The sequence below is a fragment of the Marmota monax genome, unplaced genomic scaffold (genome assembly GCF_021218885.2).
Source record: "Marmota monax isolate L192 unplaced genomic scaffold, Marmota_monax_Labrador192_F-V1.1 WCK01_AAM20220418_F8-fsc00037, whole genome shotgun sequence".
NCBI classification, from domain to species: Eukaryota; Metazoa; Chordata; class Mammalia; order Rodentia; family Sciuridae; genus Marmota; species Marmota monax.
The window spans coordinates 1145870-1434227 of NW_026693245.1; the positions used below are offsets into that span (position 1 = coordinate 1145870).

At 39.9% G+C, this 288358-nt stretch overlaps 1 protein-coding gene and 1 long non-coding RNA gene across 3 annotated transcripts; one reads left to right on the forward strand and one right to left on the reverse strand.

Annotated features, from left to right (window-relative positions):
- Window positions 1–87252: 87252 nt before the first annotated feature.
- Basp1 (brain abundant membrane attached signal protein 1) lies at window positions 87253–139707 on the reverse strand. The gene is made up of 2 exons (XM_046456387.2): window positions 139646–139707; window positions 87253–88838 (listed from the first exon to the last, which is right to left on the reverse strand). Exon 2 carries the CDS (start codon window positions 88827–88829, stop codon window positions 88164–88166), a length of 666 nt encoding a protein of 221 aa, XP_046312343.1. The 5' UTR covers window positions 88830–88838; window positions 139646–139707; the 3' UTR covers window positions 87253–88163.
- Window positions 139708–140495: 788 nt separating this feature from the next.
- Window positions 140496–223356, forward strand: LOC131424625 (uncharacterized). Of its 2 annotated transcripts, XR_009227967.1 has the most exons (6): window positions 140496–141427; window positions 181292–181404; window positions 190649–190804; window positions 217750–217832; window positions 218582–218648; window positions 218851–223356. It is a non-coding gene; the product is annotated as an uncharacterized LOC131424625 (long non-coding RNA). The 2 variants fall into 2 exon arrangements; XR_009227968.1 differs by lacking the exon at window positions 217750–217832.
- Window positions 223357–288358: the final 65002 nt, after the last annotated feature.

Below are 288358 nucleotides of genomic sequence, written 5' to 3' on the forward strand. Positions count from 1 at the left end.
AGTGGAATTATAAGACAGTGACTTTTGAGCTGTGATCTCTTTTATAGGATCTTGCCTGCTTGGCCAATGTAGGTAGACTAGTTCATAACAGGCCCTTGACCAAGCCAGGTCAAGATGGAAATAGTTCTCTAAGAGCTGTTTAATTGGATCTGAAACCTTCATTACTGGTAAGAAACTTGGAAGTTTGTAAAGGTGGTATTCCCCTAGGTGGGAGGAGTGTGCTCACCAGATAAGGAATGAAATGAGGTTGACTGCTGAGCCTTGCAAAGAATAAGAATCAGAGAAAGTCGCCATGGCATTTAAGTCCCTGGATCCAGCTTCCAAGATGCACTTTCTCTTCTGTTGTTATGCAAGCATGATAGTTTACTTTTACCAACTCCCCCCTTTACTACTGACCTATCAGCGTCACTTGAAAACACATGGGGCCTGAACAATATTTACTTCAAGAATCATTGAAAAGAGGTTTATAAACTTTCAACCACAATTTCCCTGGTAGCTATTTTCTCCTAAGAGAATAAACAGACTCCTGGGGAAAAGATCTGTGTGCCTAAAAATACACACATTGTAACATTTGTATCACTTGTAACAAGAATAAAACAGAGATGTTTTAAACCAGATATATAAACATGGTTGAATAAATGATATCACCTTCACAACCAATACCTTTGAGAATATGGTGTGTCTACTGAGTATGTTGCATATTTATTTTGTTTTCAGATTTTTGGCTGTTGCAAACAGAAGTAATATTTATAACACAAGGTTTTAAAAAGTCAGAGTAAATTATAAGTACAGTATGAATACAACTGCTCCAAAAAGTATCCATCAGAGAAAAAGCTAGGAAGAAATAAACCAAAATTGTAGTGTGAATAATATATGCCACAGATTTTGGCCTAGTTTTACATTTTTATAGCAAGCAATCATTGGAAAATTGTTAGAAAATTAGTGGTTATCAATTACAGAAGTGAAGAATATGGCCTTTTCTGCCTTTTTCCACTCGCAAATACAGGAAGTTGAGATGGCATTTTGGCCATATACTGTTATAAATACTACATTCTAATTCCTTGAATTCTTAACCACATATTTAAGAATGCAAATCATAGGCAATTCACTGCTCTTTGGTACTCAGTTAACCTGTTCCTGCTTTGCAGAACCCAAATGCAAATAGAGATCACTACTGGGCAAGGTTCACGTTGTCCACACCATTATTGTTTCCTAATCATGCAGTTAACCACCTAGGATGGCCAGTTTTTTTTATGCCCCATAATCATTCCTTTGGGGTAATTACATGTTCTCTAGTTTCATTTTTAATCAGCTCTTCACTGGAAGCAGAAATTCAACACCTTAATTTCATTTTCTTTTGCCTTGTGCTTGGACAAATGAACAAAATCTTCTCTTTGTCCACCAATTATTAATAACCTCCAAAGTATCCAAAAATGACTGAGAATTATTTAATATTAGTGCAACATATTAATCATTGTATTTTTAAAAAGAAAAAAATCAATCCCCACCCAGTAATGAATACTGTGACTCATTCCCCCAAAATGGACTAACAAAGGAAAACGCTGGAGAACATGTAAGGAGATTCAAATTACTGCTCTAGAATTATTAAGGTAGTTATTACAAGTTAATTGAAAATCAGTTGCTTCTATAAAGGAGCACTTACTGAGTCTTTTCAGTGTGTGAGGATTAAATTCATTGAGTAGGGAGCAACTTAGGTAGCCCTTTTTTTATTTTATTTTTTAACTTTCACTCCAATGTCTTAACTTTTCTACAATGACCTGGTTATTCAAACCATTAATACATAACCACACATTTGCTTTTATGTGCCCTGTGTGTGCTAGAGACCCAGAGAGGAAAAGGATAGAATGTCTTCCTGCCCAGAGGGGGCCAACTTTCCAGGGTCTTCCGGTCTCTTCACTTTGCATTCAGGATCTCAAATGGTCCAACGCTCACAGGCTTGCTTTGCTGTGGAGCCTGCGGTGACTCTGATGTCCCTACACAGATCAGAAAGATATTTGTAGACCCAGGTCATGGGAAACACCTCTCATGCTTTCGGAAAGATGAAAACTACTTCACCCAGAGTCAGGCTGCTCATATCAGGCAAGGCAGAAATGAAGAGTGTATGCAGCTTCCCAGGTAACGGTACCAGTTCTTCCAGCTGGCTTTCTGTCATGGCACATCATGACAGAGCATCAAGAAAATCCTGCGTCTTCTTCTAAAATAATCAACGCTTTCTCTTTCCCAAGGAAATGGCTTGTGCCTGACAAACCACTCACCTGTGTTTACTAGGTTGGGGCATCAAACTGGAGTACAAAATACTCAAAAGTAGGAGAAATGCAATGAAAAGATTTTAAATTCACAGACCAAATGTGCTCTGCATACCGGTTGTCAGTTTTCTATGAAGACAGCAGAAGCTTGCATTGCTGGTCAATATCACTGGCACTACAAATAAAAGAAACCACCGCAGAACAACACACCAGAGCTGAGGCATGGAGAGACATGGACCTGGTGATAACATTTGCACTCCTGGATCCAGCCATGCCTGACACTAGAAAACCCCTTAGATGAGAAAATAAAATTCCAAATTTGGCTTAAACTCATTCTTGCTTTCTGTAATCTACAACCAAAGAGATCTGACAAATACAATCTTATCACACATAACCAAAAATAGTCAAAACAAAGAAGAAGTTTAAATAAGAAAGAAAAAATCACCAACAGGAACCAAAAAGGAAGGCAATACAGCCTATGCCATACATGTTTTTCTTTGATAATGAAAGAAGTTTTTCTCTCAACATTGAGGTCTGAGGAAGTCATGACACAGGACAAGGGTGAATTTAGAATGAGCATTAAGTGAACTTTAAACAACTTGTGAGCATTATGCCATCACAATGTAAGGATAACCACATAACCATCAAAAATCAAGACATGAGAAAGAAGTGAAAGGATAAAGAAAAGTCCATTAAGTCTTCCTAAAATTTAAAGATTGGGTTTGAAAATACAATGACATCAACTTGTTGAAATTATCAGCACCCCAAAAAGTCTTTTTTTCTTAACTTTAGAGATATTTTTTTTAAAGTGAAGAATTATTCTTAAGACCACTTTTCTTCCTAAGTATTTCGAGTTAAAGTTAAATTAACAATTTGTGATAAGTCATATAGAACTTAATACTATTTTCTGTAATTAAATGCATGTTTTCTCTTGTATTCACAGCTAGATGTCAAAACGATAGTCACCAATGCTAATAATTGTATATTCTGAGTAGCCAGATCTGGAGTGAGTTTTTACATTCTTCTACATATTTATGGTTGACATATTTATTAGAGTGAACTTGTGTATTTGTGGTGGGGGGTTGCTGGGCATGCTTGACCACTGAGCGACACCTCAAGCCTTGTTATTTTCTATTTTGAGGCAGGGTGAAGTTGCCAAGGCTGGCCTCAATTTTGCAATCCTCCTGCCTCTAGCATTTCAAGTGGCTTGGTTACGGGTATGTGCCACTATGCTCATTTTGCATAATTTTTACAAAAATAATTGTCCTTGAGGAATAACTGTCCTTGAGGAATTATATGTTAGTATTATCTACAGATTTCTGGTTTCCATTATATTTCTCTCAGTGACAAATGGAATTGAGGATGAGGGCAGATTCATGCTTAGGCAGAGCCAGGGCCACTGTCCCAATTCACATTACGGATTGGCACTTCACACCTTCAAGGTGCCCGGAATTTATTGGTAGAAATGCAGACAAAATCCCTCCATTGGTTGGAGTTTAAATTTTACTAGGGAAACAAAAAAAGAAAGAAGTTGTCAAGGAAATGAAATAACTACAAATTCTAGTGAGAATTAAAGGAAACTCAAACAAATTAGAAACTCAGAGATAAGCAAAGGGAGATGTGGAGGCACACAGGGAGAGAAGTACCTCCTCCTGCAAATGCCTGGGAGGGACAGCAGTTCCTGCAGAAGGAAGGGTGTGTGCAGAGTCCATGCAGAACAGGCCTCTGCTCAGGACACTCTGAAAATAAAAGAGATGAGGCCAAGTTCTAGGAGGAGGAAGCATCTCACTCTGGAGATGCAGGGTCCGTGTCACACAATCCAAGCATTTTGATTTTACTCCAAGTGTAATAAATGGAAAATGATGGGTTCTGAGCAAGGGGGCAACATTATGTTCTCTCCATGGAGAGAAGATCAACTGCTCCAGCTGCTCATGGAGGGTGGGTGGAGGAGCAAGAAGCAGCTGGAGGAGTAGATAACAGGCTGCGCCCTATATTGCCATTGTCCACATTGAGTTTGGTCCATGTGACTCTAAAAGGAAGTGTCAGAGATTCAGCTACAAATGTGAGGTCTGGAAAGTTGTAAGCAAAAGACAAAATTTTAAGCATCATTAGTGCTGAAATTGCTTTCAATTCATGAAAATGGTTGACCTCACCTAAAGGAAAAATACAGAAGAAGGAGACAAGCAGTTCAAAGAGCCCTGTTTTAGTCAGCTTTTCATTGCTGCAACTGAAAGACTTGAAGAAAAAATAAATTTAGAGAAGAAAAAGTTTATTTGGGGCTCACCGTTTCAAAGGTCTTGGTTCATAGATGGCCAACTCCATTGCTCTGTGCTGGAAGTGAGGCAGAACATCATGGCAGAGGGTATGGAGGAGGAAAGCAGCTCAGGACCTTACAGTCAGGAAGGAGAGACAGCCATCTTCACCAAGAACAAAAGGCATACTCCAAGGACCCACCTCCTCCAGCCACACTTTACCTGCCTGCAGTTACCACCAAGTTAACCTGTTCAAGTGAATTAACTACTAATTACATTCAAGGCTCTCATAACCCAATCATTTTACTTTCTTGCCTAACAGATGAGCTTTTGGGAGACACCCCACATCTAATTCATAATAAGCCCACAGTGACGTCACAACTCAGATGTGGGACAGGAAAGAGAATCAGCCAAAGAAAGAAAGAGGAGCGGCTGCTGAGGGAAGAGTGCTTCAGGAACGAAACAGAGCTGAACCTGGGAGACACCATTAGCGGGTAAGGACAAAAATCAAATCAATTTGGCAATGGGTTGTCAATATATATATTTTTTTAATTAACCAAAGCAGTTTCAAAGAAGTGATAGGAAGAAGGTCCAAGTTGCCATGATTATAAACAGTTAAGAAAGTGAAATGAAAGTCAGAATGTCTGCGATGGTGATTTGACTGCTATAAATGGAAACATGGCGTCTACCAGACAGGAGTTCATTTTTCCCCTATAACATGACATCCAGAAGTAGATATTCCAGGGTTTCTACTAATGAACCTAGGCTCTCCAGGCTTTAAACTTGACATCGATAGCTCGCTCTTTCTACACTTCTGCACCTATTTTTAGCACGGATCTCCCTTCCTTAAAGATGCCTTGTGGTCACATGACAGCTGCTAGTTCCAGCATCACTTTCTACACTGCAATCAGGAAAAAAAAAGAAAAAAAAAAATGGAAAGCAGAAAAAGGCCAAATGGCAGCCAGCAGCTGGGTAATCATTTTTTTAAAAATAGTTTTCCCAGATTTTTATTTGCATCTCATTAGTCTCACCTATCTGCAAAGGATATTAGAAAATGTACTTAGGTGCACTGCTCCCAACAAGACCTGGGATCTTGGGCAGAAGGAAAGACTTATCGTGGTACAAAAACTGGCCATCTGAGCCAGAGCTGTGTGCAGGATGGTGATTTTAATAATCCCAGAGAAAGGTAGAGGCTGAATTGAGGTCAATAGGGAAGCAGGAGAGTAATAGTTTTACATATTTTTAATGAGGTATTTTTCTCTTCTCCCACTAGATTGTGACATGCATCAGAAGGTCAGTCCCAGACTAGAACAAGAGGCCAACTGAAGTGGTGAAATGATTTTTCTTCTTCACTGACAACTTCTGTGGTGCTCTGATGTCAAAGTGGTTTTGAACTAGAAAAGCTTAGAGATGGTGAAGGAAGAGGCATTACTCCCCAAACCAAAGGGCTTTGATGGGAAAATGAAAACAGGTTGACAACTAGAGCAAAGTTTATTGCCATTAAAGGTGGAACAAGGAGACTACAGAACCAATGCTGTCCACCCCTTTGTGTGTGTTTTAGTTTTGCTCTTACTATAGTTAAGAACCTGAAAAGAAAAGAAAAATCAGACAGAGTTGATGGCTGCTGCAAAAGGGGGCAAAAGGAGAGAGTATGGTTGATATCAGGCTGATGGGATGAGGGTGAGAGAAATCTGCAGTACGTGTGACAGTGTAAATGCAAGAATGTGGTGCCCTTTGGAACACCAAGGGGAGGCAGTTTCACAGAGCACCCCACCCCACAGACAGCAGCCACAGCAGGACAGGAAGGGCAGAGAGGCAAATATAGGAAGTGCCAGGAGATCCCCTCCCCATTCTCAGGCTCCCTCATTTCCTGTAAGGCATGGAAAGAACCTAGAACATTCCTCATTGGCCATAGAGAGGAGAATAACTGAAAACAGGACATAGCATGCCTGAAAAGAGTCAGCGAAATGTAGGATGAGACACCCTATAGCAGAACATGTTCACAGTCCAAAGCTGAGGGTCTGTCTTAGTCTGTGTTCTGCTGCTATAACAAAATAGCATATACTGAGTAAGTTATAAACAATAGAAGTTTATTTGAATTCTGGAGCTTGTGAAGTCCAAGATCTGCATCAGGCAAGGATCTTTTCCTACATCAGACCATGGCCAAAGGTATCACAGAGAGGGAGGGAAGGAAGGGGGTGGGGGGAAGAGAGAGGGAGACAGAGGAAGCTATGGGAAGAGAGAGAGGTGATAAAATTCCTTCTTTTATAACTCACCCACTCCTAAGATAACAGTCTAAATCCACTCATGAGAGTGGAGGCCTATGACCTAGTCACTTCTTAAATGTTCCATCTTTCCACACTATTATAATGGCAATTACATGTCAACATGAGTCTTGGGGGGATATTCGAATCATAGCAGAGTCTAGTGGAAGTTTCTTCAAGTCTCCGAGGAATCAGCAGGGCTAGGTAGAGTGGGAGGGGGCAAAGCAGACCTCCCTGTAGCAGGAGCAGGAAGACCTGTGCAGAAGAGCAAGCATGGAGCAGCTGCATTCGCAGAGAAGCCCACAGACCCACAACATGGGACCCTACAGGGACACCAGCCATCTGGGATGACATGGGTCTGGGAGATGAGTTCTTTCCAGGCTGCATAGCACCTTCAGGGTTGGATTGCACCCACAGAGGTCATAGAAATTAACTTTCAGTGGTGGGGAAATTATCCAAAGAGACTCTTTTTAAAATAGGAATAAAAATAATTATTTGAAGAATAAAGTACTTTTTGAGCAAAATGAGTCTCATTTTGAAACTGATCTGTCACAGCCATCAGCCACATGTAGCCATCAGCTGCCTAATCTGCATTGAGATGTCTTGTATGTGTAATATAAATACTAGATTTCAAATATTCAGTACAAAAACATATGTCTAAAATATTTTTTAATCATGCAGTTTATTGATTAAATGTTTAAACAACATGGTTCTGAAGTATTGACTACATAAAACCTATTATTAAAGTTAATTTTACCAGTTTCTTTTCACTTTCTGTGTAGCTGCTAGAAAATTTTATGTGACATATGGTTCATATTTGTGGCTCCCTACATATTTTTACTGGACAACAGCATTCTAGAAATATAAAGCTAGTTGAGCTTCTTCACATATTTATGCTGAGGCTGCCCTCAGCCTTGCAATGGAAGCCTCTCCATGAGGCAGCTCCCAACATAGCAAGGTGCTTCACCAGGGCCAGCAGTGAGACAGAGGACGAGCAAGACAGAAGTCACAGTTTTTTATAACCTAACATTGGTTGTGACAAACCATCACTTTAGCCATATTGTAGTCTTCACAAGCAAGTCACTAGGTTCACCAACACTAAGTTGAGGAGACCACACAGAGTCATGGATAACAGGCAGTGGGGATCACAGGGGCCAACTCAGAAGCTGCCCACACAGAACAAGAAGGTGAGTGGAGCACACACAAAATGAGTGGTCATGGGGGAGGAGAAGAGATATCCCTTCATAAGTGGACAGGAGAGATGCAAGTGGGTAAAGGTTAGGATAGATTACTGTAATTGGTGACGACAAGCCACAGCATTAGGACTGATGACATATTTTAATCTCCATGAAGTATGAGGCAAGATCATCTGGAGCAAGGAAGATGTGGGCGGTTTAGGGACAAGAGGAAGGTTTGGAAGAACAACCTTAGGGAATGCAAAGAACATGCACTAAAGAAACTCAATTCAACTCACCTGGCAGTGCCAAATGGAAAGTCAAAATAACTCGAAAGCAAAGGGAAAAAAAAAAAAAACTAGTCCGCTCAATTGTGTGATTTATTTTCTCCATCAACTTTCAGCTCAGAGAAAGTGGCAAGAGATACATGCCAGCTCAGGGTAGGAAAATTTTCACCTATATGTGAGTAAAGCCAAGAAATAATAGTGTGAATTAGACTCATTTATATTTCTCTCCATCTGATTCTTCAGTCCCACCCTGCCCAGCAGGTCTCTTTCTACTGAGCAGGCCAACAAATCAAATAGCCTGGTGCTTGAGCTTTTGATACCGGTCTCTTGGACCTGGAGTGCATGCTAATAATCTTCTTTTATTCCTAACTTCACCCTCTATGGCTGCTCAGTGGGTAAATCTCTCCAGAACTTCAAAGAAAATCTGCAGCATGGAACAGACCCAGGGGTTCTGTCTGCACATCACAGACCTCCAAAATACCATTGAATCTTCCAGATTAAAACTGGTTACTTAAATTCAGGAATACTTATGATAGGAAACATATAGCATTATGATATAATAAGTTTCAGTACACCTTTAAGATAGTTGGAATTGTTTGTTTAGTTGGGTTTAAAATCATAGTGAAAGCAAGCCACATAAAAACAAAAATAATAGCAGCCCTCCTATCAAATATTCACTCTGACTAGGACGGCCAAGTCACCCTGTTTGGCCTGGGACTGTCCTAGTTTTAGCACTGAAGGCCTGTCAGTCCCAGGCACACTGAGATGGTTGGTCACCTTAATTTACCTGTAAATGTTCTCAGGAGTGGTCCAGGAGCACAGCTCCATCAGAGAGAATTCCTAGGGCAGATCATGCAGCAACTTCTGATTCTTTGCATGCCCTGAGCTGTGTTACTTTCCTGAGCCCCTCCCCTCCGGCCCCTTGTGCAAAGTTGACAGTTTCCTAGAAAGCAGTGATCTCGCAGTTTATCTTTTTTTTTTTTGTGAGTAAAATTCATTTTAAAAAGATTTGGTACTTGTTATTTGCAAAGTTCACTGACAGGCTTCAAAGTATATTCCTGTCCTCCAAGATCTTACTTGATTGTAAATACAACAAAAATGCGTGACATGAAAAAGCCAAATAATAAAGAAACTCACATATAGGATAAGCATTTTAAATTCACCAATCAGAATATGATTAATTGCAAACTTGCTCTGGGAAAAAAAAAGAGTAGCTTTTAGAGCCTAGAAGTTTTGGGGGTTTGGAGGGGAGGAGTTATTATTTTTATTTTTATTTTTTGCAAAACGATGGTAACAATTTCTAAAAATCTGCCACCATTGTTTGAACAAAGTGGAGGAGAGGGATGGTATACTTTAGATAATTCTTCAAGCTTAAAAACCATGAACATACCAGGCTTCCAGGGTCCTCACTGACATACACTCTGAACTGGTAAACTTGCCAAAATATTTTTTTTCCTTCACTTAAAACGGATTATCTGCCAACTTAGATCCTGGGGTAAGAGATTCCTTGAAATATGATTCATAATCATTTAGCTCATTACCTAGCACATATCAGGTGTTCAATAAATCATTACTATTATGATTTATGTATATATATTATACTGGCAAGTATCATTTTGTTTTCCCTCCACACTTCAAATTTGGAAAAGTCTGTGCAATTCAAATTTTATATAAGCCACAAATACTGCTTCACTGTCCCTGTAGACTTAAAAGGAGCAGAGGACTCACAAATGTTACCTGAATGTGCTCTCATTCAAAATATCTTTCATTTTGAAATTGCCAAATTAAGCTCAGGCAATTCGTGTGGCTATCAATGCATTAACATTAAACTTATGCTTGCAAACTTATCTTATCCCTTTTTCTATTACTTCAGTTATCTACTGCTATATAGTCAATTTCCCCCAAATTTGTCAGCTTAAATCAACACATACTTATTACCCCATGGCCTAAATGGGTCAGGGATCTGGGCATGGTTTAATTGCCTCCTCAACTGCAGGTGTCACAAGCAGGTCTTACCTGCATTCAAGGAATGTGGATCACTGTAGACATCTTACAGTTAAATTGCAATCCCACATGATTGTTTTCAAGATTCACTTCTTCCTGGGTCGTTAAACTTAGGATCACAGTTTCTAGCTACTGTTGGCTGGAGGCCACCCTCAATTCCTTGTCACATTAGCTTCTTCATTGTGACAACTTGCCTCATCCAAATGTTCAAGTCAGGAAAACAATAAAGAGACTATCAGCCACAAAGAAGTCCCAACCTTTCATAATGGAATCCTGCAAGTGGCATGCCCTCACACCTTTGCCATGGTCTGCTTTTGCACAGTTTATCAGTTAGAAGAAAGTCATGAGGCTCAGCCCATGTGCAAGAGGAGACAAGGACACAAGAGTTTCAGACCAAAAAGCAGTGGGTATTGTGAGCCACCTGAGAAGCTAACCTTCACATACCCTTTAGAGCTCTTGGTCATGATTAGTTTGCAACTGGTTATATGAAATATGCAGAGTCATAGAAACAACAGAAGTAGGGCCTCTTGTCTTCCTTCTAAGGCAGCTGCCACATTGATTTGTAGCATTCTTCAGAACTAGCCCACTTTGGCGTGTTCTATAGCACATTTTCTGCTTCAATCACTGCTAATAACAGTTGGAACTAGCCTCAAATCACAGAAATCAAATTAAATTGGGCCATATTTTAGGGGCCAATAATTTAACTCTTTTGGACCTCAGTTTCCTTCTGGAAACATGAGGGTTACAATCTCTCAGGCTCCATCCAGCTCCAAAATGGCCTCAAGATATCATAACCTACTCTTGGTAAAGAGGCTGCTATGTACCGCAAAGCCTTTCCCAAACCCAGGAGCCATCTACCCAAGAACATACACCCCTGGAGCAAGAGTGAAGGGATGTATAAGAAATGGTTTTCATAAACTTCATTTGCAGAGTAGAGCTCAGTGGTTTCATTTTGCCACCCAGGAAGCTCACAAAAATTATCAAAGCTTTGCAAAGGTTGAATGTGTCACTTAACAACAGTGCCACATCAAACACTGAGAAAGGCTCAAAGGGGAGGGAACAGAGGAAAGAGCTCGTAGACACTTCCAAGGAGAAAGGGACCCTAAGCCAGTGTGGAATCCTCATCCTCGGTCTTCTCCCAAAAGGCCTTGCAAATGGCTTTAGCCAGCAATGGGTGCCCTGTGAGTCCTAGTTGACTGAACAAAGGAAACTGGGGGTGTTTTTGTCTTTCAGGAGGCAATGTATAGTAACAAAATATGTAAGATAAATACACATGCACTGACACACATCAAGATCCATGAACTCACTAAATCAAGAAATTTGCATACCGATAACAGAAGAAAAATTGTATTCAGCATGTGGCCAAATGAATTTGGAATCAGGATGGAGGGAATGAGATTAACTGGAAATGTACTGTTATTGGGCTTTGAGCTCCAGAAGAGGAACAGTGTCATGACTTGGGGCCATTAGCTTGTGAGGTTGCTTGACTGAACTTGCTATCCTAGACAGTGCTTAGATGGTTAACATCATGTTTGCCTTATGATTCTCCTTTTATCCAAGTGTCCAAGTGTGCTCAATCTCCATTCAGAATGACAGTAGTAGCATAGCTAATAAAAGATTGACTTCATTGGGTAAAAGGGTCTAAAAAGCCATCTTGTCTATTTTAAGAATCCTTTGTATACTAGTATAAGCCTGTATAAGCTAGTTTCCAAGTTTAACTCTTAGTGGGAAATCTTTTTTCCAAGTCCCAGGGGAAAAGGAGATGCCTCTAAGTCCCAAAAGAAATATTGGCAACCCTGCACCTATAGTGAGCTGAAATTTTGGACGAGTTTGCATTCTTTTATGAGCCTCAAAACCATAAAGCAGGAATCAAAACACAGAGGCCCTGTAATATATCCCTCCTACCAGCTCTTAACATGTCTAGTTGATAAATTGCTCCATTTGGCAGCAAATGTGGAAAATGGACGAGAAAAGTGGTCTTCAAGCATATTATGCACAGAGTCCAAGTGCCTTGATTCATGTGGCCATGTGACCACATAATTCCTCCTTTAAGTTTTCTCTACAACAGGATAAATACCAACAGGATAAAAATATAGTTTCCTTTCTTCAATTTAATTATACCTGTATTTTTTTTCTTTTTTTTATATGCACATAAGCAGCAATAACTAATATAAACTGTATATTGTAACAGAATTTCCATATGGTATCTTTTTTCTGTCTGCAAAAATCATATAAAAATGTGACTTGCCCTTTTGTTGGGGCCATTTACAAGCCTGGGGGCAATTACACAAAGTGTATTAGAGTCACCCACACAATCTCCTAATGGCAGCTTGGCCCAGAGCCAAGCTTTAAGCCAAACCTCAGGGAATTCAAATTTAAAAGTCAGCTACATTAGAGGTAGTGATTTGGTTTGGAGAAGATATCATCTTTCTTGATTTATTACAGCCAGTGCTTTCAGTGCATTTAAAAGATGATCTAGTTTAGCTGCATTTTCAAGGGAGTAATACTGCATAAAATGAGAAACATCTGAACTGGGAATTACCAGAATGGGACCTTGACTAGAGCTCAAAATATGTGGACAGTATAATTCTTCTTAGAAATAGGTCTTCACTCAGAATCTGCAAAAATAACCTACATGAAAATCCCCCATATCTGATTTGTGATCTGTAGGTAGAGATGAGTCTGTTACTGCCAAGTATTTTTAAATGAGTGCAAGGAGTGACCATATATTATCAGGAATAAGCATATGATTTTAAATGTTAGTCTTGCTAGTGCTTGTAATCTATGAGTAAGCTATACTTACTCTCAGAAAAAATTTCATATCTCTCCTCTCTACAATCCAAAAGAATCTGTACCCACAGTTCTGACTGTGTGGATTCACACTGGTTTTTCCCAGTGTGTGCACTGGATATCTTCTATCTCAGCTGGTGATACTGGTGAGTCAGTAAATCTTTGCAAAATATTTGTGTTCTTTAATACTAGGTTCAGATTTTGGGGGTGGGGATAGGACTTACGGTACTATTTAGAACAAAGCTATTTAGAAAAACAGTTATTTCTATAAAAATAAATTTCTCTATGCTTGTATTTTTGGACAGAAAAAAAAACACACTAAGAACTTCAGATCCAGTTCCCACTAGTGTCTCCATTCTGATGTTTTATTGCATTCCACAGTGGTTTTGCAACCCACTGTATCAAGAGTTTCCAAGAAGAATGTAAACAGGGCCTTTGCAGTAACTCGGGTAGAAAGAACCCATGACTATGACTGGAAGCAGAAGACTTCCAGGAGCTGTCCCACGACAGCCGTGCTGCATTCCAAACCGTCACCAACTTCTTCTGACATGCACACCAGGAAACAAAATTTGTCTACCAGGAAGAAACTGGGTGGACTCTACTACCTTTAGGAAAACATCAACTCCATTCTCATAGTCCATGTATACATTTATTGTAGCTATCACCTGCACATATATATCATGGTACAACATTGTCAGATATTATGCAGTTTGGGCAGGGGATCTCTGGTCCCAAAGCTCTTCCCCTTACTCAAGCCACTTCCACTGCTTTAAGAAAGAAATAACTCAAAATACAAAGGAAGTCAACTTCACTCATTTATTCACACTATTTTTCTCAACAAGTATTTATTGAGCACCACCTATGTGCAAGACCCTGTCCGAAGTGCTGAAAATAAAGCAGAAAAGAATGAGACCAAGTCAGGAACAACTTAGAGGAAGAAAAGTTTATTTTGGGATCACAGCTTCAGAGGCTCAGTCTATGGTCAGCTCACTCAAAGACCAAAAAAAAAAAAAAAAAAAAAAAACAAGGATGTTACATGATTATGTTTCAGAGGCTAAGGGGTGGAAGCGAATGTGGGGGACACAGTCTCTTAGGCATTTTAAATATTAGACAATTTAAATATTAAAGCAATTGATGCAGACCAGCATTCAATTTTAAAACATATTAATAAGCTCATGAAAGTCAGAAAACACCAGCCAGAGCTCAGAGACACCAGGTGTTAGCTTGGGCTCTGCCTATGGGCCTATCAGCCTTCTTCTGCTGCATTTCTTAGCTTGAGGGTTCTACCAATTCTTGAATTCAAACAGATGAATGCAGAGCCCCAAGGGCTCTGGAATCAGAGAGCCTCAGAGAAGGATTTGGGTTAGTCATAGTACAGAATACATATCAGACACAAACTAGACTCTAGATTTTCTTCTTCCTGTTGTAACAGAAAACAGTGAAGTTCTCTAAATCCTGAGAGAATCAACTTCTGTAAGCATGTTTAGAGATCAGCAGTTTAGAGAAAAGAATAGCAAATCAGCAGGATTCTTTCCCACAAGCAAAACTGAATAAAAATTGTCAAAGTGGAAGCCCAATACCTGCAACTTCTTCTCCCATCCTAATGGAAACAATTCAAAATCTTAACATGGTGCATGCCAACTATCCAATTCCTGCCTCCTTCACCACCCCACTAAAAAACAAATACTTCTTCCTTCAGCAAAAAGATTGAGAGAGTTTACATCATCACAACTAAACAATCACCACCACCTTCCACCATCACCATCAAGCTTGGTTACATCCACCTTTATTCTCATTTTCTTCCCAACAACAACTGAAAAAAGGGGCACCCCTTTGCATTCATGCTAGTTTCCATTTCCCTGTGTTCCCTCCTGACCTCTCTTCCCTCCTCCAAGACCGTGGTCCACCATTACCCTTTGTTCTTCAATGTACTCCTCATCTCTCTGTATCTCCCTTGGATTCATCTTTACTAGCTCCTTTTAGCATTTGAAAGTGCTCAAGTCACTCTATCCTGATAGAACTAAAGATTCATGAGAATAATTTTAAACATTCTAATAGACTAAAATCAGAGAGCAAACTGAGAAAAAATATGCATATTACTTATGCCTGCAACAGCGGCTCTAAAAGTTGTTAACAAGGGTTTATAACTTTTGACTTTTGATTATTTAACACATTTCAAGTTTACATCTAAAATTCTTTATTGCATATTTTAATGGTTGCAAAGAATATAATTTCTATCATATATTTAAATTTTGATATTTTGAAATTACAATTAAATTAAAAATCAGCAATTTGATTTCTACCATCAGCCATATTTCAAATACATGTATTAGCTCTTTTGTAAACGAGATTTCACAGTATTCCCTTTCTTCTTAAAATCACATTTTTGTTTCCCTTTCCCATACAATTTACCATAAGGTGATATATTTTTATGCTTGAATGACTTCTATGGATCACCCCATCAAAAGTGAACAGGCAGGTGTTAATGATTTTAAGTTCCTACAGTGTTTAGGTCACTGTGTTCAGACAGTTCTAAGTATTAAATTTCAAGGGGGCAGGTGTTTTAAAAATCAATTATATTATTGTTAGTCCATGATTGATTAAAATAACATAAATATATAATGCACTTAGGTAATTAATAAGTAATAACAAGCAAGACATTTTGGAAGTGCATTTCTTACTGAAATGAATAGGCATGATTTTAGGGTGTGGCTAAAAAGAAAAAAAAATCTCTGACACCAATATTATATAGTATTTTGAGTTTGGCCTCCCTGATATTTATTCATTATAAATAAGAGCACATGATGAAAAGTAACATGAAGAAAGCCATGCTGTTATTTACAAGGCAAAAATAAATAGGATTTTGAAAGGAGAAGTGAGAAGGATAATGGCTGAGATTCATCATGAACTTTCTCTGAGGCAGATCATTTTCCAAGAAAACACATATGGAAACAGAGTTTCTAGAATTTGAACCCATTATAATTCTCCAGGCTTCCACCCATACCTTAGAGAGTCTGCACCTACTGCCTGAAGGATGTGTGCATCAACTTAAATATCCCAAGTGAGATTATTGCCTGAGGTTGCAGTCTCACTTGAATATCCCCAGGTGTGTTTATCCATGTACAACTGACCCTCCATCATTGGTTTTTCTCATATTTTCTTCCCTAGGCAGGAGAAAAGGATCTACAACTAAATCACAAAGGTTTTAATCCCCTTGGTAGAAATGGAGCAAATTATACTGGTCAAGATCTATAGCATATGGTATGACATTTTTCCTGAATTCATCCACAGTCTGACCTTAAGAGAAGTGATATTTAAAAGATCATATCTTCAGGTCATTTGTGGGCATGCCAGTCTCTGGTGCTGCTGGGAACATAACTATGTTTAAATGTTGAGGCTTTGATGCTAACGGCCATCTACCAGATGTGGAGTACTGTGCTTTGGGGCAGGAAAAGAAGGCCAAAGGAAGCATCATTTGAGGTCACTATCCCGCTGCTTATAACTACAAGTGACAAGTGCAGAGATTCCACAGCTTGCTCACAAAACAATGAGCAATGGAAGGAGAGGTAGGAACGAGACTTGGAATGATGACAGAGAGTAAATATCTCAAGCCATCTCATTCCACTACTGGAGTCTACAACAGGGCTCAAGAACATATTGCCCACCATCGCTTCCATTTAGAAGACTTGTGCCAAGGGTCAGAATCCATGGCAAGTTGCCACAGTTAGTCAAAAACTGCAGGTAAATCATGTGGTCTTGTGTTTTACATGGAGATTCTATGAGCTGCTGGAAATTAAACCTTTGAGTTCTTTTCTAACATTTGTTCAAGAACCATTGTGAACCTCCTTAAAATGAAGATTACTTAGGGCCAACTCAAGAACAACTGATGCATAATTAGGAATGTGGAGGAACAAGTATCAGCACTTTTCATGAGCAATTTGGACTTTGATGACCAAGGACTCAGGAAATCAGGTTCAGAAAAGAAAATGCAAACCTATAAGATTTCTAGATCAGTAGCCCCAGATAATTTTTTTTAAGTTGTAGACTGACACAATGTCTTTATTTATTTATATTTATGTGGCACTGAAAATTGAACCCAGTACCTCACATGTTGCTAGGCAAGTGTTCTACCACTGAGCCACAACTCCAGGCCCCCAAATAATTTATGCTGTTGAGTTATACTTTTGTATTATACACATGTTCATTGTGCCAATATTATAACATCAAAAAATAGACAAATTGAAAACATGGGATTAAAAACAGAAGAGCAAATTCTAATATTTTCTTCTCACATGCAAACAGATTATCTGGATTCCTCACACTTGAGCCTGTGCATACACCCCAGGGTGGAGACTACTCACTTCTAGGCAAAAGAAAGAACGATGCAGAAATTTTAGATGAAGTCTCTAAGAGAAGGCAATGACTTGAGCAAAAGGTAGCCAATGGGAAGAGAAAAGTTTTAAATGACATTTACTGTTTATACTTCCTTACCAGCTTCTGTATGACCATAAGCTACTTCAATCATCTTCACAGCTTCCTCAGATATCTGGGGAGCCTTTCAGCCCATCACTTAAAACATTACCAAAATATGACTGAAAACATGGAAGAGCTATTCTTTCCGAAATTGGTGGAAAAGCAGATTTTGTAGCTGAAAGAGAAATATTGGCTTCAGAACAGGTCAAGCTAATACTTTTTGAGATATTAAATGATTTTCTCCTCCAGTGTTTTCCTTTCCAAAATCCCTTAATGTCTTCCCTCACTTAACCCAGTGTCATTTCCAAACATTCTATTTGCATGAGTTCGGTAGCCCGTGGATTTTCAGTTCCTAAAGCCTTTTTCCCAAACTGAAGCAAAACCCTATAGGGTTTACGCCAAGGGCTGTGCAAACTGAGAGAGAAGGAAATCTCTGGCAAAAGAAGTGATTGAGACCAAACATGAGAAAGCAATTCTTCCAGGCTAGAAAAAGTGGTAAGAGAGAAGAAAAAGTTTGGGAATCCCTAGTGAAAAAAACTAGGCATGGAGAGGCCATGAAAGCATAAAGGAGGGACACAAGAGGCTTTGCTGGACATTCCCACCCGGGCCTTAGGAGAGTGATCCACTCCTGCAGCCCCAGCAGCCATTGTGTCCATGAGCTCCCCTTCTGTCCAGAGATGGAACTGCTGCTCTTCTACCTACCCTCTTAGCAGCCAGTTCAGGTGCCTCTGCTGGTCAGCCTACTGCAAAGCTTTGCTCACATCACATCAGTTAAGCTCAAGAAAATGGAAATCATCCCCCAGGTCAGAATTTTAGTAAGGAAGTCCCTCTAACACCTGTGGAACCGGGACTGAGATCAGCCCCATGCACATGGGCATACATACACTCCCTCTAACACAGTTTTCCTTTCATCTTTTGAACAGTGAGCATGTCACTACCAGTCCATTTGAAATTTCTAAACAGGTCAACTCATGCTTCCAATCCTATCCCGTCTTTCCAGTATGTACTCACCTCCCCTTAAAAAATGCTGGGGACAAAATGAGAATTTTTTGTAGAATAATATAAACAAATCGAAATAATAAGATACAAACTGTCATTTTTCTCTGTTGTTGAACATGAATAAGACAACCAGCACAATTTGGTACTAGACAGGCAAGAAAGCTGAGAATTACCCACAGATATACATGTGGAAATGTATATTAGGCCCTTTTTCCTGTTCCTGGCACAGAGCTCCTAAGATCCACGGAATTTCCTGAGTGATGGGAGAGTCTTTTGTTATTTATAATGAGTCTCTTTCATTTATGTTAATGAGGTGACTCTTGGCAAGGCCCCTAGATTGCTTCAGGATGAGCACTGGTCTGGTAACCAGAAAAAACAAGCACTTGATTCAAGGATAAAAACTTTCATCATCCCTCTCAACCTCTGAGGAAAAAATGGGGCTGGACATTTCACTCAATCACCAATAACCAACGACTTAATCAATCATGCCTCCACAATGTAACCTGAAGAGCCACGGAAAGGAAGAGGCTAAGGCAGTTTCTGAATGGGTGAGTATATCCTCATGCTGGGAGACAGAGGCTCCTGCCACAGAACCTTCTGGACCTCTCCCTACATATACTCCTTTTTATCTGGCTGCTCATTAATTTAAAAAATGTGGCATTTATACACAATGGAGTATTACTCTGCATTAAAAAATGACAAAATCATAGAATTTGCAGGGAAATGGATGGCATTAGAGCAGATTATGCTAAGTGAAGCTAGCCAATCCCTAAAAAACAAATGCCAAATGTCTTCTTTGATATAAGGAGAGTAACTAAGAACAGAGTAGGGACGAAGAGCAGGAGAAGAAGATTAACATTAAACAGGGATGAGAGGTGGGAGGGAAAGGGAGAGAGAAGAGAAATTGCATCGAAATGGAAGGAGACTCTCAGGGTTATACAAAAGTACATACAAGAGGAAGTGAGGGGAAAGGGAAAAATAATACAAGGGGGAGAAATTAATGACAGTAGAGTGGGTAGAGAGAGAAGAGGGGAGGGGAGGGGGGATAATAGAGGATAGGAAAGGCAGCAGAACACAACAGACACTAGTATGGCAATATGTAAATCAATGGATGTGTAACTGATGTGATTCTGCAATCTGTATAAGGGGTAAAAATGGGAGTTCATAACCCACTTGAATCAAAGTGTGAAATATGATATATCAAGAAACATGTAATGTTTTGAACAACCAACAATAAAAAATTTTAAAAAATATCATTATAACTAACTGCATTGGGAAGATCAGCATTTCTCTGCATTCTGAGTATCATCTCAGCAAGTTTTTAAACCTGAGGAAGAGTCATGGAGACCCCTAACTTTGTAGTAGCCTGGGCAAAAGTATGGGTGACTTGGGGACACCTTTTGTGGCTCACATGTGAAGTGGGAGCACCTAGTGGGACTGAGCCCTTTGCTTCCTCTGTTGTCCTACAATACAGTGAGCATTCAAACGGCACAGCAGTACTTTAAAACACGAATCACAATGGAGCACTCTTCTGCTCACAGTCCTCTGGTGGCTTTCTATGACACTTACAATACAACCCACGCCACTTATTCTAGCTTTCCAGGCCTTTTGTGACCTGGCCCTGCCTACCTATGGAACCTCATCTCACACCACACCCACTTACTCATTAAACCCTACCCAGGTTGCCTTCTTCCTGGTTTTCTGTTTATTAAACCCACCAATCTTCTCCTTACTTGTCCTTGATCCCTTGGCCTGGCAATCCTCAGCCCTCTTCCAGACATACCAGTCTAAGGTCTTATTGAGATGTCAGCTTAGAGACACTTTCCCAGATCGCCCCATGAGTGACAGAAGTTCACCATTACAGCAGGCTGATAAAATTCCCCACATACCCTTCTCGGCACCTGACACACTGTATGTTCGTTTATCTGTTTACTGTCTGATGACTCACTAGACTGCAACCCCCCAGGAGAAATAGGACCTGTGTATCTTATCCCTCACTGCAACCCCAGTGTCCAAAACAGGATCTGACCATTTGGCCAACTGTCAAATATTGGAAGACTGAAAGGCTGGTAAAATCTTTCTCCCAGGAGTGACCAAGAAGTGTGTCCATTTACGACTGAACCACAGAGAAGACCATGACTCTCCTGATGCCCTGCTTAGCTTGTCGTCTGGCTGGTGACAGGAGCTCATGCTGGGAATGAAACTATTTCAAGGATTCACTCCATGAAAGGGGCTGTTTATTAGAGCATCAGCAAGCATAAACAGCTTGTGTGCAGCCAAACAGGAGGGCCAGCACCAAACAAGAGCTCTGGCAAATTTCCTCACTCCGTACCATGCTTTCAACGCGGTTCCCAAGAAAACCGTTCATCCTGCCAAGCAGTCAACCTCCTGTCTCCTTGGGCACTAATTGCTCTGCCTGGTTAGACAATTTAGAAAAATGCAGCACTCTCAATATGACATAAGGAAAGGGGAAAGGAGGGGGCCTAGCTTTGCAAAAGTACAGTGAGTTCTGATAAAAGGAAAACACAGAAAAGTAGCCCAGTATTCAGAGAGAGGAGAATGCTTCTTCGTGGCCCTAAATGCCTCATCTGAGACCACAAAGGAGACTCAGGCTTACCACCGCCCTGTCCTCCATGAAGCCCAGGGTACTTGCACCAGCACTGGGAAACAGAGTCAAGGTATTTCTTAAATCTGGCATGAGAAATGAGAAAGGCTCTCTTACCTTAACAGACAGACCTTGACTGCCACCCTTAGGGTCTGCTTGCAGTTCCAAAACAGATACAAGGTGGCCTCCCCACAGCTACTTGGGAGACTGAAGTGGTAGGAGCATTTGAGGTCAGAAGTCAGAAACCAGGCTGAGCAACACTGGGACACCTTGTCTCAAAACAAAAAGCTACAACTTAGTGCATAGTGATATTCAAGAGTGCAGTTCCCATGTAAATGTGACCAGCAGTTAATGCTAATGATTAACTCTGCATATTTTTTTCCTCTGCCAAAGTTACCCATCTCACAAGGGACATTTCAAATTTCAAACTCACAGTTAGTTCTTAAAATGGTTACAGCCTCTCCTCCAAGACTCCACAGCCACAAATTCACAAGGAAGGCAGATAAGGATTTATTGTTAGTGATGTTTAAAATACCAAATGTGTGTGTGTGTATGTATATATATATATATATATATATATATACACACACATATATATGTATAAACATATATATGCTTGTGTATACATGAGTGTATGTGTGTGTGTGTATGTGTATAATGTGAGGAAGTAGTAAAAAAAAATCATTGAATGTGCCTATGATGGAATGTCATATAACATCAATATATTAATGGGGAAATTTTAAAAGCACACTTGTATTTTGAAGCATTCCATCATGCTTTCAATGGTTTCACAGAAACCCCGACTAATCCCAAAGAATTTCTGAGTTTTCTCCTAATCCAGCTTTTCATTTTTCTTCTGTGAAATCAGAGATGTTGCCACACCATAGTGCTCAAACAGGGGACGTTGGTTAGAAAGGCATATAATCCTCATGTAAACCTATAGCCACACAGAAAATGAGCATTTCTGTTCTCCAAAGAAGGGAATAGCAGAGTCAGGGTTTGAATGTCTCCTCCCGCCCTCTGCTGAGTCTACACTTTCACTCTGCCTCTTCAACGGCAGCTGCAGGCAACCTCCTGGGATGGGGAGAGAGAAGAAGAAATGTCAGGGAGTGCAAACCCTATAGAGACTCAAACACCATTCACAGGCTAATGGAAAAGAGAGTACAGAGGCCAGCTATGAACCACAGGCCAAAAAGCCACAGAATTTAAGGCAGGCCAAATATGAGTTGTGAAACATAAAGAAGAGTACAAGTAAACTCCAAATTCCTAAGCCTCTTGACTGGAAGAATAATGATTCCTTTGAGGATATGGAATATGAGCCATAATAGAAAGAGAAGAGCATGCCAAGTTGGGGCAAGTTGGGTCCCTTCAAACATTGAGAAATCTAAATTATACCTCTGGAAGGCAGGCAGGAATATGAATGTGATGTTTTGGGGAAATGAAAGAAAAGAGATCATAACAGCCATTCCATCTCCAATGTGTGCCACAGGCCAAGGCCTTGCTATGTGGCCCCAGGTAAGATTTCTGCAGGCCTGTGATGGCAGGAAGAGCAGGCAGGCACAGACCTCTCCTAGGAGAAAACCTGCAAAATATAAACTTGCAAAGTGGGAGAGTTTGTGAAATCATTTCCATACTTTTCCCAAGGGTACCTTCAATGCCTGTCCAGTGGGGCTCACCTGGATCCATCTCACTCCCTCACTTTTTACCTTTCTGATCTACTCCTGCCCACTCCCAGTGTCCTCTGACCTGTTTCTCCTGGCAATTTCTGTCAAGTGGAAAGAAAGTGTCAGGACCCTACCTCTGACCCTTACCTCTGGCTCCATGCTGGTGACAGCTCCTTAGATATGGGAGTCCCCATCTGTCTTCCCCAGAATGAAGCAGCATCTTCCAGACTCCGGAGAAAGCCGGCTGCAAGACAAGCAAACCCCTTCTCCAGCTCAATTTGAAGCAAATTCCACATATTATCATTATTTTAAAACTCCCTCTTCCTCTTTACAAAGGGCAAAGGAAAGAGATGCAGAGGGCATGAAAAGTGGTTTTCCTAGTGATGAGAACATTATTTCTTAAAACCATTGTATTCTTAGGCACTCTAAAAATTCAGTCTGTAAAGAAGAATGTGACTGAGAGCAAAAGGAGAAACCCACAGAGCAGAGGAAAAACCACTGGTCAGAGGAAAGGACTGTCAGTAAGCAACTTGCTGCAGGGGTAACTCCAGAAACCCTGGAGGACAAGGGCAGGTTCGAAGATAACAAACTGACCATGAGGAAAGACACCGTGACCTTTAGCAGAAAGGAGTCAGAGTGCTTTGCATGACACAAATAATGCCGAAATCATCCCCTCTAATCCTGTACTTCCTTAACTTAGCTTCCTAACTTCTTATAAATCATCATGTGTCAGACTCCTCAAATTCTGTTGGTTAACTCAAGAAAGCAGAAGAAATCTTTATATGAGTAATAAAACTGAAGGCTTTAGTGGTACTCGTGACCATTTGCAGAACCACATATTTTAACACGCACACAGAAAATCTACTTTCCAGAAACACTGGATGTTTTCTGTCCTCTGTCACCGAGTAGCTCCAGGTTATTTCCTACAACTGTGTATTTGTGACTTCATTTCTGAAATAGTGCTCTATCAGAATAAACTCTACATCCAGCACCTTCCCCAATAGATCTCCACTGGCTACAGTTAGAAGAAGGCTCATTCATTGGTCTGTTCCTTAACGTCTACACTATTCTCCACTTCTGTATCCTCATCACAAAACCAAGCCACAGCACTCACCCACTGTATGTTTTGAAACCAAGCCTCCATTCTGGCATCCCTTTTAAAGGTACTGAAACTTCATGCAGGTGTTTTTACACACACTTAGAGTTTCCTATGCCTGTCATGATGAATGCTCTCAATTCCCTGGTTCCTGGATGCTTCCATTTGCAGAGACCCATACCATTTGCAGTTGGTCATGATTTTAGGCAGTGTCGTTAGTCTAATTTTTGTTACTAGAAACTTAATTAATACTTTCAAGGTTGAATCCCACCATCAAATAAATTGATTTTTGAAGATGGCACAGCCTAGTTCAGTATCCCACACTGAATCCAACATGAAAAAATTTTTTTACAAATCACTAGCCACTCCCAGTACAATAGCTGTTTGGTCCACAGCAGCCTGGCTCAATGACATCATATGTCCACTAGACTAAGCAGTATCCTAAAGATAACTGATTTTCCAAGTTTGATAACGAAAATGGATGAAGTAAACAAATGATATTAGTGTACATATCATTCAAGCTTCTCTAGAGAAAAAGCCAAAAGGATATATTTACATATGAATATGCATATGTGTATGCGTAAACATAGACATGTATAACATAATTTTGAGAAAAGAATTTTTATCAGTTCGAATCATACATAACACTAGGATTCATTTTGACATAATTATGAAAGCCTGGAATGTAATTTGCTCTAATTCAGTTCCCAGCACTTTCCTTTTCCCTCCCCCACCCCTCCTGTTCCCTTCACTCTACTGATCTTTCTACTACTTACTTACAGTGTATTTTTAATTAGTGTCTTATGAATATACATGAGGGTGAGATTCTCTGTGGTATATTCATATATGTACACTGGAAAGATTGGTGGACTTGTTGAGGGAGTTGAGGGGGAGGGAGGAGGGGTGGGACAAAGGAAGAAGAGTGGAATGGATCCGACTGAATCTGAATTGCATTATGAATAATACACATATTTTTTTCAGAGATTTACTTTAAGGAATTGTCTTACATGATAGTGTGGGTTGACAAGTATGAAATCCATAAAGCAGGCAGCAGACTAGTCACTCAGAAAGCATTTCTGTTATCACAGCAGAATTCCTTCTTCTTCCACAAAACCTGTTTCCACTCTTCAGGCCCTCAGCTGATTGGATAAGGCCCACCCATATCATCGGGGCTAATTTGCTTTATTTAAAGTCAACTGACTCTAAATATTAACTACATTTACAAAACACTTTGACAGAAACCCCTAGATTTCTGATTAAATAAATGAGTACTGTAGCCTAGCAAAGTTGACACATTAACCTGTCACAGAGTGGTGGTCCTTATCAATCCACAATATCATTATAGTTTTAGTATCAACAAAGATGACATCAGTGAGAGGAGAATGGCTTTCACTGTGCAAGAGGAGACCATCTAATGATAGAAAATAATGGTCATAGGAAATTGTGTCAAACCATATACGTTACAACCACATAGGCTGGAGAGACAGACCTCTAGGGCCAAACCCAACTCTGGTTATTACATTGATTTGAGTTCTTTATACCTTTTTTTTCTTTAAGCAAAACCAATCTTCATTGATTTAAATAAGTCATACCACATAAATGAAAAGTGTTATTTTAACTGAAAAAGTCTCAAATTATGCAGATGTTATCTTTCCAGGACATGCAACAGTTTTCTGTTGTCAAGGTATAACATTATTCTTTAACTCAATGATACTATATAAAATAATTACAAAGAAAATTCTGATTCATCAACTTACTAAATATTCTTCTCAGCCTCCCTAATGGCTTTACCAACTAAGAGTGCTATGATTAAGAAGGAAAAATAATTAATGATAAGGAAGTTCTAGAATGATTAGCCTCTTTTACTCTAACTTTCCATATTTCTTTTATATCCTGGTTCACTTGTTTTTCAAGTTTAAAAAGAGAGAGAAAGAAAGAAATCACCCTTAGAAAACTAGAACTACCAAAACCAAAAAATATCTTATTCTGCACTCATAATGGTTAACTTCATGTCAAATTGGAGAGGCTATGATGTCCCATTGAATGGTCCAACATCAGTTGAGATGTTGCTGGGAAGGTGGTCAAGGATGTGCCTCACTTCCAAATGAGCAGACACTATCAGACAGCCCCCCTTGAGGGCCTCATCCAGTCAGGTGCAGGTCATATAGGCCAAGATTCTGGTTTCCAAACTTCTCCCCAAGATTCTCAAGACTGCAGTATAGAAACCCTACCTGCGTTTCCAGCCTGCTCCCCTGCAGAATCCAAACTAAAGACTGCAGCACCATCTCGGGTGAATTTCTCCCCTACCAGTCTACCTTACTTGCCAGTCTCCAGACTTACGTGAGCCAATTCCAATCAATCAATGAGTACACCAGATCTATGTGTGCATATACGTGGGTGAGGGTGTGTATACAATTTCTCTTGTCTAATGCACTTGTTTCAGACAAGTGATACAATTTCTTATACAAAAAGAAAAACCTACATTTACATACCTCTTTTGCTATTAATTAGGTAATTTATTTCATAGTATGAAATCCCTTAAGATTTAAGCTGAGAGGTTTAGGGTTTATTTTTTTCGACTTTGCCTCCTCAGGGAGCCACATATCTGTTTATTCATAGCTGGCAAGACTCCACACACTCTGTTCTTCTTCCAAACTCTGCTTCCTCATTGCCTGAGGCTTGTTAGGTAATAGATACTGCCCAGGCTAAATGGGTGCCAGGTGTTCAACATGGAAGCTGCTTGCTTGTGCCTGAAAGGGATAAAGATTTGCTGTGGAATAGCTAGGGAATGAAAACAACATGGCAACTTGAGGCTGTCAACTGCGACTGCTGGGGTTCCGTCTATTATTATGCCTTCTTAGTGTCCCCTTCTGTGGAGCTATTCAGCTGATTGGCACTCACCTAATTAACAATCTAAGAATTACCATGGTTAAGGAACAGAGGAAAAAAAGCATAGCAGACGTTTAATGATGTGAACACTAGTCTCTTGTGAGACTGCTTTATTGATAAGGTTTTGCTCAAATGGGTAAGATTTGCCCTGTTGCTAAGGCAACCTGCCTTCAGGAATAACAGATCTATATATTATTCCAGCAAGTGGTCTGTGTGACTTAATAAAGAGGAAAAAAATAAATGCAGCTACGAACCCACATCAAAGAGAAGATAGCACATTATAAGGCAGAAGGGGAAAAAACCACGCTCAGGATGGCGGGTGTCGGCTTTGAAGATTGGAGCTAAATGTGTTACCTTTCCAGAAGAAAGCCAGCTCTATTTGGAATACAGAAGATACATAAACATGGAAGATCTTTCCCCTCTCCTCTGCCTTGGTCTTATTTCTTGCTCTCTCCTTTCCAGCCTCACTGGGCTTCATGCCATTTCTCAAATGTGTCTGGCCTCAACTCTTCACTTGCTGCTCTGTCTGCTTGGAAACCTCTTTCTCCAGTTACACACATGCTCCCTCTCCCTCCTCGTCTGCAGATCCTGCCATCAGAGAATCCTCCCCTACCCACCACATGAAAAGCAGCCCCTGCCATGCCAATCTGTTTTCTCTAGCACTTTATCCCACTCTATTTTTTCAGCGCATTTATCATCCCAGGATATTAATTATGCATTTATTGTTGATTGTCAGTCTCTCTCATTACAACGTAGGCTCCATTAAGAGCAGAATGTGGCTGTCTGGGTCACCACTCTGTCCTTGGTGTGTCGAACAGTGTTTTACTTCCTGTACACATAAAAATAATTAGCTAATAAATGAGGTTCTGCTCCCAATCTTTAAAAATTCAGTTAGGAAGAAAAAACTTAGACACATGAAACAAATATGTCACACGCATATGTCAAAAAAAAATAATCCAAAAGTACTTGCAAGGGGGTTTGGTCTGAATAAGAAGAGAAGAGAGAAAACACTGTGAGAAACTGAGACGTTGGTCAGTACCTGAGAAACCTCTCTTAACAGCACTGGCACCTGCCACTCCTGGGCGAGATATTCTCTATTGATTCTGAGCCAAGCTAGAAGCCTGGAGTCTACACATCACAGACTCCTGTGCCAGGAGGCTCCAGTCAATGTTCAGCCAGCCTCTCACATGAGAGCAGTCAGGGGAAGTAGAGCAGCTACCTTCCTTCTCAGGATTTAGCCATTGCTGGAGACATCTGAGCTCTGGAGTGACAGAACACCACACGCTTGCTCATGGTCAGCAGCTTGACCCAGGAGTCACACACTCCCACAGGGCTGGCACACATTCCTGTAGCTCCTAACCTCTGAAACTGCTCCCCTTTCTGTTCCTCCAGGCAGTAGTCCCATGACTTTGTCATCTAATTCCTCATTTTAGATACCTTACCTCTCTGCTGGAATCACATTAAGCAATTTTTAAAAATTGTCCTAAGTCCACTTCACATTCTTAAATAAATGCAAATTGTATTCTAAATTCTAAAGCTTATCTGGTAGGGAAGAAAGTTATGTGATAACCACCCCCAAGAAAGTCCTCCCAGACACCTCCCTCCCAGTCAGCATTCTTCCATTCTCTGTCTGAACTCCTAAATTATGTAGGGCACAGACAGCACCTCACAAATTTGTACTTAATTCCATACTTTCATATCTTACTCTGTATTTTTTTTTCTAATATATGAATTTCTACTCTCCAATTAGACTTTAAGTATCCAGAAGGCATGGTGCTTTAAATTTACTTCCAAGGTCATACCTATGACAGCAATGGGCATTTTGTCAGTGCCTGCTACGGTTTTGATGTGTCTCCCAAAGGCCTATGTGTTGACGGCTTCGTCCCAGAACTACTGAGAGGTGGTGGAACACTGAGAAGGTGTGAGAAGTGGTGGAACATTGAGAAGCTGTGTGCCCTTGAAGGAAATAAGAAGACCCTGGCCTGCCTGCCTGCCCCCCATCCCTCCTAACTGGCTGCCATAAAAAAGTGGAGCAGCTTCCCTCCACAACACACTCCCTGCCGTGATGTTCAGTCTCACCACAGGCCTAAAGACAAAGAATCCAAGCAACCATGGACTGAAATCTCTGAAACTTTGAGCCAAAATAAATCTCTCCTCCTCACAAGTTGATTATCTAGGTATTTTGACTCAGAGACTAGCACAGTACCCAATATGTAAACATGTGCTAGATTCATCTGTAAGGAGCAGAGTATTTCTCATTCACATCAGTGTGGAAGGGCAGGGGTTTGGGCACAGTCACTGATACATCATCCTCTTTGCCAATGTGTCATAAATTACCTACAACCTCAGTAATTTCATCAGGACTAAGAAGCTGGAGAGAAATAAGGAGATGGAAATGTTTGCACAGAAGAACAGCTAGAAGATCCTTGGGTTTGCATGTGAAATGGCAGTAAAGATGAATCTTCCAACAGGAGCCTACTGCTCTAAAGCTTACTTAAATGTTGCAGGACATTGTCCTAACTCCCTGACTTCCAGGTCAACTGTCTACTTCACTTCAACCACCTTGATCAATAACTCCAACATTTACTTATTTCATCTATATTTCCTCTAGACACACATTTGTGATTTGATGACAGTATCAGGCTCATGATCAACAGCCTTATTTTTTGAATACATAATCGATTCTGATACATAGTCAATTCAGTTAAATCATTTTGGACAAAAAGACAAAAAATTGCTTAAAGAAAATAATTGAAAAGAAGAAAATGGAGCTATACAAGCAAGGTATCTCTTAAGGCTTTTGGAGCAAACTGTCACAATGCCATCTTTGAACAGAAAATCCAGTTAAAGAATATGAGAATAGGGGCTGAGGTTGTGGCTTGGTGGTAGAGCACTCACCTAGCATGTGTGAGGCACTAGGTTCTATCCTCAGCATCACATAAATATATAAATAAAGGTATTTTGTCCATCTACAACTAAAAGAAAAATTTAAAAACCTGAAAATATGATCTGAAAATTTTGAAATTTGAAACCACAAATAATTCTACCTCAATATTAGAATACTCAGAAGAAAAGAGAAAGTGTGTGCACACATGCACCAAAGCTCACATCAGAAGAATCCTTCCAGTGCCTCATATGTGATTCCACCCAGAATTGATCCATTATTCTGTGAGAAAACATAAAGTCAAAACCTTCTTATTACTAATACATCCCTGAATAAGGTATTAATTTGGAGCCAGGGAAATATCAGGTGAGAAACTGAAAAATAAAGATTTTATTTTTACATTCCAGAAAATATTAGGATGAGTTTTTAGATGGTGTACACATGCTGTATTTCCTTGATTAAGCCATTGTCATGGTGCCCTTTAAATGTTGATGCACGCCTTGGCTAACCCAACCAAATTAGATGACCTTTATTGTGATAAACTACATTATTCAGGGTAGTTAGTTGCAAACAATGGTAAATTGGCTGTTTAAGCAGAAAAGGGATTCAGTAAAGGATAAAAGTTACCTCTCAGAATCTTCAAATAGATCTAAGAATGGGTTGATACACAATGTGACCAAGAACAAAACTCAAGTCACAAGTCCTACAGGCCAGAAGCCACTGATATTCTCCCAAAGCAAAGGCACAGGCAAGAAGCTCACTCCCCCAAGGCCAGTTATACTGTCCACCTCTGCTGTGCCAGCTTCCAACCACCTTGGCTTTAAAAGTGTATACAATGTCCCTGCTTCCTTCGGTTGTGGTTTCTAAATCAAAGTGTGCCATATGTGTACCTCTTCTGTATAGTACAGATCACATGCCTTTGCATAGTTACAGTGGAAATCGCCATGCTCCGCCACATTGGGCCAAAATTAAAGGGAAAGCCTGCTATATTCATGTTGAATTTATTTAAAATTTTGTCTATCATGGATGTTTTTGAAATTTAATCTTTTAAATATGACTTTAAAATATTGGTTTAAAATTTGTTATTGAATTTATAGCTGCTCCTTTCAATTAGTCCACTGGGTGAGTGACTACACACTCACTCTGATTGCAACCTTGATAAGAAGGCTGGGAAAGTAAGTCTCTAGATTTAGGACTGAGGGTGACACACAGAAAAGTGGCCGCTGAAGAAGTCCTAATCCCAGCACCTGGCAGTGCATTACTTTCCATGGCAAAAAGGACTTTGTGGATGTGATTGAGAAAGCTGAGAGGAAGAAGCATCCTGAGTTGTCCAGGTGGGACTTCTCTAATCACAGGAGTCCTGTAGAGGACAGAGGACTTGTGTGATAGGAGTAGAGGGAAGGAGAGAGGCCTGAAGACTCTGTGTTACTAAAAACAAAGACAGAAACCCAGGCCATGAACTTGGGAATGTCAACAGCCTCTGAGAAGAGCAAGGAAACCAATTCTAGAGGCTCCAGAAGAGAGGCAAACCTACTGTCACCTTGATTTCAATGGAGACATTTGCTTGGACTTCTGATCTCTAGATCTATAAAAGAGTAAATTTGCAGTTTTTAACCCATTAAGTTTGTGGTGATTTTTTTTAGAGCAGCAATAAAAAATACTAGCATAGTGGTAAAATTCTCCATGGAGCCTAAGAGTATTCAAAATGACCAGGGCAGTAAGAAAGCATGACAATTTCCTATTGCCTAACAATTTAATGCTTTCTACTTATATTTTTATATTTCTACGCAAACTCCAATTCTGGTGTGATCCCATGGTTTTATAATCAGGTTACAGACAGGTGGCACTTTGGGGGTGAAATGATATATTCTCTGCCTGACCACTAGCCATCAATTTACCAGATGTCCTAAGCCTCTGTGCATAAATCTCATTTTCCTAGCTGAATTTCACTTGATAGAGGACAGGGTCTTGCCTTCTACTGCTCTGCCCTGTTCAAGATCAAAACACAGGACCCTGACCCCCTAATTTCCTCCCAAGAACGTCAGCGATACAAAGCTAAAGTAGTTTTTTTTTTTTTCTTCTTATCAGAAAATAGTGATCTCAAATCCTTATTAAACATTGTTCTTTTAATTAGGTTTTCATGGTCGTGACCAAAATACCGGACAAGAACAACCTAAAGGAGGAAAAGTTTATTCTGAGCTCGTCATTTCAGAGGTTCAATCTACAGTCAACCAACTCCATTGCTTTGGGCCTGAGAGGAGGCAGAACATCAGGGTGGAAGAGCTTGACAGAGAAGCACTGCTCCACTCAGGGCAGCCAGGAAGCAAAGAGAAAGAGGGGACAGAGTCACAGGGAACAGGCACTTTCCAGGGCACACCCCCCAGTGACCCACCTCCTCTAGACACAACCCACCTACCCACAATTACCACCCCATCAGCCCATTCAAACTAGGATGGACTGATTGGGTTTCAAGCTCTCACAATCCAATCCCTTCACCTCTGAGCACCCTGCATTAGCACAGGAGCTTTCAGGGGATAAATCAAATCCAAACCATAACTGACACTAACCTAACATAATTGAAGCCTCTTTACTGGAATAAAAAGAGTAACAACCAAGCCTACTTTAATGTTTACCTAGTGATTGATTTTCCATGAATACCCAAAATGCTGTGAAATTATAAAAGATAATTCTTGTCCCTTAGGGGGAAAAATTATTCTCAGGATAAGTATAGTACACTGTGCTTTCAGCAAATATCTGAAGGCTACAATTATGAATTGAATCGATTTTTTTAAATGGCCTCTAGCCCACAGAGTATATTCCAAAAATACGCTTGTTGGTCAGTCATTCAGAACTCATAATTCATCTTATCCTAGTAACAATAACAATAGAAAGGTTAACGTGTATCAGTCATTGTAACATGTTCACATTGTAACAACACAGAGAAAGGGCTGTCTTTGTAGAAGGTGATGTATGAATTCCATTTCCCAAAAGGATTAAGTTTGTTCTGAAGATAACATTAATTGCATACAGCAGAACATGCCCTAAAGATAAACAATTTGAGGTGAGAAAGGAGGCTAAAAAATATGAAGCTGGGTTCAGGGCCGTGGGAGGAAAATCATCTCTAATAGGTGGGTGAGAGCTGACTTGGGGATAAAAGAGTGTCAGGGGACAAATTCTCACTAAGTTTAGTATTGCTCACTCATGCCTGAGGTGTGGCGGGGTTATTTGGGCAAGGGGAGAGGGGACAAGGTGAGTAGGTATTATGTGCCACATCAAGCCTGGAAAAAGGCACAGACAGATCATTCATGGAAATCACTACACCTCTGAGCCACACTGTCCCAACCCCAGAGAACCTCGGTTCCTGGCTCCAGGACCCAGCTGAAAATGGCTTCTCAACTTTGAGACTTGATCTCCTAGACAGAGGGAAAATTGGCCAATCTCACATTGTTCCTTTGTTTCTGCAGTCTCAAGAAAAGACTCTCAAGGAAGGGGGGCGGGGGAGAGAGAAGGCCAAAGTCACTGTACTAAAGAAGACTGTTGAAAAATTTACACACACACACACACACACACACACCGCGACCTTTTCAACATATGATCCTGAACTATTTGTCCTCAAAAAAGGCAGTGCTAATGGTGGTCCCTAGAATTGTGCAAAGAAGCCCCAGTAAAAAAGTTAATTTCCCCTTGGCAATTCTGAGCCATAATGTGTGTAAAAGTAAACAAAACTATTATGTTCTTAGCCTTCAGTCAAAAAATGCTATAAGGCTACAAGATCCCCAAGGGCTCAGCCAGTCTTGAGCCTGTCAAGTCTTCATGGTCCCACACAGAGAGAAGTACAGTCCAACTCATCAACAAATCAAACCTAATCCCAAAGCCACCTACTTCTCTCCACTTTACCACGAAATCTGAGTCACCATTGCCTTGTACCTAGACCACAGACTTCCAAAGCTCTGCGCTCACACAGTGGGAAAAAAAATGATTTTAGCATTTTACCTCCACTGGAGATGATTTATTTATGAATCATATATGATTATGGTATCCACATATTCTGCATGTTATAATGTCTAATTTGAATTTTTAAAAAAAATCTCATATACTATGTTCTGAAAGTTTGTGTCTCCCACACCCCAAATTCATATGTTAAAGCCCAATAAAAGCCCAATAAATGCAAATATCTTTATGAGAGGTGGGGATTTCAGGAGGGGATTAGGTCACATGGACAGAGCCCTCTCCGGACACAGAATCTGCTTGCACCTTGATCAGGGACTTACCAGCCTCCAGAACTGTGAGAAATCAACTTCTGCTGTTTATAAGCCACCCTATCTATGGCGTATTGTTACAGTCGCTCAATGGTCTAAGACATATGCATATATGTATATGTGCCAAATACGTACAATATTCCCTTTGTCACACTAAGAGATCATTTCACACACACTCTAGACTAGGTGCTCTGCATCAGAGTCACTAGGCTAGTACAAGTCTCTCATAATCGATCTCTCTACTTCTACTCTTGCTCCCTATTATCCATTTTCCATGAAGCAAAATTAGACTGTGCCCTTTCTCTGCTTAAAACTCTCTCAAGTCTTTTCACTGCACTTCAAACCTGAATTCCTTCCCCTGGACTACAAAGGTGGACATGCTCTGGGCCCTACCCACTGAGCCATTGTCTGAGCCCCCTTTCTCTTAGCTTTGTCAAAAGACCCTTTTCCTATGCTCCAACGTGCCAAGCTTATTCCCACTTTGGGGACCTTTGTTGTTGTTGTTGTTGTTGTTGTTGAAAATAATTGATTTTTGCATTTTTATTAGCACATTATAGTTATACATAACTTTGAGGTTCATTTTGACACAATCTTACCAGCATGCAATATAATTTGCTCCAATTCAGGAAGAAGGAGAGAGGAGAAAAAGGGAAACTACTTTGTTCTCTTTCCTCTACTCTACTGCTCTTCCTTCTATTTAGCTTTTTTTAAAAAAAAAGAAAAAAATAGTGCTTCATAGATATACATAAAGGTGAAATTTGCTATGGTGTATCCATATATGTACATAAGATAGTTTGGTCAATTTCATTACACCATTCCTTCTTTTCTTATAACTCCTCCCTCCCTCTCAATCCCCTTCCTCTACTTCACTTCATTTCATTTCATTTCATGGAATCCACTCCCTCTTACCCCCCTTACTGTGGTCTAGCTTCTGCATATGACAGAAAACATTTGACCCTTGAGTTTTTGATTCTGGCTTCTTTCACTTAGCACAGCGCTCTCCAGTTCCATCCATTTACCAGCAAATGTCATAATTTCATTCTTCTTTATGACTGAATAAAACTCTATTGTGAATTACACTGCTGTGAACATTGATGCAGCTGTATCTCTACAGTATGCTGACTTTAGTTCATTTGGATAAACCAGGAAGTGGGATAGCTCAGTCATATGGTGGTTCCAGTTCTAGTTTTTGGAAGAATCTCCATACTACTTTCCATAGTGGTTGTACCAATTTGGAGTTCAACCTACAATTCATGAGTGTTCCTTTTTTCCCCACATCCTTCCCAGCACTTTTTATTGTTTGTAGCCTAAATAATTTATCTTTTCACTAAAGTGACATGGGATCTCAATATAATTTTCATTTACATTACCCTGATTGCCAGAGATACTGACCATTTTTTTCATATATTTGTTAGCCATTTCTATTTCTTCTTTTGAGAAGTGTCTGTTTAGTTCTTTTGCCCATTTTTTAATTGGGTTATTTGTTTTTTTGGTGTTAAGTATTTTGAATTCTTTATATATTCTAGATATTAATCCCTTCTTTGAGGATCAACTGGCAAAGATCTTCTCCCATTCTGTAAGCTCTCTTTTCATACTCCTAAGTGTTTTCTTTGCTATGCAGAAGCTTTTCAACTTGATGCCATTTCACTTACTCCTTTTTGGTTTCCTTTCTTGTGCTTTAGGAGTCTTGCTTAGGAAGTTGGTACCAGTGCTAACATATTGGAGTGTTGAGCCAAGGTTTTCCTATGAAAGTTGTGATGTTTCTGGTCTAATTCTTAAGTCTTTGATCCACTTTGCATTGACTTTTGTGCAGGATGAGAGATAGGGGTCCGTTTCCTTCTTCTAAATATGGATATCCAGTTTTCCTAGCACCATTTGTTAAAAAGACTATCTTTTTTTTCCATTGTATGTTTTTGGCACCTTTCTCTAGTATCACATGACTGTATCTACGCGGGTTTGTCTCTTTGTATTTTATTCTATTCCATTAGTCTTCAAGTCTGTTTTGGTGCCAATGCCATGCTGCTTTTGTTACTATAACCCTGTGGTATAAGGTCCTGTATTGTGATGCCTCCAGCATTGTTCTTCTTGCTCAGGATTGCTGTGGCCACTCTGAGTCTCTTATTCTTCCAAAGAATTTTAGAACATTCTTTTTCTAACTCTGAGGGAAATGTCATTGGTATTTGAATAGGGATTGCATTGATTCTGTATAACACTTTTGGTAGTATGGCCATTTTGATATTAATTCTGCCTGTCCAAGAAAATGAGATCTTTCCATCTTCTATGTCTTTTTCAATTTCATTCTTCAGTGTTCTATAGTTGTTATTGTAGAGATCTTTTACCTTCTCAGATTTAGTCCCAAGTATTGTTTTTCCTGAGGCTATTGTAACTGAGATAATTTTCCCTATTTCTTTCTTAACAGATTCATCATTGGAGTGCAAGGAAGTGATTGATTTATATATGTCAATCTTGTATCCTGCTACTTTGCTGAATTTGTTTAAGATCTAGAAGTTTTATGGTGGAGTCTTTTGGGCCTTCTAGATGTAGGATCATGTTATCAGCAAACAGATAATTTGACTTCTTATTTTGCTATGTGTATTTCTTTAATTTCCTTCCCTTGCCTGATAGCTCCAGATTAGAATGTCAAGGACTATGTTGAATAGGAGTGGTAGAGTGGACATCCTTGTCTTGTTCCTGATTTTAGAGAAAGTGCTTTCAGTTTCTCTTCATTTAATATGATGTTGGCCTTGGGTTTGTCATTTATAACCTTTACAATGTTGAGGTAAGTTTCCTCCATCCCTAGTTTTCTAGTCTTTTTAAACATGCATGGTGCTGGACTTGGTCAAATGCTTTTTTTGTATCTATTGAGATAACCATGTGGTTCTTATGTGGTCTTATCATTAACTCTATTTATATGGTGCATTATATTTGTTCATTTGAATAACTTGAATCAACCTTGCATCACTGAGATGAAATCCACTTGATCACGGTGCACTTTATTGAAATGATCTTTCACCTCCTATATTTTCTAAGTTCATCCCTTAGATCTTCTTTTAGCTCATTGAACATTTTAACTATGAACTTCCTAAATTCTTTCTCCAACATTTCCTTTACCATGGTGTCAATGGGATAAGTTGTTGAAGTACTGTGGGCTGTTTTGGGTGGTTTGTTCTCTTGCTTTTTCATACTGCTCATATGTCTATCCATCTGCTGGGGTGATTATTGCTTCTACTTTTATGCAATAAACTATTCAGTGAGTTTCTTTCTCTTTATCTCCCAGGCTGGGTGACTATCCAGGTATTGATACTTCTACTCCATGACATGAATTTCTGCTGTTCCCAGTATCAGCTCCAGTCTCTGGTCAGCCATTCTCGAACTGCTTCCTTTCTGGGCTGTGGAGGGGCAGTGGGTGGCCACCAAACTTCACTCCACCATTTTTGTCTCTTATTTCTGTTGACTGATGTTCTTGCTTACTCACCATCACTGACAATGTGCACAGTTCTGCAATGAAAGGGAAAATGTTCCTCATGCCAGTACCAGCCTCCACCTTAGGTCTTTGGACTGACTGTTTTCTCTCTTCTGGATATTCTTCCTCAGTCTTCAGAGACCTAATGTCTCCTAGACATACAGACTTAGTGCAAAGTTTCTTCCTATAGAGAGTATGTCTAGCCCCCCAAAACTAAGGTACTCAGTCTTTAACCACTTGGGGTAAATTCTCAGCCTGGCTGTGACTGTTCATTTGTGTAGTACAGTCACATGTGTTCGCATATTGACCTATGGTCATAAGGAGGTTATATGTCTATTGTATTAACTCTGGTATGTGGCTCTTAGTAGGACCTCAGTAAATATTTTCTGAATGAATTAATTAATAAAGTAATTCATTAATAGAAATCTGATGAACTTGATTCAAAGTCAGTTGAATTGAGCAGAGCATGGTTTTATTAAGCCTGTTTTAACTTAATTCCTTGTCTAAAGAAACCTAGGGAAGGGGAAAAAGTAGGTGACTTTATAAAAATAGCCTGACCAGGGCTCAGATTTCTTTGAAATACCTACAAGCAAAGGAATTTGAGGATAACAAGAGGATCAGAGGATTCTAAAAATAAACTTCCCTTTAAAAATAGACCCCTTGCCATGCTTTGTAACAGAGCTCAAAAACCCATTATTGCTCCCTTTCTAGGAAATCTGGGTGCTGTGCTCTAATTGGCTATGTTCTTAAAGGGTCTTAAAATAAATAACAGGCCTTATCTGATTTGAAATGTATCCAAATGTAGTCACTGGAAGGAGATGATGCCTAGTAAACAGTATCACATCAGGGAAGGAGTGCTGAACTTTTCTCTGCTTCTGAACAAAATATTCAATAGAAGAATGCTAATGTGTATGTTCCAATTTAAAAGAATTAAGTATTGAGAGGTCTAGTCTTATAGAATGCTAATATCCAGACTAATTGTTAAAATAAATGATCAAGGACATAAGTATTCTTAGAGAGTTTAATGTCTGACTCTACATTGTTACTCTGCAGATGGAATTTCTATTCAAACACATAAATTATATGTGGTATAAAGGAAAATGAGGATTTAATATCACAATCGGCCATAGGCAAAATTTTGTATTAGAAGTTGGGGTCCCTGTCCCTAAACTTATTCACAATCACACACATACACACACACAGCATTCGTATGCTTATGCCTCATTCAATTAAAAAAAAAGAGAGAGAGTATTTCAAGAAAGCATCTGATGTGATTTATTAATATCTTAATATGAATTTTTATTAAAATCTTCCAGAAATGATTCATCTCTTTTTTTTAACCATAGAATAAGATATGTTGTCTCTGACAGGGGATTGGTTATTGAGCATGGATGTATTTGGGGACTTATGTTTGGAGTTTGAAACTACCTCTTACCTGAAATCATACTAGCATAACTACGCACTTACTCTAGGTGTGTTGTTTTGGAAAAACAACCCGATTCAGCCCAAAGAGAGCTCTATCCTCATCATCCAGTTGGATGGATCTATGAACAGAAGTGTAGACATAAGAACTTCCACCTGTCATGTGGAAGCACAAACACACCCACACCTCATCCTCCTTCTTTTGACTATCAGCTCTGATAATACTGCAGAGCTCAGGATCAATTTCTTAATTATTCATTCTGACTGTACTTCAGTGAAAACAGAGACATTTCCATCTCCCTTTTTCTCTCACATTTCCCTTTGAAAGAAAGATCTTGTCAGAACTATTATGACTTGTTAGAAATCAAGTGATGTTCAGCACACTAGGTGCTACTCCGAATACAGCCTACCAAGAGTTTCTTAGACAAGCAACTGACATCCCAAAGAAGCAGCCCAGACAGAACTTCTAGACCCAACTAAATAAAAGAATAGTGCAAAAAAACTGAAGTTTAAAAAGGGAATGGAAATGACACATGGCCTCACACCTGTAGGCCCACACTCTCAGTGTTGTCTCCTATCATGCAAGCAGGGTCTTTCTTTAATCAGGACTGTTTCACATCCACAAAGAAGAGTCTTACCACTCCTGGCCCTGCCTCCCAGCTACAGCTATACCTTTAGCAGGGTTTACTTTTGATTTTGTAAATCCAGCACCCACCCAATATCTGCCACAGTGTCAATGCCAAATGAGGGTCAGACAAAAGATTAGAGAGATGCTCATCAGTCTAGGGATCAGACTGGAGCCATCAGAGCCCTTCCCTTAGATTTTAGAATTTAGAACAACAAGCAGGCTTTATTGTCTACATAGTACAGCTTCAAGATGTAGACCAAGGCTAAAAATGGGAGTTCATAACCCACTTGAAGCAAAGTGTGAAAGATGATATATCAAGAACTATGTAATGTTTAGAACAACCAACAATAAAAAAAATAAAATAAAATAAAATAAAATAAAAAAAGAAAAGACTATCTTCCACATGTCTAGGAGTCAGTCTAGGAAAACTAAATGTTTCAGATTCCTATGATGGACAAAATACCTGAGAAATGTTCTAGATTCCTGACAGTGTTAAGCTGTTCAGAGAATGTAAATGAGGGGACAGAGAAAGAGGAAATGGGTAATGTCACAACTGGTTACAAAGACAGCTACTTCCTCTCCGTCAGACATTTTGGACTATGGATGGGGACAGCAGCTTATGCCAAACACCTTCCCAACTCTGTCCTCACATGTCCACCTGCATATCTCTGGCTGGCCCTCAACAGACAAGCCTCCGAGTGCTTGTTTTCCAAAGCCCAGCTTTCTTCTTGTTCTGGGACCAATGTACCCGAGTTCAAATGCAACTCCACTTCTCCCTGTCTTTTGTGTGCCCTCATCAAGTACTAAAGCTTTAAAAAAAAAAAAAAAAAAAAAAAGATGTAGACCAAGGATTGCCAGAAGTCTTGTGAAATGACAGTCTCAGTGAATGAGGCCAATCGATGCAAAAAAGAATCACAGAAATGAGAAATGAGTACAAGTGTCCTGGTGAGATCTATACACTGCATCCAGCTGGGCTTGCACCCCTGCCTTTCCCTGAGCTACACAGCCTTCCAAGAAATTCCTCTTGCTGCCTAGGCTATGACTGAGTTGAATTTAATATAGTTTTCCATGAAAAAAGGATTCTGAGTACCCTGGTGTGCATTGTTTTCTCAACTATATCATAAAGTCTTAAGGATAAGAAGTCATCTATGATTTTAGTGACCTTCACAGTACCCACAATGGCATTCCCCAAACCACTCAGTCAACACATTGAGGCTTTCCTGATAATGTGTGCAGGGTCTCTCCTCTTTCCTATTCTAACAAGACAGATGGAGAAAGCAATTAGATAAATATGGAACTGGGAGAAGAGAGAACACTGGACACCCAACTGAGCTAACAGTCCTGTTGTGGCCAGCCTCCAAGGTAACCCCCAATGATCCCTGCCTCCTGATACTCCTACCTTTTATAGCATCTCCTTAGTTATATTGAGGATGCTTTGTGTGACAAATAGCATGCAGAAGTGGTGACACTTCTGATTCTCAGTTACAAAATCCTTAGGCTTCCACGTGAGGTGCAGTCTAGCTCCCTGGCCCTCTTCCTGGGATATTGCTAATCTGGGGGAGAGCCAGCTACCACCTTGAGAAAAGCCCTATACAGAAGACCATCAGGGAAGAAACTGAACTCTCTGGCAACATCAGTGAGAAACAGGAGCCTCCTGACAGCCACATGAGTGAGCTGGGCTATGGATCCTTTCACCCCAATCTAGTCTTCATATGACTGCAACCTAGCCCACACATGAACTGAAACCTCAGGAAAAACCCAGAACCAGAAGAGAACCACCATCTAAGCAACTCAGATTGCTGACACTCAAAAACTGTGAAATCAGAAAGGTAACCAACAATATTATAGTTACTTAGGGTCCCATAAATAAGTCAAGGATCCTGACAGGTCCAAGATGACGAAGTAGCAGATAGGTATTCCCTGACCTCAGGGAACATATTTGATTATGGGGACAGAACCAAAAACAAAAATAAAAGATACACAACAGAGGGTGTGATGGTTAATTGGTTGTCAACTTTTGACTGGAACAAGAGGTGCCTAGAAAATTAGTAAAGCCCACATTTAGATGTGTTTGAGAGGGTTTTTCCAGAGACGATTGCCATGTGGGTCAGCACACTGAATGGGGAGACTGGCCCTGAATGTGGGTGGCACAGTCCAGTAGACTGCAAGAAAAACGAAGCTTGCATGTAAGTACACAGTTGGCTCTTCCCGGCATTTCAGCTACTGCCTTCACCCAAGGACATTGGACTCCAGAACCTTCCGCCTCTGAAAGTGGACTCACACCAGTTACTCTCCAGGGACTTCCATGCGTCAGTCTCAGATGGGGACTGCATCATTAGTCCCTATTTTTCTGATGCTTCCAGCTGCTTGGACTAAGCAGCTTCTGGTTTCACAGGCTCTCCAGCCTGCAGACAGGCATTGTGGTGGGACTGTCCCGGTTCTGAACACATAAGCCAGTCGAATAGAGCATCTCAATTATATTACATTCTATTCATTCTGTTCCTCTGGGGAACCCTGGCTAATACAAGGGGTTGACGGGTGCCAGAGGTCTTGGAGACATGTGAAAAGGAAAGGAATATGAATATTACTTTTTCTATGATCCAAACAAGGCTTTTGGAACCAGGAATCAATGTCAAAGTGAGAAAAAGGCCTCAGAAATCTCAACAGCTCAAAATGATGAGTATCTAAAACTCAGATGGGCCTGAGGAATCTAAATAAAAGATAATGCTTCATCTAGGATGAAAATGGTTTACCCTTAATGCCATTAAAATTCATAGCTAGTATATGGAACTTTGTATCTACCAAAAACCACAGCAGAAATTACAAAATATAATCAGTGTCATTTACTGATGACTTTCAAGCACAATTTTTAACATTTTTTTTTCAAAATTTTGCATTTGCTACCTATCTGGTGTTTGATATCCTCCAAAACCTACACCTCTCTGTCTGCTCATTAGAGATACTTCACTCCCACCAGTTCATAACACTTCTGGTGTTTTCCAGACTTAGATCTCCTGTCCCTCCTCTTGACTTCTTCAGATATTACTGATGCTTTCAGACTCAGTCCTGGTCATCCAGAGAACTGAACAACTCTCTGGCCCACATCAGTTTTTCCATTCTCTAAAAGCCTCAAGCATTTTGAATGTATAAACCACACACATTAGTCAGTTTTTTTATCACTGTGACCAAAATACCTGACAAAAACAACTTAGAAGAAGAAAAGTTTATTTCAAGCTCGCATTTTCAGAGGTTTGGTTCATGATTAGCTGACTCCATCACTCTGGGCTGGCAGTAAGACAGAAGGCCATGATGAAGAAAAACTGCTCACCTCATGGTAGCCAGGAAACAGAGAAAGATAGACACTACAGAGACAAATCACAAACCTAAAGACCACCCCCCCACCCTGTGACCTACTTCCTCCATCCACACCCCAAATACCTACAATTACCACCCAATTAGTCCACTCAAATTATCAATCCAGCAAATGGGTGACTAGACTGAGTAGGATACAGCTCTCATAATCTAATCATTGCACCTCTGAGCATTCCTGCATTAACACAGGAACTTTGGGGAAATACTGTATATCCAAACCACAACACCACAGAATATAGTGCTTGATTACATACTGTATTATTGACTTTTTCCCAAAATGCTTTTTCTTCTTCAATGAATGTAAGATGTGATTCTTTACTTGTATTAAAATCAAGATCAGTGGTTTCCAAATCCAATCACACTTCAAAGTCATCTCTGATGCTTTTTTAAAGGCTTCTAAGATATACTAACTTCAAGTTCCCATGTCAGGTTTATTGACTCAAATAGTTTTAGGGAGGTCTAAGAGAACTCAGGTGAGCAAGCTCCCCAGGTAACTACTAAAAACCACAGCAGAAATTACAAAATATAATCAGTGTCATTTACTGATGACTTCACAGTTCCACAGAGTGATGTAGGGTATGTCATTAAAGCCTCAACAAGCATTTTTTGATAAATTGAAAAGACTATCCATCTGTCCCACTGGTCTTGCTTGGAAGTGGTAGTAGATGCTACAGAAACATGAAAACAGATGGCATAGACCTAACCAACTGGAACTCAGTATAAAATTGATGTAACTTTTCCTTGTGCACGTAGATTTAAAAATAGATGTGTAATAAGGCAAGTAAAGTAAACATTAAAGGTATAATCTAGGTGGTGGGTGCATGGGTGTTTATTTAAAATTCTTTCAAATTTACTATATTTTCTTAAATTTTTCATTATTAAATGTTAAAAAAATTTTAAATCCTGACATCAAGAACTTCCAGCCAATCCCAATTTATTATTAGTGAATTTTATTCTTTCTTCCTTACCTTCTTCCTTCTTCCTTTTTTTTTCTTGCTCTTGATTATGGTCACTAAAAAACAATCTTATAAGAAACATTTATCATCAAGAATATGTCTCTTTTGCCTGAGCTAAATTGTGTGTATACTGAAGAAAAAAAAAAAGATTTCTTTTTAATTAAAAAAGGATTGAACCTAGAGGTACTTAACCACTGAGCCACATCCCCAGTTTTTTGTTTTGTTTTGTTTTGTTTCTATTTTATGTAGAGACAGGGTCTAGCTGAGTTACCTAGGGCCTACCTAAGTTGCTGAGACTGGCTTTGAGCTTACAGTCTTCCTGCCTCAGCCTCCGTAGCTTCTGGAATTATAGGTATGCACCACCATGCCCAGCTTGTAGAAAATATTTTAATCTTGCAAAACATCAACTCTGACATGAGTTATAAATCTTATATTAGGTGATTTATTAAGACATTCAATCTAAAAATCATTCCATATTAAAGGGAAAAACTATTTTAAACATGTTGATGGATTCAATAAAAGATTAAATATGTAATAGATAGAAAAGAGGAAAAAAAATCAAAGTGTTCCGTGTTATTTTACCATCATCACCCACAAAAAATGATAAACTGTGACAAAAATAGATTTTGTTTAATAGATTATTCAATTTAATATAAACCAAATACCTATTTATTGATCCAAGATGGACTATGTTTTTTCCAAATCAATGAGTATATCCCTCAGGCCTCTAATAGACAATGCCAAGAATAAGCAATCTTCTGAAACAGATAAATACTGTATGACATGAGATATACATTGCATGCTATCTGTTTAAGTTGAAGTACTATTTAAAAAGTAACTGTGGGAGGGGCTGGGGTTGTGGCTCAGAGGTAGAGCGCTCACCTAGCATGCGTGAGGCACTGGGTTCGATCCTCAGCACCACATAAAGTAAAAAATAAAGACACTGTGTCCACCTATAACTAAAAAATAAATAATTTTTAAGAAGTAACTGCGAGAAAAGATGTCTAGGGGTTCTCTAGAGAGAATTTAACATACACCCATGGCCTTGTGCTGGTTTGATTATATATGTGAAGGTCACATTAATGATCATATCAAGACTGTGTTAGGCAGGATTCTCCAGAGAAACAGAACCCATATGATATAGAGATTCATAGATCTCTTTCAAGGGATTTACTCACATAACTGAAGAGCCTGAGAAGCCACATGACCTGTCATCTGCAACCAGGAGGCCCTGGAGAGCTGATGGTCTCATCTAGTCCAAACATGAAGAGCTGAGAACTGGGGAGTCCAATAATCTAAGTGGTGATCAGAGTCTGAAAGCCCAGTAACCATGAGGGCAAATGTCCAAGGACAGGAGAAGATGAATGTCCCAGAAGAGTGAACAGGTCCTGTTAAGACATTTTCAACTAGGAAGTCTTTAGATTGGGATGGCTCTAGTACTTCAAGTTCCTGCTTCAGCCCAATATAAATAATAAAGTGAAACTAGAGACTTTACCATTCAGAAATAACCAAATGCTCTCCATCTAGGGTCTTTCTTACTCTAACCAATCAAATATATCTTCTTTGTCTTACTCCATGGCAGCCCATGCTGCTGGGGTGGAGCTCACTGTACCTCTCCAGTCCTGGATGCTGCTGGACGTTCAAATCATCCTTGATGCAAACAAACTCAGTTAAATTTGTTTTGTGAAATATTTTCTTTTAACCACCATTTCTTCATCCTCCCCACCCCCATCTGGACCCTCAGTAGGTTAAATGACTCCACTCACACTGGTGAGGACATGCTTCCTTACTCAGTCCTGCAATTTGAATGGTAATCTCTTCTGAAAGCACCCTCACGAACACACCCAGAAATGCCCCACTAGCTATGTAGGCATCTTGTAGTCTAGTTAAATTGACACACAAAACCATCACAATGACCGCGCAATGCATATAGAAAAATTGAACATATCTCTATCATTAAAATGTTAGTGGTCATATTTCCTCAAATTCACTTGTAAGATGGTTCTAACAAATATGACTAAATGCCAATAAGTACCCCCAAAAAATGGCTCTAACACACATATTTTATCTCAATATTCACTCACCAATAGAGTACTTACCTGACAAACTAGGTTATTTGCTCTTCTTTGAATACCCTTTTTACTCTCTGGCCTCCCTGCTTTTGGTATTATCAGTATCCCTACATAATGCTCTAAGAAACCTCTCCATCTCCCCACCATTTCCACCCCCATCTATACCTCTAACTTTTTATACCTATCCAAATCAGTCCTCTGTGAAGTCTTGCAGATCACTTCATTCCAGAGTGGTTTTCCCCTTCCTGAATTTCTTTGACACTCATGATCTGTAATATTGACTTGAAAACTAATGCAAATTTCTCTTCTTTTTCTAAACCATGGTTTACTTATTTATGATTCATCTTACCAATTGTTTCATATCCTTTTGGAGAAAATTCACCTTATATTTCTTTCTGAGCCCAACAAGGCCTTACAAGAGGGAGCAGAATAATGTATGATTTTGGTTTGATTATTGTTAATGTATGCAAGACAAAATAGGAAAAGGAGACATACAATAGATAATATATACTGTTTATCTACCTGTCCAATGTTTATTCTTCAAGAAACTGTTTCCATATTACATCACATAATCTTCTCAACATTCTATAATATTTTTTTACTGCTCCCTTTCTACAAATAAAGAACATAAGGTATGGAGGAATTGAGTATGAGGGCTACAGTCCTATGCTAGTAAGGGCTACACAGACATGCAGATGGAAGGTGAGCATCTCACAGGTAAGGACAGAGTGTTTCTTCTGACAAGATTTTAATCCCACGCAAATATCTCAGGCATGCTGTGGTTAGAGAAATCTACCAATTTCCAGAGAGAAACATGTCCTTGAAAGAAAATTTGCTTCTTTGCACCATAGATCTCTCCCCCATTCCCCACCTACCTCCAGGGTTGAGTTCAGGCTGCTGATGAATCCTGGCAGTTCTGTCCTACCTGAAAATCTGGTTCAGCTAAAAACAGTCTTATCAGCCTTGTTTCTAAACCTTGGGGCAAACATGAGTAGCTGGGTCCTCCCTGTTCCCATTTAAGTTTGTGGTCAGGAACAATAAAAATAACAATGTTAAAAAAAATAAGTAGAAAACTTCAACTTTTAAGACAATAAAACATTAGAATATATACAATATTTCACATAAGATAAAATACTCTAAGACCAATTACCAGAATAGTCCCAACTTTAAAAAAAAAAGACACATTTACTTAGTTGACAAATACTTGTATATATCCTGCAAGAACAGAATTAAATATCAGAAACTCCAAAGCCATCATGATTTTTGTTCATCTTGCTTTGAGCAATGACCGAAAATGTACCCAAGGAACTTAAAATACTTCAAAAACCATGGTAATGACCATAAACCATGCCATCTTAAGGACAGAGAAAACCGCATTAAGAAAGTAAAGCAAAACCATAGCCATAAATATATGGCTGCCTCCAAACACTAAAGTGTATTAAATGAATTGATCTCTCCAGTCTTCCTTTAGGGGATATCTAGGACATCTGTACCTATAAGAAAAGTAAATATGAAATAATGCATTCAGGAGTTTCCCTATATTCATATAAAATTAACATTAATAACCACAGTGTTCCCTTCCATCACACCTGCCCCTGACTGTCCCAGTTAATTAAAGCTTTCACAGTGGCTTTAGCCTCGGGCAATCCTTTGAATCATATACCATACCATCATCCCCCTTACTCAGAAATCTTGTGTTGACAGTTTTATTTCCCTGATGAACTGAAATGATCGAACCAAAGAATGCAAAACAAGCAGTCCTCACCCCGTTGTTCTCCCTGCAGTCTGTCCTTGGTGAAGATGTAAACACTCTCTGGTGGGCTGGAAAGTAATTAAGGATCTATGAGAAAGCACTGTTTAATAGGAGCATGGGCTAAAACGATGGCTTGGAGAGGGGTCTTGAGATATAATTTTAGATGGAAAGTTTAAATTTATACTTATATATTATGTTGTCCCAGCTTCATAAATGGCTTAAATGGTGGTAAAGCAACAAAGCTTTATCAGGAAGGAATGAACAAATTAAGGAAGAAAGGAACAAAGGAAAGGGGAGAGGTGGAAGGGAGGGAGGGAGGCAGAGGGCAGAAGGAATGAAGTGAGAGTTGCTGATGATCAGAATTGTCAGAATTATCATCCGGTTACAGTCAACACAATAAGGCAGCAAATCTCCAAAGTCAAGTCTATCTCCAAAATTTAAAGAGAAAGTCAGAAAAGATCATATCCGCAATAGAATATAAGTATCAAATGCAGAAGGGGTGGGGGAGACAAATCGGGGAGGGAGAGATGGATCAACCATATATCTAAGAGGAACCAAATGAAGTATGCCTTGTAACCAGGACACAAATGAGGTTAGTATAATCTCCAGTTCTACCTGGAAAGACTAAACAGTAACACCAGCTACATCACACCCAAGGTAAACTAATCCAGGATGATACCACCTATGTCACACCCAAGGTAAACTGAGCCACCATGATACAGCTATGCCATGCCCAAGCACCCTGTGCTGACTTCAGTCAGTTTGAATGCTTGACTGCTATCAGATTGTTCTGGTTAAAGTTGGGGAGTACATGAGGTAGCCATTGGTGCTATTTACAAATATTTGGGTTATTATCCTCCAAGACACATGGTAAAATTATGCTTCTTGGTACTCATGTGGCGGGACCAGGCATGTGGTGGTATGTGACCAATCTTAGCCAAAGAGTTTTGAGGAGTTTTATCACCAGTTCCTGTTCTTGTGCACATACACCACAGGTGATATTCCAGATTGTTGCTCCATCCATCTCAGGAGTGGAGTGGCATTAGCCCTGATGCACACTAGAGCCTCCAGCTAACCGACAGGCACATGTAGTGTGAGCAATAAATCAATCTTTTGTGGCTTTAGGCCACAACAAAACCCAGTAGTTCTCAAAGAATGGCCCCCAGTGAGCAGCATCAACATCAGCTGGAACATAGAGAGCAATGTGTTCCCCAGCCTCCCGCCCAAGACCTACAGGCTCAGAAGGTTAAGGGTGGGCCCAGGCATAGGAGTTAACCAGCTCTCCTGGATGACACTGATGTTATTTAAAGCCAGAGAAGCAAGAACCTACTAATTCATCTATTGGATCATAGAGTTACATGTTCCTTCTCCTAATGCCAAGTGGGAGATTATAAAGAAAGTATCAGTCTAATTTCTGACAAATGTAGAAACATTTATAGCAAGTAGTCAGCAAACAGCCCTGAGACTTACTCTCACAACTCAGAAAAGTGTCCTCTCTGACATCCCGAAACACCAGGCACAAAACTTTCAGTGTCAATCAGATTAAAATTTTTGCAGACAGGTTCATCCAGGTCCTGGAGAGGTGTCAGCATCTTTCACGAAGCACTGACAAGGACTAATATGACTCTAGACCTTGAGCCCTGTGCTAGTGATCAGCTCCTTGGCTTCCTAGGTGCTATAATAAAGACGCTGGGACCCATCCAATGTTTCTAACCTGTCATTGACCTTGATAACCCCCCACAGCACCACTGAAAAATCACTGCCTATCTCCCAATTGCTAATTCAATAAATCTAATTCAAGAGTCTTGAATTCGTGAATATAGGAAGAGATTGTTCCTTGTTGTGAATACTTCGAATGTCATCTATAGAATCTAGAATGGGAATTCCTTCTCAGGCACTTCAGCTGCCTTGAGGGCACCACATTACTTACACACAAGGACACGTGATTAGAACCACAGGCTAGGGAATTCACTAGAGGAGAATCAAAGGATCTGAACCTGTCAAGGTGTCAAATTCAAGACCTACACAGAAAAGCAATTCTAACAGCCAGAGCTTCTTAGTTGGGTAGAAACATTTTCAGATTACAAAGGACAATTTTCAAGCTACTACTGTTTCTTGACTACAGCCATTGATATAATTCTATGCTTACAAAGCTAGCTTATCTTATTTTGGCCTTCTCATGTGACCTATTGCCCTGGTAGAAGAAAGTGTCCTGTGCAAATGAGCAATTATAGTTATCCCACCAGCATGTTCTTATATAAGGATGTTATGAGTTTAGTGAGTGTGAGAAGTTGAATAATGCCCCATGACCACCACCAACAACTGGCCCCTGTCCTAGTCCCAGAATATGTCAATCTGTTGCTTTACAGTGCCAAAGAAATACTGTAGATGTGACTGTTAAGGATCTTGAGAGGGGGAAATTATCCTGGATTACCTGGGTAGGCTCAACATTATCACAGTAGCCTTACAAGAGGAAGTCTGAAGGGTTAGAGGCAAGGAAAGATGGAAATGTGGCTATGGAAGCAGAGGTCAGACATCTGGAAAGGATCTGAAGGTGCTACCATGCTGCTTTGAGGATAGAGGGAGAGGCCATGAGATGAGAGATACAGAAACCTGTAGAAGCCAGACTGACCAGGAAACAGATTCTCCCCTACAGCCTCCAGAGATCCCTGTTGATTCCTTGACTTTTGCCCAGTGAGAACCATTTTGGACTTTTAACCTCTAGCACTATAAGATAATAAGTGAGTACTTTTAAAGCAGCTACATTGGTGGTAATTTGTTATAGCAGCAATGAGAAACTAATATGGTTAGTATGATTTAATTTTTCAGAATTTGACACCCTCTGGATAAACAAAAAGTTATTGTAATTAAATGTCTGAACGATGAAACTGAGCCCTGGCACCATGATGAATCCCTGTGATTCTCCTCTCTTCTCCCCCTCTCCCTCTCAGTGTGCTCATTCATAGATTGAAAGGAAGAAAAATAATAAAATCACTTTTAGTGCATTACTTGTTTTGAGCATAAAAATATGTAAGAACACATCACTTCCAGGATTCACCTATCCTATACCTTTGATTACCTGTAAGAGAAAAAAAAATGTCCAGAACTTTTAAAACTAGCCAAATCATATATGATACATTTTAGTCACTATATTTCCTATTTTGACCTGTAGGAGTGTATCTCTGTGCCTACAGAGTTGTTTAAATCTAACAAGCTTGGAGATCCATTTGTCTAGCCCATTATAAGGGCTGAAGTCACAGATCTGAGAGGGAATAGAGAGTGTATTGCTAATAGAGTCCTAGTAGCAGCAGAAAGAAGTGAGAGGTCACAACCTGAAAGCAAAAATGAGATCACTATTAGTGGACCAACTCTATCAAGAGATTCATAGAGGACTCACTTTTTGGTGAATGTAATCAACAAAAGATATGAATAGACATTTCACCAGTGAAGGCATACATTGAAAACAGATTCAATATTATTCATCAGAAAAAAAAGCAAATAAATACCACAATGAAATTCACTTCATGCCCACTAGAATGGCTATAATAAAACAATAATAACAAATGTTGAAGAAAAGGGTGTAGATGTTGCTGATAAGATGTAAAATGTGCTTTCACATTGGCAAAGAGTTTGGTTGCTTCCTTGAAAAGTAAATATAGAATTACTATATGTCCTAGAAATTTCACTCTTAGGAATTTATAAAAAAAATCTTTGTCCATATGAATGTACATAGAAGTGTATTCATAATAACTGTTTGGGACGAACCCAATGACCATCAGCTGATGAATGAATAAGCAAAAATGTGATCTATCCACATAGTTAATACTGTCCAAGAATACAAATGAGTGAGTGAAGTATTAATGCATACTATCTCATGAAAGAATCTAGAAAACATGCTAAGTGAAAGAAGAATGGCCACATATTTGTAGGATTCCATTTATACCCAATGTCCACCAAAAGCATATCTTTGGGGATAGAATGCACATCATTGGTTGCTTGGGACTGGAGGTGAGAACAGAATGCAAATGGGTCCAGAGTTCATATAACTCTGCAAATTTACTAAAAATCATTTAGTTGTGTACTTAAAAATGAATTAATTTCATGGAATATAAATTTTACCTCAATAAAGCTATTATCACATATTATAGAACATCATAAAGGTAAAACTGATGGTAAAAAAATTAAAAATTGTCTCCAAATTATTAAAATCATATTATCACATACTCTTTATTAAAAATGTGTGTTCATCCTCAGCGTGTGCAATAATTTCTTTATAAACATTAGCATAATTTCATGTGTTAGTGTGTTACACATAGCATAAAACATACCCCAAAAGTAAAATCAAAATATTTTAAACACATAAATAGATAATATTTTAGTACAAATTGTTGGTTTGATTATAAGGTTTTTAAGAATAAAGAATGCAGGGTTTAGAATTAGTAAAAAAAAAAGTGAATTCCATAATAAAAAACATACAAACATGGAAAGCTTCCAAAACTAACCAGAATTACGTTATGGACAAGACCACCGATACATCATGAACATTCATCAAATTGAAAATCATGTTCAAAGTGATGCTGTGTTTGCATGATGAGCAAAGGACATCAATCAAAATGCACCCAGCTGTTCCAAAGACAGCAAATATTCACAAACATGGGATTGCAAATGCTGTTAATAACAAATATCAAAGAGGAGTATTCAAAGAAGAGGGCAGAGGGAAAAAAATGAAAGAAGAATTCATATGAAGAAGAGCTTCCTACATTATAATATGATCTGCTTACAGGTGGGGTGAATTTAGTCTTATCACTCTGTCTAACCACCTACTGAAACCATAATTATAAGAAGGATTGCATCAGGTTTATTGGGAGTGATAACAGCTATTAAAACTTCCAATAAGTCTGCTACATCTGTTGGTATTGATCCTAAACTTTTCCCCTGAGTTTCCACAATATGAAATAATGACTTCTTTTGAGTTTAATATACACAATGTACCTCCAGGGAGTTGGTTACAAAGAGCAAATGAGTAAAACCAAAACAGAAGGGTTGTTATTATGCATTGAATAGGGCGTTTAGAACCAATTCCTAAAGGAACTTGGAGCAAAATTATGAAATTTGGGCTTTTTCTCTGTGGTCACTGCAGGGACATTGAATGTTTACAGGCTCAGGCAATCTGAGCTAAGTGTCTTCAGCAGGGATTAACCAAGTGCCACCCACAGCATGGTCAGGTGTGGGGAGAGATCAGAGGCAGTGTTCTGTTAGGATTGTAACACAACACTAAGCCCATCTGGTGGAACTGAGGGCCTCCACCAAGTTGGTGGCAGTGAGAACAGAGCACAAAGAATTTATTGATGTTTGATGGTGATGTAAGTGTAAATCTGGATGCCCAAAACGCCAACACTAGGCAAGAGAACAAGTTCAACTCAAGAACACATGGATTTGTGGATTCATCTGGGTAGCGGGGAGGTCTGGGTTGCTATGGAGCAGGCCCAGACCCAGAGATGCTCCTACCTTGTTATTCCATCCAGTGTCCACCTACTGTATCCTGCCCTAGTGCTTAGTAGAACTTTTAAAGAGGTATGTTTTGCACAACATGCTCCAAATTTTAAAGTGGTCAAAAGAAAAATCATTGTACTTTGAAAAAAGTTACTTCCACTCATTCCTATTTGAGGAAGGTTATAAGGAAGAGTCAAGTAAAGATTAAAAGATCCATAAAACCCTATGCAGTGACTTGAAATTAAGTGTGCTGTGGTTTACAATTGTTTTCAGATGCTCTGGAAAAAGCAAAGCTATGTTCTCTTAAGGATCCTGATACATATTTATTATATATGTTCTGTTCTTTCAGGAAACTATATCTATGTCCAAAATATACATGATAATCTCTATATCTATAAAGAGAGAGAGAAAAAGAAAAGGTGACGATGGAACAGACACCACATGAAAATAAAAGGGAGATCAGTAGAAGAGAAAGCAAATGTTGGGGAATGATACTGGTCAAATTATATTGTTACATTGCATGCATGTACAAATACATAACAACAAATACATCACTGTGCACAGTGATAATGCACGAATAAAAAAAGTGTGGGGAAAAAACTCAAATTCTATCCACGTTATTCCCATGGTCACTATGGAGTCACTCTGTAGAAAACATACTCAGAAATACCATAATATTCTATTTTTTTAGTTGAAAATGTAAAATCTCAAAGATTAAAATGAGCCAAGTTGAAACAAACATGGAGAAGTACATATTTTTTAATTACCTGGTAAGAAAATTCAAACATTTACAATAATATTACCTACCAGCTTTATTCTTCCACATTTTCAGTTTGGCTAATGGTGATGACCTCCTTCTTATGAGTTGTCACATTTGCCAAACACTTGGCTTCGCATAGAGCATATCCTGCTGATCACACCACAAAAGTCCTTTTGGCTTCCCTTATGAAATACCCCCTCTGAACTTCTGTGTGTCTAAAGAAACATTTCTCTAAAAGTCAAAGCAGAAGCCATTTCAATTTTCAATTGCAAATTATTAGATACTAAGCAGGGCATTATTTAGTCCCCTCATTTGGAATGGGCAAAGTATCCTATTGTAGACAATGTACAGCCTCCATTGCTGCAAGAGAATAAAACCTGGCCAGATGAAGTCAACAGTGTTTGATGTTCCAATAACAATAAAACAATCTTGTCATGCAAGTCTTTGCATCATTATTCTAGGCTATTTCAAGACAGGAATTGAACTCAAGTCTTGAAATTCTTTCCCATAGGAAAATCTGTTATCTTCTTCTTCCTTGAATAATCTCCCTTATGATCCTAGTGAAAAACTTACTTACCTTTTTTGGCAGTATGGTCCCTATACTACAGGTATCCCCAAGAGAACATGGAAACTCTGAAGAGCAAGCCTTTCCAAATACAGCTGAGTTCTGAGGGGCTGGCACTGCACATCAGAGACACATTAAAGTCCAGGGCCTGTCCAAGCTGGGAATCTAATAGGAGACCCTCACCTACAACTGGGACTTCAAAGGTAAACAAGAAACATGGCATACTCAGAAGGAGACAAAAACCAAACCAAAACACAAAATATATGCCCATCTCAATGTCGAGATTGAATGAATGGAAAAAAATCTGGCCCTTATATGAGTTTTCAGTTCAAATTTATGCCATGTTATATAAATCATCCACCAGAGTGTTAGGTTAGAGTAGTCTCAGCTTTGCTGCAAACAGAAAGCAAGATCATGTTCTTTCTGGAGGATCTCAAGTTCAAATCAAACCTCAACTAGTTCCCAATAATGAAATTGCAAGGAAAACAGGCAGCTCTCACTCAAAATTCAGGAAACACAAAGAATAGGCACCTTTACAAGAATCAGCAAAAATAACAAACAGCTCAAAGAGGCATACAACATTATAGATATTGGAAGTAACAGACAGTATAGATAACAATGATATTTAATCATTTTTAAAGGAATTTTTTAAAAGAAGCTTTAAAATATGAGCAAAGGAGGGCTCTCTCTTTCTCTCTCTCTAAAAAAAATAAAAATAAAATATGAGCAAAGGAAAGGAAATTTTAAAAAGAAAACAGAACTTCTCAAACTGAAAACTACAATGTATGAAAAGAAAATAATGAACATGAAAATTTTATGTCTAGAAACATTAATTATTTTAAGTATAATAAACAAATAAAGGAGAATGTGTTTTGAAGTGATACATGCTAACTTATTTATGAATAAATTCTCATAATATCTGCAACTTATTTTCAAGACTAAAAAGAGAGAAATGAGAAGATGGATGGCTGGATGAAAGGAATGGGATGGGTGAAGAGATGGAGACAGAAATCGACAGATGGGCAAGATAGAGGATGGACACTCAGAACAGTGGATGCAGTAGACACCAAAGAACCTTAACCATTTGTTACATGTAGCTGGATGAACTTAGTGGTGTTCATTGAATGAGTCTTTTCATTTTTCTGTACCTTGAAAATGTTTCACAATAAAAATTTCAAGAAACAGGTCATTTGCATCAACAGATCAAAGAACTCCTTGTCAGTCCTGAAGTCCATGCTTCCCTGCCTTCCCCCAGCCCTGCATTCTCCATCCAGGCAGCAGGGAGGTATACTGCAGTTTCTGACCTTCTCAGGGACATTTTCACAACCTTTCTCATGGGGAGAACTAGGTTGTCTAAGAACTCTTATCAACAATCACCGGTGATTCTTATTGAAATGTAGACCTCTTTTTGCATTTGTTGCCAGTTGAAGTTTTCATAATGCTATTCTTTCTATGCTCTTTATCACTTAGTCCAGACATCTTTGCACATGGGCATGCACACACATGCATACACACACACACACTCAGTGCCCCCATCACCACTACACTGAGGCAAAGTCCAGCTGGCCCTATTAGAGTCAGACAGTAAAGTGATAAAGCAAACCACACAAATACTCCAAGACTGACTGCTTGAAAAGAATTCAGAATTCAGTGACATCTCCCCAGGGAAAAGTAAGGTAAAATTGAGTCATTTGCAGACATTCACATAATTAAATCAATGTGAAATTAAACCCAGAATGAAATATTCCTCTTTGTGCTAAAAGCAGTTCACTTAAGTTGTACAATTGGATGCCTCTGCAGCACATTATTAAGTGATTTGAAAGATTAATTTTAACACAGATCATGGTTTCAGTGGCTATTATTCCAGTACTAGGCAAATAACACTCTGCCTCAAGAAGAAGCCTCAGGTTTCAGGGCAGAGAAACAAAAACAGAATCATTTTGAGTTGGCACAAGGATACAATTACCATCACATTCCTGGCTGGGGTAACCGAGTGTGTATGTCTTTAAATCATGCAGTATTAGGAGAGGACCTTTTTCAGGAAGTGAGAGTCTGAACTTGACAGACATACAATCTCATCTAGAATGACAACTGCCAAGTCTCTAGACCGCAAGTATTCATTTCTACAATTAGCAATATCTGCCCTGAGCATGCCAAAGCATTCTAGTCAGAACTAACAGTAGCATGCCCACCTTCTGCCCCACAGCCTTTTCCTCTAAAAACAGATCCATAATCAAATGCTAAGAAAATATATGCCCAAAACCCTGAAACAAAAATGTGAATGCAAACTACATGGGAGTAATGTTCTCTCTGGGCAGATACACGTCAATCTAGTTTGCATGAGGAAATCCTGGTTGTTGAGCTTCTGTGCACGGCATTATACTAAAACAAAGGTTAACAACCTCTTTGACCCTGAGTTCCTCCTATAGTTAGGGGCGGTTTATGACACTGCATGACACAGCTGAACACAGGTAGGAGTGGGGTAGAGATGGAGGAGGAAAAGGAAGGAACAAAGGGTATACAGCCAGGGTTAGCACACTATTTCTGCAAAGGAACAGATAGGGAACATTTTAGGTCTATGAGTAAACGTTTTAGGCTGTAGATCACATGGCTTCTGTCGCAACGACCCCACTCCACTAGGTAGAGTGAAATCTGCCATAGACCATAGATGATCTGTAAATGAATGGATGTGGCTGTTTTCCAATAAAGCTGTTAGTTATGGACAGACACTGAAATTTAAAAATTTCAGATGATTTTCACATCTCACACAATGGTACTGGCTGTTTTTTAACCATTAATAAATATTTTTAAATTTTCTTCACTCACCAACTACACAATATCAGGCTACAAGCCAGACTTTGGTTTACAGGTCATAGGTCCCAGACCCCCAAGTCTCAGAGTTGGGTGGGTATCAGTCAGCTGGAGGATGAATTTAAGAATAGATCCCTGGGCTCCACCACAGAGTGTCTGATCCGGAAGTTCTGAGGGGACCCCAACCACGCACATTTTTTACAAGATCCTGGAGAAGAAAGAAAGCAGAGTAAAAGGAATAAAAGTATTTTAATATATATTAAGCCTTTACCTGATATTTTCAAATTCATATTTCTTATTTACTTCTTATGAAATCCTAGTTGTAAAAAATGTTTTAATGTATATAGTGAATTTACTGTAATACATTTTCATTGACTAAAATTTGAAAAGTACAAAATGTATAATGGAAAAAATAAAATTCACAACTCACAAAAAAAAAAAAAAAAGATCCTGGAGATACTGCTGCAGCTGAGATCACACCTGGGGAAGCCTGGTTTGAAGCCAAAACAAAGGGGAAGGGGGAAGTGCCCACATTGACCAGGATAGGCCCATCATAATCACTTTCCGGTCACTTAGGTAAAGCCTATAAAAGTTTTGTTCAGAAGTTAAGTAGCAAAAAATGATGCACATGATAGAGATTCAATAATCAACAAATATTATCTCTGCCTCTGCCTGGAAAGTTCTATCCTCAGGTATCCACAACTATCTCAGAAGCCTCTCCCACCTCCTTCAAATCATTGCTCAGATGATACCTTCCCTGTGAGGCCTATTACCCCCAAAACCTATGAACACTATGACATACCCCTACATCCCACACTGGCCCCCAGCCTTCTCCTTTATTTCCCAGCAATTTCCACCTCTAACATACTATATAACTTACCTGGTTATAATGTTTATCATTAATTTTCTGCATCACCACCACCGCTGCTTCCATATCCTTAGAATATAAACTCCATCAGAACAAGAAACACAGGTATGTGTGTCTGGCATTCTGATCAGCACTTAAATATTCTTGAATGAATAGCTGTATAAATGATATCAATCTATTTGGCTTTAAACTAGAAAAGATATAAAGATACGAAGACAGTCTGACACTTTCAAGAACATTGATACAACTTTTTTACTTGCTAATATGCATCTCAGACACTGAAAAAAGAAATTGAAGATGCAATCTTTTGTAAACATATAATATGAGCCACAAGTTTAGTCTCAAGTATCATAATTCAGCATTAAAAAGAGACTGGGTGGGGCTGGGGTTATGGCTCAGTGATAGAGTGCTTCTCTAACATGCGTGAGGCACTGTGTTCAATTCTCAGTACCACATATAAATAAATAAAATAAAGATCCACTGACAACTAAACAGAGCCCAGACAACCCCTCTCATCCAACCATGCCCTATTATAGAAGTTCATTGTCCTTAACTCAAATTCATTCCAAAAAATCCTAATGTCTTGATTACCACCATCTTAGTTAGTTAGGGATGCTGTAACAAAATATCACAGACAGAATTATTTACACAATAGAAGTTTATTTCTTCCAAGTTCTGGAAGCTGGAGGTCTGAGATCAGGGTGCCAGCCTGGTCAGATTCTAGTGAGGGCCCATTTCCTCCCCTGCAGATAACTGCTTGCTTGCAGGTACACATGGCCTTTCCCTGGAGGTTTTGAAAGACAGAGAACTCTCTTGTGTGTCTTGTGATAAGCACTCTAATCCCATCAAGAGGCCTCCATCTTCACACCCTCACCTGACTGTCTCCCAAAGGGCCCATTTCCAAATTGTAGGATAGAACTTCCACACATGACTTTTGCGAGGACACAAAAACTCAGACCACAACAACAACCTTTTGTCTTTCTACCCTTTTCCCTGTAGTATCGACTCCAGTCATTATTTAACACCAGCACACCACGTTGATCCTGCTTTTTTCAATGTACTCCTCCTTCCTGGTGTCCTCATTTCTCTACCAAGATAACAGCTTAAATTCTGGAGCATTCATTTAAAGTATCCCTTACATATGTCCTCAACCCCCAGAATCCCTCTCCATCATCCTGTGAGGTTACTGTCATCACCTTTGTGCTGGGAAGAAACCTGATGCACAAGGCCCTACCAAGATTCAACTCAGACTCCAGAGCCTCAACTGCTTCTTGTTTTATTAACAAGGCTTGGGGAAAAGACACCAAGAAGACTATTTAATAATTATTGTATTTCAAAGGATTTAAAATATTTAAATCTTTCCCAATGTTTTTTGCCCACTAGGTCTTTTACCACAATTGGTTACTAATTAGTACACTGCAATGGTGTCTAATCAGTCTGAGTGTGGCCCACAGATAGGTGCCTACAGTAAACTGTTGGTCAACTCATGACAAAGTAGGTTTGGAAATGAAGCCAGCAATCAGAAACATCATGTAATTGGATTGGTTTATGTCTGTTGACTCTAGTAATAAAAACTGGTGCATGCAATGTATACGACTTTCTTACCTCACTTTTCTGGTAATTCAATTGCATTTTATAGAAGTAACAGTCCAGGATGGATTCGAAACTAGGGGAAAAAAAACATTGTTTTCACAGATAATTTGCAAAATGCTAATTTTAACAACCAAAAGAGCCAGTTCATTTATTCCACTATGTTCTGGATTCCAATTATATTAAAATAGACAATCTCTTCTATGTCCTATGTAACTATTGTCTATGAGCCAACCTATTCAAGTTAAATTGCAGAAATTTCTAACTAATAGAAAACTCAATTTAAAGTCTTTGAAATAAAGATAATTGCTAAATGTTTTTTGGGTTTTTTTTTGGGGGGGGGGTTGGGGAAGGGGGTTTATTTATTTATTTTATTAACTCAAGGACACGCAACTGAGCCACATCCCCAGCCCTATTTTGTATTTTATTTAGAGAAGACAGGGTCTCACTGAGTTGCTTAGTGCCTCACTTTTGCTGATGTTTGTTTTGGAACTCTATCCTCCTGCCTCAGCCTCCTGAGCTCCTAAGCTTATAAGCATGTGCCACCACACTTAGCAAATGTCTATGTTTTTTTCAAAACTCTTTATCTCTCTCTTCTAATAAATCTTTTCACTGGATTCTGTGAATGGTTATCATTAAGGAAATACTTTCAATTTCACAAAAAAATAAGATGTTCACTTTTTTTTGGAAAATTATATATACTGTGTTTTTTTCTTATCAAAATTTAAAACTATTGATCAGAACAAATGAAAAGTACAGGGTCTCATCATACAGTTTCACCTTGATTGACACTTCTCAGGATTATGTGTCCAATCATCTGGGGGGCTTGTTTTAATAAGCCCCCCAGAGATTCTGATTCAGTAGGTCTGGAATGGGGCCCACGATCTGCATTTCTAACACGCCATCACCAGCACCCCCACCCTGCATTTCTAATACACTGATGTTACGGGTACACTGACCATATTTTGAGAAGCACTGGTGTCAATAATACCAAAGACACCAGATGATTTTGTGAATTCAGTCAAAATATTAATTCATTTAATTATTTTCACATGGTAAATATTTTCAAGTATTATTTAACAATTTTTAGATTTTTAAAAACAGACTTTGATTAAAGCTCAAGGAATTTGAGAAGAATCAGCTCTTGAATATGACTTATGCCAATGATAAGCTTCACAGACTTCACAGCACACAGCATCTTGCCCAATGCAGGTGTTTCCCCAGATGCTTGCAGAACAGAAGGGAAGTTAACAGTGATGGAGAAGATATGGGACTTCACTACCTCAGTAAAGCAAAGGGGGGTAAAGTTACTGCTATTGGAACTATGAGTATTTTGATAATTTTAACCATGCAAATAAAACTGAATTATACTTTGTCAAATATTGTTTTCCCTCAGTTTGACCCTCCTGCAATTGAAAAATATTACTGAGGAAGCTCTTCACATTGTTTGAAATATTTCCAAACTGACAGGTCACAACCACACTTTTGAAGTTTCTCATTTTCTACCTTCCCCTTTCCCTTGGATCTTCCCAAGGAACACACCCACTTACCTCCACCCTCCTTCACTTCATCTAGACTTCCAGTCATAGGAAGTTGCTTTTAGACCACAGTGCTGTGCTGAATTTAAAACCAAACAAATCACTATGAAAGAGGATTCACTTTTGAAAAAGCACACACCTTAATCTTTGACTCATATATTATATATACATGCATATTTATTTTTTAAATGTTCTCACACCTGGTGACAATGAAATTGTGAATTACACGCAAGGGGAAAATTTACTAAGAAATGTATAATAGCAAATACTACCAATTTTTAGTCTTTCCCTCCCTTGATTTCCTGTTATTTGATTAGTAGTGGATGTGTTTTATAAACTGATAAGGGAGTTTCATTTACTTGGTTATTAACCTATGAGCTTCCATAGGAATTGATGGGAACTCTCTGCAAAACAAAAATAGCTCAATATTTTAATTACCATTAAATTTAAAATGCTAGCTTATTTTAGTGGGACTTCTGGTCATTGGCTGCTTTGAATGAGGCAGTGGTCCTACATTGGAATGCTTGAATATTGGGGGGCAGTCATTGCAACTTCCACTATCTCACATTGTTTGGGCTGGGTAAGAGCCCAGAAGAGATTTCATCAGAAACAGCCTACAGGGTTGGGGTTGTATCTCAGTGATGAAGCACTTGCCTCACATGTGTGAGGCACTGGGTTTGATCCTCAGCACCACATGAAAATAAAGAAATAAAACATCTAAAACTAAAAATACATATTTTTAAAAAATAGCTTGCATTGTATAGAGATAAATAAATGGTTCTTCCTTCAAAGTTGATTCACTTTGACACAGAAGCATGCAAAAGCCATCCATGGCTCATTTGACACCCAAGCATTTAGCTGAACACATCATCGGATGGGGTACCCAGCATCAATCTCAGAATAGTAAAATTCAAGATCAAGAAAATTAACTCTTCCTCCATCTGGTAACACTTACTTAGGAAAATAATTAATAAATTGAAAGTGTTCATTTCTCTCCAAGTCCTATCAATTAGTCCAAGGAACTGCAGAATTCTCCTGAGTTGAAAATACTTTATTAGAAGAGCTGCTACAAACACTGTAGGTATAGACCCTATAAGTGACCAGGATTTCCACATGAATGGATTTACAGTTCTTCTGGAAGTTGGTTTGACCCAGAGGTGATCTGACATCTCTCCTAAGGAACACACAATCTGTGAGCTGCTCTCATCTGCCAGTGTCAACTCCTAGTGCCGTCCACCCACCACTCAGCTCCAGTCCTTCAACCTCAATTCAACTGCGACATATGTTTAGCAGGAAGCCTCTTGTCTCTCCACCTACAAGTTTCCCAGAAAAACATGGCTGAGAGCAAACATGGCTTTCAGTGAAGATAGTTATGTTTGGGGATTTTTTTGCTAAAGACTTTTTTTTTTCCATGTTCTTATTTTCTGAAACTGTACATTTGTGAATGGTGTCATTCAGGAGATGCTGTAGACTACTCTAGGATCTGATTGCAATGTTTGTGGGTTCCTTTCAGAAGTCACATAGATGACAAAACATTGGATAGCAAGCCTGTCCTTAAAGGTTAAACTGGTCTATGATTTAATCTCTAGTAACAGACTTCCTCTGAGATCTCTCAGGAGATAGGTTGAAGTTTTCCAGATTAATCTAATTCATCAGATTATTGTTAGGGGATATTCAACATAAAAAGCAGGCATCTCTAAAGACCTTATACTTAATAATATAAAAAAAAACTTCCTAGTTAAATATTTTATTTTAGGTTATCTCAGTATTATCATTAATCTAAGATCCCTTTTGTAATCTCTCAGCTGTATCTTGCATGTCCAAGCAACTAAATAAATATTCAGTTAATCTGATTTAGGGTGGATTTAATAGACTGCCACCTACCAGGCGTCTGGGCCATTGCCATCATTTTTCTCATGAAATATAATGCAATCAAAGGCTCCAGCAATGAATCCAAGAGGTTACTTTTCCATATTTTACTGCCTGTAAATTTTATGCGAAAGGAAATTGAAGCCTAGAGAATTTAATAAATTTTCACAATGGAACAATAGTTACAAGAATTGTAACCCAGTTCTGGCTTTCATTCTGCTTATTTTATCAAGGAAAAGAACCCTATCAAGTATTCAGCCAAGGAGTCCATACAGATAGATGATGGAGGGGAGTGGGAAATAAATTTTAGTCATGGAGAAAGAGGAAAAAAATAAAAAATATGTGTACATATACACACACATACATATACACATGTACACATTTTTGTGATATTGTTGTATATAATTATAAATAGTATATATAATTATAAATAATATTTTATGTATATAAAGAATATGTATTGTAAATAGCATAAAATATTTAAGGAAAAGTTAAACTATATTGTAAAATAATCATGCATTTCAAAAGAATACAGAAAGAATAAAGAAAATTATGTTCTATCTGAGAATAAGGCAGAAATGTTCCCAAAAGGGAGAAAGAAATAAGAGAGAAAGATTATTCATATGCTGGTCACATTTATAATAATGACCTTTTAGACTCCTTTGAAATCTAACCCAATTTTTGTTTTCACTGCAAAATACTAACGTCCCAGAGTATTTACTCCATAAATGTTCATTGAATTGAATTTAAATTACTTTAGTTGGGCAAGATTCTTTTTCACAGTGTTCAGAGGAAAAAATTCATTAAATGGATTTTTATCCTGCCTTTCATAAATGTCTTCCTAGAGTTGCTCCAGTAGATTTTTCCTTTGCAGGATTATTGTGTTTTGCTCTGTCTGTTGGAGCTTCCTTCTCTGCTCCTGCATTAACACAGCCAGTAAGAGAGACCTGCCAAGTCCTTACAGTCAAATTTCAAAGACTTCAGCAAACATGTCAAATGTCTTGAAACCAAACAGCTTCTTCACAGAGCTAGCGGAAACTTGACCTTTGTTGGTTTGGTGCCGCTGTTGTTTCATTTCAACCATCCAAGGCAGAAAAGAACAGAGCTCTTGTTTGGACTACAATTATGTGTTTGTACTTATTTAGAGCCTGCAAACACCTTGCACATCCTTAGAAACAGAGGAATCTTTAGGGATCTCTAGAACTGTAGTTGGAAAATCATTGCAATCAGACCTCTCACCAATGGGTAGGATTAATGGTCTATTTAGGATGGTATCCGCCTTTAGAAATTTTTGAAATACAGTGTTGAGTTTCTTGAAAAGTTTATATCAACAGTCAAACTTCATGAACTCACTACTTCTCTAGGATTGATGTCTCAAAAGGACTAGACTATATCTTAGAACTCGTTCTCACTCATATTTCATAAAATTGCACTAAGCAGCAAAATTCCATGTTTGGAAGAGATTTTCTTCAGCTTTCTTTTTCTTTTGACCTGTGACATGGTCAGAGCTGGAGTCAGTGACCTAACACAAGGGAAATTTCTATTTATTTGAGTGTACAACATGCTAGCCCTGTGCCACACACATATGCATAATAAGTTTGGAAGGGGTCACAGAGACCACCTGGTCTTCCCTTCTAAATTGACTGCTGAGACTCAGTGGAGAATCAAGCTCTTCACCATCTTTCCCCTAGAACTCTCCCCCTACTTCAGTTACCTCCCTGTGGCCACAGACATTGGCTAGAAGTTTCTTTCAGCTATGTCATTTATCTTGCCATCTTGAAAATAATGTCTAGCTCCCAGGTTTACCAGTAGACTTGCTCTGATTCATGCCCCGAAGATACACAAACCTGTTGTAAAAAGCCAATGGAAAAAGACTGCTGTGTTTCTGATTGTGTAACTTGGCATTTAAGGAATCTTTAATTTATTTCTTTAACACGCAACTGCTGACATCACTGCTTGAAGCAGTATCAGGCAGGTCAGACCCCAGCTTGTTTGCTATCCAAAGTCAACACCATTTAAATGAATTGTGACAATAAAAATTCCATTTTTATCTAAAACCACATATCTGCTCAAATAGCCACTTGGTGATCTTTTTGGAGTGTTCAGATAAGGAGGATGCACTGATCTCAAGTTTAGTAAATTTTTAGATATTCCTATTCTTGTAGCAACTTTTTCTGTGACCTCCAAGAACATATTTCTGACATCACTGTATTTCTCCAATGTATGGAGGTTATTATTTTCTATGTACATCACCAAAGGTGCAGGGCTTAACCTGTATTTATGTTTAATCTGGTCATTTCAATTAAAATGATCATTAGTTATACAAATCACTACTTAATTAAGACTGTATTTAGATGTTGTATTGATTCTTTTTAGTTATACATAACATTAGGATTAATTTTAACATAGTTAAAAAGCATGGAATATAATTTGCTGTAATTCAGTCCCTAGTATTTCCCCTTTCTCTCCTCTCTCCCTCCCTCTGCTCTCTTCCCTCTACTCTACTGATCTTTTGTTATTTAATTTTAGTTTTGGGGTTTTTTTAAATATCTTATGGATATACATGATGCCTTTTAAAATTGTTTCACTGTTATTTCATATTTTACAATTTATTAGACAATATTAATTATATTGATAAAAGATAATGGTGGGAACTGGTAACTGCAATTTGTTATTCCTACCATATGTTAATTTAAAATCCTCACAGACATGACAGTTTATAAAAAGACACACACTCTCTTCCTTAAACAAACAAAACATTTTTCTCGGTGGGAAACAACATTCTTGCTAATGTATTTGCTGTTAGGGATCCTCCAGTTGCCAAAACTAATTCAAGCTCTATTTTTAGTCACTGTGCAATTCTACTGTACCTTTTAGATCATTTCACAGACGGATGAAATCTTTCAGAAAATAATTCCCAATTGTTAAAAAGGAAACAAAGCAACAAGCGGCTTTTGCTATCTCAGAGCTGAATGACTCAACTGAATTCTCGTCATAGCTTAGATCAAACTCCAAACAAAACAAATATCATATATACAACATTTCTCTGTAAGAAAAATATTTCCTGACCTCATGGCCTGGTTGACCTTGACTCAGTAAACTGCACCATGATGACAAACTCACAGTCTATGATACATTAAGTCTGTGATTATAATTTCACCTTCCGAGCAGAAGTTGTATTCTTTTATTCAAACCTGCTCCACTGTCCATCTTTCTCCTCTAAGAGAGATAAATTGCTTCAAAGAAGAAACAATTGTTACTCATTGCCATTCAGTACTACCTTCTAGCCCAGTGCCTAATCTTGTAAGAATTTCTAGAACTGCTCTGTTGTGAATCTTCAAGAGAATCTTCATGAAATAAATGATAAGGTGGGACCAGGGCTCCTCCGCAAAGAGTCAGTGCCTCCAGATTAAGACTATTTTGCAAAGGGAAATATAGTCCTTTCAAAAGTTTTCTTGAAGGAGTTCTCAGCATGAATGAAATGGGGAGGGTCAGGCAGATTTTGACCACTTTGATTTAGAAAGACAAAAGTCTTTCCAGAGGTCTATGTCCACGACGTGCAAATTTTGGGGATGTTATGTCCTTTGGTGGTTTTTCAATGGAATTGAGGTTTCTCAATAGAATTCCAGCCCTTTCCCTTAAAATAAAAATAATCACATTTTCTTAAGAACAAGAGAAACTCTCAGGAATTTTTCACTTTAAGATTGAACTTTCACAAACAAAGGATTTGCCTGCAGAAGTGCTTTCAGATATCAATCAACCCCTCAACCATTCTTGGGTTAATATAACAGAAAATATAATATATATCATCCCTCTGTGCCTGCTGAGCATGGATAAAAGCTGTGTCCCACACCAGGGACCCCAAGAAGGGAAGGAAAGGTGGCAAAGCTCCTCAGGAGGTAGTAGGGGAAAACACTGGGGGAGAAAGAAGAAATAAACAACAGAGGCAGTTTATTCCAGGTATGTATGAAATATCAAGGAAAAAAGACTCCTCATCAAGCAGACCTTGCCACAAGCAAATCAGGGTTAGAAGACTGAGCAGAGAAAAGTAAGTGTATAGCAGTTTTTAGCAGAAATCATGGGGCAGAAGCCAAAGCTTGGGTCTCACTCAGTATTAAAGAATGGCTATGTCAATGGTGGCCTCCAGGCAGGGACTCAGCCCACCATCTCTGTTTAGCTGAGAGGTCAGCAATTCTGCCTTAGAGCATTGATGAACTCGTCCAATACCCAGAGTTGTAAGACTGGAGAAAAGGGGAAATTGGAGGCTGAGAAGGGGCCAAGGAGAAAAGATACAAATAGGTCAGCAAGCAAGGGCTCCCTGGGATTACATAGGCCAGGTGCCAGGCAGGACAGCTCACAGAAGTGGGAGTCATCAGGATCACCTAGGGTTGACACCTAAGGAAAGAGTCGCTAGGGTTCCTCCTTCCTTCCCAGTGTGCATAGTTAACCTGTGTCAGTACAAAGCCTATGCCACAAAACAAACCAACTGATAAGAAATTTAAAATGCCATCACTCCGAGAATTTCACTACCCATAGCTAAATTGGGGGTTCCCAAGGCATACATCAGAGTCATAAAAGGAAGTCATTATTAGTAGCAGAGATGATGTGAATCTTCCAGTGTTTACTAAAGCCAAGAATTTTGCCAAGGGGTTCATATGAGAAGGACCCCCACATTTAACAACAGAAACTGTTGATACACAGCATCATGTCGCACATGCTAAACATATACAGTTTCCCTTAATTCCAAAAAAAATAATTTTTTTGAACAAAAATATTTCAAACAAAAAAGTCAATAAAATGTTCCTTATGACCTATAAAATTCTTTCTGGTTTTTCTATTTCAATTTTTTTATTAAAATGCATACTTGCTGTGCTGTAGACACAACCATAATCACATTTTGCTTAATCAGAATTCATTGCTAACATCTTAAATTTGCCCCAGGCTACATCTTAATAACTTAGAGAGATTTACAACCACCAAAGAATATTAACTAAAGGTTTATTTTTTTTCTGTTATGAATTCAAGTTTTTAAGAATAAATTATGCATAAACTTTCTTCTAATATGCCATTTATAATTAGAGTATATATAATCCTTTTGAGAAATATATTGCTTTTCAGGGTTACATTATTATAATACATTATATATAAAATTATATGTATAACACTATTTTCCAAGACTACTATTGTAATCTATCCAGAAGTTGTGTCTTAACACACATCTTTGTTCTAATACTTACTTGATTGGACACAGGCAGAGATGGGGACACTCAGAGATGGTGTAAATTTCAAAGACAGAGCTAAGGTGACAGATTGAGGTCTGTGGTCCAGATTTGTCCCTCAATGTGTTGTTTGGCCCCACATTTTCAAATATTGCATTTACTGACATAAAAATACAAAAAAAAAATTCCACTAAAAAAAAAAACAATCAAAGGCTTCCTTTGATAAAAAAAAAAAAAATCCAGTAATTCCAGGCCTCCAGGCAACCATATGCAGGACTGAGCAGCAGCTGGCCTGGAACAGTTGACCACAGTCCCCACGTTTCTCCAGTAGGTACCTGTTTAGAAACCCCTGAGCTACAGAGAAGCTTTGCTAGGGGTTGAGGAAGGGTACAATATGGAGTTAGATCTGGTGGTTGGAGGTGAGCTGGTATGGAGGCAAAGTCTCAGATGAGTGTTCCTCATTTGCAATATTTGGGTAAAGCATGACAGTGTCACAGTTAGACATGAAATCACAATTTTCTGCAATGTCAAAGTCTGCTTGGAGCTTTGCCCTTGTACATGAAGACATGAAGAAGATCAAAGGAGTTGGGTAGGACCTCCTCATAAGAGCACAACCAAGGAATACAATTAGTATCTGGTGGGTGAAATGAAAAGAAACTGATCTGTGAGTGATATGGGGCATGATTTAAACTCTCCTTTTTGATTCAGTAATCTTTATGCACATCAGACACTTTACATTTTACTTAATACTGCAGGGATGCTTTTAAGAGTCCTGAGGTATATGACTTCACTTGCTACCAGTCTCTTCCCTTCATAGACAACCACTGTGTAGTTTGTCTTTTCTGTGGTTTTGCTTTCTGTGGCTTAAGTTACCTGAAGTCTAAAAATATTCAATGAAAATTTTCAGAAATAATTTGTTAGGTTTGAATTTCATATGGTTCTAAAAAATATGACGAACTCTCCTGCCATCCTGCCCTACCCTGCCTTGAATGAGAGTCATCTCTTTATTCAGTGTATCCATGGTGTATATGTTATCTGTCTGTTAGTCACCAGTAGTCATCTTGGTTATCAGATCCAATATTATAATATATCACTGCTTGTATCAAGTGTCCCTTATTTATTTAATAATGGCCCCATAGCACCAGAGTAGTGGTACTGGTCATTTTCTTACAGTATATTATTATAATAGCTCTATTTTACTATTAACTATTATTATTAACGTTTGGTTTGCCTAATTTATAAATTAAACTTTAACATTAGTGTATAGGAAAAGAAATATATGGGGTCCCATACAATCTGTGGTTTCAAACACTAATAGGAGATCTGTAATGTATCCCCCACAGATGAGGACAGAATACTATACTGCATAATCTGGTTGCCATCTTTCTCATCCTTGCCCTTGTCCAGAACAAGGACCAAATCAAGGGACTGAGAATTTCTAGGGAACAGTGCCTAGGCTCTGTGACAAGAATTTTCTTGTATTTCTGCTCATAGTTTGCTTTGGCTTATTCATGTGTCACATCTTATGAGCTTCCATAAACCTGATCCTCACACCCACCCCTGTCCCCAATAAGAGGGATGTCAAAACACTAATGTGTCCACAAAGGGTATTATTCACTCTTCACAAAATACACTAACTATAATTTACTATTACAAAAAAGTGGGTTTCTCTAAAACAAAAAAGCTAATTTTTATAGTTAGAAATGTGCATGGGTGTGTCAATCAAAATGTTAAATCATAACTGTTTACGATTTTAACTCCAAATATCTATTTATGAAGGATGTTTCCCAATTTATGAGTCACCGTAGATAACAAATATAATTTCCTTAATGGCTAGACAAATTTGTAATAAAAGCAATTTTGGAAAGTCCAATCCTATTTCCATTCTTAGTTAAAAATATTAAAATTTTTAGTTGTAACCTGGTTTTATGGGACAAATGTAAACCAGTTAACTCATGAATTGCCATTAACATAGCAACAACACCTTTTAGACTGCAGCTCAGAAGATAGTGACAGCAGCAACATCACTCTTCTTGGGTTGGACTGTTGTCTATCAACACTTTGATATCATGGCTGAGTTTCATGTTAATCATCCACTCCTTTGGTTCATTTTTTTTCTACCTACTTACCTGTGCATGCAAATGTGTCCATACAGATATTTGCTGTCACTTTTTTACTCAGATAAAAACTTAAACATATCTGAAATGTGTTTCTGAATCTGCAATGTCTCTGTTCAGTTTCTCTTTCCTGTTTCTATCTCTAATTATGGACCTATTAACCACACACTTATCCAAACCTGTTATCTATAAATAACAGACCCTCCCAAGTCATATTAGTACTTCTCTAGAATGTGCCCTTTCACAGGTGTGATTAGCTAGACAAACAGGGCAAGAAACTCTAGCCATATTTGCAATATGAATAATAACCTTTTGTTTTAAGGTATGATTTTTGCCATTGGAAATGGTGAACATAATTTATGAAGAGCAAAAGCATAATTCCTTAAGGCAATAATTTGGTAGTATCTCTATAATTTTGAAGTTAGACTTTTTAAAAAGCTAGCAGTTTTTTTAACAAAAATATGTAAGCAGAAGAAAGGGGCTGGAGCTATGGCTCAGTAGTATAGAGGACTCAACTGGCATGTGTGAGGCACTGGTTCCCTCAGCACCACATAAAAAATAAATAATAAAATAAATGTACTGTGTCCATCTACAATTACAGAAAAAAATATATATATTAAAAAAAGAGAGAGAGAGAGAATTAAGTTAGGCATTGGCATGGGAAAATCCAGGAGATTATTCAGTCAGAAAGCATGTCTGCCATTGTATTCATTTAGCCAACTGTTTGGGGAGCACACATCAAGCAGTTTATGCCCAGCACTCTGCTTTCCTCTTTGTAGCAATCCAGAGGACTAATGAAAGAGTTGAGCTCGGAAACTGGCCTGCCCCAAGAGGTGGGAAGCATTGGTACCAGATTGCAGAAAGAAACAAGAGGGACAGCAAAATCCAGGATTCAGAGAATTTGACAATTTTTTACCAGTCTAGGTAAGTGGCCCCAACATTAAGGAATAGAATAACAATAACCAGGATTATCTGTACAGGTAAGTGGGGCTCAGGGGTCCTAGGAACGGGGACTCTATAGATAGCCTCTGCAGAGATTTTTGGAAAGCCTGAGCTGCCTTCTGGCTACAGTCCTGCCATTACAGGGGCTCAGGACACAGGACTCCCAGTCTAGAAGAGAACTGACAAGATCTAGGTGACACCTCAATTCTGGAGGATCACACTTTAGGGGGACATGTATTCTGGGATATGTTTCTGACCCTTTTGTCTAAGTGAAGTGGAAGGGTAGACCTGTATCTCAGGGCCAAAGCTAAGTGTCTTTAACATCAGCATTAGGCTGAGGTTTCCTAACTTCTCAAACTCTCTGAGATCAAGATGAATCTTCATGTGGGAATGAAGTCTTCCCAGAGGCAGATGGCGTGGGATTTCAGAAAGGGAACCTTGCAGGGGTGTTCATGCAAAGGACCATGACAGTGTAATCTTCCCATTTTTACATGGAGATCCAGTGACCCAGCTTTTTAATGTTGAGGGATGTGCTCTGAACCAATGCTGCTTCCTCAAGGCAAGGATTATGTTAGTATGGATTCTCAGAAGATCAATGAGGGATGGAGACTCATGCATACCCCAGCATTCTGTAAGTTCTCCCTATGTGTAAGACAGAATTGCACAGTCTTAATTTAAATCTGTTTCTGTTTCAGTCTCATATGAATGCAGGGTAGGAAGGAGGTCTGTTGTCTTTTGAGAAAAGAAAACAATAACTCTACAAGTATTTGAAGACACAAAAGCTGTCATTTAGCTGTCTCTTTTTGGAGACCAAAAAATATCTACTCAACATTTTACCACTTAAGCCTAGCAATCATTCAAATATAGGCAGCAAAATACAAAGTCTAGGATTAATTTTAACTACTATTCTGAAATAAATTAGACATTTACCTATGACATACATTTTCAGAAGTAGATAACATACATATTTGCTAGAACAATATTAATTGTTTGAGATCCCTAAGATCTTGCTACTCCTATGTGGAGCAAGGACCAGCAACACGGATGTCTCTTGGGAGATTTTTAGAAATTCATAATCTTCTAACCCAGTACAGACATGCTGAGTCAGAATCTGCAATATAACAAGAGCTCTAGGTGATTTATACATGTTTAAAGTGGGGGAAATACTCTAATCTGTGTACTAGTCCATTTCCCTTTTCATTATACTCAATAATGGTAAAGAATTTGGGGAACATTTCTTAGGTAGAAATATCTCCATCTAGTTACCATTGATTATCTAAATACAGTGTAAATTGATGAAAATACATGTACTAAGCCACTCATTCCTATCTCACCCTCTACCCCTATGGTCTCAAAAAGGTAGGAAAATGTCCTTCATTCAGCTAACCTACTATGATAAACACAACTGGAATGAAAAATGGTACAAGCATCTGGAGGGCAGCCACATTCAGCCACATGTTTGAGAAAAGCACAGAGGAGTGGGGAGAAGTCTAAAGGCAGCACACAGGCTAGGAGAAAACCCTGGATGTTCTACTCTGTAAGTCACAAAGATCTCCCATTTTGGAACTTGTCTATGGACTGGGTGTTCAGTGGTCTGCCAGCTTCATCTGAATGTGATTTTCTCGTTCCTGTGTGGCATGCTCCCTCCTGGACCTTGTTGATTTCAGGCATATCTCTGTCTACAGCTGCCACCCCAGGACCCTGACCCTCCTAAGCCCTCAAAGACCACACAAGACTCTCTTCTAGCTCTTCCATAAGCCCAAAACTGTCTCAAGGAACAACATAGAATCTTAGTCTAAGATATAAAAAATAAATCAAAATTTAAATTAAAAATATTTTTAGTCTCAACACAACAAAAATGTGTCTTTACTATGACATACATAGTGGTAGAGTGCTTGCTTAATATGTGTGAAGCACTGGGTTCCATTCTCAGCACCACATATAAATAAATAAATACAATAAGGGTTCATCAACAGCAACAAAATGTTTTTTTAAAAAAAAAAAAAAAGAACAATACTTTGTCCTACTCTTGCATTTGAGAGTGGTTGTAGCTGATATGAAATCTCTCATAAAGGTGAGACTGTGCTGCTTCAGAGAACTGAAAAGTAGGGGGAATCCACAAGAATTCTTATTGAATGTCAGAAAGACTGTGTAAGAGTAAACCTAAGCCAGAGGCTGAATGGTCATAAATGGTCAGTCAAAAAAAAAAATGATGGTCTTCAAAATCAGCAACCAAGATTGAATATAGCCAGCTCAGAGTTATAGTCCATGGCTAAATCCAAATGTTTTCTCAGAGACAGAAATTATAGACACCCATCAAGCTAGATATGTAGCATAACTAGCCAGCATTTCTCCCTGAAATTAAATCCCAGTTTAAATGAAGGCACAGCACTACTGATGGGAATATGCTTTAAAAATGAAATAATCCTCTATATTCCTTATAACCTTACACAGATTATTTTCGTTGCAATATAATTGAACATGCTTGAGGTTAATAACAGGATTCTTTCCTTTGATGAATATAGCATAGCTGCAGCATCTTTTTGTATATTTTATATAAATGAAGAAGAATAAGATTTTTTAATTACTAAAATACAATGAAGATATAGGGTTTTGTTGATTAGAATGCTACAATTGATAGGAATAATAAACACATTATATACATTTTTTTTCTATCAGGGAAGAGGAAACACCATGGCTAATAAAATCTGTTGGAGAGTCATGTTTGTTTTTCACTTGATGTTTACCAAATCACCAGGCAATATATAGAAAAAAGAAGATGACATTTATGTTACTTTATTATCAGGGTTACACCTGAATGAACTTACTCTCTGGTTATTAAAAACTTTGATGAATTGATTATACACCTTAGTCTTTTATCTGAAAAAGATGACACTATTCAATAATTATTGAGAGAATTAGAGAACCAGGCTAGGAAATGCCACCTCTTATATAAGTCTGTAGCAGCCCCCTGAACTTCAGGGAAACACTAGAGCCTTTTCAAAACTGATGTAAAATTTCCAGGAATCCAACAGTAAAAGCTCCTTTATCTGAAGAATATTTAATAAGACAAGAGAATTTTCTAATTGTTTTTATCTTGTACAAATTTAAATTGAATAATGCAGTATTTTCAGTTATCTACTCAATTTCTGCCCAGTCCTTTCTGAACATTATTGGACACCCATTGCTATTTGTTCAGAGAGAGGAAGCATAAATGGGGCAATCCCATTCAACACCTGCATAAAATAATAATGCTTGTCTTCAATCTGTTCAAGGTGTGTTTTTCTTGTTCACTTATAACAATAGAATCAGGACAAGAATTTGCATCTTTTCTTTGAAAAATATAAGACACTACTATATTTTTAAATTCATTAATGAGAAAAATAGCGTTTCTACCAAAAAGAGGATTGGCCTTATTAAGGGAGACAAAAGTGATTATAAATGATCATGTGATTTAAGTGGTTCTAGGACAATCCCGAAGCAACAATACTACCACCCAACACCACAGGTAACCCTACCCTTCCCCAAGTGGACAGTTTCTCCTCTGCCCAACCATAATCTAAAAATGGAAAATGTAGAGTCACTTTCAGTTCAATTTTTTGTCTCCTTTTGAAGAGCACATATATGGGTTTGGGAGAGAAAAGATGAGTCATACTACATAAGTCATTTACATCTCAACAAATATTTTTAAAATATGGAGTGTGAAACAATGTTCAAGGTACTGGGCATAGAAAATGAGGAGTGCCCCAGCCCTCAAGCCACCCATAGTCCTGTAGAGAGGCACACTTGCTTATGGGTTGATATGCAGAAGTGAATGGCTGCATGAAGAAGGTGTGTCTGCAAAGAGGAGCCTGAACAGGACAGCTGCACTTCAGTCCTCCCATTCGGAAAGTCTCCAGAATGGCTAAGGTTGGCTGGAGGATGAGTGGAGACTTCCAGACACATACTGGGCAATAGCGGGTAGTGGAGGCAGTGGGATCCTGAAGGAAAAGAACTCGGGTGTGTTCAAAGGCATCAGTGGTGAGTTTTCTTTAATTTCTCCCTAGGTTCCAGGTGTTGGGCTTTAGATCATCTATGTCATTTGAACTGGTGACAATGCTGTAAGTTAAATCATATTATTATCATTATTACAGACAAGGTGGATAAATTGCCAAGATGTTAAGTGACTTATGCTAGGCACTGAGCTTGGGAAGCTTCAGAACCAAGCTTCAAACCAGGGGATCTGCCAGTGCCTTTGATGCACAGCTCATGACAGTAGGAGAAGCATCCAGGAGCATGAAGACCTGGGAGGCCTTTGAGAGATTTGAGGCAACGGAACAGTTTGTACTTACCTCTAGTGTCAAGTAGGTTTATTCACTCGAGCTTGATTTGTGGGCCAGCATCCTAGGTCTGTTGAGGCAAAGTAAAAACTATCTTAGAGAAAATGAAAGCCTTCCCCCTTTCTTCCCATTAAGTCCCACATTTTCAATTCTATATAGGATGATGGGGGACATAATGGGGGAAGATAGTGTCAACCTCCAAGAAGTTACCCTAAGAGCTCTAAAGAAGCAAACTCAATATCCTATTCAAAAGATTGGAAGGACCTCACCATGAGTTTCATTATTGTTTATAAATCCTCTACTCTAGATCTTGTGAAAAAACGTCTTTGGTCATCAGTTTCTGGGCTCAGTTTTGTCCTCAGGATGCTGAAGCCTAACCTCATCACCAATCAACACCCCAGTGGAAGCTCCCATGGGCCTGCTTTTTCTGCAACACTCTGGGCCATCCCTCTTGCATTTCCTTGCTCCAGTCTCAGCAGAGTGCTCCTCACCTCCTGAGCACTGCCATCATGCCCTCCATACCCACTGCCTCATCACGAGACAACTCCATTTTTACTGGACGCTGGCTTTGGAGCTTACTTTTCATCTCCTTTCCTCAGCTCAAGCTCCTGAGGACATGGCTTCCACAGCAGCCCTCTTCGTGGAGGCTGGTCAACTCCTTGCTCCCTCCTGTCACTTCCAAAAATGTATTCTACCATTTAGAACAAACAAGCAAAAATTGCAACTGCAGTACCAGGTCTGTTTTGAGGCTCCATCTTTTGGCCACACCAATATCTATTTGCTATCATCACAGGCTCCTGGTCCTGCCCTTCAGTCCCTAAGTCTTGGATGCTGGCCTCCTCAGTGGCAATTGCCTTCCACCTGGAAAATCCACCCCATCCCCTGGCCTTTAAGCATCTTGCTCTTTTTTCTCACTGAATACCCCTCGTGCCACCTTGGCTACCTTCTTCCTGGGTACCAGGAAGAGAAACTGTCAATTGTCACCATTCAAAACTTCTCCATCAACAAAATTTCCAATTTCAGTGTCCTATTCTATTTCCCCAACATGTTGCTTACTCAGATATCTCTGTCCTCAGATATCTCTGTCTCAGGAATTTTCAGACACCAAAGATTAGATTACGAGAGCAGTAACCTAATTGGTTCATACTAGTTTGAATGGATTGACTGAATGGTAGCTGTAAGCAGGTGGCTGGAGAAGGGGGGAATTTCTGGGGGGCTTTGCCTGGAAGGGCTCCTCTTCCCTGGGGCCCCTTCCCCTCTCTCCCTCAGCTTCCTGGAGGCCATGGACAGTGCATTTCTCCTTCCCCACATCCTTGCATCGTGATGTTCTTCCTCACTTCAGACCCTGAGCAATGGAGTCCACCAACAGATTGAACCTCTGAAACCATGAGCTCAAAATCAACTTTTCCTCCTTTAATCCATTCTTGTCTGGTATTTTGGTCACAGTGACAAAAAGTTAACACCCTCCCAACTCTGCTCTTTTTGTGTGTCTGCACCCAAATAGCCAGAGTGTGCTGGGGACGATCCAGCAACCGAGCAGCAGCACTCACAGCTCCTTGTGGGCCATCCTGGATGTGTGTCTGCCATCTTACTTCACTTGGGAAGTCAACAGTCAGGTCTTTTTTCATCCTCAAATCTCCCACCAACTACCTGTCCAACACCCCAATTGTCCCCTCAGTGATGAAAAAAAAAATGATCTTACTTCACATTTTCACAGAAAGTTAAAGCCATCCAAGTGATGCTGCCTCCGTTTTCCCTCCCAAACATCCAAGGCCGTCCACATAGGCACCTCCCTCTGTCTCGTACACAGGGAGGAATCTCCTCTCTTCTCCAGAGGTCGTCCTTCTATCTGAGCTTCAAATCCTATCCACCAGTCAAAACTCTCAGATAACCAATCCTGTGATTTTGCCACGGGAATAGCAACTTCATTGGTCTGGTTTTCTCCATTTTGGCTGCCACCTCTGTCCTCAAGCAGCCCCCTCCTATCAGTCAGTTAACTGCAAAGCACTTCCTTGTCAGTCTCCCTAAATCCACCCCACATGCCCAGAGGTTCTCCACACAGACCTAGAATGATCTTTCCTTTCCTTTCTATATTCTCAGTTTCTAGTGCTCTTGGGGTCTCCAATTATCCTCAGCATGAAGACCAGAGTTCTCAGCAAAGCCTGCTTGGTCAAATCCAGCTACATGTTCATACCCATCTATTCCCACTTTGCTCTTCCTCCATGAATTCCCCCTGTTGTGACCTTCTCTCAGCTCCTTCAGCCTTCCTGTTCACTTTGCCCATAGGCCCCTGTTCATGCTGTTCTCTCTGCCTAAAATACTTGTCCCTCTCCTCAACCTGCTCTGGCTCAAAGTTGCAGCACATAACTCAGCTGTAATTACTGGATGATTGTTTAATTTTTGCATCTCTACCATTGACATTCATATTTTCAAAATAAGATGTATTGACTATTTATTCTAACCTAGGTAATGAGATATAGCATTGAAAAAAAATACGAAAAACAACAACAACAACAACAAAAAAAAAAACCTCTGCCCTGTAGATCCTATAGTCTAGTGGAAGAAGACAGAATAAGCAAATTATTTCAGAAAAAGCAATCATGGCTTGGTGACCAGCACTGAAGAGGAAATAACCAGGGGATGTGTAGGAAGCGAGGTTGGATGAGACAGGGTCACATGGAGGTTGCCAATTTTAAACAGGATGGTGAGTGATCTCATGCAAATGTAACTTTGAGCAAAGTCATGGAAAAAGGGCGGGAGTTTGGAAAAGCTCCGAGCAGAGGGACTAGCAGTTGTAAAGGCCTGAAGCAGCAAGGCACCTGCAGAGTTCATGTTGAAGGACCAGCAAACTGGCCAGGTGGCCAGAGTGAAGGAGAAATGAGGACATCCAATACTGGAGGAGGACATGGGAGGCACATCCTGCTCGAAACCTATGGTTAGGATCAGCTTCCTGGGCATGTGACCTAGGAAGACACACAGGGCCCCACCCTCAGAAGAGACCTGGGCTTCATTTAGTATTCTGCTCTTACCCCATCTTGAAATTCCCAAAGGCCTTTGAATAAGGTTCTGCAGACTTCATAACCAGTGTTTCCTGTAGGACCTGGGAGACACTGTTTCATCCAAGTCTGGTCTAGTGGAGACACTTATGTTTTAACATGGACATTCTGGCTGCAATGTTGAGAAGATGACCAAAAGCAAGGGCAGGATCAGAAGAGTTGGTGAGAAGGTTCTGGCACTAAATAATAAGAGACTCAGGGTGTCCTTGACCAGGTGCAAGAGTACTTGAGTCAGGACTGTGGAGGGAAAGGAGGATCCCCGATAGGAGCTGTTGAGTGTAAGTAAAGGAGATGAGTCAGGTGTGGAATCAATGACTTAGTATCTGTAGGATGATGTTACCAGTAAGCCATAGGGGACAGAAGGAGCCTGTCTTGGGGGTGAAGAGGAATCAGAAGCTCCCTTAGAGACTATTGCCTGTCATCCAAGAGGAGGTACTGAAAAACAAGTTGCATTTTAAAGTTCAGAGTTGAGAAGAATACTGGGCTCTGTGTTTTTGTTCTTTATATTCTTAGCAATCATAGCCATTTAATGACTGGAAGACAGTAGCTACTTAATAAGTATTTGGCAAATGAATGAGTGAATGAAGCAATGTAGAATACACTAGAACTGATATACATGAAAGTTTTATATATACAGATTGAATAAGGACCAAACCAGAGTTGATCCATGAAATAGAATTTTTCACTCGTTTGATAAGAAAATGTAATCACAGAGAGAATCCACTGAACAAGTGCTTACATGCCAGACAGTGTGCCGAACATAACCTTCTATTCTCCCCTCCAGCTACCAAGGGAGGTGTATTCTCCAACTCTCAGAGAAGCACGTTGTGCTCCAAGAAGTTAATTCCATTCCCAAGTCCCAGAGCTAACAAAGTAATACAGGTGGGGTCAACTACTTCACATCCCAACACAAAAGCAACTTATTCTCCCTTCTTAATTAATCTTAGTTATCTCCATAATCTAATTAGAACATTCTCAGGAAAACCACCTTATATTTTGACACCCAAAAGAAGTAATTTCCCTACACTGTGTGTATTTATTTTCTTCAAATTAAACTGTCCTCTAAGACAATTTGGGTCTCTATCCATGGTTGTCATCACTGCATTTTCAAGGAAATATTGATATTAGAAATTCTTTCCAAGAGGGCAATAGGGGAAGGAATTGGATATCATGAAGATACAGGGAAGATCATTGGAGTAGACACAGGAGACTGAGAGGGAAGACAGAGGGAAAGATAAATGAAATGAATTTAGTAAAATATTCTTATTTCAGATACCATAGGGAATTTCACTTTTATGTATATGTAGAAGAAAGAAAATTTAAGGAAAATTGGGGGAAGGAGAACAGGAGAAAAAGGGAGGGAGATGGAGCTTGAAATCAAATTCCTTGCATGTATTATTATTTTGTCAAAATAAACCCAATTACTATGTATAATTATGGTCCTTTAATTTAAAAAAAAGGAAATGAAAAAAATGTCTTTCCATTATATCCTCTTTTGTAATTGAAGTAAGCAGTCCAGATCTTCTGAGTCCAGGGTTTTTAAAGAACTGAAACCTCCTTTGGAACAGCTGTGGTTCACTGAGTATTCAGTTTTACCTCAGTATCCATAGAGGATTTGCTCCAAGACCCCCAAAGATGCAAGTCCCTTACATGAAAATGGTAAAGTACTTGAATATAATCTATGTACATCCATCTTCACACTTTAAATTAACTCTATCTTATTTGCAAAATCTAACACAATGTAAATGTTATCTAAATAGTTGTCATATTATAATGCTTAGGGACTAATGACAGGGGAAAAAAAAAAGTCCCTACAAGCTTAGTATGGTGTTAGTCAGTGTTTGGTGACTATGAAAAAATGCCTGAGATAATTAACTTACAGGAGATATGGTTTATTTTGGCTCATGGTTTCAGAAGTTTCAGTCCTTGGATACTTGATCCCAGTTGCCTTTGAACCTATGGTGAAGCAGAACATTATGGCAGAGAATGCTTGGTAAAACAAATCTGCTTACCTCATGGCTGCAGGAAAACAGAGAGGAAGGATGAAGGTCCCAATATCATCTTTAAAGGTCCATCCTCAATGACCTAACTGCCTTCAGTTAGGCCCCATTTCCTATAGGTTCCTCCACCTCTCAAGAGCAACAGAGGTTGGGGACATAGCCTTCAACACACAGGCTTTGGGGTATCATTTAAGACCCAAACTGTAACAAGAAGTGATGGTTATTTCCCCACTATTTTTAATCCATAGTTGGTTGAACCTACAGATGTGGAATCCACAGAGATGGAGAGCGGAGAGGGCAAACTGTGTATCGTGATCCAGTTACTTCTAGGCAGCTTACCGACCCTTCCAGGTCTTATTGAAAATGTTCCCAGTGACTCTGCTATTCTTTTTATTCTTCCCTGTCTTTTTCTCAAGTGAGAGAAGTGAGCCTAGTGGGGGGATATAGCTCAGTTGTTAGAGTGCTTGCCTCACATGCACAAGGCCCTGGGTTCAATCCCTAGCACCACACACATACACACACACACACACACACAGAGAGAGAGAGAGAGAGAGAGAGAGAGAAGTGAGCCTAGAGATCTTAAGTAAATTATTTAAAATTACAGAAAAACATACTAAATCCAGATTCTAACTCAAGTCTCTTTGATTCCAAATTTTGTGAAAAATCACACTCTTTTGATTTTCAAAGAGATACTTTATGGAACCTCCCTCCCTGCACACCTGACATTATAACCCTATGAGCATATGTAATTACATGACCAGTGTAATACTACATCATGTACAACCAGAAGAATCAGAAGCTAAACTCCATTTATGTATATGTCAAAATGCATTCTACTGTCAAATATAAGTAATTAGAGCAAATTTTTTTAAAAAATTTTAAACTACTGAATCACAGATGGAGGGAGGGGGGCTAAAATTTTCTTACTCTGGTATCCAAGAAAAAATCTTTATGCTTCCAGGTTACATGGAATATTAAGAACCACTTTCCTACCTTCTGAAACAGTTGGTGATAGAACCTCTTTGAATAAGCACAGAACATCAAGGATTATTTTGGGCTGGGGATGTAATACTTGTCTAGCATGTGCAAGGCCCTGGATTCAAGCCTCCAGCACAGAAAAAAAACAAAAAAAATTACTTCAAATTCCCTTAGATCCTGAACATGTCCTCTTAATCTCCATGTTGTTCTTACAGATGAAAGCAGGTAGGTGAAGGAAGGTGCATCAAGTGCAGAAGGGTGGCAAAGAAATTATATTTGTTCTTCCTGGACAAATGAAGGTTATGTCAAGTCAAAAAGAGCTGCACACTTACAGTTATTTAAGAACTGTGCATTGAAAGAGTGATTTTTACAGTTCTGGCCCAATGTAAGCATCTGCTTCTGTGCAGAATTGGTGAAAGGCAAGCAGGCCAGAAGGAAAGAATGGAAAATAATTAACTGAGCAACAACATAAAGTAGAAGTGAAGAACTTGATGGAAAAAAAAAAGTGAATGCCAACAGAACAGTGTAAGCAAGAGAGGAAATAAATAAAAGACCAAAAAAAAAGCTATAATGAGGTTCTGACTAGTATCAGAAAGGTAAGCCACTCTTTTTTATGTACTCTGATAGTTTGTCTTTTAATTGTTCTTTTGGGTTGGTTCTTTTTAATGGAATGTATGTGTGTGTGTATGTTGAAAGGTAGAATTTGCTCTGAATGTCAAGGTAGTTTCAGCTCTTGAAAAAGAAAGCAACTGAATAGATAGCAAGCAAAATATAGTCTTTATTATTCTAAGCTAAAAGAGGTAAAAAAAAAATGTTTAAAAAAGAAAAAAGCACCCTTTGGGGAAAATTTGCATACTAGTCAGACTTGGGTGCTCTGCAGTGGGTGGTTCCAGCTGAGAGGGAGCTCTATTCTTGGATGTCTGTGCTGAGGCAGAGTGGGGCGGAAATTGTTCACTGCTGCTTCAGGACCTCACAGTCATCTCTTTCAGTGGGGTTCACCTGTCAAGTCAATTTTCCCAAACCTGTGCAAAAGGCTCCAGTAATTAGAGGTGTCATCCCTATTCCTTGGCAAAGCTCAAAGCTGGGCTGTTTCTGTCAAGAAGATACTGAAACACAGTCTGTGTCTTCCACTAAGAGGAAGGTTTTCTTAAAATGAATGCTGGGGAATTCCTTCCGCCCTTCTTTCCTTCCTTCCTTCCTTTCTTTTCTTCCTTTATTTATTTTTCTTTCCCACTTCTTTTTTTTTTTTTTAACAAAAGTATGTTACAAGTGAACATATTTTCCTCAAGGTAAAACAGGTATCTTTTTTTCTTTGAGCAATAGCTTGAAGTACTGACTTTTTGGTCGTGTGGCTCTTAAACACAACCCAATCAACAGTAAGAATTTATTGTCTAATTACAAGCCAAGAGTCTTTGGGGCCTTTTTAAACATATTTTGTCCCTGAATAAACTCATAGCTTAAAAAAACCAAAGAACAGTGAAGACACCAATCATAAGCCTTTCTTTCTAGTGTTTGGAACTCAGTCTTTAAGTTTTTTAAAAAATTAATCAGAATATCTGTATGTTTTAGAAAGTAGATTCTTTTTAAGCATTAGTTTATGTTTTTATATTAAGGACTTCAGAGTTGCCTGTAGACCAACAATGTCTTGCTTTAATTATCTGAAACTCTGCTTGAGGATTAGTGTAATATATGTAAAAAGCATATTTAAAATGAGAATTCCCCCAAACAGCATTTTTATTAAGAACCTTTTACTGTTAGTCTTTTAATATCTGGATGATATAAGAAAAAAATATGTTAAGAAAGCAAATGTGAATGTTCTCTAAATGATTCTAAATCCATGCCTATTAACTCATCCTTTTACCATTTGACATTTTAACACATTAACCTAAGAGAGTTAAAAGAAATGGATGCATTAAAGAAGGCATTGAATTTAATATATTAATATTAAAAGTGAATTTTTCTGAATCCAGAGGAAAACTCAGGCTAAATATAAAACTACCTTAAAGAAAACAAAATAAGGATCAAATGTGATGTTTGCACCTTAGAAAAATATGAAGATCGAGTGTTTATAAGATAGATATATTTGTACATGATTTTTCTATTTCAATATGTATAATTGCACTAAGATTTTTTTTAAGATCACCGCTCTTTTTCAAAAAGATATTCCCTGTGTGATTCTCCTAAATATGTATGTTAGTAAACATATATGACTCCAGAATGAAAATTGCTCTTAATAAACCGGAGACTAAGAAAAACTTGGAGAATTATGCTAAATCAATGATTCTCTGAACTTAGAGATTTTATATACCAATAATACCTCTGTCATTAAAAAGACAGAAAGCATATAGGCCCATGATAAAGAATAGCTTATTTTAAAAATCAAAGATATATACCTTCATGAAAACTACTTCTACATTAACAGATAAGGTACAATGAAAATCGATATCCTAACCAATGAGCCATCCCTGAGTCCACTATCTACAGCATTAGAGTAAAGTCATATCTGATAGGAATTAAGCCTCCTTACATAAGAATGTACATGAAAGCTCACCTGACATCCCACAGAGCTTCATCGTGCTGCTGTTTGGTGTATTTTAAAATTACTTCCTGAGCATCCAGTTTTCAACATTGTAAGTTAGTTAAAACAAAGCTCCAAACATCTACATTGTTGTCCTCAAAAAGCAGAATAGAAATCAAAAGGATGAAGATTTATCTCTTTGATCCTGAGACAAGAAGTTGGATAACATCAAGTTTGCAAATTTTATAAACCTTTTAGATTGTTCTCACAAATGAAATTTGCTATGTCAAAGATAAGATTTGTGTCCCAAGAGCCAGCTTTGACAGTGGACTTTAATTAATGTTTCAATAAAAATGTGGTATTTCAGTATGCCATGAAGTTTCATTTAATGAAAATTAATGTTCCAGACTGCTTTATGAGAACAGACTTTGGGTGGCACTTCCGTTCTTGGCTTTGCCAGCACCTCATAATTTACTCAACCAAGGCAGCTAAAGAATTGTCTAGATCTTGTCAGCACCAGATAGTTGACCACTATTCCCTTAAGTCTGCTAGACCTGGGCCTTGACCCCACTGAGAAGGAGTGTCTCTAACGCAGGCAAATGATGTTCCTGATTAGTGCCTGTGTGGCCCTTGCTGCAATGGCTGGAACAGACTGAAGATGGTCTTCTTTAGGGTTAAGGCCACATGGGGCCCCTAGGATGTTTGGCACAGCCCAGCTCTTGGGGACTTGGGTTCATCCCCATCGTGCAGAGGTAGTGTTCCCTTCAATGTAGAGGAACGAACCTGGTAACTGCAAACACGAATATTTTGATCCCTCCTTGCAGTCTTCACACTGGCACCCTGCAAGTGTGAGACCCTGGAGCCCTTTGTTCTGCGTGGAGGAGGACATGCCTAAGTTCATGAAGCAAAACGTGGTAAGTTCCAAACAGTCTGACATTTCTATTGAGTGTGGCCTATGATTGCCTTCCCTTCGTTTTAAATCATTCATGAGGAGGGAACTATCTAGGTTAATCCAAAATTAACAGGGAGCCCAACACTGTTCCCTTTCTGGCTGAGCCAATCACTCCCACATGTACATTTTCTGCTGAATGCACAGTTTCAAACTACACTGTAAGTCTTTTTATTTTCCCCCTGAAGTACGTAAGATTAATGCCATAGATCTCAGTTAGGTTAAAATTTTGATTTAAATATCTTGGTGACCACATTTCTGATACTACTTAATTGCTTGAGCACCTAAGAGAAAACAGAAAAATAAATACATACAGCTCAGATTTTAATTTTCCTCTACTCTACCCAACAGTACTCTATGTATAAATAAACTAAGAAAAAAATCTCCTTATTTCATATATCCCTAACCAGCGATTTATAATAATAAATGCTAACCCAAGAGGCTGAAAATATCACCTATTACTTCCATCAAACACATTTTTTTTGGCAAGAAATGCATGGCATTTAATATTAGTAACTATCAGTTAAAATATTTAAATTTTGAAAATAAAACTTTTAATTTAAAATTTTTTAAAAATGAGTAATTATATGAAGACTGAAGCAGTTTTCTCCCTACCCCCAGCATCCTATCCCCAAGTGACTTCATATATTTCAGGGCACATCAGTAATCATCTGGACATTCCCCTGCTGTTTTCCTTACTTAAAACAGTTGCTTGGTGGTCAATATATTTACATAGTTCATGTGTGCTGTGCTTTCAAGCATTGAGAGTTCAAATTTATTTCACATAAAAGCAAGAACCCAAAGTGCCAAAAGGTGATCATGGGCATGAACTGAACCCAGCAGATATAATATTTGCCTATGACTCAGTTTCACCATTTGTTTTCCCAGTTGTCACCTATTGGCAACATCTTAAACGTGGTACAGGCTACAGACTACTCAGAGAGGATATCGTTTTCCTGTTTTATTTCTATATATGTAATATAAGCCATAGGAGTGGAACCAGGTTCATTCATGCCCACAGAGTTCATGTGCATATCTGGGCACTGCCTAAGTCACTGCTTACACCAATTCTCCAGCCTTCTGCACCTGTGGCATAGATGGAACCTGAGCACGCAGATGGTCACTATCCAAGGACTGGAGGAGAAATCAAGAACTGGAGGTAACATCACGTCCATCCATGGTATACATTGTGACCAGACACATCCACAAACTACCAAATATTTCAGAAGTCAAAGGTGCCTTGCCTTAGAGGTTATAAAGTCTGTGCCCTCCTATAGGTGAAGCCAGGAAGGTCTGTGGAGAGGTGGGAACTGAGTTACAAGCCACACTGTCAGTGTCAGAATTGGGTCAGAAATCCAGCCACCATGAAGGCCAGTTCCAAGCTTTCACTCTCACTGCCTGCCTCACACTTGGTCCCCTTTCCTGGCCATCATGATATAACAAAAATAGAAGGGAAGAGGGATTGCACAGAATGCTTATCATGGCTTTCTCATTTATATATTCATATGGTGTTTCTACAAGATCTTAATGTTCTTTTCCTCACAGTCTTCAAGATCAGATCTATTTATTATTCTTTAATGACTTTGTACAAAATATTTGTTCTTTTTAAGTAAAGTTATTATACCCATGTTTCATAAGATGCATATATATAGACAGGACATTTTCAGCTTAGTCTCTTTTACTGTGATAATTTACGAGCACTGACCCAGCTACTTTGAAAGGTAATGGTGCTGGGCCAGCTTTAGCAACTTGGAGACTCTGTCTCAAAACAAAATAAAAAGGACTGGGGATGTAGCTCAGTGTGTGAAGCACCTCTAGGTTCAGTCATATTCATATATATATATATATATATATATATATATATATATATATATATATATGTGTGTGTGTGTGTGTGTGTGTGTGTGTGTCAAAAAATTTGAGGATCTTACTTTAAGCTTCCATACAAAAAAAAAAAAAAATGTTGGGGGGGGGGAAGGGGGGCAGAGAAAAAAATACCCATACAGTGCTCTGTTCTTTAACGAGGTAATTTACCCAGGGGAGGTCAGGAGTGGGGAAGTAAAAGAAAACCAGCAGTCTTTCTAACTTCTTTTTAATTGTTTAACTTTATTACTGTTGCACCATTTATACAATTACATATAATTTCAATGCATCCATTGTACATTTTTTTATTTTTTTATTTTTTATTTTTTTTTCCATTTTCCAATGAGTGGTGTGTTGGTGTCTGTGACACAGAATGAAGAGAAACTGGAACTGCAATGAACGCAGACTTTTTTTTTTTTTTCATTTCCACTGACCAATAAACAGAACTACAGGTGCACCCAACCACGGACATGCATTAACTCGTCATGAGAAATCTAGGTAGGCTAAGTACGATGAGAGAATGTTTGTTACTCCCAAAATTATCTGGAGAGGAAGAATGGAGGGTTGGCATCGAGATACATATGGACAAGCTAAGTGGGCTCCGTCTGAAAGTTGGCATTCATCCACAACATTAAAAAAATATCAAAATAAGAAAGGCTGTAAATTAAAAAGAAAACACAGAAAATACTGCTTTCCTAAAGATCTGATTGCCTTGGCACAGGCCCTGTGGGCAGCATCAAACGCCCCACTCCAAACTCCCAGGCAGAAGCGGAGAGACTGGGCTCCTAGCGGTGGAGTCGCGCGTGCGCAGCAGTTCACGTACGAACCATGTACTGTACTTTCAGACGCTCATCTTCAAAATCCAGGACTTATTGGTAAAGTTGACTGAAGGTATATTAGATATTTCCCCACAAAAATACTATTTGGATTCTCCCACCCCCTCCCTCCCTCGATGGGGCAGCATCCTTTTCCCCCCTTGGGCAATACATATCCTTACTTCCGATTTGAAACAAGTTAGTATAGGAGAGAGAGAGTGAGAGACAGTGTGAGAGACAGAGAAAGAGGGGGGGGGGGGAGAGAGAGAAAGAGAGAGAGAGAGGCTGTTTGTAAGTGGCATTTCCCTAGGCGTCCCGGTTACTCTTTCACGGCCACGCTCTGCTCGGCAGCTGGGGCCTCTCCAGGCTGGGGCTCCTCGGTGGGCGCTGCTGGCGCTGGAGCCTTGGTACTACTAGGCGCTTCCGAGGCTGCAGGGGGCTCCTTGGGGCAGGCGGCCGCCTCGGCGCTGCTAGGTTTTGAGTCTGAGGCCGGGGCCCCGTCACTTTTCGTTTCCTGGGTGGCAGGAGCTGCGGGAGCCTCAGTCTTTTTGGGTTCCCCTTCCTCCTTGCCCGCGCCGTCCCCGGGCGCGCTGGCCGAGCTCTCCGCCGCGCCCGCCTCGGCAGCGCTTGGCGCTTCCGCGGCCCCGGGCCCAGGCTCCTGCGCGGGCGCAGCCGCTGGCTCGGGCTGCTCCTCAGCGCCGCCCTCGCTCTTCTCGGGCTCAGCCTTGGGCGCCTCCTCCTTGGCTGCAGCCGCCGCCTTGTCGCCTTCCTGCGCCTCTGCTTTGCCCTCGGCGTCCGCCACCTTGTCGGGCTTCTCCTCCTGGCTCTCCTTGGCCTCTGCCGCGTCGGCGGCCGCCTGGGGCTCGCTCTCCTTTGGGGTCCCTTCCTCTTCGGTGCCCGTGCCTTCGGCCTTCTTGTCTTTGTCCTTGGCCTTCTCGTCATTCACATTGTAGCCCTTCTTCTTCTTGCTGAGCTTGCCTCCCATCTTGGAGCTCTGGAAGCAAACAGAAGACAAGACAAAAGGGGTTAGTCGCCAGCCGTCAAGGCGTCAGGCTCAGGCGCAGAGCAAGGGGCTTGGTCCCAGGTATCGCACTTGAAGAAATGGACGGCGGAGCACATCGTGCTACACGTATTGTATCACAGTTAAAAATAAAAACTAAACATGGGTCAAAAATGTAAAAATGGCAGTGGCAGTTACTCTAGGTCTATATGGGCTTCATCTTTTTTTTTTTTTTTTTTTTGGGGGGGGGGGGGGGGAATTAAGGATTGAACTCAGAAACACTTAACCACTGAGCCTTGTCCCTGGCCCTATTTAGAGACAGGGCCTCACTGAGTTGGTAGTGCCTCGCCTTTGCTGAAGCTAGCTTTGATCTCGATATCCTCCTGCCTCAACCTCCCCAGCCTCTGGGATTACAGGTGAGCGCCACCACGCCCGCTGGGCTTCATCCTTTTAAAGTACATTCTGCATAGCTGCAATAAAGCACAAATCGGGAATTTCTAGGAAATAATCTCAAACTACAACTCTCTTCAAGCTCCTTCATTCATCTGTTTCTATACGCAAACACATCTTAAAGACCTGAGGGCAGGATTCACTCTTCTAACCAAGGAAGAGCAAGAGTGGAAAGTACACTTTCTCTAGCTTTATTTAATTTCCTAGTGTGTCTGATTTGTATTCATTGCTTTTCAAGGTACTTTTGGCTTAAACGAATAGTTCCATAGTAATATAAAATTGTCTCCTGATAGAATCTGAATTATATATGCCAGGTAAAGGGCCTTTAATGGCCTTTTCCACTCAAAAGTTACTTCTCTATCTTGAGGCTCTTTCTTCCATTCTGATTAAAGAACCACTGGTGTATTTGAGGGCCTACTATTTCTTTTTTCTTTAAGACAGGATCTTGCTGTGTTGTTCAGGTTCAATTCAAACTAGAAAACCACTTGCCTTAGTCTTGCTGAGGGGATAGGACTACAGGCATGCACCACCACACAAGCTCAACTGGTTCTATTTGAATCATGAATTTTTCTTCTCTGATACCAAAGCATTAAACCAGAAAAATAATAAATTATATATTCATAATTAAAAATTCATAATTCACCATTGGTGCATGAAAAAATAGGAAACCTTTTTTTTCTTCAAATGCATTTTTCTAGTATCATATCCATGAGAATCCACTGAAATGTTGGTCTTTCAAAAGATATCAGTTGCTTTTCCTATAGGAAACATGGCCAAAATTACATACCACGGTCCCCTTCAGTCCTACAAATGAAAGGTGTCCAGCAGAGGGGGAACACCTTCCCAGGTCCCAGCGGAAGCTGGAAAGTCCAAGAGACCATCTAGTTCTGGCCCAGGTCAGTGTTTACTACTGGGAGAATTATAGCATTCTCCTTAATCAGTCATCTTTTTGAAAATATCCACTCAGTACTGAAAATGAGCTGGTTTATTCATTACACTCCTTGGAATCATGATTCATGATAGTAAAATAACCCACGTTCATCTTTTAAAAGTCAGGTGTGGGATAGAAAGCACTACTCTTCAGTAAAATTTGTCGCTCCACTCTATCCAAATTTTCTGTCTGAAATGACTTCAACAGTTGGAGGGGGGAAAAGCAAAAAATTGAAAGATGATTAAAATAGTCTTATTTTCAAGAAAAGTCTTTATCACATTATCCAAAAAATTCTCTTACATGTCTTTAAAAAATGGCTTTTGGTCAAAATCTATTTTAGATAATTCACAATTTTTCAAGCAGAAGTAGGAGCAAAATATATGGTAAAAATAAAATTTAGGGGGCTGGGGTTGTGGCTCAGCGGTAGAGCACTCACCTTGCATGTGCAAGACTCTGGGTTCGATCCTCAGCCCCACATAAAAATAAATAAGTGAAATAAAGGTATTGTGTCCAACTACAACTAAAAATAAATATTAAAATAGAATAAAATTTAGTTTTAATGCAAAGCAATAAATGAAAATAAAAATAAACCTGATCAATATTTTAAATTATAATTTGTAACTCTCAGTGAATTCTTAATAAGCCAGTGTACATGGATGGTTTATATCAATTATAATTTTAGTTCTGATATTTCAAAATTCATTTTGGTAAATTAGGTTGAACTAAAAAAGAAGAAACCTGATAGGCCTGCAGTAAATATCTTCTCCCAATTCCCAACCTAGAAATTACGGACCATGAGACAAATAAATGTAGTGTGCATTGTGAGCATAACGGGGGTGCTTCATTCTGACACCCACAGCATGAAATTCTATATAGCAATCCCCAGAGGTTAAAGTCCTGTTGGTTTACAAACCTAAAATCTAAGTTACTAAAATTGGTTTTCTGAAACACAATTAAAGTCACATTCTATTCTCTAAGTCCAGCTGCACTGCTTTTCTGGGTAAGAAGTGAACATAATCAAGTTGTGGTAAGAGAATTTGTCTTTAATTCTGTTCTTTTTTTCAAATGCAAAGTTAAGTAAATACCCCCAGCTTTCAGGTAATTTACTTGTGTGAGCTATAGTGAGGTAGCAGAGAAAGACTTGTAGAATGCCCTAGATCCCTGGAACAGCAGGGTCATCTGGTGAGTTCCCAACACAATGGAGTGAAGACCTTGCTTACTTTCAGGGGTAAATGAAAATCTAATGTTTCCTAGGTTCAGGCAAAATCCTAATCCTAAACATACACAGTCACTTAACTCTTTAAGCAGCACCATGCAGCTGTTGGCCATTAGTACCCTCTTTACCCAAAAGGAAGTCCTATCTGAGTTCATGGTGCTGTTTAATAAGCAAAAGGCCAAGTCCAGCAACATCTGGTAGGAAAGAAGACACCATTGAGGAGGTCAGAGGGGACTCCACCAAGAGGCTGGCAACCAGGCAGAGCTTCCAGCCCAGGAATGTCACCCTCTTTGGGTCACAGATAGGGATGTGGGGAAAGTAAGGAAAAAAGTTAGCTTTTCATCTTCCTATTTGCCAAAGAACCTTTGCATCCACACCTTTAGGAAATAAGGGAGAATATGGGCATGGAGTCTAATAATTTCCCTCATTTCTATTAACTTCTGTTTATGGAAAAAAAAATCATTTGGTGGAGAAAGTTGGAACTTTTAAGTTGAAAAAGAGATACATATTTCAACAAGTTACTATTTAATTCTCCCTTGAAGTCACTTAAACCTAAACCAAAGCAAAACCCAAAGGGCTAAGGCTGCCTTTACATTGGTCCACATTCAGGCCATCCACTAGCAGGTGAGTGTCACAGAAAGGATCCTCAGATGCCGAATGCAGACTAAGTTCCATGTGTTCATACAACAACACACACTAGAGTTGATCTCAGTCCTCACATCCCAAAGGAAAGAAAATCAGGAGCTGTCCTTTAAAATCACAAGAAACCTCTCTGTCACAAGGGTCAACCTGATGTAGAAAATAATTAACAATAAACAGCAATAGAGAAAAGTATTTTGAGTTTAATCTGGTAAATGTTGGACTAGAATTGTTTCAGGGAAACTCTGGACACTGAGTCATGGTTGTCTAAGGTGTTAATAAGAATTCTATCTCCATAGCACACCCGCCTTGAATCCTTGGGTAAGTTATGTAACACTGCTGTCCCACTATTTCCTGTAAAATAACAAAAATCAATTTAGTGGGAATTTCATGTGAGGCATCAGTACAACATTTGACCTTTCAGAGGTCTACAATAAATGTTAGTTCCTTTCCTTATCATTTAATTTTATAATTCTTAAGTAATTTCATGCTTATAAACTGCAACAGAATAGCAAACATGGATTTCACAAACACACATTCTAGAACCAGCCATTAGAAGCACTGTACTTAAAAGTATACATTAAAAATAAAAACTTTAAAAAATGGTATCTAAAGGATGTTTGGTATGTGTTTTATACCAAATTCCAAGCAAGCTCCTGCTCTCTCTGTATATGTGTAAAGGAAGTCTGTACAGTAATCTACTGTTGCCATACTGCTGTTAAAATCAGTCTGCTTCTTTGATTTGAATGCTTTTATGTACTTAAGATTTGAGAGGTAGTGAGTCTTTTTAAATAGATTAACAGCCCATTATATGAAGAAATCAGTTTCTAGACAAAGATAAAAAAAATTACAGATTAGTCATCAAGTTCATTGCTCTTGTTTTGAATGAGTCCCAGGTGATCATGGAAGAACCATCCTTCCATCTTCCCTGAATTCTCATGACCTCTTCATCACTTGGTTCAAGCAAACAAGAAACTCTACTTTCATCATCAGGATGGAAAAGAATCCAATTGCCTTAGTTAAAATTCAATCGTGGCCTCAAACTTTTATGCATGAAAGCTAAAAAATTTGATCTGCACTTTGTCTTGGTTAATAAGCTAAACATAAAAGACTTCTGAGGAAGTAACATTGTCAAGTCCCCTATCAACACTTCCTACAGATTCATTTTTTAAAATATCAAAGAGTTTAATATTTTAAAGCAAATAGATATACACACACATATATGCTAAATCTCCCACAATTGTCTTATAACCAATTCTATTCCCTTTGCTTTATAAAACCCAGACTGTATTTAATTAATCCCATTGGCTATAAACCAATGTTCTAGAAGAAATGTTTTCAAGTCCCACACCCTTTTGCAGTGCTAGTTGATCAAAACAACCTGAAATGGGAACCTGGAAAACCAGAGGTAGGTCTAGAAAGGTTACAGTTTCATTGGTGGTTAATGGCCACACCAGCCCAGTTCTTTTGGCTGACACCTGTTGAGGAACTCAGAGTTTGCACCCACATAATATGCACCCACCCCCTCTGGAGACTGACATCATGGAATGGTTGTCAGATTAACCACACTCTCTTGGCTGGCACTAGCTTTCTCTTGCTTATTGGTAATTCTCATAAAGACTAAGTACGCATTTATGAACTTTCATGAAACTTCTAAACCTTTGTTTCTCCACCTTCTTCATCAGAAAAGCAAATAAAAGAACAACTTACTAGTTATGTAAGCCAGGTAAAGTGATTTTTTTTTTTTTTTGGTCCTTGGAAGCAACTGCATACTAATAATAACAATATATAATAATGATGATGATAATAAAAGGACAAAGAATAGGCCCTAATTTTCTCTCCAAAACAAATATTAGAAGGATTCTGTCAAATTTTGATGCTCACAGATATATCTTTCCTTAAAGAAAATTTTATTGATCACCTACTGTTCAAATTTTGTGGTAAAATTTATGGTCTTACATAATGCCATTATAACATATCTAAAAAACATCGGTTCTATTGGGAATTTCAATATGAAAACTATATAGCTATGTGAAATTTAAAAATTTATATCTATATGAATATTTGTATTTTACATTTGTATGAAAGTTTGGGAGATCAAAGGTGAGTAATAATTTGAAATATTTTGTAAACAAGATACTATAAAAAAGGAGATGATCTTCAAAGTTTTTCTAATAGTTCATTTCTTTCCTTCTAGGAAGGCAGCCCAGAACAGGAAAGACTCTGCTTAGCCATTCAAATCATCCGAGTTGTGTTTATTTTATACACAAAATCCCTAGGACACACAGGCCCAAAGCACCTTCATGCAAGCTTAATTACCATGGAATTCCATTAAACAACTACGGTTCTCACAAACTACCACACGACTTGGCTACTAACATGATCTAATTCATCCAAAACATTCCTAATATGCACTTAATGTTTTTCTTACCTTAAGCCAAACTACCTGAAAGTCAAATAAATGAAAAGTTAGAATTCACTTGAGAAAATAAAAGTGAAAAGGCCGGTGACAAAATGACATGCAGGAAAAAATTAAAATTATAAAATCTTTCCCTCAGGACTTGCGTCAAAAACAAGCTATCTAGTATTCAGAGTGAAGTTGGCTAAAAAACAGCCGATGTGCTGGGTGCCAGACTCCACCATCAACAACATACTGAGTCTGAACCAAGTCACCTTTGCTCTGGGTCTCAAATTTCTTAATCAGTACAATGAAGATTTTAAAATTTATTCTGTTTTGGGGGAAAAGATTTTTTTATCAATGCATATGGCACTAAATAAAATGTCAAGCATGGGAAAAATGTGACATTATCAATAAAGTTCTCTCATAAAAACTAATATCATCATACCCTCAAGATTAAATTGAGAGCCAGCCAGTTTAATCACTATGATTGGATAGTCTTTCTACATGATTTCAATGTCTGTGAAGCTTATTGAAAATTAAAAATAAAATAGTGCTCTATATGGGTAATAAGAATTGTAATGCATTCTGCTGTCATATATAAATAAAAATATATATAAAAAGAAACTTAAAAATAAAAATGATTTTTGAAAAATTAGAAATAAAAATTTGTAAAGTAATACCTAAATATTTACCAAGGCATATAACTTTTAAAACGTTCTCAATTACATTTAGGAAATGTTTTCAGGATAATGTATCAGCTTCAGTAATGAGTCAGGATGGAACTACACACTGAAGACATCTCAGATGAAGTCATAACTGTCAGAAAAGAAAGATTTCATGAGCTTCCCTGGCACAGAACACTTTGACAGTGTTGTGGTTATTTATAAAAGACACTCAGTTGTTTCCCTTTACCTATTTTCAGCGAGTCATCTACCAGCCATCAGTGGTCCTGCCTGGCAAGATTTGCCCTATGCCCAGTCTCTGTGAGCAAGAGTACTTCCTAAACCAACCAAACCATCTTTCAATGCAAAGCAACATCAGCCTACAGATATTTTAAAATTACCATTCCAAAAAGAGTAAAATCGACTCGAGTCTAATCACAATTCTCACACACCAACATGACATTCAGTTTAGTGCTGTGTAGGAATGTTGAGAAAATAATAAGTGGGAAGAGTTCTCAGGCCCAGAGTTTTAGAACAATATATCCACGACCCTCTGAAGAAAAAAAGTGACTTCTAACTTAAAATAGAAACCAAGCAATATAAAAAAAATTACCAAACCTGGAAAGCTAAATTAAAACATTTTCCTTTTACCTCTTTGTAGCCTATGAGAACCATTTAATTATAAATTCAGTCTCATGAATCTAAGATGAATTTGTTTCCTGTACATAAAACCCATTTGTAAAAACATAAGTAAACACATACCAATGTAGGACATATTTGGTTGACATTGTAGACAGTGTGTGTAAGTCTTCAGGATCACAGCATGCTCAATGCAAATGGGGAACTTCTCTTTGTTCTAAAGCAAGCTAACGCTGTTTCATAGGACACTAATACTGAAACCTGCACTTCGTGGGGACACATGTCATCTGCCAGAAACTTTGCTTTCACCTGTTTGCTACTGGTAATATTCAGCTAAGTAGTAGGCTAGATTCACTTCTTCCTTAATTAATGTTAAAAATATCAAGTCCTTAGCCACAGACTCCTTTTTCCCTAAGAACATGTAAGAAATAATTAACACACACAGAGCAATTTCAATTATACCTACATTGATCCTTTCGGGGTGGGGGGGAATATACGGTAAGTATCTTAAATTTTATCAACAAAATGGATTAAATTCCTGAGATGTTAAGACAGTGCAGCACCATAAAAATGGCCTAAATTTCACCAAAATTGAAGGTGTTAGCTGTTGACTCATTCCCTTTCTCTTCCTTCAAATTTTAAGGCTTAACACATAAACATTCTTCTCAACAATTAATCCTAAACACTAACTTTGGATGAACCATTTGGTATTTTGTTTTTAATTGAACACACAAATATGGAGTATTTCTTCTAAGGGGGGGGGGGGGAAACTAAATTTGTTCACTAATGCCCATACATTTTCAGAGCTTCTCTATTATGTTCAGAACCTGTTTGAAAAGGTCATCTAAGGAATTCTTAAATAACCCCACAAATGAAAGGTTAACTCATTTCTATCTTTTTTGAAATAGAAAAGTTATACAAAACTAGGACATCTCTACAGAGCTATCAGAGTGCAACATTTTATTAGATTTTGTTTAGAATTTATAGGTTGGGAGAGTTCCAGGCCAGTTACAGCTTTTAATCCCTACAGTCCTGCTTTGGGAACATCCCTGGGAGGCCACAGTGACTTTAAACAGGTAAGGACACCGATTCATTACCCTCACACAAAAGAGGGCAAGAGTGAGGAGGAGATCCTGAAAAGGGTAGGAGGAGTGCTTCCCGACTGGAATAAAGTCTCTCCTCACCCTCCCAATCCCATCTTTGGAAAATCTTCTCCACCAGAACCAGCCTTTTTTCTGAATGGAAGCCCCAGTTATAGCATTGACCACCCCCACGATGAAAATACATCCGTGTGGTTGTGGAATGTTCTCTCTCATGCATGAAGGCTAGAGCAAAGGAACGGGGGATACACAGTTCTCAAGGAAAGAACTTGAACAGGAGAGAATGGGACCATGGCCTTGTTGAAAGAGCTAGGATGCTACCCAGAGCCTAAGCGTTAGGCACTGAATCAGAGAAGGTCTAAGCGTAATTAAAAGACAACAAAGTGTTTCAAATCTAGATTCTGAAACACCCCATGAAGACAAATCCAGGGCCAGAGAACCTGGCAATTCATACAGTACTCATTGATTTTGATAATACTTTGAAGTCGTTAAGAAAATGAGACATTTCATTAACCAGAAAGACACGAAAATATATTGGTATGGAAAGACATGAATTATATATGATAAATGAGAAAAAAAATTTAAAAATCCCTTTCCTGCAAAATTACCAAAAAAAAAAAAAAAAAGAGGGAAGGTCAGTGCAGTAGAAGGAGACTGACAGGCAGGGAGGAGGGATGGGAAAGGGGCTCTTGTAATTTGACAAAATTACACTATGTGCATATGTAAATATAGCACAGTGAATTCCACCTTTAAGTATGTCTATAAAGCACCTATTAAAAATAAACAAATGAGTGGAAGGCAGACCAGTAGAGTAGAAGAAAACACAGTAAGAGGAGGAATAAAGGCAAGCAAACCAGGACAGAAATGGAGTAAATTAAATTCCATGCATGTATGATTATGTCATAGTGGACCCAACTGTTATGTACAACTATAATGCACTAGTAAAAGAAAAGAAAGTGCCCCCTTGCATAATGACACAGTTTCAAGGCATAACCTACCCCAAACCCACGGTGTGTACTTCCTATACTATATTCTCCATGACACCTCCAATTCCATTTCTGATTAGCATATTTTTACTTGATGTTGCTCCAACAATGAACAACACAGTTCAGTGACATCATGAAAGTCAATGGCATACAGTAAATGATTTCTACAACAAAACAAGATATCAAATCTCTCCATATCATCCGAAAGTTCCCGTATTCACTACATCATGTGCTGTTACTATGTAGAGCTTCTTTTTCTGGACTAGTAATATCTAGGCACTTCTTTTATACAAAGGTCTCGTCCACTGCAACATTTCTATTTTGAAAATGTAGACTTGGATTAATTAATCATTTCACCTATAATCCTCAGAACAGAGTTCTTAAGGATGACAGCAAACAGATTATAATGCAGGAGATGACTCCCGGTCTTCAGCAAAGCCCGACATGAATATACAAGAGTATGTGGCAGAGTCCGGAGTGTTACATCTAGTTTGATTACAGCTTCATCATGGCATGAAAACAAGAAGCAATCTCTTTTTGATTTTATTTCCATCTCATAATCAGGAGAAAATCTATTAGGATGCTGGGAATGAGTCAAGGGATCTTGACAAAGTGCAGCCTGTGTCCCCAGCATATTAACTGCCTATCCTCAGACAACCAACTGTAACATAAAGTTACAACTTGCCTATGAGTTTCACCCGCAGAAAAATTCAGACAAGGAACTTTATGATTACTTAGGTTGGAAGAATCCAAGTTACTGATCTACCTAGCTCAAACATACTGGGATAAGAGAGAAAAAGAAAAAAAAAATCTTTTTTTTTAAACCTTAAGAAAAGAATTTTAAAAGAATAAATAAGCACAGCATACTCTGAAAGTATTTTCAGTAAAAATAAAGGGAAAAAACATTAAAAAACTTTTTTTGTTAGGGGGTAGGAGGCTACTGGGGATTGAACTCAGGGGCACTCAACCACTGAGCCACATCCCCAGCCCTATTTTGTATTTTATTTAGAGGCAGGATATCAAGAAGTTGCTTAGTGTCTTGCTTTTGCTGAGGCTGGCTTTGAACTCAAGATCCTCCTGTCTCAGCCTCCCAAGCTGGGATCACAGGAGTGTGCCACTGCGCCTGGCTTAAAACTTTTGGTTCTATCCACAAATACCTATTTTGAACAAAGGACTGGCCTCTTTCTTTTAAATGGTCAAAATTTTTATTGTAAAATGGAAAAATGAAACAATGTCATGTGTGTATATTTTTGGCTTCCTGTCAATATGTGTTCTGTCACAATGATCTCCTTCAGGTTTCTTCAATGCCTGGTAATTCTCATTTAGAGGTATTGTTGCCAATGTTTTGATTCAGTCAAAGCTTCTATTTGGCAATTCTAATATCACCAAAATTTATGGGATGGGAATGTTCCCTGAGGAGAGAGAACTGTAGTAAGAATTGTCAATCCATGTCTCAATCTCACATTTTTAAATACCACAAAAATTTAAATATAGTAAAAATTCAGAAAAAAACATTTTCATGATAATTTATTCCCTTGTCACAATAAAAATATTAAGCATTATGAAAATGTACTGCAAGACAATTTGGGGGTGGGGAAAATACAGGCAGTGATGCACACATTCATGCAACCCCATTTTCCCAAACAGGGCATTAAAGTGAGTTACATCTATTAAGTCAGAAGGATCAAACAAGACTAATCACAAGTAACCTCTCCAACTCCTTCGTGAAACCCAGACTAGTCCTGCAAAGTGTCCTCAACGTGTCTTTGGGGATCTCTCCTAAAAATCCAACAAGCAGAGTGATCTCAAGACTGTCAGATGTTCCAAACTTATTCTAGAAAAATAGGCTTGATCTTTGTAGGGAAAGATCTTTTTGGAAATGTGTACCAAGTGTGAAGACGTGGAAGGGGACATAATAAGGAAAAGACCACTCCAATCTAGCAGGAGGGGAAGACAGAGAGACACCTGAAATATAAATGATGGTAAGTGCCATAAGAGTGATAAACAATAAGAGTTTCACCTAAAGAGAAGACGGTAGTTGAGGTCAGGAGACCAGGAAAGGTCTATTGAGAAAGCAGACTGAGATAGCAGAAATATCAAAAGTACAAAGAGGACTCACTCTGCCGAGGACTGTTTTAGTATTGGACCTTTACAGAAGTCAATCCCTTCACTGTCCTGTGTGAGGACAGAGCTATTGCTATTCCACTCCACCATGAGGAAGCGAAGAATCACTCACCCAACATCAAACCTGAGCAGTTTGTGCAGATGCGATGAGAACCCAGGCCCTCTGGCCAGGCAGGGAGCCTCATAACCACCTTGAAGGTCAGATGAACTTTCGACATGAAGATGGGGAAGTGCAAAGTGCAAAGTGTGTATGACAGAAGGAACAAAGAGGAAGCATCTGGTTAAGATCATCAGAAAACCTTTTCACACTCAGGAGGCAGACGACTGCTCTGGACTACCTGGAGTGAGGGGTGATGGAGTACAGACCTACAAGGTTGCCTAACAGGGAAATATCTCGATTGAGGTAGCAGAATGCAGGAAAAAAAAAAAAAAGTTCTTGAAGGAAAAAATAATGTCCCTGATTACCAAAAAGAAAGCAAGATTTTACGAAGCAGCTCTGAGGAGTCCTATGCTTCTACAGAAAGGTTAAGAAAGATAAGAATGGACATTGTGCAATCTGACCTGCTAAGGAGCTGTCTCCACGGCCTAGGGAGCAGCTTAGCTAGAGCAGCTCAGACCCTGGGCTCTTGGGAAGGGTTCAAAGAGCATGTGGGCACCTGAAGACACCTCCACATGGCCAACACCAGAGTGTGTGAGGGGAAGGCAGGAACCCGGAACACTGGCGAGAATGAGCTTCATTTGTTTATAAGAATTTAGAGAAACTGAAAATACATATGGGAAGAAGGAATGGAACAAAGAAAAAAAGAGAAACTGAAGATCAAAGTGAAGGAGAACTATTGATAGGGCACAGTCCTAGGGGTCTCAGAGAGGTACATCAAAATCACGTTTATTGGTTCAGGGGCCCATGCCTGTGATCCCAGCTACTCGGAAGGCTGAGCCCAGGTGAGCAAGGCCACCCTAAGAAACACAGTAAGAGACTCCATCTCAAAAAAAAAAAAAAAATCAACCGTGGAAGAGGGACACTTGCCACTCATTATTCAGATAGGGGAGGGAGGAAAAGGAGAGAGGGACTCCCAGAAGAAGGCCCTGGCTTAACATCACTCTCCTCCAAGTGAATATGGGCAAATATGAATTACTGCAGACCAAACGCTTAGTAAGATCTTTACACGGTAAATGATAGCTCATATGTCTCTGAAATGACCATTTAATCTTTCAGTATTTTAGGTGTTCATTTGTCCTGCCATTTATCTTCTCAGTTCTCTCCCATTACAACATTTAAGGTTTCTTAAGTGCTGGGAACAAAAGGGCAGATATTTCATCAGCAAAAGGTGAGAGAACTGATGTAATGACCACTAAACCTGGAGAGGTCTTATTGTGAAAACATTCCATGCACAGAAGTAAATAGACTTGCTGCACTACAGTTTTATGAGCTTCTGAAATAAAGGAAGACTCAGTCAATACCCAGACACATATTTTCAAATATAGAAAGGGTCCTTAATTCTTAAGAACTCCTTTTTCTCCTTTATTATACAATCCAGTCTTCATCTTTGGTCATTTATCTGTATCATCATTACTTAAACCTTTCATATTCTGTTGTATTGTGTTGCAAGTTTTAGCAGGAAAATAGATCCTGACTTCTCTTATATATTGACCTACAGTTTTTCTTTAGTATAGATTCAAATATGACTGATGACTCCAGAACAAACATTTTGTTTGTGGTTACTATTATAATGTAAATATTATAAACTCACTACACCCTGAAAGATTCAATTTCAAAGCTATAAACTTGTAGGACAAAAAAAAATCAATACAACTATGACTATAAATTAAGTTACGTAGACTCATCTTTCACTTAGCAGTAGAAAAAAATAAGTATTTTAAATTATAACTGAAATGTCCATTCCATTAAATGAGACATGACCAAGTTCCAGACAACATCTGTGGCAGCAAATTGCGACCCATCACATAATTAAAGAACATAAACACGGGTACCATTGTGACAATACTGTGAAGACTTTTAAGTAACTATGTGCATATTGTAGAGACCAATTTTTTTTAACTGAGTACTGTCAGCCCCCATGAAATCTCAAAACTGGTAGGACATCCAGCCCTTAAGTCTCAGAAATTACTCTGCATAGCAGAAGTTCCCTAGCAGCCAATTCTCCTCCCCACGGACTACCCCATCATCCCCTTCCCTACTGTTAACCCTTCTTGTTAGTGCAATCCTTGGCCACAGAAGGGACAAGACACAAGTACATCTCCTAATTGATTCTACAAGTTGTAACCATGAAATTCCAAATTGATGATGGTGATACTGGTATTAAAGTGGCAGATGATAGGCTTCTCTTCAAATGCAAAGGTTGACTGAACCTAGACATTATGCGGAGGGTTTTTCCCCTTTTAACATATTCTGCCACATGCAGCAAACACTATCAGAAATCATGCATTATTCATTCTCATCAATAGCCCACTGCTTTTAGAGTCCACTGTGCAGCCACATGGTTATTTATTTGCACTTAATGGGTGGTCCTTTCAAAAGCCCTGGTTGCTGCATCCTAACATGACTTTGTATGAATCACCTGCTCTTTTAGTCAATAAGGTGAGTAAGTGAACCACAACCAGCTCAGGAAATGCAAACTGCTGAGATCATTTCTGAACCATTTTTCTCCTCCAAAGACCCAGGAAACTTAATATGTCTTATCACTGCAACTAATTTAGAACTCTCAAAACAGAATTCAAAATAAAGTATGGGGAAAAAACTAATAGCAGCTGAGATATATTTGCTGCTTATTAATGGACTTGACAGAATGTGATGGGCTGGGAGCCATGAGAGGCCAGTGGCTAAGAAGAGGAGGGGAGGCCCACCTACACCAGGGGTAGCTGCGGCATGTTTCCAGGGATTTTTATCTCCAAATATAAAGTGATTCACACTTAAAAAAAAAAAAAAAAAAACATTTTTTAGTTATACATGGACAAATATCTGTATTTTGTTTATTTATTTTTATGTGATGCTGAGGATCAAACCCACAACCCGAGCCCTGGTTCACACTTTTTATTACCAACAAAAATTGGGTATCTCTTTTTCTGGCATCAACAGCAAATGTAGTATTTATGATCCTAAAGCTATTTCCTATTCTCATCATTCTCAGTGAAAACCATTCTAAAATTCTTTCAGGCATATCCTTAATTTATTAAACAAAGAAACTACTTATTTCTTGGTGTCTTGAAAAACACAAATAAGGGTTAAGAATACATTTGCTGAATTAATGAGAAAATGCATTAAATCCAGAGGTGAAGGGCATAGGCTGTGTCCACCTCTGAGACTCAAAAGTTGATTCTGAACAACACAGTTCAGCATTCAATGTCATTGGCTCCTTCTCACAATTCAAATATATTTCAGTGGAAGCTCCCAGCCTATCCATGATCACATTCTCCTGCACTCTTTTGCCATCTTCAAATCTGAGCCTCTTGGCTACCTAATGAGACATTGAGCAATGAAGAAACGCCCAAGACTTGAATCCAGAGTCTGTGAGACTTTCAAAACAGAAATGAGGGTACTTCTTCTCACTGATGGAATCTTAAATAAAACTGTGCCTTTCATCCTCACACCCAGCACACAATAAAAGAAAAAAACAATCAGCATTTTTTTCAATGAACGAATGGAATGAATTCTAACTGAAGCAACTAGAATTCAGTACCTATGCCCACTACTCATGCTGTGACTTACAGCCATCACTTTGTCTGCTTATTTGCCAATATTTCAACATAATGCATCAGACAGTAGTGATAAAATGGGCGTATATAGTAATCATCTGAGAAACTTGTTAAAAATGATATGGAAGGGGATGGGGGGGCACCAGAGCCTCTATCTACTCTTTCCTAGTGGAGGCCTCCACTGAGTCCTAAGAACTCATATTTTACTAAATGGTGCAAGGTTACAACATTGAGAAATATAGATACACGTAGGTTGCAGTGACTTTGAATCAGCTAATGTTTTTGCATCATCCATAAAACCAAGAACAAGAAAATCCCAAAGACCAGTGTAATTATTAGTAGTGACAAAGCAAAACCAAAATCATGCCAGGAAACCAGGCTGGGCCTCGACCTAGAGGTGAGGGTGCACTGAACTGAGTACTGTCAGCCCCCGTGAAATCTCAAAACTGGTAGGACATTCAGCCCTTAAGTCTCAGAAATTACTCTGCATAGCAGAAGTTCCCTAGCAGCCAGTTCTTCTCCCCATTGACTACCCCATCATCCCCTTCCCCACCACTATCTGTCAACCCTTCCTGTTAGTGCCATCCTTGGCCACAGAAGGGACAAGACACAAGCAGCCTGTGTTGGAATGCAAGGTTCTGTCCAAGCAGCAGCTTTATAGGTTGCAGAGAAGCCCCTTGTCCACACACTGGGTTGGGACAACTTTTATCACTGGAGAGTGTAAGGATAGCCTTAGGCCTTAGCCTAAGCAACTCCATTTTAAAACTCCAGTTTGAAACCTGCAGTCTCACCAGGCACACCCAGGAGCCCTCCAGTATGGCCCTCAGGCACAAACAAGTCACTTCTCCCCACCCTGACAAGCTCAGAGTGAAGTCTCTGCCATGTTGTCCTCACCTGGATAAGGGGGACAGGCAAGAAAACCAGACCAGATACTCTAACCCCAGGGCAAATGACATCACTGAGAAATCTGGTAACAGCTGATAGGGATTCAAAGAGTGGTCAGAAGCCCCAAAATTTAGTATAAATGATGGAGCAAATGAACAGATATTCAGCCAGCTGACACTGATGCACACAAGCCTGAGAGCCTGATGAGAACCTGGACTGAAATCCAAACTCTTCTCCTCTGCCTGATCCTCTGCATTGTTCTCACTGCTCTCAAACTCTCCTGCAGCCTCTTGACTCTGGTGAGAAAAGGACTTCTCCCTATGACCACCTCCTCAGCCAGCCATCAGTTCCACCCCAGGAGAAGCCTGCCTTGGTTCCTGATCTGATCACCAGGATCTGAGTGAGGTGCATCTGCTGGACTTAGAGCCTAAGGCATGAGACTTTTGATCTGACACTTGAGTTTAGCGTGCAGAGGCAATGTCTGTCAGGATTAAGTGTGTTTGCAGTGCTTAGAATTAATCTAGAATTGTTTGCTGTGAATTGATTGTGTCTATTGCAGTGCCTAGCATTAAGGATTGTCATTTTTCTTGATTAAGAACCTATAGAGTGAAATTGTATTGAGTGATTTGAGTGAATAAAGCATTGAAAAGGGCAGAAGTGTGTGGACATTCTTTATTTCTCCCCCTCAACTGCATAAGTCACACCTTGTGCCCATTCCAACAAGAGGGGGACAGGAAAGGCACCCTTGGGCTCTGTAAGCACCCTTCTTATGTAATGTGAGCCTTCAATTGTCCACAATTTACAGCCTGCCCTGTGAGATGATCCTCTTTTCAGAAGCATGCATTGTATGTAATTAGAGTTCATATTTCAGAAAACAGGTTTTTCTCTTCCAGTTCAAATGGAACTTTGATGGCTTGCCAGTAAGTTTTCAGCCCTGACCCAACAACACAGACTGTGAAAAAGAAGTATATGGGGTAAGGAGTCAGTGGACCACATTCAGTGATGTGATCCAGGGTCTGCAAAGTCAGCCCCAGAAAACCCAACCTGCCCTACAGAATCAAAAACAGGGCAGGAGGCCATTAACAGCATCAAAGGGAATATTTGCAGCCAAGGACACAGTTTGCCACATGACACATACAGTAGATTTTCAGTCACTTTCACCTTCCTTTACCTAAAACTTCATTTCTTAGCTCTGTTCACATATAGCAGAGAGTAGGTCTCAATTTCAAGGAATTCTGAATTTCAAAAACAAAACAGAGGTAGGACAAACTCTGTATTCACAGCTGGCAAACAAATGGGTATTGATTCAATTACAATAATCATCTTCCTTAACATTGAAATCCCAGGTTAGTCTCCGCAATATCCATTATATAACCTATGATTCTAAGAGTAAGTCAATGTTATTAAAACTTACAATGACAAAACAGATGGATCACGTTGGTAAAAGATACATACAACTGGGCACAGCATATAATCCCAGCTTCTCGGGAGGCTCGGGAGAGTCATAAATTCTAGGCTAGCCTCAGCAACTTAGCAAAACCCTATCTCAAAATAAAAAATTAAAAAGAGGGGTGCTAGGGATGTGCTAAAGCACCCCTTGGTTCAATCTCCAGTACCAAAAGGAGGAGGAGGAGGAAAAGAAGGAGGAGAAGGAAGAGAAGGAGAAGGAGGAAGAGAATGAGGAGGAGCAGGAGAAAGGAAAGAGGAAGGGGAGAGAGGAGGAGGAGGAAGAGGAGCTGGATTGTGGGGGAGTAGATAAAGTGTCCCTGGGTTCAATTCTCCATTCTGGGGAAAAGAAAGGATGCATACAAATGCAGAATGCCAAATGACTGAGTCAAGCACAGACCAACACTCTAGGAAATAATCCCAAGGGAGAATGCACCTTGGAAAGTGTTTTACGTTCCCAGAGGAATTCCACTTAAAGCACCCTTGTGAGACAGGCTTTTCTTAACTATATTTTCATCTACTTGCTTAGATGAGACAGAAGCTGCAACAAAAGGCCATGCACCTTACTCTCTTTTGTCCCATTCACCAGTTTGAGGTTCAAAAAGTTTTTAAATTGGACTATCTTTTCCATAGGAATATTTGATTTTCCACCCATAACTGTAAAATCATATATTCAAACACAAAATAAAGGAGTAACAGATATCCTTCCTCAACCTTAGGATAAAATCCAGCTGGAAGTCAGACACCACTGTTTTTTCCTATAAACCTAGAGAAAGCAAGTCAAGAAAACCTGTTGCCTGAATCCAGGAGCAGCTCTCCTAGAATTAGGGAACCACTAGGGAATGTGGCACTGCATTCCAAGCCACACCTTGGTCTCTTGGTATTCAGCCTAAGGGCTCAGAATCAAGGCCAAGATAATGCCAGAGAGTCCAGCGCTTGTTCCAACCACACAAATTATCTCTGTAGAAAGTGAGCTAACACCCTCTTTGTATATGATTTTTTGAATATGAATCTTAAAAAAGAAAAAGAAACAGAAAAAAAGAAAAAAAAAATCTATTCAACTTGGGTTTGAGTTTACCACAGCCACCAAACTCGCCGTTTATGTAAAACAGCTCCTTTTTACCTCCCCAGTTTGGCTATTTCACTTGCAATATAAATGACTTTAATTGTATCCCTTAGGTCTATAATTTTTAGTCTTTACACAAATGTGCAGCAACCATCTATACATTTAATTACATTGTATTAAGCACTCAAATCCACTTATTCCAGAAAAGATGTAAACATCTAGGCACTGTGCTAAAGGCAACAGGACACAAGATCAACTCTGACCTTCCATAGATCTCTCTAGCCTGTATCCTAGGAAAATTACACCTCTTTAAAGACTCAAAGGAAACAGGAAATGCCAGCCTGTTGCCTAAATTCTGGGAGCACTGCTTAAACAATTTTAACAGGTCAGCTACTAGAAAAAAATAATTTATTTTGCAAGAGTTAGAGTAAACTAATTATATATATTTATATATAACTAACTAACTATATATATATATATATATATATATATAGAGAGAGAGAGAGAGAGAGAGAGAGAGAGAGGGAGAGACAACATTTTTTTTTTTTTAATATGGCGCTAAGGATCAAACCCAGGGCCTCCTTCATGCAAGGCAAGTGCTGTACCACTGAGCTACAACCCCAGCCCCCAAACCTTTCTTAATGAGGCTTTCTGGGGTCTCCACTCAAACATTTTTGTGCACTGTTGTGATACAGGGCAAGATGGGAACTGCAAAGAAGTGGAGTGTTGGAAGGTGAAGGTGTAAAATATACAGATAGCAGACAAATGAGGAACAGTATTGAACCTCAGATGTCAATAAAAGGACACCTCCAGATTCATTCAGTAATTACAAATTCCTTTTGCAGTCAGTAATGTCCTATGCTATGCACTCAAGGATGTCTTCTACATTTGACCACCTGGATCTCCCTGTCTATAACCCTATGCTGCTCTATAAGACAATGCTGAATAGAATACACCAGTAGCAGCATAAGTCTTAAGCAATCTGGAAGATGCAAAAAAAAAAAAAAAATGTGTTTGAAGATGGTGTAATGAATTAATAGAAAAGTCAAGGCAAACATATTGCCAGGCTAAAACAAGGGTAGAAGTATTAGAGATGTATTCAACATGAGAATATTTATCTGACTTACACAATCTGACAAAACCCAACCTCAGTGAAGATTCTGGGTGTCTAAACACTGATGCACACAGCCAACCCTGCACCTCCACAACTTCCTTTCCTGTAACTCCATCATGAGTGCTGGGTTACAAATTTCATCATTTCCCTGAATGACACCAAGCATCCAACATGGAGCAAGCGATTTCAAAACATGCACCAGCCTCAGTCTGACACAGGTACCACAGACTCTTGGATGCTGAAGGAAAACAGAAAATATGAGCTTAGAAGGTGATAGTAAGCTATGACTCATAAGTCTGTTTTAATGGGGAAAATCCTAGTGAACTTATTATAGTATTAAGTGGGTAGATTATTTTACTATGTCATTAGCATGAGACAGAAGGACTGAAAATAGATTATACTGAACAAAAGGGAAGTAGAATCTGTTAGAACAGCATCACCTAGCTCTTGTGACCCTGTACCATTTCTTCACATCTGCACCCATGAGATTGAGCAACTTCATCTCTATAATGCTGTGTATCTAAAACTCTAATATGATAAATACCAAGATAAAAAATTTGCAAATCCAAAACAGTTTACATGTTGGAAGCAATAGGTCCACTAAATAAACAAAAACATTGCTTGTAAGACTAAATAAACTGTCATATGATATGAAGGGGAAAAAAAATCAATGTTATACCTTCAGTCAGTTGAAAGACAGGAAGAAGCAGAAGACAAACTGCACTTACCCAAGACCCCCATAGGAGGGGCAACATTTACGAAGAGAAGGATTGGTATCAGAACATTGTCTTTTGGTGCCAATTGAAATAGGACATTCTATGTGCTGACTGCTGAAATCAAGATATCCAGCGTGGATGGTGCTTTAAGATTTACCCTCTGCATTTATGTATTCAACCTCTTTTTTTCATTTAAACCTCAAATATCTTATGACCAGGATCAACTGTGGTATAGAATAAAATTTCAGTATTCAGGATGGGATGATTCATATTTTGTGACAACTCAAACATGGCATTTGCAAATCTTGTCAAATCTAAGAATAAATGTGGCCACTAAAAGTGTTTTCAAACACTTAATAATATACAAAGATCCACTGCACATCAAATGTTTTATCAACTTACCTCACTTGACTTGTTCACACAAACTGCTTCCCTCTAAAAACTCCTAGGAAATTTAAAAAAAAAAAAACAAAACTGCACTTCCAAAAAGAACTAGAAAAATCTGATCCATCCCCTTGGACATGGAATTAGTTAAACTCGACTATTTTAGTTGTTTTAACAGATTCACAGGATTCATCATGCCCAGAGGAGTCTTCCCATCTCCCCAGTCACTCCAACATTCAGAGACCCTTTGCACCAGAATGTTTTATTCTCAAAACCCAGGATAAAGCCAAAGGTCAAACAGATGAATGGTCCTCAGCCTCAGGGTGAGGGGACCCTGCTAGGAGTGCACCCTAGGTTACTGCAACAGTGCAAGCCTGCTGGAAAGGGAAAGGTCCTTTTCAGATAAACACAAAGAATGAACTACAGTTAAGTAGCAGGAATATGCTTGAGCAGTTGCAAACAGACAAGAAGGAACTGCTAAAAAGAATAGAGACCAGGGGTTGGGGTTGTGGCGCAGCAGTAGCATGCTCGCCATGTGTGAGGTGCTGGGTTCCATTCTCAGCACCACATAAAAATAAATAAATAAAATAAAGGTATTGTATCCATCTACAACTTAAAAAAATTAAAAAGAAACCAGCTTATAATTCTTTTAGAAATTAATTATGCTTATGTGTCATAATCAGCCCTCATTTGCATATAAGATGCTAAAGTCCTCTTAGTTCATTCTTTTATTAAAAAAAAATTATCCCTTCAAGATTCAGTCTAGTTCAAATTACCAAAAATCCTCAAATATGGTACCAATGAAGTCTGACAATTCGAACACAATGTTAAAATCATCAACATTCAAATCCCATTTATAATGCTTTTCAAAAGTACCCAATGCATATCCTCTGCTTAATACAAATTAAAAACATCAGACATAGTGATTAATGTTGAAGGGTATTTATGTTCCAAAAAGCCTCCTAGAGGTGTTAGTGGTCTTCTCACTTCTGGTGAATTAATGCATGAAAATTCACTAGTAATTCAAGTATTCAAGCTTTCTCTTGGCCATGGATTCCTGTGTGTAATCCCACAGACGTTGAGGTTCACATAGATGGGGATCAAAGCAACTCAAACTTCTCAGTTTGGTAACCAGGGCCTCCCTGATTTAGAGGGTAGTTTGGGTTATTTTGAGAGATTAGGAGGACTTGATTATGTACTGCGAGTTCCATCAAGGCTACACAGGAGAAAATAAAGAAAAAAGTGGGCAATCTAATTTCATACTTTGCATCTGTGTTCCTAAAATCATCATTATACATTTCAAAGATCAATGCAGAGATGTCAGGGTTTTTTTTTAAGTAGGTACGTTTTTGTACTCAGTAAATGAAGAAAAACAATTCACTATTTTCACAGTTTTGTCAGAGATGATTTTACATGACAAATTAAAGGTGAAAATTCGAGAATATAACCTTTCCTTCTAGAGCAGGGGCCAGCAAACTGGGCAGGCTACTTGTCTTAGAAAATAACATTTTACTGGAACACACTCATGGCCATTCATTGATACATTATCTATAAAGCTCTTTCACACTCCAAGAACAGAATTGAGTAGCTGAAACAGAAAGTGTATAGCTGGAAAAGGCTAAAATATTTTCTATCCTGTCCTTTAAGTAAAAGCTTGCTGACCTGTGTCTGGAGTCTTAGATGAACGTACTTAACCCAATGACTCAGTTCCTAAGATCAGATGAATGTGTGACTCAAGTCTAAAGGATGCTGCAAAGATTAATCAGGCAGTCTTTGGTTTGCAACAATAGTATCAGTGAAAAAGAATGTCACATGGGAATGTATTAAGACTGGGAAACAAGATACTTTTTTTTAAAACTCTAACTGCTTATTCTGGTATTTTGACTGCCTGAGAGCAAAGAGATTTAGATTTGAGGTAGAAACATAACCCTTACCAGGTCAAAAACTTTGGACAACTCATTCAGTCTCCCAGCAGGCACAGTGCTACAGCACGAAGTAAACAAAGACCAGAACCAAAAAAAAATCATGCTTGGGTTCCAATCAAGGATCCATCCTTTCTGTTGCATGGTATACAAGGAGTCCCCTAACCTCAGGAGTCTGTTTTTTATTCACAAGCACAGGACAGGGAAAATACTACCTTCATGTGAGAAAGAATTTGTAAAAATTAAACAAAACAATAAAGTTAGATGCTACTCTTGAGCAGAGGATGTGGTCTTGTGTTGCCCCATCAATTATATAATGTCTGACCCTGTCTGAAGTTATCTCTATGATGTTTCCATAATACCAAACAATAGTCCAATGATAACAATAAAGGGAAAGAAAAAAATAGTTGTTTCTTATGAGCTTACCCCCAGCCTCACAAAAGTTTCCTTTCAGTTCTCCTAGGACTTGTTTTTCTCACCTTCCTCCCCAGCTTGGGCTCTTCTCCACCATTCCAAGCTTCCTCCAGAAGTTCCTGGGGGCGTCACCTAAGCCCTTATTCATTCAGTCTTCCTGTTCTTCTTGGGAGAGCCATCCACTTAGAGTCTCCAGAGCCCTTTTGGATGCTGAAGATTCCTTTCTGTACACTCTCCAGACCACTGTCTTTTCCTAGGCTTCAGATTCAGGCACAGTGGTACCACTGACCTACATGGATATCCTCAGGAACCCAGACTCAAGACTTTCCCACATGTGCTCATGGCTAGCTTTCCACTACCTGAACCAAATCCTTTCCAGTATTCAGTTCCAAGAGGCAAGATGCACCATCCACCCCATTCCCTTCCAGAACTGTGGGGCTCTTTCTGGGCCAGCGTGTACTATCATCATCACTACCCTTGCATCCAACTGCATCTCTCCTCTTTCCACTTAAAATCTGTTTCTAACTCTACTGCAAGGTGCTAGAAAGTAAAAACAAAAACAAGCAAACAAACAAAAAACTGTATGCTGGCTGTTTCCTAGTACATCTTTTTTTTTTTTTTTTTTAATTACACACAACCCCTTTACCTTTTGAAAACTTCAATTTAGATTCCATTCTCATTGAATATAGCAGAAGAGATATCATGAAAGTCATAACTGCATTTGACGTTTCAGATTCCTGGTGAGTTAATCACATCCATATAGATATTTCTGGTCCCACAGCTCAGGAGGGAACTACCACACTGAAGATCCAGAACCCTGCATTCCGTAAACAGAAAGCCTCTGCCTGCCTGCTACAGATATGCACAGGGAGGAACAGATGGCATTTCACCTTTTACTGAATTCTCTTCTGAGTAAAAACCAAAGGAAATGCAGAAAGACCAACATTTACTATACCCCATACAGGTCAGACCCATCCAGGGATGAATCAATGCAAGTCCTGCCACAGGGACAGTCCCTGCATTGGGCCTGCAGGCACAAGGTCGGGGTGTCTGAGCTCATCAAGGCCCTGAAAAGTATCGAAGTTTGAGATAAAAAATAAAATAAGTCCTCCAGAACACAAAAAAGACCTCCAGATTTTAATTAATAAGTGTTTATCTACTGTAACGGTTATGCCAATTAGCTTCTACAGTTCAACACATTTATAATTATGCAAATTGCATTTAATTTGGGATGTGAGTATGTGTTCATGTTTAATATGATTTGGAGCAAGGCATCCATTATGAAGAGATGCTGGAGCCCATGGAATTGTGGTGCATGAAGGGAAAATGGAAATCAAGGAGCCCTACAACAGGTGCACTGATAGGTAAACGTGCTTTATGAGCTGTAAAGAAGCACAACTGCTAGGTGGGTTTTCTTTTAAGAGATTACAGTGCTGTCATTTTTGTACCACCTTATTTAATGTGGGCCCATATAAACATGCTTGTCTGGGGACATACTGCAAATCATTCCCATTCTTGTGGGACTCTGTGGCTCCTATCCTTCTGAGCTTGAAAGAACACTGTGGTGTCTGCACTTGGTTTTATTAATTCTCAATTCCATGCAATGAGGATATTCCATCATAGAATACACACTATGGTAATGATAATTAAACGCCATCCTATTACAGAGTAATGTCCAACTCAAGCTAAAATGAATACTTTTGGGTGGTTTTGCTATAGTGGACTCCCATTTAACTAAAACAGAATAGAATTATAGTCCTTTATAGAATCAATGCAATCTACCACTGACAGGGGAAATTTTAATTATAAAAGCCTTTATCCAGAACACACAGAAACAGCACATGATGGAAAAAGCAACCCTTTTTTAAAAGTATGACACAACTGTTTTCACATCAAATGAACAGATTGAGATCATAACTGAGGTCCTTTAATAACAACCGTTTAGGGGCACTGTATTAATTAAAATTAAGTGTGTTTCAAAGCAGTTGCTGTATTTATAGCTCAAGTGAGAATTCTGACAACAGGATTATAGACAACTATCAAAAATAAACTCACTGCAACATATTGACTAGCATGAAACCATCTACCTAGAAACTCTGATCTGGAAAATTCAAGTGTTTGAACTCAAATCATCCTAAGCAAATAATGAGCAAATCCTAACCGTGGGATTGGTGGCCAGTTCAACCTAAGACACATTCATGGTGGCTTAAGATGCCAACCTTCACAATTTCTCTGATGCCCTTATGCAGCTGGAGAGGCCACCGAAATGTGAAATATTTCATAAATCCCCTGCAATGAATTTACATCCTCATTTGCATGACATGAACTGTACTGACTTTGTAGGCTAAACATGGAACACAAACTTAATAAGCACGAAATGCCTGCAGAACACTGATACAGCCCTCCCTCATTCCTGACACTATCTGTACTAAAAGATTCGCAGTTTTGTAAATCTGCCTGAGGAGTTGGGCCATAAAAGGGGGGCTCGAGGCCGGTCTGGAAACTTCACAGGCCACATCAGTGCTGCTTCCTAACCACCAAGATCTTTTGAAGAAGCAGCATTTTCAGTGAGTTACAACTGTGGATTAGTCTCAAAGCCTGAAAGTATACAAAAGAACACACCCTGTGCAGTTTAGTATTCAGCCTATGTCTTCATAGTTTAGATGAAAACATAAAAACATTATAGTTTTCAATCTCCTAAACCAAATTAAAACATTGAAATAACAACATTAAAATAACATAATCGTTGACGTGCATGAAGTCAGGATCCGTATCCCTCATAGAGCCTGCACATAGATCAAAAGTCCTATCATGCCATGGCCAGAACTTTTAGTAAAACGCCAACATTCAGAAACCCACATGATTTTTATAAGGTGATACAAGATAAAAAGGGAGACATATGTGATTCTCAGTTGTCACAGACAGAATTGAGGTCTTCAGAAGCTGAAAGGGAGCAAAAAAATGCAGTTTTTAAAAAGACTTTTTACAGAAACCAACCAACTAGGAAAACGGGTAGCTTAGAGAAATGAGGTCACTCCAGATTTTTCTAAGTGAACATATACCCTTAAAATTCTGTATCTAGTAGTCACAGAGCTGTGAGTTGAGCCAAAGCATAACACAATTTATATTTAACGAAGTTCAAATTAAATCACAATGATGGAAATAATAACCAGGATCCCATTTTAAATCTAAACTTCCCCTTCTCAAGTTCACTGGCCTGTGTCAGGGTGATCCCTTGGCTCTCCCTCCCATCTAGTGAGACAACCATTAGAGTTGGCTGGAGGTTGAGACCCAGGCTCAGCTCCCTTGGATCCACGCTTTGTTGAAATTCCAGTCCCACTGGCTTCCCACCACCACCACCACGCAGGCTCAGCTTTGGGGGATGTTCCAGAACCTTCCATCTAGAATCTCTTCCTTTCCAAAGGTCTTTTACAGGGAGTTTCCACTCTTATTAGGACATTACTAAATGTCCTCCAAAAAAGCCAAGCCCAACCCCACAAGTTGTGGGCAGGTTGTGGCAATTTTTTTCCAGCAGAAAGACCTCTTCCAAAGACCTCAGAGTGTGACAGGTTTCTACGCATTCTCCAGTTATTCTAGAAACCATCTAGCTCCTGTTTCTTTTTCCTAGAGTCTCCTAGATATCTTTCTCTATAAATACATTTCATTCATGTTATTCAACTTACTGGTAATTCACAAACGTCCCCCAGGTTTACATTTCCACTCCATGAAAGCTCAGGGGCAAGGTCAGGCGTTCCAAAGACGTGCTTTTGAATCCTGGTGCTTCGCTTCACATTCTCCTGAGAAATGAACTTATTCTTTCTGACCTCAATTTCTTCTTCCATCTCTCCTTTTTTCACTCCTTTGTCTCTTTCTCCACTTTTTTAAACTTCCCCCAGTCTAACAGTTTTATCTATATTTTTTTAAAAGTGTGATAAATAGTAAAGACCAAGAATATTCTCTGCCTAGAAGAAAAATTTCAACTTTATATGCAGAACCTGATGATTTTTAAAAAATTATAAAATTTATTTGTCATTAATCCCAGAATTTTATAGTCTAAATTGCTGAGGTAAGAATGCTTATTTAAAAAAATAGAATCAGTTACCGAAACCAAGAGGTAACTATAGATTTGTCTCCTGAATATAAATATATCACATACTTGACATTTTAGATTTAGCATTTATAAAATTCCTTTTAACGATTAGAATATGATAGTGGACCAAACAGTACTAATTGGCTAGCTCTCATGAAACAAAATAGTATCAATAATGATAACATTCAACTCCATTTTCAAAATGAGAGAAAACAATCTTTAATGTTATTTATTTGCAGCCACTACAAGGGGAAAAACATCTTATTATAACATGAACATTTAAGTAATGTTTTAAAAGCCGTAATCACAATATCTTCAACGTGCATGATGCAAATTATACATTCATTGTCCACAGTCCTATCAAGTCAGTTCAAGTTAAAATATAACTTTAACATTTGACAATATATATAATGGAAGGGCTCTTGAGGGTAATTCCTAGACTCTGCCATCATGAGCTCTTTTGTCCATAAAATGGCAAAGTGGGAGAGACGATTCCCAGGATTCTTCAGGACTTTTCCAGTGTTATTCCCCAAATCAGTGGATTTACGAACCAGACCACATGCCCCAGAGGTTCCTGGACAATGTATCCTTAAGCGAGAATGTTTTACTGGTATTGTATAATGGTATTGTATCATATTCATGTTTGAAATTCAACATAATTTTTACCTGCCCATACAAAACAAACAAAAAGTTAGACTGTACAATGTCCCATCTGAAATTAAAGTAGATCCCTCATGAACACAAATCCAATTATACTGGCATAGGCTAAATTACTTATTTGGAGAAAACACACACACACACACAATGTTGCACCAAACTTTCACCTGATTCTTCTGTCCTCCACACATTGGGAATAGCAATGCATACATTCTTATCAAGAAGGTATATACTGGAAATATTTTAACACATAGATTCTAATGAAATTGAAATTCATCTTCCAATATTTAGAACCTAAAATATCAGTTAGAAATCTTCAATCCTGTTTTAAAATTTATAGTATAGGATATTATTTGCAAAAAAAAAAAAAAATTAACTTTATCCAGTTCCTGAAAGTATCCAGAATTTATTCAGCTTAAAATATTCTGCCTGATGAACATTTTGGCAGGACTACAGTGCTCTGTGTTCTTCTGGCAACAGTAAATATTGGCAATGGATATTCACTGAGGACAGAGCGCAGGGTGTTGGAGACAGAGTCACTCCTGAGACAGACAGAGGACTTGGTAGCACCATGTTTACACTGCAGGCTAGAAAGGGAGATGGTTAGAGTCACACATAATGAAGGCAGGTTCCTCAATCATAACATCATATACTAAGACACAGTGCACAAAGAAGACAGACTCACAAATACAATAATCAGAATGTGCTGCAAATGCTTTGAAGGACACCAAGATCTAGATCACAGTAAAAAGGGGATGAGGAGTTCCCATGCACCTGGCTACCTTTGCAATAGAATGAGGTAGACATTAGTATCAAGTTAGATACAAGTAACGGAAGCTAAGCAGGTGGAAGGAACTGGCCCAAGTCAAGGTTCCATAAAGAATGAAACAAGGATTTAAGTAATTGTGGGTATATCGTGATACCCTTTCCCACCTACCACGTGGGCCTACTGGAGGCCAAACACTATAAGCATTCCAGACTATTCCCTTTCATGTTACCCACATAAATGGCTCTGATTTCCAGGTTTGAGGAAAGATACATATTTATGGAGATGACAGGACTTATACAAAACATCATTTTGCAAGCATATATTCATTTAAAATCGATGCCCTCTCCTTTCTCGCCACCAAAATCATTTAGAAGAGAAAAATGCTTACTCTTTTTAAAAACTAAATTGGTGTTTTTCTATACTCACTTCCAGTCCACAAAGACATTAGCTAATTGGGCAACATCACACACAATCTAAACTATTTTTTGTTGTTTAAATTTATAATGCAAAGCATTACAGATTCTTTAAACAGGCATCATAACAAATACCCTTTAGTGATTCAGTCCCTTCCCAGTAAAATAAGAAGCCCTGATCTGAGTATTTATTAAGAGACAAAGTTACAATACTGTAAGGTAGATACATCTCGTTTGTTCAAACTCATACAACATACAACAACAAGAGTGAACTTTACAGTAAACTGTGGACTTTGGTGACAGTCATGTCAGTATTAGTCCACCAATTTTAACCAATGCATCATTCTGGTAGGGAATGTTGGCAATGCATGTGTATATACGCGGCAGGTATATGGGAAATATCTCCAGCTTTTAACTGGTCTAAAACATAAAATTTAAAGACAGAAAAGCACAAATTCATTGATAAAATTTAAAAGATAAAAGGAGATACAGACTTTCTGTAATTCATAGTAATTGCTAAAACTACTAATGGTACACTAGAGATGCTTAGTCAAGGCACAGCCTAATAAAATTTTATTCCTTTCTCAGTCAATCAAGAAAGTATGCAGAATGAGAATGATGAGAGAGATGTCTTGAAGAGATACACACTTACCCTTAAAATGTGGCACATTGTACATTTTTGTAGATACACTGTGGATCAAAATCTCACTTAAGAACCCCTCTTGATTTAACAGCTTTTAAAAAACTCAAGCCTCAGAAAACTCAAATTTCCTTGCTGGCTGCATGTGGTACTTTAGCAGCCTTGTTCTCAAATTCCCCAGCTATTGGTTGGAGCCTCGTTTTGTTTCTGTGACTTGTCCTATAGGCCTGACTCCCCCCAGTGCTGTCCAAGGAGAAGAAGAAGAGGCCCTGTGGAAGACATGTGGAAGTACACACAGCTCCACTCCAGTTCCCACAGATCCAGGAAATCTTCAGGGTCCCCTTCATTCCCAACAAATGCAGCTAACATATGGCGCTTGTTTAAAGAAGTCAAATAAAAGTTACTCAAACTACAAGTGAAAAATAAAGCATTTTCTCATACACTGCTGGTGGGACTGCAAATTGGTGCAGCCAATATGAAAGGCAGTATAGAGATTTCTTGGAAAATTGGGAATGGAACCACCATTTGACGCCACTATCTCTCTCCTCTATCTATACCCAAAGGACTTAAAAACAGCATACTACAGGGACACAGCAACATTAATGTTTATAGCAGCACAATTCAAAATAGTTAAACTGTGGAACCAACCTAGATGCCCTTCAATAGATGAATGGATTAAAAAAAATGTGGCATATATACACAATGGAATATTACTCAGCAATAAAAGAGAATAAAATCATGGCATTTGCAGGTAAATGGAGTTAGAGAAGATAATGCTAAGTGAAGTTAGCCAATCCCCCCGCCCCCAAAAAAAACAAATGCTGAATGTTTTCTTTGATATAAGGAGGCTCATTCATAGTAAGATAGGGAGCAGGAGCATGGGAGGAATAGATAAACTCTAGATAGGGCAGAAGGGTTGGAGGGGGAGGGCGGGGACAGGGGGTTATTAATGATGTTGGAATGTGATGATCATTATTATTCAAAGTACAGTTATGAAGACACGAATTGGTATAAATATACTATGTATACCACCAGAGCTATGAAAATTGTGCTCTATATGTGTAATAAGAATTGTAATGCATTCCGCTGTCATATATAAATTTAAAAAATAAATAATAAATTTTTAAAAAGAAAAAGAAAGCATTTGCTGTTGTTGACTAGAATGCTTCCAGCAAGTTAAAAGCATGAATATGAATTAAGGTGTCCCAGATCACACTGGCTGGGACCTGTTATTTATTTCTTTATGCCACAGTTTCCTCATTTGTACAATGGGATAACAGTGGTATCATCCAGTTGGTGTATTTTAAAATGCCAATCAAAATTGCCTTTTAGGCATATGGTAAGTCAAAGGCAAGCTTCTGTTCAGTAGACTAAAAGGTTTATTTTGAACTATTATTATTCAAAGAAATTACAAAACATTTGGCTATTATTAATAGATTTTTGTCTTACTTCATTTTCCCTGTAATGGTGGTTTTATGTTATAAACTTAGAATTGAAATCAAAATAATCTAGACTTTGTTTTGTAGGATGTCTTAGTCCATTCCTGCTGCTATAACAAAACACCTTAGACTGAGTAATTTATAAATAATTTATTTCTCATCATGTTGGAGGCCAGGAAGTCCAAAATCCAGGACAAAAGGGGAGTAGGATGCTCCCATCAACCTTTTTTTAAGAACCCTAATCTCATTGATGATAGTGGAAACACTCATGGCTTAATCATGTGCCAAAAGACCCTTTAATACTATCACACTGAGTATTATTAAGTTCTAATATATAAGTTTGGGAAGGACATACACATTAAACCACAGCATAGGGTCATTTTTCTAACTTTCTCTGTTAACAGGTCCTACTACGGACCTACTGACTAGTGAAAAGGAAAAGAGAAAGCAAACACCACCACAGTACTGCGTTTCCAAAGCAGAAGTGACCAGCAAAGATGTTACGGATTGGTATAGATTCACAGGTTTTGGGGGGAATCCACACCAGAAGAGTTTGACTTTACTAGTTCAAGTTTGTGTTTTCAACTTTGAAAGGACATTATCAGATACAAATATGCTGCACATATGGAATTCCTGAGTCCTAAATAGGATTAGCCTCATTTTGCAAGGCTTTAGAAGAAATAGGACCAGAGTTGGATTACAACATCAATCTGTGACCTATGATCTCTGGACACATCCTCTGGGACACTGTCGCCCAGACTCCAGGGTTAGTGTGAGGTCCACAGTTCACATCATATATATGGCCTTTTGTTAACACTTGTTGGTTTTATTTGGATCCTAAATTTGTTTACCCCAAAAATGATTTTGCACAGTGAGTGAAGAGACTCTTCACATAGACCACACCTTTCAGAAAGAGCTTATAGTAGCATGTGATATTAAGTCACATGTTGATAGACTGTTCAGGTAAGGAACAGTGTGTGGCTTTATTCCCCAGCTCAACATGTTATTGGGTGAACCAAGCTGAACTGGCTTCTTCCATGGCTAAAATGAGTGAGCACTAAACCAATTCTCTTTCTTACTTATCTCTCAGAAAGCTGGGCAATCCCCATTTGAATAGAGGATGTTGAAAGTTCACTGAATATAACCAAAGTTGAACTGAAAATAGGCCTTGAATAGTTGTGCTCAGAAATTTCCACCTGTTCTTTCAAAACTCCTGAAGTCATATCAATATTTAAATACTATTTATAATGAGCCATGTTTAAATAGTTATATAATTTGGGTCACACATTAGATATTTATCAGAAATTATGAACAGTTCACAGTGCTGGAAATGAAGATGACAAACTTAGAAAAAGAAGAGATGGCAGGAGTTGAAGAGGAAAAGGTTGGTCAAGTTCAAGTTCAGATTGTACTGGATGTGACTCAGCTTCATTACATTCAATATAGACATCTAGAGCCAACAAGCACTTTTACCCCCACCAGCGTGGGTTCCACAGAGATCTTGAACCACAGGCTCCACATAGGATATTAGAAGTTTCTCCATATTGTTCTGAAGCTTGACATGAATCTCCATTAACCCTTAACTACATGTTTCATCCAATAAACATCAAATTATTCCCAAGATAAACATCAGTAGGTGTTAGTTGAAAGGGAGGGGAAGGAGGCTCAAGCCTATTCTGTTTCTTTGAAGTTTTATTTTTGGTTAAATAAAAACTCAGATAGCCAGCTATGGAGACTGAGTTGGTTGAAAACAGTGACCCCTTTCCCTGCAGAAGAAGGCTGAGATGATGCAAAGAACCAAATACATCTTAAAAGAGTTTGAGGAGAAAGTCTAGCACTGCTATAAAAAAGAAAAGCAGCTAAAACAGAGAAAACTCAGAAAGGCACCTAGACAATAGATTAGAGAACATTCACAAAACTATTTTGAGCTCAAACCACAGAGTGACAGTAGGAGTGTCACCTGCTGAGATCCACCCAACGAAAATGACCCCAAATAGGGAAAGGATAAGAACCCCCCCAAATAAGGACTTATATAATAAAATGGTCTCTTCACACAAATCCATGTCTCATATGGGCTTAGTGACACTGAAGACTACAAGCACTCTGACTTCAGAAAGCCAAATCGGGGACAGCCACTCAGGAAGGTCCAGAGCCCAGCGAAGCACCTCCAGCCATAATGCCTTCAAGCTTAACCAGATTTGGGTAGCCTTTCTTTTTTAAAATGAAAATCACCTAAGACACTAATGTTAAGAACAGAACCAGTCTGTGCCTTGACTCAGGAAATGTTCCAGATGAGCACAGGAGGGTTTCTTAGAGGCCCTAACTGGACAGCCTTACCAGTGTTCCTGACTACCACTCTGTGAAGAATTCTTGGTTGTTTACTGGAGCATGGGCTGAAAGATTCCACTACCAAACTTTCAGAGTATACAGAAAAACCCCAGCTTTTAAAAATTCCAGGGGAATTACACAGTAGCACAAGCAGCTTTTTTGATTTGCAGAATTATAATTCACTTACATCAAGATGACCTACTAAGAAGTATTTAAGAGATGGATCTAACTCAAAGAAGGTGCTAGCATATTTGAACCACTCGACCTTCAGATGTCTGGATCTTGATATAAATCCTTTGTTCCTCTTATTAAAATGTGTCTTGCTGTTTTCAATAGTGACATGAAAACTTCAGGACATGCTCTCAGGATATATTAATTTGCCATTGGACTATGTAAGAGAAAATAGTGACAAAGAGTGAAATGTTTTGATTCCCATTTATCAACAAAAAACCTAACTCCCTGGATGATTTGCTCAAGAACCCCACAAGTATAAAATAAACATTGATTTAAATACATGCAATAATAAACCATTTTTTGTTTTCTCTGTTTTTCTTCTCCCAAAGTAGAATGGTCTCAAAGATTAATGCATCGATTCACATTGAGCAATTGCTGTGGGCCAAGGACTGTCTGAAGTTCTAAAAAAACAAAAACCAGGCAGATGGGGTTCCAGCCTCCAAAGAGTTTCCCATGAGATGGAGAATCAGATGCTGGGGAATACAGATCAGACTGGAAGGTGAAAGCCAGACAAGAGCAGTAATAGGAGATCAGTTATCAACTTCATTCTTAATTTGAGACGTTAGGGGAAAAAAAAAAAAAAAGGTCATGGTTAAGAGTCTTGCAATTCAAGAGTCAAGAGAAACCTGCACTTTAGAGCAAAAGTGGCCTCCACATCTCCTATGCAAATCATAATGGAAATGCTGTCAATATTAGTGGTGCGAACACACCTAGCCCACTATGGAAACTCTGGAATTAACATTTTAAAACCATGCTTTATCAAAACAAAATGTTTTATTTGTATAGAAACACCCTCCTTCACGGTATGTCACTGCCATTGCAGTTATTTCCATGCACCCCAACTTGTCTTCAAAGAGTCAGCATCCTTCTTACCATTCATTTCTTGGACTGGGAAGGAAGCTCCCTACAGCAAAAATTCAAAAACCTATTGCAAGCATTTCTCAGAATTTTGAATACAGGTCCATAGCAATTCTTCCTCTTTCTCAAGGGAGCAGCCCGTCTTACCATAGTTAGACTGTCAGGAGAGCACTGCCTGGGGACACCTCCCAGGGAGGCCCAGCTGTGAGGACACCCAGATACAAGACATATTCTCACTCTGCATCAACAACTGGCTGTTCTTGGAGACTTTCCCTTCAATTTCTTATCCCAAAGCACTCGGGTTTTGATAGGCACTTAAGATATTTAAATGTCTTTTCTAGGTAGTAATTAAGATCTTTGAACTAAATGTAATCGATCCTGAATTCTCCCATATTCTCTAAAGTGATATTTACATAAATCTCTTTAAATAATAGCCAATTGAACTTGGGATAACTCGCATGGCTTTGTCAGGCAAAAGGAATCTACAGACAGACTACAGACAGACAGGAGAACAGGGAAAAGGTACAGGTAATGATTGATCCAAGAAGTTAATTTAATGACTATCTGCAGGTCACCGTCTCTATCCCACATATCTACAGACCAATACTTATCTCACTGTAATTACTAGTTTACTTGATTGCCCTCACCAATGTAATCTCCTTAAAGGAAAATAATAGGTCCTTGAGTCTCCCAGCTCCATCAATAAATAAATATTAATTCTGCAATATTTTAATGTGGTTTGCATTTTCCCAGGTCACATTTAATAAAGTAGAAAAACTTTATGTCAGTTGCTCATTCAAGGGCAGAAAAACAAGTTTTCAATATATGCTTAGAGAGGACTATAGAATCATTTGAACCTCTTTTTAAAAAGCTAAGTCTAGAAATATGCTTCCAAAGGCCACTAATTTTTAATAACAAATGAATTCAGGTGGGCGTGGTGGTACATGCCTGTAATCCCAGTGGCTCAGGAGGTTGAAACAGAAGGATCACAATTTTGAGGGCAGCCTTAGCAATTTAGCAAGCCTTCCCTCAAAATAAAATATATAAAAAATAAAAATAAAAAAAAATCTGGGGATATAGCTCAGTGATAAAGTGCCCTTGGGCTCTATCCTCAGTACCCTTTCCCCAAAGAAAAAGAATGAATTCATCACAAAAGCAATACTTGTATCTTTTAACTACATAAAATATGCATTCTGTACTTAGGACTTCAAATGCTCAAATTACATCATACTCCTCCAACCCAGTAACAAAATCTTCACATAATCAAACAGAGGTGAAGTGCACAGCTGCAGAAGACTGAGGCCCAACCCTAATGTTCCCTGGAGGTGGGAGAGAGTGGACTTAAACAGCTATAATAATCATGCCATGGACTTACTTATTGCAGCCACAAACACTTTTCTGCTTGTATTCAAAAGTTTAAACCAAAATGACATCATCACCATCACTAACAAGTTACAACAGAAGTAGGAGGAAAAAAAAGACAGAGAAAAAATATCATCTGCTTGGAAATATATATCTAAAAGCATATCGATTGGTCACCTAGAAACTTATTTATTTCATAAATTGCTGTTCAATCATCAATACCACTTTTTCCCAGCTAATCACACTTTCCAATTATGTAATCTATAATATGAGTCCAGGCTTCCAAACACCACCTGAAGTTCAGAATGTAAGAACTCAGGAGGCAATGTCCTGACTTAGGGTCTCTAAACAGTGCTTAGGATGAGAAAGCAATTGCAGAGAGACACCTGGCCCATAACCTTGATTGTCTATTCTACCACCCAACTTAAATCAAACTGACTTGACCCTGTGGGAAAATGCCTTCAGATCTGTCCACCAAGTATCCTGGGGCATGTTATGGGGAGGGACATCAGGAAGGAGGAGGATGCCCATGGCACTTAAGAATAAGACACTGGAAAATGAATTCTGATCATCATGAGTACTTCAAAATCAAGGAAGTAGGGAAGTGAATCCCAAATATGTCTTCACTGCACTTCTCTCTGCTGGGAAAAAAAAAAGTGATGTTTGCTAATGGTTCATTACAAGTTGGTTCCTGGGTGTGAAGTAAAGCCAAGTCAAGGACAACATTCTGAAACAGATCTTATTGGTAGAGCACAGGTCACATGGCCATGGAGCGTGCCCTTCCATTTGTTTCACCCTTTATTGGAAAGAGGTTCAGGGCTAGCAACCTGATATCTACAGATGAACAAAGTCCCAACTAGAAACTCACAATTGAGTGTAAGTGGACACAGCACAGAGCCAGAGCTCCATTCGTTGTTACTTTGATAGGTTTACCATTCATAGATATGTGACGATTTCAAATCACATGCTTATCCAGGGACCTAATATTCTGGACTTCACAAAGGCTGTTACTATCATGCATTGATTAAGCTGCTTACTGGTGTCCAGAGCTAACGAATGACATTCAGTGATTTGGAAGAACAGACAAATCTGCCCCAACTTTCACTAACCGTATTTTTCAATAAATCCCCACGATGTAATATTATTTGCTTCCCACAAATAACACACAATTTTATTCTCCATTCCAGACTCTACCTTGGGAGGAAGCTGAGATGCACAAGCCATCAGGACTAATTACTTGTAATGTCTCAGGGCTTTAGGACAATTACTACCAAGGTTACTGGCTGGAAACAGAATAATTACACTAATTGGAGTTCATCAGCTATTCATCTTCATAGTGAGCACAACTGATGAGGTGAAATAATTTAGTGTCCCTATACTGAAGTCATTTCAGCTGTCAAAGGTGACTTTCAGGAGACATGTGCCCTCCATGAAGATAACATGCTCTGAACAAACATGGAGTGCTGAGCATGGACCAGAAATTGTCACAGGGCACAGTGATAGGTCTAAGAAAAGCTGACACATCCCTGCCTCCCAGCTACTTCCATCTAGAGGAGCAGAAACATTAAATAATCACATCAGTTGTAGTGAGTCCAGGGACAAGAATGTCCAGTACTATGAGGGGTGGTGATCTTCATGAAAATGACATTGAATAGGAGTAACTCTGTGGGAAAACAAATATTCCATGCAGAAGAAACAGGAGGAAAGATCTTGGAGCTGGGGGCAACTTCTGCAGCCAGTGGGCTGGACCACAGAGGTGGGGAGGGTGAGACTGAAAGTGGGCTGTAGAGGAAAACAGAAGATTGAACATGCAGGACCCTGCAGACCAGAGGAGGGTTTTGAATTGTATTCTAGGTGTAACGGAGAGTTGGGATGGACGGTCTTAGGTGGAGAAATGCTACACTAGATTTGCAAGAGGTAGTTGCCAAGAGAAGGATGGTCTCACTTCAAACTAGTTTCCTAGCTTAAGGTGAAAAGAAATGAGCAAATGTGAGAAATGAAAGAATGATGGTCCCAAACGTTTTCTCTGATAAGCAGGTGCTGATGCATAATGGGGGGAGGTAGGGAAGAATGGAGGAACTTTGGATTGTGCAGAGGAGAATAAGGAGAGGAGAGGGGGTGTGGGGGTGGAAAGGACTGTGGAATGAGACAGACATTATTACCCTATGTACATGTATGATTACAAGACCAGTGTGACTCTGCACCTTATACAGCCAGAGGAAGAAGTTGTGCTCCATTTGTGTACAATGTGTCAAAACACATTCTACTGTCTTGTATAACTAATTAGAACAAATTTTTACAAAAGAAAAAAGAATGCTGTAAGGATGGGCCTTGGAGGACAATGCACAGATATGCCAGCCTTCTGACCTGAATGGAAGAGGGGGCACACATACAAAAAAATTGTATACTTCAAGAGGACCACCAGAAATGGATTGAAGATAAGACTTGCACAAATTTTTAAAAGTCTAAATTTTAATATTTGAAAGTAGCTCACACCCCATGTTTTATGCAGAAGATCATTCACCAGTGGAAATTTTAATAAAAGATATTAAAGAGCATCAACTTTCAATTATTTGGGGGCTAGAGATTTGTTTATCTGGTGTAATAAAATTAAATTGTCATATTCAATCTCACTGTGGATTAATGAGGTCGTGCTCAGGTTGCCATAGTTAATACAACATGATGTGACCTGAAACATGAAACAGGAAAGCAATGATTGAATGACCTGAGCAGGCACTCCCAAAAGTTGTAAAATTCTCTTTAAAAAGAGCCTCTCACAGTTGCTATGTGTAACATACCCACTTCCAGATCTGCTTAGAATGTCCCTCTAAAGAGTCCCTTTAAGTATCACTACTTGTTTTGTTGCTTGGAAAGGCCCCAAGATTCATTAGCCTTGATTTTTGTAGTCATCAAGGATTTCATACAATTCCTGGCAATTACTTCTGCCACCATGGTACCCCATGAAATCATAAACCTGTCACCAAATCCCACTCTTCCAACACCTGCTCTTGTTAGAGCCCCTGTCTTCCAAAGTCTTCAACCCCAAGCCTTTGTCCAACAAAACTCGTCCCTTGGTAAAAATCTGTCTGCTGAATCCATACCTACAAGCATAGATGCTAAAAGAGGATTTTAAACTGGCCTACACATCTGGCCATCTCTTCTGTCTAGAAAGGGAAGGTCTCCCTATCATTGCCACTAATGACAGAGAATTTTAAAAGAAGCTTCCCCAGAATAATTCCCTTCTAATTTAGAAAGCCTGAGTCTGGTTATATCTTTATATTGCACACACTTAGCAACTCTTCCTCTTTCTCTCTCTTTATTCAGTCTCTTATAACACTTAGGAAAGTCTTCAGGTAGAAGGAAAACCTCAAATTTAATGTCAGAAGGAAAAGAAGTTCCCCATGTGTAAATGCCTATTGGTGCAGCTCCCTAAAGCTCTGGGTCCAGGAGGACACCGAAACCTGACTCTGAATCCTGGAGAAATCAACTTCTCTGCATTTCATGTGTCAAATGGAGACCCTTGTGCTGGCCTCCCATGGATTCATGAGGAGGAAACCAGGTTGTCCATCTCCCTCGCCCACTCCCTTCTTCCCGAGTCAGAGAGCTTCAAAAGTTCTTCACTGGACTCTCTTTCCTTATATGAAACAGCAGTTGTCACAGGCAGAATCTCATCCCCCAAAAATCCCTATGTTGAAGCCCTAATCCCCAGAAGCCCAGACTGTATTTAAAGATAGGGCCTTTAAAGAGGTGATGAAATTGAAATAGAGCTTTTAGGATGGTCCTTAATCCAATCTGGCTGGTATTCTTGAAGAAAGAGATTAGGACACACTGAGAGGACATAGTGAAAAAACAACCACCTGCAACCAAGGGGAGAAGCCTCAGGAGTAACCAGCCCTGCCAGCACCTTGATCTTGGACTTCCAGTCTCCAGAATGGTGAGAAAATACATTTCTGTTGCTTAAACCACATGGTCTGTAACATCCTTATGGCAGCACAAGAAGAATGATGCAGAAATAAAGCCACCACCACTTCTACTCCTGCAAGCAGATCTTCCCAGTCTTTCCAAACCTCCCCCTGCAAATACCATGAGGCTGGAACAGTGGAGTTCAGAAGGCAGAGGTCATTGACCGCTGGCCTACAACAACATGATTTTGCTGTCTATATTGCACTGATCAGAAATCCTGCCTACATAAGGGGAATCCAGACACTCCTAGGAGGAAAAAGGAAGATCTTTCCCCTCTCCTATGCAAGGATACTGCTGCAAAATTACCCTGCTGACACTTCCCTCCAGTGTAGCCATTTCCTCCTTTTCAGAAGGGTTTTACCAACACTGATATTTAACAAGAAATGCTTCTCACAAATGCCTCTTCCTCTCTCAAGTCTGCAACTGTGTAGTCAGCTTGGGAGGTAGTTAAATGTGTTACTGGAATCAAATGGAAATGTGTCTCAGTCAACTAGACCTCATGCTAACCACCGTATGCCAAAACTTTGGCTCTATGTTGGATATTTCCTCCACCAGGTAAACTATGCAAACAGCCGCCAACGTGTCAGGGCTTGCTGGTTTGCTATGCTGTGTTCTGCTAATATTAACAACCATCTTAATATCCTGAGGGTATATTTTACTTAAGATATATATCCTCCAGTTCTCACCCTCTTCCAACAGAAATCACACCCAACTCAAAACTGGCATTGGTTTTCTTCACTCTTCTTAGAAATAGCAGTTAACATTTTTTGCAGTATTGCATCACTCTGGACTTCTTTGCCCTTTATCTGAGATTCTTGGCGAACTTACCACACAAATGACAAAGGATCCTCTTTTGGTAATGTGCCTACCCAAGGGGAATCAATACAGGAATGAAACCTGCCAAGTCCTAGCTCTAGGTCTAGAGAATACAAGATCAAGAGGTAACAAAAATGTGTGCTAATCTGCCAACTGCTCTCCCTGACCCCTGTCACTACCTTCCCAACATAGCATAGTAGCATTCACTGCTAGAAACAAGGATATGTTCAAAGAATGTGTTGCTATTGACAGCACTAAAGATTAAACTGCAACAAAGTGATTTTTTAAAATATTTATTCTTTAGCTTTAGGTGGACATAATATCTTTATCTTATTTTTATGTAGTGCTGAGAAGCAAACCCAGTGCCTCACACATGCCAGGCAAGTGCGCTACTACTTGAGCCATATCCCCAGCCCCAACAAAGTGATTTTTTAAGCAAGAGCTAATTAACATGGATTTGGGGTAACCTAGGAGATGAATATAAAATTCACTTTTTTGTTAAATTATCTTTTTTGTTCAAATCTCTGCTTTCAGAGTTGCAGCAAGCTAAACCCCTTATCTTAGAGAAATTAGTAGGACTCCTTTTCCATTAAGAGTTCATCCCATATAAAACTAAAACTCTTACCTTAGAGAAATGATTTTTTAGTTTTCCGTGGTCCAGCTACTACCATCTGCCCTGTGGTCAGTTTAGTTTTCCTGTGATAACCCTCTCCCTGCACATCCAAGACCTTAGTTCAGATGGAACCAAAGCCCAAGCTTTCTGGATGGCAGAAATAAAACCAGTTACAATAGAAAGGCAGAGATAAATGTAGTGAGCTATTAATGACTTGTTTTTCTGTTTTTGCTTCTTCCACCAGAGAAAGGATAACCAAACCTGCCCTGAAACCTTTCATTAGTCAACCATTGCATCAGATGAAGGAAAACACTGAGTTGTGAGTCACAAAAAGAAACACACACCTGGGAGACCATTGTCAGTCTTGTCTTAACAACCTTTGGTGGAGAGTGGGTACAAACACTTGTGACTATCTGTAGGAAAACCAAACGCTGAAAATTCTGAAACCAGGTTTGTGAAGTCCATTTGTGTGAGCCCAAAGAAATTGGAGTTTGAGATATCAACAAAAGATCCCCACTGATAAACCCTGTGTCACTAGTGCAGCATTCGCCCTGTTTACCTAAAGTTGGTGACCATGAAAAGCCTCAGAAACCACTGCCACCATCAGTAGTTACTTGAGATTCTTCTCTTTCCCCTCAGGAAAAGGAATCATTCAAAGAAGGTTTCAGGTTGTCTTATTTGGTCATATTAATGTCATTAGTAAACACCCAGTCACTTAACCTTTCATAAACTGTAGAATAAAGAAGGGGGGAGTTGTCTCGGACCTGCTTACCTATAAATCACTGATTTTCTAATTTTTGTCTTTTCTCTCATCATCTTTAGTAATCCTAAGCAAATGCAGAACACAGATACTGTTTTCCCTATTGAAACAACTGAGAACACCTGTAAATGTCAGAGAAAGCAAATATTCCTATAGCCCCTGCAATCTCTAGGATGAGCTCAGAGATGCCTAGGAGAGACATCTGGGAAAACTGGACAACTGGAGACTTCATATAGGACCATATAGGATCACACTGTGAAGAGATGGTCACTGTTTTCCACTTTGATACACTGTTTCACCTTGATTAGATCTTGCTACTATTTAACTTGGCTCTTGTATTAGTCTGTGTGGTAAAGGTGTTTTGAATAGCCTATCAGCTGGAAAATGATATGGGTCTTTCCAAAGTCACTTTGCTGAGCAATCCGGGAAACTTGTAATTCTCAAAGTTCAACCAGAAACTTTTCTTGTACATCTATTTCTTAATCAACTTAAAAAAGAATTCTTAATTTGAGTTTATTTTAGTAATACATCCTTTTCTGCATCAGCCTAAGTAATGGTTAAAACTCTTAGAAAGCTGGGCGCAGTGGCACACACCTGTAGTCCTAGCAACCTGGAAAGCTGAGTCAGGAGGATTGCAAGGAGGCCAGTCTGGGCGACTTAGAACCACCCTGTATCAAAATAAAAAATTGTTAAGTGGGAGCTGGGAATGTAGACCAATGATAGAACTCTTGCCTACCATCTCTGGGTTTGACTCCTGGTATGGAAAGAAAAAAAAAAAAGTCTTATGAAAACTGCAGTCCCTTATTTATTTCAGGTTTCTCTGGAAAAATATAAATTCCTCAAAGCTCCACTTAAGGCACACAAACAGTTTAACTTGTTAATATGTTTCAAGAATTTCATTATTAAGCCCTATAACTTGTTTTAGTAACTTAAATACTTAGGTTCCATATTTAAAAAAAAAAAAAGTTGCAAATGGACACAATACCTTTATTTATTTATTTTTATGTGGTGCTGAGGAGCAAACCCAGTGCCTCACACATGCTAGACAAGTGCTCTACCACTGAGCTACAATCCCAGCCCCAAGTCCCATATTTTAAGGACTACTTCAGAAACATTCACCTCTTTTAAATCTCAAAACCAGCCCAATTACTGTAAATGGTAATTTTAAAGTAAAAAAAAAAAAAAGATTAAATCTCCTGCTGTATGCAGTTCCCAAACCAATAAGACAGAGAGCACCAGAAATCAGCAGAAATGCTGTCTCCATCACCACCTGTGCACAGTGATGAGCAGCATGCTGGTATTCCCAGAGGCTCTGAGGTTCCTGAGATTCTATGGCAGGGTGCTCCACTGTCCCACTCATTCTACAACACCCAAACTAGTCTAAAACCAACTGGTTCTCCTTTGAAATCTGTACCTGCCATCCACAGACTCAACCCTGTACCCATTGTTCATTTTAGGAAGAAAACCAATACACAGTACTAATTTTTAATTTTATGAAGAAAGGTGTTTCAATACATGCATATATTCTTTGGAATATGAAGAAAATTATATGCATACAATGCAAGAAGCAGAGACGGGAAAAATAAGGGAGACAGATGCCAACGGATGAAGCAGAAAGCATTAGTTACAGAACGTTCCCTATAGGAGCACATGTGGTATAGTAAAGGGCAGAGGAGATCCCTATGAGGAAGACAGAGAGAAATAGAACCCAGATGAGATTTAAAAAAAAAAAATGGTAACAGGGTTAAAGAATGGTAGGTTTCTTTGGTTTTCTTTTGTTGTGTTGTATTGTTCTGTTGTATTTTGTGTTGCAAGCAATGAGTAAGAGTCTGACTCAATGTGACACTGCTTCTGTCTCTCTGTCTCTGCCTACCCTCTTTCCCTCAGCAAGGAGGGATGACAGGAATGAGGTTTTATTGGGAAACAACCTGAAGTTCCCCTAGGCCACTAACGAGTTCATGGGACCTTGTGCAAGCCAGTAATTTCTCTAAGATCCTGTTGATCTTAGAGATAAACATATTAGTCCTGAGCTTTCCACCCTGCTCCAATGACACAAGAATTTACAAAGGGCTGAGGCTGGGATAGTGGTTAAAAGTAGCCACTGACCTTCTGAAAATGAATCCTGCACAGAGACAGAAGTCTAGGATTTGGCTTATTCTAACCTGGCAACCCTGGTTACACAGATGCAAACAGGTGGATAAGCACCTAACCATGTCCCAAGAGCAGAATCACAGATGAGGCATTTGAAGTGTGACTCCCACCCCAAGTGAAATGTCAGGACGTGAGAGAAGAGGCTGACTACATCCACACTCAGTTGCAGTCCTCAATAACAGCAAACACCATCTTCACCACCTTCATTGTCCTGGAAATGTTTAAGAGTATGAGTGAGTGGCTGTTCACTATGACAAACAGCACTTCCGGTACAGAGGTACTTACTGTACTTACTGCTTGAATACTTAAACTATGCACTTAGTGCAACTCTATCTGAATGGATATTGAAGGTGTTATATGTTAAGAGGTTACTTATTTTATCCTAAGGGTCCATGTTATGTAAGATGAAATGTCAAGGCTCACAGGCAGTACAGTGTGGTGCTAGTGAAGAGAACAGGGCAGAAAGCCATAAGACCCAATTTAAGTCCCACCAATTTCTATTAGCATTGGGATCTCAGGTACATTATTTAACTCTCTATTTTTCACTTATTCAAAGATAAAATGTGTCTTACAATTTGTTTGAGGGGATTAAAAGTCAATTTGAGCATGTTATCACGCATGCGATAAACTGTCACCAAGTATCCATCCTCATCCTTTAATTTCCCAAGTTAAAAAAAAAATCTTCAAAGAAGCTTTTATAAAGAACCACTGTAGTCTCTTTCCCTTTGGTAAACTTGGCAGAGTAACTATAACTACCCTTCTGAATCCATAAGATTAAAAAACCGACTTTGCTTAAAGAAACCATTAAACATATCTTACCTAAAATTAGAACGATTCTACCTTTGCTCAAAAGCAAGCATATGTGCCCAGAAGGACAAAAAAAAAAAAAAATCATCTGAATATGCCCCTAAATTCAATGCCTGAAATTTTCAGACCAATTCCAGGATTGATCCACCCCAAATATCTGAAATTCCAAAGAACTTCCTTCATGGTTTTAGGAGGCCTGTATCTAAGGTCTCCATGGGGATAATTGCTTCCACAGATTTGTCAACAGGTAACAGCACCTTTACATTCCTGCCCAATACAGGTTTCAGTTTTCTTCCTGGTATGGAGGGGGCAAAGATGTGGGAAAGTGAAAAGGTGACACTATGTCAGCTGTGTGAAGGGATGGAGGATTGTCACCAGATAATACATGATGCAGAATTTTAATACTGAGGTTGGTTTATCAATCTTACCAGAAATGACCAAGTGACTTCTTTCAATGCTCACTAATGCATATTGGTTCAAGATATAACAAAGCTAAGTATTTTAGGAATCCAAATGAATTATGTCCATAGCCAAGGTCATATGGCTAATCAAGTTGAGCTCATGTCTCAACATGGAGTAAGCCTTTCTCTGTAGTTTCAAGGACTTGCACCACATTATCTTCATTTATTATTATTATTATTATTATTATTATTATTATTATTATTATTATTATTTTCATCTCAAAAAATGCCAATGCACTGTGGAGGCCGAGGTTATATCAACTTTCTACCCCCACTGTGTGTATGCTTTGGAAACTATTACAAGTGTCCTATCTAACAATCAAGGAATCAGAGCTATGCCTGGAGGATTTTCTAAACCACTGACTTCTATGTCCTACCAAACTCTGTCCAAGGCAATAGCATCAGCTTGTCTTGCAATAATGATCCCTTTGAAACAAGCATGTGAATAACTATAGAAATAGGGGATAAAGTTAGGAAAATCAGTGTTCTTCCCCACTTTATGATGAATGTGGATTACAAAGATGCACTGAGTATGTATGAGGCTTTGTCCTGTTTGACAATTTTACTTAATCCTTACAATAACCCTGTATTACTGTCTTATTTTAATGATGAGGACTGAGGCATAAAGAAGCCAAGCAATTTGACAAAAGTCACATAGCTAGTAAATGGCTGAAAGAGAGGACTAATCAGGGTGAATTTGGCCCAACCACACCAAACCCTATAAGTCACAGTATCTAAAAGTCATACTCCCTACACAAAGCACAATTGTTGAAATATTTATTTCAAAGAGAAATTCAAAAAACAAGCCTTTGAAGCCCAGTTCTTCTTACCATATCCAAAATAAATTTTCAAAAGCAGTAAAAGTTCATAAAATATTCAAGTGATAAGGAAAAAAATGTTGTGTAAGGACTTTGCCTTCCCCACTGAGCACCATTTTCCTATATTATCTTGAAGTATTTCCTTATGCCCTGGGCCCCTGTTGTGCTTACAGATGGTTTCTATTTCTAAGTCTCCAAAGCTTTCAGGAATGTATTCCTAGACTTCCAATCTGCTCAATCACAACCTCTGGCTTTGGCTTCTGCTATCCCTGGATTTGCATTTAAATCCTAGTTTACAGTAGAGGGAAAATGGACCCTTTGCCTCTCTTGGCCTCCCACTCCATTCTCCTGCTAACTTCCAGCGGGAAAAGGAGAATGCTGTTGTAATCCCACTTAGGCTTGTTGTCTCCTCAGAATTAAAATTTAACTCTATCCTGTTGAGAATTTGATTCTGTATGATTGTTTTTACTCTTGAGAAGGTTCACAGACAATTTTTAATCACATGACAGCCACCTATCTGTCTGAATAGCTATGCGGGGGAATGGCATGTAACATAATCCTTCTTCTGGCAGGCTGGGAACTGCTGTGGTTTTAAAACTACCTATATTTTTCTCAAAAGAACTTAAATGCCACCTCTTGAGTTACATAGCAGCCCTAGGAAATTCAAGGAGGGTGGCCATCCTGACACCACACAATCTACTCCTGGGCAAATCTCCATACAACACCTTACAGAATTTCAAATATGTCTCCACTAGAGGACAGAAGTTAGGGTATCTGAGAACCTTTCAGATGCCCAGACAGTATTTTATCCTTCAAAAACTTCTATTTGCAACTTCATGGTAATTTCAAGCCGTAAAGTTCACATTCATCACATTATCTAAAGACTTAAGAGACAGAAAAAAAATGAAAAGGACTGACTTGAGAAAACTTGAAAAGATGATAAGGATTCTGCATCTGTCCCAGGGACCATCCAATGCATCCACATATGGTTTGCCCTCAATAGCTACCTGGATTTCAGTTCACACAATCATCAGGAAGACCAAGAAGGTGTGAAAGGAATAGGTCAAGATGAGTTGAGTGAGAAAGGCCTGAACGAATCAAAATGTCTCTTTCAACAGAATCAAATACCAGAGGTACTTGTTTTACTTTTTAACAGGTCTTTTGGGGACATATTTTGAAAAATGAAATTTTACAAGAGATCACAAAAATTAAACAGAAAAAAAAAGTATAAGTCCTTTATTTAGTAAGCATTGTGTACTCCAGCTTCAAAAGTTCATTAGTGTTTAATGAGTTTTGAAGCCTCTAAATGAACATCTTAGCTTCAGATGCTCCAGGCAGCCATTTATTTTAGGAATACATTGGGAGAAATTGAAGATGAGCATATTAGTAGACTAGTGAGCCTTTTCTAAGCATATACTTAGAAAGACAGAAACTGATTATTTTCCAAAGACCAATGTAAAACCACTAGAAAATAATGTTCTATACCAACTAGTTTAGCACATATCATTAATAAGATTTTTACAATCTGTACATAAATATAAATAGATATCCATGCCTGTATGTACATACACACTATGCATACACATGTGTGTATATACATGGTGCTTTAATAGCTTTTAAAATGGTTCTAGATGTTGCAATATTTTTACAAAACTATCACAAACAACACAGGCATCCATTTTACAGTGATCAAATCTCCTGCAAAGGCAAGTTCTTCTCTGGTATCATATTCCAGTTATTTTAACCATGGAAAGAAAATGACGTGAAATTGTTCTGGTGTGAAATTGGGGGAGAAAAAAACCTAAAGAGATCTTAAACCATCATGTGGTTTTTTCAGGTAATTCCCGAGAATTATTAAGAGGCCTCCAAGGATAGGGAACCTAAATGCCTAGGGCTCTGAACATTTAAATTAGGGTGATGTGGGTGGGGAGGGGAAAAAAAGGATCCCTTCTCTATACCACAATGGTGGCCTAAGTACCAGTTAGAGATATAAGGCCACTGTTGCAGTCACTGTTGGTGCATTTTATCAAAAGACTCAACTAGTTCCCTTCCTCTACCTGCTAAAGCTTGGTAAAAATAAATAAATAAAATTGTAGAAATAAAATAACTGATAATTGCTAATATTTGATTTTTAAATTATCTTGTTTAAAAACTCAAAACTCCCTGAATTCAGGGTATACTGGCATATGTCAGCTTGTATATTTAGTCTGTATTTCAACACAAAATTAGTCTGTATTCCCACCCTGCTAAATTCTACCTAATAGAAAAGGAAAAAAAAAAATAAGAAGAAGAAAGAAAGAAAAAGCATCTATAGCCCTCTAAGCCACAATAACCCATTCAATACTAAGCAGCACAGAAGGAATGATCCATGCTACCTAGAATACAGCCAGGCTGCCACCATAGCAATTACAGGCTCTGGTAATATTAAACATGGCTAATATCAAGTTTTTATTAAAAGGAACAAAAGAGATGACTTCCCTCTCACGCCACGTGTTACTGCACCAGTATATACTGAGAATGCTTCAGCATGAATTTTTTTTTTTTTACACATAACCTACTACATTGCAGAAAATGTAGTGCTTAACTCCTATTTGATATATATAGTAAGTCACCTTTAGGAAGGTAAAAACAAACCCAAAAAGAATTCTGAAGGGTTATAACCTGGAAAATACATCATTTGAAAGAAAATCAGCCATCAATGTATATACCACGGCTTCTGGTTAGATTTTGTAGAAATAAATTTTTTTAAAAGAAGCATCATGAACTTAGAACTTCACCATATTCACCCTGGCGGTCCTAGTAGCCATCTCCATGGGGTTTGCATTTTGGAACTCTTAATGAAACAGTAGCGTGGGAATCAAGAGAAACCAGAAGGGTTAGGATCCTGACAAGGTAACCATTTTCTCGCTCCGGTTTTTGTAGGCCATCTTGTTCGTATAAATGCCAAGATGTCTTAATTTTTCCCAGGTGGTGTTACTAGGGGCAACACCCACTGCTGGTTTGAGACCAATGTCCTTTAGTCAAATGACCGGCAACAAAGCTCTGTCAAGAGGAATGGTTAATTGATGCAAATTAAGAAAGCCACCCATCCCGGTAGAGGGATGTGTTACAGGAAAAAGAACAATGGACAGTTCTGGAAAGTAAAATAGCAGTGCACGTTTAAAATATATTTAATCCACAATTTGCCCTCGCCATAAAGGCTAATCTTGTTTTTGGTCAGTTGAAATCAATAAGACAGCAAATGATGAGTGATAGCCTGGGAAAGAGGAAACATACACACGGGGGGGGGGGGCTGTCATTTGTGTCCCAGGGCTTTAAGAAATATTTAGGGCAAAAGCCTTTGTTCCTAGGCTTCGGAGGGGAGTGGGTGGGTGGATGATGGGGAGATCAGATGGGGCTGCCAGGCCCTCCACACCCTGCTCTCCAGCGCATGCGCGAGGCCAAGACAAAGGAATAGGTAATTACAGTCCCGATTCATTCATTTTGCCCGCAGTACCCGAGATCTGTTAGCCCCGGCTGTATTCCCAGAGGGGTGGGTGGGGGCGGGAGGGGGCTGATCCACACCCCTATAGCAGAAGACCACCTCAGTGCTAGTGTTTGGTTTTAACCCGCCAAGCAAGTGCTAGAGGTCGTGGGGAAGACAGAGGTGTGTCAACCCTGCACAAGGCACTAAAAATGCACCCATGTACGCCAAGCTAATTTCAACAGAGTGAAAATTACTCGGGCAAAGGCTGTCCACCGAGTTCGTTTCAAGGCGGAAATGTCTCTGGGGAAGCAGATAAGGAGCCCAGCCAAGCGTTCGATGAATATTCATGAAAAGAATGCGGTTTGTAGCCACGCATTGTGTGTGCAAACGGATCCAGGGGTTCCGCAATTTTTATTTTTCTGGCGATGGGGAGCGGGAACTGGACGTCAGACTTCGGCGATTGCGCCTTACGCAAAAACTGCTAAACCCCAAACCTTAGCGCACAGTGAAGCTGAGCCCCATTAGGGCCGCGCGCTGTCAGGCTGCAGCTCGCACACCGCAGGCCCGGGCGGCGGTGGAGGCGTGCGGCTCATTCTCTGGGCCAATGGCTCAAAAAATAAAAAGCTCCGAGGTAACCCACAGGTTGATGGGAAGGCAATTCAGCCACGTACGAGACTGGGGCTTTGATCGGCTCTGGATGTGCTTCTGGATGCACGCTGTCGCGTGAACCTCGTGTTCCTTGGTTACCCCAAACCAAGATTCAGGAGTCCCACGGGTCAAGGAAACCCATTTGCCAAACCAAAAACCCACCCTCTTCCTTCCGATCAGAGCAAATTCCTCCTCTTCCTTCTCCCCTTACTCCCGCCCCACCCCACCCCCACCCTCCATCTTTCTCTGCTGCGCCCCTCACGCCCTGCCCTTTCGGTCCTGCCGGCTGGGAATGGTTCCGATGACAGAAACGCTCGGTTCAACCCACAACAGAATCTTTGGGACTCAAGCGCTTCAAGGGTTTCGCATTCAGCATTTCCTCCTTCTCCAGCAGCTTCCTTCTGCTAGCCCCCTCCCTCCCAAACTCCGTTTATCAGCCTCGCCACTCCCCTCGTCCTCTCCACCCCGCGAGTGGCCGAAGCCTCCCACCTTAGGGCCCCCCACCACCCTAGATCCCCAAAGTGTGACCGAACCTTCACGGAGGGACTTCACGCCTACTGCTGTCTAATCCACCCGCATCCCGGCTGCCCGCTGTAGGGGGAAGAACCCAGGGGCTTCGTGGGTGGGGCGGGGCGCGGTGGGGAGACAGAGGCCCCCGAGTCCACTGTGGCGGCGGGGCCACCAGATGTGCCTCCTTACCTGCTCTGGGTGCCTGTGCCGCCCCTGGGTGAGCGCGGTGCCACCAAAGGGCCCGGGTCGCTCGGATGCCTGGCCGCTGGCGGAGGCTCTCTCCCGGCTCGACGGCGGAGCCCGGAGCGAGGAGCGAGTTGGAGCACTGCCGCCGCCGCCGTCGCCGCTGCCGCTACTGCCGCCGCCGCCGCCGCTGCAGCCTCTGCATTTCTCGCGCTCGCGCTCCCCCTCCCCTTCCTGCCCAGCGCCCTCCCCCGCCGCGTCCGCCCGCCCTGCCTCCCTCAGCTCGCGGACCCCGCCCGCCTCTCTCCCCTCCCCGCCCCTCCAACCCGGCGCCCCGCCCGCCTCCCCTCTACTCCGCGCCACCTCCGTGCCCCCACCCCCTCTCCTCCCGCAGTCCCTCCCTCCCCTCTCCTCCCCTCCAGCCCCTGTCAGCCCTCCTCCCCTCAACTCCCCGCGATCCAAGCACCCCCACCTCCCTCCCTTCCTGCAGTCCCTCCCTTCGCTCCCAGCGCTCCCCTTCCCTCCCCTACAACCCGGTGCCCCGCCCGCCTCCCCTCAATTCCTGATTATTCGAGAACCGCCACCTCCCTCCCCACCTGCAGTCACCCCCAGCCTCCGCTCCCCTTCATGCCGGTTCCTCCCCTCCCCTCCAACTCTGTGCCCTTCATGCCTCCCCTCAATTGCCCTCTAACCATATTTTTCATAAACCCCCTCCCTCTGCTCCCCTCCATTCCCTTGCCCTCCCTTCCCCCTCCGCGCAGGGGCTGTTTGTGGGGGCTCGCTCCCCCCCTCTCCTCCTCCCTCCTTCCCTTCCTCCCTACCCCCCTCATTTATTTGGAATGGTCGAATAAGAAGTGCTGGGCTCTCGCTCAGACTTAAGGGGCGAGACTGACGCCCTCGCCAAAAGCTACCCTTCGCAACACCCCAATCCCGCCGGCTTCAGGCTTCTCGCTGAGATTCCGCTATACCGGCAGGCAGTGAGGTTGGGGGAGACCTGGTGGCTCCCCTCAGCCCATCAGAACAGATGTCGGCGGGTTTAGAGTGGCCCCGACCGCAGGCACGTCCGGGCTGCTCTTCTGCGAAGGAGACTTGCTCCTCGGGAGGCTCCCCGCAAGGCTGAGCCCCCGAGGCTGCTGTTTTGGGGAAGGGCGACCGCCAAGGTCCAGCTGGCCGGACAGGCAGAGTCGCCCCTCCGAGGATGCTCCTGAGACTTGGGAGAGGAAGGAGGGAAGAGAAGCGCCCGGCAAAGGGGCCGTCGATTTTTTATTTCTGTGCTTTAATGGAAGCCATCAGTTAGTTCTCAGAAGACAGGGCTGGCCGAGGCAGCCCGCACAGCGCTGCTAGAAAGCGCCCGTCAAAGCTGCGGCCAACTGCGTTGTGTCCAGGTATCCTAGGGGGCGGCCACTTTTTTTAATACCAGGACACAAAACAGTCTCCAGGGGTGAGAGATATGTTTACTGTGTTTACCTGTTGACAAGAGGGAAATGCAAACTATAACCTAACGTGACATCGTTTGCAAAGGTAGCTTTCACTAGACAAAAGTCAATTTTACCTTCCCGCAAAACCCGTCTGAACCTTTGGAACTTTTATTTGCGGCAATTTGGCGCCCTCTGGCTGTATTTGGATTATTTTCATGTTCGCCTACGTTTCAGCCAAGGAAAATGATCAACTTGCGGGTTGTCCTACAGGTCGGATGCCCTCTTGACCTGGGCACTAATTCGGAACAAGCTTGACCTCCAGAATCAGGGTGACAAAATGTAACCACATTTAGATAGACACACACTAAAGGTAAGTGAATTTGTATTCCATGGGGGAAAGATAAGTATGTTTTCCCTTAACAAGAAAATTATTGTAACTTTAAGTTAATCCAAATGGCAGGTCAGCCCAATATGTTGGTAGCTGTTTTGCAGTGGAAATGCTGACTGAATGCACAGAGTTTATACGAGGCTGCACCAAATTAGGTCAATGCGTGCAGACTGGAAATGTTCACATTTTAACCAAAGAATGATAAGAGAAAGTTTTGTTTGATTTTTTTTCTTTCTTTCTTTCCCACCACCTTCATTTGGCATTTAAATGAAATAAGAAATTAGGAGAGCACAGGAACAGGGAAGCAAATCACCAGTATGATTGCTTCCAAAGCATTATATTCATTTGAACATTTATTTCCCTTATGCTGGTATATCATGTATGAAGCTAGTTGTAGGGGTTCTCAGCCTCCTATTTGGGGCAGGATAATTCCCACACACTCCCTAGTTTTGACCATCAAAATATCTCCAGATATTACCAAATTCCCTCAGCAAGCAAAATCACTCCAGTTGAAAACTATTGATTTGTAAAATTGTGGACTTTTATAACCGAATTCTCCTTTTTTTTACCCTAACAAATTTAATAAATGTTTATATACAATTTTTTGCTCAAGATAAGAATTTGTTAGAGAAGCTGACTAGTTATTCATTTACCATTCAGGTATTTTTTTATCTCGGTGGTCATCTTAAAATTAGTGACTGTATGTTCCCATTGTATTTACATGATAAGCCTATGGGTGTTATCTTCTTTCTTTGTTCCCTATTCCAATTTAAAAAAAAAAAAAAAAGACAAGCTAAAATTTAATGTTCGGTACCTTCAGTGCTTCTGGCTAAATTTTCATGATGGAGACAGAAAACAAGCCTTTCAAAGGTGTGATTGGAATACAGATCGCAGGTTACCATGGAAACTGGAGGCAAAAGCCTATACCAGTGAACTGCAGGTGTCCTCAATTTTGCCTTCCATTAGATATAGTTGTTCTCTTTAAAGGTTTTTTTTTTTTTAAGAAGAAAAAGAAAGGAATTGTTTATGAAATAGTGATGCAACTGATCAATAATGCTATTAATCTTAAGGATAGAAGCTTTTGGAGAATTTGTAGACTTGCTATAAATGGTGGCCCAAATGTTACATCTCAATGCAACATTACTATTAAATAAATCTGACTTGTGATGTTTTTAGTCTCATTTTTAGTTGTTCTTCTAATATCATAAATTTGGGGGTATATGCTCTTGAAAAACTCTTTAAAACACACTATGGGGATAAATGAATAAGTTTTTGAAGCTCTGGATTTTAGAAAATTGTTAACATTTCTTAATATGAATGTCATATGGCTGTTTAGATTATAGACTGATGAACTTGAGAGCATATATTAAGGGTACAATTTATAATAACTTTAATTAGTTTTCACCATTACATTCATGAAGAAGAAAGAGTGAATATATTTTCAATAAACAAAGCTGGACTTTGTTGATTACAAACTGAATTCCACTGTCATTTTAAATTGTCTACATAATTTGCTCCAGGAAAGCATAACCTGCATTATGAGGCATTTATCAAAAAGAGATATCATTCCGTGATTGCTAATTTTTACTAAAGGATTTGCCATAGAATTGCTTCCAATATAATGGACTCATTGTCACTTAGTCAGTACAAAAACACTAGTGTGTTCAGCCATTCAAATGGCATCTATGGTGTCAGCTGAGATACCTGCCATACATGATTTATATACATTTTATCTCACCTACAAATCTCACTTATGACATCCCTCCTCCTCCCTCCCCATCACCCATGGAGATCTAGCATCCTCCCATCTCCTATCTTTTCCTCCTCAGTAGTAAAAAGAAGGTTAGCATCTCATATAAAAGATGTAGAACAACATAAATAAAGGAAAAGCATGGTGACAGAAGCATCACCCAGTGTTCCTCCAGCCATCTTTGCTTGACATCTTTGTGGATTATTCCTACTCCTGGCCACTGAGGTAACCAGACCCTCAAAGACCAATCAAAATAAAATATATCCAGCTCTACTGGTGAATATTGGGTAGAGGACTGCCAAGCTGCAATTTGTTAAACAAATCTTACCTACAAATTGCAAGCCAAGGACCAGTCAGCATTGTATATGGCAGTGCATCACTTTTTCCCTTTGAATTTATTTTCGATTTTTCATCAAAAGAGAATATTGGAATCTGTGTATTTACTTCATCTTTCTCCTTTTCCACCACCTCCCCACTCCACCCTATTATTACAGCCTTGCTCTTCACACAGCCACATAAGACAATCCCTTTGTTTAAATCAGTGGTTCACAACTAGGGCATGTTGTACTCCCCAGAGAACATCTGGCAGTATCTGGAGGCATTTTTGGTTGTCACTATGGGAGGTATAAGGATACAGGGTAGAAAGGGTACCACCGGCTAGGCAGAGGTCAGGGATGCTGCTAGACATCCTCCAATGACAGGACAGACCCATAAAAGACAACTACTCAGAGCAAAATGTCAATAACAGTGATAACAATGAGATTGAGAAATTCTGCTGTTTGTGAGAATGAAGTTGATGCTCAGTTGGAAAAGGTACTATTTATTTATTTATTTGAGAGAGCTCAGTGCAGAGAGAAGCTGTCTCTGACTATGGTTTGGGGTGTCTTCAGCAGGGCAGCAGCATACTTGAAGGCACAACATATTATGGAGATTTCCCTTTCATCAGGCCACAAAGCACGCTGAGCCCTTCACTGACCCGCCCCCCTCTAACTCAAATCAGTGCAGTTACTTCAAGAGCAATGCCAAAGATTAACATCAGGGGTTCTGAATTCCACTGCCTGTGACTACATGCTGAGTAACTGAAAGAAAACAGCTTAACCTGATTCCCTATTTCCCTTACTTTTTATATACTGTATGTAAAAGGATAGCCAGAAACCTGAGCAAACATCTGTTTACTACAAAGGTCTGGACTTGAAATGAGAAGGCCAGGCTGGCCTTGGGACTGACCTGGGAGCATTTGACCAGGATAAAAGGTGGATGAGAATAATCTCATGGTCTACGGGAACAGTTCTCATTCCTAACCTCCTTCTCATTTTCATTAGTCACAATGCCCCCACCTATCCCTTTAGTTCCAAAATTCTTTTCTACTCACCTGCATTTTCTTTTAAGAAAATATGTAAAATTGATGGTAAATGGTGATTGTCTCACTAACCAGGGGAGTTTTTCCAGGTAGGGCCTACCTGTTCCCATAGGCAAAAGGCAAGGGATTAAAGTGCCTCGCCTCAATCTGGGGGAAGCAGTCCTTAATTCTTTGGCTAGACTCTGAACCCTATAACCACCCTTTAAGCCCTTCAGAACAAGCTCATTTCCAGTGGCATAAAGAATGTTGCAGCCTCATGTTCCCCTGATTCCACTTTTGAACAGATGAGACTGTAGAGATTCCCATGTTAAACAGCATGAGCACTGAGCCCAGCTTCCCCTCATAATACCAACCGTTTCTAATCTCAGATCAGCCCCTATGGGGTTGTAGTGATTAAAATATTGTTACTTTAACACTGGTGCGAGGAATCCTGCCCAAAACAAATTGGCAAGGAGCTAAACAGAATAAAAAGGATGCACATTTTTTTGTTATCAATAAATTAAGCGGTGCCGCTTTGCCTATTTATCCAAGTATAAATACTGTCCAAATGCAATATCTGCCTAACTACACTTTTGATAGACTCCTTTTGAGTCCCAAACAGTAGTTACCGTTACTCTCTTGCTTCTCAAACCCAAGAATCTCCTTCACAGTTAAGCTCAACTCAGTGTCAGAAATAAAGATTTTTGCCTAAAAAAATAATAAAATAAAATAAAATAAAGCAAGATTAAAAGAAATAAGAGCTAGACTGAGAATGCATTGTGGATAAAGTTGGTAGAAATATTTGAGGATATTCCAAATCCAACTAAACCAACTAGCCATTGTGTCAGTCAGTCACTTTAAGGAGAAGCAATGCCATGTACTAAAAAGAGGGAAATGATGACAGGATGTGTCAGGGTACTTAACACAATTACGGTACTTGAAAATCACAGTTACCATCCCGAAGTATCAGTGTTCCTGGAAGACTTGAAAGGAAAAAGAAAATCAACTTCCTTGTATTTAAGATAATAATTGTATCAAAGTCAAACATAAGGAAAAGTGTCAAAAACAATTTCTCAGATACCTACAGCAAGTTGCTGAGCAATGTGTGTAGTCTTGTCCCATTTAAATTATAATTAAATACATGGGAAATGTCTGCAGCATGTGACCCCAGACTGTTGACACAGACCTCCATGAGAGATGGTGCCATTTCAGAAGTGGAGTGGAAGGTAGCCTCTCTTTCTGAAACCACGTTATAAAATTCTACATTGAATGAGTATTTTGGACACTGACCATTTGTTGCTTCGGTAACTATAATATATGATTTGGGGAGATGCTCAGGAGCCCTGTTAGGGTATTCTTCATTTCATGGTGGTTGATCAATGAGTAGTGATTATAGGAACAAGAAGATTTTAGCCTATGCTTAATATTTTTAGCTTACTTTTGTGTCAATGGACCCATAACACACATACACAATATTCTACTTTGTGCATAACCTTGGTGTGTATGTGTGTTTGTGTGTGTCTTCCTCAGTATATCTGAATGACCTAGGACACAGCATTAGTGCTAAATCAAATCCATTAAGTACTTTATATTCTATTGGAAGCCAGTGATCTTTCTTTCCCTTTTTCACTCCTCATAACACTACTATGACAGCTTCAAACCCATAAAGTTTAAACCTTTTGAAATATTCTCAGTTTAAGTTTCTAAGTATGATAGGGTCTATCAATTAATGCTGCATTGGTTTCTATGGCTTTTTCCCTCCAATAAGATTAAAGGTGGGGCTGGGGTTGTAGTCTGTGGTGGAGCAGTTGCCTGGCAAATGTGTGGTGCTGGGTTCAATACTCAGTACCACATATTATAACCAATAAAGGTCCATCAACAACTAAAACAATATTAAAAAAAAAAAAGAGGGAGAGAGATTAAAAGCAGCCGGCATGGTAGCACATGCCTGTAATCCCAGCGACTCAGGAGGCTGAGACAAAAGGATGGTGAGTTTGAAGCCAGCCTCAGCAATTTAGCAAGGCCATAAGCCCTAAGCAACTTCGTGGGACCCTGTCTCAAAATTAAACATAAAAAGGGGTGGGATGTGCTTCAGTGGTTAAGTGCCCTTGGATTCAATTCCCTGTGCCAAAAAAAAAAAGAAAGATTAAAGACATTCAGTGCAACTGGAAGAACCTGAGGGAACTGGTTTCCTCAAATACATTTTATAGCTTTTCATAGGTACCAATGGTTTTAAATTGAATATATTTAATTACCAAAAAGATTAGACTTGTGTGACGCTACCTCTTGTACCACCAAAGACATATAAATTTGTGCTGCAATTGTGTACAATGAATCAAAATGCATTCTGCTGTCATATACCTAATTAAAATAAATTAATTAACTTTTAAAAAGATTAGACTTTATTTTCCTATATTGATTCAGTGTTTTGTCTAGTTTAATAGTCTCAGTCTTTTTAAAAGGGTTAACATCAGTTCTACAGGTAAAAGTTTTCAAACTGTCCCTTCAATGGGAAAATTAGTCTGTCCTTAGAGACCTGTTCTCTGGGTAACTCTTTTTTTTTTTTTAAGAGAGAGAGAGAGAATTTTTTAATATTTATTTATTTAGTTTAGTTTAGTTTTCGATGGACACAACATCTTTGTTTGTATGTGGTGCTAAGGATAGAACTCGAGTCACATGTATACCAGGCGAGCGCGCTACCGCTTGAGCCACATCCCCAGCCCTCTGGGTAACTCTTGTATTCCACTAGGAGGTGACCAGGCACATGATACATCTTAGTGGCTGAGGAAACAAACTTGGTTGTTACCTATAATGGGTTAGAATCCCAAATGTGCCAATACTTTCTAGCTTCCTGTGTTTGAGCAAAGTCCTTCATTTCTCTTGGCCTTAATTTTTTTTTTTTAATCTGGAGAATAAAATATTACCAACATTATTGGGTTGTTCTGAGGGTTATATTTTAAGAAAAAAGTTTATGTAAAACCTTTAACACAGTCATACAACACCCTCAGAAAAAATGTGTCCTGAAGAAGCTAATTTTGTAACAACACCAATTGGATACATTCTCTTACAAAGGGGATAATGAATTTATTAAAGGATAATTTTTAAATAAAGTTTTTACAGGAGATATAGAAATGTTCTCATGAGGCCTTTCATTGTGTCAACCTCAAATTTCAGAAACCATCACATTATAATTCTACTAAACCATTTTTCTGAGAAGGAAAAATAACACCCAGATGGGCAAACTCTGTGCTGGGAGAGAGTCTCCGTGCAGGAGGTGGAGGGGAGGAGGAAGCCTCTCCTTGAACAGTGCTGGAATTTCCACCACTGAGCAAAGTCTCTCTGAAATGCATATCCCCCTAAGGCTGCCTCTGCCCTGGAGTCTCAAGCAGAGCTTTATGACCAGGGAAACTCAGACTGATGGACATCAGGGAAGTCTTGGACCACTTCTGCCCTAGATTATTCTTATTGAATGTTGTGAACTATAAACAAACAGTGCAGAGCAAAAAATGGACTTCTCAAGTGCTCTGTTGGCAGAAAAACAATAAATACCTGAGGGCTTTCCTCCTCTTCCTCTTCCTCCTCCCCTTCTTCCCACCCATTCATTCTCTTTCTTCTTCTTCATTCCTTCTCCTTCTCCCCCCTTTTCTTCTTCATTTAAAACCTTGGCTCATACCTTGGCCCCATGGAGGACGGTTCTCCCATTTGTGCCTGGGGTCTGACGATGGAGACACCATGTCTTGTGCAGTAGCTGTTTAAACTCTGCTCAAGTGCCTACAAATTGCTGAGTGCAAGCCCCAGAGGCCAGAAGCACACAGGAAGTAAAAGGCAACCTGTGCCGCAAAGATTTTTGAGGGCCATAGCTACTGGAGGGATGTGACTGGGAAGTGCACACACTTGAGTGGCTTCTGGAGGACTGGGGGAAGAGTCCAGGCTGGAAGATGTCGGGCCTGAGGCCTGTGCAGAGCTTCCTTCTGGGGTGGAAGATGCTGAAGATCCCAGCAGGGTAGAGAAGTAGAGGATACAAACATTCCTCCAAGGGCGGAGAAAATAAGGTGGGCCACAAGTAATAACTGACAGGAAAGTTTTAAACGGCAACCCCTGCATAAACTTGTGTTGGACACTGCATTTTTTTTAAAGTTGTTGTTAACTGATAATCTGAAAGTTGTTACTAATATTATACTTTTGTAGTCCTGGGAATTAAACCCAGGACCTCACATGCCAGATGAGCACTCTACCACTGAGTTATACCTCTATCTCCTTTTTATTTTGAGACATGATCTCACTGAGTTGCCCAGGCTGGCCTCTGACTTGTGATCCTCCTGCCTCAGCCTCCCCTATAGCTGCTAACACAGGTGTGTACCATAGTGCTCACCTTGATATATTTTTTAAGAGCACTTAAAAACAAAAGTTAATTATAAAATCCCTACCTTCAAAAGTATACAAGCCAATGAAGCTTACGACCTAGAATGGGAGTCAGAAATTTTTTTGTAAAGGGTCCTATAGTGAATATTTTAATTGTTGAAGATCATGAGATTTCTAGAGCCAACTTTACCACCATAGCAGAAAAGCAAGCCATAGGGGATGCATAAACAATGGGCATGGCCGTGTTCCCACAAAACTTTATTTACAAAAGCACATGGCAGGTTGGCTTTGACCCCAAGGCTGAGTTGGCACATTCCTGATCTAGACTGTTCATGATTTCTTCCTCCTGAAATCTCCATAATAGAATGACTTTGAAGCTTCCTTTCAAAAACTCAATTTTTAAAATATGCATTATATTAGTTCCCTTAGGAAATTATTCTGGGGCAATAAATAGGAAGAAAAGAGCTCTCTAATCTTTTGAATATGCTGTATACAGAAGTTCACATGTCGCAAATGGTTATCTTTTCTTTTTTACTTAAGATAAATGCCTCACAGTTTCTTCTGTCATTTCTTTCATCCGTTCACAACATTTCTGACTGCCTGATACATAAAGTAATGAAAATCTATACTTAATCCAAATTTCCATTAGGAGAGTTTCACACTGCCTTCTGAGGTTTATGTTATTTTAATCTAATGAATTTCATATTATCCCAGTAATTGAAATGTGGCTTGGAATATTTGCCAGTCTAGTCTACAATTATCTCCTATGGAAAAGCAAAATGGGGGTGGGGGGAGAAAGCAAGATCACCACCCAGAAGAGACGGAAAGAAGACACATCTTAAGGGAAATAAAACATAAAGTATAATAAATACTAGACTTAGTGCCAGAAATTTTTCTGAAAGCCCATTTTTTTTGGGGGGGAGGGTACCAGGGATCAAACCCAAGGATGTTTAACCATATCCCCAGCCCCTTTTTTATATTTAATTTAGAGACAGTGTCTCGCCAAGTTGTTTAGGGCCTCACTAAATGGCTGAGGCTGGCTTTGAACTCACAACCCTCCTGCCTCAGCCTCCTGAGCTGCTGGGATTACAGGCATGTGCCATGGCACCTGGCTTAAAGGGCTCACTTTTAAAATCGTATGATAGACTACTTCTCCCTCATGACATAGGATATCAGGTGAATCCTGGTTAAATAAATAGACACAGCTCTGTGAGATTAGTTCCTGGAGGTAACAGCTTATAATTTTGAGCCTGTGGTTAGTTCTTTTTCTATTACTAAATGTTGAGAAGCCTTCAAATGTTTATCTAATTTGAATCTAAAATTCGACTGAACCGATGATGTTTTGGGAGGTGGTCTTTTTAAATCATTCTCTGACATTTAGAGCTAGAAGGAACCATGCTGTCCAAGAACCAGACCCTGCCACCTCCCACAGGTAGGGTGGACGGTGGTGATCACTCAAGTCTCAACCATGTCATTCTCTCAGTAGCCAAAACATTCTTTGTAATACTCTACCCTGGAGTCCACTGCCAAGTCCATCTTCCCCCCAAAACTGATGTGCACTTCTTGCCTCCAAACCAGCTCAATTGCTTCATTTAACAGGTTGGGAATCTAGGCACATTGAAGTTAAAGAACTTGTTCAAGTGGTAAACCCAAGTCTCCTGTCAGCGCCATGCCCTTCCTGCTCCTGTTCCCAAAGGCTAGATTACCCACAGAGCAGGGCAGGATGGGGGAGACCATGACTGTTGTGTGAATTCTAACCATGCAAACATTAAGCATATTTTCAAAGTGCCTACTGAATGCCACAAACTATTCCTGGGTGCTGGGAATCTAGCAATCAAGGTTAAAAAAAAAAAAAGTCAGGTAAATGCAGGCAGTCAGGTCACTCACTGCCAGAGAATAACTTCTCTCTGAGGAATGGTGGGCTGGGGATGAGGAGCCAGCCTGTGATAGATAGTCAGGGAAGGCCTCTCAAACAAGGAGCTGAGAGCTTCATGGTATGAACTGACCTTGGAAATATGGAAGGGAGAGTACAATGGCAAAGAAATAGCAGCTTCAAGCCCCCAGGATTTGTTGAGAGGGTCAAAGGCAATGTTCAGTGCTGTGAGCCAGAGTAAGATAAGGATGGATAGGGACCCTCTGTGCTTGGAGGTGGTGTGTCACCTGGACAGGAGAGGTCCCAGGGGAGTGGAAATAGCAGAGATGGTGGATTAGGATTAGCAGAGCAGAAATGGATACATTGAATACGAACAAAACCTTTAAGACATTTTACTGTGACTAAGAAATGCAGCATTACCCAGAAAAAAAAATTGGGGATTAGACAGAGATTTCTTTTTTTAATGAAGGTTACTAAGGCATGCAAATTTGTTAATGGGGACATAGGAAGAGCAGGGAGCTGATGAAAATGGAGGAACAATTATAGATGCAAGGTCCTTGAGAAAGCCAGAAAGTAGAAAAAGGGAAGCACCTACTTTTACAGAGCAGAGACGGCCCACCCACCCATAGCAGGAAGAATGCTAGGGAAGGCAGGCACAGGTGTCAGTCAAAACTAGGTTGACAGGTTGATGAAGTGGGCACGTTTCCAAATATTAATGTATATACACAAGCTTTTGTCAGTTTGATCACTATGGTAAGCTCAGTGCCTACAACAGGATTGATGACATATTAGGCACTTAATAAGTTTTTATTGAAAGAAAAGTATTGCAGAACTGTCTTGCCCATGTGATTTTCAAAATAACCACAAGGTGGCAGGCTCATTCAACAAATCACATTATCATCTGTTTAGCTAATTCTTACAGGGCAATAATAAATAACCAAACCCAGAGAAATGTAGACTTTTTCCTGAACATTTTAACAAAATAAAAAATAAGCTAAAACCTTAAGACATGTAAGCATTCATTTGCTGACAAACAAGACATTTTGCAACCACAAGAAAGGAAATAAAATGCAAAAATTGGCTAGGTTCCCAAGAGCTGAAGATATGCTTCTGGTAGTATAAAATTATTTCCTCTTAAGAATTATTTCCTCTTAAAATAACAATGCTTACTTCTTCCCAGTATATCTCACATTTGGAATATCTCAGTCACATTGATGTAAAACACAAGATTCTCCAAAGTGAAACAGGATCCTCTCTGAGACTACCTAATCTGTATCTGAAATACAGATTTTGAACCTTAATTTCATTTGTATAAAGAAGATGAGGGAGGAGGTTGGGATTGTGGTTCTGTGGTTGAGCACTTGCCTAGCACATGTGATGCACTGGGTTCAATCCCCAGCACCACATAAATAAATAAAATGAAGGCATGTGTCTATCTACAACTAAAAATATATTTAAAATGTTTTTTAAAAGATGAAGAAAAAGAGGAAGGGGAGCAGCAGGACTGGGGGTTTAGCTTAGTGGGCAGCACTAGTATACATGAGGTCCTGGGTTCAATCCCCAGCACCACCAAAAGAGAGAGAGAGAGAGAGAGAGAGAGAGAGAGAGAGAGAGAGAGAGAGAGAGATTAGATTGGCCCTTTTTCAAAGGCCCTTTTGAATCTCTGTGTGTTATTCCTCATAGATAATATCTTAATGTTTATTTTTCTTTCCCAACCACCTTAGAATAATACAAATGATACAATAAAATAATACAAAATTTCTCTTTCAAAAAAGTGACATAGGTCTTGATTCTAGCATTTCTGCATGATTAATCCCTCCACTCTGCATTTTTGTTGTTTTGGTTTGCTTTCTTTGCTTACATTTTAACTGGATAAAATATGTGCAATCTTTTAGGTATTCAAATCAATTGCTTGCTTCATGGAGTTTAGGAATTTGATGGCACCCTCACCTTGCTTATTTTCCCCACCAGCAAAATGGAGATAATAAAATTAGCTGTCTGTGGTTAATTATATCATTCAAAATATGTGCTGCCTCGTTAGTCAGCTTTCCATCACTTTAACGAACCCCTGAGGTAAACAACTTACAAAGAGAAGAGGTTCATTTTGGCTCACAGTTTGGGATATTCCAGTCCATGATCATCCATTGGCCCCATTGCTTTGGACCTGGGTAAGAGGCTCAAACACGTGGCAGGAATTCATGGTGTTTAATGGAGCAACTAACCTAGCCAGGAAGCAAAAAAGAGAGAAGAGACCAATCCCCTTTGAAGGGAAGCTTCCAATGACTTCCCACTAGGCCCTTCTTCTTAAAGCTTAAAGTTTCTCTCCCAGTAGCATCACTCTAGGGACCAGTTCTTTAACACATTGGGCTTCGGGGGACACTTATCTGAACCGTAGCACTGCCCCTCCCTTGTGGAGGATTGCCCTTCTCCACCCATTGATACCAGACATGGCTGGGGATCTGAGATGTCCCTCCACATAATAGGATGAAACCTCCCTACTACACTAAAGTCAGGAGTGACCTCATGACTTGTCTTGGCCATAGCATCTAAAAGAAATGTCGCATGTGTCACTTCTGGGCAGAAGTTTAAGAACAAGCATATAGTTCACCATTTGCCTTTCCCTTATCCCCTCAGAATGGCCCCACTTTTGAGGTAGCCATTGATACAGCCCCATGACATAGGTGGTATGGATGAGAAATGTGAATTGTTGTACACCCCTGTGGTCTGGGGCTATTTTTTATGCAGCATAACTTAGGCTAAGGCAACCTGTACAATACATTTAATGGTGGCTGTGAGCTATAATATCTGTAAAGTATTTAGCCCCAGGTGTGTTTAAGCAGCAGATATATATTAAATTTTTAGTATCCCTGGTCATTATTCATTCATTCATTTATTCATTTCACCTGCCATGATCATGATAAAAACACATTTAGGTATAATCTAAATTCCTTTAAAAGATGTTGGCATTATTTAACATTTTAAAATGAAATTTAGGATGCAATAAAGGGGCTAAGACGTCCTCTTTATGGAAAGCAATGAAAAACACAGATGATTAAGTGCCGTCTGTGGGATGCATTTGCTCAATATTATTTACTGTACAATTAATGTTCATTTCCCTGACTCCGCTACTATGCCTTTGTGGCCTCTATAATTCAGAAGACACATGTCTCTTTGACTACTAAATACAACCAACAGGAAGAATTTCCTTAACCTAAGATTGTGATTTCCTTAATTTCATTCCATTGAATAATTTTCTTCTTCCACTTATGAGTTCACATCACCTAACAAGGGAAAATACACACTCCCTTATCTGTGTTGGAGCAGGGTAGTAATACAAGACTCACTTGGTGCCAAATTAGAATTATTTTTCAGTCCCCTTGATACCTCTGCAGGAAGATCCATTCTCATATGCCCAACAATGCAAATTCACTTTCCAGTTGGTGTCAACTTAGTATTCTTAGCACAGTTTTTATTGTCCACATGCTAACAAGAAACTTCCCAAATGATGGAGATTTCAGCCTGCAGTTTCCACTAATTTTTTTAACCCAAATCAAGCATCATGAACTCTACCCAGTCAGAAAATTCATGGCAATATTCATTGATTCACCCCTTTAATTAAAAAAAAAAATGTCTTCACGCTGCCCTTTTTTCACATGAGGGTTTGAAAGCCAGTTTGCTACAGCTGCTTTCCAAGGTTCAGGACTTAGAAGCAGGAAACACCCAATGATCGCAGACATTCCCTCTCAACTACCTCTGAGCTCCATGGTTACCCCTCTTGACTGGAAACGTGTCCAAAGAAACAGAGGAGAGAAGGTAAGGACAGATCCCAAACCAGGGGAATTAACTGAAGCTGGCCTACTGATGACACAGTGTCCATTCCATTTCCCACAACCTGATCCTGGAAGGCTATAACTGGGAAAATACTGCCAACAGGAGACTGGAGGTCCATTTCCTAAGTGCCCCTAGTCAAAACTTGTTGGGCACTTACTGTGAAGCCCGCTTGCCCACTAGCTTTGCCCACACAGAGTTTGAAAATTGCTCTTAAGTACTTTAGTCTTAATTATAAAAGGAGACCCATGCATCACCAGGTATTTAAGAAAACTTGTATGACCTAGAGGAGACTGGTGGGAAGGAAACCAGAGAAAACAATGCAGGAACCAGAGACGCACACATAACATCAATATCCTCAGAGCTGCTGGAGAGGAGAGCACATTCACAAAATAAAAACAGGAAGATATGAAGCCGGCATCAGAGAGAAAGAGAGATTTCTGGGGAATTAAAAATATATTAATCAACATATACATTTCAATAGAAGATTAGAACATAATAATAGAAAGCAAAACAAAAATATCAAGAAGTAGAAAACAGGAGTGAAAAAGGAAAGACAAAGTCCCAAAATAAGAAGTCCAACATTTCTGAAATTCCAGAAAAAGAACAGAAGAGAAGAAATTGCCCAAGAGAATATAGAAAAATTTCCCCAGAATTGAGGACCACCGCATCCAAATTAAAAAGGCAGTTTGAGTGTCAAACACAATGAGTGAAAAGATCACACCATATTGAAACTGCAGAAAGAGAAGATGCCAGAGATGTCCATGGAGGAAACAAAGGAATGGAGTCAGAAATCAGAATGGCAAGACTAAAGGTAAGAAGAATTTAAAATTCCAGGGGAAAATTATTCCCAATCTAGTATTGTACACAAAATCTATCCATCAAAACAAGTAGGACAGATATTTTCAGATTTCTTTTAAGGACTATTTGACAGTCCAAAAAGGAGGGCACCCAACACAGGGGAATACCAAAGAGGAGTCTCAGGAAAAGATCAGCACAGCAGTCCAGAAGACATTGACTGAGAGCAGGACAGGTGAACCTGGCCCATGAGACAAGAGGAAGCTCTCTTGGTGGGTTAGCTTCCTATTGCTGTTACAAAATACCTGAGACAGTCAACTTAATTTTGGCTCAAGGTTTCAAAGAGTATGGGAACCCCTGTCCCAATGGACCAAAGGGTCCATTGTCACTTGGCCCTATTGTTTTGGGACTGTAGTAACACAGTATGCCATGGTGTGAGTATGTGGTAGAGAAAATTGTTCATCTCATGGTGGTCTGGAAGTGAAAGAAAGAGGAGGGGGCCAGGGTCCCTATATTCCCTTTCAGGGAAATCACTTAGAAACCTAGCTTCCTCCCACTTGGTCCCACCTCCTAAAGGTTCCACCACCTCACAGAGCATCACAGGCTGATGACCAAGCCTTCAATACTTGGGTCTTTGTCGGGGGACATTTCAGATCTAAACTACAGCACCCAGCAAAAACTGAACAGAAGGGTTACATAATGCTTTGAAAATGTGAAGAGTAATACTGATAGATTTTGAAAGAAGAAGTAATGATAGCTTCAGATGTAGCAGAACAAATTAAAAATGAAAGTTGTGAAGAAAATGAGCTCATATACTTTATGTGGCTCAGTGAAGGACCATAGTTATAGAGTCAGGCGATGCAAATACTGACTAATAAAAACAAATGACAGAGTGCTGGGGAAGTACATGGAAAGGGCAGAGGGAAGAGGGAAGGAGGAGCTATGGGAAGCCCCGTCTTCAATCCCTTAACAGAAATTCCATAGAAAATCCCTTAACAGAAATTCTATAGAAAATGTCCCTAGGTGACAATTCAAGAATTACAGAAAGAGCAGGACTAAGATATCAAGGAACTTAACAGGAGAACCAGCCAAAAATTGAAAGACAATCCCCCTAAGGAAGGTGAAAAGGAAGATATGAAGGAAAGGCTATAGGGGAATGGTGTTTTTCATAAAAAGCTTTTTGTACTGATAGCATTTTAAATCATGTGCACATAGTACCTTTGTTTTATTATACTTTTTCTTTTTAATTTTTTTTTCTTTTTGTGTTTCTTTTCTTTTTTATTGTTTTTACTATTCTTTAGTACCTTTGGTTTTTAAAGTCAACTTAAAAAAAAGACACAAATTTATCATTAAGAAATTACCAATCTAATTGTGAAGATAAGACAAAAAGCTTGTAAAAAGAGAATAGGAATAATGAGAGTTTCAATGACAATTAAAGAATAATAGATGGAAACTCACCAGTTTGATTAATTGTCAAAAGAATGTGTCCAGAGTCAGAGGAGCACTCACTGCTGGCTTGAGGTTGTGCAGGAAGAGAGGTGAGACCTAACATGGGCTTTCTTAGAAAGGCAGAATTGTCTACTTGAGCATGAGGAGGTCAGGCTAAGGAATTCTGTGAAGGTAAAAGGAGTTGTGTTAGGGAGTCAGGGGACAGAGAGCAACCCGTATAGACAGAAGCCCAGCACTTGTGTCCACTTTGGGTCCTGTAGGAGCCAACCCACCAAGGCCAATGGAGTCAGGCTCCAGAGGGTCTTGGTAGTCAGGATTAAAGTTGGGATTTCATCTATAGACAGTGGTCCCCAAGAGATGCATGTCCACCCTCAAGATGCCCAAATGGGCAACAATAAGAACATATTTCCAACACTAAGTACGGAGATTGACACCATGTCCTCACCCTTGTTAGATGGCCAAGGAGCATGCGAATTTACCCCAAAGTAGTGTAAATGACTTGACTTTACTTCCTATGTATCATCATGTTTTGGCTTAAATTGGCCTCAAAAGATGGACAAGCAGTGTAAAAACAGATCTGGAAAGAATGTCGGGTTCACCGTGGTGCCTAAAAACAAGGACACATGAGCTTCAAGGAGGCAGCAGAGCAGAGTCATCTACACCCCAGCGCGAGATAAATGCAATGAACTGGATAAAAATAATAATAATAAAATAAAAAACATTAAATTGCAGCAAAATGCATTGCAATGAGGGTTTGCATCCACTGTTTCTGCACAGCCTCCCTCTAGGTGTAAAGTGTGCCTTAGATGACAGCAGATAACAGGGCCAAGTGTCAGGGTTAGCAAGACACTTGAAAATGCTTCCTGTTTCTGCTAAACTCTTTTTTAAAATTTTGATTGTGTGCTTTATTAACATAACCATTTTTATGTATTTTGAAAGGGCATGTTAATTTGTATTTCATGGAGTGTATATAGAATGCAAAGATGCCTCGGGAATTTCCCAAGGTCTGAGGACTGAAAAATGCTGTGTTCAAAATACTGCTGGAGGGAAAAGACTTAGATAGGATGAGGTCCATGAATATTGACAACAGTGCAAGCGTGAAGCAATGAGCTTAAGGGGATTAATCATTCAGGCTTTGAGTTGAAATGATGGAACAAATTTTAGAATCGCTGCAAGTGATCAAGGCATGGGACAGACAGCTGGTTTAACAAGAAAGGGTAATTTGTCATTTACTTCCTGCTAAATATAATTATCAATGGCATAAAGCCCAACAATTAATATGAGATTTATGAGTATATCATTCTTTGCTCATTTCTATGGGAGTATTTATATAATTCTGCTTAAAATCCTATTTTCAGAATCACATAGGGTATACATCTAGGAGCACTGCTAGATGCTTTGAAACCAAGGAAATAATGAAAAGTTACCCAAAAAATCAGTCTTTTCCATTTTATGGAGCTTTCATATCAATTAGATGCTTAAGACATAAACACATAGACGATGGTTAACATTTCTAAGGTGTTCATTATATCCCAGGCATTGTTCTAAGAAATATCCAATATCGCTTCACTTAATTCTGACCAAAAAACCCTATGAGTTGATTCAGTTTTTATCCCCGTTGCCTAGATGTGGAAATCTATGTCAAGAGAAGATCAACAATTTGCTCACAACCAATTGTCCATCTTCAAGACCATCTGACACTAAGGATTCCTGAAGTTGCTCAAAGACACCTTCACAAGACTCATATTTCCTTTTGAAATATCAAGCTATTCCATTCTATAAGTTTTCCAGGTTCTTCCTCCAAAATATGTGAGTTGGAAATTATCAAGATTGTTTTCTGCTCACTGGGAAAGACACAAGTCTCCAATTCTAGACACAACCCACAAATGGATAGACACAATGTAATGAGTTGAATACACAAAAGAACTGAGGTCAATGACCCAAAAGATGGGGTGAGAAGTTGTCAGTTGGGGAATAACATGAAATAAAGGAACAATGACTGACTAGCACCCAATAGGAATTTTGTTGAACATAGACTTGGAAGATCAGAGACTACGTTTGTTTCTACAGCTACTATAACAAATCACCACAAACTCAGTGGTGTACACAACAGAAATTTTCTCTCTCCAGGTTCTGGAGTCCAAAAGCAAAATTCTTCCTTGCCTCTTGTTCACTCCTGGCACCTGCCACCATTCCTGGCTATGGCTACAGCACACCAACGTCTGCCTTGTTCATCACATCACTTTCTCTTTGTGTCTCTCTTATGTGTCTTTTATGAGGATATTTGTTTGAATTTGGGTACCTCACAACAATCAGAGTAATTCCCTCATCTCAAGATCTTTAACTTAATTAAGTACACAAATAAGGTAGTGTTCAGACTGGGATGTGGATGTATGTTTTGGGAGAACAAGGCATCATTCAGCCCACTTCAGAAACATTATCCAAAACCAGCCAACTGAGTTAAATAGTCAAAATATACAACTAATCCAAAGTCTAAGAAGACAGAACAAAGCAAATTGAAAGACAGCAATATACTTGTACAGGTAAGAAGATGCAATCTTTAGGCTCTTAAAATGCACAGAAGGATGTATAAATCGGGTAACTGTCCATTCAAATATTGGCCTGTTTGGAACAACACATGTGAAAAGAGAATTAAATTCAGAAAAAAAAATCAATTAAATATTTGTAAAATGAAGGCCTTTAAAACCAAAGGATGAAATATTTGATCACCAATAAGAGAAAGCTTTGAAAATTAATTGATGGGCCCAAAGCCAGCAGGTAGAGGCTCTGGAGAAAAAAGCCTCTTTCATCCATCTCAAGATAGAGGCATGCTGCTAGTACATTACTGTTGGCTCTCTGGGTACTGATGTTAAGTGTGACATCATGCATTGCAGTATCTCAGGACGTGGGGGCTTGGGTGTAACATGATGCATCAGAAGACCCCAGCCCATTACCACTGTCTGAACTGTAGCCTGAGACTGCTCAAGGCTTCAGTGTTGGGCTCTGTGGCTCACACAGAGTACTGTCCACACCAATCTAGGGGACCCCTGCTTGTCCTTTGCCTCTTTGAAGCTAATTGGCAACTTTCATTCAACCATGTGGTTTTAGGCCATTTCTGGCCCAGACCACTGATTCTAAAGTCTGTAAGTTCCCTCCCTGAGAACTAGCATTCTTGTGTCAGAATGTAGTGTTCAGGGAGGCTGTGGAATCCTTCCTCTGAATGTGAGTGCACGTTCCCCTCTGCCTGGAAGGAGTCACATAAAGTTCTGGGATTACCTGGAGGATTCACCAAACAGACCTCTGAAGGTCCTGCCCTTCTCAAGGGACTCTAAGGTTTGGCTTTCCCCATGTGTTCTCCACAATCAACGAGGCTAGCAGTGAACAAGTTCTATAATCAAAGGGGCAAAAATTTCTCTCATGGCCCATCTCCTTACACACACACAACACAGCCCTGAGTTCTAATATCACAAAAATACCTTATCACACCAGGGAATGTGAAATGTCAAAGGCAGAGTTCTCATGCCTGTCCCAAAAGCCTGCTAGTTTAGGACAAACTCTACCCTGTTCTGGAGAAATGAAACAACGGCAAGGACAAATTGTGGGTGTATGCAGACATACACACACATGCAAATCTTTGCATATGTAAGTGTGTGTCTCTATATATACAGGTATATATTATAATGTCTATATACATATGTATAACACAATATATAATATAGATACAAAACACATATTTTCCTGGGAAGTGTCCTTTCTTTTGAAAGTATATCTTATCTTTTATAGGAAATTGTTCTTTCCTTATGAACTGATGGGAATAGATAATTGTAGCTGTTCAATTATTAATTCATATATTTCAATGCCATTACTTGGGGAAAATGTTTTGAAGTAGCTGTCTTTCTTTAATCTTTAATCTTTTAATCTTTTTAGGTTGCTCGTAAAATCTCCAAGTCTGAGAGTCCCTGTGATAGCTTTACAATGACTCTGGAAAAACCTTGAGAATCCTCCAAAGCTGTTTTCCATATAAGACAGTCCCTGCTCAAATCCCTGGGCTTTGCTGTTCTGTACTCTCCAGGAAGCTACAGCAGGAGGCAGTGAGGCCAGGACCCTCACCTCCACTCAGATACCAACATGCAGGACAGATGGAAAGCCGGCCTCAGCTCAACCAAAGCTACAGGGAGGGCACCATCATGCAAACCAGTAAGGAAGCAGCCTCACCTAGCCACCTGCTATTCCCTCCCCACCCACTTGTTGTAAGCCTTCTAGAATAAAATGGATATGAAGCTTTAATTTAATTGAATGAATTCATATCCTTATACTGCATTTAATTTATTTTTATTTATTTATTTATTTATTTATTTATTTATTTATTTATTGGTACTAGGGATTGAACCCAGAGGGACTCAACCACTGAGCCGCATCACCAGCTCTTTTTTTTGCTATTTTATTTAGAGACAGGGTCTCCTGAGTTGCTTAGGGCCTCTCTAAATGACTGAGCTGGCTTTGAACTCCAAGTCCTTCTGCCTTAGCCTCCAGGGCCACTGGGATTACAGGTGTGCACCACAGCGCCCAGCTAAAAATTTTTAATCATTATGATTTTAGATTTAAATCTTCACCAAAGTAATATTTTCAGCATTTTGGTTTTTCTGGAGATAGATTGGAGAGAGACAGACAGACAGACAGACAGACAGACATTATGTATCCCAATACAGGTCAAAATCCCTTATGGTGATTTACTCACATGCTCATATTATCACATCTCCCTTCTTTCCAATCTCCTGAATGGAAGGAGAGGAAATGTGTAGAAAATCTCCTGTGAACATTAGAGAATTATACATTTACACAATATGGGGGTTGGAGCAAGAAACAAAATAGGGACTCACTGTTTAAAAAATAAAAAGTTTAATGTGTTCCTTAAGATGCATTCTTGACATTTCTGTGAACCACGTGTGGCACAAAAGTGTCCACGAGGGGGCACTGCAGTCAAGGCACACAAGAACATCTTCAAAACCATTAATCTGCATAAATTCAGGTCGTTTTATAAATATTGTCAGAAGTGAACTGTTTTTGCACTGCAGAAGGCCACCATTTTCCAGATATGATTAGAAGAAAATTGCACAAGGCGCTTTTTGCTGAAAAAAAAAATATGTATTCATTTTCTGGCAGTAATAACTAAAAAGCAGCTGACTCCAGCATTCAGAATTGGCCCCAAACTAAGGTCAATGCATGTGCACTCAGGAAACCTGAACCAGCAAAGGAATGTTAACAAAACGGTCAGGCCAGAGATAACATGCGGGTCTTGCAAATGTCAAATTTTGCTCAGCTGAAAACAACCTCCTCTCTTACCCCTATTCTCCCTTACCCCGTCACCCCTGCTGATATCCATAAACAAGGAACTTTAGATGACTTATGCGAGGTTTAAGCAAGATTTAAGAGTGGCAGACATTTAATTTAATAATGCACTGGGTATCACAGCTGAGCAAGGGCACAACCTCATGGGAGAAGGTCAGGTGGCACCCTCCTGGTGATGGAGGGGAGGGAGACCAAGGGTGAGTGCAAAAGGCCATAAACATGTGTTCCAATCCAGCTTAAAAGCAGCTGGGTTTTATTTTGTCATTAAACTAACCATTCTTAAAGGCATTTGATTTATTCATTAAATGAAAAATAAATTTCTTGGACTGAGAGTTCCTAAGAAAAGGAATGATGGGACCCAGGAAGAAAATTCAACAAAGGCACAGTCTAGGCACTCACCACCCAAGCCAGGCCCCTCCGGCCCCTGCTCCTGGCCTGAGCTTCCTGGCCTGCCTGTTAAGGCAGCCACAGGTGGCCTTATCCACACTAAGAAGTTGCCAGAGCCTAGGTCATTGTGACTGGTGAAGATTTCCTTTCACTGGTGCTGGGGTTGTGGCTTAGTGGTAGAGGGCTTGCTTAGCACACATGAGGCACTGGGTTTGATCCTCAGCACCACATAAAAATGAAATAAAGATATTGTGTGTCCACCTACAACTAAAAAATAAAGATTTCCTTTCACTTGGTCAGTTATGTAGATTGAACAACACTCCAAAATGTGTCTAAATCCTAAGTACTACCCCTTATGTGTGAAAGTGACCTTATTGCAAGACTCTCTTTGCAGATGCAATCAAGAGGAGGTCCTTAGGTGGACCTTACCTCAGCGTGACTATTGTCATTGTAAGGAGAGGAAATATGGACAGAGAGATGCCATGGACTGACTGAGGCAGAGATTGGGGTGATGCATCCACAAGCCAAGAAAACCAGGGGATGCCAACAGCCACAGCAGCCAGGAGAGGAGCAGGGACCCGAGACTCCCCTGAAGTCTCCAAAAGGAACCAGCCCTGCCCACACCTTGATTTCAGGCTTTGCAGCTCCAGAATTGAGAGAAAGTAAATTTTCATTGTTTCAACTCATCAAGCTCATGGACCTTCATAAGGGCAGCCCTGGGAATCTGGCACTTCCAACCAAACTGGGAAAAAGCAGAGTGGAATTTGGGGAATGGCAATGAAGAGAGATTTAAGTGACAAAGCACACAACTTTATGGACTTTTTTCTGTTTTCTCCCCCTTTTTTTCTGACTACCCAATACTCAGATTCCTACTTGCAGTATAAAACATTTTTATTTCTTTTTAAAATATTTTTAATTGTTAAAAAAAGCTTTATTCATTTAGTTTTATGTGGTGCTGAGGACAGAACCCAGTGCCTCACACATCCAAGGCAAGTGTTCTACCACTGAGCTACAAACACAGCCCCTTTTATTTCTTTTTAATTTTTATTTATTTATTTATTGGTACTGGGGATTGAACTACTCAGGGGCCCTCGACCACTGAGCCAAATCCCCAGAGCTATCTTGTATTTTATTCGGAGACAGGGTCTCACTGAGTTGTTTAGCACCTCACTTTTGCTGAGACTGGCTTTGAACTCACAATCCTCCTGCCTCTGCTTCCCCGGCTGCTGGGATTACAAGTGTGCACCACCGCACCAGCTTATTTCTTTTTAAATGCTCAATTCCTAGTGATTTCTGGAGACATATTCCTTGTCTTTTCCAGTGCATTTTATAGGCCTCAAAGGCCTAAAATCTCACAGTCCTGTTGACATTTTTAAAACACTTTCTCCCTGGAGTAACTCGACATATTTAATGTAAATGTTCCCTTATTCTTCTGACAGCTAAAGGAAGAGGTAAGGAAAGATATAGAAAAAAAAAGGCTTTTAAACTTAAGGGAACCCAGAGCCAAGTTAAGCATCCTAGGTCACACAGGCTTTTAGTGGATGAACAGGGCTTAAGGGACAGATTCCCAGACTCCTTGTAAAGCCTGTATTAAGTCTCACACAATTATATTCTCTTCTTAATTACCCAACTATGGGAGAAACATGAATATATCTTCCCAAATGAAGGTCAAGCAGCAGAGCCTTTGGGGGTTCTTTTGTGTACCACCATGTACCACATAATGACACTCTGGTCAATGATAGATGGCACATGCGACTGTGATTCCATAAGATTATAGTGACACTGAAAAATTCCTATTGCCTAGTATTTTTACTACAGCTTTTATTTGTCCACAGTGTTTGGTACAGTGAGATGCTGTGCAGGTTTGATGCCTAGGAACCATTGGCTGTACCATACAACCAAGGGGTACGTTAGGCTATACCATCCAGGTTTATGTAGGTAACTCAGTAATATTCCCACAAGGACAAAACTGCCTACCTAACAAGACATTCCTCAGAATTTGTACCTGTCATGAAGTGGATATTTTAGATATAAACATCTCTGATGTTTTGAGAATTCATAAAAGCTCAAACAAAATGGTGCAAATACACTGTCATGCTCTAATTCTCCAGGACCCACAAGATTTTCATTCCGCAAAAGAGCCATTCCACCATCTAGAATTGCAGGAAAAAAATCAAGGCACCAACAGAACTAAATCTCCCCTAATTTCCTGGCTCCACATGTCCCTGACACAGGAAGGTCATTATCTTACTGACCCTAACATTCTCTGCATGACACAGCCCTTCAGAACTCTTTCATGGGCCTAAGACTAATTCCCTCTGCCAAGACCACATCTTAGAAATCTGGCCCAAGCCAGGAAATAATACCTAAGGACATCCTCCTGGGATAACAAAATCCCTTCTTCTCATTGTGCTTTTGCAGATTTGGAACAAACTAAAATTACCAAAAGCACTGTTATAGTTTAGATATGAGGTGTCCCCCCAAAAGCTTATATGTGAGACAATACAAGAAGGCTTAAATGAATGGGTTATGAGAGTCTTAACCCAACCAGTGAATTAATCTCCTGATGGGATTAACTGAGTGGTAACTGAAGATGGGTAGGGTGTGGCTGGAGGACGTGGATCCTTGGGGGTATGCCTTTGGGGTATATATTTTTATCTAGTTAGTGGAGTCTCTCTCTGCTTCCTGATCATCATGTGAGCTGCTTCCCCCACCACACCCTTCTGCCATCATCACCTGGAGTCCCAGGGAATGGAGCCAGCTGTCTGTAGACTGAGACCTCTGAAACTGTGAGCCTCCAAATAAAATTTTCCTCCTTAAAATTGTTCATGTCAGATCTTTTAGTCACAGTGGCAAAAAATGTTGATTTAAACAAGCTCTAAAGAAAATTAAAGGGGAATCAAAGAAAGTCACAGAAGAACCAAAACATGCTGAGTTTTTCCCACAGCCCACAGGTCCTCTCCCTGCCCACCCAAGCTAAAACCAATTCAGAGGAGGATGACCACCTGTGGCCTCCTTGCTTTCCAGCCACCAAGTCATCACCATGTGAAAAGTGCCATCCCACTTCCCTGCCACCTTGGGTCCTAGACAGCTCACCCTCTGGGATCATTACTGACCTAAGGCCAAATCTCCAAACAGGGTGACAGATGTTCACATATACCCTCTGGCTTGTGGGGGATGGTTGGGTGTGGTTCGGTCCCTTACAAATTCTTATAATGGAAGAATTATGGAAAATATAAGCTTAGAATAAACATGACATTCATGCAAGATGAATCACCTGTACGTCACGGCCTGGGTTGAGTTCAGTGAAAGCAAGCCTGCTGAAGGGATTCAGGACAAGGCTACAGGAGAGAGTGGATAGAATGGGAGTGACACCAGCACGGAGAGGCAGCATGAAGGGGGAGCTGAGGAGGTAGCTGTTGGGCAGTGGGATTGGCTGGGTCCTGGAGATGTAAGTGCCAGAGGGGCAGAAGGCAGGAACTCTCTCCAGATATGGATTGTGCTATTACAAAGAACATGGACATTTCCCCAGATAATGGTGAATTCGAGTAGGAAAGAAAGCCAGCCAAATATGATCACAGTTTACATTGAGTGAGTTAGGACTAATCAATTTATATGGATCTCCTCATTTCAACCTGAGAACAACCCTGCGCAGTAGGAGGTGCTGCTGTCCAAGTTCCAGAGCGTACAAGCCTGAAGATAGCAAGTAACTCCACATAAGGTCCACTCACCAGTGAGCACAAAGCCAAAATCAGAACCCAAGTCATCAGCTGTGGCAACCAGGGTGCTCAACACTCTATGCACACACACGTACTCACATGAGCGCGAGTACACACACACACACACACACAACTCTCTTGCTTCTTCATGGTGAGTAGGAAAAGCTGTCACCAGAATATCACAGGGAGGACAAACAAGAAGGAATGGATGTGAAAGAGAAGCACAAGACATGGAGGACTAAGCCCAGATAGGAGGGAGAGTAGCAGACTGCGGGTGATCATGGATATAATGCTGAGACTCAACCTGGTGGATGAGCTTAGAAAACCGGGAGCCCAGAGAGTCAGAGAGGACTTCAGTGTGGCATTCTTCAAAGACTGAGGCCACAGAAGGGAGTATCCATCAAGGAACAAGGACCCCCGACAGCCCAGTGGGAAGGGGTGCCATGGGAGGGAAGCAGATTGGGCCACCCTGGAAAAGACTCATGGAGCAGCAGTGGCAGAAGAAAATGCAAAGAAAGGCTACCCGAGGCCCATGACTTGGTGATCCTTGGACAAGACAGGACCACAGGCCAGAGGGGACTCACAAATCCACAGGGGCCCCTCGAAAATCGTGTTGTTTCCCCGACTTCTGAGCTACCAGGACACTGGATCCCTGGACCCATGGCCAGTTGGTCATTGCCCCAGTGGAGAGCAATCTCTGGGGCCACAGGTTCCGCAGAGGAGGGAGCAGCCCTGCTTCACGTGGGGAGCAGCTGGGAGCTGCCAGCTCACAGGAGAATTAGCTGTCTAGGAAGCTTACCCCGGCGTGCTGAGGCGAGGTTAGTAATCTGCCTCTGTATATGCTTCTTTCCCCTTAGAAAATCTGAAACAGGAAACAGTTTGCTCTAAGCACAGTTGTACCTCGTGCTTGTTAGGAAGGATGGGACAAGGAGTTTCCCTAACACAGCAAGGTCCATAGAAATTACAATGCTTAAAAACTCAAAACTGTGTTTCCCAACCTAATGCTTCACAGCACCAATATGTTTTAGTAATGGTTCATCATAAACCCAGCATTCTCCGTTTTCATGGTAGAACCTTGTCTCCCACTGAATTTCCTTCTCCTTCTTTTCTTCGGCTTCTGCTCTTTGTCTTTCTTCAAGTCTGTGCTTTGCTTCAGTTGCTGCATCAATGTCTCTGCCTTTTAAATTGAGAGTGGCATCCTTCCAAAGGCAGCAGGACTCATACTCATTCTGGTCTTCCAACTTCCTCACTTTCTTCTTGATTATAGGCAACTTCTTGATATCTACAAAGACCATATTTTCCCTTGTTGCATATTTTGCATACATTACACCATTCCATTCCCCTGCAATCGAGCAAAAAGATTCTTATCATTTGGAGAAAAAATCTCAGCAGTAATTCTGTGTTTCTTGCCTCCATAGAAGGCATCAGTTGCACTTGTGGAAGACAACAGTTGCACCATAACCAGTTTTGGAACAATTAATATTGCATTACACCGGATGGCCAAGGCAAGTCGTCCAAATTAAGCAACAATTTTCCTTTGAAAGAACCTATCACTCCCTTCTTATTGCAGTGGTTCATATCTCAGGAATACTGGACTTTCTGATGCAGGTGAACAATTAAAGCCAGAAAAGCTTCCTTTTCTCTAAGTCAGTTAAGATTTTGAAATAAGATGTCTGCTCCTTTTCCACATGCTTTGAAAAGTTTCACACTCTGCACTCTAGTTCTGCTGTTAAGACATGACATACATACTCTTATTTCCTCCTTCATGTAATCTCTAAGGTTCTATATATATGAATATATATATACACAAAAAAATATAGCTGATGGCAGATTTTTCATAAATATCCCATCTATTGTAAATATTGGTTCCTCAGAGTTGTTTTAGAAAATTAGTACACTGTATTAAAAGCAAGTGTTAGGAAATTTCACTTATGATAACTTATAGGTTTCACTTATGATAACTTTTATTTTGGAAATAAACTATTATTATTAAATTGCATCTAAATAAACTATATTTTAAATTGCATCTAACCTGGGTTACAGTTGAATTATATTCAGTGCTTCTTAAGGCTTCATAAAGTAATTTTTCCAACCTTAAAAAAAAAAAAAAACTGTATTGATGGCCCCTAGGTAAAGAGGAAATATGTGGCAGCCACATGAGTAATGTCAGGGTCACTGTCTTCTATTTTTCTAATCCTCTGACTGTCTATTTGGTCAGATTTTTATTTGGGATTCGTCTCAACCAGCCACTAACTGTATGTCTCGGACTTTCTCAACAGTCTTGTACTCCTGCCATCTCTGACCAGTGCTGGGCTGGGCTGGGCTGGGTCATGTTAAGAGAGTCTGTGAGGGTGTTTTTAAGGTTCCAGGAAAACACTTTTTGAAAAGTCTCCTAGGAAAATGAGCTTGAACTAAATGTAGTTCCTGCTTCTGTTTAGTTCTCACTAGTGGTTCTTTGAAGCTGAAAACAGCCCAATATGAGGACCATGAGCTTTTCTCTTGGCCACCGTTTCCTTTTTCTTTTTTATTATGGAGAGTTTCAAACGTGCTCAGTAGTCTGGAGGAAAGAATAGTGATGCTGCATGTACCAGTCACTCAGCGTGGACATTAAACCTCCACTTATTTCAGCCACTGTATTCAGTAGGTGATGGGACAGGAGGGAGGGAGGGAAAGAAAAAAAGAAAAGAGATTCAAATGTGTTGCACAAAACTTGGACCTTGTTCCCAACTCCCCCCATATTTCCTCTTACTTATGAAACCACATTGAAATAGTCCTTAGTACAAATTACACACAATGGGCTTGGCAAAACTCTCTTTAGATTCTGACTTTCAATTGTGATTTCAGAGAAATCATGAGGAATCATTAAAAAGGAATCTATCTCACTGTAACTTACTACTTTGAATGTGACTCTGAAACAAAACTGATGCCAAGCTCACATTTTACTTCTCAGGGATTTTATCCTCTTGCAGCAAATTCCAGTAAGAAGTTTAAATTTTTCCCAGCTAAAGAAATGCTGCTCATGGTGGGAGAAGTGGGGGTGCAGGCGGGGGAGGGGGGTACAAATAACATTTAATACCTGAATATCAAAAAGTGCATGAATACCAGCCAATTCATGCACTTTTATATTTCAGACTGTTTAATGAAAAAGGTCCCATGGGGAGTCAGGACCAGCCACTATTCTTGGGGAGGGAGGTGACATGGGCTTGTCTGTTTGGAGCTTCTCTGATACAGAATATGATTCATATCACCCCCCCCTCTCTCTCTCTCTCTCCTTCCCTCCCTCCCTCCCTTCCTCCCTTCTTGTTTTCATAGCATGTCCTGACTGAGAAAAGGAGAATTTATACATTAATATCAACAGTCCCTTGCTGAAGTCTAGTTTTCTCTGGGCAAGTGAAAGGGAAAGTAAAAAACATGAGAAGTAGGCACCAATTTTAGCTCAAGATCTTGCCATGTCATTTATCACCAGAGTCATTTGAAACCTCCCATTGTGGGATTTTGTGAACTCAAATGACTGCCCCAAAATACTGCCCATGTCTACATAGCAGCAAATGTAGGTTTGGCATGATGCAGGTCAGGGCCTGGAGTCTTGGCCAGCAACCTCCCTATTTCCACGTGGAGTCCTCCCTAGAACCAGTGCTTAAGGCAGACACATCTCTGACATGAATGTAGGCCAACAGAAGAGGGGTGACCAGCTGCATAGTTTACACACACACCCCATGTGCAAATGGAAATAAGGTGAGCCCGTCTCTTAGGGCACAAATGCCCCAGAAGACCCCTCACCAGCAACCACTTTGGCATCTTGCCCTCATAGTGCATGTCAGACATCCCAGGATGGAAGAGTTTCCTCCAGAATCCACAGGTGGTCTCCATTGCTTCAGACAAAGTTTGCTTTCTCAATCAGCTGCAAAAGTACCAGGAAGACTGCCCTCTTCAGAGTTAGTGGCTTGAATTTTTTCTCTGTTCCATGAGGAATAGACAGGTATTTTAAGTTCCAGGGATTCTTTTCTTCGGTTCTCAAGCAGATGATTTTAGAAGGTATGAAGGGAGCTCTGCATACACAGGGAGGTACATAGTAGGTCTTTGCATTTGTCCTCGTAGATTAAGTCCTAAACTGCGTGACTGTGGGATGCACCTAATTTCTAGAATTAGAGACAGGAATGCTTGCTTATGTCACAGATTCTTGTCAGGATTGAATTCTTTAAACATATTGAAAGCACCTGACTTGAGGAATATGTCATAATTTTAGTGCCCTCTTCCAAAAAAAAAAAAATGGAATCTGGGAAGTTGGCTGTTCTGGAACCGAACTAGATAATTTAGTCCAAAATATTTCCCACCATAACTTATTACTCATTGGAGCATGAAAAGGATACAAATGTGGGTGAGAACCACCAGAAAATACTCATGAGCTAGAAGTACTTCATAGTCTACATCTCATGTAAGATATTTTAGATACTTTTCCCCCTATTTTTTTACAACTCACTTAGACATAAAAGAAATGGCATCAGTTAAACCAAGTTTGGAAAGTGAAGTCTTTACAAAGTTTATATTGCTAATTAAATTAAGGGTTTTTTAATAGATCAAGGACAAATAGCTGAGTTCAACAAAATATTTCCTTTGATCTCAAGGTTCTTTACTTCAAAGACAAACCAGCAGGATCACACAGGTGGCTGCCAGTGGTCCTGTCTTAACTTTGGGTGAGGAGCTCCTGGTAAAAAGATTGCACAGACAGCCTGCTTCGAGCAGTAAGAATGCCGGTGGGAATGTCGGTGATTGACTCTGCCCAGACCAGATGCTGATGTGAGATGTCTCAGGAACATAAATGAGTCAGTCGATGTGGGTTTGAGGGCTGGGTCTGTCATTACCCACATCCCATGAGAAAGTAACTTGCCGTCAGTCTTCATGACTGATGAAGACTTCTCCCCGCCTTTTGAGATCAATGATTCCTAACCTATTTATTTCAGAGCTCTGATAAAAAGATTATGCTGGGTCTTTAGATACATGAAATACTGAAATAAGTTTAAGAAATAAAATTCAAGAAGGACCCTCAAGAAGTTTGCTTTATCTTCCAGGAAGAATTTTTTTTTTTACCCTTGTATCTCCAGTGCTTAGTACAGAGTAGATGCTTAAAAGTTCTGTGCTAAATGAGTGAGGGGGAAATGCAGACTGTGTTGAAGGATGGGCCCGGGACTCTCTGCCACTTATATTTGTTCTTCCAATGGATTTGTTGATCCAATGAATAGATCACCATATTCCTTGTAGTAGAACCCTGGTTCTCCTTGGTCCTAGAATGTAGTAGCAAGGAATTACTAGGGTTGGTGGGGAGAAGGAAAATGGGGAAGGGATGACAAGAGAAAGGTCCATTGTAGAGCAAGGAAGGAAGAAGGACAGCCATGAGAGAGGAAGCAGATTTCTAGCAACTGTCTTCCACAGGAGCACCTTCTGTGCCCAGCTCAACATTATCCCTTTAAGTCCAAATTTGCCTCTGACAGAATGGATGGAACATTTCCTCTATTTCCAAATTTTTATAAGTCTGGAGGCCAAACACCCAATTTATCAGTGAAATACACAAGTCATCCTCAATTCTTAGTCACAAAAGAGGTTTTGGGATGCTGGGGAAATCCGAATGCTGACTACATAGTGAGAACATAATGAATAATGACAGCAGACACTGGAAGCCACCATAGCTTTTAGAGATTTTTTTTAGTAACCTCCATATACCTTCAGCTTTTCATTCCCACAATATCTTTGGACCAATTTCATTTTTGAGAATCAAGCAGCTGTTAAAGGCCTGTATGCTCATTGCTATAAGCTCTAGGTTCCATTGGAATCTTTCTACTGGTGTCGCCATTCAGTATTGCAACATTGGTATTCCCTCCACCTTAGATGGATTGTTCTTCCTTTGACGTTGTGGAGGTTTCTTAATCCCTGTCTGCAGGAAAGCAGTCCTTGGATAGAAGAGTGACTCAGTTGAGAAAAATGAACACATGAAATGAAATGAAAAAAGAGACATTCAAAGACACTGGTATGGCTGAGATTGTTTGAGGCTGCAAGTACCAAGGAACCCAACCTTAGGTGCTTTAAACATAATGGCATATACTTCCATAAAGAGAAGTCTAGAGACAGGTGGCTCCAGGGTTACACAACTTCCCTGCTATTCTATCTGCTCAAGAAAGGCAGTGATAGTGTGGCCATGAGGAACACAGCCATTAGATCCCAACTTTGGTGCTTCTTGGTTGTGAGACTTCCTTCAAGTTATCCAACTTTTCTAAGTCTTAATTTCCTCCTCTATAAACTGGAGATAACAGTAGTATCTCCCTCACAAGGTTGTTATGAGCATTAAACCTGGCTAAGACGTAAACTGCTTAGCCAGAGCCTGTCACAGAATGAACACTACATAAGTGTGTAGTGCTCTCGCGAGGAGAGCAGCTCAGCATGGTTTAACACAGTCTCACTGGACTTCAAGTCTACCAAGCTGGCCTCTCTGCCCATGTGGCTTCCTTACACACAGGAGACGAGCTACTTGATTGTGCTGGAAACTGGAATTAGAACCCTCTGCCTGCCAACCCCCATCTAGTTGCCTTAGATACCAAGGGGCAGTTGTGAACTTCCAGCTGGCCTCTTTGCTTGATTTCAACCAGTGTAATGTTTAGGCTCTGTAAATCAGCATGCTGGTGTTGCCTGTTTTACCTATTGTCATGTAAAATAGGGAAGTAAAAGCTGTTTTCCATTTCACTTCACTGTGGGGCACAATATATAGCATGCCAAAGCCCTCAGGAAAGGCCTATAGATCTATCTGCAAAATACAGCAGTGGGGAACATCATTGCCTTACCAGGGGCCTCGGGGAGCAGTAAAAGTCCATAAAGATTCAGGAAAGGCATTGGTCAGCTGTGTTCAAGTTTGCATTTGAAATGTACCTCAAAGGCTCCTGTGTTGCAAACTTGGTCCCCAGTGCAGTAGTGGGCCTTTGGGAAGTGATTGGATAGAGAGGAGGGCTCTGGCCTCATCAGTGGAATAACCCACTGATAGTTGAATGGTTTACTGGGAAGTGGTGGGGGCTATGGGAGCAGGGACCTGCTGGAAAGGAATGGGTCCTTGGGGCCATGCTCTTGGGGACTATATCTTATCCTAGACCCTTTCCCCCACCTCCTCAATTGCCATGAGCTGAGCAGCTTTCCTCTACCTCACCTTTGTGCTATGATGTTCTGCCTCAGGCCCAATACAATGAGCTAGCTGACCATGGACTGAAACCTCTGAAACTGAGCCAAGATAAATCTTTCCTCCTTAAAGTTGTTCATGTCCAGTGTTACAGTCCCAGATAAAAAGCTTGTAACATAAATAGTAACAACCAGTGTATAGTTTTGTATAACTATGTGTCAGGCATTTTCCTAAGGTCATGAAATGGTAGAGTAAGATTGTGCCCTTATAGTCTACATTTAAAGCCGAGGCTCTGGGCCACACTTTCTCACCAGAACTCTAGAAGAATAAGCTCTTTGGTGATCAGTCAGAACAATGGTTCTCAAATTTGATTGTGTATTAGAATTATCCACGAACATTGTGAAACAGAGATTACTGGGTCAGTATGTACCGGAGCAGGCTCCTTCTATCAGCTTAGGAGAGCTGCCCGAGGACATCTCTTCCCAGCTCCACATTCAACATCACCATGTCAGTAGCTTGAGGTCAGTCTTAGTGATGGAATTTAACCACAAGGGTCAGCACTGTAAGGCATTTGCTCCCAGAAGAGATAGTGTTCAACTTTTACCAGCACACCATTGGCTAGTACCCATCTTCAGAGTCTGACTCAATAGTCTTAGATAGCACCTGAGATTTATTGCTTGTGGTGCTGGGGACCAAACCCAGTACCTCGTATATGCTAGGTGAGCATTCTACCACTAAACTGTACTCCAGCCCCTGAAAATTTGTATTTCTAGCACATTTCCAGAGTGATGGTCATTCCACTCATTCAGGGAAACTTGGAAGGCCATTTCAGAGAGTCCTGACTCAGGCAATAGATTCTTCTCTTTCAATTAAAGCAGATGTCATCAGAGCAAGAGTACTGGTGGTTTCACAAAGAATATTGGCTGTGGACAACCTTCTAGCACATCAGTACTACTGAGAGCTAATGTGTACAGAATGTCGACTGTAGGCCAGCTACTGTCTTAGTGCGTTAATTTATTTAATCTTCCCCTTAACCTTGACTTTGGGTTCTGTTACTATTGCTGAGGTTGAAGCAGAGAGTAGTCACATAGTTGCCCAGGTTTATATTGGGAGTCACTGGGATACGAACATGAGAGGTCTGGCTCCAGAGCCCATGAATTTGACGACTGCACCACAATTCACAGATGAGCTCTGACTGTAGTCCTGCCAAATCTAAATCTAGTAACAATTCCTTTAAAAAAAAAAAAGTTCAAAGAAAATGCACAATGGTACATGGTACATGCCTATAATTCCTGTTACTAGAGAAGCTGAAGTAGGAGGATGACAAGTTCAAGGCCAGCTTGAACAATTTAGCAAGACACTGTCTCAAAATAAAATAAAAAAGGGATGAAGGTGTATGTCAATGGTAGAACACTCTTTTGCCAAGCATGCAAAAGCACCTGGGTTCCATCCGTCACACACACACACACACACCCATACAAACCCATACACACACACACAAAAAAAGGAAATGGGAGGTGCAATTTGTATTTGGTTCTCCCAGCTTGACTTCAAGAAAAATGGATAGAAAAGTCTTCATTTGTCTCTTTGTCCTTCCTCTTCCAACCCCATGAACGTGCAGCAGACCATGCCACTGGTTGATGAGAAAGTTGGGAGTCAGTAAACTTTTCCAGGGAAGGACAAGATACTGAATGTTTAAACTTTGTAGGCCATCTATTCCACTCTGCCTTCAAAGGTTAAAAATATGTGAGAATAAGTATGGCTATGTCCCAGTAAAACAAGGTTTACATAAATAGACATTGGGCCCTATTCACCTATAGGCTATGAGGATGGCTTACCCTAAATTCATCTAGAAGTTACTCTTTATTCATTAATAACTAGCAGAAGTTATATCTTTGTTAAACTTAGGCATATCTTCACAAAACAAGACACCAGCACACCTGAGTAACCGTTGAGCAGATACCATGGGACCATCTTCAGAAGACAATCTATTTCTCTGGTTCTAATTTGGGTGTAGAAGACCTTCCTTGCTTTAGATTATGATAGTAGGCTCAGTTGGCTGGAGAATCATGCTGCTGAGGCAAAGGCCCACAGATGCAAAGCTTATCTTAGCTTCAGTCTCCTTGGCCAAGAAGGGACTGAGACAAGCAGGAGAGTATGTTCTCATGATCACCTTACACGTATGTTGACTCGACCATGACAAATTCAGAATGTAGTTTATAAATTAGTGTCATCTTTCTTCAAAAATGTTTATGCATTCAATTTTATAAATCAACATAATGCAAAGAATGTGATGATGCTCTGTTAAGGGATTGGAAAACAATGTATCCCACACCCATCATCTTCTTAAGAGTGAGATTGCCGCCATCTAGGTAAATGCCCCATAACTTTTCTTCTAGGCTCTAACCTGTTCTCCCTGCTTTCAGACTCTCACTGCTCCTGATACATTTTCACAGTGTTCATCCCTGATCCTTCTGAATTTATGACTAACCCTCTCTGGATTACCATTGCTAATTGTCTTTAGATCAAACTCCCTAGCTAGCATTCAAGAACTGATATCATTTAGCTTCATTTTCTCTCTCCTACTCTATCTTAAACTCATCTCATTTCTGTGTCTAAATAGTCATGACTTGAGGAATGATACAAATGTTTTAATTAAATCAGTAAAAACTACATAGCCTTAGAAAAACCATATCCATAAACAAAGGCAAAACAAAGCTATAGGCAATAAGATAATCTAGAGTCAAAGGAATAATCTGACAAAGTTCTAGAAATAGGGCAATAGAATGCAACATATCCCCTCCTCTGAGGTGTCTGATATAGAGTACCTGGACACATAAGGAATCTTAAATACAATAGGGCTGATGCCCTAGGTCAATGTTTTCCAAACTTACATTTTCATTAGAATCACTTGGGTGATTTTTAACTGTAGTATTAATAGATGCCACCCCATGACCAGGAAAAAGAACAGGAATCTAAACTTTAATAAATGCTTGCTTTTGATTATTCATATTTGGGGAAAAGCTGCCTTCACATTACAATCACCTGGAGACCATGCAGAGCAACCACATGGAGAGGCTAAGTGGAAATGTTCTGGCTAACTGCCCAGCTAAGGTTCCAGCCAACATCCAGGCTCAACTGCTAGACATGTATGAAGATGCATCCAGATGACCCCAGTCCCCAGGCACCAAGGAACCCCAACTGAGCCCCAGACATGGCGGAAGAGAGACAAATTGTCCTCTCTTTGCCCTGTCTGAATTCCTGACCAACAGAATCCAAGAGCCCAATAAAATGGTTGCTTATTTTTTAAAAAGTATCAGGGGAACTTTTTAAAAATGGTAGAGTTTAGATCTTGTCCCCAACACATCCTAACTTATTTAGTCCTAGGGTAGGACCTGGTATTAATATTTCCCCATACTTTTTGTTATTAAAAACTTTAAACATCAAGAAGAATTGAATGAAGCTGGGTGCAGTGGTGCATGCCTGTAATTCTAGTGGCTCCGGAGGCTGAAGTAGGAGCATTTTGAGTTCAAAACCAGACTCAACAAAAAACGAGGTGCTAAGCAACTCAGTGAGACCCTGTCTCTAAATAAAATACAAAATTGGGCTGGGGACATGGCTCAGTGGTTGAGTTCAATCCTCAGTATGGAAAAAAAAGAGAGATCAATGAATAATGTGTAAAAATCTGAGATCCATCATATATATCATATATCATTTATGTATCTCATATATATGATGGATCTCAGATATAAATATATACATATATATATAACTATATACATATATATGCATGTATGTATATATAAAGAGAGAGAGAGAGAGAGAGAGATGAACTATTTGAAAATAATATGCAGCTATGACATTGGATCCATAAGTCCTTTAGGATGGAACTATCCAAAAATAAGTATGTTTTTCTATATAACCACAATACCATTATCATATGTAATAAAATAAACACAATAATTTCTTGTTGTCCAGTCCATATGCACATCTCCACTGTCCCCTAAATCTTCTTTTTAGCAGATTTTTTAAAACTGAGATTCAATCAAATTGTATACATTGTATTTGTTCCTTAAGGCTCTTGAGTTTATTGTTCTCCTTTTATTTATTTTTTTCATTACACCAACTTTTTAAAGCAGGAGGATGGATAGAATAGTTGACAATATATATTGGCCTGATTGTCTCTTCATGGTGTCATTTAACTTGGACATCGTTTCCTAGGAGTTTCCTATAAATTAAAGTATAAAAAAAATAGACTCAGAATAAACATCTGGAAGACACAACTCACAGAAAATGGATACTTCACATCAGGTGACACATACTATCAGGTACCATGATGAGTGAGTTTGATCCCTTGATTAGAGAGGCAAACATCCCACCTCTCCATTTAAATATATTTTTCTATTTGCAATTAACAAGGAACCTATGAGGTAAAATTCTGGCCCATTAATACCCTGTTTCCTCAACAAAATTTAAACTATTATTTTTAGCATCCACTAATGACAGTGAAAGAATCATTGCAAAATGTTCATTTTTTTTTTTACTTTTCTACTAAGGCAATATTCACAGTAAAAATTCATCCTTTTATTCTGTACAATTGTTCAAATCTTGAGAAATATATACATTTGTATAACCACCACAACCACTAGGAGATAGAATAGTTCCATACCCTTCCCAAATTCCCTGCATCCCATTATAGTCAAGCCCTCCCTGACCCCAGCCCCTGATAGCCACTGATGTCTTTCTTTCCCTTTAGATCTGCCTTTTATAGAATGGCACATATCAAAAATCAAATATTGTATTGTCATTTGAGTTTGGCTTCTTTCATCAGCAAAGTACATTTGAGATCCATCCCGGTTGTTACTGTGTCAATAATCCTTTCCTTTGAATTGCTGAATACTGTTCTATTGTACGGGTGTATTAGTTTGCTTATCCACTAAGTGACATTTGGGTTGTTTGCAGTTTAGGGTAATTATAGATAAAACCATACAAACATTCTCATCCAGGTCTTTGTGTGAACATAAGTTTTTATTTCACTTGGACAAATACTTAGAAATAGTATTGCTAAGTCATTTAGTAAATGAATGTTTAACTTTAAAAAAAAAACTGTCAAGTTCTTTTCCACAGTGTCTGTACCATCTATATTCCTACCTGCAATGTATGAGTTTATAGAGATGCTTTTAAAATTCTTTCATCCTTTTTGTTTCTTAGCTGGCATTCTCTCATGAAGAAGAGCATGTCCCCAACAAATTGAGATGAACTATAGTTCTGTTTATAAAGTCAGAGTGAATGCTAATTATTTCCACCTCATTACTAATTTTTAGAACAAGAGTTTTATGAGTGTTACCTCCAAGAGCAGCAAGTGACTTCCTCCTTCTTTTTTTTTCTCTTATTCTCCCTTTCTTTTTTATAACTATGGACTTAGAGGTTTTGTTGTTGTTATTGTTGTTTTGATATTTTATTTTATTTATTCATTTTTATGTGGTGCTGAGGATAGAACCCAGGGCCTTGCACATGCGAGGAGAGCGCTCTACTCCTGAGCCATAACCCCAGCCCCTGGATTTAGAGTTTTTATTTCATATTTTTCAATCAGTAACAGTTATCATTCTTTTTAATGCTCAAATTGTCCCAAATTTGCCAACTGGGAAGGCTGTCAATCTAATTCTGTGAACTTTTGATATGACTTCATTAATCGTGGACACTTTTCACTGTCTGGCACAGTAAGACTCCCATCCTCACCTTGAACTTTCCCTGAACCAAGCCAAGAATCAGCCATTTCTCCAAGAAACCTGTTCCTTTTGATGGTTCTTGGAAACCAAGTCTGAGAGCAGCAGGTGTCTCATGGCTACTGTAGTGTCAACACTTCTAGATCCTTTAAGTATAAATACACACACATATACACACACACACACATACACATTTAAATAAAACACTAGGGTATATACAAGCATTGAAATTGTGACATGCCAATATTTCTGATTAAAGCTTAATCTTCTTACCATCTTTGATTTTTATTTGCATCAATTTCTCCTTATATCAGAAATCTTGATTCTTGGTAAAAAATTAACATATATAGTAATTTGCTTTATCCCAACACAAGTAAATTAATGTCTTAATTACAATGCCAGCCTTACCATCATTCAGAAATGACTAAGGAAAGTTCAAGATTTCTTTGCAGTTCTTTTTGTCCTTGTACTATTTATTTCCCATGAGCACTGAGTTCAAAAGTTACTTAATATACTTCTTATTCTGTGTGGTTATATTTCCAACCTGATACAGTTAGGCATTTGTTTCCATTTATTTTCAATTTTAGGGTTTGGCAGAATCTATTCTCAAAGTTTTCCAGGGATTTACCTAGTGCAGTTAAGGAGTGAGAAGCCATAAGGGATTCTTTCCTCTTTTTCCCTTTTCCCTCACCCTGGGCAGGGGGGGGGGGACTTCTGTTCCATTTCCTTCCATTGAAATACCACCTTTTCTTTATAGCTTACTTCCTCCATCCACCCAGGCCTTTCTTTGATCCCATGTATCAAGAGTGGTATTTCCCTGCTCTGGATCCCAATGGCCTTTTAATCTTATTCCTGATAAGGATCTTGAAATATTTTCCTTTGCATTACAGTCCTTGTGTCAAGGGTGAGCAACCTTTTGCTCTAAAGGGCCAGATAGTAAATATTTCAGACTTATAGGTAACATGCATCTCTGTTGCATACTATTTTATAATCTTACATATTACTAGATAGCAGGGCCTATAAAGACAGGTGGTGTCCTGAGATGTGTCCCTTGGACATAGTTTGCCAACACCTTCCTTATGTCATCTTCCTAATGCAAATTTATGAGGGGTTGGAAAAATCTCTCACTCATCCCTGTGCACCCCACTTACAGCAGAGTATATGGGAAAGGATGTTCACTGAATGTTTATTTAATTCATGATTTCATTAGTACTTCAGGGTACTGAGCTGCGCAGAACTATAAAAACACTGCATTAGCACAGACCACAGACCAGTAACCAGTGGATAACATTAACCTTTGTCCAGGGGTGAGAAAAAGGTGGCAGTGGTATAAAGAAGCTAATCATCCTGGATACCAAAACAAGTATGCGAGGAGAGAGAGTTTGTGCCTAAAAATCTACAGAACAGGTAAGATTACAGATGTGGGAACAATTGAAACTCCCTCCTGTAACTCAAGAAGTGGCCTCCAGTACCTGGAAGGGTGCAGGTTGAATAACATTTATGCAAAATGCTGAGGATCAGAAGTATTTCAGATTTTAGAATACTTGCACATAATGACATCTTGGTGATAGGACCCAAACACAAAAGTCATTTGTATTTCATTTACACTCTGCATACATGGCATGAAAGTAATCTTATGCAATAGTTTTAGTGTGTCTGCATTTTTACCATGACCCATCACAGGAGGTCAGGTGTGGAATTTTCCCTTTGCAGCATTCAAAAAGCTTTAGATTTCAGAGCATTTCAGATTTGGGGTTTTGGGATTAGGGATGCTCTGCCTGTATTACCCCTGTCTTCAGGAGGACATGCCAACAATAAGGAGCCTCTACTTGCATCAGAGGAACAAAGATTGACCCCAACTAGAATGGAATGAAACAGACTTGCAGCTGGTTTCCAGTGCTTCAGCACCTGAATTTGTCAGGCCTCAGGAAAAGAAAATAGGGTGCGAATAATGCTACAGAGAACAGAATGTTTTGCTAAAAATTTTTTTTGTGCACACCTTCCTGAAACAGCTCTGGGAGTTTACACCTTAGTGCAAACATGCTAATTTTACTGGGAGGAAAAACCACTGGAAATGCTTTTTGAAAATAATCTGTTGTCTGTGTTCCAGGAAGTTTCTATTGACACTAAATTTCCACCTCTGATGCAAATCCTGATGTCCTGGTGATGTTACATCCTACTGCTGGGACCTCTACCCAAGAGACCCACATCTGACTTTAAAAGGTACAGGTCTTTGTGGTTGCTGCCAAAGAATTTAGGAGTCTGCTTAAAGCATTTTTAATTCTAAGAAAATTTATTTCCATAGGTAGTTGGGATGAAATATATAGAAATCCATCCAAAGGTACTGCAAACATCAGTGTTTGAAGTGACGATTTTGTCTCTTCCTTTAACCTATCTTAAGCCACATGTTGTCATAAATTAAAAGGAAAGAGGGCATTGGAACCAAATGGTCTCTCTGAGTAGCATTAATCCTATTAAGAGTAGTCTGTGACAAGAGCTGAAGCTTTGCTTTTTAAGCACAAGCAAGTTAAACATCTGAACTATTTCTGCTGTCTCTTAAATACTGAGACGCAACACATTTGTGATACTTGTTGACATTTGTTATACTTTTGATGAACAATTAGCCTGCAAGAATATTAACAGGAAATTCCATTCATGAGATAAGCAGCTGTTTGTGCAAAGCTTCAGCCAGATCATGGGACCAAAATCCTCTTCATGCAACTACTGATGGTTGAATAGTCAGCATTCCTTAAGTGTCCGAAAGGAAATGCTTTGAAAATAACTTTTATGGCTAATTTTGACCCATATTTTTGTAAGGGGAAAATAGTTTTTATGGTGAATTTTAAGTCTAATACTTGCAATGGGTAAAATATGAGTGCTCAATAGTGTCCTTAATTACCATGTAAATTTCAAATAACAGTTATCAACAAATGACTGAACCCAATAATTTCCAAGCTGTAATACAGAATCCTAAAACTTGTCTTAAGAACCCTAATTCCAGAGCATATCATAATGCATTAGTATTACTCTCACGAAGCAAAATTCTAAGAACACTGTCTTATTCAAGAAAATTAGCTACTTGTGAGCTCTTAAAACATTTAGTATAATATTCACATTGCAACATTTATTTATCAACCACTGAATTACTGGGGATACAGCTCCAAATGGCTGAGAGGGGAAAAGGCCAGTAAATAACTAGGGTGCTTTGCCATAATAGGATGATGGAAGGTCTGAGGAAGTACTAAGAAGGTAATTCGTTTTTCAAAGAGGGGTAAGGGTTTTATCAAATGTTCACTCACAATGCATCAATCATCAAATCCTATAGAACCTAGCTCCCAAATTTCATTCCCATCTTCCTCTTCCTCTTTATCCCAATGGTCCAGTATCCCCCCTTCTCCACCCCGACATCTCCCTTAATGCCAAAGCCCATCTGCCTCCATCTGGCCTGCTTGCTTCTCGTCTTATTATATACTGAGTCCAAACTTTTTGGATCATGTGTCCCTATTAATAAAATATTTCTGAGGAGTTATTTTTGATATGACATTTATTTAGAAATTATGCACATGTACCACTTACTCTCAAGGTACATATTAAATATCAGTAAAGCTTAGCATTTATTACTAGTAGTAACTTTGCAGATTAAAGAATTCATCTGTGTCCAATTTTCTCTTAATATTTTCTTGCATGCATTCTGGGAGATAGGCCCTCCTGCAACTTGGGAGATCACTTCAAAAGAGCCACATAGTGAAGTTTCTGAAATAATATCAGATCATAATTAAGGCCTTGTCTAAAGTCCTACAATTATGTTCTTTAGGTTTTACTGTAAAATAAACTCAGAGTCCTTACAGATTTCCTTTTTGCCCATTAACAGCCTCAGAGATGACTATAAAAATAAACAGTTATTCACTCAGATAAAGAGATCCATCCCTCATCCTCACTCTCATCTTCACTGCCCTAGACTCCAGCCCTCTGCTCCAGTGCTCCCGGACTTCTGGTAGAGAAGGGGTTAATAGAAAAAGTGCTGCCTGTGAATGGCAATTCTTTTATAAGCTTTTTAAAAATTGACATAATATTTGTGCATGTTTATGGGGTATAACATAATTCAATACACATATACAAGGTGTAAGGATCAAATTGGAGTAATTTAGCATTTCTACTTTCTCGAATTTTAATTTCTATGCTTTGAGGACATTTGAACTCTTGTAGTTATTTTGAAATATTTCATAGACTGTTGTAGACTATAGTTACCCCACTAGGCTATAGTGGGATAACACCAGAACTCATTTCTCTTCTAACTGTATTTTGGTGCCCCAGAAATCCCACTTCTGGGTATATTATATCCAAAGAAATGAAATCATTATATCAAAGAGATACTTGCACTCCAGTGTTTGCTGCAGAACTATTCACAATGGCCAAGATATGAGATCAGCCAAGGAGTCCATCAATGGATGAACAGACAAAGAAAATGTGGGATACATACACAAAGGAATACTACCCAACCACAAAAAAGAATAAAATTATGTCCTTTGTGGCAAAGTTTATGGAACTGAAGGAAATAAGCCAAGCACAGAAAAACAAATTACATGTGGAAAGGAAAATTTAAACTTTTTAGAAAAAGTAAGTTCATTGGTAGCAATTATGGGCTGTTAGATGCCAAACTGTTTTCCAGATGAGACTCTTGAGGCTTAGTTGCCCAAAAGTCTGAACTACCATTTTTCAAGAGAATTAAGAAATATCCCTTTTAGAGGACATTTCCAGCAAGACTCTCCCTCTGTCCTTTTCTTGTCCTCCTCTCTCTTTTTCCCTTTGCAGCACCTAAGCTGTTCATTGAAGCTAGAATTCTCCCCCAAAGTAAGCCATAAAATGGAGAAAGGTCACTCATTTCACCACCACCCCAAAAGTGTGCTTGCAGCAGGTGTCCTTCCCCATCTGCAGAGGCACGAAAAGGATTGTAAACAAGCAGGCCTTGCAGGGCCTCCCCTACCCGGGTTTATTCCCATTAGAACAACCCCACTGTGAGCTCTCACTTTTCTCCACTCCTGTCTACTTTCATCACCCTTAGCACAGGATACAATTTCCCCAGGGTCTCTGGGTCTTTACTTCTGAAGGTCCTCATGCCTCATAAACTTTATTAAATGAATTTGTTGTGCTTTCTCTCATTCATCTGACTTTTGTAATAAAGGTGTCAACCATGAGCCTTATGCTGTGTGAGGAAAAGGTCCCCCTCTCTCCCTTCCTCGCCTACAAGCCAAAGGAGTCTTTACTCCACCACCTGTGCTACTCCTTCAGTGAAGAGTGGGGAGGAGGGTTCATTCTCTCCTCTTTATCCTATGAGGTAAAGAGTCACCTCCTGTGACAAGGTCCAAACACTTGCAGGTGTCCCTAGTCATTTCTTCACCTAAATTTTCACAGAATGTATGTAAATCTCTCCTGCACAGTTGCTAATACTTAATCCCTTTGCATGGATTTAAAGTTAAGTAAACTCATTACCCTCAGTTAGCTCCAGCACCTCATTTTGGAACTAGAACTATGCCCTTCAATAGATGAATGGATAAAAAAAATGTGGCATTTATACACAATGGAGTATCACTCTGCACTAAAAAATGACAAAATCATGGCATTTGCAGGGAAATGGATGGCATTAGAGCAGATTATGCTAAGTGAAGCTAGCCGATCCCTAAAAAACAAATGCCAAATGTCTTCTTTGATATAAGGAGAGCAACTAAGAACAGAGCAGGGAGGAAGAGCATGAGAAGAAGATTAACATTAAACAGGGATGAGAGGTGGGAGGGAAAGGGAGCGAGAAGGGAAATTGCATGGAAATGGAAGGAGACCCTCAGGGTTATACAAAAGTACATACAAGAGGAAGTGAGGGGAAGGGGAAAAATAATATAAGGGAGAGAAATGAATTACAGTAGATGGGGTAGAGAGAGAAGATGGGAGGGGAGGGGAGGGGAGGGGGGAATAGGAAGGGGATAGGAAAGGCAACAGAATACAACATACACTAGTATGGCAATATGTAAAAACGTGGATGTGTAACCGATGTGATTCTGCAATCTGTATACGGGGTAAAAATGGGAGTTCATAACCCACTTGAATCAAATGTATGAAATATGATATGTCAAGAACTATGTAATGTTTTGAACATCTAACAATAAAAATAAATAAATAAATAAAGATTTTTTTTAAAAAAGGGTAGAGAGGAAGGCCTGAAGGTGTAATTTGGAGGTAATCTACGGTGTGTGTATGTGTGTGTGTGTGTGTTTAACAGCATTGCTTAATTCATGAAGGAATCAGAAGGATGGAGTGAGGGAGGAAGGGAAGAACAGAGAAAAGAGGAAGAGTAGGAAAGAAGAGAAGTAGATGTCGGAGAGTTCTCAGATTGTAGGGAATTGAAACCAGACTTGATGGAAATGCCCAAGTAATGCTGTGAAGACAGGCAGGTCCAGGACTTAGGGTATCCTTCCTTGCCATCAAATCACCAGCAAAGATCTCCCAGGCACAGCTGCTTCACCTACGATGTACTTTAACAGAGGGAGCAAAGAATCAAGGGCTGTGTCTCAAGCTTGGAATAACTCCAAGGGAACAATAAAGGAAGAGCTGCAAGACAGAGAGGGGACAAAAACTGAGAAGAAGCCAGAAGCTGAAATCAGAGGTGGCTGGGAGGATGACAGGATGTATCGAAATGTGGGCAAGATCACGAGACATGTGCCTGCAGGACAGGGCATTGAAGCAGATCTGATCTGGACTCGGAAGGTGGGTGGGCGGCCACTGACATCTGGTTTACTCCCACATGAGGCCCTGCTGTGTCTGGATCTCAAACTAGTTGTCATCCTAAGCTAGGAACCTCTCAAGGACAAGAAGAGTAACGTCTCAAGGACCTCTCAAGGTATCTTCTCTAAGACAAGCAAAGCGCTTGCCCCACAATGGATGAAGAAAACATCTGATTCAAATGTATGATATGTCAAGATCATTGTACTGTGTAACTAATTAAAACAAATTAAAAAATGAAAAAAAAGAAAACATATTAATACCAATGCTAATTACTTAATAAGTCCTGAGATGTCATTTAATCATGACTGGTAGGCTAATCTGCAATTGGTAGACTGAGCTATTATTATCTAAAAGTACTCTTGGTTCTTATATTTATTAGGTAATCATAATGAATTGTTTTATATATCTTATAACTTTTCTGGGATTAAAATACTCCTTATTCTTTGGTGGTATCAAGTAGTATGCCAACATCATTGTTCTTCAATGTACTAATGAGCCACTTTGAATAGGGCTATTGTTGGGCTGGGGATGTGGCTCAAGCAGTAGCTCGCTCGCCTGACATGCGTGCGGCCCGGGTTCAATCCTCAGCACCACATACAAAACAAAGATGTTGTGTCGGCCGATAACTAAAAAACAAAATAAATATTAAAAAAAAATTCTCAAAAAATAAAAAAACTAATAGGGCCATTGCTATACTTTGGCTCTTAAATGTCCTAAAGGCCAGTGATTCAAGGCTTGTCCCCAGGGTGGTGCTGTTGAGAGGTGCTACTTTTAAGAGGTGGGGCCTTGTGGGAAGTCCAGGTCACTGGAGACATGTCCCCAAAGAGGACTGTGAGATGACCCTGATTCCTTCCTTCCTCCTGCTCCCAGGCTCTTGATGGGAGGAATTTTGATTTGTCATGTATTCCTGTCATAATGTTCTGCCTTGCCCGAAGCAACAGGGCCAGCCAATTATGGACAAACAGTCAGCTAAAATAGACCTTTTCTCCTTATGAGTTGGTTACCTCAGCATTTTGTTACAGCCACAGAAAACTAACATAGCCAGGATGACCTGAAAAAGTTCAGGTCCCTAGTACCTACCTGGACTAAAAAACCAAATATCTACAGGGACTGTTCTGGGCTGGATTGTATTCCTGCACTATTATCTCAGATGACAACTCTATTTGGAGATGGGACCTTGAAAGAAGTAATTAAGATAAAATGAAGTTTTAGAGTGGGCCCTAGCCCAATATGACTAGTGTTCTTATAAGAATAGAATACCAGGACAGAGACATGTGTGCACAAAAGAAGACCATGTGAGGACCCAGGGATGAGGAGACAACATCTATAAATCCAAGAGAGGTCTCAGGACAAGCCAACCCTGCCAACCCCTTGATCTTGGACTACCAGCTTCTAGAACTGCCAGAAAATAAATTTGTACTGTTTAAGCTGCCTAACCTGTGGCAGTTTGTTGCAGAAACTAATACAGAGTTTGTGTTGTCCAAACTAAAAATCAGTGCTTGTGGCCTATGTGTAAATGACTCAAGCAACTGAAATCCCTCATATCAGAAACCCAGCCACCCTTAATCCATAGTTAACAGTTTTTCTTCCAAACAGAACTTTGCTTAATCCCAGGAAAGCACCTTCACTCAACTCTTCATAAAATCTTATAAGGAGGTTCAGTTGCCATCGCTAGGAATATACCAAATCCCAATTTTGGAACTGAAGTTTTATCACCATGCATCATTTTGAGGACATTTTTAAAACCAAACCAAATATAATTTAGAGAGAATTAAGGGCAGAAATCCACGGACCTTTTTATCCTTAACATGTAAGTGTGGGCTACCTTATTATAAGGGAATGCTGTCCTATTTTGAGGAAATCTAAGAATCCTTCCTGCCTTCATGAAGAGGAAGAGTGAAGACCAGCACTCACACATGCTCAGGCCAACCAACAACATAATTAGAAAAGACTAGACCCTGGGGTGGGGTCGGGGGGGATGAATTATTTTAAACTAAATGTTTTTAAAGATCTAAATCAAAAAATGAATTAGAATCCGGCCTTGGTTGTTGATTCCATACCTTTTAAACACAATGCCTGTTTTCTCCCTCAGAGCTAAAGTAAAAATATCAAAGCTCTTATTTATTAGTATATACTACAAAAATGTTAGCATGTATGTGTCTAAAAGCCTGTTGGGATCCAAAGAAAATGATGAAGCCTCATAAAATGCAAGACAAGTGTGAATTTTTTTTTTATTTTAGCCAAGAAACTTCAGACTCATAGACCTTAAATTATTAAGTCTGCCTTTCAATTCTCACCACAGGTTAGAGAGATTCAGGTAGGTATAAAGGAAAATTATGAAAGTTTCTGGAAGAAATATAAGTATTCCTCTTTGCGGTAAGATGACAACATGGAACCAAACTACAAAAATGCCTAATTCACAAAAGGTAACGAAGAACATAGGGAAAGCCTAGCTGGAGAAAAAGAGTTGCATCAGCTGCTCTGCAGGCAGCAAGGAGGGGAAACTCATGCTCCCAAGTGTTCCCAAAGATAGGTCTGGTGACTCCTAGCCTCCTCTCCCCAAAACCAATACCAAAGCAAAAAGACAAGTGGAGAAAAACCTCCCTGATATCTACCTAGAGTAGGAATCGACCATAAAGGAGAGATGAGTAGCTCAGGGGACATGCAGTGAAAGGTCCCACTGGAACAAACATTCGGTGTCTCTCCTTCCTGACTCACCCACCAGGAACAAGGGAAAAGAGATTGCAATGTGAGTCAGAGAGGACAGTCTCCGTGAACAAACAGGGATAGACTTTCTCAAAAAAGAAAATAAGTAAGCAAAACCCACTGAGCTTGTGTAGATCCATGACACCAAGTGTACTCATTAAAATCCTCAACGTCTCTTCAGACAACAGGTGGGTGGCAGAAGAGTATAAAGAACAGGCTCTGGAGCCAGGCTGCTGTGTGCAGTCATGTCCTGCTTCCTTACTGGAGGCTGTGTGACCTTGGGCAGGTTACTTGACGTCCCTACCATCAACAAGATGGTAATTACTAGGATATTTCCATATGAGGATAAAATTAGTCAGTACATACGAAGCACTTAGAAAAGCATCAGGAACCTGGTTTAAAAGCATTTGTTTTGACTACCGTTGTTATCCTGTTCTGGTCAAAGTTCATAAACCTCCCTTTTCTTTTCACCTGCTGGCTAGGAAGGGTATGGAGAGCTCACGATGGGTGTGGTACCATGCACCATGCTGGTGACCATCAAGTCTCAGCTCCTGGTCTAAAGAAGCTCTCAATCCAGTAGGGGAGGGAGCAAGCATGGGAAGACCCCCACCCTACCCAGGCTCCATTCAGACTCCACACAATAGGGAACTCAAGCCCTGGGAGGAGGCTGACTTGAGAGACCCCCATTTGCCAACACCTGCCATCAACCCCATGAAGATATGGTAGAGCCTCCTCTTGATTTGCAGTGACTACTTTTCATTTGTTTATTTTTATTTAAATGGTCCACCTCTCCCACCTCTTCCTGCTCTGATGTTATTTAATGATCTTACTGCTCCAAGCCAGCCCCTTCTTGCCATACCTTTTGCACAGTTGGCCACTTAAGTATGGACTATCAAAGCACAATAGAGCCTTTCTTTAAGCTCCTGCATTGCACACATAAGCACCCTGACTCAGCACACACCTGTACTCCATGCCTCTTGAGTTAGCATGGCATTCCAACACACGTGTTCCACGTCTTACATTTTTAATTGTTTTATGCCTCCTTTCCTATTCCCATGATCTTTAAGGACAAAGAAAGGAAAAAAATGGTTCAAAAGCAGAGCTGTGATGTGTGATTGGCTGATTGGGCATCATTTGGTGAACAAAGACCCAAAATTTATTCAGTCCACAACCTTAAGAATCCTCTGCTCTGCAGCAGCTTTGCCTGCACAAGTTCTAATAGAATGTGTAGCTGGTACATTGGGAATAGTCAATGCTATTTGGGAATGTCAGGGGCCACTACACAAGACAAGGACTTATTGACCTGAAACTTGCAGTATCAGTAGGGGGTTCTCCATATTCCCAGAGGTCAGAGAGGATGCTACAAGGAGACAAAAGCTGTGGGTGAAACAGGACAGAAGCATAAAGCAGGGCAACTTCCTGCATTACAAGAAAAGCAAAGACTAGGGAATATCTAGATCATCAAGGACAAGGGAAGGAGCTGGAGAGGAAGGTGAAGATAGAGCCTCATGGGAACTTGCATGCCACATCAGGGCATTGGAGCCTGTGGGAACTATTAAAGGGTCTGAACCTGGAGGGGAGTGGGTTACACATGATCAGATTTGTGCTTTAGAAAGATCACTCCAGCAAAGCAAATACTGAATGTTTCGGTTTGAATCTTTAATGTCCCCCCCAGAAGCTCATATGCTGGGCAATGCAGGAATGGTCAGAGTGAGATGATTAGATTATCAGAGCTGTACTTCATCAATGGATTAATCCATTTGATGGATTTATCATTTCTGGAAGCAGGTGGGGCATGCTACAGAAAGTAGATCACAGGGGGCATGCCCTGGGGGATTATTTTTTGTTCCTGGCCCCTGTGTGCTCACTCTTGTTCGCTCTCTCTCTCTCTCTCTCTCTCTCTCTCTCTCTCTCTCTCTCTCTCTCTCTCTCTCTCTCCCCTCTCTCTCTCCCCTCCTCTCTTCCTCCCTCTCCTTCTGCTTTCCAGCTGCCATGAGCTGAGCAACACTCCTCCACCACACCCTTCTGCCATGATGTTCTGCCTCACCTTGGGCCCAGAGCAATGGAATCATCCAACCCTGGACTGAACCTCTGAAAACATGAGCCAAAATAAACTTGTCTTCCTCCAAGTTGATCTTATCAGGTATTTTGGTCACAGCCGTGAAAAGCTGACTAATAACACTGAGTCACACCCAGGCTGAGCCAGGAGGCGACTCAAAAGCTCTCTCTGTGGTTCAGGAACTAAAGTTGAGCTACCGTACTGATGAATGCAGAGATGCCAGAAACATTTTTTAAAAATATAGCAGCCCAGACTAGATGACTAATTGACATGGGTAGACTGGGATAACCATCCTTGTAACTGAGTAAGGGAGCTCTCTTTACCTGTTCTAAAGTAGCAGAAAAGGAAAAGTTTTGAAAGGGAAGTAATAGGGTACATTAAAGAAGGCCTGACACATGCAGATAAATATATTGAAGCAGCAATTGTTATCTGAGTTTGGGGTCCAAGAAAAAGATTGACTTTAAGGTCAAAGTCACAAGAATAGATAAGAGCACAATGAAAATTAAAAGTGGAGATAGCTAGTATGGATTATTTATCTGGGGGAATTTGTAAGGGGAAAAAGACAAAGTACTAAGTTAGGAAAGGTATTTTTCCCAATGGGACCTAAAATATTAATGGCAAGAATAGAATGATCAGAACTAGATGAGAGAGGGTATGTGGCTAAAAGCAGAGGTAAGGGGCTTCATCTAGAACAGAGATGCCTTATTAGGGTCTGTGTTGGAAAAAGAAGTCAGTTACACCTAGGAACTCAATATTCCCTAGAAAATGAGAAAGAAGTCATTCATCCATCACATCATTATTTCAATCACTATTTTCTGAGTCCCTGCTAAGTACCCTGCACCTTAGGCTTCATCTGTGTTCTCTTGGAACTTAAAACCTGGGAGAGTAGTAGTCATTTAAAAATCACCATAAAATAAATGCAAAATTGCAACTATGGTAGGTGCTACAGCAAATTATATAGTTCAATATGAGGTTATAGAACTCACATATATCAAAGCCTTCCTGATGAGCATGTCAATTCCTCTTACTGATAAACTCTTATTGCACACAAGTCAAGACTCTTATCAACATAAGGACATGTCACTTGGTGAAGTGATGTAACTCCAGTCCATGTATTAGAGTCAACTAACAGGGAAAGACAGGAAGAAGACTCAATATGAGCGAAAGCCTTGTACAGTGGGGAGTTTCAGAAATCCCAGGATCAGCAGATAGTCAGTGTGGTCGGAGCAGGAAGAGTGAGGTAGAGTATAGTGAAAGACTGACCTGGCCAGGCCAGGTGGGTCCTTGCAAGGCATGCAGCAGGGCTCATCCTGATCCCCAAAGCACTAAGAAACCATTGACAAGTTTTAAAGTGGGTAGGGAGATGAGCTCATTATGATCACATTTATATTTCACAAACTTTCATAAAGCTGAGCTTAGCTGTGACTTGGAGAATGGAGTAGAGAAGCCCAGAGAGGGCAAGATAGACCAGTGAGGGAAGATAGACCAGTGGGAAGAGATGACTATAGCTTGGAAAAGGGGACAGTGGTGAAAACTGAAAGAGAAGATGCTTTCAAAAAAAATTTCAGAGAGCATAATGGGAAGGAGTGTTGAGGCTGGTTCCTAGATTTTCGATCTGCACCAAGTTGGGTGGATTACAAAGAAGGGTACTGTAAGTGGTCTGGATCTGGGAGGAATATCATGGATTTACTTCTGAATATATTGATTTTAATGTGTCTTTGAAAGGTTAAAGAGTAGATGGCAAGTAGACTATTGGCCCTATAAGCCTGGATCTCAAAGGAGAAGTCCAAATGAAAATATAGAAGTCAGCATGGATAGGACAAGATTGTTTATGGACAGAGTATAAAAGAAAGGAGAGTTCTTAGAATTTGGGGGAGCTCAACAATTCAGTGGCTAGATAGAAGATGATAAAAGTTCAGACAGAAGAAATGAGCAAAAATATAAGGAAAAAAACCCAACATATTTTGGGGAAAAGAAAATAGGTGGTGGACAAAGTTCCAGAAAGAGAGGATGTCTAAGAGTATTACTAAGAAAAAAAAATAATTGTAGACATATCCAGTAGGTTGGCATGGAAGGCAACCCAATGGAGCCAGAAATCACACTGGGATGGGTTGAGGAATAGCCAGGAGAGGAAACCAGAGACAGTAAATATAGACAACCCTCTCTCGTGACTTGGGTGAGTCATTAGCTGGGGATGGAAGGAGTAAAAGCTGAGAAGGTGTCTGAAAGAGGAGGAAAGCTTAATGAGTAGCTGAGAGTTATTAAAGGGAGAGCAGACAAAGAAAAAAAGAAAAAGAAATGGAAGAGTCTGACTCCCATTAATTTACAGTGGCACCAGTTTGCCTGGGTGGGCATTTCTTGCTAGCCATGATAGTCTGAGCTTGGTTGGGAAATCCTAAATTGTGGTTAAAAAAGAAAAAAGGAAAAAAAAAAAAGATACAAGAAAACAATGAAACTGAGCAGCTTAAGAGAAAGAAGTTCTAATTGGTCTTGGGATCTAGGCTCCATATGGAAGGAATTGTGGTCCCCAAGAGGCCAATAGTTAGCTGGAAATGGATAAACCAAAGGATTAGAGGCCTCTATAAAGATGAAATACACATTTAGAGAAAATGCATGATTAAGAAAGCCAAAATGGTAGGTGAAGCCATGCTGCCAGAGTGCCCCAGTGTCCTGCAGCAGCCCCCATTTCTATACCCTCAACTCTGGTCAGACTCACCTGCTTTTGCCTCAGTTCTTTTTGAGGCCCCTGGGCAGTTACTGCCCCTTAGAATCAACCCTCAGCCAATGACCAATGGGAACTAGTGAATCTCTAGCCCAGCTCCTTCCCCTTCCCCCAGGTGGGATGACTCTTGGGACTTTTCCGCTTCCTGCCAGGGTCTTCCAGTGGGAGGCAGTTCCCACTGCCCACTGGGGGAGCTTCCTTGGCATGTGCTCTTGACTAGCGTCTTTGCCCTCATTCTCTTGGTCCTTTATCTCCATGCTGGCATTTGCTCCCATACAAACTCTTTGTATTAGAATTCCTCTTCAGGTCTGTGTTTTGGGGGTGTCTCACCCAAAATAGGGGCTACTGCTCTTGACGTTTTCAGAGGTGAGTCTGTTTGGGGCTGTGAAGAGGGCAGGGTGCCCAGGTGTAGTGAGGATGAATGCTTCTGAGATGAAGAAGCCTTAGAAGCTACCATGTTTGGGGTTATGTTTGTGGACATCAAATTGTCCCACACATGGTGATCAAGAGATGGAGACCATGAACCATGTGACAAGATCTCCCATAATGAGGGCGAGAGATCAGAAGGTCAGTAAATGTCAGGGATCCACTGCATAGTAGGGTGGTTTAGATGGATAGCACAACCCAAAACCAAGAGGATTTTCACAGAAGGAAAATGAAGTGACATCTAGACACAGACAGAGGACAATGCTGGCTAACTCCCTCCCAGATTTCAGATGGCAGGGAAAAGAATAGCCCCCATTCCAGTGGACCTAATTCAAGAAAAAAAATAGTGTCTCTAGGGAGGACAGCAGATCAATTAACAATGGGTTGAAGATACAGCCGAAGTCCTTACAATGAGAAGAAAAGGAGGTTCCAGGGGAGCCAACAAGGATGATATTAAAAGGGTGTGAGTGAGGGAGAGAAATGTCAGCTCCAGGTGCCTCAGAGTAAAATTCGTCAACCACTTTCTGAAACAAGTTCTAGCATGACCTGGGAACCTGAGACCTACAGTCACCCATCCATATGAGATAAAACTGGAGAAAATGAGTCGGGAATCTGATTCTAAGAGCCATGCTGCTGCTAGCCACCACCCCATACTGCCCTTGGGCTTAGTGGTCCAAGACTCTCTCAACAGGAAGGGCCAACTTTAAACTTATATCAGACAATAATTAAATTTTTTAAAATGATGCACAATCAGTGATTGCGTGGAAATACACAAAACAGTCAATAATGATCTTGCCCCTGCTCTGGTATCATTGTCTCTCTTTTCCTTTCTTTTCTTTCCTTCCTTCTTCCCACTTTCTCTCCCCTTCCCTTGCCCTCCCCACTTTTCCTCTCCTCCTCCCCCTCCCCTTCCACTCCCCTTCCTCCTCTTCTTCCTCCTTCTCCTTCTCCTTCTTTCTCCCTGTCTCTTCCCCCTAACCCAAGACTCTGTTCTTACCTTTAGTTTCCATCAGAGTAAACAGAATTATAATCTAGTAGGCTGACAGCAAAAAGATTATTATTTCTGTCCAGGGTTCTCTTCAAAAACAAATCTGCTATGTAGCAACTTCTCAACTGGGTTCTGTCTGCTTTCTGAGGCAAAATAGTTTGAGCCAATAATCTCCTGTTTAGGAGGAAGTGAGAGTCCCGGGAAGATGTCCCACACAGATAACCCCTCTGGATGCAGTGCTCAGGTGCAAAACCCTCCCCACATCCACCCTGTGAAGGTTGGAAGGAGCTCCTCCACTGAAAGCCAAGGCGCATCCCAGAGCCCACAGCCGTGACTGGGCCATGTGGGGGTAGGAAGGCCCTGTGTGCCAACTCTGCAGGCCATCTCAGCCTCAGCTTCTGTGGTCAGGCTGCTTTACAGCTCAAGCATCTCCCTCCCTTAATCTGGCATCCCTCTTTTCCTTTTTACAGGTGTCAATCACCAAAATACTCTCTGATGGCTATGGTTGAAATGTGACCCCCAAATTCACAAGTTGGAAACCCAATCCCCAGGTTCATATGTTGACAGTAATTGGAGGCAAAACTTTTGGGAAGTAAGTAGGATGAGATGTCATGAGGGTGAGGCCCCCATGATAGCACTGGGGGTCTATGGGAAGAAGCAGAAAGACCTAAGCTAGAAGACCCTCATCAAATGCCAAGCAAATTCCAGCACCGTGCTCTTGAACTTCCCAGCCTCTGGAATGATAAGTAAAACTCTATTGCTTATAAATTACCAGTCTCCAGTATCTTGTTAAAGCAAGAGAAAACAGACTGAGACTCTAATAAACATCCTTCACTGATTAAGACCCAAGTAATGGAAGTTCCGGCTGCAATCCTGTTGCTTACTGGGATAAACAATTTTGTCTTCATGGGCCTCAATTTATTCATCTAGCTAGATGATGTCTGTGGTAACTTCTAATTGATAAGGTTTGAAACCTGGCTGCTGTTTTTTGGAGCACATACCATGTTCTGACATCCCACAATTCAGAAAGTTTTTATCTTCTCTTTCTCAGAAGATTGAACCATCATCTCAAATAGAGCTACTTTGGTAAGGGCTTTAAAGAGATATGTTTGATGATAAAATCCGCTCTTGAAAATTTTAATCACAACCTTTCAATACAGATAGTCTCTAATTATTAAACAAAGTATGTTTGTAATTCAAAATCCACTACCTCAACAGAATCAAGAATATGCATTTAGTTCTCTTCAATAAAAACACACTGAATGCCCACTGTGTCTTAGTGATGCAGAACCCAGAGACTCCAGTTGTTCTTCCTCAAGGGACTGATAGCTTTGCAGCAGGAAGCTTCCTGAATCAAAGCTCAAAAGCCTGTTCCATCCATACACAATTCTGATACCTCTAACCATCTAAACCAGGAAAGGTCCATAGACACTTCCAGAAAACAGAAACTTGCATAACAGAAAACATCATCCAATAAATTTATTACTGCACAAGATTTTTAAAAAATGGGCCTTAACACCATTTACTAAGTTATATTCAATAGTGTTAAGAGGTATTGCTTAAGAACTCCATGCAAGATAAGTTTTGGAAACTGTAAGTTTGAACAGGCTTCTTTGCTGAAGAACTTGCTGAGTGACTCAATATTCTATTGTGCTTTTTATGTCTCTAAAAGATGAAAACACAACAGTGCTTAACACTACTGAATGATACATTAAGGAAGTAAATTCTAAGTTATGTGACTTTACTATAACTTTTTAAAAGACGTGACAACAGGAAGCAGTTTCTCAACATCATTGACTATGTGTATTTTGAACCCAGTGTTTCTCTCCCAGCTAAGGACAGATGATCACCTATTCTGATTTTCCCAGGGCTGGGGGTGTCCCTGGAATATGAAACTTTGAGTGCTAACCCTAGGATAAGGTGGGCAAATCAAGGCCATCCTTCACATTGCCTGAAGAATCTCTCAGCATAGTTTGCAAATATTGCCCTAGGTTGGTAAATTTGGGGGCGCTCGGAATAGAGAAACAAAGGTTGTTGCCCCCTTGAGAGCAGAGAAGGGCTGGAATCTTCTCTACCCATCCATGACACCCCCCAGGGTGCACTGCCCACTAGATGTACAGACTGGCCTTTGGCTAACCACCCATGAAGCGACTTGGGCGTGGCAGGCCTGCACGGAACTGACCTGCAGTGCCACTGAATCTACGTAAGAAGGAAATCTGTGCTTTTCCACCAGATAATCTGAGACTTAAGAAATCTTTCCACCTACTCAAAGTTCTGAAAGAAAACTGCTAGACTCAGGAATCTGTGTTTAGTTTCAAAATCCTGGTACAAGCCACTTATTTTCTAGTTAGCTGTTATCTACCATGATGATCATTAACACATCCAGAAGAAAGCAAAAGAGTGAGTAGGTGATAACTTTTCTCAGCTGGCTCAGAGATAATCTCTCACCCCTGTTTAACTTCAGCAAGTGTCTCACTGTAAACTGGAGCAATTCCATGTCCATGGATTCAACAAACTGTAGATGGAGAATATTAATATTCTGTTCTGAACACATGTAAACTCCTTTCTCTTGTTGTTATTCCTTAAAAAAATAGGGTATATTTATATTTACACTGTATGTAGCATTTATATTTTGCTAGTATTAAAAGCAATCTGGAAATGTTAAGTACACAGGAAGATGTGTATACTCTCTCTATATGCCAATACTGTGCCATTTGATACAAGAGACCTGAGCATCTACAGATGTAGCCTCCACAGGATAGGTGAGGCATTGCCTCTGAGGCCTTCACTTTGGAGCATAATTTTCATCTTTCTTTCATTCTTCCTTCCTTCCCTCCCTCCCTCCCTCCCTCTCTCCTTATTTTCTTTCTTTCTTCCTTCCTTCTCTCTTTACCAATCCCTGATGATATAGAGGCTACACAGTTGCAGGAAGAATGTCCCTAAATTATCATTTGCATCCTCAGACAATTTTAAACTCTGTGCAACAATGTTCTGAAAGATAGGTCAGTGGTGCATTTACTTGGCACCAAGTTGAAAATCTGGGAGCCCCTGATGCCTGCATGTACACGTAGTCTCAAAGGGAACTGGGCTCACTGTAGAAAATGCAAACCCACCATCTATGTTCAGGACCTAGGACAAAGCCTTTCACGTAGTAGGCATCCAATAATTGCTTTCTGAATTGAATGTAACTGCATTCTTCCTTCTTGGGCTCACAGAAATGATGACTTCATAGTTTATACGATCTAGTGGCTAGCTACCAAGAATAGACTAGAAAGGGGAAAAATGCAAACAGATCAAAAGGGAGCAGTGGATTGGTAGATCTTGCTGTCCCTGCCAAACGGAAGTCCTCTCAAGGCTGGGGGAATCCCAGGAGCCCGGAAGAAACATTTTATGAAAAATGTCCCCAAATGAATCCACAGCACTAACTCCTTGCAAATTCGCCAATTCACTTTTTCAAAATTCTACCACCAAAAGTCAATCTGTTTCTCCAAGCCTTCAACTATGGAAGATTCTGATGCCCATGGCGGAGTCTCACACAGAGCTGCAGTCTCTGGGGGTCACGGAGAGTGCTTCAGCTCATTGTTCATGGAACTTTTTCCCTAAGAAAAAATAAGGACAGAAAAGGGGTGTGCTCTCTCTCCTGCCCATCATCAAGGGTTGTAGCTGATGGGGTGAGACCAGAAAACAGAATGAGTAGGAGTATGGTAGATTTATTTGATCGTAGTTTTACATGACACAGGAGGCTTCATGTCAAGGAGCCAAAGACTGAGGGTGAAGTGTCCAACTTTATGTTTAGATTAGATGAAGAGTGGACAGCGTGTGAAAATGCGGCTGGATGAAAGGGTTTGAGCTAATGGTGGTGGGTTGAGTGGGGAAACACAGCCAGACCCATCTCCTGAGACTCAGCCTCCCTGTCCCAATTGCCTTCCTGCTGGGTATAGGACAGAAGCCTCCTGAAGAGGCTCTTATTTTCTACTATCAGACCAAGCAGGTCATGGGATTTCTTTAGGTCAGCTCCAACACAAAAGGGCAGGGGACAACTACAGTGGTAATTCTGCAGGACAGGTCACCTTTGAGGCATTGCTTCTGAAGCCTTCACCTTGGAGGATAATTTTCTTCCTTCCTTCCTTCCTTCCTTCCTTCCTTCCTTCCTTCCTTTCTTTCTTTTTCTTTCTTTCTTTCTTTCTTTCTTTCTTTCTTTCTTTCTTTCTTTCTTTCTTTCTTTCTTTCTTTCTTTCTTTCTTTCTTTCTGACCAGGGGTTGAACACAGGGGCACAGGGGCACAGGGGCGCTTAACCACTGAGCAACCTCCCCAGTCCTTTTTGTTTTATTTATTTTGAGACAGCATCTCACTAAGTTGCTTAGGGCCTCGCTAAGTTGTTGAGGCTGGCTTTGAACTTGGGATCCTCCTGCTCAGCCTCCGAAGCCTCTGGGATTATAGGCGTCTACCACCCCGCCCAGCTGGAGTACCATATTTTGAGCTCCAACAAGCAGTTTCTGCGTTATGAATTTTGGGGACACATGCATTAGAGGAAGTGTGCAGCAAAGTCATTGGGTAATGACAGGGACCCACTTACAAACTTAGCTTCACCAGCTTCTGCTATGGGTGCTCACTACTTTAAATAAGTATTTAAAAGATATTGAATAAGTATTTTACAAATACTTATTTTTTTTTTGACAATGAACATTTGGAAAGAAGCCATTAGCCAAAAAGACATAAACACATAAGAACTGATAATAATTCTCATCTTATTTCCACTCAAATGTGTAATTTAAACTGTTTTCATTACTGTTTGTAAAGCAATCTTACTCCAAAGAGATCATTACAAAGCCATTGAATTCCCTGGGTGTCATGTTCAGCCATAAGTCGTTAGTCACAAAAAAAAGAATAGGACAACAAACAGATTAGAAGGGTATTTACCAAAAGAACAAAAATGTGGAATAACAAGAATCTTGTGAATTTGTTTGCTATTTAGACAATTTACACATAACAGTTGGCTTCATTGACTTTATCCCTAAGTCACTGTAAGATTTTACTTAGTTCCCTTGTTAAGTTGGCATCATGGATATGCGTTTTTCCAAGGGAAGGCTTTGGTATATTTATTAAAAGCTCACACACACACACACACACACACACACACAGACTGCTATCGTCGCCCCACATTAATATGACATAGATTAGTATAGCTATTTCACATGTTTCTTGTGAAACTGGATTTTTGGTTGGCATTTCAAAATGCATTTCATTTCATGTTGTTTTACAATGAGATTAATACTGTCTGTGTGAAAATATTCTCTGCACTGGCCAAAATAAATTGTTTCAAAGTTCAAAAGAAAAGGGTGACATATTTCTCATTTTTGCTTCCAGGTTTGATGAAAATGAAAAGCAGACTTTCTAGGCAGACACTGTGGTTTCCCACGTGGGGGGAGTCTTTGCAATGTAAAGAACCTGTGAGAAGCTGTTGGCATTTTGTAAAACTGTGGTTAGAGTGGAATTAGTTCTTCTGCACATTAGGTATTTTAAAACAGCTGTTTGTTGGTGTGTATGTGTTTCTGAAAGAATCTTGTTCCTAAATTATTTTTTTTACCATGGCTTTTGTATGTCTTATTTGTAAAATGTACTTTTGACCTCCCAAAGTATTCATTTATTACAAATTTCATAAATAAACAAAGATCTCCTACCCATAATTATTACCTGATAGAAAGTGTTGGAGTCAAGCACAGTGGTACATGCTTGTAATCCCAGCAGCTTGGGAGGCTGATACAGGAGGATCACAATTTTGAGGCCAGCCTCAGCAATTTAATAAGGCCCTAAGCAAGAACCCAATCTCGAAAAAAAAAAAAGGTGGGAAGAGACTAGGGATGTGGCTCAGTGGTTAAGGCTCCCTGGGTCCAATTCCCAGTACCCCATCCCCCCAAAAGAAAGAAATTGTTCTAACCTTCTGTTGCTGACATAGAGACAATATCCTAAAGTATACTCCCGCTATCCCCTAGAGCATTGATAGTGCTTAAAATCTCACTTCAGACAAATAAGAGAGAGCACTACTTCTAAACTACTTCACCATAGTCGGAAATGACACGTTTAGACAGGTGAGGCCCTGTGGGCTAAAGTATGTTTCTTTCTTCTTGTGGCTTTGATTTTTTTCTCTGCATATAAAGCCTATCCAGATTAAAAGCTGTCAAGAAACCAGCTGTCATAATGCCTATATTCAAGGTTTTGAAAATTTCAAGTGTTCATTTTTGTTGTTCTTTTGCTTTGGGCTCTAAAAAATACAAAGCCTTTGTGACTAGGTTTGATTCCCAAGGGTGACATAGCACAACAACAACAAAATCTACCTCTATCAGTGATGTCTAAGTACTACAATATTTAAGAAGTTAAATGACTTCAAATTCAAATGATAAAACAAAATAATTAACATACACACAATTGCATTGAAAGGCTTTTTAAACCAAATTAGCAACTAGATTTAAAAAAAAAGTAGACTTAAGATAGTTATCTCTCATCAGTTTTTACTGCATAGCAAATTATCTCAATATATAGTGGCATCCAACCATAATTCTTCATTTAGTTCACAACTCTGTGGGTCAGTAAATTGGGCTGGGCTCAGCTGGGTGATTCTTCTGCTAGGGTCACTGATATACAAATGATCATCTGGTGGTTGTGTGATCAGTAGGTGAGTCCTCTGATTTCCTCCAGTTTCATTCAGATGATGGCAAGAGGTTGGTTAGTGAGAATACCTTATTTGCCTCTGATGCATCTCATCTTGTAGGTGACTAGTCTAGGAGGGCAGGGGGAGCACATCATGTGTGCACAAAAGCTCTTGAGTCTTAGGCTCTGATAAAGATCCCAGGTTCAAGGAATAGAGAAAATGACCCCATCTCTTGATGGTATGGGATCTTCACATTACAGGGGCCTGGATGCAATGAGAGACAGGGGACAGGATTTGTGGCCATTTTTTACCACAATATCAAATTGCTTCTTTGAGAACAAGAAGCACCAGGGCCTAGAATGTGCAGGAACTATGGTTAAAATGAAGTTGACCTTGACTTTCAACAAATCAGCAAATCCATCATTGTTCTAATTTCTAAGTAGAGGTAGTTATGCTGCCGGCTTGCATGGATCCCACTCTGCACTGCTAAAGCAGGCTGAGCTTTTGGTGCAGAAACAGTGCCCTTCTTTTGGTTAGAAGCAGGCAAAGACTTTCCTGACAGATTGGATTGGAGTGAGATAAAGAGAGCTCAGGATGATGCCAAGGCTTTCAGCCTAAGCAACAAGAAGCTGACATTGTCATCAACTGAAATGGGGAGGGTTTGGGGTAAGCAGATTGGGTTGGGGGGAGCCTAGAAAATCAGTTTTAAACACCTGTCATTTGTGAAATCTATTAGGCATTCACATGCATATGTCAGGAAAACCCTTGTATACGTGAAGAGTAGTAAACAGCCTCTGCTGCTAAGACACTGTGCAGAGGCCTTGTCCCATACCAACATGTGAAAGAAAGCCTAGGATCAGTAGAGGAAGAAAGTTCCCTCTTCCTGAGTTAGACATTCAGACTCATGCGCAGGTTGAGAAGTAGGAAGCAGATGTGGGAAAAGGGCACCAGGAACAGTAAAGTATGACAATGCACAAAAGTCCCATGAAAAGGAAGAGCAGAGGACTGCTGATTCCATGTGGAAATAATCCACTGAGCATAAACTACCTCTGCCAGCTACAGGCTGCACAACCTTAGACACATCACGTGCTTTCTCTAAGCTTCAGTTTCCCATCCATAAGATGCTGATATCAATAGTGTCAACCTCAGCAGGTTAATTTGAAGATTCCATGAGATGATCCATGTAAAGCATTTCACAGCCCATGATGAGCCATATTGGCAAATACCATGACTGTGCTAATTGCAAGTCCACTTGCCTAAAATTTGCTGGGTACTGAGGTAAAGTTCACATAACATAAATGTAATCATTTTAAAGTGCACAACTTAGTGGCTTTAGGCTACTCAAAGTGTTGTATGACCACTACCTATGTCTAGCTCCAAAATTATTATGATAGCAAAAGAAAACCCTCTACCAATTAAATAATCACACTGAATTTCTTCTTTCCAACAACCCCTATTTTCTTTTTTCTCTGTATGGATTTGAGTATTCTGGATATTTCATATAAACCAAATCATGTAATTCCGGCCATTTGTGTCTGCTTTCTTTCTCCTAGAATATTTCAAGCTTCTTCCATGTTGTAGCACATATAAGACTTTATTCCTTATGGTTGAATGATTTTGCGTGGTATGTACATGCCACATTTTGTTTTCCCTTCATTCTTTGATGAATAAAGTCGTTTCTATTTTTGGTCATGTGAATAGTATTGCTGTGAACATTTATGGTCAAGTATTTGTTTGAATACCTGATTTCAATTCTCTGGGGTTTATACATGGCTTGGAATTTCTGGGTCATATGTCCATAATTTTGAGAGCAGAAAACAAGACTTTAGAGAGGATGATTCTTCCATTGGTTTATTCAATGGCATGTCCTGTAAGCTGCACTCTTCTTTGTACCCTCAGCACACAGCACAGTACCTGGCATCTCATGGGTGCCCAAGAAATGTATGTTGAATTTGAATAACTTCTGCCTACACCTGGACAGTTGTGTGACAGACTCATGGGTAGGAAGAGAGAAGAGAAGCTAAGTAAGGATGTCTTGAATCCTTCATTCCGTGGTTCTCTAAGCCACATTAAAAACATTGAATGGGGCTGGGGTTGTGGCTCAGAGGTAGAGCGCTCGCCTAGCATGTGCGAGACCCTAGGTTCAATACTCAGCACCACATAAAAAGTAAAAAAATAAAGGCATTGTGTCCAACTACAACTAAAAAATAAATATTAAAAAATTGAATGCTTATAAATCCTGTATCACCCGCACACACAGAACATATCTTGGGGAAGCCCTTCCCCAAACCTAATAAGACTCATGGGAGGTTCCTTAATCCTCCTGAGTGTGAATTTCCACTTTGGCACATTTTAATCTCTGGCCCAAAACGTGGCAGGGCTTCCTCCTCCCATCTCTCTCTTTTTTTTTTCCTCTCTCTCTACCCCCTCCACTGTATAACCCTGAGGGTCTCCTTCCATTTCCATGCAATTTCCTTTTATATGCTTCCCTCCAGCCTTCATGGTTTCATTTCTCCTATGGCTCAAAGGAGCAGAACTGAAGGTACCAACTGAAAGCTTTGCTTCCTTAATGTTTTCAAATATTTTAAAATGTAAGCACGGCTCTCAGCCCTCAGGCCATACTAACAAATGGAGGCTGGAGCCGACCATGGCTGTGATCTGCCAACCCCTGCGTGGTCCACACCACATCACGCTGTACTGGTCTAGGTTTAATCCTTACAGCTTCAGAATGAATTTCCACTATATCTTCCTCAGGAGCTGAGTACCCACACTTTAATAGGGAGAAAACATACTTCAGATGTGCTTCTCAGGAAAGCATGCATTTGAGTTACAAGACGGAATAAAGCTTCAACCCTGTTATAAACCTCAAAAGCAGGAGGCAGCAGTAACACAGACTCCACTGAAGCTTTGCTTGATTCTGAGTGCTATAAATAGGAATGGTTAAGGAACAAACCCATGCAACTTAGGGAATTCAGAGAATGGAGCAAGGACACAAGCGGCTTTAAGAGAAGACATGAAGATGAGTCCCCGGGGGACAGAAGAGTCACCAGAAACAAGTCTGTTGGTTTGAAACATCCTGCAGATTAACCAGTTAGGAAACCCAGCCCTGTAAGGGAGCCAGAGCAGCCAGGGTCCAGAAGTAGCCCTGAGAAGAGAGGAACTCCATGAACATCTGAGGTACCAGTGGGAATGATCAGCTCATTCCATTTACACAGAAAATAAGAAAATTGCATGACTTTTCTACATTCTTTGCCCAGAATTCGATCCAAAGAGTAACTGACCTCTTGACCCAGAAGAGATTTTAGAAAAAAATATCTGAACGACGTGGTTATATTGACATGTTCCTTCAGCCCTCTGAATGCAGACTCTCAGTTTCTCTTGGCAGCCGCTGCAACAGTGTGTTGCTATGATTTTTGAGAACTTGTTATGAATGCCAAATAGCTCCTCTTTAATTTAAGTCCATGTCCACTAATTTGGCCTTTGACAAATCTGAGAAAAAACTGGCACACACTACCCACGTTAAAACCTTTCATTTACTTAAAGACGGTCATTAAACCTTCCTGAATCTACTTTTCTCCCAACCAAATGACTCCCAAGCCTTAAACTTTTCTAACAGAACTAATTGTCATCCTTTAAAACACTGTGTGCTTCTGGTTTCTCTGCATGATTTTAACTACAGAAACAAACAAACTCAAGATTTTGTTTGCTAGCAAAGTTTGAGCTGAGGGGAGAACTTGGAGGAAGAATGTATACAGAACCCTTGCCTAAACTGCTCCTGTTGTGCTTCTCGGGTCTCTGTGTCACGCTGGCTTTCCCCACAGAATCACATTCCTGAGGAACCTTCATTCAGTACAGAGTCTGCGCCACATGGGTCATCATGCCACTAAGCCTGTGCCTTGTAATAATCCCAACAAGAGCAACAATAATAGCAACATCTGGACTTTGTGACCCTGTGTTCATGGCTCGAAACTGCCCCACACGGTTAGTCTGTGTATTATCACTGTATTTTCCAGTGAGGGACGTGGGCTTGGAGAGGTTCAAGAACTCGCCTGAGATGTTCCCATGTGTGAGTGCAGAAGTCTTGACTGTAATCTACAGTTGGAGCTCTGGGTTTACTCTCAAACGCATGTGGCCTTCTCTTCCTAACATCTGTTTGAGGATTATAATTAAGGTATCTGTGTCAGACAACTCAGTCTGCTATAACAAAAATGCCATGCATTGAGTGACTTAAAAACAGACATCTCTTTCTCAAGTTCTGGAAGCTAAGATGTTCAAGGTCAAGGCCCTGAGAGATAGGATGTCCCATGAAGGAGCTATTTCTGATTTGTAAACAGTCGCTTTACCTTCATTCTATATCCTCACATGACCAAGAATAGAGAGAGAAAAACTATATACTCTTTTCTCCTCTTAAATGGGCACCAATCCCATCACAAGGGCTCCATCCCATGACCTCATCCAGCCTAGTTATGGTACCTTTCAAAGACACTACATGTTGAGGACTGGTGTTTCACATATGAATCGTTGGCCAGGAGGGACAAACATGTGGTCCATAATAGTACCTCTTCTCATACTTACTGGATTTGTGTTCCTCAGTAAATACTTCCTTTGATAATACTTTCCTGGTTTGTCAAGGTCATTTTCAAGTTTTTTGTTGGCTCTCAGTCTAGAGAATTAGAAACTCCATCTAATGAGGTAACATGTTCAGTTTTACAGTTTATCTTCATTGTCTTTATTCCTGATATAAGAGCTTAAAGATTTGAGCTTTAAATTATGAATGTTAAAAGTAATATGAGTCAGAGACATGATAAATTGTGGTATAAAGGTTTATTAAGAATTGTAATGCAAAAAATAATAATAAAAAGAAAAAAAAAGTAATATAAGCTAACATTGAATTCACATTGTGAGCATCTCACAAACCTAACTCGTTTACCTCTGTCCATGGCCCTAACAGGTAGATACTATTGCTCCTCCCATTGTTTCCAGTTGAGGTACAGAGAGGTTCTATAAGTTGCCCAAGGTCACACAGCTGCACATCTAGACTGCATCTTTCAAGTAGCCTTGTTTCAAAATATATTCTATGCATATCTTGCTACCAATTCTCTTTAAATAAATAATCCATTTTATTCAGGAATTTGAGGAGGGAAATGGGTCATTTTCCTAATGTTATCTATCCATCTTCTGGCTAATGGTAATTTAGGGCTCTGATTTTTTACAATTAGGAAAAAAGATGTTATTTTTTATTGTGAAAGAGGGATGAAGGGTACGTATAATATGATACCATTTGCATATTCCAGTATACATAAAACAATGTTGCTCATTGCTTTAAGAGCTGAATATGTGCTGTAAAGGATGAAGACCAATGTCAGAATCAGGGAAAAGTTGACCTGGGGAAGTGGAGGCAGTAACTAGGAAGGGTGCACACAAAGTTCAATCCTATTTGTAGTTTCCCCCCCCCCTTAGGCACTGTGATGGATATGTGCAGATGATTTTCATACTACCTTTATGTCTTTTTGAATGTTTGAAATTTTTATAATTTTTAAAAAGAGGTGGGGGAAGGAAATTCAATGTGAATTAATATCACACAGCAGGGGACATGCTAATAGTAAGGAGGTCTGATTTCTTTCTTTTTTTTTTTTATTTTATTTATTTATATGTGGTACTAAGAATCAAACCCAGGGACTCCCACATAGAAGGCAAGCGTTCTACCACTGAGCCCCAGCCCCAGCCCAGGAGGTCTGATTTCTAAACCTTGTTCTACAACAAGCTCCTGGTTTAAATTGAACAAGCTGATGCATCGCGTCCTCTTCCTTTAACTATAGAAGTGCTAGAAGAGAGGCCAACAAACTATAGCCCTGTGTTTTTGTAAATAAATTTTTATTAGCTGGGTGAAATGGGACACACCTGTAATCCCAGCAAATTGGGAGACTGAGGAAGGAGGATTGCAATTTCAAAGATAGCCTCAGCAGTTTAGTGAGGCCCTAAGTAACTTAGTGAGACCCTGTCTCAAAAATTTAAAATTATAAAAAACTGGGGATGTAGCTCAGTAGTAAAGAGCCCCTGGTTAAATCCCCAGTACCCCTCCCCCCAAAAAAAGATTTTATTGGAACATAACCATGCCTGTTCATTCACCAATTGTCTACGGCTGCTTTCATTCTACAATTGAGCAGTTGCAAAAGTTTAGCTTTATGGAAAACACTTGCTGAACACTGCAATAGAAAACTAGTCTCCTTCGGCTTTAATATTTGATCATGCAGGATGTAGCTAGGATGTCCATGACATCTGCACCAATGGTGAATCATCAACACCAGTCATCCACACATACAAATGGCTTCAATTAAGCCTGTCAATTACATAACATTGAAGAAACTTTAGAACTTAGAAGTCATGCACAAAACCCTTTGCTGCTATTCTAGAAAGATACGGGCACAGACAATTTCCCCTGAAAAGAATATATCCCAAATTGAATGAAAGAAAACTCCAGAATCCCTAAGCATATTCTACTGCAGCTTGTAAGCAATCATGCTTTGTGGGTTCTGCAGAGATATTTTAGAGTATAGTATTAAATTTATGAATGACATTTCTATTGTAAACAGAGAACTCAATAAGCAATTCACCCACCAATACATAATTGTGGCCAGGAGTAGGAATTCAAAAGTCAGATGGTAAAGACTACAATTCTGGCTTGCACACTTCTTGCTTGGGTATCTCAGGCAATTTGTGTAGATTCTCTAAGCCTCAGTTTCCTCATTTATGAAATGGAGCCAAGTGAACATTGACCTCATGGGGTAGTTGTGAGACTAAGTGAAATCACTCATGGTATACTATTTAGCCTGATGCTAAATAAAGAGCAGCCATTTTTAGCTGCATGTGTTTAGGACATAACATGAATTCTGAAGTGGGTTTAAAAGCAGTTTCTAGTACTGCCTTGAGGACAGACAACAGATACTGGAGAAGTGGAAGGTGATGGGCAGTTACAGTACATCTGCTCCAGGAGGAGCTTATGGGGCACAAAGACCAAAGCAAGTTGTCCTCAAAGTCGCCAGCGGACAATGGCACCCAAGGAACCCAAATGACAAGTGTCCCTGGCACCCTGAAGTGGAGCTTGTCATCCCAAAGTATTTGGGTGTCTTCCTGGCCTCATAGCTTTAGCATAAACTCATGACTGCTCACATGTCTTTGTCCTGTCAGAACTCGTGTGAAACATAACCCTCAGCACAACAGTGTTGAGATGTAGGGCCTGATAGGAGTGTTTGGGTCACGACAGCAGAACCACACTCGGATCCATTTTATAATAGATTAATGTTACTATTAAAAGCATTTGTAGAAGGGTTATTGTTCTCTTCTGCCATAGAAGAACATGGTGTTCCCACATGCACACATGTCCCCAAAGGCCACGGCATTCAAAGAGCAATCTCAGAATCAGAGAAACTAGGCCCTACACTGCTAGCACCTTGATCTTGGATTTTCCAGACTCCAGAACTGTGAGAGAGTGAATTTCTGTGCTTTATGAATTCCCCAGTCTCAGGTATTCTGTAATAGTAGCACAAAATTTGGACTAAGACAATGACATTGACCCATAACCAATCATTGGAACAGAAACAATCACAGACAGACCACATTGCAGAAAAGGTTTACAGTGTGACTTGGGCAGGTTATTTGGCTGCCTTGGACTTTTATTTCCTCGCCATCTCATAGAAAAGTATTAGCCGCATACCTAATTTTATATTTTCTATTAGTTACATTAAAGAAAACAATAAATGGATAAGACTAATTTTAATTTTAATAATGTTTTATTTCACTCAGTATATCCAAAGTGTAATCATTTCAACATGTAATCAATATAAAAAATATATTGAAATATTTTACATTCCTCCTTTCATTACATTCTTTTTTTTTTTAAAATAATAAGACCTCAACCTTTTGTTTATATTGCCTTTACAACACATCTCAGGAGTGCTGCAGGCTCATTGACCATATGTGGCTAGCAGCTATCATATTGGTATGTGCTGGTCAAGAACACACCCAGTTCTTAGAAGACCACTGATCCTAAAACTGCATATTAGGGATGGGGACAATGGCAAGGAAGAAAACTAAACACGACTGCTCCATATATAAAGATTTAAACCACACCAGTAAATGATAATGTATCTTGCCATGTAACGAGAGGGGAAAAATGTAAAATCAGAATCCAGGAAGACTTCTGTCAAGAGGAGACTCCCATAAAGAGCCACCAAAGAAGTAATGTGATTCACGTCTGAAGAAACTGAAATGGTTCTCCTTAAAAAAAAAAATAGAAGAAGAAGGTTATTATGTCTTCTTTGATTTCTTTCATTAGCATTTTGTAATTTAGCAAAAACCTGTACAAGAATATTCACAGAAGCTCTTATTCATCACAGCTGGTTAACCTCTGGAAGCAACCCACATGTCTTTCAGTGGTGAAAGGTTAAATAAACTGTGGAAAATCCATACCATGAACTGTAGCTCAGCCATAAAACAGAATGAACTATTGAGATACACAACAACTTGGATAGATCTCAGGGAAATTCTGCTGAGTTAAAAAAAAATAGTCCATTTCAGAAAGTTATTATTCCATTTATACAATATTTTCACAAAAACAAGATCATAGAGATGAAAAGATTAGTGAGTGCCCCTGGGTCAGGGTAGGCAGGTAGAAAGTAGTGTGGATATAGAGCTGCAGCTAGCAAAGTCTTGAAGTAAAGGCACAATCGTGTGGCCTGACTGCAGTCATGATCACATCATGTGATAATATTGCACAGAACTTAACACACACAGATGTTTGTAAAGCTGGTGAAGCTACCGACAGCTCTATGAGTTGTACCAACTTCAGTTTCCTGTGGTTCCAGAAAATGTGACCATTGAAAAATGATGGATAAAGGGTACATGGGACCTCTCTGGCCATTTTTTACAACTTCCTGAAAATCTTAATGGCTTTGTTTAAAAAAATAATAAATTAAATCCACAAAGAAAAGATCTTTAGGAAAGTAAAAGTTGCTTGGCTAAACCAAGCCCTACAGAAGGCAGCTCCAAGAGGAAGCCAGACCAAGTTTCTCGGAAGCCCAGTGAAGAAGGAGAAATTGGCCCAACATCCATTTCTTAAATCCAAAATAAATGCAGGTTGCAAGGGGGAAAATGATTGATTTGTGAAAATCCAACCCAGTTTGATCCCAGACCCCTGTGCTCCAAATGCAGGACATCACTGCCTTCCAAACTGGCAAAGTGAGTTATGGCCTCAATGAACCAGGCTGCTTACTGATCATCACTTGGTGTGACATCTAATTTCCTGTCCCACAGGAAGGGACAGTTATAAAACCTATACCATGTGATTGTTATTTGGCATATTAGCATTATATCTTACAATTAATCTGTTTTTTCTTAGGCTTTCAGTTCTTTCAGAGAAGATGCTAAAACATTGGTTTTAAAAATTGTAGAATGTTGGTAGAAACTGGTTTGGAGGCTTCAAATGTTAATCTAGTTAAAACCCTAAGATTTTGAACATGCAATACAGTTTGCATTTTTTGAACTGGCCACAAGGGGGGCTTCTTTTATTTTTGCTAGTAAAATCCAGCAGCATAATCTTTAATTTGGAATTTGCCAATATTTTACAAGGGAAAATGAGTTGAAAACTGAGCACATTTGCCAATATCAAGATTTGCCTGTACAGTTTGCAAAATGTGAAATTTATTGAAGAATCTCTGATATATATTTCAAAGTTTGGTTTCCTATTTTTAAATCTGGACTTCTACCTGATGGAAACCAGCCACCCCTTTAAAAGCATGTTCGTGATTTTATTTCCCAGTTGGTGGATGAAGCAGGGCCAAGCCCCATCTTTATTTCTGTCAGTTTCATTATTAACACATACAGCTCAGTATATTGTTGTGGTTCCAAAAGAGCTCTACAGACAGTGGCTCCTTGTTCATTATTTAAGATAATTCTATCATGCAAGAATTTTCCTAAGTGTACTCCCTGCTCCCACACCAACCCCTGTGTTTTGATTTCAGTCTATTTGATAGTTAAGCAAATGTTTGGGAAGAAAATCTCTCATTCTTCCTGAGATGCAAACTAAAGTTTTAGGAGAAGAAGCCTCCAAAGTCAGGTTCCTGGAATGTTAAAAAAGAAAGCACTTTCAGGACACATAGACATCGTAGTCTCTTGTTACAGAGTGTATCTTGCCTTGTTGGTCTTCAACTCTGGCTAGGGTTCTCCTTACTCTACACACACCACTTCTTAAATTTAGGCTCCATTTCTGCATTATTTAGCTACTTATGACAGCTATTGGAGCTAAATATAATACCACGGCAAGCCAGAAGTTGCCATTATTTTTTGGATTCACCACACAATTTGCAGAACTCTATACTTTAAGTTTTGCAAAGCTTCTGTAATAAAACTAAGAGCACTTTTTTTTTGCTAGTCATCAAAGCCAAAGTTTTGTGATAAAACTCAACAGAAAGAGGTTTTTGTCCAACTACTCTGCTTTTTGATCTAAAGGATATAATTGAGAACTAAATCAATGAATATTCTTGATCTATCTTAATTCCCTTAGAAGAGAATTAGGATGGATCAACTGTCCTTGCTGCTTAGTCACCTTCTCTGGGAGAAAGCTGTAACAACTAGTGCCTCCTCTGTCATTGGCCTTGCCCTGCATCCCTGCCTCTGTGCTCTGGAAAAGAAAAATCAGAGAAAAGATCAGAAGGAGGACTGGACTTAGGAGGGAGCTGTGGGAGGGGGGAGTAGTTAGTTTGCTTCAGACACTGTTCCTACCTTATTGAACATAAGTTATGGTAGTCATATGGGCTTCTAGGAAACTTGACCAAGATTTGCTTTGGGGGAAGCATGATCTGATTAAAAGGCACAATTGTTGAAAATACAAAATCTGGAGTCTATGGAAAGACACAAAACTGGGAAATGGAAGTTTAAGTTTTGAGACCCTAGCTTGCCATGACGTGGCTCTGTGACCTGAACTCCTTGCCAAATACCATTTCCTTGCTATGTGCAATACAGCAAATATATAAAATTATATTGCATCCATAATTTCTAAAGCTCATCTCAGTGCTAATTTCAACTTCAGACTCAATTTGTACTATGCATAGTCCAACAATTATTGGGTCTTCCTGGAAAAACAGAGCCCTGGAGCCAAATTCTCTTCCCATGTGACTCACAAGAATAGTTTGCGCTAAAGATTTAACTGAGGCCCTCAGCTAAAATCTGCAGGATGTGACTTTTTCAAGCAGAACCGTATGATGAGCAGAAGTCCAGAGGTCCTTCCTGGAGGCACACCATTTGAAAGATGAGCCCAGAAAGAATGGAGTTTCGATGTTTGATATTTCCAAGGAAACGGTCAAGTGTCTCAGTCAAGTTCAGTCCTGTCAAAGCGAGAAAGGTCGGAGTTTGTTTCTCAGCTTGGCCTGACTTCAGTGGGGATTGGATGCGTGTGTTTATTTTGTGTATTCCTGTGTGCAGTATGAGCTTTCTCAGAGACTATTGGCTCTACAGTGAAATAGGAGGCGGCAGCCATTGGAGCGGCTGCAGGAATGCTTTATGCTTGAAATTAGATCCCTGTGGGCCTGATCTGTGGCTGCCAGGAGCACTGTGAGGATGCTGGAGACGTCACACTTCAGGCATAGTACTCCCAGGCTTTGCATTATGACTGAGAGCTTCACGGCAAGGCCCAGACCTTGTATGGTGGGTGGCAAGGACAGGAGACCTGTTGATCGCGCTCTTCTTCTGCTTGCTTTTCCTGAGAAGTCTATGCAACCTTCTATTCGGGTTTGTTTTCAAACTTTTATTTTCTTTCTTTTTCTTTTTTGATCATGAATACTTATAGTTGCCTGGTCAACCCTCTCAGGAACTGTTGTCTGAGCTACAATCAGTGAGGACAGAAGCATGAACATAGCAAAAAAAGAAGGGGCTTCTGGTGGGGCAAGTCACCAAAATAAATGCACCCCTGGTCCAGGCAGCAGGGGTCCCTACATTTGACCCATTTAAATAACATGCTCAATAATGGAAATAATGGAATGCCCTCAAGGTCATCAGAGGGACCAGATGACAGTTTTGATGGTAGGACCTCAAAATTTTCCTAAAAGGTATGCCGATAAACTAACAATCCTTTCTTCAAAGCATTCTCAACTTTTCAAGAGAAACACCCATTTTATTTATTTTTTTAATATTTATTTATTTTTTTAGTTTTCGGCGGACACAACATCTTTGTTTGTAAGTGGTGCTGAGGATCGAACCTGGGCCACACGCATGCCAGGCGAGCGCGCTACCTCTTGAGCCACATCCCCAGCCCCCCATTTTATTTTGAGGGATTTTAAAGTAGGCGCAGTGAATGAAAAGGATTTGCTAAAAATGATGGAAAATCTATAAGACATTGAAGTATTTTTACCTTTCCAATTATTTCAGGAAAAAATAGTATCTGGTTTCTTTGCACTACACTGTAGTTTGTCCTTTTGATGAGATTTATTTCCTTATTGGATAAAGAGTCTTCTGGGTACAGAGAAAGAGGTTTAGGAATTTTAAAAACCCTACTTAAACAGGGTTATTAATTCTCACAAAGAGCAATATTTATTTAAAGAACTAATTCATTGTAGTGTAGCCTTGTGAATTAACATGCCAAGGGCCTGAGTATAGGGAGGAAGTACAGAGAATTAGTAATGAAAAGAATGGGAAGGAGGAGGCTTGACAGGAGAATTAGCAATGAAGAGGGCCGGAAGGGAGAGTGGCTGACAGTTACTAATCACCTAGTGTTGACAGGCGTCAGTAGTCTCATTACAGGTAAATACCATAGCATTTTTCAGATGTGGACACTGAGTCACGGAGACAGTGAATAGCTGCTCACGCATGTAACACACGATATAGGTCAAGGATCAGAGGCCAAGTGCGTCCAGGGAAGGACTCCTTCATGCTCCACATGCAGATGAAAAGGAAGGTAGCTGGCGATTGGGAGCTGGCTGGGGAGCTGATCTGAGTTTCAGGTCCAGCTCTGCTATTGGTGGGCCGCGTGGCCTTCAGAAGCACACCTCGATTCATCTGGGCCTCCGACTCCTGAGAGATTACAGTCCAGAACTTCAAGCGAGGTGCAATTTCACAAATCTTTTTTAGAGGTAACATTTCTTCTGCCCACTTTGGTGACTCAAACTAGTTTAAGAACATGTGTTTCCTCTGGTTGGTACCAGCATAAAGGGAGACCACTGGGATTGGGATCAGGTCACTGGAGATCCAGAAAGAAAGGGAGCGAGTGTGTTTGGGTAGAAATAGGCTTTACCATGCTCATTGCAAGCATTGTCCTCTAGTCAATTAATGGAAGCATAATTTACATGTCATGAAACACACTGATCTTTATGAGTCAGTAGGATTTAATGATGGTCTACACCTGTGTTAATCACCACCCAAGTCAAGTTGAAGAACGCTTATCCCCCTAGAAAGTCCCCCAGTGACTCTTTTCTGATATATTCTACCCAAGAAGGCAACTACCATTCTGATTTCTGACTGTGGATTAGTTTGACCTGTCTAGAGCATCATAAATGCGAAATCATATCTGTGAATCCATTTTCAACACTCAAGAAGCAGTGAAATTTCTAGGAGACAGAGCAAATTCTTATCCTATTGACTGTGGAGTCAAGGGATCAAGCTCCTTTAGAGGACACAGCAAAGGACAGATGGAATGTCAGCATTGGGCTGCTTTTCCCCAAGAAGTTTATAAATTCCTCAAAAACAGGATCTGGTTTGCTTGTGCACATCTCTCTCTCTGTCTCTCTGTGTGTGTGTGTGTGTGTGTGTGTTTTCTAGGGATCAAACCCAGGGCTTTGCAGATGCTAGGCAAGTGCTCTACCACTGAGCTCCATTCCTAGCCCAGAATCTGGTTCTTTCATGGGGTCCAACCATTGAGAGCACATATTGCTTTCTCCATTAATATTTATACAATCAGGTGATAGTTTACATCCTCTGCACTCATTCATTTATACATTCATTCACTCAACAACAATTTATCAATGTGTAATTATGTGCCCGGAACTGTCTAGGTGCTATTTACAAATAAGACATGCAGCATGGTGTCCTCTAGGGCTCATAAACTTTGTTGAGGAGACAAAGGACATACCACCAGTTGTAAGATGCAGGATTAATCTGCTCTGTTGGCCAGATCATGAACCCGAATTGGAGCCTTAGAGCCACATTTCACTACTCAGTCCATTACTTATTCACAACCTACTGTGTGCCAGGCATGGCTGAATACTGCAGCAGTACAAAAATAAATGAGGCAAGGGGATTACCTTTAACAAGTCACTGATCTCTGGCACAAGGTCCCTTCTTTCAAAAACACTATTATCTCCAGACTCATTGTGCTTTGAAAGACATCAGTGCATCTTTTCCATTGACCTCACCTTTCCATACATTTTCACGAGTCATGTCTCAAGCTGCTTAGGATCTTAGAGTTGCCTAAGGAACTCACTCTGCCAGGCAAATGCAGAAAAATTGTTCTTTCCTGCAGTATTTCAGGGATTTCATAGTCTCTTGGTCAGTTCACTGTCAGCAAAGCCTTAAGAAAATAAACTACAAGCTAGAAGGTGTACTTTTGAGATTTTGAGAGTTCTTCAAAAACACAGAATTAAGTGTCCTAAGCTAAAAAAATCAACACCTACCCTTCCCAACACACACGCTTGCACGCATCCCCCCCCCACCCTTTCTCAGGATTAACCATGGTAGCTATTAGAAGACAAAAGATTTCAGATGTGTTCCACAGATGAATCTTGGATATCACGGGACAGGACAGAGCCAGAACAATCGACTTCTCTTTGGCCAAAACTTTCCCATTAGTGTATCAGAAATGTGCAAGCTCTGATTGCAGAATAAGTAAACAGGACATAATGGGTTTTCAATAACTCCAGCCGAGTCGGACTCCAAGTCTATTTGGAGAGGTTTATTTGACACGCAGAGTCAGTTGGGGGAATTGAGGACAGACAGGTAAAGGGAGTTGAAGTTCACAAATGAAAACCAGTGCATAGGAGTGGGCTGGGATCCACTGCAAATTGGGAAGAAGGGAGACTTCTGATTGAACCATCCAAGAATCGGGAACAACACCCTTGAGAGACCCAGGTTTGTTGACACTATCAGAACCTTAGATGGACACGGGGCTTGCAGAGCTTTGGAACACTTTTTCTTGTTTTCTTTTTGTCAGAGGTAGTGTTTGTTAAAACAGAATCTGAAGCCAAGTCTATCAAAGGGTCTAAAACCACACAACTGGTTCAACCAGAACTTGACTCTGGGTCCTCAATGCCTCGTCTGGTGTGTTTTCTAACCTACATGGTCCCTCTGCTTCTCTGCTATATACACAGCCATGGGTAGGAGAAAAGATCAAGGATAAAAAAGATGTTTATGTTAATTGACCGAAATTATTTTTGTCATGTCTAAATTTCTTTCTGGTTTTAATCAGAAACAAATGAATTTATGTATTCATTGGAACTTCTTTTAACTTAGACTTCTATACGATGTAGAAGACTCAGTAACTGGAAAAAAGAAAGACTCATTTTCAAATGAATCTTGGGGACCCCCTCCCCGACTCTAAAGCCTGGGCCAGCAACAGAACACTGTCCTTCCTCAGAAGCCCTTAGCCTGGGTATTAACTTTTAATTAACAAAGTCATGAAATAATCCACAAAAGGCTGCCACATCTGGAATACAGTCCAAACACCTGTGCCTCAGATCCTTTGTCTTTGGTCAAGTTCCTAGCAGAAGGCAGATGGCACTTTGCAGCTGAATTCTCATGTGGTCCTTCCTTCTGCACCAGTGCCCCGAGGGCTCTCTGTGAGTCCTGGTCCCCTCTTCTGCAGTCAGATTGGATTCCGCCACCCTAACAGCCTCGATTTAACTTAACTACCTTTTCAACTACAGTCTCGATTTGAGACATTGGGGGTTAGGGCTTCAACATATGAATTTGAGGGATAAATAATTTAACCCCTAACTGTGGGAGGCCATCCTCGCACGTGATTTGAGTTACCTCCCTGGCTGGGCGAGAGGCGCTTAGGCACATCTTGTGTTCAGAGCTTTCCCCACCCTTCTCAGGTCCGAGGGCTTGTCTGTGTGGAGGCGTGTCTGGCCACTACCCCGAAGACCCAATCATCGCCCCTGACCTTGGGATGCTGCCCCCCTTAATCTTCATTGGATGGGATTTTCCCCAGAATTTTTGGTTCCCCAATAAAAGTCCACTCCCTGGCATGTTCTCTCTCTAGCTGACCTCTTCAGTAAACCTCGCTACCATCATAGGTGGCTGGAGGCTGGAGCTAAGAGGAGCCGTCCTGAAGCTGGTTTAAAGGTAATTAAAGTCTTGTCTCTTTAAATCAAAACTCCCTAGAGATTTCTCACGTTTCGAACCTTCATTCATGAAGCCAGTGCTGGTGGAGGGCTAAACCTAACAAGAAGTGAGAGAAGGGAGACAAGGACAACGACGGAGGGAGGCAGGATGTGGTCTACAGGAAAGGCCAGTTGTGGCCTAGTCCACCGTGGGGGGGTGGGGGGGTGGAAGGGACCTTGCACCATCAGTCAAATGGCCTTGAGGCTGGAGGCTGAGTCTTCCCGGCTCCTTGTCTGTTAGTCACTGGCCAGCCCCTGCCTGTGTGGTGGGCTGGGGTGGAGCGAGCCTTGGAGTTTCTGTCCAGACATGTCCAAGCAAAGAGTCACACAAAGGTAAGCCACTCGAGAGCTGCAGCAGCTGGGGAACAGGCACCCCCATACCAGAAGGGGGTGAGTGAGGGGGACACCTTGGGCTACTTTCACATTTCTGTGTCTTGATTTACTCATTTATAAAAACTAAATAACAAAACATGAGGCAGCTTGCAGGGTGAAGGATTCAATGATGTACACGCACAGCACTTAGGACAGCGCTGGGTGCACAGCAAGCATGACTGAGGTGGGACATCGTGGCTGTAGCAATAGTGTTAGTATCTCCCGCACCAAGCAGGGAGCTGGGCACACTGATAAGGTGAGAAAAATGGAAGGTGTTAGAAGTAACCTGGTCGCCAGATTAAATTAACATTACTATTATTTCACTTGATATTTCTGCAGATGGTGAAACCAGGAGCATGTGTGATCTCAGTTTCGGTCTTAATCTCTGACTTCACTGGCTTCCAAGGTAAATATTTAAAGTTAATTTATAGTTGTCAGTAACAGAGTACATTAATACTGATAACGGCTGAAAACAAAAATCCCCTTATTAGAAAAGGTGATTAACTTACAAAGAACTTACAATAGTGAAACTGATGTTAGTCATGTTACAAGTTAAAAAAAAAAATGTGGGAATATTTTCTAATTTTCATGAAACCCTGTTCACCTAGCTGCTTGGGTCAATGAAGTGCAGCCCAAAGAAAATGGAGCCATAGAACTGCCTTGCACCTGTGACCCCAGCGAGCTCCTCCACCATCATAGCCTGCTCCAGCTGCCCAGGGCCACCTTCCCTCAACACCCCATCAACTTGGACTGTAGGCTGATTTCTGCTGACTCACCTGGCTACTGATTTCCCTGAAGGGGATGCACCCCAGAGCCCACTGTCCCTTCTCTGGGACTCTCTACCTTCCTCTTTTCCCTCCTCCTCTTCTGCTCCACCCATGCTATTGCACCAAGCCTAGGAGATAACATTGCCCAGATGCCAGAACAGTCAGCAGGTGATTAATATCCATCACACAGGCAAGTGTGGGCCATGAGTGAACAGGGAGAGGTTTTGAGTTGGACACCAACCCATTTCCTCTCCATCAACACAAAGGTGGGAATAACCGCAAGAATGGCTTTTTAAATGCCAGTCCATATGCTTCAAATTTATCCCAGAGTTATTTCCATAGATCTCATTTCTTTCTCTGCCTCCACTCTGTTTTTCCCCTTTTTTTCTTTTCCCTGATTGCCTGCTCAGTCCCTATCTCATTTCCTGTTTCCTCACTAAGGCTAAGAAGCCATGTGAACACCTTGCCATAACAAGTAGCCCTAACCAGACCCTACAACTTACCCCACTGTTCAGAGGACACTGTTCTGGAGAACTCTGCCATTGCCCTCATGCTCACAGACACAGGAACATGAGTCACCAGTGAGACACTGTTGCCACCCGCCTTTCTCCCCAAACCTCCTCCCCCAAAAGAGGAAATGGCCTCTGGCATCGGGATGTATGAACAAGAATTCCAATGCTAGGCATAAAGCATGAGAACTTCCGCCACCAACTTCCGAGCTGGTTATAGGATGCTGGTCTCATGTTTGGTTTTCAAACCTCAAATCTAAAGGAGAATATCACTTGGAGTATGATTTGTAAGAAGCAGTTTGGAGACTGACTCAGTCCTAACGTTACATGGCTTCTGTCATTTAAAAAGGATTACAATTTTTTAAAAGAGATACTCCAGCAATTGAGAGGATGGAAATGAAAAGAGCTGTAATTCCTTTTAAAATGCATAAAGCAATATTATGGGAGAAGGAAGATCACATTAGCCACACTGGTCAATGAAGCTAAAATGAGATGCAATTAAGTTAGTTCAAAGAAAGGTTTGATTAAAGATTACAAAAAGCTCTCTAATTAAGAGGAAAGAAAAGAATCTTGGGCAAGGCTGCTAGAGGAGGTTACAAACTTGTTAGCCCTGCAGACTGAAATGAGAAACCCAACAATTAGAGACGGTCCAGATAAAACAGCATCATTCCAACAATGGACAAGCTCCTTCTCTAGTTATGATCTGTAGACCTAAGTCATGCTCTTTCTGGATATTTCAGAATCCTGAGAGTGAACATGTGTGGCAAGGCCAACCTGCCTGTCACGCCACTCCACTAGAGCTGGTGCCAGAGAAGGCTCCCGGGGCATTTCTCCAAGCTCCGGTCCCCAGGAACCAAACACGATATGCCAATAACTTGTTCAACATGGATAAAATTATCTGTGAAAAATATGATTTGAAGTAAATTGAAAATAGAGAGGACTAGAAATGATTAGACAGTCTAGATTTGTTAAACCCATCTATGGTTCGAAACTTTCTCTCTGCTTCCTCTTATTCCACCAGCAATCTAGAACAAATTCAGTCTCGTGGATTATCTGGGAAATGTTGGCATTCAGAATTACACACTGAATTCTATCTCTTTTTCTTGTTTTTACTGTGGAGGAATTGAGGACACCATCTAGAAGAACTCCTCTAAACCGTTCACCAACAATTCTGCAGCCATATCTCTTCCCATCCAGGGGCTGGCTGTTCCCATCTGCTCCCATGCTGCAAAAGAGCAGACTTTTCTGGAATTGGCAGTAAATTGGCATTTGCACCACTTGCATCCTAATGTAAAAAAAAAAAGAAAAAAGAAATCTCGTCAGAGAAGAAATAGTCAATTCCCCCAAACAAACACTTAAGATGAAGCAGAGTGATTCTTGGTTATAAGCCAGGAGCAATGAAAGGGTATGTCCATGTGTGAATTTGCATTTGAATTCCCCCCAGGAAGGCAGGCTTAGCAAACCAATTAACTAATTAAACCAATTAACCAAATATGTAATTAACCTTGAGAACAGAGGTGTCAACAAAAGCACAACAAAGAAGTCACCCTCCTTGGGAATTGCCTGGTGATTTTAAACTTTTCAGTTTTCTCTCTTAAAGGCATTTCATTTTAACCTTTGGGCCTCAGTTTCTTCATCTGAAAAAAAAAAAAAACTCTGGGTATTGGATTGATGGCCAAGCAGTATGATCCTATGGACAGGATGGAATCCAGCCCAGGGCAGTATGAGCCATACTTCATGGTCCATTGTCTGTAAGTAAATACACAGGAGCTTTGAAGGACATGGTCTGCGGAACACTGGCCCCTTCTTGCTCATTTCTTTTGAAAACACACATGTCCATTATTACTAAAAGCAGAATAAATAGAAATTTCCAACAGACATCTCTTCTTGGAGACAACCATGATCTGGTATTTCAAACAATAAACTGTAGAAGAAAAGGGATGAAGAAAGGGGAGGTAAACTGTTAAAGTTATGGGAGGTCTCCTCGGTGGGGCTCCAGCAGACCAGATCTAGCCAGTCTGGAGTCCCTCCTGCTAACTGCCACATAATCAAATTGAACTCTGAAACAGGACGATTTTTCCAAAAGCAAGGGGTTGACAGCAACCAATCAGAAGGGGCCCAGTTTACCTGAGCAAGAAGGACAAGAAATCCAATAAGGAAGTCACATTGAAATGACCCATTTGCTTTTTGTTCCCCATTTCTGCTTTCTCCAGCCCTTTTCTGCCTGTAGAGGCAAACTCCCTGCTCAGTTCATTGGAACATCCCTTAACTTTGTAGAAAGAGTTTTTGCCCAATTCTAAAATCACAAGTAAAATCCAATTAGGTCTAAAAACTCAAATTACTGTGATTTTTGTCTCTGACAACCATTTCTAGAAGTTTGGTCTTTATACAGAAATCCCTAGGACTTCAGGAATCCTGTGGTATCAGAGCACTTCTGACATGTGGTATATCTTCTTTGCCAAAACAATAAATTAATGCCTTGCCATGATTACTTTTGAGTAGCTCACCTTACAAAATTTTGGTTTTCAAGTAGCTTCAGAAATGTTGCTTAGAATGATTCATGGGAAAGATCTAAGCCTGTTGCCTTTAAGTAGCTTTCATTTAAGGTTGCTGTGAAATTCATTCTGAAAAAAATCAATCAACAGTTTCGTTGAACAGCAAGTAGATAATACAGACCAGAGTCAAGTGTCCATTGACTAAGGTAGATTAAGGCTCAGATCATTATTTATACCATATCACCAAAAACAAAATCATGGAGGAGAGATCTCTCAATCAAATCATTATGGGAAGTGAAGGCTACAACTCTTGGAAATGTGAAGCTTATCAGGGAAATAAATACATATGTGAAATCTCATACTGGGTTTTCCTGTTCCTCCTTTATAAAGGATGCCACTTTTTTGATGTTGACCTTGGGCAAGATCAAAGCTCACCTGTGCTAAGTCAGAACACAATTCCTAATCCTCAAGTAAAAAGATACACTTGTGAACAGGACCGCTCAGCCAAGCTCACAGGCTCTCCACATTAGCAGGGATTTAAAATTTATAGCCAGGCAAGGGTGTCAGAGGCATCACATTTCATTCACTAAAATGCCAAGTACCCCATTCTCACCCCAAGTGCCTGCACTCAGTATTATCTCAGTTAACCTCTAAGTTTCCTCATCTGAAAAGTGAAGGGTCTGTGGAATAGAAAATCTCTATGATCCTCTCATGATTCACATAGATTCTTTTCCACCAATAGAGGAAGAGCCTTCCTGACAGCACACATTTCCATTTCCAGTATTTTGGAGCAAGCAGTACTTTGAAAATTTGGTATGAAAGCTTTTCTTAAGATAAAGAGCTAGCATTTCCTTGAGAATAATGGCCAGTCTCTTTGAAACTTTAGCCAGGGAACTTATCAAATAAAGAAACCACCTCTTCTAGACCATAGGCTGAATCCAAGAAAGTAAAAAAACCCAAATGCCTCATGGGAATTTAGAATTACACAGTTGCTGGCTGAATTGAGAGTCAAGAATGTGAATTTGTTTTGCCAAGATTCTCTAAGAACGTATGAGCTGGGGCTCATTTTTCTTTAAATCATGTAATTAAAGAAAAGAACCTTCTAGAGAGAGAGATGTGTAATTGAAGAAAAGAAACTTCTAGAAAGGTCTGAATCATCTCAGGAAACCAAGTAAAGATAATGATACCTGGTCCCCACTCAGTGTGCTCTTTCTTGCTCTACTTGCACCCCAAATGAGCTGCTGTCCTCACAGAGCATTGGAAACTCTGGTAGCAGCAAGAATTTCAATTCTAACTTGCTTCATATAAACAAAGTTAATTTTATTCTGACTACCTCTATGAAAATTAAGTGCATTAGTACTCACCTATCATAAATTTGTCAATGATTGTAATGTTTGTTAGAATATGAACATTAAATGTTAAGATATCAGTCTTAAAAATTAAATGTAATATTATTATTATTAAATGTTAAAATGTTTTTTTTTTATTTCTTAGTTCCATTGAATAAATCCTAAGGAAGTTGTCAAAGAGATAAAAAATAAAATAAATCCAAGCTGAATAGCATTTAAATGAACAAAAACCTGTACATTTAAAAGGTTTTTCTCTTGCTTATCTTAGTTCCCTAAACAATGACTTATTGAACACTAGGAACTCACCTAGGTGTAGAAAATAAGGATATTATTGGGAGACACAGTACAGTTGCTACCCTGAGTGATGAAAATCACATCATATAAAGATATTTATTTGGGGTAATTCATATAAAACATCAGTATTGAATGGCATAAGAATCTTAGATCTGTTGTGTTCTGTGAATTGTTTAGGGGTATCTTGCTTCTTTTAAACAATGAATGATGGGGGAAAAATGGTAAAGTATCCAAGCATAATATACTGTGCACAATTTTTGAAAATCATTTACAAGACAAACCACAAATTAATTTTTAGGATTCCAAGCATTCAAGACTTTGAAGAATTAAGATCAATATTAAAAACTTGCTTCTAGAAAAGAAAATAATGATGAGAGTTGTAATGATATTATCATCTCTAATTTGCTTGTATCTTACAAACTAAAAACAAAAATGCCAAGAGATTTGTTCATGAGGGTCACCAGACAATGCTTCTTCAATAGAAGGAATGTAGAAACAAAAACTGGAACTGAAATATTTAGAGTCATTTGCAAGAGGGGAATCACTAGGCTGGGATTTCATTTCCAAAACTGACCAGCCACACAAAGGTCAAACCACTTCCTGAGGGCAGCCACGAAGCTTGAGAAAATTCCCAGCATTCCTGGACTCCAAGGCTGGGCTTCCCTAGGGGAAGCCTCTTTCCCACCTGCTGCTTACCCCACCCCAAGCCTCACGTCTGACCTTGCCAACTCCCCAGGGTCCCCCACTGTGATGCAACCTCCTTTCCTGGGATTTAACTTGCCAAATCTGTGCTTTAAAAAATAAATAAATAAATAAACTTCTCATATAACAATATAAAAAAGGCTGAAAGTTGTAAAACAAAGTGAATCTTTCTCTTCACCTTAAGATTCGTATTCAGACATCCTAACACCTAGGTATCACTCTGGTTAGACATTTTGACAAGAACTCTGATTTGCTCCTCCTCCTCCCTGTGTCATCCATAGATTTGAGTGGATTTTGTTATAAGAAATGGAGATCACTGAAGTTCCTTTTAGATTCTGGAGAATCCGTTTAGGGATAAAATTAAAAGTGTGTCAGTAATTCAGCATTATCAAGATAACAGCAATATGTGATAGAACCAGGTAGTTTAGATTTTCAGACTAGATTAAAACTGTGAAAGCAAGAGCTTGTTTTCTCTAAAAGATCTGCAGCCCTGTCCCAGGAAGCTGATGAGCTGTGGCTCATGTGGCACTCAGCATCTCTGTTGCCTCAGAAATTCTGGAGACAGTGGTCTATAGAAGCTGTCATTGTGTATTTGAACATTCACTGCAATGTTTTCTATGGTAAAAAGCACACATGAACACACACACATACACACTCTGTTAAAATAACTTAAGCTTTTGTTCCTGAGTAGAAATAAATTTCTAGAAATTTCTTTCAGAGGGATCCAAGCTCTACAAAAGATATATCACATTTACTAATGGGTTGAACAGTTTACTTGAAAATAATTCTTTTGATTCATAGGAGTTGGGAATTAACATAAGTAAAAACACTGGTAAACAAAGCTTGAAATAATTTTTCCTCTATGTAATCACTTTTAAATGGACCATTTGATTTATGAATAAAGGAACATAATGCAAACTGTTCAGGAAAGAACATATGTGAATAATTAAAAACTACTGGTGGTATCTCTGGTGTATTAAGTTTTATGTGTTTAAGTCGGATTTACAGCAGCTCCTCCACTGGGTGGGTATCTCTGCTTCAGAGCTGCTATTTTGCATAAACTCACAAACTTCATAAACAGAGCTGAAGTACAGTGAGAAGTAGAAAGAGCTCACTCAGCCACAAGCCACCTTGACTGGGGGAGGCAAAGTGAATTCAAAGGAACTGTAATTATTGCCACTGGCAGATCTAATTCTTAGGGAAATACTTTCTTTCTTTCTTTTTTTCTTTCATTAAAAAAAAAAAAAAGAAAGAAATCTCTCCTGGCCTGGGGTGCTTAATAGCAGAGCACGTGCCTAGCATGTGCAGAATGCTGAGTCTGATCCCAAATTATACCAAAAGGAAAAAAGTACATTTCTGCCAGTTTATAGACCAAAGACTTTTTAAGCTAACATATAAACTTGGCAAGGAGGTTGAAAAGATGGTCTCACACTTAAAACAACAAACACAAATAGCTCTCTTCTACAAAATTGGTATGACTTTGTTATAAGTTAATGGCCACTTAGTACCGAATAGAATATTATTTCTCTATAGAGAAATTATTCAAATTAAGATTCTTTTCTAAAATTAATAAGCAGAATTACCTACTTGTACCACTAATGTATTGCTTCCAAGTGAGGAGGATGTACTGGACCCCATCTGGATTGCAGAAGCACCTAAGAGATGTAAAACTCTCATTTTTTTTTTTTTATCCAGGATGGGCTCTACCACTGAGCTACATCTCCAGCCCTTTTTATTTTATTTTATTTTATTTTTTATTCTGAGACAAGGAGACTAAATTGCCAAGCCCTCAAACTCGGCAATCTCTCTGCCTCAGCCACCTGAATCACTGGGATTATGGGTGTGCAACACAGAGTCCAGCACATAAATTCTTTATAGTGGTTCCTGTAGATCTCCAGTGTAGCAAGCCATTGTCACCAACTCAACTGAAGAGATGAAAAGTTTGCCTGAAGAATAAATCAAGCGGGGAAGGTGTCATTCTCTTGTTTCTTCTTCCCCTCCCCCCTTGTGCATGCGCTCTCTCTCTCTCTCTCTCTCTCTCTCTCTCTCTCTCTCTCTTAATTCACAGAACAAAAAAGTACTATTTTGCTTTAAGTAATCCTTCAAAATATTTGAGGAAATGTTTATGAATAGTAAAAGTCAATAATGGTGGTCAGGGTGGCGACCAAAACAGGGAACAGAAAGAATTCACAGTTACCTAGGGAAACTCAATTTCTCCTTGGATGGAGTCTCAGCCCTTCTACTTCTCATGGAAAACACACACACACACACACACACACACACACACTGAGCAAGTGATTGAAGTGTTCCAGAGGAGAAAATATGAAAACAGAGTTCATCACCATAAATCTCAAGAAGCCACTGCCGGATCCTTGGTCATCTGTGCTGGGACAGAAGCCATATCCTCACTGTATGTGGGCTGATTGGGCTCTATTTAGATGGCAGTTCACATCTGGAACTAAGTGAATGAATGGTGTGGATTTAGTTTGAGTGTGTCCTCCAACGTTTCATGATGGAGAAACTCAATGTGGTGATGTTGATAGCTGCTGGACTCTTCAAAAAGTGGGACCCCATGCAAAATGTTAGGTTACTGGGAGTGCTGCCCTCAGAAGACAGTAATGCTGGCCTCCAACAGTGAGCTGGTTCTCAGGAGAGTAGATTGCTATGAAAGAGTGAATGTGACCCCTGAATGTCCCTAGCTTCTAGTTTTGCCATGGGATCTCCACCCCAATGCCATCTGCCATGGGTGATGTAGCCAAGGAGGCCCTCACCAGTAACCAGACAGATGGGGTTTCCTGATCCTGGTCTTTCATCCTCCAAAACTGAGCTAAATAATCTCTTTTCCTTCTACATCATCCAGCCTCAGTATTTCCTTATAGTAACAGAAGATGGCCTGATACACAGTCTTCCAGAAATGGAATTGTAAGTTATCTACTGAACTCACCTCTCCATCCACTACTCCAGCTTTAGGGCAGAGGTCTGAGTTTTCTACTTCCACAGTTCTCCCCAGTGACCCTTCGCTGCTAATTCTGGGTGTGTTTCCTATCCCAAAACTGTCTCCTAACTGGTGTTGCCCTCGTGGATTGACACAAAACTCACGTTCCTGGGATGCAATGTAAGGGTAAAAGAAATTGAAGTTAAAGTGTAAAAGACCGGGCATTGTAAAGTTTCTAAGCTGCAAGGCCTGAGTTAAAATGTAAAGGACCAGGTATTGTTAAGTTCCTAGGCTACACGCAAAACCTAAAATTCCTGTAGCTGTTAAGACAATACTTGGAACCGCCCAGTAAATATTTCCCCTGATCGCCTGGTTGTTTGATAACCTAGGACCCTGTGTGACTTTGCACGTAGACATCGCAGGGCCTAAACCAATCAGTTTGAATGTACCTCCCCCCTTAGAACTGACCTATCACTCCCGCCCGACCTGTTCCCGCCAATGAATGAACTAATCATGTTTAGGAGTTGTTGTTTGATTTTCCCACGGTGTATGATGATTTGTTAAAGGAGACTGTGATGTATGTAAAGTCCCCGCCCTCCCCCAAAAGTGTACTTAAGCAGTGCTCAGCCCCTGCTCGGGGCTCTGGGCTGCTCTCCCTTCTTGAGTGAGCACGGAGCCCCAGCGCGCTGGATTGGATCCTCAATAAACCCCTTTTGCTTTTGCATGAGCCGTGGTCTCTTGGTGGTCTCTTCCTCCGACGTTTGCCGGACCCTTACAGCATGTCTTCCACTCTCCCTCTGTGGGGCAGGAAGTAGGTACCTACCTTTCCTTTTCTCTGTTCCAATTTCTGGACTCTCCCTAGGCCCCAAAGTATGGAGAGGTTGAACTGTGTAACCAGGATTGAAGAACAAAGCAGGGTCCCTCCAGGCCCATCTTTTTCTTTTACTAGCCAGTTTGGTCAAAAGTTATCACTTCTAGAATATTTAACTCTAGACCATGTAGCCATTTTTATGAACCACATAACTAGGGGAAAAATCTCTGTGTCCTGGAAGTGACGTTACTTTATAAAGCTAGGCCTGTGCCTGTACTTGTGCCAGTGCTCAGGAGGCTGAGGAAGGAGGATGGCTTGGGCCCAGGAGCTTGAGACCAGCCTGGGCAACCGAGTAAAACCCTGCCACCAAAATAAAAGGAAAAAAAAGTGATTTATAAATGAGTGCACAGAGTTTCCTTGCTAGACTATAGCGGGGTCAACTTTCAGCCAAGGTGAAATGTTTCTATTTTTTTATCCAAAATGTACCTTTACACTGACTGACCTGCAGGGACTGTCCGGATTTGTGGCCATGCTGCTGAGTTTGTCATAAGCATGATGTCCTGGGATAAGAGTAAATTATGCACTAGGTATGTTACTGAGGCCACTATTTAAAGGAATACTCTGGCAAATCCTTTGATAAAGTAATCACATTTTTTTTAAAATGAAATCATGCCCTTCACAAGGCTGTTCTATAAGTCAATGCTTCATTTTAACAGGTTTGCTGAAAATAGGGTTTGCATATCAGTCGATACATTTTCTCACATCAGTCTAATACCTTATTGCTGTTTATTTGCACTGCCACATGGGGAGCAGTCATGGTGAGGTAAAACCTCTGCCCACATCCATTAAGGGGAAACCAAGTAAGAATAAACTTTGCCACTCCTTGGCCAACTTCTCAGACAGACCCTTGCAAGTAGCAATCAGAGTCAGTGAGCTATTGTTCTATTGCACTATTCTTCATCATCAGAGTGGATTCTGATGGTCTGGATTTCTGATTTTTGCTGCTTATGCAACTCTGTAAACTTCAGACCCCACTTCTAAAAAAAAAAATGGGGACACTAAAAATAGCACCTTGCACATTGGGCTGCTGTGAAGACTTAAATTAGTAAGAAGATAATGAATGTGGTAAATTCAGCTCCAAACCTGGCACACAGCAAGTGCTGAATAAGTGTTAGGTATCACTACCCATTTAAAGACCTGCCAATTCTTTTTAAAATAGGAAAATGCTCAGAAATAGTTCCAGTGATACCTTGGAGGGCCACAAAACATTGATGGAGGAAGCCTCAGAAACTTCCCTAAGTCACCTCTCTCTCTCTTTCTCTTCTGACTCAGAAGTGCCCCAGCTCTGCACATGGGTTGGTAGCAGCCTTGGGGCCTCAACCCCTCCCACCCTCGTTGGCTCCCACCCACAGTGTGCCAAGCAGAGCATCAACAGGATATGGAGTCATCTTCCGTGGTCCCAGCTGGCTTTGATTGTGCTGGGATGGCTTGGCTCTTGCAGCCGCTAGATTGAAAGCATGTCTCAACTTCACCTCTTGAATACAAGGTTGTTTATATTTGCCCAAGACTTTTCTTTCCCTGGGGCCATTTAAAGATCATGCCAAATTCCTTGTTTCTTTTATCTGGATAGAGTCTTTCATAAGGATATCTGAGGGCAGTTATTCTCACTGACTTTTTGCAAATCTGAGAGTTTTTATAGTTACGTGGCCTTTCCCTTACCAGACTGGCTTCACATAGAGCAAAAGTGATTCTTCGAAAATCTACACCAGATGATATGATATCACTCCTCTGCTTTAAACCATTCACTGTGTTTGTCTCAGAGTGAACTCTAACACCCTAGAAGGCTTATGGGACACACACAATGTCCAATGGCTCCCGGCTCACCCCCTCTACTCTTTCCCTTACTTCCTTGTCAGCCTTTGAGTAACCCCTGAGTATGCTCCTGCCTCAGGGCCTTTGCACTTGTTATTTCTTGTGTCTACAGTATTCTTTGCCTCACATATCCTCACAGCTCAGTTCTTTCTGATATCAATTCAAAGGTTACCTTCTCAGGCAAGGCATCTCCTATGCCTTCTGTAAAACAGGACTCATTGTCACTCCTCTTTATATCCTCACTCTGCCCCCGTCTTATGATGTTTTAGACTCACCCGCTCACAATGGATGCATTATTTGACTTTTAACTAGTTTGGTCCCATAGGTAGCAGCTCATCTCTGGCCTCAGCATCATGGTGGTGCTCTGGAGCTCAGAGCACAATGTGCATTTGGCAAGGTACACTACCTGTGCACATAGAGCAAATTCGGCTGGTTTAAAGCCAAGAGATTGAATGTTTGAGTTATATCTTGCTTTCCTGTTCCTCCCCAAAAGCATTGACAAAGCAAGTCAGTGGCTATTATGAAATTTAAATTTCTATAAGAATGGTAAGGAGGAAACAGGTTGAAAAGCTGGCAGGGTTTTATTCCTGAAGGGAACTAATACTGAGAAGGAGAAGTTGGCCCTCACACACTTTCAGATACTAATAACAAACTATCAGCAAGAACGATAACAAAGCCAACAGGGAAAGCTGGAAGAAATGAAAATCATAGTACCAATTTTGATCTTATGCTTCTAATTCATAAACATACTAGGAAATTCCAGGTCTAACCCACACTGGTCCTCACATTTCTGTTTCTTCTCCTCTTCCTATCAACAAGACTGCTTACTATTCTAGAACTGCCTCTGCCCTGGGGAGGAGTTAAGAAGGAGAAATACACAGATTCCCTTGGCCACTCCAGGGCTCTCTGGTGCAGGTTCTGCATCCCACTTGGTTTTGAAATCTGACTCTACCTTCTACTAACTGTGCATCCTTGGGCAAGCTACTCAACTTCTCTCTGCTGAATGTCTTCATCTGTCGTGTGGCAACATTCATGGTCACAAACCACATAACAATGTTCCAGTCAATGACAGATCATGTACATCATGGTGGCCCCATAAGATAACAAGGAACTGAAAAGTTCCCATCGCCCAGCAACATTGTAGCTTAGTCGTTGCTCACAAGGCTGTAGTGGTGCTGGGTACCCAGACCACTGTGCTGCCAGTCATGGGAAAACACAGCATGTGCAACTATGTAGAGTACACAGTGCTAGGGGATGTCATAAATGACGATGTTCCTGGTTTGTATACCACCATGTTTTAATCCCTGTTTGGGAGTGTGCTCCTTCGACTTGTGAACAGTAGCGTGAAGAGTGCCTTGTCGCTCTGGCAGCAGGCTCAGCCACCGTGCACTCACTGTGGCTCTCGACTCTCGGTGGCATCATTCCTCTTCTGCTTGATTCAAGCTTGTGGGGTTTTGTCCACGGTGGCCCTAAACATACAGACCCACTGCAGATGCTGCCAGTAGGAGTCCATGTCAAGTGATCAACCTGGCAATGGATTCAAAACAATCAAGGGCCTTGAGCCCACGGCAGTGAGGCAGTGGGCAGTGGTGCACGCCTGTGATCCCAGTGACTTGGGGGGCTGAGGCAGGAGAACAGCAAGTTCAAGGCCAGCCTCAGCAATTTAGTGAGACTCCATCTCAAATGAAAAATAAAAAGGGCTGGGAGGCGACTCAGTGGTTAAGCACCCCCGAGATCAATGCCAGGTACCAAACAAACAAACAAAAAAGGATCATGATGGTGGAAAATGCCTGGTGACTATGGCCCATCAGGCAGATGTGCCCCACTCTACTGTGGTCATGATCCTGAGGAACAAGAGCAAAGTGATAGAGGCTGTTAGGAATCTGCTCCGTTGAGGACTAAGGGAAACAGGAGTCTTGTCCAGACGTGGAGAAGCCTCTGTTGACTGAACTGAAGACCAGACACATGGCGATGTCCACACAACCATGAAATTGCCTGATGATACACTTCTCAGAACATGTCCCCATTGTTAAGTGACACATGGCAGAAGTGTCTGCTTCTGAGGAGAGAGAAGAGGACTCGAGTGAGTAAAGCAGAACCTTAAAGCCAGCTCAGTCCACTGAAAGTGGCCGGGAGAGAGCTCTGGACTTCCTTCACTGGATTCGCTGTCTGTCCCGGTGGGACTGGGCCCCTGGCAGATCATGTGCTGGGCGCTTGGGGCCCAGTTGGCAGCACTAAAAGGTGTTGGGACTTTTAAGAGGCAGGGCCAAGAACAAGGCATTAGGTCATCAGGGTGCTGCCCTCAGGGATAAGTTGGTTCTCCTCCAACCCTGGTTGGTCCCCTCCGGGGAAGGTTGTTATAGAAAGAGAAGCCTGGCCCCTGAACCTCCCTGGGAGATGAACCATGTGTCATCTTCGTTGCCTGCTCCCACCATTTCAATGCCATCTGTCATGAGGTCTCACCAAGGCCAAGCAGATGAGGCAGCCTGATCTTCAACTTTCACCCTCCAAAACTGTGAGCTAAATAAGCCTCTTTTCTTTATAAAATATTCAGCTTTGGGCATTTTGTCATAACCACAGAAAATGGACTCTTCTTGTAATCCTAAAAAAATGGCATGCAATAGGAGGGAAAATTTAGGAACCTGACCTCATGGAATTAAATAGCCTTTGTCTCTAAAAATGTATTATTACCCTGTCTTTTTATTGTATATAGGTAAAAATAAACCTTATCCTTCTGAAATTTGGGACCTCTGGGGACACGGTGTAATATGATTTAGGAAAAAAGAAAGAAAAAAAGAAAGCACTAAACCAAAAGTGAGGAGGGCTGGCTCTAGTCCTGGTTCTGTTCTTACCTGAGTGACCCAGGTGGGTTTCCATTGGGCCTCTCTCACCTATAAAATGTGGCCACGACCCTAGCAGGTAATTAGAGTCTCAGAGTCTCTTGCTTGGTTTGTTCTAATTTCTGAGTGTCTCTGATTGAGTAAGGTAAGACCCAGGAATGATGGGGAGTCTCAGGATGGTCCAGTTCCTTCTTCCTAGTGATGTTTGCAGGGGTATTGATCAATGCCACAGACACCATCAGAATCCAGCTGAAGACACAGCTCCCTCCGGTTGTTTGACCACACATAAATTGGTAGACCTTGAGGTAAAGTGTAAAACAGGTTAAGAAAATGGCAGCTGAAGCAAACAATGAGAGGAAGTCAGAGCCTGGGGAACCTTGAATTCAGAAAATAAGCTTGGACACTTTCACAGAAATCACCCCCATGCTCAGACAGGACAGGAGCCCCAGGAGACAGTCACATAGGAGGCTGGGTTTGGTACATATGTCCACAATTGAACCCAGAGGCACTCAACCACTGAGCCACATCCGCAGCCCTTTTTATTTCAGGGTCTCACTAAGTTGCTTAGGGCCTCACTAGGTTGATGAGTTGATGAGGCTGGCTTGAACTTGAGATCCTCCTGCCTCAGCCTCCCAAGCTGCCGGGATTAGAGGAATGTGCTACTGTGTCTGGCTTTCACTGCCCTTCTTACAATCTCCCAATGCAAGTTGGAAAATGAGGAAAGGGATGAGGAACACAAATATTTTTCAGGGTGGTGTGTCCTCGGCCTGGAGACAGTGGTGTCCTGGACCACAGAAAAGGGAAGAGCAGAGATGCCACCTCATTCAAATGCCCTTAAATTAGGCTGCAAAGTTTACATTTATTAAAAATCAAATTAAACCGATAAGTCAGTTCGGTTTAATTTGATTTTTAATAAATGTAAACTTTGCAGTTTACATTGCGGTCACACTGGCCACATTTCAAGTGCTCAGCAGTCACATGAGGGTGCCACCCAAGCCAGTGCAGATATAGAAGGACCCCAACGTGGCTGAACATGACACTGGGCAGTGCTGCCCAATAGATACGTTCAAAGATCTGCTTCCGGATCATCTGAATGGTTTTCAGAGTCGAGCCCTGTGTGTGGCTCTTTAGGAAAGGGTCTCAGTTCCTTGAGGCTGTCTGCTCAGTGATTTACAGGGGACTCATATAGAGGGTTTCTCCCGTGCTGTTCTCTTTGTCCTTCAGGTTGTAACAGTCGCTCTCTCGGCTGCAATAGAGCATGGCCAGCCCCACTAGCCAGCCCCACCGGCTCAGGTTTCAGATGCACTTTCTTCCTGAAAGAGAAGTAGAGGCCATAGCCTCACTCCCCCTCTCCACTGCCCATTTACCCACCTTGAAGCACCGGGTCAAAGGAATTTCCCCAGGGAAGGGAGTCAGGGGAGGATTTGGAGCCTACAGAGGAGTAGAAAGATCCATCTGAGATTTATGATGGCCCTCAGATGAACAAGCAATCATGCATGAGTGCCCTCTTTCATGACAGAAGAAATAGCTTTCGTGGGGGCAGGGGAGGATGCTCAGAGGTCATTTTCAGCCACATCTGTGCACCATACACACTGACATGCAATGCCTCATGTAGTTCCACGGAGGGAGAGAGACAGAGAAAGACCTTCTGATCACTCCCCAGGGCCACTCACATTGCAGAAAGTATCAGACTCCAAAATGCAACTAATTTGGGAGTTGGGTTACAGAAAGGTGTGGTATCTCTCACTAAGTTACCCTCCTCTGCAAGTTGGGAGACCTTCCATTAGCACACTGGTTTGGGTTTAAACCACCAAGGGAGGGCACGGTGTCCAGGAGGGTAAGAAAATTCTACTGGAAAAAGCAAGAAGGTCCTGGATTTCACTGCACTGGTGATCACGATAGCTCAGATTCACTAGTCACATTTATTTAGAATCATTTGGTAGTTTGAGGAATCACAAGAGAAAGAGAGAATGTCAGCAATGTATTTCTTGCATATGAATTGCAGGCCTTTGGTTCCTTGGGGCAGAAGGAAGGCCCTGGATGGAATTCCTAAAGTCTGAATGTAAGCAGAGATATCTAGTCCAAATCCTCATCGGATACAGGAATTCCCACACTATTTCCAAAATCAAGTTCTCTAGACTCAACCTGAATACTCAGAGACGAGTCTCATTTTGTTAATTCAGACATCCAGGGATCGACTCAGATCTCTTCCATCACTACCCGCACCCACCTCGCTGTGTCTGACCGCACACTGAAGAGAGCACACGCCTCTGTGCTTTCCCTAATCCCAGGGAGCAGACTCGCCTTTCCTTGGATTTATGCAGTTTGACACTTTCTCAGCCTGTTCCTCCCACACTTACAGGATAAACTTCTCCCCCTCAATTGCATGATTCTAGAGAGTGGTTCATTCACGTTTCTATATGCTGCCAATTGTCTGAAGTGTGGGTGGCAGATGTGAATATAAGCAGTATTTCTATCAGGGCAAGGACTATAATTTGCTTATTAGAAGTTAACTCTTGTCATTTGACGCAGCCTCAAGAGCCAAAGCCCTGGCAGAAGGAAAACAGATAGAGCAAGTCCAAGGCCCTCGCCTAGTTCTGCCTTTTCCACGGACTACAGCAGGATGTGGAGTCTCCCCCCAGGTTTGGCAAACTTACAAAAGCTGGCGAAGAGCCCCACTGCAGCCACGTGGAGGACTTCTCTTTCAAAAATGCCCCAGTGTTGAAAGCACACTTGGGTTCCTTGGTAAAACCATGATGAGAAACCAAGATTGAACCAAGCACCCTTGCCTTCAAGGGAAGAACATGGTATATAGTATCTCAATAGTGTTATTTTTCAAATGAAGGGAATAAAGAAGTCAGGCTGTTTTGAAGATGGTGTTGAGTCAAAATTAGTATTCATTCTAAAACTCCAGGATGTTAGAATGTATTAAACTTCTACATTGAGTAACAATGTGGACTTCCTAAAAGTCAAAAGATAGACAAGTCCTGAATGCTTTTAAATGTATATGAGCTTCATATATTCAATGACAGTTACTCCTAAGAGAAATAGGGGATTACCCATGACTATACTTCCCATGACCAATGGTTACAAAGAAATTTCTGATCCTATTCTGGTTGAGGCCTAGTGACTTTTCTAAAGAGGTGATGTTGATCTTACACATATATGATTGTGGCAAACCTGTTTCCGTACCTTGAGGTTGGAAATTAACTAATACTGGATCTTAGGTGAAGAATAAATCCGCACTTGCAATTCAATACTAGGTGTCCTTGACTATTTTCTGGTTCTGAGCTTTCGCCCACCTGAGGGTTAGGGCAACACAATCCTCATCCTTCTAAAGCCTCAGCTTCCTCCTGTCTCCCTCACCGGTTCATCCCTTCCTCTCTCTTTCTGATTCTCCTCCTTCTCAGATAGCTGAGCACCCTAGTAACTTACACACCTGTAAAAGCCACAAATGGCTCAACCCCATCAAAAAAATCAGAAGCATGTTCCAGGCCGACTTGAGGACTTAGTCTCACTAGTGCATGAGGCCTGTTGCTATCACGTCCCTAAGGGCTGGGCCACAAGCTCTTCTGAGCACCATGAGCCTTCCCTCTGCTGCAAACCAGACAGGGCACCTGCTGCCCACCTTCACCTCAAGGCCCAGCTCTGTCCTTCACCATGTTTCCACCCTAGCCATTTAAATACAAACCTCCTAAATTTGTTCTTATGTGAAAAGAGGACAAAAACCAGTTTCAGTTCCCAGAGGCCTCCTTTGCCTCTTGGTGCATTTCCATTTTTAAAATCAGCCTGAAATGCTAGACATTTGATCCAATAAATCACGTAGAGGGAGTCCAAAGGACCTGTCTCCAGAGATTGGATTCCAGGCCACATACTGTGCTTACCCTAGAAAATAGGAGATGACATGCTAATGGACTCACCCAGAGTGGATGAAGACAAGTTCTCTGTTGTGAATTCAGTCAGCATTGAGATGAGCCTCTGCCCCTTTGTGTATGATCAAGCTTCTCATCACCTAACGTACCCAGGAGAGACTCCACGAAGCACACCTTGGTAGTCTCCTCCCCTTTACCCTTTGACGTGGCTGTTCCTTGGGTCACCTGGACAATATACACTGCTCACCCTAAGACCTCTCATCTGCACAATGCCCAACAGTTTTCAAAGGGCTCTCACAGATGCCATCTCCCTTAGCATTCTCAAGGTTCCAGAGCCTCAGAAAGAGCTAAACACAAGACAGTGGTGTCCTCCAGGCCAGAGGGTGAGCTCTAGGATCAGACTGAACTGAATTTAAATCCTGGCTCAGCCTATTATTAGCTGTGTAGACTTGGTTAAGTCACTGAATCCTCATTTTCACCTGGGTGTAAGATCAGTGTGGTCATACCTCAGTATCCATGGGGAATTGTTTCCAGCCACCCTCCCACAGATGCCAAAATATGTGAATGCTCAAGTGTCTCGCACAAAATGTAGTAGTATTTGCATCAGCCTACCCATAACCTGCCCATAACATTTTAAATATCTCTAGATTAAATACATGTATTATACCTAAGACAACATAAATAGTTGTTGTCCTATGTTCTTTAGGGGATAATGACAAGAGAAAAAGCATGTATATGTTTAATACAGACATATTATTTTTCCCTGCAGTTGGCTGAACCTACAGACGTGGAACCCAAGGATATGAAGGGAGGGCCAACCGTACATAAGTGCTTTACAAAGTTGTGACCTGATCTTGAAGAAGCATCTGAAACATTTAGCAACATACCTGGCACATGTAAACTGTTCAGTGAATCACCATTAATATTAATAGATATGTTTAGCCCACATAAAAGCAATCTGCAAGAAAAGACATAAATTAAAAGTTTATCTTGTCTATTCACTAACTGGCAGGGACAAAATCCCGAGTTGACTCTGCCCCCAAAGTCATAGCTCTTAACACTTCAGGTACAGTGATAATGTGTGCACAGTTGAAGGTCTGCAACAGCCCCCTGTCCCCAAGCTCAACACTGTGGGTGGGTTTCATCACTTGGACCAATGATTAAAACTATGCTTATTCTTTTTTTTCTTTGAATTTTTTAATATTCATTTTTTAATTTTCGGCGGACACAACATCTTTCTTTGTATGTGGTGCTGAAGATCGAACCCGGGCCGCACACATGCCAGGTGAGCGTGCTACCGCTTAAGCCACATTCCCAGCCCAAAACTATGCTTATTCCTTATAAAACATTATTTAGAAATAATTGCAGTGTTGCTATTTCATTTTTTGATAAACATTGTTAAAAAAAATAATGCAAGTCGTTTTACAGTTTGTTTTGTGGAGTTCATGATTTTCTGGGTTTTCTAGAGAATTGGCTGTTGTGGCCACATTAGCTGGATATATGCACGTCTCTTCCTTCTATGTCACTAACTTGCCTTGCTTAGAATTCTGGGCAGTGTATAGCAAAGCTTTACCTCCACTTTAAAATAAACTACCTTTATTGATAAAATAGAATTTGAAAATTGTATTTTTAAAAATGTATCCTTGTGTTAAAATGTATACTCAATGATTCTGCTCCGTGCCGGCTCAGGTCAGAAGTCTGAGATGAGAATGAATAGCTTCAGTGGGTGCACAGGCCAGCTTTCTCAGATGAGCCACAGTAGCAACAACAAAAACATCACCTAAGATCCAAGGCTTACTTTTTGCCTACTTTACAGGTCAACTGAGAGTTCTGGGACTCTGTTTTGTGCATCTTCACTCTAGGATCAAGTTTGTCTGAGCCATGTTGGTCTTGAAGAAAGAGAAAGCAATGACATATCCACCCATTGGCACTTCCCCACAGTGGCAGATTTATGCAATGGCGGATCCACACAATGGTCCATCCACTCAGTGGTAGAACTGGGCAATGGTCCAACCAACATATTGGCTCATCAGTTTCTGCCAGGAAGAGCATACCACAATCCCACTCACATTGTGTAGAAGAAGCAGTCTGTGTGGCCAAGCCTTACACCAGCATGTGGGGAAGTAAACTTGCCCATAGGAGAGTGCAATGCGTGCCACCCAGTGGGGGTGTGCGTACAATCTTTCCACAGAGGGGAGCCTCTGAAAGCAATACCCAGTCTACCACACACTCCTGTTTGAGATCTCTTCTGACAGTTTAAGGGCTATTGCCAAGATTTAGAGAGCAGAAACTTAAGGTGCACCCTACAATAAACCAAAGGCTCAGTCAACAGCAGCCCGTGGCCCGTTTTTATATGATCCATGAATTATGAATGGTTTTCACATTTTTAAGAGTTGTAAAAAAAAACAGGGGGGGGAAATATATGACAAAAACTGAGTATGGTCCACAAAATCTAAAAGATTTATCCTCTGACTCTTTCCAACAGAATTTGTCAACACTTAGAATAAAACCAAATTGGGAATTGGCCTTGTAACCTTAGTTTCATTTGCGCTGGAAGCAATCCATGTCTGTCCTAGATGGAATCAACTTCTGGAGTAACAAATAGAATTTTATTCAGGGACTAATCATCAGAGTAGAATGACTTATTTAGGATCTGGCGTCCGATCTCCAATGACTCTGTCCATGTCACTGGTGTTGCACTAAACAGACTGGATTATAATTTCTTTGTTTTTCCCCCCGTCTCTGTGCCCCATGAAGAGATCATGATAATTTCCTTGATGAAAAAGAGTGAAATGATGAAATGTTCCACTCTCCATCCCGTGCTTAGCAAAGATGTTTTTTTTTATAAAACTACAGAGAATCTTTAGATCTCAGCATTCGATTTCATCATGAATCCCTTGCTCTTAGACTAAATCCCTTGCCAAAGATGATCTGAAAGATGAAAATGTTAATGTTTGTCACTTTTCATTACAATAAAAAATACCTAAGATAACCAACTTACATGGGAAAAAAAGACGTACTTGGTTGGAATCACAGACTTAGAGGTTTTCTCCAGTTGGGGGGCCCTGTTGCTCTGCGTCTCTGGCAGCGCATCATGGTAGAGCCCAGGGCAGAGCAGAACCTCTCACCTTGTGGCTGGAAAGTGAGGGACAGAGAGAGAAAGAGAGGGGACTTGGGTCCCATTTCCCTTACAAGGGAATGTCCCCAGTGACCTAACACTTCCCACAAGCCCTCATCTCTCAGAGGTCCTGCCACCTCCCAATAGTGCCATCTTTATCTTGAGGCCTTTGGGAGACACTTAGGACACAAACTACAGCAGTCACCAGAAGGCGTCTTTAAATACTTCCATAAGGGGTGTTGAAATTCACCACAAACAATGAAACACCCCCACAGTAAGAAAAGCCCATTTTAAATGAAATAAAGACCACTGCCCCCACACTAAAATTAGGAAGAACATCTGACTCAAAAGAGAAAATTTATCAAAGTTAGAGGCATTGGCAAAATTTCCAGAGGATAGACTGCCTACAAAGAATCAAAACAGGGATTATTTGGGGGGGGGGGGGTAACAAAACTGTTCTCTACCGCATGGTGGTGATGGATACATTGGTCAAAACCCAAAGAACTCAGAGTCAGAAGGAGTGAAACTTAATGCAGGACGTTGGAGGATCCAGGATGGATTATAGACCGTGACAATAAATCTAACTGTACTGCAAATATGGAAGATAAATTCAGTGATGGTGGTGGAGTGGAGCTCATCTTAATAAATGGAAGTCAGTGGCTTGACTAGGAATTGTGAGAGGAAGGAAGAAAGAAAGAAGGAACAAAAGAAAGAAAGAAAGAGAGAGAGAGAGAGAGGGAGGGAGGGAGGGAGAGGGAGAGGGAGGAAGAGAGAGAGAAAAAGAAAAAAAGAAACAAACAAACAAGAAGACAAAATTTAAAACTGTACAGAATCTGGGGGAAAGGGAGTGAGAAATGACATAATCCCCTCAGACCCAGGGCCATGCAGAGATTCTGGAAGAGATTCCATAGTCCTGGAAGAGCCACCTGACTTGAATGGCACAAAGTAGGGGACATTGAGGAGCAGAGTGTGGCAGTTCCACCTTCAGAACAGTAGAGAGATGGAAATGAGAGAGACCCAGGCCTGTGCGCATATCATACTCAGGCCTTAGCATCTGGGGTCCTCACTGAGGACAAGGGCGAGCGTGGCAGAGATGGAGGAGCTGAGCTAGCTCGGCTGCTGTACAGAGCACCAGAGATGGGGTGGCTTGACACACCACATCCTTCTTCTCACAGAGACTAGCTGTCAAGCTTTGAGGGAAGGGAGCAGTCCAGGCCTCTCCCCTGCTCGGAGAGCGTACCACTCTGTCCTCTTGTTCACCTGGCGCTGTCCCTGTGTCCCTGTCTCCTCACATGGTGCTCTTGTAAGGACACTGGTCATTTGGATCAGGGGCTCACTGTGCTTCAGTATGACTTCTTCCTAACCAGCTACATCTGCAATGACCCAATCTCCAACAAGATCGTATTCTGAGGTATTGGGAATTAGAACTTCAACCCATGAATTTGGGGGGAACATGACTTAACCCATAATGCACCAAAAATCTGAGTCCTATGGATAAACTATGAGCCATCCCAACTTTATGAATAGCAAAGACATGTGTGCTCTCAGGACAAATGTCACAATACTAGATGAGCAATTGTTCAGGCAATAGTTTTGTTTTGTTTAATCTTGAGAGAGGGATCTCTCAGAATTGCCCAGCCTGGCCTCAAACTCAGGATCCTCCAGCCTCAGTCTCCCTAGTAGTTGAGATTTTAGGGGTGTGCCACCACACCCAGGTATCAGGTCAGACATCCTAATTCCTGCTGGGACCCTCACAGCTGACACTAGCACATCTCTCCGACCCTCTTACTCCACAGTGTCCTTCAGCCAACAGCAGACTCAACTGACTCTAAAGATGAGTCACACGCATAACGGCTGTCAGCTGGGATTTATGTGTTGACATTGAAGAGAGAGAGACAGGAAGGAATCTAGGCAAAAAAAAGCAGAGAAAGATCACATATCATAAGAGGACTTGTCCAAGAAAATAAAGGAAAATGTTCCAAATGGTTTCCCAAAATCTTGAAGGAATTAAAAAGTATGTGACTTCTTTGAAAAGAGAGATCATTTGGAAATCATAAAAAGTCAAAGTAAAGGTGTGGGTCGGCAGACAGACCTGGAAATTTAAAGTGGCAATGTGTCAGAAAAAAATGGAAAAAAAACGAAGTCCTCACAGAGATGAAGCCCATATGAGAAGCAACGAAGAGCAGGACACCCAAAAATACAAACTTGGAGAAAAAGCTTAAAGAAAGAACACAGAAAAGAACGACAATGTAAAATAATTCAAAAGAACATGATACATACAGAAAATGGGAAAAGGATTCCCAATATATACATAACTGATGTCCTTGAAAACGAAACTGTCCCCTGAAAGAAAAGAATAAGCAGACTGAAGTCATGCTGGTCGGGCAGATGGCAAGGCATACAGGCCTCTATATAAACTTTTACAGACCTTTTCATACCATTTTTTTGTCACGGAAACTTCATGAAACCTCAAGAATAAGGAAATAATTCTTCAGGGATCTAGGTTAGAAAAACAAGTTACAAAAGGAAAAACAAAAACGAGAAAAAACCACTTCTTTCCTCAGGCTTCTTCCAAACAACTGTCAGTTGCAGAAGTCGGGGGTGATGTTTACAATTTGACGTGGGAACGTGTGATTCTAGAATGTCCTGTGACATGCATCCCAGACATGCAAAAATCCAGCAAATAGCATCCGTGTACCTCCTCCAGGCAAGCAGTATGACCACACAGGAGTCCACTACAAGTACTGTGTGACATGGACTGGGTTCATCTTTCTGAATCTATCTCCCCATCTGTGCAGAGGGTCTGCCTCAGAGAATTGTTATGATATTCAATGAGATTCTGCAAGAAAACAGCTTAGCAGATGCTTGCAATCATCAAGCACTAAATAAATAGTACCCATTCTATCATCATTGTCACTGAAGTGAAAAAGAAGTTTCAAGTATTGGAACTGCTATAAAGGTGGACAGCACATTGCTAAAGATAACCCTAAATTGAGACAAAAATGGGATTAGCTTTTAAAACAGAATTTAAACAGTATATATCTTGACAATGTAAACAAATATCTAGCCAACAAAAACTAGGAGGTTTCAGGGCACAGAACGTGAGAGTGTATATATTTTTTAAGTTCTTCATTGTTCATAGAAGAGAGGGGAAATATATTTAAAATTATGGGTCAAAAATAAAATAGTCACTCAAAAAGCTGATTTTTAAAAATCTTCTTTACAGAATTTTAAAGTATTCATTTCTGAAATTTAGTAAACTTGGTGAAATTTAGTATAAATTTATTTGAATAAAAAAAAATTTTTCACAAATATAGCATGGAGCACATGGTAACTTTAGGAGTCATTTTTCTTTTTACTTTCTTCTTTCATCCTTCAATATCACTTGTATTTTTATAATACTCATCTATCATTTTAATAAATATGATAAAGATTATTTTAAATAGCTAACATGTCTTCCATTTTCATGGATGAAGTTTTTTATTTTAGGCCAAAAAAAAAATTAGTTGAAGATGTATGGGCAATGCAATTCCATTGACTTCCAATAATATTTTTCTGTTCTTAGTGCAATTGAGAAACTACCAACAGATTAAAGCCAATCTTTCAGAACCCAAAGAAAGCTGGGTTGTTGTTAAAATCGTGGCATTTGCTTCCTTTTAATAATTTCTACAATCTCACAAATGTTTTTATGTTTAAAGCATGCAATCCTCCCAAGACACCTTCTCAGCCAGAAATTTTCATCCCTGGATGCACATTAAAGTGACCTAGGAATTTTTAAAAATACCAATGGTGAGCCCATCCCCACGATTTCCTGGATAAGGGAAGAGAGGCAGGCCAAATCGGCATCTGGGTGTTTTTAATCTCGTTTATTGTTTTCAAAAGTATCCCTTTCTCCATCTCCAGTTTTTGGTTTTTTTTTTCTTCCTTTGAGTCTTCATTGTGGAGAGCAGACAGTTCCGAGATCTGAGTTACTGCCTGAGGTACAGAAGAGCAGTTTCCAGACTCTGCCTAAAACCTTTGTTACTCCATTCTATAAAGCAGTGGTTTGTCATAAGTTACTCCACTTGGAGTTGAAGTGCTAAGGGGGAAGGTCTCTACCTCTTGTTTGTACAAGCCAACAACCACCATCTGCCTGGCACAACCATAAGGCATAAACTGATGAATAAATTAATTATACTAATAAGAATGGACCCCACCTGTGAAATTACCAAATTAATCAGAAGCACAGCATGGGCGTATCAAACTCATATCAGAAAAACCAGGCCCACAAGCTTATTGAACACAATAGATCACCAAATGATGCGACCCCCTCACTCAAGACTCAGAAAAGGAGGAGCACCCTGAGACAGAACAAGGCAGTGCTTCTGACCAGAGTGACGGTCACCCTGAGTCTTGCCCAGGAAAATCACAACAGCCACAAACCTCCGAATCTCTGTCGTCAGGCTTTAGCAGAGTGCAATTTCTCCTGCCCAAGATGACCACACACGTCCCACTCCAAGCTGACATCTCCATCTGACATGACATGTCCATCCGGACCTTGACCTACAGGTAGTTTCAGCACTTTGATAGCTCTGTGCCCTGACAGAGTTCTTAAGCTGGTTCCTAATCTTGTCTGACCATCTACAGTGACTCTTGGCATCAACATCTGCTCTCTGCAGTGCTCTCAGTGCAGCCCTCTGAACCCCTGTGGCCGCCTTAACCCTTTCTAAGCCTTTCTGTAACCGACATATACAATCGTGTGAAGTGTCATTGTGTGACTTGAGTGTTATTAGAAATTAAGACTGGAATAAAAGAACCTGTGATTTACTACCAGGTGACCCACTTGTATTCAATGAACTGCCACTAATGAAAGTGGTGTAGCCTATGAACTTACTGTTGTTCAATAAACTCTGACATTGTGAAAAGACACAATGTGTTTGGTCTATTTAATAATGACACTCGCTCATGACATCATTCTGACAGCTATTCCATTGGCCCCATGATTTTCTATTTCTTACTTCTTTGTTCTTTCCTGTTTGTTTCAGGAAAAGCTCCTAAATCTAATTTTACAATTTACTAATTATTTTTCAACTGTTAATGCCATATAAGTCTTCATTTCTCTTCTTTATTGCAAATATTATATATTTCACAATAGTTTTATATGTTGTGAAAGACTCAAACATATAGGAAAATGTAAATAACTGTGCAGTGAACACATGCATCCCCCAAACTAGACTCTTCCATCATCTTACAAAACTTGCTTTGTCACAAGCTTTTCCCTCCAGCCATCCCTCAAGCTTATCTTATGTTTTGAACATATTTCAAAGTCAGAGAGAGTGAGTATATAGACCAAAAATACTTCAGGACTGTATCAGTACTTTAAAAAAAAAAAAAAACAGGTTTGAGTAACATTGTGATTCTTAGCAAACTGTGCTCCTTCATAGCTTATAGTTTCCTGGCTTGTGGTAATCAAAGGGCTTAAAAATTATTTCTCCTAAGCAATCCTCTTTAAAGTCCTTTTTAAAAAAATCAGACAGCTGAAAGATAATGTCTAAATCCAACATAAAGCAAATACAAGCTGAGAGGATCAATATGATGTTAAACTCCAAGAAGACACAAATCTACATTTTACACTCTGCTTATACTGAAAAGGGAAGACTCGTTGTCTTTCAACCCATGGTGGCTTTCTCTGGACGCTTTCTGATGGAATTGAGAGAGGGTCTTTTCCTTGCCCTTTGATTGATAATTGTGGTAATGGGGATTTTCTCCACCTTTAAATGCTGTCTGCTCCATTCCCAGTCCCAAATCCCTTGGTGCCAGCATTCACCTAAATCACAAGGATTTAGTGAGAATAAATAAAGCAATTTGAGAAGCAATCTGAGGAACATTCCTCCCTTCCCCAAGTTGCTCATGAGGAGTTGATTGATTTAATAATCTTGGCCCTAAAGTAAAACAGGAGTTTGGATGAGTTAACAGCATTTTGAAGTGTTTGCTCTTATCAAAGGTGAGTCCAAAGTTCCTGCTGAGTAAAATTTCCCAAGGACTGATGCATTCCCTTAGTTAATAGATCCTGAAGGTGTGATCTCCTGAGAGGAAACAAGTTCTACCCTGAGAGACTGAACTTCTGTTTACTGAATCCTACCAATGTCATTCTTCCAAGAAGTCACCTACCTCATCTGTGATCAGTCAACGTAACATAAATTAATTTTTTTTTATTTTTAGTTGTTGATAGACCTTTATTTTGTTTATTTATATGTGGTGCTGAGAATTGAACCCTGGAAAATTGAACCCATTTGCCAGGCAAATGTGTTACCACTGAGCCATATCCCCTGTCCTGCTTAATGTGATTTAAATGAAAGTTTTAGCCATGGTGCAGATTTATTATAAATATTACAGTATCATAGGAGAAAATTCTGTCATTAATAACATCAACTCATACCAAAATAAATGTTCTTTTCTGACTTTCACTAGAACACAATTTGTTCTAAATTTTGTTTGATTTTTCCGGTCAAACCATACATTTAATGTTTGCTGAATACTGATGACGTCTGCTACTTAGACACTACTTTAAAGTACTTTCAAGAAGTTCAAAAATTTTCATTTGTGTATATGCAGCTATTCTCATTTAATCAGTTCATATCAAACAATACATACTAGTATTCCTTTTATATTCTAAGCAAAGACTGAGAGAGAAAGAAAAGAACTCAGGCTTATGGGTGTGTTTTCATTCTCTAACAAAAGTTCTGCAAACTTCCAAACCAGATTTCTTCCCAATGAGTGTATAGGCAAACCTTGTGCCCCTTTATAAATAATAAAGGAGATGGAGGCCAAGCTCAATTCTCATTTTATGTAGCCTCAAGCTACCTGGAAGAATGGTGGGGCAGGAGTTCTTCCTTCCGTGGAGGCCTCCTGGATTCCTGGGCCCCTCAACCAGCCATGGAGGACGGGCTCCATAAGCCAAGCTTAGGGTCACAAGCACTTCATCTCTATTGCTATCACCCCAAGAAAGGACAGACCCCAAAGAGGAGGAGGCCACGTGTGCAGGAGCCATTAGTAAGGACAGGTGCAAAGGGAAAGAAAGAGTCATAGAAAATATCTGAGAGCCCCATAAGGTAGCAATTATTCATTGAGCTTCTCATTTTAATGAATTATATTGGTTCTGCCAACACCCCTGTTGGAATAGGTTGCCAGATATATCAGCCTGCAAGATGCAAACATGAGCTCACAGGGCTGAGATCTAAGTGTTTTCAACCTTTTGAGGTTAATATTTTCCTTTAAAACTAAGTGAAAATTGTCCCAGTCAGTTGGTGCTTCTTAGATCTTTTGTAAACTTGGCATCTTTGGGAAGGTTGGGGCCTTACCAGGGGAAGACTCACTCAGCCAATGCCTTCTCACACTCTGTTTTCTCAGTTGATCTCATTCTACAAATGAGAATGGGAAATATTTGTACATCAGAATAAAAGAGAAAGCCCTATGCACCTCCATCTCCACCCCTCTCATGTCTCCTGAGCTTATCTTTCTCTGAATTTTATTAAACGGATAAAACAAATTGGCTTATTGTCATTAAAGATATACCAAGAAACTCTCTTTATCTAAAATTAAAAGATCTCTTTCATCAAAGACAATTCCTGCCCATCCTGACCAACACATACTTGTTACCTCATGAAATATACTTTTGAATTTAACATCAATAATCATGGTAGATGTAAAAGTGTAAATATAAGGTGAGCTGCTTTTCTTCATTCTTCACTCAGTAGGAAAGACTTTCTTATAAGGGACACTCCTTAAAATGGGAACACAGTCCTTTTTAAATATAATACCGAGAGGAACCAAACTAAAAATGGATCTTGAGTTGACCCCATCCAAAGAATTTTGTAAGAGGTGGTCCATGGCTGCCAGGTCCAACTGGGAAGGAAGCCTAGGTTTCCTCTTTCTGCTGATTAAGAGTCTAGCCCTTCTGAGAGCAGCTCCAGACACGGAAGGAAGATCTTATCATGGACCCTGGAAAGGCCCCATTGTTACAATGGTCCTTGTTTCCTTAAAGCAGGGAAGAAAAAGAAATAACGTGTCAATCTCATGCTGACTTGTCAGCTGTTTGGCCCTCAAATCCATTCCTTACCAGGATTTTCTGAACCCTTAGAATATTTCCAAGGACTGATAGGCAGCCCAGGTACCATAGGAAACTGGATCCCCCCCCCAAAAAAATTTTTCAATTATTTAGTGCTATTGGTAATTCCTATATTCACAAGTTCCTATACCATTTGTTATTCCCTGCCAATAAAATATGACACTAACTAGGTTCTGCTAGATTAGACAGAGCTTTGTTCAATTCAGCTTATCTACATACATGACTGATTTCCAGTTTCATTGAATTTTGAACAAAGAATATGTCCTCTAAACTTCTATTTTGGAAAGTTAATTAAATTTATTTAAACGTTAAATTTAATATTAAATTTATTAATGTTTTCTCTGTGGACAATTCCATGATGGAGTTATGTGAATGCCCATAGTCATAAAAGAACATCTACTTTCTGTAGGATATAATCTTATAGCACGTATACTGTTGAAAATGTTTATTTTTTTAAGCTTTATTCCTCCTTATTGTTATCTGCTTAGTTGGTTAAATTCTGAAAGAGATATATTACAATATCCCAGAACAATTTTTGTTTTATATTTTCTTAACATATCTATGAATTTTTGCTTTATATATTCAGGTTTTATGTTACTTTGGCATAAAGGCACATGATTTTAATAAATTCTTGTGGCTTTTATATTTCTATCATTAAATAATATTTCTCTTTGCCGCGTTTAATATATATGGACATGCTCTTATTGAATCACTATAGCTTCAAATCTTATTTGACTAAATGACATAAGAGTTATCAAATATAAAAAAGTAGTATTCTCTGAATTACCAACAAAGACTGGAAAATACATGGAAAAATAAAGAGTTATTATGTTACGGAACTGGATTATGAGTTGATCATTCTTTAAATTCATTTCATTTTATTTTTATTATATTTGTGCAATAAATTGAAATTATTTTCCAATTAAACAAGTAATCTCTGGGTTCCAGTTAATGTTGGGAAAAATAGGGCAAAACCATCATCCCAGAGAAGGAAACTCCACCTTCCCTGCATCTATCCCTCATCTATTCATCATCAAACAATTTAATTTGAAACAGAAAATAGGAGTATCTGGCTACTGCCTCTGGGAAGTAACTCATTTGCTCAAAACCACCCATATCTGATGGGGAGGGCACTTTGTGTTCCAGGTGAGGGGTCATTGCAATTCTAAATGACTTGGAGGAAGAAACCACATTTCCAATTCTTTGGCTTCTTCTCAGTGACCTCTCTCCTGCTTGAAGGAACAGTCTGACTTAGGTTCCAGAAGATTAGAACAAGCTGATCTTTGTGAATATTAGAAAGAGAAAGTTGAAAAGGACTTAATAGATTAGAAGCTACAGGGAGTCCTTTCAGCTGATCCTGGTCCATCAGTGCTGCTTGACTTTTTGACATGACTTTCTCAGAAACTGGATAATGTCTGTTGCTCTCCTGAATAACATTTTGTCAGTAGAGAGTCATGTTCTTTTCCATCCTTTGGGCAAAGGACCTCTAGAAGTTAGTGTAATATCCAATAGTTTAGTGCCCTAGAAATGGCAAAAAATGCATTTCTAGCCAGGACAATCAAATCTATTCTGTCAGCAAGTGACACTTGATCATGTTTCGTGACAGCTGGAAGGAAGTCTTTAGACATTTCTCTAGAGGGTGCAGTGGGATGTCAAAGGAATTGCAGCTTTTAGCAGGAATCTTGAGGGTGCCAAGTTTACACGTGGCTGAAAGATGTTCAATCCTGAAGGAAGCAAAGGAAACAAGAGGGTCAGGGGCCACAGAAAGTGTCCCTTTTATTACCCCAAACCAATATTTTTCACATTTCTCTAAAAGTTAAAGAGGCAGCTTTTTTTTTCAACTGAATTCAAATAGGCATGTCCTACATTCAATCATCTAAGGAAGAAAAAGAAAGTGATTAATACTCAAGCAATAATAACCTAACTTTATGTGCATATCCTCTTAACACAAGCCAGGAAAGACCTACCTGAAACCTGAGTACATCTAGAGGTTTTATCTGATTACATGAAACTTCAATTTTACAGGCAATCTTTTCCTTCAATTAAGTAAATCTTTACCAATTCCATTCCATCCATTGCTCTCTGTATTCGATGTTCCATCTGCTTCCAAAAGTGCATAAAGCTCACTTGTACAGCTGTGCTCATAGCAGCAATATTCACAATAGCCAAAAGGTGGGAGCAACCAGATGTCCATCAGTAGATAAATGGATAAGCAAAATGTGAAAAATAAAATATATATATATATATATATATATATGTATATATATATATATATATAAAATATATATATATACACATACATACACACACACATATACATACACACACACACACACACACACAATTATTCAGCCTTCCAAGGGAAGAAAATCTGACTTTATTTTTTATTTTTTTTGTATCATGGATTGAACTCAGTGCTTAACCACTGAGCTACCTCCCCAGAAGATTAGAACAAACTGATTTTTGTGAATATTAGAAAGAAGAAGTTGAAAAAGACTTAATAGATTAGAAGCTACAGGGAGTCCTTTTTTGAGCAATTTTAAAAATTTGTTCTGTTTAGCTATACATGACAGTAGAATATATTTTACATATTGTATATACAGGGAGTATAAATTTCCATTCTTGTGGTTGTACATGATGTGGAGTTATACTGGTCGTGTATTCATATATGAACAGAGGAAACTTATGTCTGATTCATTCTCTGGTCCTCTCCATTCCCATTTCTCTACTTTTCCCCCATTCATCCCAATCCAATCCAGTGAACCTAAGCACCCCCGACCCCCAGCATTGTGAGTCGGTATCAGATTATCAGAAGAACATTCAGCCTTTAATATTTAGGGATTGGCTTATTTCACTTAACATGATAGCCTATAATTCCATCCGTTTACTGGCAGATGCTATATTTTCATTCTTCTTTATGCTCAGTCCTTTTTATATATTTTATTTAAAGACAAGAGTCTTGCTGAGTTGGTCAGAGCTTCATTAAGTTGCTGAGGCTGTCTTTGGACTCTCAATCCTTCTGGGATTCCAAGTGTGTACCACCATACCCAATGAAAATTTGACTCTTGCTACAACCTGAATGAACCTTGAAGACATCATTCTAAGTGAAATAAGTCATTCACAAAAAGATAAATACTGTATGATTCCACTCATATGAGATAACTTGGAGTGATCAGAATCATAGACAGGAAGTAGAATGGTTTTGCTAGAAGCTATGTGCAAGAAAAATGGTGTTTTAGTCAGCTTTTTCGCTGTGACTTAAAGACCCAGCCAGAAAAATTGTAGAGGAGAAAAGTTTATTTGAGGGCTCACAGTTTCATAGGTCTCAGTTCATAGACAGCAGCTCCATTCCTCAGAGCTCCAGGTCAGGCTGAACATCACATTGGAAAAGTGTTGCAGAGAGAAGCAGCTCACATAATGATCAGACTGCACAGAGAGAGAGAGACTCCACTTGCCAAACACAAATATATACCCCAAAGCCACAACCCTGATGCCCCACCTCATCTGGCCACACCCCACCTGCCTTCAGTTACCACTCAATCAATCCCATCAGGTGATTAATTCACTGATTGGGTTAAGGCTTTCAAAGCCCAATTATTTCTCCTCTAAGCTTTCTTGCATTGTCTCATTCATGTGCTTTTTGGAGACACCTCACATCCAAACCACAAAAAAATGAGGAGTTATTATTTAATAGGTATAGAGTTTCGGGCTGGGGATGTGGCTCAAGCTCGCTCGCCTGGCATGCACGCATCTCTGGGTTCAATCCTCAGCACCACATAAAAATAAAATAAAGATGTTGTGTCTGCCAAAAACTAAAAAGTAAATATTTTAAAAAATTCTCTCTCTCTCTCAAAAAAAAATAATAATAGGTATAGAGTTTCAGTTTTACAAGATGAAAAGAATTGTGCAAGTGGATAGTGATAATAATGATATAACATTATGAATGTATTTAATAACACTCTATGCTTAAAAATGTTCAACTTGGTAAATTTATGTTGCATGTATTTCACCACACACACACACACACACACACACACACACACACACACACAAATTGAGGATGGTTGCTGACTCTGGAGAAAGAGGTTAAACTTCTCCACAGAAGTGAAGGGAGTTGACCCATGACCAATACCTTTGGGAGAAAATGGCTTCTGGTGAACCCATCAGCCTCAGAACTGGGGAGGTGGCAAAGGGTCTGCAGTGTGAGTGTTTTTCATTTAAATTAGAAGGTGGCTTCCTGGGTCAAGCCAGGTTCCAGAGTGTTTAGAAAAGGGGAACTTCATGTGATATTTTGAGTCCAAAAAGAAACAGGAAATTCCAGTGACCTCTAGAGAGAGAACAAGTTTCCTTGAGAAATCCTCACTTAGTTTTCCATATTGAATGAGTTTTGAAGGATTCGAATGACATCCTGAAACACATGTGAGCAATCTCAATCTCAACAGTTCCTCACGGTAGAGTCAATGCCAACAACCCAGACTTATTTTAAGACTTGGAGCATACTTAATGGCTAAAGGGCAAAGTTATGTTCTACCCTGCTCATAGAAGAGATGAGAAGTGGTGTCCTACCTGAAGAATGCAACTACTGAAGTCATTCTAATAAGCATAATATCCTGGCTTCCCTTATTAAAGTAAATACACTGTAAGTCACACTTGGTAGTACATGTTACTATACAGAACTGTAAAGCATCAGACTAGGCTAATGACCTGTCACTTCACAGAATGGGAACGAGAAAAAGAGAGAAGAGAATTAGCATTTATTTAGGTCTTTCTACGCAGTCTTCATCCTGCTGAGTTTTTTTTGTTTTGTTTTGTTTATTTCCCAGGTACTGGGGACTGAACCAGGGGTGCTTTACACCAAGTTACATCCTCAGCTCTTTTTTAGTTTTTGAGACAGAATCTCTCTAAGATACAGAAGCTGACCTCAAACTTGTGATTTTCCTGCCTCAGTCTCTCAAGTCACTGAGATTACAGGCATAAACCACTTTATCCAGTAGCTAAATTCTGTATATAATTTATTTTAGTGAATCCTTGTGACATTTGGAAAAAGTAGTTTTTATAGTTTTCGAATTTTTACAGTTAAAAAGAACTGAGACTTAGACATGCTAAATAACTTGTCCACACTTTACATTTAAGAAGGGTCTGGTTTCCAGTCCAGGTCTGACTAATTCTAGACCCTGCCAACTTAGTATTCATTTACAGTTTAAAGGAAGAAATGGATATGAAAGCCAACAGATCATCATCACCCAAGTGAAATTTGAGATACATGTGTAATATTAAATTTTCTGGTGACCACATTTTAAAAGTTTTTAAGAAGCAGTTTTAATTTATTTTAATAATATATTTTACTTACTCATCCAAAATATTATAATTTGGACATGTAATTAGCATAAAAATTATTGAGATATTTATACTAATTTTCTCATAATAAGCCTTCAAGATCCAGTATGTACTTTACACTTCCAGCTCATCTTAATTTGAACTAACCACATTTCATGTGTTCAACAGTCACAGGTTGCTAGCAGATGCCATACTGACAGCACCACTTAAAGCACTTGCAGATTTATATCATTTACAAATTTAATTATTATGATTTTTTTCTTCATCTAAGTTATTTCCTCTTTTTAAAGATATTGGCCCCTACTATACTGCCCAGCTGACATCAAACTCTTGTGCTCAAGAGATCCTCCTGTCTCAGCCTCCCAAGTAGCTAGGACTACAGGCACCTGCCATTATGCCCAGCTAAATTACTTATTAAAAAAGGACTGTAGGTACAGCTCAGTGGCGGGACTCTTGCCTAGAATACACAGGCCCTGAGTTCAATCTCCAGTACTAGAAAAAAAAAAAGAGAGATTTTATGTGTGTGTGTATGTGTGTATAATATGTATTACACACACACACACACACACACACACACACATATATATATATATATATATATATATATATATATATATATATATATAAAATGCAACTACTGAAGTCATTCTATTAAGTATAATATCATGTCTCCCTTTATTAAAGTAGATACACTGTAAGTCATATTTGGTAGTACATGTTACTACTATCATATATATATATGAGATACACACACATACACATACCAAGACAAGTTTCTCAATTGAGAGTTACCATATAATCCAGCAATCCCACTTTTAAGTCCATGCCCAAGACAGATGAAATTAAATGAACACATTTCAGAAAGAAGTAAAAACATACACCTACACAAAAACCTATACAAAATGGTCACAGCAACATTATTCAAAATAGCCCAAATATTCCAAATGCTCACCAACTAATTAATAAATAGTGAAAATGTGGTATCTGTGGAATAGAATATTACTCAGCAATAAAACAGAATGAAGTACTGACATGGTCTACAACATGGATAATCCTTGGAAACATACTATGTGACAAGAGCCAGTCACAAAAGTTGTCATATTGCATGATTACACTTACATAAAATATCCAGAATAGGCAAATCCACTAAGACTAAAATCAGATTAGTGGCTTCCTAAGGCTAGGAAAGTTGGGGGCAAATAGAGAGTAACTACTAATGGGCATAGGATTTCTTTTTGGAGGGATTAAAATATTCCAAAAATGATTTTGGTGATGATTAGCTATTCTAGAAACCATTAATTCATACAATAGAAATAAGTAAATTATACAGTATGTGAATTTTATCTCAGTGAACTTATAATAAATAAGTAAGCGAGCAAACTCATCTGGACCATGCATAAAATTCTCAAGCAAGGCCAAGGCTTAAATACAAGTTTCTAAATGGCATTTATCTGCTAGTAATAATCATTAGATGTGATTGTTTACAGCACTATGATGTTCTGTCCTCCTGCCTATATCTTCTGTCACTGGCATAAGGGCAAAGTTAAGTTCTACCCTGCTCATAGAAGAGATGAGAAGTGGTTATTCCTATTATTGGTGAGTTTGTCCTACGTGAAGAATGCGACTACTGAAGTCATTCTATTAAGTATAATATCCTGGCTCCCTGAGATAGAGGATTCCTCCGTTATAGATTCATCTTCAAGGAGAGCACCCATCCAGTCAGTCCTAGGGAGGACAAGGCTGCAGTGAAGAGCATCATTAGATCAACCAGATAGGGCTCACCGGAGTTTGTGGTCTAGAAAAGTAGACACGGAACAAAACAAGCCTCGATGAAGAGTCCTAACCTGGGGAATCCCTCCAGAGCTTATAGGATGCTCCCAGGGAAAACAAGGCCAATGTCACATCTCCTGGACCTACTAGCACAGTAAACAGACCAAGAGAACTGATTAAAATAATTTCTCAGGGCTTACTTTTAGTGGCATTACACTAAGTCCCAGGGACCTAGTTTTCTTTTTAAATACTCTGAAGGACAAATGACATCTAATTTTCTGTTGCAGAATTTGGCCAAGATTCCTCATTATACTTATGGTTCAGTAGATTCCAGATTCCAACTCTTCCTAAAAATAAAAAATATGTTTGACATCTCCAGTATTGAAGAGTTTTTTCATATGTTCATGATCCCTCAATGAAAAAACAAAACTCTGGTCAAAGAAGTTTCAAAATACAACTACACACATGTACCAGGAAACATGTTCACAAATGTTATAGCCATTCTTTTATAAAGACAGAATCCAATATCTATCAGCAGCAGAATATTTAAAAGGGACATTTCCTATGCCATGGATTATTACACAGCCATGAAAATGATTGCACCATGTTACTCAAACCAATGTGGCCAAATTTCACAAACAGTGTTGAGGCCAAGAAGTAAATCAGCATGATTGCAGTATGATTTCTAAAACAGGCCATGCTAAATACACTATTTGCTGATATATATATATATATATATATATATATATATATATATATATACACACACACACACCCCCAAAGCAAAAGTATGATTAACATGAAATTCAGAACAGTGGTTATCTGACAGGGAAGGGTTGGGGAAGGATATTCAATCTGGGTGGAACACATGAGACATCTCTGAGGTACTAAAGACATTCCCTTCTTGACATAGATGGTGGTTTTAAAGCTGTTGGTTTATTATGTTGTTTAAACTACACAAACACATTTTCACATACTGCTTGTATATTTTACAGTGAAATAACAGCTCTACATTATGGCTGCTGAAGCAGGCTCGTGTGGATATCTATCATTTTATGCACATATTATCCCGCTTTATTGGTCTGTCATAGATCCTGCATTAGCTGGATTCTGAAATTCAATACTACTTAAAATATATAGATTTCTTTGTCAGGGAGGAGTTTAAGAGTTGGCAAGATATTTGAGATAGAGGATTCCTGGAACCTCGGGAGGGCTGCCAGGGAGCAAGCATAAGCCTCCCGCCTCAGCCCTCACCTGGCCCCTGGCCCAGTCAGACCACCCCCACTGAAAGCAAGGTCAGAGAAGCACACAGACGATGTACACAGAGGCCTGGCTCCCTCATTTGTTAGACCTTTCTCCTTGAACATCAAAAACTCCCAAAGATGACGAGTGGGGGTCATACTGGTCCTTTGGGCAAGTAATAATGGCAGAAGCTCCAATCTGTCTACTCATCATGATCATAAATCACACTTCTAGACATCTGCCTGCACAGAGGCCTGGCGGAACCTTGGTGCAGGAGTTGCCTCTGCAGTGAGGAGACCAGTTTATCTGTAAGCGCATGGGTCAGGCACAGAGCAGGGAGGCTAGAAGGGAAGGACAGTTGTCACTGTTGCAAGAAGCTCACTCTCCCTCAGGCAAACCAGCCAGCCAGATTCTAGGTACTGATTGTAGTCAGTTCTCAATTCTGCAGCAACCACACCTGCGGTTCTGTCTCCAGAATATTCAGATTTCTACTCTGCAAGAAGAGATCTTTTATGAGAAAGATAACCACTGAAAGAAGAAGAACAAAACAAAGGCTTCCAAACAATGGCACAGTCACCTGTTGCCAGGAAAGTCTGCATTATAAAAGATAGGCCGAACAAAGGAAATTTAAGGGACTGTAATTAAAAATAATAATAAAAGAAAATAAAGAGATCTTTTCTAAACCATGTTTGCACAGGTTTTTACATAGGTAGTTCTTGAAGGTCAGCTGTTCCACAATGAATTTACAACTTGGAGATCTTCTACAAAATAGTCAACCTAAATCCAACTTGTTTTCCTCCATTATGCACAGGAAATCGAGTGGGGGTAGGATATGGCCACCCAGGCCCATCCATCAAGATCATTGGAGGGTGCTGAGAATCGAATCCAGTGCCTTACACATGCTAGGCAAGTGTTCTACCACTGAGCCACAACACCAGCCCACCAGTAAGGCACTGGATTCGATTCTCAGCACCACATATAAGCAAATAAATAAATAAATAAAGGTCCGTCAATAACTAATAAAAATATTTTTTAAAAAAGAATAAATGGGGGACTGGGTTTGTGGCTCAGTGGTACTCTCCTAGCATGAAGGAGGCACCAGGTTCAATCCTCAGCACCACATAAATGTAAAATAAAGATATTGTGTCTACCTAAAACTTAAAAATAAATATTTTAAAAAAGAATAAACGGGAATATGATGCTAAGTGAAATTAGCCAATCCCCAAAAAACAAATGCCGAATGCTTTCTCTGATATAAGGAGGCTGATTATTTTGGGTTGGGAGGATTAGATGAACTCTAGAGAGGGCAAAGGAGTGGGAGGGGAAGGGAGGAGGCATGGGGGTGGAAAAGATGGTGGAATGAGTTGGACATTATTACCCTAAGTACATCTATGAAGACACGAATGGTGTGAATATACTTTGTATACAACCAGAGATATGAAAAATTGTGTTCTACATGTGTGATATGAATTGTAATACATTCTGCTGTCATATATAACAAATTAGAATTTTAAAAAAAATTTTAAAAAAGAATAAATGGGTGTGGCTAAAAAAAAAAAAAAGATCATTGGAGGGGGTTGGGGTTGTGGCTCAGCGGTAGAGCGCTTACCTAGCATGTGCAAGGCCCTGGGTTCAATCCTCAGCACCACATAAAAATAAAGATATTGTGTCCAACTAAAAAATAAATATTAAAAAAATCATTGTAGGAACACATTCAGGTTATAGTTACCCACTGCAGACTCTGATACATGCCATCTATTCTTTTTTCAGTTGAGTGTTTGGGAACAGAATAGGAATTAGAACAACTACACTATGTTTACCTTGGTCTGCCTGAGTAGCCATGATTTTCAGGTATGCTTGACTTGGTTCTTTCTTATGGAACCATGGTTCTATTTGCACAATAGAATTGTCCAGATAGAGTGCTGTTGTTAAATACCCGTGTCCTGGCCCCATTCAGAGAAATCCAAACTGAATGGGTCTTGGCAGGGCTCAGGGTCTGCATTTGTTCAGTGGTCTCTGGGGATCTCTTAAAGCATGGCCATGAAAAGCACTGGATACCACTTTAGCCCTATTCATGGCCACTGTACAGATAAAGAGTTAGAGTCTGTACACAGTTTGTTACACAGTCCTGAGTGTTAAAACTGGTAGAGAGCTTGCCTCACATGCACAAGGTCCTTGGTTCAATCCCCAGAACCATAAAAACCAAAACAAAAACAAACTAGAATCTGGTACAGACCTTCTTACTCCAAGGCTACCCTCACTTCTTTGGTAAGCTCATCTAGTCTCCCAGCTCAAATATCATCTATAATACAGGTCCCCTCCAGCTCAGACCTCTCACCTGAACTTCTCAGATGTCCTAGATAGAGATAATTTTTAGTAGAAAGTATAATAATTGTCTCAAATTTAATGTATACAAAACTAGGCTACTGATAACCTTCTTCCCTCCTCCAACCAATTAACTCTTCTCAGAGACTTCCTCTATCTTGGTAAATGGAAACTCCATTCTTATAATTACTCAGGCAAAAATTCTGGGGTCATCTTTGACCCTTCTCCTACATCCACACATAAACTGCCATTAAATTTTGTCAACACTGCCATCAAGTATATATAGAATATGACCTCCACTCACTTCCTCCATTGTCACCAGCCTGGACCAAACCACCACTAGCTCTTGCCTGCATAACTAGCTATCTTCCCTCATTGGCTTCCTGGCTCCCACCTTTGTCACCCAACAACCTCCTTCAACTCCAAGTCAGGGTGGTTTTGTTAACGCGTAAGTCAGATCACACCCTTCTCTGGTCAAAACTTTCCAACAGCTTCCCATCTCATTTCAGGAATTGCACGTGATCTGCTCAGAATAGCCCCTAGCCTTACCTCTAAGATATTAGTAAGATTCCCATTACTATAACAAATATCTGCAATACAACAACTTAAAAGATGTATTTTGGCTCACGGTTTGGGAGGTTTTGGTTGATGTCTAATTGGCTGCATTGCTCTGGGCCTATTGCTATGTGCTTTGGGCACAGTACATCCTGGCAAGGGCTTGTGGAAGGAGAGGCCTATTTACCCCAGGGCTCGGTTTGACATGAGAGGAAGAGAAGGGAATAGGGTCCCAATATCCCTCTGCAAGGGCACAAAGCCAATGGCTGGAAGACCTCCTACTAAGCCCCACCTCTAGAAGGTTTCACACCTCCCAATTGCATCACGGACTGGCAACCAAGCCTTTAACACAAACTTTCTCCAAACCACCAGAGCCTTCGCCTCCTGATCCTCCTCCATCGATTTCTATAGCCACCGAGACGGCAGCAGAGGCTCTCTCACCTTCTCTCTTTTGCTCTGTGGCTTGAGTGATCTTACTTGGCTTAGTGGGCTTTTCCTGGCCACTCTACACAACCCACCCCTGCACTTTCTCTTTTATCAATTCTAACGTGCCATATACTCTCATCCCTGGGTATCAGAGACAGACTGGTTGCAGGACCCCTGCAAATATGAAATCTGTGGATGCTCAAGCACCTTATATAAAATGGCACAGCATTTGCATACAACCTATAATACAACCTCCATGACTGCCCAGCACCCAATGGATATGTTAAGTGAATGAGTAAATAAATGAAGTACTTTCCCCCACAAACTGTGCCTAGGAAGACAGTCATGTGAAAATTCTAGAACTCTCATACTAAGAGAGGATTTTACAGTTATAAACATATCTCCAGTCATTGATGCAAATAGCCAAGAGGGAAGACGTACAAGAACTCCCTCAGAACGCTGGCTTCAAGGCTTGAGGGATCCTTCTGTGCTTAGGACTAGGTCTCAGGGCAGCCATAGCCTTCTTTCTAGAGACCTGGGCTTCTTCAAAATGAGAAAATAACTGAGGATTTCTTTGATGAACAATAAGTAGAAACAAAAACTGACTCTGAAAAGTGGGCATTTTAAAAAACATGTATAGCTAAGGATTTATTGGAGAATGCTTTGGTCACTTAGCTAAACTTAACTTTAAGGGTAAGATGAGGAAATCAGAAGAAAACTTGGCCTGGGACAAAGTTCAAGATGTATTTGGGCCACAGAGTCATCCTACCATTGTTGGGGAATTCCCATAAACTGCAAAACTGGGGCTCAGGCCAGAAAAGGATAATTTCCAAAAAAAAAGTTCCTGAGTGCTTTCCAACCTCACCCTCTGCTACCCAGTGCCCACTGTAAACCCCAAAGGCCATCTTTCCTTAGTGCCAATTTTTATATTTTGAACCATGTTTTTGTAATTCAGTTTAGAAAGAGAGGAGAATACAGACTTTGAGGCAAGGGCTCTACCTCCAGGCTGCTTTCTCCTGACACCTGGCTTCACTCTCATGCCATCCAAGAGTTTCAGCCCAATGCAGGGAAAAGTGAGCCCGTGGCTATTTGCAACTCTCTCCAGGTCTCCCATGAAAGAACAGTTCTTCCTGCATATCGATCTTGGCATTGCCTTCTCTCAAAGTTACATTTTTCTTTAAGAAGAAGAGAAGCTCTGCAAATGGAAAGTTTTCTGTCTGTCTTTTTGTGCTCCTGGGCAGTTGCCTAGAATCAAATCCTCATTAAGACTTCCTTTGCCATCTAGCTACACCAACTCCCTCAGGAGCAAGACAAGGGAGAAGCAAGACCTTGGATTTCCTCTTCTCTCTTTGCATTTACTTCTCCCTCTCGGGTCTTGCTCAAATCAAAGAGATCTTTAAATTGCCAGTCCCAAGCACATAGAAAATGCTCGGTTAAATACAGCTTATTTTGTTCAGATAAAAAATGTGCAAATTACTTTTTATTCTTTCTGAATTCCTGATTGGCTCAGGGCACTGTTCCAAGTCAGACAAGAAGTTTTTTTGTTTTTGTTTTTCAGTTCTAAGTGGGACATTTACTGGGTAAGCAGAGACTCAGTAACAAGCAGGCTGTCTGCAGATGGGCAAAAGCCACTGATGACCCTCATGCTCTTGACCACATCTATTATGAGTCTGTGTTCCTCAAAGTGGCTTTCCTCTGGCTGAGGCAAGAGGACCAGATTTGTATCTTCATGTCCAAAACTTGAGCGAATATGGAACTTTTTACTCTCCCCCTTCCCTGCAGTGGATTTAGCTTGAAGTTTCTACTAAACTTAATTAAACTAAACCAAACTAAAACAAAGCAATGGCTTTGTTTATAATATAATCCAATATAATCCAAACGACCCAAGAAAATAGTATGATTTTAATGCACAAATAATCAGTTTCTCGATTTTTTTCCCTATTCATCATTCCACCAATCTGCTTCAGAATTGCAGAAACTTCCAAGAAACATTCTTTGCAGTTGCATTTTTCTATTTCTTGAGATCTTGTCAGTCAAGGCTGATCAAAATTGAACATTTAAATATTGCATTTGAAATTTCATTTAAATAACTAGCTCACATGAGATAACTTATTTCCTTTTACCCTAGTATTCAAAGACCTTTCAAAATATTTTAATACTATCTGCATTGTCTTTATCCATATTGCTTTTAACATTGTCAACATTATTCTGCTATTTTTTAAATCTCCAGCAAATACAGGGACTTTTATTTTAAGGAGCTCATGTTCTTAACGGCCAAGGACAGGGACATAGACTTCTAGAAGAGTTACAAAGTTAAATTTTAGTAATTCATTTAAGGAACAAGAGGTCGGTACCAGATTTCAAAAGGATGATGCCAAACCTGGTACTCGTACAGCATTATTGGTGGGATTGAAGTAAGAGTTTTCACTGGAGTGTTCCCTACGTTAGGACAGTCCAGAGCTTCCTTTCAGAGTGGGGGTCACTATCAATGTGGGAGACAAACTCCACTTTCTGCCTGACCTCCATTTTACATAAAGTGACCACTGGACTTCTCTAAGTGATGGCTGTACCCAGGATGCTACACTTCCACTTGCTCAAATCCCAAAGAGTAAGTTCTTCCTGCAGCTGACCTTGACACTGAAGGAGCAGGAATCCTGCAGCGACACCTGTGAAGATTCAAGGCAGCACTTCAATACTCAGGCAAAGCCACTCCCAGGGCTTACCTTACATAAGCATAACACAGAAGTGGCTGTAGTGCCACTGGATTATGTAGCTTTGACATACATTTGCCTAGGTGATATTCCATGCTTTAAAATTCCCTAGTAAATCCTGTTTTTAAAAAAAATTTTAATTTGCTTCTGCTAAACACATAAGGAAAAAAATCTATCTAAGCAGTTCTCAAGGAAACTAAGATAGAACAATGAAGTTAAAATTCCTCTGAGGCAAATATTTAGGTTGCTTATGTGAAGATTTCCTATCTTTGTTTGTGTGAACACAAAACAATAAGATAAAGGGGTCTAGATAAGGATTACTGTAGCTGCATTTCTTGAGGGACACACTCTAATCACAGATCAGTTCTGTTTGGAAATCAAAAAGATGACCCACATACCCATGCCTGACACCTGGTTCCGAAGCCAACTGTCCATCACCATTTTTGTGTTCTTATTTTTATTCCATCCATATTCATTTGGTTCCAAGGCAAAGTTTCATGGTGGTCTGCAAAATTCTAGGGTGAATTCCACTTATAAGAGAATACAAAATAGAAGGAGTTAACATTTACAGAACTGTTCAGCATGGGCCATGTTCCACTAGATTCTATTCAAAGTGCTTTGCCTAGGTTATGGGTATTAATCCTTGGTGTGACCCAAAGAGACAAGCATTCATCATGCCATACCTATTTGCCAGATGAGCAAACTGAGACAGTGGTGAAGGGTTTGTCCAATGCCTGAGCATGTGACTGTCAGAGCCAGGCAAGCCAGAGCCTGAGCCTAGGCTATACATCTTTACCTTAGACAGTACATCCAGAAAAATCACAATTAATGAATGAAAAATGGCTTCAAATTCAATCTTCAAATATCCTAGTTATTTGATGTCTTCATTCACTTTTTTAAAAGTAAAATGAATTTTTAGTCATTTATACTTAAACTAGCTAACTTGCTATTGGTTGTCAAGATGAAGCAAGATACAAGACATCTTTCTATGAATATTAGAATAAGGAACAAATTTGAGTTTTTAGTAAAACAGAGCCAAAAAGGATAGGGGAATTCACTGAAAATCCTTAGAGCTCAACCCTTCTCCTAACAAATGAGTTTTTAAAGAAATAATGCCTCTTCCAAATCCTGGAAGTAAGACTGGTCTGTCACCACACATCTGTACTTTTAACTTCCTATTTTAAAAAATATTTTTGGTTGTAGGTGGACAAAAATACTTTTATTTTTATGTGGCACTGAGGATCAAACCCAGGGCCTCACATGTGCTAGGCAAGCACTTTACCACTGAGCCATAATCCCAGCCTTTAATTTCCTATTCTTAAGGTTAGAGTCTAGATCCTAAAGTTATCCAAACTAATGTAATATGAACTTATTCACAGTCAGAGACATCTTCTATCATGCTGTGCATAGCAGCCACAGCTATCAAGACCTCTTTGATTCAACTCCAATTATCCCCACCTCCTTATATATTTGATCTTAAAATTGGATGAAGCTTATTAAGTTTTTATTCTCTGAGTTGTCCAAATGAGTAATTTATCATCCCATTTCACCTAAAGTTTTGTTATTGGGAGAAAAAAAATGCTTCCTGGATTTACATTAAGACTCTATTCCAGTTAAATTCATGGTCAGCTCTGCCTTTTACTTACGCATGCTCAACATACCAGTGTAAAATAGGCATTTCACCCAGAAGCAGAACTCGTTTATTTGAAGTTTATAAAATTAGCAAAAATTCATTCATTTAAAGTTTATGAAATTCCTTTTTTTAAAAAATTAAATGTCAGCATAAATTGTACAATTCCCAATGTCTTTAAGGAAAAAATAAGTTTCTTCCACTGATGAGAAGTAACCAACTTTAGTTAATAAATACATCACATAGTAAAGTTCAATGAACACCACACAAATATCCTTGGGAAAAAAAACACTCATTATTATTCACTTCATCTTCAAATGAAAAATTGGGCTACATCATTATACAGTGTTATTATATAGTATTTGCATAATAACTTTCTAGATACTGATAGTAGTATCTGCAACGTTATTACCAAATATCAAACGGAGACTAGATTTTTGTCATGTTCTAAGAAAAAAAAAAGATTCCCAGCACTTTCTACATTCAAGACTTCCTTGAAGGACAAGTACTATTTCACACATATGTATGAAGTTCAACATTTGCATTCCCCTCCTGCCTGTTAGCACTGAACATAAAACAGTGTCTGCCATCTATGGCCTTTGAGATCCAATAATGGTGTTAGGTTTTCCCACACCATCGGGCCGACTTGTTTTTCAGTCGTATTGTTGTACAAGTTGCCACAAGAATGCAAAAGCTTTTAAGCAAAACTTGGCATCCATGTTGATAACTTGAACCTGCCATGTGAGGTCACGCTATTGTTGACAGTGTTGACCTCAGCAAATAGGAATTTGTATTCTGCATTGTTCTTCAAGTGTCAACAAAAGGAAGAGAAATGTTTTAAATTTTTTATTTATCCTTACATATATTATTTAAATTCACCCATTGATTTGTTAAGTCCTTGAGAGCAGGGACTGTTTGTTTGTTTTATCTTTGAATCTTGGTAAGATTTAGCCATAGACACTAATTAAAAGTGGATGCATGTACTCACAAACATTTATGTATAAATGTGCACCAATGTTTACAGCTGAAGTGATCAAGGGTGCACTTTTAATGGTACTCTAATGGCATGGAGAGGAGCTCAAAGGAAGGAGACAGAGTGCTCAGAAGACTGCTGTCCTTCTCTAGGCAAGCACTGTAGAAGCCAAAGATCAGGAAAATGGCTGTGGGTTTGAAACCAAGATTCGGCCAGACACTCCAGCTCTGGAGCCAACTCTTTATGCTGCCTCAGCTTGGGGCTTGGGCTGCATGCCTAGAAAATTACAACTAATGGAAGGAGAAAGTCAACATGATCAATTTTTAGATCTTTCAGATATTCTATATATTTACTTGTAAACTTGGGTGAAAGCTCATTAAGTGTTTATATCTTCTTTTTTAAAAAATATTTTTTTTAGATGTGATGGACATTTATTTTATTCATTTATTTCTACACGGTGCTGAGACTTGAACCCAATGCCTCACACATGCTAGGCAAGCGCTCTACCACTGAGCCACAACACCAGCCCCTAAATTTTCATATCTTCTTATATGTCATTAGAAACTTACCACTCAACTTCCACTTCACCAAAAGATTTTCAGATTGGGAAAAAAAATATAAAAAGTAGTTACTTGTCTCAGTAGTCTATTCCAGTTAAACTATCTTAGGAAGTATTTAGAAGGCAGAATGGATGAATGGATGAGAAGAGTAGTTGATTCAATTAAGGTTATAAAAGAGAGAGAGAAATAGAGATCCAGGATGATCCCACATTCTCCATTGAGTAACTGAGTAGATAATGGTACCATTTCCCAAGATAAGGAAGGCAAGAGGAGATATTCCCCAAATAATCATTACCAGAACCTGCACCCCTCTCTCTCTTACAGAGTTTGCCATGACTGTTGGGATCCGCTCTTCCACTGATGCCTCTGGCATTATATTTAATCATTGCCTGGATATTCATGATATGCTCCAAACTATTCTGATGAAGCTAAAATCATCTGAGGCACGTTCTCCAGAGCAGACTGTTTTCCCCAAAGCTGTTAATTCCTAGCCCTGCCAGTAGATCTTATGGAGGATCTACCTGATAAGTCTATTGTGCTAAAGTCCACTGGCGTCTTCAAATCAATAAGCTTTAATCCTAGCAGGATCAAATTTGAGATGATAAGCTATTTTTCAATATTAGTGAAACTTAGAGTATAGTAAGTGCTCAACTTTTATGTGGAATTGTAGAGTCACCCAACTAATGAACCAAGTGTTAAAGACAAAGCAGTATTCTGACCCTTTGAGCACATTTTGACATCACAGCAAGGTAGAGCTGCTGGGTGTCAAGTTCCACCCAAGTGTTGCTCCAATTATGGAGACATGAACCTTATAAATGTGTATCTATCACTAATTTGAGAAGCCTATATTAACAGAAAAAAAAATGGCCTTCCTTTTCCCATTTGGGTTGTTGTATAAAAAAAACAAACAAAAAAATGGTATGCAAAGAAAATAAGAGACATTCCTAAAATAAATTAGGCTCACAGATTTTGATGTATATAGCACAATCTCTGTTATATTTCTCAATTCATTATCATAGTCTAAGGAGTATACATTTAAGATTATAAATAATTAAAACCCGTGAGGGGAATGGGAAAATAAACAAGGAGAGAAATGAATTACAGTAGATGGGGTAGAGAGAGAAGATGGGAGGGGAGGGGAGGGGAGGGGAGATAGTAGAGGATAGGAAAGGTAGCAGAATACAACAGTTACTAATAGGTCATTATGTAAAAATGTGGATGTGTAACCGACGTGATTCTGCAATCTGTATTTGGGGTAAAATTGGGAGTTCAAAACCCACTTGAATCAAATGTATGAAATATGATATGTCAAGAGCTTTGTAATGTTTTGAACAACCAATAAAAAAAAGACCACCAAAAAAATAAAACAAAAAAATAAAAATAAAAATAAAATAATTAAAACCCATCCAGTACCCCCCAAATTTTTTTAAATGTTCTGAAATTTTTTTCATTTGCCTTGACCGTAAAAGAAATACTTAGGAGTCATAGGATAGAATGTCAGAGTTGGAAAGACACCTCAGTACCCTTGACTTTGTAAGTGAGGTTAAACTAATTTAAAACAGAGGCTGAAATTTAGGACTGTTGAAAGCAGTCTATGAATCTCTCTTTTGTAATTATGAGTGAAGTTAAAATTCAATGACAAACTTTTTAAAAAATGATATGCCGAATAATAAAAAATGTTCACCTTTAAAGTCACATTATAAGTACCAATGAGGGGCTGGAGTAGTAGTTAGCGGTAGAGCACTTGCCTCATACGTGTGAAGCACTGTTTTTTTTTTTTTTTGGTTTTGTTTTGTTTTGTTTTGTTTTTTGGTGGTGCTGGGATTGAACCCAGGGTCTTGTGCATGCTAGACAAGCACTCTACCAACTGAGCTATATCCCCAGCCCCAGCACTGGGTTTAATTCCCAGCACCACATATAAAAATAAGCAAATAAAATAAAGGTCCATCAATAACTAAAATACATATATTTTTTTAAAAAAAAATAAGTACAAATGAACAAAATGTTTTCAAAAATCAATTTTCTATAGCTCCACCTTAGACTTTGGAATTACAAACCTATGTATATAACCATGAAATTAAGGTAACACTTGCTACCTCAGAGGAAAGCACTGAACTATTCAAAATTATTATGAATTGTCCCTGGATAATCTCTTAGACATTTAAATCATCTAGGACAGTGTTTCCACTATTATTTATGTGAGTTAAACTGTAAATCTGAAGCAAAGCTTTGCTCATGTTCAGAGCCCAATTTTTAGTTTTTCCACTGACTACCAGATTAACTTTCACTTTACTTGGAGACTACCAATTTTCAAATTCATTATTATGTTGTAAGTTACAACTCATTGCAAAGCACATGCTAAAAGTGTTTTGAAAACAAAACTCAGAAAGATTTTTAAAAGCAGCATCTAGCTCAAGGAAGTTAAGATTTTCTTTCTATATTAGGTTAGGTCCTTGGTAGGAAAAAGCAGAGTCATTTTAGTTGACTCATTAACTCCTTTGTTATTTAACCGGATACTTGCCTAAATAACAGGCTGCTCAGCTGGAGAAGGGTGCACAAGTTCTGAAATTCTCTGTGAAAGGTCACCTAAGATTAGTTTAAATCCGAAAATGTAGATGCAGAAGTCTTATCTCACATGCACATGGATCACCTCTCTACACAGATGGGAAACTTTTAGTCCTATGCTAATGTTACTGGCAACATAGCACTCATTTTGAGAATTTATTGCAATCCCACCAAGTACATAGCTCCTGAAAGTCTCATGCAACAGTTGCAATGCAAACATGGAAAGAACAATAAAACATAAATGGTTCGGAGCAATATGGGATTGTAAATATATGTGAAAATGTGGATAGATGTGACAGGAATTCTCTGGGAGACAAGAGGAGGTAGAAGATCACATTTATGGTTTGTTGATGGTCCCTGGCAGATTGAGCTGCCATAGTAAGACACCACAGACTAGGTGGCCTCAACCATAGACATTCACTTCCCACAGCTCTGGTGGCTAGAAATCCAAGATACAGGTGCCAGCAGATTCAGCCCCTCAGAGGGCTCGCTTCCTGGACAGATGTCTACCTTCTTGCTGTATCCTCACATGGAGGGAGAGAAAGGCCACTAATCCCACCATGGAGTCTCCCCATCTGACCTCATGTTAACCTGATCACTCCCCAAAGGTCCCACCTCCTATCATCACCAGGATTAAGGCTAGGACATCAACACATAAACTCTAAGGAAACCCTAGCATCTATCCACAACAGTGACAAATAGAATAAAGAAATCCTTTAAAGAGGTAAATTTCAGTATTTAGGTAGAAGAGGGAATTGCATTGATGGGAAAAGGAAGTGCAATAATGACTATCAGGGCCAGCTCTATAATCTGTGAAGCCCAAAGCAAAGCAAAACCATGCCATCCTTGTTTAAAAGGAGAAAGAAGTATAATCAAAAGACTAACACATAAAGCTTTCTCTGTTCTGCTGTACTCTAATAATGGTTAATGGTGGTTTTTATTTGCTACTTAATGATGTTCTAAGTAAATAAAGCATTTTAAATTTAAAGTATTAGCATGAATTTTATCATTTTCCTTTATATTGTACAATACTAACTAAAAATGCCAATCTAAGAACACTTAACTCCTAGACAGAGTCACAGAAAGCACATAATTCACATTCCTTAGTTCACAGAGGTATATGGTATTGCACAAGTGTGACCCAGGTATTTTTATTTCCCTTCTTGGTATGCATCTGTTCTAGCACTCTCTACCTTTGAAGGCTAATAAGAAAAAAGCCACTAAAATCCAAAGGTTTCTGTGTGGCTCCACTCTCCCTTTCCCTGGCTTCACCATCTCAGCATACGTGGTTGGCCAATACAAAGAGGCAACCTCAGTTGGAAAGGGTAGCTGGAGGGCCTTTGGACATTCATGCTTCTTAGAATATCATTTTTCTTCTGCAGCCAGAACACGTTCTGATTCAAAAGGGAAAAGCTTTGCCTCTCAGAATAGCCCATGCCCTTGCTTACTCATTTTAGACACAAAATGCTGACCTTGGGTTTTCCTTGGTCTCAGTGAACACCCACATATCATGGGTCTCTGAGTTCTGTGCTCATGGAGTACTAAGGAAAATATATGGAATTGGGACAGCTGTGAACACAAATTGCACACACCCCTTCTGCCGCATGGTTCCACTGGATTCACTGACAAAGCTCAAATTCAAAGATAAAATGCTTTGAGAATTTCAGGATGCAAACTGCAGGGCATTTAACCAAGCAAGGGGTTCTGTGTCACCGCACAGTTCCTACACTTATGAAGCTGGCCGTGGTGACAATACAGGCTCATAGATAGGAAAGAATTTAAAAGGCTTAATCCAAAAATGCAATAGTATTAAGAAACTACCCAAGCAAAAATTCTCATGTCCAACGAAAGCATCTGGATTCTAGAATATGACATGAACAGAGGAAGGAATGGAAAGAAAAGACATTTAATCTGACATCTCTTCTTAAGTTGAGAGCTTGGTCCCTCGTGTGGTAGTGCTGAGAGGTGGTGAACCTTTAAGAGGTGGACCTTGTGGGAGGTCCTAGGTCAATTGCAGGGGTACCTTCAGAAGGGAGAGTGGAACCCCAACCTCTTTGGCTTGCTGTTTGGTGATGCCATCCTTCCCTCACACAAGCTCCTGCTACCTTCGATGAGATCCTCACCAAAGTGGAACTGATACCAGAGCCATGCCCTTGAATCTGCAGAACTGTGAGCTAAACAAACCTCCTTTCTTTATAAATTTAGCCAGTCTCATGTACTTTGTTATAGATGCAAAAAATGGACTAATACAATGCCTATTCCAGTTATCTCTTGCAGTATAACAAAAGCCCCAACTGTAGTGGCTTAAAACCATTTTCTTCATTCCTGAGTCATCACATAGAAGACAGACAGACATCTACCCAAAAAGCAAAACAAAACAAAAACTTCCTCCTTGGACTATTACATGATCTCAAAATAAATTTCTTTTGTATTTGTGTCATCATTTTTAAAAAATCATTACTATATTTCCTGAGTGTATAGCCAGGATTATCCTGGATTGCATAAATGGTCCATTAAAATCACAAAAATCCTTAGAAGGCTGGGGTTGTAGCTCAGTGGTAGGGCGCTTGCCTAGCCAGTGAGAGACACTGGGTTCAATCCTCAGCACCACATAAAAATAAATAAAATAAAGGCATAGTGGCCATCTACAACACACACACACACACAAAATAAATAAATAGAATGTAAAAAGAGTTCTTAGAAATAGAAGAGAGAGGCAGAAGCAGGACAATCAGATAACTAACAGCTTGAGAAAGACTCAGCCCAAAGAAATGCAGGCGACCCCAAGAAGATGGAAAAAGCACAGAGACAAATGCTGCTCTTGAGTTTCCAGAAAGAGCCCAGCTCTGAGAACCTCTTGATTTTAGTCTGGTGAGACACTGGAATTCCAATCTAAAAATCTGAAATAATACATCTGTGTTGTCTTAAACCACCCGATTTATAATAATTTGTTACAGCGGCAATTAGAAATTAACTGGTATGGGCAGCACCCAACTTTTAGAAGGATGGGAAACGCAAACCTGTACTGGCCAGTTCAGTGGGTACCAGCCACAATTGGGTACTGAGTGCTGGAAATGTGGCCAATCCAAATGGAGTTATGCTGTGAGTGTAAAATACCCACCAGATTATGAAGACTTAATTTAAAAAGCAAATGTAAACTATCTAATTAAATATATTTTAAATTGGTTATATCTTAATATTTTGATATATTGGATTAAATAGAATTATGATTTAAATTTAAAAAAAAGGAAATTAACTGGTATGGAACACAGCTACACATTTAAAAGGATGTTATAATATTTTGTATTATTTTGTAATATTTCTGGGTATCTAATACTGGAGAGGATTCTAATTATCTGTTCCCCTCTAGAGCTTAGTAAAAAATCTGGGTTTTATTCCATAATCAATAGATTAGGATTTCTAGAGTAGGACCTAAAGCATCTCTAGGTTTTTAAAGCTCTGGGGGAGATAACAAAGCAAAATCACCATAGCAAGAACTAAATAAATCACTGATTGACTTATTGTAAGAAGGCTCTCCTCATTTGAACCCATAATAATCCTGGGTTGAGACCTCCCGGTGGCCCGATAGGGCAGACCCACCAGATGGCTATTTGCATGAGGGACTTAAGGGTACCAGGGAGATAAATTAGCCTGAGAAAAGAAAAAAACAGGCTCTAGATTAATTCCAAGTCATGTTTGGTGTCTGTAACTGAGACCTCTGTAGGTCCTGTGATCTCACCTCTGATTTCAGGAGAGAGACATGCATCAGATACACCAAGTTCAAATCTTTGGTGATCTTGGCCTTTACTTATCTATGCCCAAGCTTCCTCACTTGGAAAGGAAAGATACTAGTCATCCTATCTCTTGGGACTTCCAGAAGTCCTAAATGAGGCTATGTTTGAGAGTCACCAGCACAGTGTCTGGGTCATAGTATGTGCTTAGTAAGCACTAACTTTATAAATCAAAATGGAAATAGCCCTTTCACTAAAACCTCTTTTTTTCTACTTGACATCAGTGTAAACTATGAGTGGAGAAGGATACAGAGAAGGGATGAAGAGAGTCCCCCTCGATGGCTGTGCCAACCATCTCGGACACCTCTCAAGCCTCCTCCTGCAGCAGCAGCAGGAGGTACCTGGCAGGAGGCAGGTGTGCCTGGCACACACCTAGGTAGTCCTCAGCAAAAAAAAAAAAAAGTCTGTATGTCTGATGGAGGCCTCATTACACAAGCAGAGATGACAACAGTCAAGTTATGCGAAGACCTTCTGATTTGCTTGAATCCCAATATGGGTCCCTCTAGATGAGCATAAGGATGTGTCTTGATGCTAAAACAAAAAGTATTTTCAAAGGCTGCTGTTCCAGAGTAGATGAGCTCAGTCAATAGAAACTTTCTGGAAGCTCTATCTTCTTCTAAATCCACTGGTGTATTGTAAGTCAACTCAAAAAAATAACAAGTCCTCACTTGTAGTGCCCGTGAATTTTCATGGTGCTAATTCTCCCACCATGGCTGATATGGACGTGATGTTACCAAGCACTGAACTGTGAAGGGTTTTGCTCACTGGTCCTAATGCTCTCCTGAGGCAGCAAGAGCCAGCTCCAGCAGACCACCTTTGGGACTTGCCAAAACCAAGTGACACGGCAGACATGCTGAAGCAGTTAAATGCTTCGGCTGACCTGGAGAAGGGACATGTCCATGACTTAGAGCTGTCATGGCCAGTTGTACGTAGTTCATTGTCTCAGTCCCACAGGGACACTGATGACCCAGTAGAGAGGCAGTGTAAATAATCTACTCATCTGCCTGTCTGTGGAATACTTGAGGGTGCTTTGTCCTCCTCCTTTATTTTAGCCCTTGTGTCCTGGTGGGAAATAGAATATTTTAAAGAAGATGGAAAGACAATTTGCAGTGCTTCCAAGTTACAGGGCTATAGTGATGGAGGTTTCATTGCACAAGTTATACAGAAAGTCCAACTATACAGAGGGAAATGGGTCCAAGGACTTTTTACTGAGATTTATACGGAACATAAAATTTATCAGAATGACACTGGCTGAAAAGTTTTGGATCATGAAAAACATCCACTTGTGTACCTCCAAATATCCTGGAGACAGTTCCAGAGTTTCACAATCAGCAGATCTGTGTCCCAAGGGTGTGCATTTCCAGCAAGTTCCCAAGTGATGCAGCTGGTGCCTGTCTAGGAATGGTACTTAGGGAACAGCAGCTTATGCACATGAATCCATAGAACTAGCAAATCATCCACATGCTGTCCATCAAAATGCAATGGAAATTCAAACATCTTTTTTTTTTTGCTGTTGTTCCACTATTCAGTATATGTTTCCTAAACAAACTGCAATTTTAAAAAATTAGAATCTATGCTTGAACTGGAATGAAACTTCCAGAAGATTGATCACATTAGCATTAAATTTGAAATGAAATCTATGTTAGGGATTCAAGGTCATGATGGTTCCTCCTACCAGCACTCCTTCTGTCTTCAGGGTTAGCAAACTGTGTAGTTACATAACACACTTGAAGCGGCACAGCAAACAGTGGAGGGACCATCTCCAGGGTGGAGCTTGCTCTTTTCTGCCTCTGGTTAGTGACTAGAACACACTAAGTATTCGAGAAATACGTATGGAAGTGTGCCATTGTTGGAGGGAGAGAGAAAGAGAGAGAGAAAAGGAGATAGAATCTTCAAGATTGTTCACAGGGACCAAAGCTGAGGGATCTTGCCACTCTCTAAAATTCCCAACTTCCTTTTTCTTAGGATGAAGTTGCTGTGTGTACAAAGGTGGTTGGTAACATAGCTTATACCCAGGAGAGATTAAAACAAAAACCCCAAGTGCTATTTTTAACAGCTGGTGTAAGCAGGATGTGAGGGTCATTGTTTTAAAAATCCCATCACCCAACCCCCATCCCAAAAGAAAATCTGAATCAAGGTTGTTGTTTTGGGTTTTCTCCCTGACTCACCCACACACTCTCAACTCATTTTCTAACTGGCCTAGAAACTGTCATTTCATCCTTAGTATTTTCCTGGGTTATTCATTTTTTTTTAAATAACCTTGAATTGTAATAAGATCCACTACTTGCGTTTCAATTTTATGCATATCAGACAAGACTATCAGGCAGGGTTTTCCTGCCAGATTTCAGGGTCGTTTTGCAAATGCCGCCCCTGCTGGACCCTCACTCCAGCTTGCACTGCCCAGTGGGGCCACCTCTTTAAGAAGAGGCACCTACAGTACCCCCAGCCAGTTCTGCCTGTTCATTCCTGTCTTCATCCTCAAGCCAGGCCGACTTCAGAGGCTCAGTTCTTATTCAGTTGTGCTGTTTGATTTTTCTCCAGCTTTTCTGACAGCTTTTGGGGTCAGTGACATCAGGCATTGGAGAGTGGGATGTGTTCAGAGTGTTTAGGGGTAAATAAACCACTTGATAGGATTAAGCCCAGTGGTTTATCTTGGGCTTCTGAGCCTCGGGTCCTTATTTTATCCTCTGTTTAATGAAAGGAAGATCCTCTTTATAAAATATTGGTTTTTTCTTGAACTTGGAATTTTAAGTAATCACTAATATTGCTGAGAACTACTATCGGTTCGGGTTCTCTAATATTTCAGAACGTCCTCGCTAATCTACCAATCTTGGAAGGCATTATGATCATTTCCATTTTACTTAAGGGAAGCCATAGCTTAGAGAAGTTTTGTGTCTTTCTATATAAGACTAAGTGGCACCACTTCTTTGTCTCCAAATAACAATAGCAAATGTTCATTGAATTCTTTAGGCTAATTCCTCTCCGTGTGCTGTTTCTTATGAAATCAAAAAGACGGTGGTGTTGGTTCCAACCTTTTCTCAATCTCCTTATGTGGTTTGGACATATCCCATACCACTTATTATTATTCTGGAGAGGAACTGTGGTCTCAGTAGAAGAAATAGTGTCCCTCGGTAACTAGGTGTGGACTCTGGAGATGACCGTGTGGGTGGAAGTCCTAGCTCTGCTTTTACCTGGCTGTGTGACCTGGAGCGGGTTATTTAATCTCTCTGTGCTTCCATCTCATTATCTGTGAATAGAGATGATAAGAATGTCCTCCTGACAGGGCTACTGTAAGGATCATTCTAGTAAAAAGTGATCTTTTGATCAAAATGGTTGTTTATAAGAGATATAGTTGATTCTCTCTCTCTCTCTCTCTCTCTCTCTCTCTCTCTCTCTCTCTCTCTCCTTCATGTTGGACAAAAACAAAACATTGTCATAAGAGTGAATGTTCTCATTTTCCACAGGAAACATGTGATGAGATTTTAGGTCATCAAGATTACCTCAGGGGACAGGTAAGATACTAACTAAAGAAATGAGGGTAAGTAGCTAATTAGTCCTGAAAACACTATCAGGAGATCAGGCCACATCTGCCAACCTCACCTTCCTACCTCCCTGGAGCTCTGAAAACACGACTAAGAAAGAAAAATCCAGAAGAATTCTAACCTGGGGGAAAGGGAGTGAAGTTTGTTCTGAAGAGATTAATCAAAACTGAGAATGGTGTGAGCTAAAGCGAGGGTATAAATAGCAACTTAATAGGAATGGTTGATATTCATGTGTTGCCTGCAAAATGCTTGATAGAGCTCTTAGGAACACGTGCAAAACCAAAGTACGGGACACTAACGATGGTGGTATGGCACTGTGGTTGCACCAAATGCCCCTGAATTGTACCCTGTAAAGTGACTAGAAGGATTTTTACAAATGCAAGCTCACCTTTGTGCATTTATGTAGCTTCATGAAGGAGCACAAACTCATAGCCTGTATTTTTCAGAATCAAACTCCACCAAGTCCCAGGACTGTGGTCATGCACACTAGTTATGGTACAGTGGCCTGTGGTATGAAAATGAGCGAGAGGGGGACACAGCAGGATGTCATTACAGATCCCACTTTGAAACTGCTCCTGTGCTCCTCTTGCAAATTTCTGGAGTAAATCTGGAGGAGGGTCCTGAGATTGCTACTGTCTATAAGCATGAGTCAGGAGTTTTCTCCAAAACCAAACTAAAACAAAGGAATAAAGAGACTGCTGAGACTGACAAAGGATGTGATACTGTCCTTGGACTCCCAATTGCCCATTTATTTTTAGCAGAATAGTTCATTTTTTAATTTGCTATTTGTATTCAAAGGGGTCATAAATCTGAAATTTTAACATACATTTGTGCTAATAAAATACCATTTTAATTATTATTTTTAAAAGCAAAGTAGGATAAATTAGATGGTAATTATCCCTATGGCTCATCAAGTTATGGTTTTATGGCTAAAGAGGAACTCTGTGAGCCAAAACCCTGCTTTCCACAACTTGAGATAATTGCATACTCCAAGCTTGAAGTAGGGCTATTTCCCAAACTGCAGTGAAAGTGATCAGAGGAATGAACAGATTCCAAGACTCCAGCTTGGCCCTGGGGGTGTGGTCAAATTGGGAAGTGTCCAAAATTCCATATGTGAATGCTCAGAATGGTGATGCTAGGGACTGCAGTGTGGCTCAGTGGTATAGTAAATGTTTAGCATGTGCAAGGCCCTGGGTTCAATTCCTAGCATCCCCTGAAAAAAAAAAAGATAAAGATGGGGCTAATAATATTAAAAATCAAATAAGAAGAGAGGTTTGGGAGTTTAATATGCACAGGCAAGAAAGGAAACATCTTTCTTATTTTTCTCTTTTCTCTCTCTCTTTTCTTTCTTTTGACTTTAAATTTCTCTCTAGCAATAAGAAGAAAGCATATTTACTTTGAATTTTCAGTTTCTCCAGGGTACCGAGAGATTCACTAGATAATGGAAGATAATTCATGTTTCCATGTTTCATTGCCAACCCTGTATAATTTGAGGTTATCGTATGAACCAGTGTTTGCTGTTTAATTTTGCCTTGTGGTTAGGTTGGACAGATTAACAAAGGTAATTTAAAATGGGAAACAACAGTTAAGGGCTCATTCTTAGCCTAGAATCAAGGGTGGCCTTGGAAAGAACTTGAAGCCCTGTTTGACCCTACTGTGGAAATATCTAAGTTATGCAGCAAAGGGGCACCTGCCCAAAGGTCATCAAAGGACAGGGGTGGATCTTCCTGGTCTCACCACTCTCAGGAGGATACCTGGGGAGGAAAGAGGGGGCAAGGTAGTAGGAACACTGGTTCTGTACTCATCTGACGCTGCACTGCTCTCCATGCTCCCCACCCCTGCAGGGAGAACGTACCACAGCCTGACCATCAAGCCTTAGGTATTACAAGGAAAAAAAAGACCAAGATATGTGGATGTTGGCCTAAGAATGAAGAAATCCGAAGACCCTCCACTCCTCTCCCCATCCTGAACTCTCTCCTCCCCTATGTTGACTTGGAAAAAGATAAATACATTCCACTCCCAAGGAAGGATTGTAGATGAGGATGTGCCAAATTCTAGGAAGGGATGTTGCCCCCATCCTAGTACTGGGATCTTCCACCAGGAGACAGGCAGCCACAGACCAGAGTGGGTTCTTCCCTTCCTTGAGGCCACAGTGCAGACACCTGTCAAGCAAACTTAGCTCCTCCTTGTCTTTAGAGAAATCCCCTTGAGAGCTGTACTTGTCCAGTCTTCACAGCACAGGGTGTTCATGCCTGTGCATGGATACGATTGTCATCATCCCATTTCACAAATGAGGAGGCCGGGGTACAGAGACAGGTAGGTGCTGAAGTCACAGAGACGCAGACCCAAGCCATCTGGCTTCCAAGTTAAGAACCCTGACCACTGCACCTACAGCACCTCCTCGCACCTTGTGGAAATTATTTTTGAAGTGTTCCTCTAATTGATCATTGTCTCCAGGAGGGCTGTATCTTTGCCTTTCACTCCTGGACCTCAGAAGCCACCACCACTGTGAATCATTGTAGGTACTCAGTGAACATTTGTTGAATGATAAATAAGAAGCTTGGAACAGAGACTCTAAGTGTGGCTCAGGAGGTTCCCTGGTTCCCTCTCTCCGGCTCCGCTCTCCACTCTTGATTTTTAAGAGTGCTTCTTTCAAGTGACCGAGGAAGAGAAGGACTAAAGAGTGCAGCCTAGGAATGTGAACAGCATGTGCTCAGCAGCCACTCACCAAGAGGAGCTCCCTGGGGGTCCAGCCGCTGACCAGGCAGAGGGGCCCCAGGGCTGAGGGCCAACATCCAGTTAGCAATGGAGGTCTCTCAATTTCACTCCGCCTGTGTATTCTCCATACACACAGCCCCTTCCAGGATCTCACAGGGGAAGGTGACTGAATTAAGGTGTCTCCACATCAAAATATCACCTCTTCAGTACCCTTTAAGGTTCCCCTTCAAACATTCCAAACAGAATTCCTTTTGAACAAATTTTTCATAACAATGTATCCGTAGTCACTGGTATGAAATCTGTGTTCACTGGCTCCTTGTTACCCTCCCATAATTAATTTTCTGTAGACTCATCTCCACGTATTACATATTTTTTTAATTTATCTTGTTTGTCAGCTCTTCCCACCTCCTAGAATGCATGTTCCACAGGGACAGTAATTTGCATCTGTTTTGTTCACAACTCTATAGAAAGGCTCAAAACAGCGTGAGGTCCATAAAAATCATTTTCTTCATATTTGTTAAGTAAATGTTCTATGTAATCACTTAGCATAGCACTGTGATCATTTACTATGATGTATACTGTTTACTACTCTAAATAAAACAAGTTTAAAAACTAAGATGTTTAGGGAAAATATTTAATAGGACAGGGTGACCCAGGGCATGAGTGGGAAGTGGCTTCAATAGAGCCAGGGTTTCTTGTGATAGGGACAAAAATAGTCCTGTCACAGTAATGCAGTAATAGTTGCACAATCCAAGGACTCTGTTAAAATACAGCAAATGTACACTATAAGGGGGCTAGTTGTATAGCACATGAGTTATTTGGAATATAACACTTTTAAAAGTTTTAGCAATAGGAACCATTTAGTTCTGCTTCAAAAATGTTCACTCGACATCCATGTTAATTTTAGTTGGCTAACAGCTAATGACCTCAGGGGAGTGGATATGGCTTCAGATGGTCATTTCCACTCATTACTCAGAAGAGACCCCTTCATGAAGCTCAGCCTCGACTTCAGTTGGACACAATAACTTTAATCCCCCCTATTGAAAACTCACCAAAAAAGCAAAGGAAATAACTAAATAAGAACATGTTTATTGCCAAAAGCCAAGTGAGTTTCTAATTATCCACAAGGACATCAAATAGTGTACCCTTGGTAAAAACATGTCCTTTTGGAATCACAACAAATCTTATGACTGACCTAGGGCCCACTAATAACATCTGTCCTTACTCTGTTCCCCGGGCTTGTTTATTAAACAAGTTAGTGGAGAGAGAAACCCTGATGGAGCTAACCCAGGCTTGCACTTCTTGGTAGTATGTTAAGAGTCTATATAGATTTCTCGTGAATTCCACAGTTTATTTTAACAGCCTCCCTTTTGACTGAATGCCTGCTGGGTGAATTGTCACATACACAGTATACCACCACCAAGAGTTGAGAGGCCACTAAATGTAGTACACTTTTTTCACTCGATATTTTTTCAAAAGAAAAGTTGAAGTCTATAATGCCTGCAGAGTCAGACAGCTCCTTTGAACAAGAACATATTTGAATTCAGCATCATTTTCCCATGTAAGCTGTCTAGATCCCTATGATTTTTAACTAATGTTTCAGAATGTTCTGAAGCAAGCACAATTTCCTTCTTGTCACTACCCCCATGGACCCTCAATGCTACCCTGTAAAGGTTGGACAGTTACAGGCCTGGCTCCCAAAAACAACTCAAGGCTTATGGGCTTAGGCTGTAGCTGATTAAGAACTGCAATTAAAATATCCAACACTGACCACAACTACAACACTGGACCATTTCAGGATAGTGAGGTTCACAGTGATTATGGATATTGCTCTTTTAGAATCATAGGAAGAGCAAAGGTTAATTTACTGGACATTTTCTTTCCCTGTAGTGTCAAGACAACAATTACAGGAATTAGGACTAGACTCCTAGACATCCTATTTCATCATTAGCTTTTAAATTTATACACTCAGCAATTATAAATTTTAGCAATCATCCCACTATTGTTCTCACGAGAAATGAGGTAATGTAAGAATACCATTGAAGATCGTCTCTAGCTGATGTTCTCCAAAGATGTCCTACCAGACCATTTAAAAAGTAAGCTGGGCATGGTGGCACACACCTGTAATCTCATCTGCTAGGGTGACAGAGGAAGGAGGATCTCAAGTTTGAGGTAAGCCGGGGCAACATAATGAACTATGTTTCAAAACAAAATAAAAAGGACCCTGGGTGTGGTTCGGTGGTATTGCCTAGCATGTGAAAAGCCCTGGGTTCAGTCCCCAGTACCCCATCTTCAAAGAGTAAGCATCATTAAAATATTTAATTTAAATTGCATGACCTTTTTCTCCAGAACACAACTACAGCCTTAAATTGAAGCAGAATAAGAAAATTGATCTTGTTTGCTTGATCACTTGATTGACTGACTGATGAATTACAGTGATGCACTATGTTTCAGTCAATGACAGACCACATGTATGATGCAGTCCCATAAGACTATCATGCAGCAGAAACTGTCTATCAACTAGTGTCCTCATAGCCATCACAGCCTCATATACTGACATGATTGGGATGATATCGATGTACGCAAACCCATCAGGCTGCCAGTTACATAAAAATATAGTAAAAGAAGCCAGGCACAGTGGCACATACTTATAATTGCAGCTACTTGAAATACTGAGGCCTGAAGATTGCAAGTTCAAGGCCAGCATGGGTAAATTAATAAGACCCTTTCTCATAAAGTGTGTGTGTGTGTGTGTGTGTGTATATATATATATATATATATATATATATATATATATATATATATATATATATGTGTGTGTGTGGGCTGGGGCTGTAGCTCAGTGGCAGAGCACTTGCCTAGAATGTGTGAGGCACTGGGTTTGATCCTTAGCACAGCATAAAAAAATAAAATAAAGGTATTGTTCCCATCGACAACTAAAAAATACTTTTTTGAAAGTGTATATACACACACATACACACATATATGTGATATATGTACCTGTACATATATATATATATATATATATATATATATATATATATATATATATACACTTGCTATATATATAGATATACAGATAAGTATATATAAAATTTAATTGCATATGGTATCTAATACTTGATAATAAATTATTATTTTACTGGCTTATAGATTTATCACACTATACTTTTTATTGCTATTTTATTAAAAATTCCTTCTTGTTTAAAAAAAATGTGTTTTACTATAAAAAAGAATGCCATGGGGCTGGGGTTGTGGCTCAGTGGTAGAGCGCTTGCCTAGCATGTGTGAGGCACTGGGTTCAATTCCCAGCACCACATATAGCTAAATAAATAAAATAAAGGTCCATCAACAACTTAAAATTTTTTTTTAAAAAAAAGACAATGCCTTGTTATGCCAGCAGCACCCACATGTATCTGGTATTTACCATGTCTCATGACTGTAGTCAAGGGCCATGTTGAATAATTGACCTTACCACTAGGATTTGTATACATACACTCTATGATATTCATATAATAACTAAATCACCTAATGACACATTTCTCAGAATGTATATCTCAATCATTAACAATAACTATTTTCATGTCACCTTCTTTCAGATTGGATTTTTCAATGTCTGAGAAGGATCCTTTGAGAGACTGTCATCAACTCATCCTGGCTTCCTATTTGCTGCAACATATAATATTATGTTTAATATGTGTTTAATCTCTGGTCCATGGTAGGATGATATGCCCCAAATTAATGCAAACTTTTGTGTGTGGTACTTTTTATGGGAAAAGAAAAGTTTATCGTTTTCAGCAGATTCTAAAAGGAGCTTGTAAACCAAAGAGGTTGGGAATTAATTTGACCGAGGCTGTCTCTAGTGACACATAGCCAAGAGCAACTTTGCTTCTTGGAATTTCCTTCTGGGCTTCATTACTCCCGCCAAATAGGGGTAAAGGTTTTCTGGGTAGAAGATGGTGGGGCCAGAACACCATCTGTCTGGCTGGGTTAACCTTCCCAAGAGCCCCTTTATCAGCCAGGCAAAATTTCCATGCTCAACCAGCCTATATGTAATAAGAAGTGCACAATCAGGAAAATCAAGGTTGAAGACAACTCAGATTTGAGAAACAGTCTTAAGCCTTGTTTAGTGGAGGCTGGGTGCCGTGAGCAGGGAGCCACAAGGAGCCTCTTCCTTCTAGCAGTTAGAAGTCCAGATGTCTTCAGGGCTGAGCTAAGTTTTGACGTCCACAGTTTATGACTTGAAGGCATCCTCAGTGTGGCGATGCCCCCGCCAGCCTGCTCCACCAGTGTGGGTCACCACCATGTCCACACCCCACTCACATACACCAAAGCTGATCTTGAAGGCAGGTAAATGTCTCAAAAGGACAGCCCTCCAAACACGTCATGGAAAGCAGGACTCAGTGTTAGAGATCAGGAATTTGAATCAGGTGGTTGCTCTGGACTTCGTGTTTGTGTTGCCCCATATTCACATAGTGAAACCCTGCTCCACAACAAGATGGCATTTGGAGATGGGGCCTTTGGGGAGCAATTAGGTCATTACAGCCCTCGTGGTGGTATTGGTGCCTTTATGGGACTTGCTTCTCAAGTCACTGCTCTCCTCTGTGTGGAGATCAGCAACAGGCAGCCATCTGCAAAACAGGAAGGGAACCCTCACCAGAGACTGGCCATGCAGGGATCCTAAGTTCAGCCTTGGGCACTCAGAACTGCAAAGAATAAATGTCTGTTGTTTAAAGCATCCAGTCTCTATGGTTTGATAGCAGCCCAAACTAAGGCAGTGGTTTAGAGATAGATGCTCAGGGATCTCTCTTTCAGCATCAGTTACTAGAGCCCCTGACTTCAGAAACAGATGGACTTCCCACGTGACTGGACTGAGAGTCCAAGCTTGGAACTGAAGCAAAGATAGCTAACACGGTTTTGAGATTAGGAATTCCCACCACCTCCTCCTTTTTCTTGCCCACCTCTTTCTCCCTTTTAAATGTTATAATTTGGACTTCAATCTGGGTTCCAATTCTTCAACTTACTGTCATTTAATTTCTCTAGACCTTTTTATTTCTTTATCTGGAAATAATATTTACTTTGCAAAGGTACTATAAAAGATCAAGTATGGCAGTGTATAGAAAACTCTTAACACACAAAGGCTAGTTACTAAAGTTAATGTCCAAGCATTCCATAAATTAAGCCTTTTTCAAATTAGTATCACTCTGTTCCTTCCCCCCAAACAGCTCCACCCATCCTTCTTCCTGTTGCCCTTTTCCTGTCTAACCTTGACCTACATTTCAGATCTGGGCTTACATGATATGTCCTTCTAGAAACTCTAGTCTATATTGGGTTGCTTATGACACTAATTTATGTCCATGTAATATTTTGCCAGGTTTCTTCTGGAGAGCTTTAAACAAAATTATTTGTTAGCTAATGACTGTTTGCCTTTTCCACTATAAACTCAGTGAGAGCGGAGATTAAATCCTCTGAAGGTCTCCCCAGCAGTGAGAGGGTGGTTAGCTTTCAGTGTTAGCTTAATCATCTTTGGTTGGAAAAGTGAGTGAATGAATCAGTGAATGCTAAATCAATTCCGATTGAAGACTTGGCAGTTACGTCTTTATGTCACATTTATATCTCCCTTGTATTCTCCTTCCAAAGCATTCAGGAATCATTATTTTCCTGCTCAGAGCTAAGCTATTTTCCTGTTTGATGCTAAACACACACACACACACACACACACACACACACACACGGCCATCACAATCAACATAAACATTTGTTTGTCCTAAGTCAGTGCAGTGTGTTTTCTTTGTCCTGAAAAAGGTCCTGTGAACTATTATAAATAGACACAGGTGGGCAACCAGAGACCTCCTGCTTCTCCAGCACAGGCAAAAAGATCATGTCTTTGGAAGCTGGGGATCCGCGCCCTGGAGCTGCCTGCAGGATGTTATGACCCCTGAGCTTCCTCCAGGGTGGGAATTTACCGCCACTGCCTGAGTTTGTCACATCTTAATATGGCCAAATGTCATCTTAGCTTGAGAGGAGGAATTTTTCACGGGGTCCCACTCCCAGGACAGGAACCAGGTTAGGGAAATCCTGCAAATGGTCCAAAGCTAAAACTAAACGTAGGCTGGAGCTTTGTATAAGCCACCACATGTGAACCAGACAAAACCATGCAGCTCTTTACCCCTCTCCTTAGACTTTCCCGATTCCTTTCCCTCTTCAGGACATATTGGTTCTTCTCCTTAGACATGTAACAGTGTTTTGGTCAGCTTTTCACTGCTGTGACTAAAGGATTCAATTAGCACAATTGTAGAGGAGCAAAGGTTTATTTAGGGGCTAGGCGTTTCAGAGGTCTCAGTCCATAAGTAGCTGGCTCCATTCCCAAGGGCTCAAGGTGAGGCAGGACATCATGGTGGAAGAGTATTGTGAAGAGAAGCAGCTCACATGGTGATCAGGAAGCAGAGAGAGAGAAAAGCTCCACTCTCCAGATACAGAATACATATCCCATACTCATGCCCCTAATGTACCACTTTCTCCAGCCTCACCCCTCCTGCCTCCAGTTGATCCCAACAGGGATTAATTCTCTGATTAAGTTAAGGCTATAACCCAATCATTTTCCTCCAAACCTTCTTGCATTTTCTCACACATGAGTTTTTTGGGGGACATCTCACATCCAAACCATAACAAGCAGTAATATATACAAAGTGAATACAAGATTAATCACATATCCTTTGAGAGATAATCCTTCTCTTACCTACATGAAAAAAAGTGATTTTTGAAATCTTGCCAAGTAGTATTTGATTAATTTTAGTCTACAGGATTAATAGAGGATATAGATATATCGAAATCCATCTTGGGCTACAAATCATTTAAGGTCACTATCAATAGTAATAAAAATATATGAAGAGAGTCTAGCATCTTAGCAGCAAAACACTGTGTAAATTAAACTGAGGTTAAAAAAATTGAGTCTCAGTTTACCCATTTGTAAAATGAGGACAATAATTTAATAGACAAAACAACTTGGGTAAGTCCATAATTAATAAAAATTGACTATTATTTTAATTGTCACCACCTTAATCATCACCAAAAAAGGATAAGCCCAAACAAAGAATTTGGCATTTATTCATTCTGCAGTTTGGAATAAACATGCAGCTGCTTCGAGTTTTTAATTAAATAAACCACTGTTGATTATAAATTCCAAACACTCAACCTGATCACAGTGCATGGTGAGAAAAATACTCTATAGTGAGTCCTACCACCATTATGCTGTAGTGAGCGCAGCAACCACTCACTATGGTTAATTTCTTGTGCAACATTTAGCAAAAAGGCATAGATATGCCTGGGGGTTAGGATCCAAGAACAACAAATGACACTTATGATATCAAAATGGCTTCTCAAATTGTCAGTGCTTTGTTCCTGCATGTTTTTAGTTCTACTCATTTTGTTCTACAAATATTGCTGGATAGTATAGGTTGATAACTTGAAGTCCCTTTGTTGACCTTCACAGTTTTGTGACTACAGACAGCTAACAGGCATTTGTGCTCTTCCAGTTACAAAAAGGTAGCTATCGCTAGGCTGGAGAGATCTGTCCCATATTCTATCAGAAGAAGAAAATGAAGAAGAGACTTTGAACCTGTGACCTCCTTGCCCTGTGTATCCTATAAACCAAACAATTGCCCATGCACAGTCTAAGCATCTTGCAGAGTAATCTATGCATTTGGCTGCGGTTGGTGCCTTCCCCCAACTTTTTTGTGTGACAAACGTGGTTTTACCCTCCAAGGTTCAGCCCAAGAGTGACCTCCTCCTGAATGCCTTCCAAGAGCCCCTCAGCCAGAGAGAGTGGCTCCATTCTTGTTCTGTCAAGCCTGTCATTAAGCTCCTATTCCAAAACTTACCACTCTTAGATGTTCGCCTATCCTAAAACTAAGAGCCAGAAGTATTTGGATAAGTATTTATCAGTAAACCCATGTTGCACTAACACCCCTTTGTATGCCCAAAAACCAGCATAGTTCTAGAAATGGTAGATTCTCAAAAACTCTGGACAGTTCTCCTTACTAATAAGGTGGCCAAGTTCAGATTCAGCTCCAGGCAAAATAGGGAAGTAGGGTCTAGACTATCTTGGGAAACTCTACTTACGGTACTCTTCCTCTTTCCTAAGACTTTGGCTTATCCCAAAGTACTTTCCAGTAGTAAAATTGATTCAGTAAATTAATTCAAAGAATGTATTAATAATAAAGCTAGGTATTTACAGTTAAACATACATTAATTTAAAAGAGAGTGTTTGTATAAAGCAACACTTAATCTTAAATTACAGTAACTTAGTAGCAGAACTCCATGTACTTCATCTTCATCATTGTGGTAAACCATGGTGCCTAGAGCCTCTTCACCAGGTACTTCAGGTTGTATTCAGTAACATCTTCCCACTGTAAGGAGGGCCTAATTCTTCTGTGTTCTAAATCTGGAATGACAGCTTCACAAACTCGAGAATAATGTGGAGTTCTTCCAATGGGCCTCTACTTACCTAACCCACTTGGGGAAACCAACACCCTCCAATCTATCTGTCAAGCAAACTGACTGAAACCCACAACATGCTGAAAACTCGAACCAGTAGGCTATCTGTGGGGTGTGACACACAAGCCAATTTGATAAGCATACAGCTCACTGGTGCTTTTGACATTTGTTTTCAGATGCAACCAGGAAACCATGTGCTTATAAAATTCAGTTGTATTTATTCTCAAATCATTTTATCTGAATTAAAGTTCTTATTTTAATTAAGGATTTAATTAAAATCAGTTTACTACTATGAAAACCCATGAAATCTGTGAGAAGAAAGCTATTGTTTTGTAAATGAAAACAGTGGAATATAGAGACTAAATAAAAGTGAGTGTCTAACAATTAAACTGCTGTCAAAGTAAATTGGATGGAACAACTATAAATGACTAAAGGGAGCTGGGTTATGAAAATCAAAAGAATTACGTACTTTATTTCACAGGTGTCTTTAAATCCTGCCTTTGTTATAAAGAAACCAAAGTTAGAACTCATGGATGATAAATTAGAGGATGTTGTTTACCCAAGAAAGATGACACCATACCCCAATCAGTAGGCTCAAACTAAAAACAGAGGGGAAAAAATTCTTGGCCCTACATTAAAGATCAGCCAAGGGACGTACACGTATGTATTTTAAGTCAAAGGCTTTAAAAGAGATGCATCACTTTTTAAAAAGAGACTCCTTGCCCCTAATCCACTTTTTCAGTTAGATGGGCAGACTCTAGCTTCCTGTGACAGTTTCAGTCACATCAGAAGAGAGGTCCAATAAACTCCTTCAACCTAGCATCAACCCAGCATGCCTGAGAGCTGTTCTCCCTGCTTCCGGTCTCTGTGTATTTCCTTTTCACTGTTCTTATTTACATTCCCACCCTCCAAAAGGAAATCAGATAGGAAGAAACTTTTTGCCTATTTTTATTCCTCTAAAGCATAATTCAGCTATTGGCATTTCATTCCAGATTAGTGAGAATGGTTTGATAGTGAAGACCAAGGAAGAGAAAGTAAGACAATCAAATGGTTAAGAAAGACCAACTGATTTAGCAGGGAAGCAAGGAAGAGGGTGAACAAATAAATTGGAGAAAGCAAAAGGGATCCAGGCATACTGAAATGCAAAACGAAAGATTTAATGAAAAGCATGAGATGGTGTGATTGGAAATCAAGAAAAGAAATGGTTTTATATGTTCAAGTCTCACTCCCATTTGCCCAAATTGGCTCCCAATCTTGAAGGATCAGATATAAATAGATGTCAAATTGAAACTATAGGCTTCCTCCCAGCTCCTCAAACTCTTCCTTCTGTTCTTATTACATCTAATTGATAAGTTTCCCTACTTTGAAGTACCACAAATGTTCAAAAATAACACAGATCCACTCATGCATGCAATTAAGCATAGAAAAATCCAGTCAGGTGGTCTTCAGAAAATGGAACTAAGAGTAGAGAATTCTGGTGTGGAAAAAGGTTGAGTTTGGCAGCTCATAGCTGGCCCTCTGGCTGGAATAGAAACAAGTAAATCAATATCAGCAACCCAGAGTGCTCTTGCCCTTACCCATCACTGTTTGGGTCGTGTCTTGCTATAATTTTAGCAATACTTTTAAAAGTCAAATAGCATGCATTGTTATGCTCATTAGTCCTAATTAAAGTTTTACAACTTTTCTGGCATCAAAAACCAAAGTCTCCAAAATGAAGCCCAACTAAAGGATAAAAACTAGCACATCAAGCAAGAAGACCTGAAAACCTGCCACAGATCAATAGTGGCCAAACTCCAGCTCATGA

What these genes read in the sequence shown, in the direction of transcription:
- Basp1 (XM_046456387.2), bottom strand. Translation starts at nt 88,829, where the DNA reads ATGGGAGGCAAGCTCAGCAAGAAGAAGAAGGGCTACAATGTGAATGAC.